The following is a 243793-nucleotide window of genomic DNA, read 5'->3' on the forward strand; positions in this document are numbered from 1 at the left end:
GCACTATTCCAGAAAAAAGGTTTGGATGAAAAAGACATGACTAGGATTGCGGAGAGGAGGAACGGTATAGAGGGATACTGACCCTGGGTGTGTGTGCGTGTGATGGGGCGGTGTTGAGCGAGCTTCACTGTGTCTCTGATCCCAGGAGTGTCTGACAGGATGGTGTGGAAGGAATCTTACCCTATGATCTTCCTAACGTGATGAGAGTGTGCAGAGGGAGATTCTAACCCCGGGCGAGTGTGGTAGAGATGTGTAGAGGGAGCTTCACTCTGTGTCTGACACCAGGACTGTGCGATGGGACGGTGTGGAGGGAGCTTCACTCTGTGTCTGACACCAGGATTGTGTGACGAGACGGTGTGGAGGGCGTTTCACAAGGTGCCTGACGCTGGGAGTGTGTGACGGGACGGGAGTGTGTTTCGTGTCATGATGTAATGCAGCGTTGATTAATAGCCTTCGGCCCAACTAGTCCATATTGATTTCGTTTCCCACGCAGCTAGTCCAAGTTCCCTGCATTCAGCCGAAGCCCCACGCTATCCACACTCGTGTTAATTCATAGGACTATAAGTGCTTCAGCCTCCTCCTCTGGAAACTCAGCCCATGCATCCAGTACTCTCTGGGTGAAAATGTTGCCCCTCTGGCCCTCTCACACTAAACCTCTGAGGCATAGATTTGTCATCCAACTTAACTGATCCTCTCCCCCTTGATTTTAAAGACCTATTACGTCGCTGCCACTGACTGTAAGGAGCTTTTACGTTCTTCCAGCAACCGTGCTGGGTTTTCTCCCGCAGTGAAAGACGTACCGGTCACAGGTGAAATGGCCATTGTAAATTGTCCTGTAAATAGGCGAGGGTTAGATGAGGTGAGCGACGCGGCAAGAAGAGCCGGAATGGCTTATACTCCCCTGTATTTTAATCAATAAATAAATAGCAAGATCGATGGACAGAAAGATGGATGTAAAATTAGACTGACCGACAGTCATACAGATAAACAGATAGTTGAAGAGGTAGAGAGATAGACAGACAGATATATAGATAAATACTTTTCATGGAATTAAAGCTCACAACCTCACAACATCCTCGAAAACCTTACTATCTTTCACCCAACTGCGTGTACCAGGTCTAGCCCAATTCCAGCAGGTGTAGCCCTGCTCCACGTTTGGAAACATACTCGTGAACGAAAGGGGTAAGGATTGAGGAACGTTTGATGTCGCTGAGCCTTTACTCACCCGAGCTTAGAAGAATATGTATGGGTGGGGGGGGGGGGGGAGGAAAGTTCTCACTAAAATTTGTCGAACTTGATAGGCTGAGACAAAGTGAACGTGAGTAGGGTGTTTCTCGTACCAGAGAGTACAGCCTCGGCTGTCTATTTAGAACAAATTGGAGGAAGAATTTCTTTAGACAGTACGTAACAGTATATTTTAAGCAGCGGTTTCTAAGCTTTTGTTTAATCAGTGCGTCACAATTTTCCAGAAGAAGGCAGGATAATGTGAGGAGAGGGATAATAAATCAACGATGATGGAATGGCGGGGACGACTCGATGTGCCGTGAAGCCGAGTCTGATCCTTTTGCTTATGGTCTTATGGTATAACTAACAGAATTATGGTAACTGGACCAGTGTTGTGGAACAACTGACCCTTCTCCCTCTTTCACGGTATCATTCCCCAGGAAATGGTCCAGTGCCAAACGGTTTTCGAAGGCCCCTCTATGTTCAACTCACCGAAATTTTCTTGCTCGCATTTCACAAATTCTGTCACGCTCATGCCCTTGTTATCCTGGGTAGTCTGGTCAAAACCGTGACATATAAAATCTCCTGCGAACACAACCCCATTATGTTGATAACTACCAGCACTTTCTCTTCAAGTATGTCCCTCCGGCTCCCGCTATCTACCGGGGGTGGGAGGATTGTGTATATGTAATGGTATGGTGCTGAGCGGACTTCACTTTATGAGTGATCCCGGGAGTGTGTGATGGGACAGTGCGGATGGAGATTCACTCTCTCTGACCCGAGGAGTGTCAGATGGGATGGTACGAAAGGAGATTCACTGTATGTCTGACCTTGCAGTGTGTGTTCTGGAGGTGTAGAAGAAGCTTCATTCTGTGTCTGGCCCCTGGAATGTATGTTGGGACGGTCTGGAGGGAGCTTCACTTTATATCCGACTCTCGGAATGCGTGATTGGACCGTGTGGAATGAGTTTCATGCTGTGTCTGACCTTGGAAGTGTGCGATGGAATGTTGTGGAGGGAGCTTCACTCCATGTTTCACAGCGGGAACGAGTGTGATGGGTCGGTGCAGACGGAGCTACGCTGTGGTGTCTGAACATTTTCCACGAGTGTGACCTTCCCCTCTTAGTTTCTCAGCTCTACGCACACAGCCTCGCTTTATGATGCCACACTCCCAAAGGTGTCATCTGTCGCCAGTATTGTTACACCCGCCTATCAAAATGCCTTCCCTTTTCTGAGTCAGTTTCTCTTATGATCTCACAACCGAGACTCCTGAGTCGACGTACACTGAGTATGTCCACCTTTTCTGTTCACCCCTGGTTACGATAATAAATGCAACTTCACTCTTCCCTTTCCCTCCTGTTACTATAGTCTGCCTATTCTGCTGTTGGACTAAGCAACATTCACAACGGACTGTGATTGAAGTCTACCATATGAAGGCAGAGACAAACTGCAAAGATGTCGCCCAGCACGGAACAACTTCTTTTTATACCCATAGATCAGGAAAATTCTTTTCAAATTTGCAGATAATAATTAACCAACGAGAGAGAACATATTCTGATTATAGAATTCCATGAAAAGCTTCCAGAGCTATGCCAGCATAACAGCTGGGTTGCTTGATTGGCTGTTACATGCGTATAAGAACTATTTAAAATACAAGCAAGTAATTAATTCTTAAACGGCGAGGGAAATAACAATTATCAGCAAAATCGAAGAATTAAACAGTCAAATCCAACACAGGTTACTGAATTTCCTCCAGCTTGCTGCTTCTTTATCTCCGGACTTGCTCAGAGGCAACCGAGATGTAATCCTCCTCTGTCTCACTGGCATCTATATCTACAATACCATCGGGTCCCTCCAGTTTCAGTGCAACACGTCCCTCTTGTACAGATCTCCCTTGTCCCAGGAGTGTCCCTAGTGATGCAAGAACCGGAAACACTGCCCCCTACGCTATCAGCTCAGCCACATGTTCGTCGGAGCGATCTTTCTATTTCGGAATTCGCCCGTGGAACGTGAAGTAAGCCCGACATCGCTTCCCTTCTTGTTTTTGATAGGACCTCATCCTTTGATCTCCCTGACTGAATTGTACTAATATGTACAATGACCTGTTCCTTCTCCATGCCCCTCCAGCAAGCTCTGCAGCCACTCAGACAACTTTGACCCTGGCACTTACAAGGCAGCGCACTATGCTAGCATGTAGTCTAGGAACACTACACCTGCCCTCAGACCCCGTCACCATTAAGGGAGCTTGGTTTTATTTCTGACCCCGGGAGTGTGTAATGGGATGGTGCAGAGGGAGCTTTACTCTGCGTCTGACCCCAGAAGCGTGTGATGAGATGGTGTGGTGGGAGCTTTAGTCTGAGTTTGACCTTGGGAAGGTTTGGTGGTGTCTCAGTCTGTGCCTGACCTCGGCAGTGTGTGATAGTACGGTGTGTCGAGCGCTTCACTCCATGTATGACTCCGGGAATATGTGATGTGATGGTGTGGTGGGAGCTTCACTTTCTGCCTGACCCCAGCATTGTGTGGTGGTAGAGTGTGGAGGGAGCTTCAGATTGTGTCTGACCCCGGGTGTGTTTGATGGCATGGGAATAGAACTGCCCTGTCTGTCTGACCTTGGATACTTTCATGGGACAGTATGCATGGAGCTTTACTCTGTGTCTGACCTCGGGAGTGTGTAACGCAGCGGTATACATGGAGCTTCGCTCTGTGGCTGACCATGACAGTCTGTGACGGTATGGTGTTGAGGGCGCTTCAGTCTGAGTTTGACTTTGGGATTGTGTGCTGGAAGGGTGTATTGGAACCTCAGTCTGTGTCTGAACTCGGGAGAGTGCAATGGGACGCTGTGGCAAGAGATTCACTCTGTGCCTGACTCCGGGCATATGTGATTGGACGAAGGAGTGGGAGCTTCAATCTGTGCCTGACCCCAGAAGATTGTAAACGGAGCTTCGGACTCTGTCTGACCCCAGGTGTGTGTAATGGGATGGCACAGGAACTGCACTCTCTGTCCTCTCTGCCTTGGACACTCTTGTGCGACGCTGGATACGGAGCTTTACTGTGTGCCTGACCTTGGCCGTGTGAAATGGGGCAGTGTAGATGGAGCTTCTGTGGCTGACACCGGCGGACTCTGATGGGATAGTGTGGACGGACCTTTATTCTGAGTGTGTGATGAGACAGTATAGAGAGAGCTTCACTCTGTGTCTGACTTGTACAATATTCATTGAGGAGATCTTATGGAATCAATGATTCTCTCATTCTCTCTGCAGGATTTCAAGAGAGTGGGAAGGCTGCATTACCAACATGTCAAATTATACAAATACCCGTAAGTGTGTGTTGCTCCTGCTAAGCCCCGGGGGAATTGCCCGAATAGTAGACGGTCATTGGCAATCACATCACGCAGACATAAATGGGAATTCCACGCCATTCCCATTTTCCACCAACTCGTCTTCTCTTATAACGCATAAGGAAGGCATTCGGACCATTCTGTTAATCAATCCTAGCATTCCCAAATCATTCAAGCTTGGGGAGCGGGGATCTTCGAAGCTCCCCATGGGGCCGGAATTACCAATGACGTAGAAGAGAAAATCTGGAGATGCTAGAAGTCCGAGAAACACACAGAAAGCTTAGCAGGCCAGGCTGCATCTGTGGGGAAAAGAATAGTCGACGTTTCGAGCCGAAACCTTTCGGCAGGACTGGGAAAAGAAAACTGAGTATTAGATTTGAAAGTGGGGGTGAAGAGAGAGAAACGGCAGGCGATAGGAACTTTCCCTCCAGATTCTACCCTGCCCTCAAATACACCTGTCCCATTTCCGACACTTACCTTCCTTTTCTCGATTTCACTGCTCTCCCTCTCTCACCGGAGACAGCGCATCAACAGATGTCTATTATATACCAAAGGAGCTACCTCGACTATAACTCGGCCCACCCTGTTGCTTAAAAAAGTGTGATCCCTTTTTCTTAATGCATCTGGCTCCGCTGTATCCCGAGGTGTCCTCCTTTTTCTAAAAAATTGGCTTTCCTTCCTGCCCATCAACGCTACCCTCAACCGCATCTCTTCCCTTTCACGCACATCTCCTCTTACCCTATCCTTCCACCACGCTACCAGAATAGGGTTCCTCCTGTCTTCCCCTACCACCCCACCAGCCTCCATGTCCAGCACATGATTCTCCGAAACGTACGCCACCTCCAACTTGAACCCAACACCGAACAGATCTTTCCCTCCCACTCTCCCAACTTTTCTGCTTTCCGCAGGGATCGCACTCTAAGCGATCCCATTGTCTGTTCGTTCCTCCCACTTATCTCCCTCCTGACACTTATCCTTACAAGCGGAAAAGATGCTACACCTGTCCCTGCGCCCCATCACTCACTACCATTCAAGGCCCCAGGCAGTCCCTCCAGGTGAGAAGACACTTCACCTGTGAGTCACTTGGGTCATATACCGTGTTCTGTGCAACCGTTGTCGCCTCTTGCATATCGGTGACAACCGACATAGATTGGAAGACTGTTCCGTCTCCCAGTGGCCAACAATTTTAATCCCATTTCCCATTGCCATCCATGACCTCCACCACTGTTGGGATAAGGCCACACTTAGAGAGGAGGATCGAAATTTTATGTTCTGGCTGGGTAGCCTCCAACCTGAACCTGATGGTATGAACATCGATTTCTCAAAATTCCAGTGATGCCTCCACACCACGTTTATCATTTCCCATCCCATTGTCCTTCTCCCATGTTATCTCCTTGCCCGCCCATCTCCTCCCCACGATGCTCCTCCGCCCTTTCTTTTCTTTCTCCCATGGCCTGCTCTCTCTTTTACCAATCGACTTCCAAGCTCTTTGCTTCATCACCCCAGTCCTTCCAAGTTTCACCTACCGCCTGGTGTTCCCCTCACCCCACCTTTCAAGACCACTCCTCAGTTTTACTTTCCATTCTTTCTGAAGGGTTTCAGCCCGAACGGTGGACTGTGCTTTATTTCAATACCTGCTGAGTTAGTCCGGGGGGGGGGGAGAGGTGGGGGGGGAGAGAGAGAGAGAGGGAGGGAGAGAGAGAGAGAGAGAGAGAGAGAGAGAGAGAGAGAGAGAGAGAGAGAGAGAGAGAGAGAGAGAGAGAGAGACCCCGATAACGTCTTCCCCCAAGGGTGGCTGGCCGCTGTTTGGTAGCGACCACGTCTGACTGTCTTATTGTGCTACATGATCCCTGCAGATTGTCCAATTAGCTGCATCAGGGAACACACCCTTAGGTTTGATAAGGAGAAATCAGTCTGACATTCCACTATTTTTCGGATTAAAGGAAACTATAGAAGTATCAGAAAGGAGCTGGCCAAAGTAAATTGAAAGGAGATGCTAGCAGGGATGACAGCAGAGCAGCAATGGCCGTGAGTTTCTGGGAAAATGAGGAAGTCTCAGGACAGTGGTATTCCAAAAACACAGAATTGGTGAAGTGGTAAAATACTTCAACCATGGCTGACAATGGATGTCAAAGCTAATGGAAAACCAAAAGAGTACAACGAATCAAAAATTAGAGGGAAGGCAGATGATTAGAAAGCTGTTAAAAAACCTACAGAGAGCAACTAAAAGAATCATTCAGAGAGAAAAGATGAAATATGAAAGGAAGCTAGGAAACAATATCAACGGGGATACTGAGAGCTTTTCCAAATATGTTAAAAATATATATATATAACTAAATGTGCGTGGATATAGACCGCTAGAAAATGAGATCGGAGAAGTAATAACAGGAGACAATTTATTTCAAAAATAATAGGAGTCTGGCATGGTGCCAGAGGACTGGAGAATTACAAATGTCACTGCACTCTTTACTGGGAAGGAGGAAGGAAGGAAAATATAGACCACTTAGCCTGACCTCAATGGCTGAGAATATGTTGGAGTTAATTCTTAAGAATGAGGTTATGAAGTACATGGCGTTACAGAACAAGATAGAACAAATTAGCATTTTTCCTCAAAGGTAAATCATCCCTGACAACCTACTGAATTCTTCGCGGAGATTACACGTAGGATAGATAAAGGGTATGCGCTGGAGGTTCTTTATTTGACCGTTTAGAAAGCCTTTGACAAGGTGCCACACATAAGGTGGCTTCTCAATTTAAAAGCCCGTGGTATTATAGGAAAGTTACAAACATGGTTAAATCACTGGCAGATGAATAGGAGTTAGCTAGTGGGAATAAAATGATCTTTTTCTAGTTGGCTGTCAGTGAGTAGTGGTGTTCGGCAGGGGTCTGTATTGGGACCGCTTCTTCTGAGGAAACTGTTAGGCTGCAGAAGGACTTAGACAGATTAGGAGAATGTGTAAAATCGTGGCAGAAGAAATACATTGTTGGAAAATGTGTACTCGGGCACTGTGGTAGTCGAAATCCTTGTGGCAGTCTATTTTCTAAAGGGGGAGAAATCCAAAAATCTGCGATGCAAAGGGCCTACGGAGTCCTTGTGCAGAATACCCTAAAGGTTAACTTGCAAGTAGAGACCGTGGTGAAGAAGGCAGGTGAAATGTTAGCATTCGTTTCAAGAGGCCTAGAATTCAAGAGCAGGGATGCGCTGCTGAGGCTTTGTCAGGCACTCGTTAGGCCTCAGCTTGAGGATTGTGAGCAGTGTTGGGCTCATCTAAGATAGATGCACAGACATTGGAGGGTGTTCAAAGGAGGTTCACAAGGCTGATTCCGAGAATAATCATTCGAGTAACACTTGATAGCTCTGGGTCTTTACTCACTGGACATTAGAACGATGTGGGGGGCTGTCATTGAAATGTTTCGAATGTTGGAAGGCCCAGACAGAATAGATGTGGAAAAGGTATTTCCCCTGCTGGGGGAGTTATGGAGAAGAGGGCACAGCCTCATAATAGAGCGGCGTAAATTTAAAGTAAAGATGCGACGAAATTTCTTTTTTGCCGAGCATAGTGTATTTGTGGAATTTATTGCTATAGGCAGCTGTGGAGGTCATTTCGTTGAGGGTATTTAAGACAGAGCTTTATAGGTTCTTGATTCTACAGGGCATCAATGTTTATGGGGAGAATGCTGGGGAGTAGGGCTGAGGCGGAAAAAATGATCAGCCATGGTTAATAGACCCAGTGGACCAAATCGCCTAATTTTGCTCCCTTGTCCTATGTTTTTATGGTCTATAAATCCCAGCCACAGTAGGCAACTCCGGATAGATGCTGGAGTACTACTGTAGGTTCAGTTTTGGTTACACCATTACAGTAGCGTCACGGGTAGATATAATGGTAAAGAGAAGTTATGCACATTGTTATCCTAAAACAGAGAACAGGGTAACGTATTGAATTTGCATGTAATCTGTTGGTGAGATTATATTCAAATCGAATTGCCAGTGAAAGTGGTGGACGCGGGTTTGATTTCAACACTTAAGAGTTGGTTGTCCATGGCTTCCGACGATGACATAACCTGTGCGATGCCATAACCTTTTTTAGTGAAAGAAGTCTTTGCACTGGTCAGTTCCACTTTTTCAGCCTCAGAAAACTTCGTGTAATAGTAGGAAATTCGTCATTGTTTCCTCGGCTGCAGTGGATAGCCATGGCGCCTTCTGTGCCTTGACTTCCATTCGCTCTCCCTGAAACGTTACACCATCACCTTCTCAGCCATTGAACCCTGCCGTTGATCTCATCCGTCCTGTCCACCAGAACTGCTTCACATGCTGGGCTAGGCATATCCGTCTCTCTGGGGTTGGAGGCTCCCGGCTACCCTCACCTGGTTCATGCTGGCTGTGGAAGCGGTGTACCGGGATGAGTCCACTATCGCATGCAAACAGTTATTTGCAGGCACAGGTGAGAGCGGTTTGATCCGGTTGCAGGTCGATGGAACTTGGCAGGATAACATTTCGACACGGACCGGACGGGCTGAAGTCCCTGTTTTTTGCGCTGTAGTTCGCCATGACTGTATGGCACGAGGATGGATGTGGAAGCTTTGAAGTAGGTGCAGAAGGCATTAGGCAATATGCTAGTATACTCGCTGTTCTGGAGATGCAAGCTGTCCGGCGAGATCGGAGAACTTGGGCTGTATTCACTGGTGTAACCCGAGCACGGTAAGACCCATTCAGAGCACAAGAACTATGTTGAGGCATGGTCAGTTTTTTTCCCCCCAAGGTGAGAACATGTTTATGGCACTGAGACTATTATCCTTTCCATGCTGTCAAAATGTCTAATGCCAGAACAAATTTATTGAACATTAGTGTGGAGAGTAATTTCAAAGCAGATATGTGTGAGGCAGGTTATATATTTTTAACCACGGAGTGCTTGGTGACAGAATGCGCTCCCGGGGTACTGGTAGAAGCAGATACGACATCGGCACTTAAGGGGCTTAACTCTCTCTACCCATGACGCCACTATAATTGGGTGGCCCGAATTGAACGTTATATTCCAGATATGGTAAAACCAGAGTTGATTAAAACGACAGCCTGACTTCCCGACTCTTGAATTCGTAACCTTGACTAATAAAGATAACGACGCTGTATGCAATCAGTGGCCACTATATGTGGTACCCATGTACATCTGCTCGTTAATGCAAATATCTGATCAGTCATTCATGTGGCCCTAACTCACTGCAGAACAGCATGCACTCATGGTCTATAGAGGATACTATAGAGAGAATGAAGAGCAGATTTGCAAGGATGTTGCCTGGATTGGAGGGCGTACCTTATGAGGATAGGGTGAGTGAACTTGGCCTTTTCTCTTCGGAGCGACAGAGGATCAGAGGTGAACTGACAGAGGTCTATAAGATGATGATGGGCATTGATCGCATGGATAGTCAGAGGTTTTTTTTCCCCCAAGGCTGAAGAGGCTAAAAAAAAAACAGAGGGCATAGTTTTAAGGTGCTTGGAAACAGGTATCGAAGGGATGTCAGGGGTAAGGTTTTCACACAGAGAGTGGTGGGTGCGTGGAATGTACTGCCGGCGGCGGTAGTGGACGCTGAGGGTCTTTTGAGACCCTCTTAGAATGGTACATGGTGCTTAAAAAATTAAAGGGCTATGCGCTAGGGAAATTCCAGGCAATTTTTAGATAGGTTACAAAGTTGGCGAAACATTGTGGGCCGAAGTGCCTGTAATGTGCTCTACATTTCAATGTTATATGATCTGTGTTCCAGGGAATCAGTTGTTTCTCAGAGCTAACATTAGAATGCGAGGGAAATGTCATCGAAGTAACTTTGAACGTGGAACGATTGTTGATGCCACACAGGACGGTTTGAGTATCTCTAGAATACTGTTCCTGAGCCGTACTGGGTGTCCGTTCAGTCATGCTTGTCTGGGTGCTTGGGTCAATAACAAACTAGTGACCAGTTGTAGAGGTTTCGCAGAGATATATTTGATCTTAACATTTTCCCCTCTCTGCACACTAGGCAACAGATATCATCAGTTCGACGTCGTCCACCCATGCCTTTATTGTACAAGTTCCTGTTGAACTGAACTGAATCTGCCAGGACTGCAGGAGGGCCTTGAGGTAGACGATCGCCTCGACTGCACTCTCCCGTCATCCCTCACCCAACCCCAAATTTCCGAGAGTAGCTGCCTCTTAGAGCTGGAGGAGGGAGATCGCATGTGTGTTTCCTGGAGCAAGGGACAGCGCTGATGCATCGGGCCTACTTGCCTTTAAAGGGTTACCGCATCACTTAACACTCCCCACTTCTCCTAGCCGATCATTCACACCCCAGTCCCTCCTCCGGCTTCACTGTTCCAACTGGCACTCTCCCTCTTTCCAGCTTCCGAAAACCCTGCAGCCACCGTCTTTAAGGCTAACCAGAATATGCGCTTCAGAGTTTTTCTACTGCCTCTACCATTCCCATGTGTAATCAATAAAATACTATGTTTAGCATGAAAGCCCTGTCTCAGTTTCTGGTCTGGAGTCTCTGGGCGTTGGGGCGGGTCGGGGTGTTTCATTTATTCGAAGAAACAGCGCGAAATAGGCCCAAAGAAGGCCAAGAGCTGGACTTCATTATCAGAGGCCATTGGAGACGCACACCATTGGGAGCATTTAATATGTATTGGGAGCGTATCTTCACTATCTTCCTTGGGTATGACAACCTTAAGGAACCAAATAGTTGGGACACTGAGTTTAAGATTCAGGAAGTCATGGCTGAAAGTCATGTGTGACTTAACCAGGTTAAAAAGCAATTAAATGCGTGGATGTAAAACCGGGAATGAAAGGGTTGATGATCGAGGAGCATTCCATGGCTCTCGGACAGTACTCGCATTTGTCAAGACGCAATTAGGGTATTTGTCGATGGAGTCTGAATTAGGAGCTGTAAATTGTGAGCCGTTTTAATTAAGAAATTACGTGCCGTCCTTGGAGAAGGTCCGGAGGGGTTTCACAAGAATGATCCCGGGAATTAAAGGGTTAATGTATGAGAAGCGTTCAGTTTATTCCATTACAAGAAATATGTGGGGGTTTCGGTTGTTCAGACTAAAGCTCATAAGAAATAGGAGTTGAATTAGGCTATTGGGCAATGCGGGCTGTTCCGCCGTTGTATCATGGCTGATTTATTATCCGGCTGAACCCCATCGTCATCTTCCCTTAGTCTTAGATGCTTTTACTAATCAAGAACCTGTCAACTTCCGTTTTAAACAACTCCACGACTGGGCACTCTCAGGTTCACCGCCCCCTGGTTGCAGAAAGTCCACTTCACGTCTTTTCCAAAGGGATGGCCTTCAATTCTGAGACTGTGCCTTCGGTCATAGACACCCGTCATAGGAAACATCAGCCCCACGTCCACTCTATCTAGACCTTCTAGTATTTGATAAGTTGTAATGAAATCCCTCCTCATTCTTCTGAACTCGAGCGAGTACTGCCCTAGAGCTATCGATCACATATCCTTTCCTCCCGGGATCATTGCCGTGAACCTCCTCTGGACTCTCTCCAATTTGAACGCGTCCTTTCTTAGATGAGGAGCCCGGAACTACTCATGACACTACAAGAGTGGCCTGATCAATCTCTTATAAAGATTCAGCATGGCATCCCTGCTGTTTTTGTTCTGTTTCTGATGAATGAATTCGAACATTGCATTTGCTTTGCACACCACCGACTCATCCTTCAAATGAGCACTTTGAGAAGTCTTCATGAGGACGCCGAGGTCGCTTGTACCTCAGAGTTTTAACCATATAACAATTACAACACAGAAACAGGCCACCTCGGCCCTTCTAGTCCGTGCCGAACGCTTACTCTCACCTAATCCCACTGACCCGCACTCAGCCCATAACCCTCCATTCCTTTCCTGTCCACATACCTATCCAATTTTGCTTTAAATGACAATACCGAAACTGTCTCTACCACTTCTACTGGAAACTCGTTCCACACAGCTACCACTCTCTGAGTAAAGCAGTTCCCCCTCATGTTACCCTTAAACCTTTGCCCCCTAAGTCTCAGCTCATGTCCTCTTGTTTGAATCTCCCCTAATCTCAATGGAAAAAGCCTAGTCACGTCAACTCTATGCCTCTCATAATTTTAAATACCTCTATCAAGTCCCCCCTCAACTTTCTACGCTCCAAAGAATAAAGACATAACTTGTTCAATCTATCCCTGTAACTTAGGTGCTGAAACCCATGCAACATTCTAGTAAATTCTCTCTGTACTCTCTCTATTTTGTTGACATCTTTCCTATGATTCGGTGACCAGAACTGTACACAATTTTTGAATTTTCTGCCCGTTTAGAAAAAAACAGCTTTATTCCTTCTGCCAATGTGCATGGCTGAGGAAGTTATCTACACTGTCCGCCGGTTCTTTGCCAATTTACTGAATCCTCGGTCCTTCTGCAGATTCCCTGCTTCCTGAACCCATCTTAAAGGACTCCCTGCCCTCTCCCTGCATTGTCCGCAAACTTAGCCACAAAACTATCAATTCCATCCTCCAATCATTGACATATGACCAGAAAAGGAGCGGTCCCAACACCGACTCTGTGGAACTAAAGTTCAAAGTTCAACGTAAGTGTATCATCAAAGTACGTTTACGTCACCATATTCGACGCTCCGATTCATTTTCCAATGGGCATTTACAGTGTACGCTGTAAGGTTGAGCAGTGGTGCGAGTCCACAAGGTTACAGATAACGAATGTGTGAAGGTAGACATTCGTATCCCTGACGAAATTTAATTCGAATTTTAGGTGTTGTTAAAGTCGTAGGAGCAGTTACAATTGTGGAGCAGAGGTTTCATAAAATGGTGAGCAAAAGATTTCTTTTAGGTCAGACTAGTGCTGACGTAGCGGCGGTGGAACTGCCGTGTAGTATTGGGGGCACGGGAGACGTGGGGGCCGTTGGCCTGTCCATACTTTATAGCAGGAGTGTAGGAGAACGGGCCGAATCGCAAGCCGAGGCTCCCACGGTTTCTGAAATGCGTTGGAGACGGCCTTTTGGAGCTGCTTGAGTTTGAGCTCACTCGGGGATCAGCTATTGTGGACTGGGTGTTGTGCAATGGACCGTAATTGACTACAGAACTTCAGCTAAATAGAGCCCTTATGGGCAAGTGTTCGTAGTGTAAGGCCCTGGTACATATATTTGCTGTTACGTTGTGTGTATTTCAGTTTGCGCTGCTCTCTATTTCATTTTGGCAGTTCTGTGAGAACTGCTTGTTTTCAGCATATGTTTCGATTATTGTTGAAGATAAGAGATGAGGAGAAATGTGTACCTTCCTATTAGGCTGGTCGAATTGAAGAGGTTTCACTGGTGAGGGATACTAAGGTTGGGCTTGGGGTATTTTGTTCGAGAGGGGATGAAGAGGAAATACGCCAGAGAGAAGAGGTCGTAGGATTCGACCCAGAGCGGGACCGTGATTCGACAAAGCCCGGTGTGAGATCGATTGACGATCGGTGACTTGGGGAAACTGTAAGCTCCAACTTGTCCACATTAGTCTGTTTCATTAAAATTGGCCCTTTTTTAATTTTCTTTACAACCCCTTTAGTCAACTTAAGAACTCTAAAGATAAATCTTAATCGCATGCGATGAACTATCTGTGATTTCATGACACCATTTTATAACAGAGTAGGGAATTACACAGCATTCAAGCAGACAGGGGGCTTGGGGTGTGATCGTCCCTCAATCTCACAAGTTCGGTGGTGCCGGAGATTGTCTTCCCCAGACTTAGCAGCCGAAGAAACCATGGTGTTTCAATAATATGATCGAATTCACCCTGAATTTTAGAAGGGGAAAATTAGGTGTATCGGTATTACAGTGGAATAAAGAGAATTTCAGACGCACGAGAGGGAAGTTGAGCAGAATTGATTTTGGGAAAGAACACTGGCAGGGATGATGGCAGAGCAGCAATGGCTGGAATTTCTGGAAGCCGTTTGGAAGGCACAGGATATATACATCTCAAAGAGGAAGAAGTATTCCAAAGGCAGGATAACACAGGCGAGGCTAACAAGAGAAGACAACTTAAAGCCAAAGAGAGGGCATATACATTATGCGAGAAATAATTAGTGAAGTCAGAGTATTGGGAAGTTCTTAAATTCCAACAGAAGTCATGTAAAAAGTCATTAAGAATGTAAAGGTGAAAGTACGTCAGTTAATAATATTAAAGAGGATACCAAACGTTTCTTCAAATACATAAAATGCATCTGACATTACAGCGCAGGAAAACGACGCTGGAGAGCTGGTAATTGAGGATAAGGAAATGCGGAGGAACGGAATAATTATTTTGCATCACTCTTCACTCTGGCAGCATGGTGGAATTTCGAAGTGTCAAGGGCCATGAAGTGTGTGAAGTTACCATTCCCAGTGAAGTTCTTGGGAATCTGAAAGGTCTGAAGGCAGAGAACTCACCTGGATCAGATGGTCCATACCCCAGGGCTCTGAAAGAGGTGTTTGATGAGATTGTGGAGGTATCTGTAATGATCTTTCAAAATTGCTAGATTCTTGTGTGTAACCAGAAGGTTGGAAAATTGCAAACGTCACTGCAGTCTTCGAGAACGGACAGAGAAAGAAGAAAAGAAATTATTGGCCAGTTAGTCTGGCTTCCATGGTTGGAAAGGTGTTGAACCCGTTATTCAAGGAAAAAATCTTAGGATAGTTGGAGGTACATGATAAAATAGGAAGGTGTCAACATGGTTTCCTCAAGGGAAATTGTTATCCGACAAATCTGTTGCAAGTCTTTGAAGAAACAACAAGTAGGTTAGACAAAGGAGAATCGGTTGTTGTATTGAATTGCATTTTCAGAAGGCTTTTGACAATGCACCTGTTATGTACCCCTACGGTTAATTTTTTCTGTGGACTGACACTTTAAAACGCCAAGAGAATGAGATTGACTTTTGGACATTGTTTGAGCTGCTCGAGAGAGAGAGAGAGAGAGAGAGAGAGAGAGAGAGAGAGAGAGAGAGAGAGAGAGAGAGAGAGAGAGAGAGAGAGAGAGAGAGAGAGAGAGAGAGAGAGAGAGAGAGAGGGGGGGGGGGGGGAGGGAGAGAGAGAGGTGGAGTTATTTGATGGGCAATCGATGTTATCGTTTCTCTGCAGTTGGTTTTAAATATACAAGGACAGTCACAGACACACAAACACATACAGATGGAGTCAACATGGATTCGGTCAATGGAAGACGCCATGAGTCGGTGGCTGGTTTAAACTTTCAGTAGCCCAAAAGGGGTGAGTTGAGATCCATCCAGAGAATTGATAAATAACTCTCACACGTTTCTGCAACTGGAAAAAGTTTGCAAAGAAGAGAGGAGAGGAGACGATGGTTTGAAACAGAAGAAACCTAGTGACAAAGAGATCACTGTTTTGGACCCTCTCTCTCTAAGTAGCCCGTGAGGGTGAGTTTGTTTCCGTTCGAATACAAAAGTGTGATCATCACTTAGTTAACACACAGGAGTGGCTTCTCTGGTGAGGGGAAAACCTTTGTGAATACCACGTGTGTGTTTACCCTTTGTCTGGGTGTGGTAGTTCACTGAAGAAAGACACCCCTGTGGCAAATCACTGTTGGAGTTATTTCCTATGTCGTGGAACTGGATAAGTGGCTATCACGTTCTGTGTGATTGGGGTAACCTTGTGGAATCTACCCGCGTGTCAACCCTTGCCTGGTTGGTGGGTCCCTTGAAGATGGTCCCCTTTTTTGTGATAAGCTACTGTTGGTGATAATCCAGACGTGGATTCTGTCTGAGTATCCTGTGGCCGGCACTTTGAGATGTCCCGTAGCTGAATTCGGTTGTGGTACCACTTGTGTTGAAAGGATATTTGTGGAGGATCACTGTGGTGGAACAACTTCGGAGATGAAACCTACTGTTATTGTTTGGTACTGCTGTCGTGGAATCTGTGGAATATAGACGTAATTGCCTTATCACAACATTTGCCTTTGGCTTACAAATATCTCGCATTAATTAACTGAACTTTTAATATATACCATCGTAAGAATGTACCACTTACCACCTAAGCTTGATGAGCTTTGGGGATGTATATCTTTACATCTATATGTGCACAACACTGTTAACTCTTCATTTACGTGGTTTAAGTTACTATATGACGTAGTTACTAATAGAGTAGTGTTTTGGTAACAGCGAAACTGGACTCCAGGTGTGTTTTATTGTTGCTGATACTTTTATAGGATTGTGTGTACGTGGCACACCACACATGAGGCTGCTAACACGCTACAACACAAGATACTATATGGAAGATTCTATCATGGATAAAGCAGTGGCTTACTGGCACAAGGCTAACAGTTGGAGCACAGGGAAATTGTTCACTCTTTTTTAAATGGAAAGAAAATAGAAAAATCTGGAGCGCAAAGGGAATTGGGAGAACTGATGCAGGATTCCCCAAAGGTAAATTTGCAGGTCGGGTCTGTGGTGAGGAAGGTAAATGCAATGTTCTTACCGAACACAAAACTGGATACAAAGCAATCAATTGCGTCATCCACCGTCATACCAGTAGTCACGGGCAGCCAGACAGAATATGCTCCTGTTATTCCCAGTCTGTGCTTCCTATCAACTAGACAATGCTCTATCCATATTAGCATCTTTCCTTATATATTCACGGGGTTCTAAACTTCTTAAGCCCCCTCATCTGTGGTGCCTTGTCGAAGGCTTTCTAAAAATGCAAGTACGCCGCATCCACCGATTCTCCTTTGTTTATCCTGCTTGTTACTTCCTCAAAGTTTTGTTGTAAAATTTTCCATTAAGGAAAGCATGCTGACTACGGTATATACAACCGACTTGAGCTTCTATTTCCCAAATTGCAGGGTGAATTTTCTCATAAGATGATCACTTGCACCTAAGGGTTCCTTTACATTAAGCTCAATACTCAATTCCGGATCGTTGTACAACACCCTATCCAAAATAGATGAACAGGCGTGGGCTCAACCACGAGCTGATCTAAAAAGCCATCTCGTAGGCATTCTACAAATTCACCCCCCTGGTATCCAGCAACAAGTGGATCCTCCCCGACTATTATACAATTGCCATACATTTTCTACCTGGCGTTGTAATTTTTAGAATGCATCTTTACTATTGTTTGCAGGTCTGTAAATAACTCCCATTGGAGTCTCTTTACCGTTGCAACTTCGTAGCTCTACCCACAACGTTTCTACATCTTCCGTTCTTAAGTCAGCTCTTTGGAATGATTTGATTTCAGTTTTTACCAACCCACCCCTTGGCCTAGACTCCCCGATGCACTATATACTTTGATACAATACTTGGGCTTGGACGGTAATGTCCCAGCTGCAACCTTCTTTCAGCTACGATTCAATTCTGCCCACATCGCCGTATGTGCCTATCTGTAACTGTGCTGCAAGTTCATCTTCCTCATTCGGTATACTTTGCTCATTCAAATATAACACTTTCCGTCCTGTATTTATCTCCCTTTTAGATTTCATCACCATTTCACATTTCCCCTCATTCTGTTGACTGAAGTTTTGCCCTATCATCAGCCTCACTTTCCAAGCAGTATGATTACACACTGCGTCTGCTTCGAAACCAATTACACTATAATCAGCTCCATCACTCCGGTTCCCATAACCCTGCCATATTAGTTGAAAGCCTCCGATCAGCTTAGACAGGCTGCCCTCAATGATATTTGTACCCATCGTGTTCATTTTGAAGCCATCCGTTTTGTACAGATCGTACCTTCCCCAGAAGCGAACCCAATCATTCAGGAATATAAATCCCTGTCCCCTACGCCACGGCCCGAGCCAAATATACATCTGAAAAAATCGTCCTATTCTTACACACACTGCCACGTGGGAGGGTGGGAATCCTTTCGAACGTTCTACCTAGTACCCGATAATCTCTCTTCAAGAACTCCACACCTTTTCTATCCAACATACGAATATAACAAATACGAGCAGGAGTAGGCGATCTGGCCCGACGTATGTTAAGATCACGGCTGATCTAGCCAAGGACTCATTTCCACCTACCTGCCTTTTCCCCATCACCCTTAATTCCCCTACTATGTAAAAGTCTGTCTAGTCGTGTCTTAAATACATTCACTGAGGTAGCCTCCACTGCTTCATTGGACAGAAAATTCTACAGATTCACCAGTCTCTGGAAAAGCAGCTCCTCACCCGCTCCGTCCTAAATCTGCACCCCCCCCCCGCCCCCGTATCTTCAGGCTACGTGCCCCGTTCCAGTCTCACCTACGTGTGGAAATAACTTTCCTGCCTCTATCTTATCTATCCCTTTCATAATTTTATTTAAAATCTCCTCCCATTCGGCTGAATTCCAGGGAGTAGAGTCCCAGGCGCCACAGTCTCTCCTCATAGTCTAATCTCCTCATCTCTTAAAACCACATGGTAAGACTCACCTACACCTACACCACCTCCAAAGACAATATATCCTTCTTCCAGAAGGTAGACCGGAACTGCACGCAGCATTCCAGCTGTGGCCTCTGCAATATGTTTGCAGCATAAACTCCCTGCTCTTACATTCAATTCCTCTGGCAATGAAGGCCAGCATTCCATTTGCTTTCCCATTCCGTTTAGTGGATTCGTGCTTTTTGCTGGAACAAGTGCGGGAAAGGGATGGTTATTGCTTTACTGTTGCGAGTATGTCGAAGGGGGAGGGAACTTTGGGCTTATCACATTTTTCTGTCATTCAGTATTTGGGATTTCCTTCTGTCTGTTTCGTGGATGTCAGCGAAGAGTAAAAATGTCAGGTTGTATACTGGATACATTCACGGACATTAAATTGAACCATTGAACCTTTAAATTACCCGGATGGCAAGGGTGCAACACACAGTACCAACAATCACACAACACAACGCACAAATAAGATATCTTTAAATTTCACACAGAAAGTATTTTCCAACACCCGAAGTCCATGAATGATGCAGAAACAGCCAGTCGAACACAATACGGTTTGTCTTCTGCGAGTGAACACTAGGGGGCAACATCGACTGCAGTCTGGACGCCGCGCTACGCGGGCTTCGGCGGAATGCCCGACTCTGCGCTGCTCTCCTGGGCGGCTGTCAACAGGCAACAATGTGGCCTGAGAGCTAAGTTTCGTAACCATCGAGGCTGCGCAGCTTCCCCGCCGCCACCCAATAAATATAAAGCAGACACAGCAATCCGCAGTAACAATGTCGAACAGGGTCTCTGGATCACAAAAAAAAAAGCTACTAAGATTTCCCTGTGTCAGACTGCACACTTTCCTCGCGCACTGACACCTCTCTGACATTGGCAACCGCTCGATCCGCTGCAAGTTCAGCTTCTTTACTTTCTCTGCCAACTCGCTGATGGGCTGGATCCCGAGTACGTTGAGTTGTTAATGTCCAATAAAATTTTGTGATCAGAAAACCACGTTTAAATAGGTCAATAATGCCTTTGGTTACAGTAGAAGCGCTGCAATTGAACGCGCTGCCATAAATGTGTGTGCTGCTTGGCGGCGCGGCTCATTGGGACATAAGAACCAGTTCTGCCTATATCACTAACTAACTAACTAACTAACTAACTAACTAAATAAATAAATAAATAAATAAAATTAATAACTGGATGAATGAATGAATGAATGAATAAATAAATAACGATTACAATACCGGCCACACTCCTGTCGCTGCCAGCGCTGACGACAAAAACACATTCGCAGAGCTTTAAGAAATTTACAAAACTGAGCATTTGAACAATTTTACATAATTCGCGCACAGAGTTTATTTTTATTGAGATAGAGCGAAGAACAGGCTCGTGACCCTTCGAGCCACACGACCACAGCACGATTTACCCCTAGGTTAATCACAAGACGGTTTACAATGTTCAATTAACCTACTAACGGGTGCGTATTTAGACCGTGGGAGAAACCAGAGAGCCCAGGAAACCCAGACATCACACAGTTACTTTTACCTTTCCTGTCCTGGGAGTGCTTTTAAAATTATATTTTATAGTGTTCTTTCTACTTATTCTGTTGAACCGGACTAACAGGCAGTTTGTTCTCCTTTCATCTGTGTACTGAAGAAAGACAATATAATAATATTTGAATCTTTATCGGAAAGAACGGCGCATTCGGGGTTTAAAATTAATTCACAATAAACTACTGAAGGCATTGCTTGGATGAAATTTCAAACATCCAATGAAGCCTGAAGAAGTGGTTTACCACTTCTGGGCAGTGTCTTTACAAACTGAGTGGCCTGAGCCGATAGCATTACTCTTCAGAGAATAGCTGACCGCCGTCGGTGGTCACCTAACGAGGACATGTGATATGCAACAGCTGCTCATAAGGCCATCCACCAGTTCCTAACATCGCTTTCACAAGACCCTGGCCGGGGGTTAAGCAGGTACTACACCTTGCCCAATGGTGGCCTGCAGACTAGCGAAGGATTTGCAAGGAAAGTTGTTTGTTCAGAGGAACATTGATTAAGTTCGGAGTTTTTCATCAGTATCATTGACAATAGAAATGGGGAACCCCATGGAGATTGGAGTGGAACTTGGAAAGGACATGGCGGTCCAACCCACTTAACCCTATACAGACTTACAGGGCTGAGGCAGTTCTCAACTATGATCATGTATCTGATCATAGGTGACAACTGCCGCCGGAGACAGAGTTAGTCCTAGATTTGGGGCGGAGCGCTGCTTTCAGAAATATGAAGATTGAGTGATTGGTGTAAGATAGTCACAACACCGCAACACAAACAGATCGTTACTGCATTATGGAATTTTACACATCTATTTCAGGTTAATATGCATAGCCATTTATATGCCATTGTAGTGGGTTACGCAGCTCAACAAATTCCAAAGCAGCTTTGAATTGTGCTGTTCCGTAGCTGCTGCCTGTTTCTACTCGGTCAATCGGTTCGTGGCTGTTAGCAAGTAATAGGGCTCTGGCAGAAGTAATATTTTCGAGAAAAACACGCAAAATACTGGAGGAACTCAGATTGTGAGACAGAATCTATGGAAATAAATAAACAATGGTGTTCTCCGGTCAAGACCCTCCCTATGGACAATACATTGGATATTATTATCCATTAAATATAATCCACAGATAATACACCATATAAATAATGCATAAGACTTTTTGCATGGTGCTGTAGTAATTTTATACACTATACTCTACTTCTTCCAACAAAAAGAAAAACAAAAAAAAAATCATGGCACACTCTATGCGAGTGACGAGATTAGAAACCTGATTCTGATATGGATCTCTATGTGGACTGACAGTGAGAAGGGGGCAGGGAGATTGAATCATGGTTGGGGAAAGGGAAAGGTAAAGGGGAGGGAGCGGCGGCAATAGAGACATTCTGTAATGATATATAAGCCTATCATGTTGCACCCGCACCACCCCCGCCCATGTGTGACCTTCTACCTCCAGTTCCAAATCCCTCCCTCGCCATTCCAATATCCTTTCTGCCAGGTTTACAAACTCGCTCTCCGGGCTCCAGTTGCAAAGGTCTTCGGCAGTGCGTTAAATAATATCGCTTAATCTTTTGCACAGGCTGTACGTATGTGCCCCAAAAGAATCTTGCATAGTATTGTTAAATAATTAAAATACTTATAGACCAGGTCCTGTATTCCCTAAACAGCGCCCCCGTCGTCGCCATAAGCATTGGCCGCACTCTGAGGGATGGTCTCGGGAACCCATAATCAAGGAGTATCCACCATTATCTCTTTAACGAGACCGAATCTCCACTTTCGCAGAGTGTGAGTGTGTTCATCAGATCAGTTATTCAGCAATATTGAGCCCCAGACCTTCCTTTCGCTCATTCAGTGTCTGCATGCTAAACCCTCCTGGTCTCTGGAGTCGACCCACGTTGAGTTTGCCCACTTTTCTGTTAATCCCCGGGCAATTAAATAAATACAGTTCCATTCCCCCACCCCCCTTTGCTCTAGACTATCCTTGCCTTGGTTGGATCCTGAAATTTCTAATCCAAAGTTATTTCAGAGTTAAGAAAGCAGCAGAAGACATTTTGTTTCACGATCGATTTATTGATAGAACAAAAGAACATTGAGAACGGGCAGACACTGGGGTTCACTAAGTGAAGGAAGAGACGAAGTGCTATCATGGCGCTCTACATGGGAGTAGCTAATTTTATACCCATAGATAAGGAGATTGTGCTCAAATTTTGCAGATATGAATTAACCAATGAGAAAGCATGTGCTTTGGCATGGAGTTCCAAGACAAGTTTCAGCAACTATACCAATATAACCACCAGGAGACATATTAAAATGAATATAAGATCTAATGAAATGCAAGCTGACAATAAATAAGTAATGCAAACTGCAGTGAAAACATTCAACAGAATAATCTGCATTAAAGAGTCAAATCGAACAGAAATTTCCGAAATTTACTTTCGATGGCTGTTACTTTATCGCCTGACGAACTCACAGTCCCAATCTAGTTTTACATCATCCCGTGTTAGCACAGGCAAACATCTCTACAATACCATCAGTTCCCCTCTGATTCAAGTACACCACTTTTCTCTTGTGTCAGTCGCCCTTGTCCCTGAAGGGCACCCGTAAACCCGGGAACCCTTATCCCTGCCCCATGCATCAGCACCTCAGCCACACATTCATCTGACAGATACTTGCATTGGGAATTACCTGTACGTGGTATCGGAAAATAATCCAGCGATCATCACATTTTGACGCTTATCCTCTTAACCAGCTACCTATATTCGTTTGATAGGACCTCATCCTCTGTTCTACCTGTCTCAAGTGTACTAACGTGCAAAAGGACCCCTGTCTGTTCACCCTGCCCCTCCAGAATGTTGTGCAACCGCTCTGACATCTGTGACCCTGGCACCGGTAAGGCAACACCCTATGCTAGCACGTCTCCGGACCATATGTGCTGTGTTTCCCCCCGACCAGTGAGGGAGCTTGACCTTGTGTTTGTGACCAGGGTCTGTGTGATGGGACGGAGCAGAGGGAGCCTGACTCTGTGTCTGACCACAGTTGTACACGAAGAGACGATGTAGATGGAGCTTCACTTTGTGTCTCACCTTGGATGGTGTGACTGGAGGACGTAGAGGGATAATTAATCCGTGCCTCACCCCGGGAATGTAAGACAATACAATCTGACTGTTATGCCTGGCCCCGGGAGAGTGGGATGGCACAATGTAGGAGTGGGATGTTCAGTGTTTTGTCTGACCCTGGGACAGGTAGATGGAATGGTGTAGGTGAGTTTCCCTCTGATCTGCTTAACGTTCCGTGAGGAGCTCCTACGGAATCAATGACTCTCCCCCTTGTTACTACAGGATCTGGAAGTCCTGGCGGCCCAAGGTTGCTACATTGGAACATCACCTGGAGGACCATAAAAGTGGGGTATCACAACCTTAAGGAACCAATAGATTGAGTATAATATCGAGGAAGTCATGGCAGGAAGTCAGGTGTGGCCCGGGTACAGTTAGAACTCCATCAAATTCACAAATGTAATCCCGGGAATGAAAGGTTTAATGTACGAGGAGCATCCCATGGCTCTAGCGGTGCACTCGCAGTTGGTAAGCCGCAATTGGGGTATTTGTAGCTGGCGACTGTATTTCGATCTGTATAAAGACGCACTGACGGATCTGAAGCTCCAAAGCCGAGTTCGTGAAGGATTTGGATCTTGGCTCACCATTCTTCTGGTCGTGGGAGACGTGGCGGGAAGTTCAAAAGCAGGTAATACAGTAACTAGACACTGATGGCTCCTTCAACACAGATCCAGATGAAATCAAGCACAGGCCCACTGCTTTTAAGAGTCTTGTTTCTCGCCAGACCCTTCAGGAGTGGCTCCGCCCCTTCTACGGGTGTGTTTTTTTTCTCTCTCTCCCTTGCCAGACCCGTCAACTGAGGACGCGTGCAGTGAGGTCTGGAAAAGTTTTCCAATGGTCAGCCCCAGAGACGACAGAGCGGCTGAACGCTCTCCTAACTCGAGAAAGCGTGTGCGCAGCCTCTCGGCAACTGCAGAGGGCCAAGTCACCTGGCCTGCAAGGTCTGACCGGCAGTTCTTGCAGGCTTTCTGAGATGTGCTGGGGAATGATTACTGCCTTCTCCTAGGGGAGAGTCTAGCCACCTGGAAAATAGCCCAGTTCATGGCAGATGCCCATGAAGGGAGACCTCCACCTGCTAGATAACTAGCGTCCGGTCTCTCTCTTGGGCGCGGACCACAAGGTTTTCACCTGGGCAATAGCCAACTGTTCTCACTCGATGTTCTGACAGATGATCCATCCCGACCAATCTTACACAGTCTCGGACCGGTCCATTCGGGGCAACACACACACAAAACACATTTTTTTTTTCATAGATGCTGCCTGACTTGCTGAGGTCCTCCAGCATTTTATGTGCGTTGCTCGCATTTCCAGCATCTGTAGATTTTCTCTTGTTTGCCATTCAGAATAATGTCCATCTCTTCTGGGACCTGACAACCTGCTCCAAGAAACTGGATGACCAGCAGCGTTTCACTCCTTTGACCAGCAAAAGGCGTTGTACCGGGTAGACCAGAGTTTGCTGGTTGTCCCACTGCGGGGATTTGGGATAGGACCACACTTTGGGCGCTGTACACTGCCGCAGATTGCCTTGCCAGGATCAATGGATCATTGACATCGCTCTTTCCACGTCAGGAGTGCCCCATGTCCGGCCAACTGAACACCGTCTGTGTGGAACCAGAGGCCACAGTTTAAGAGTAAGGGGTAGGCCATTTAGAACAGAGTTGCGGAAAAACTTTTTCACCCAGAGAGTTGTAGATCTACGGAATGCTCTGCCACAGAGGCCAATTCTCTGGATGCTTTCAAGAAAGAGTTATATAGAGCTCTTAAAGATAGCGAAGTCAAGGGATATGGGGGGAAGGCAGGAACAGTTATTGATTGTGGATGATCAGCCATAATCACATTGAATGGCAGTGCTGGCTCGAAGGGCCGAAGAGCCTACTCCTGCACCTATTGTCTATTGTGTAGAGCCATTTCTATGCCTTCTTTGGCGGAGGTTAACGGGTTTGGCTGTGCGCGAAGTGAACTGCGAGATCGTCCTGTCGGCCTATGCCCACGACGTGCTCCTTATCTCGCTGACCTGCAGACGATACGCGAGTGCCAAGAGTATTTCTCCATGGCATCCTCTACTTGGATCAACTGGGCGAAATCTTTTAATGCGTCAGTGGTAGGTGGAACCCTGCCAGAGGACATGAGACCATTTGCGTGCTCTTTCAATATCTACCGGAGTCCTTCTTAGGAGGCCTGGCAGGTGAACTGGCAGGACCTGAAGGCGAAAGTAATGGCCCGGCTGGGGCATTGGTCAGGTCTTCTCAGGGTGTTTTCCTACCGAGCAGGAAAGTAGTCATAAACCAGCTGCTACCCTACACGTTGTGCGACCAGACAGTCACCTGGGCCCAACCTGCTCCTTATCTCCAAGGTTGCAGAGAAACTGTGTCCCTGCAGCGGTCCCGAGTCTCCAAACAGGAGAGGGTGGACAATTCGTGTCTGCTTCCGTACGAGATTGGTGGCTTTCTATCTCAGGACACTACAGACATTAGCACCCTCCTAGGTGGCAAGTGTTTGGCGACGTACTTTCACCGCAGGAAACGCTTTTCTAACGAAGAGATGTGGTATCGGCGATGGGCATCAACCCGTTTTCTTTGAGGAGGCTGCCCGGCTTCTATCAGGACCCACCGAGAGCCTGGAACATGGTTCTCAGGCTAGGGACTTCCCTCCACTAGCAGAGCGCGGAGTCCCTGCTGAGGGGGAATGGTCAACTCCTGCCCTTCTTCAACGGCTGTCGGTGAGGCTCATGTATGGAGAGCAGCTTGTCGGTCCCAGGGCACGGAAATTTATCCGGGTGCCGACCACACAATACTCGGGCCGTCTCTCATTGTCTAACACAATCCCAATCAGAGAAGCATTTAGGAGTTACCTCTATGGGCTGCTGCTCCACACCTTCCACTTCCTAGCCCTGTCTACCGTCTCGACACGCCATGGGCTCTGCTTTTCCACCTTGGGACGAGGGGTTCCCCAATGCTAGTCCATGTACGAGGATGGATGATTGGTCTCCCAATATACTTTGTGGGAGACCATGCACTTTGTCTCCGAGCAGTTCGCTTCATAATTGAAAAGTGGATGTTTGATCTCCCAAGGTCCTTCGTGGAAGCCCCTGTACTTTGTCTCCGAGCAGTGCGCTTTCTCTCAAACATTGTGTTTTGCATTCTCTTTTCCTCTTCATAACCTCGATAAACTTATGATTCGAATGATCCGACTGGATGGCACGCAAACAAAATTCTTTCACTATGAAGAGTCAAAGATCACCCTTCCTTCGCCGTATACAATTTCATATATTCGGAATCTGTTGTGCTGTGTCGGTCATAAAACCATAGGAGCCTAGGAGGAGATTTGGGCCATTTCATCACGGCTGAGCCTTTTCCCTCTCAACCCCATTCACCTGCTTCTTCCCCGTAAACTTTCTGGTCCTGGCTGATCAAGAACCTATAAACCTTCTCCTTATATATACATAATAACCTGACCTCAACAGCCGCCTGTGGCGACGATTTCCGCAGATTCACCATCCTCTGGCCAAGGAAAACCTTCCTCATCTTCGTTCCAAATAAACATCTCTCTTTTTTAAGGCTGTGCCTTCTGGTCCTCGAATACCCCATCATAGAGAACATCTTCTCAACATCCACTCTGACTAACCTTTCAATATTCGATATGTTTCAATAAGAGACCGCACACACACACCCCACGCCCATTCTTGTAACTAAATTCAGCATTAAGCAATCATAAAGAATAATGATTATGTATGACAAAGAAATATAAATATTAAAATTTATTAATTTAGAGATTAGAGGGCGAATATGGAATGCATGCAGAAATAACTAAATGCCAGCATGTACTTAAAAGTTGTAAACAGCATTATGAAAAGAGATTTAAAGTGTTTACAAACAAGAGAAAATCCTCAGATGCTGGAAATCCGAGCAACACACACAATGTGCTGGACGAAGGCGGAAGATCAGTCAGCATCTATGGAAACTTGTGCAGTCGACGTTTCGGGCCGAAGTCCCTTCAGTGCATTGATGAGGGCAATAGATTGAGGAGGTGGGGCGGGCTAATTAGAATAGGTGATCAGACTAACTGCCTGAGTGAAAACTTTTAAGATGGCATGAAGTTTTTGTTTCAATAACCTTACAGTGCTTTCCAGAAAGAAGATTTTGTAAAAGGCAGTTTGCAGGATGGGAGAGTTCGCAATGAGAGTTCGCAATGTTCCCAACCTTTTATTTTATGCCACCAAAGTCCAGCTCATGGCCCTATCGAGTTTCTGAGCCATTAAGCCCGCCGGAAAATTTCTACAGGCAAGAGAAGGGGCAAAGGCGGGTCTTAAAACCAGACACTTTGGTAAAAGGGGCTCGTAAGCCCCTGGTTGGCAGTCAATCGAGCAGGGTGAGAACTCTGATCACAAACCTCGTTTGCCCTGCGGCTCTTCCCAGTCATGGGGAAGGCTTCGGGATTAAACCCCGAGGGAATATTCAGATCTGGGTTCCCTCAGGCAGTCCTACGTTGAGTTTAGTGCTGCTTGACTAAACTCCTGAGACGCTCCTGGTGCCAAACCGTATCGATCTCTGCCTTTCCTTGAGGTTCATCAAATGCATGCAGAAGGGGAGCCTGCTGCATGGGCGACATTTTACTGTCCATATCGTCCTGCCCTGGCTTGCGTATCTAGACAGCTCGGATGCAACTCTATGGTCGACCCTGACCGACAGAGACAGTATAGATAGAGCTGACAGTCAGAGTCTTTTTTCCATGGCGACGAAACGGAAATGTTACATACAGGAGGGCGTGCACTTAAGATGGGGTGTGAAGGGTTGGGTGAGCAGTTTGGGTGAAGTTTGGAGGAGGTGTGTTGGGTTAAGTTTTCGTTTAACTCAGGGAATGGTTGAAGCTGGAGTGGGATGACGGGATAAACGGTGGAGATAGATACAATAGAGTCTCCTAGACAAACATGTGAAGAGGCGGAATGACAAGATAGGGCTCGCCACGTCCTGATGAATAAGCCCTGTTACGTACTCCATAACGGGTTAAAAAGAACCAGCAGAAATGGACAAACCTGGAGTCTGAGTTTTCCGTTAGAAACTCTATTTTATTAGTAACTACGTGGATAAAGTAATATAAAACAATATAAGGTAAACAGGTGATTAGGTGATGCAGTCTTACGGTGGCATGGTAAGTAATCAGTTCAATTCTGCAATTTGGCTTGAGTAGAGTTGGAGAGAGAGAGGTAGAGAGTTGGTTTATCTTCCAATGCCGATGCCGGTCCCCCACGTCGTCCTCCTGCTCCCGAAGCTTATTTAAAAGTCACCAACTTGTGACCACAAAAGTGGAATGCTATCAACCCAGGCCAGGGTTGAACACACCGATAGCGTTCCACCGGTCACCCCTTTGTCCACACTGTGATCAAAATCCCCACCCTTGTCGTGGGCACACAAAGCTCACCAGTGCCCTCCTTGCCTCTGGAGTCGTGTGTCTTTTGTGTGTCTCTGGTGTGTGTCTGATTAAAAAGCCAACTGACCTTGCTTATATCTCGAAGAGCAGAACACGAGCTGTCCATCATTTAGCTCCGCCTTTCAGTTTCCAAGGCAACTCACAGACTTTCTGTTGCTCTCTCTCCCTGAAATAGCACACAAGCTGTTCGCTCCCTTCTTCTCTCTCTTGTTAAAGGAACAGTCCACTTTAGAATAATCCTTCAGATCTCTTCCCAGTCCAAGCTGGTGTTGTGGTCCGCTGAAGGGTCTGTTCCTACACAGTCTGACCTGTGGTGGGGATGGTGCCCGTATCTGTAATGAAAGATGTAATTGCAGCGTTGTTTGGTGGGCTGTATTAACCAAAGGAGGTGTCAGGAGCTCCTTCCCGTTGCTAACCTACAGGTGACCTTTGTACAAGGTGTACCATCTGTACAGCCCCGATCAGGGTCTCGTGAAACCACAGAGAATATGGTGGATGGTCACATGAGCAGTTGGTGCATATCAGAATTTCTGGTTATGTGACCACTGACGCCAAGCAGACGATCTCTGAAAAATAGCCCTGATAATGGCTGGGGTCACCCGTCTTGCAAAGCTACTACCCAGAAGCAGGTAATGGCAAACCACTTGTGTCGAGATACTGGCCTAAAACAGTCGCGGTCATGGAAAGACCATGGTTGTCCAGCTCATGATGTTGAATTACAGAACACCCTGAATAGATTGTACAGAGCCAGCAAGAGTTTCCGAAAAGGTCATGTTGGCATTCTTTGAGGTCATGACTGTAGCAATAGATAAGGAGAGTTCTCTGTCTTTTGGAAGTGATAAAATGCATTTGTTTAGTCTGTCAATGGGCCTTCTATTGAATTATAATGGGGGATTTTTTTTGCTTGCTGCTACTTTTAGTAAATAGTTCCTCCTCATACATCTGCAACTTTGATCGCCTTGAGGCTCTGCCTGAGAAATCTCGTTACAGGTGAACACAATGCTCGCTCGCACTGTGGTCTTGCAAAGATCGAACCGAAATCATCTGCTCATTTCACCCTGTGTATTTCAGAATTTTTATTTATGTCAGGGCGTGTGTACAAAATAGCGGCTCCTCCATCCTGAGGCTTTTCTATCTTATCCTTAAGTTGCGTCGTCAGAAAAGTCGAGTTTGTGGTGCCCAGTCAGGCCTGCTGTCGACACAATCTAATTAACCTCTAAACTCTTGGTCAACGCTCTCTAAATTCCTTTCACAATTGAGATGCGTGGTGCAGGAAAAGGAGGGCGACAGGGTTCAGGCTCAAACACTGAACCACTCCGTCTCCGTTTATAAGACCATACGGCATAGGAAGAGAATTAGGCTATTCGGCCCGTAAATACTCCACCATTCCAATATAAGTTATTTATTTCCCCTCTCAACCTCGATCTGCCTTTAACCCGTAATCGCCCTGACTAATCAGGAAACTATCAACCCCCGCTTTAAAAATATACACAAACAACTTGCCGTCCACTGCCGTCCGTGGAAATGAAAGCCACAGACTGACCACCCTCTGGATCAAGAAATTCCTCGCATCTCTGTTGGCGTACTTTTATTCCGAATAAAAGCGGCGTACTTTTATTCCGAAGCTATTCCTTCTAGGCCGCCACTTCTTCATGAATGGAAACATCCTCTCCACGTCAACTCTGCCTAGCCCTTACAATATTTGATAGGTTTCAATGAAAGCCCCTCCCCGCCTTTCTTCTGAATTCCACCAAGAACCATCGAACGCGCCTCATTCGCCAACCCTTTCAGTCCAGGAACCTTTCAGAAAGCGGGTGTGCGTGTGTTGGGGTGGGAGGTAGTGCGCAATTTACATCTGCCGATCGATGTTCATTGGGACGTGGGAGGAGGCTAGAACAGGCCACGGGGTCGCATGGACAAAATGTAAACCACACACAGACACACTGATTCAGGAATAGCTTGTTCCGCTCTGCGATCGAATATCTGAACGGTCCATGGACCCTGGAACACGACCTTGTTATTCTTTCTCTTGGCACCAGTTATTTTTGCAATTCACAGATCCTTGTCTTTGACGCCAGAATGAACTTCACGTCGTAAGTCGGTGACAATGAATCTGTGAAAGTCAGAGTTTGAACTGTAGATAGAGAGATTAATTAAAGGTGTGTTCAGGGTTTGTACAGCGCTCCAGCAGGTGGAGCCATTGGCTCACGGCGCCAGAAACGAGGCTTCGATTTCGACCTCTGCAGCTGTACATCAAGTTTGCACTTTCTGACTTCTGACTCTGCAGGTTCCTCCTGCTGCTCCTATTTCCTATTCTGATGAGTTCATTGTCCTTGGCAATCTTTTTTTCTCCAGTTCTGATGAAGGGTCTCGGCCCGAAACGCCGACTGTACATAGAAAGCCTACAAGACAATACATACTTTTCGGCCCACACTGCTGTGCCGAATCTGTCCTTATTATAGAAATTACCTTGGGTTACCCACAGCCCTTTATTTCTCTAAGCTCCATGTACCTATCCAGGAGCCTCTTAAAAGACCCTATCGTATCTGTCTCCACCACCGCTGCCAGCCGTCCATTCCATGCACTCACCACTCTCTGTGTAGAAAACGTACCCCTGATATCTCCTCCGTACCTACTTCCAAGCACCTTAAAACTGTGCCCTCTCGTGCTAGCCATTTCAGCCCTGGAGATAAAAGCCTCTGACGATCAATGCCTCTCATCATCTTATACACCTCTATCAGGTCACCTCTCATCCTCCGTCGCTCCAAGGAGAAAAGGCCGAGTTCACTCAACCTATTCTCACAAGACATGCTCTCCAATCCAGGCAGCATCCTTGTAAATCTCCTCTGCACCCTTTCTATGGTTTCCACATCCTGCCTGTACTGAGGCGACCAGAACTGAGCACAGTACTCCAAGTGGGGTCTGACCAGGGTCCTATATAGCTGCAACATTACCTCTCGGCTCCTATATTCAATTCCACGGTTAATGAATGCCAGTACTGTACACCGTACGCCTTCTTAACCACAGAGTCAAGCTGCGCAGCTACTTTGAGTGTCCCATGGACTCGGACCTCAAGATCGTTCTGATCCTCCACACTGCCAAGTGTCTTACCATTAATACTATATTCTGCCATCATATTTGACCTACCACAATCAACCACCTCACACTTATCTGGGTTGAAATCCATCTGCTACTTCTCAGCCCGGTTTTGCATCCTATCGCTGTCCCGCTGTAAACTCTGACAGCCCTCCACACTTTCTACAACACCCCCAACTCTTGTCTCATCAGCAAATTTACTAACCCATCCCTCCACTTCCTCATCCAGGTCACTTTTAAAAATCACGAGGTGTTAGGGTACCAAAACAGATTATCAAAACTATTGATCACCGACTTCCCTGCGGAATATGACCCATCGACAACCACACTTTGCCTTCTGTGGGCAGGCCAATTCTGGATCCACAAAGCAACGTCCCCTTGGATCCATGCCTCCTTACTTTATCAATAAGCCTTGCATGGGGTACCTTATCAAATACCTTGCTGAAACCAATATACACTACATCTACTGATCTACCCTCATCAATGTGTTTATTCACTTCCTCAAAAAATTCAATCAGGCTCGTAAGGCACGACCTGCCTTTGACAAAGCCGTGCTGACTATTCCTAATCATATTATGTCTCTCCAAATGTTCATAAATCCTGCCTCTCAGGATCTTTTCCATTAATTTACCAACACTGAAGTAAGATTAACTGGGCAATAATTTCCTGGGCTATCTCTACTCCCTTTCTTGAAGAAAGGAACAACATCCGCAACCCTCCAATCCTCCGGAACCTCTTCTGCCCCAATTGATGATGCAGAGATCATCACCAGAGGCTCAGCAATCTCCTCCCTCGCCTCCCACAGTAGCCTGGGGTACATCTCATCCGGTCCCGGCGACTTATCCAAAAGCACCAGCACATCCTCTTTCTTAATATCCACGTGCTCAAGCTTTCAGTGCGCTGTAAGTCATCCCTACAATCGCCAAGATCCTTTTCCGTAGTGAATAGTGAAGCAAAGTATTCATTAAGTACCTCTGCTAGTTCCTCCTGTTCCATACACACTTTTCCATTGTCACACTTGATTGGTCTTATCCTCTGCTCTTCACATACTTGTAGAATGCCTTGGGGATATCCTTAATCCTGTCTGCCAAGTCCCCCTCATGGCCCTTTCTGGCTCTCCTAATTTCATTCTTAAGCTCCTTGCTGCTCACCTTATTATCTTCAACATCTCTATCTTAGCTAGTTTTTTTTAACCTTCTGTAAGCTTTTCTTTTCTTCTTGACTATTTACCAACAGCCTTTGTGCACCACAATTCCTGGAACCTATCATCCTTTCCCTGTCTCATTGGAACGTTCCTATGCAGAACTTCACACAAATATCCCCTGAGCATTTGCCAATTTCTGCTGTACATTTCCTTGAGAACATCTGTTCCCAAGTTACGCTTCCAAGTTCCTGCCTGTAGTCTCATATTTCCAATCACTCCAATTAAACGCTTTCCAAACTTGTCTGTTCCTATCCCTCTTCAACGCTATGGTAAATGAGACAGAATTGTAATCACTATCTCCAAAATGCCTGACCAGTTTCATTTCCCAATACGAGATTAAGTACAGCCTCCCCCTCTTGTCGGCTTATCTACATATTGTGTCAAGAACCTTCCTAAACACACCTAATAAACTCCACCACATCTAAACCCCTTGCTCTGGGTACATGCCAATCAATATGTGAGAAATTCAAATCTCCCACTACGAAGACCATGTTATGTCATAAGGGGGGAATTGGGAGTGGACCCAGAAGCAAGAGACAGACACTGAACTACCAGGAACAGGACTAGGCGAGAGAAGGAAGCAAGGGAAGTGAGGAAGAAAGGACGCTGGACATGACACAGGTCCCGAACGAGACAAGGATTCCGGGCCTGGGCTAGGACTTGACGAGGATAATGGAACCAGGACATGGAACTGGGAACTAGGAGCCTGGGCTTGGACTCCGAGCCAGAGACTGGACAAGGACCCAGAACCTGGGTCTTGACTTGGGCTCGGACCCCAGAACCAGGAGAGGACAAGACGTGGCTACAGGACAAGGGCAGGCAACAGGACTGGACGTGAGACACCCAGACAGGAAAAGGGAACCCCAGCACAGGACGACGGAATCCCAGCACCGAGCTGGGCAATGTACTCTTGGGCTGGGCGAGACACATGGACAAGACGAGAACACAAAGCCGTGGCTAGGACAGGACAAGGACCTTGGACATGACTAGGACTGGACGAGACCCCAAAGCCTTGACTTGGTCGAGGAAGAGACAGGAACGCAGAACCTTGGTCCTGGGAGAGGCAGGAACATGGAACACCAAGCCGGGACCCCTCCTTGGGTACTGGACGTAGGGCCGGGAATCATAACACAGAACGCCGAACACAACGCGACAGTTCCCAACGCTAGGTAACGGCAAAACCTCCCCGCCAGGATATTGGTCTCCCCTCGGATTCAAGTGAAAACCGTCCTTTTTTGTATAGGTCACACCTGCTCCAAAAAAAGGTCCCAATGATCAAGAAATCTGAATCACTGCCCCCTGCTCCAATTCATCAGCCACGCATTTAACCTCCACCTCATTCTATTCCTATACTCACTTTCACGTGGCACTGGCAGTAATCCCGAGATTACCCCCAACAGTATTCAAACAGAAGTACTTATTGTTAAGGGGGACTGCCACAGGGGTACTCTCTAGTATCTGACTCTTGCCCTTCCCTCTCTTGACTTTTACCCACTTATCTGTCTCCTGAGGCCCTGGTGTGACTACCTGCCTAAGGCTCCTATCTATCACCTCCTCACTCTCCCTGACCAGAGTTAACGCCTCATAACGCAGAGTTATCTCTTCATCTCCAGCTCGTTAACGCGGTCACTATGGAATTGCAGCTCGACGCATCTGGCGCAGATGTAGCTGTCCGGGAGGCTGGGCCTCTCCAGGACTTCCCTCATCTGACAACGAGCGCAGAACCCCGACCTCACACACGTACTTCCTGTCTGCATTCTACGCAGGCAACCTACCTCGCTTTGACCCGTTATCGCCGAAGCTCCTCCGACGCCGGCTCTATAAAGCCGTCTCCTTCTAAACTCTTCTCGCTGTTCTACTTGGCTGACGTCCACGCACTTGCGCATACGTGCCCCGATTAAAACTCTGAAGAAATAACGGTCTCCTTTCAAACTCTTCTCGACGTTCTACCCAGCTGACGTCCGCGCGCTTGCGCAGTCGTGTCCCGAACACGTCTCCATGGATGTTGCCTCGCCTGCTGAGTTCCTCCAGCATCTTATTTGTTGTCTTTGGATTGCCAACATCTGCACATTTTATCTTGTTCATTCATTGTCCCTCAGTGACTTGTGACTCAAAACCATCAACTACCCCTATAATAGAATTATTACGACACACGCAAAATGCTGGAAGAACAGCAGTCCAGTTAAGAAAAATAGAAAAATATACAGTCGACGTTTCGGGCTGAAACCCTTCGGCTGGACTGGATTAAGAGCTGAGGAATAGATTGAAAAGGTGGGGGGGGGGGGAGGGAAGGTGAAACACCAAGTAATAGGCGAATCCCAGAGGCGGAGGGATGACGTAAAGAGCTGGGAAGTTGATTGATGAAAGAGAAAAGGCCATGGAAGAAAGAAAATAGGTCTGGGGGGTGGGATCGTGGAGGAGCACCAGAGGGAGGCGATGGACCAGCAAGGAGATCGTGTGGGAGAGGGAAAAGTGGATGGGGAAATGGTGATGCTTTTGGGGGCATTGGTGGTTGGGGGCCGTTACCGGAAGTTTGGGAAATCGATGTTCATGCCTATAGGTTGGAGGGTACCTGGACGGAATATAAGGTGTTGTTCCTTCAAACTAAATGTGACCTCATCGAGACAGTGGAGGAGGCCATGGATGGGCGCAACGGACTGAGAATGGGAAGTGGAATTAAAATATGTTTTCACTGGGATATCCCGCTTGTTCTGGCAGATGGAACGTAAACGCTCACCGAAGCACTCTCCCAATCTACGTCGGGTCCGTTAACGAGCTGTATCTCTAAATAAAGAAAATACACTGAGGAACGTAAAGTTCTCAACCATCTTCACCAGACCACCACTGACAGCTCCTTCCCACCGCTTACTGAAGGCGGCGACCAGCTAAGCTCACCCCCGAAGGGCCCTGAAGTTAGACGCCCAGGTGATTTTAGGACAAGTGTGGAATCTGGATAGCGGGCGGGAACAAAACAGCGTCGACATGAGATGCGCTACTCCACACAACCAGCCCGAAAGGCTGTTTCTGAGCTATGTAAGTCAGGTAAAGCCTTCCTATTGCAAATGAATATAAATTCCAAGCATCCTCTGCCTTCAGGAGCTCTCAGCCCCTCAGAGCGTGTCGGGGGGGCATCTGAGCCCGGGGAGGGGGGGGAAGAACACGAGACCCCTCGACCGATCACATTCGCATGACACAACATTGGGGAGGGTGTGTGTGTGTGTGTGTGTGTGTGTGTGTGTGTGTGTGTGTGTGTGTGTGTGTGTGTGTGTGTGTGTGTGTGTGTGTGTGTGTGTGTGTGTGTGTGTGTGTGTGTGTGTGTGTGTGTGTGTGTGTGTGTGTGTGTTTAGAGGTTCATGGATCTAATTGGTCGGCGTGGACTTCAGTGGCCTGAACTTTTCAGCAAATTATAAAATAAAAATAAACATTTCACCAAGGAGCTTAAAGCTCTGGACTGCCTCCACCCCAGAACCACAAAGTGAAAACAAGCAGCTCTCGCAGAACTGCCGCAATGAAACAAAGAACAACGCAAACTGAAATACATTCAGCATAACAGTAAACATAGGAGCCAGGGCATTACACCAAAATAATCATGCCCTCGTGACCTTGAAATAATTTCAAAGGAATTCCCCCAATTCATTCGTAAGGGATAATGACATAGTTCACTAGGGGGACAGTCTCCTGATTCTTTGAGGCATCCTCACCCCATTACCTACTCCTTCAGTTTCAGGCACTCGTTGGGATACTTCTGGTCTATATGACGAGGCCTCCCCTGGTCTACCACTTGTGCCCTTCTGCAACTTAGATCCCTCTGCCACTTGGCTGAGCTTCACTTCATCCCCTTTATGGTCCAGCTGAAACCCTGCCTGTTCACAGATAGTCTGCCAGATTTCACCTGCCTCAGCTTGAGAAGGGTTGGAAATCTCTTCCTCAATAAGTGGGGAGTTAGCAAAAGGCAGCATAAACCTCACCGCCATTCCCTCATTCTCCGAGTCCGTATCCCATCTCAGGAGCAGGGACCAGTCTCATCTTTCCTGCTGATGGCTTTCAGTCTTTCTTAGAGATTTCTTGAAGATTCTTAGAGATAGGATCTATGGGCACTTAGAGAATCATGGCCTGATCAGGGACAGTCAGCATGGCTTTTTGAAGGGCAGCTCGTCTCTAACAAGCCTGATAGAGTTCTTTGAGGAGGTGACCAGGCATATAGATGAGGGTAGTGCAGTGGATGTGATCTACATAGATTTTAGTAAGGCATTTAACAAGGTTCCACATGGTAGGCTTATTCAGTAAGTCAGAAGGCATGGGATCCAGGGAACTTTGGCCAGGTGGATTCAGAATTGGCTTCCCTGCAGAAGGCAGTGGGTCGTTGTGGAGGGAGTACATTCAGATTGGAGGGTTGTGACTAGTGGTGTCCCACAAGGATCTGTTCTGGGACCTCTACTTTTCGTGATTTTTATTAACGACCTGGATGTTGGGGTAGAAAGGTGCGTTGGCAAATTTGCAGACGACACAAAGGTTGGTGGTGTTGTAGATAGTGTAGAGGATTGTCGAAGATTGCAGAGAGATATTGATAGAATGCAGAAGTGGGCTGAGAAGTGGCAGATGGAGTTCAACGCGGAGAAGTGTGAGGTGGTACACTTTGAAAGGACAAACTCCAAGGCAGAGTACAAAGTAAATGGCAGGATACTGTAGTGTGGAGGAGCAGAAGGATCTGGGGGTGCATGTCCACAGATCCCTGAAAGTTGCCTCACAGGTAGATAGGGTAGTTAAGAAAGCTTATGGGGTGTTAGCTTTCATAAGTCGAGGGATAGAGCTTAAGAGTCGCGATGTAATGATGCAGCTCTATAAACCTCTGGTTAGGCCACACTTGGAGTACTGTGTCCAGTTCTGGTCGCCTCACTATAGGAAGGATGTGGAAGCATTGGAAAGGGTACAGAGAAGATTTACCAGGATGCTGCCTGGTTTAGAGAGTATGGATTATGATCAGAGATTAAGGGAGCTAGGGCTTTACTCTCTGGAGAGAAGGAGGATAAGAGGTGACATGATAGAGGTGTACAAGATATTAAGAGGAATAGATAGAGTGGATAGCCAGCGCCTCTTCTACAGGGCACCACTGCTCAGTACAAGAGGGCATGGCTTTAAGGTAAGGGGAGGGAAGTTCAAAAGGGAATATGAAAGGAAGGTTTTTTATTAGAGGAAGAGGAGACTACTAGACAGGTGTATGAAGGAATTTAAGGTGGAGGGTTATATGGGAGGCAGGCTTTGAGGGTCGGCACAACATTGTGGGCCGAACGGCCTGTAATGAGCTGTACTATTAGCTGTTCTATGTTCTATGTTCTTTCCACGTCAGACTCTGGGTCAACACGCACCGCTTGTCCCAAAGGCAGAAGGTGGTTCCGCTGGAGAAACTTGACAGGCTCATTCCCATCCTCTGGTTTCACCCGGAAAACCAATACGTTTGGCATCTGACTCTCCATAGTGCATAACCACCCAGAGGTTAGCCAACTTATGCTTCCCAGGTTCTTAAAGAATCCCAGATTCTTTAGGAACTCTCGGTCTCCAGGCATGAGTTGGGAAAACCTAACCTTTTGATCTTACCTATTCTTCTCGCCTTGATTCTGCTTGGCAGCCGCAACCACGGCTAATTCATAAGCCTTTTTCAGCTCCCTTCTCGTATCAGATACATACTTCAGATAATTCGGTGGTAGATCTTCCTCGCCAGTTCCAAAACAAAGGTCGATGGGCAACTTCACATTGGGCTCAAACATCAGATAATGTGGCGGGTAACCGGCAGCTTCACTTCGTGTACAGTTGTAGCAATGGACCAGGTGTCCAATATGTTGACTCCACTTGTGCTTTTTGCTGATGTCGAAGGTATGTCTAACAAGGTCCGAGTAAACCTCTCGGGCTGCGGATCACCCTGCGGGTGATAAGGTGTAGTCCCCCATCTCGATTCCAATCATGCTGAGCATGATCCTATTCTCGAAATCCCGTATTGATCACTATGTATCCGCATGGGGAGGCCATAATAAACGAAATATTTCTCCCATAGCACTTTGGCCATCGTGGACGCCCTCTGATCCTTGGTAGGGAAAGCTTGTGCATATCTGGTGATCCGTAATGACCAAGTCATCCGCCATGTTGCTGGCATCTGGCTTTATCAACAAGAAATCATCAGGTCAAGGGGCCCCGTACTCTACAAGTGGGACAACGGAGCGGCCCTCGCAGGCAGCGTCATCCTCCGAATACATCGAATGTACGACTCACAGTACTCTTCAAACCTCTGGCTTCATTCGGGGCAAACAAAACCGATCTCTGAGTAATCCATAGGTCTTGTCAACTCCCAAATGGCCAGAATCATCATCAACTGACTTCAACACAATCCTCCGATAGTTCTCAGCTAGGACCAATCAGGAACGCCGAGGCCGACCAATCCATAAGCGACATAACCGGTATAGGATCTGGTTCCTCAACTCCAAACTGAACCATTCTCCCAGTTATTAAGACATCTCAACGTGTTACGTCCTCTCCGCTTGGCCCAAGTCTCCTTTTACGAACGCTGACCAAATTGGTACCAATGCACGGGTCATCTCGCTGAGCAACTGCCACTTCCTCAGAACTCAATTCCGGCAACTGTTTTGTCTTCAGATTACAGTCAGGTTACAGTAGGTTTGTGGAAAGGCACCATCAGAAGCTCCCAGTTGATCTACCGCTCGATCTTACTATTGCCTTTCCTCTGCCTTCAACGGAATGGAAAACTGGCACTTGGCTTTCGCTCCCGGGGCAGGGAGCATTTCTCCCTCGCTCTTCGTCCTTGTCCAGCTCTTCATGCGCACGTCGGAACAAAGCAACAGCATCAATGCTTTTACTTCCCGGCTGATACTTCAGGCTGAAATCAGAGGCAGACAACGCCACCAACCACCGATGGCCTACGTCATCCAATTTCGCCGAGGTCAGGATATAAGTTAGGGGATTGTCCGCGCTCGCGTCAAACTTGGCACCATTGAGGTAGTCACCTAACTTATCTATCGCAGCCTATTTCAATGCCAGAAACTTCAACTTGTGCGTGGGATAGTTATTCTCAGAAGGTGACACACTCCAACTGACAAATGCAACAGGTCTCAACACTGTGCCTTGATCCAGTCGTAGGACGCCGCCTAAGCCCTCTCTGTTGCACTACGGCAAACAGGGGTCTGCAAAAGTCAAAACAGCCGCTTCTGTCGGCGACTGAAAGGCCTCTTCACATTTCGCGTCCCATCTCTCTCCAAAAGGCTCCGAAGGGCTAAGATCATCTCCTTTTGCCCATTTACCTTTCTTCACCAAGGGAGGGTAACCACATAGAGGGTGATTTAAAGGGTGACTTGACTTTCGCGTAGTCCTTCACGAACCCTCAATACTACCCACAGAACCCAAGGTATGAGGGCACAGCGCTCACAGTCTGAGGTCTTGGCCTCTATCGTAGACCGAACCGTAGCTACTCCATCCCGTGGGACTATAACTGACAGACGTCTTGCAGAGCTGGCACTTGTCCAGGGAAATGTTTTAACCCTTCAGCTTTCAGGCGGACCAGCATCTTCAGTATTCTCGCTTCATATTCCTCCAAGGTGGACCCGAACGGTATGAGGTTATGCAGATACACCAAATCCTCAAGCAACTTCATATCCCCCACCGTTTTCACCATGACACGCTGAAAAGTCGCAGGATCCCGGACGATACCCTCACATTGAAATACCCTAGTATCCTCTGCTGTTTAAGTCTAGGGAAGACAATCACCGGCCCCGCCAAACTTGCGAGATTAAAGTGCGATCCCACCCCAAGCCCCCTCTTTGTCTGGATGCTGTGTAATTCACTACCCAGGATTCGGAGCAAGAAGGCCGCGAGCGAAAGGTTGATTTTTCAGAACGAAGGGAGTTTGTAACTACTCGGGGTAAAAGAGAGGCGAGACTGCGCAGGCACGTGACGTCAGCCAGTAGTGGCGAAAGGTTTAAATAGAAGACCGCCATATCCAGCGGGCAGCGGAGTGCGAGGCAGCAGAGTGACAGGGCTTTGGCTCAATGGGCTGAGGCGGTAACGGGACGAGGCGAGATACGTTTAACTGTGTTAGTTGCGGAAAGGAGGTAGTATGTGTGTGAGGCCAGTTTTCTATGCTTGGTGTCAGATGTGGGGTGTCCTGGAGTCTCCCAGACGGCCATATCTGCACCAGGTGTGTCGAGCTGCAGCTCCTAAGGGACCGAGTTAGGGAACTGGAGATGCAGCTCTATAACCTTCACCTCGTCAGGGAGAGTGAGGAGGTGATAAAGAGGAGTTATGGGCAGGTGGTCAAACAGAGCCACGGGAGGCGGACAGGTGGGTCACAGTCAGGAGTGGGAAGGGGAAGAGTCAGGTACTGGAGAGTACCTCTGTGGTTAACCCTTGCCAATAAGTACTCCTGTTTGAGTACTGCTGGGGTGGGGGGGGGGGAAGCCTACCTAGGGGAAGCGGCAGTGGCCATACCTCTGGCACGAAGTCTGGCCGTGTAGCTCAGAAGGGTAGGAAAGGGAAGAAGAAGGCAGTAGTGATAGGAGACTTTACAGTTAGGGGGTCTTACAGGCGATTCTGTGGAAGCACGAAAGAAACTCGGATGGTAGTTTGCATCCCAGGTGCCAGGGTCGGGGATGTTTCAGATCGCGTCCACGATCTGGCAGGGGAGAACAGCCAGAGGTCCTGGTACATTTTGGTACCAATGACACAGGTGGGAAAAGGGAGGAGGTACTGAAAAAATACTGCAGGGAGTTAGGAAGGAAGTTAAGAAGCAGGACTGCAAAGGTAATAATCTCGGGATTACAGCCTGTGCCACACGACAGTGAAAATAGGAATAGGATGAGGTGGAGGATAAATGCGTGGCTGGTGGATTGGAGCAGGGGGAAGGAATTCAGATTCTGGATCATTGGGATCTCTTTTGGGGCAGGTGTGACCTGTACCAAAAGGGCAGGTTGCACTTGAATCCCAAGGGGACCAATACCCTGTCGCGGAGGTTTGCTAAGACTAATGGGGAGAGTTTAAAATAGAATTGTTCAGTGTTGGGAACCGAAGAGACTGGGGAAGAGGAGGTTGGCTCACAAATAGAGAAAGCTTGTAGACAGTGTGAGAGGGAGGATAGGCAGGTGATAGAGAATGGACGCGCTCAGACCGAAGGCTTGAGCTGTGTATCTTTTAACGCAAGGAATGTTGTGAACAAAGCGGATGAGCTTAGAGCGTGGATCAGTATTTGAAAATCTGATGTGGCGGCCATTGCAGAGACTTGGATGGCTCAAGGACAGGAATGGTTACTTCAAGTGCCGGGTTTTAGATGTTTCAGAAAGGACAGGGAGGGAAGCAAAAGAGGTGGGGGCGTGGCACTGCAGATCAGAGATAGTGTCACAGCTGCAGAAAAGGTGGACACCATGGAGGGATTGTCTACGGAGTCTCTGTGGGTGGAGATTAGGAACAGGAAGGGGTCAATAACTTTACTGGGTGTTTTTTATAGGCTGTCCGATAGTAACAGGGATATCGAGGAGCAGATAGGGAAACAGATCCTGGAAAGGTGTAATAACAACAGAGTTGTCGTGATGGGAGATTTTAATATCACAAATATGGATTGGCATCTCTCTAGAGCAAAGGGTTTAGATGGGGTGGAGTTTGTTAGGCATGTTCAGGAAGGTTTCTTGACACAATATGTAGATAAGCCTACAAGAGGAGAGTCTATACTTGATTTGGTATTGGAAAATGAACCTGGTCAGGTGTCAGATCTTTCAGTGGAAGAGCATTTTGGAGATAGTGATCATAATTCTGTCTCCGTTACAATAGCATTGGAGAGAGATAGGAACAGACAAGTTAGAAAAGCGTTTAATTGGAGTAAGTGGAATTATGAGGCTATCAGGCAGGAAGTTGGAGGCCCAAATTGGAAATAGATGTTCTCAGGGAAAAGTACGGAAGAAATGTGGCAAATATTCAGGGGATATTTCTGTGGAGTTCTGTATAGGTACGTTCCAATGAGACAGGGAAGTTATGGTAGGGTACAGGAACCATGGTGTACAAAGGTTGTAAAAAATCTAGTCAAGAAGAAAAGAAAAACATACAAAAGATTCAGAGAGCTAGATAATGTTAGAGATCCAGAAGATTATAAGCTTAATAGGAAGGGGCTTAAGAAGGAAATTAGGAGATCAGAAGGGGTGATGAGAAGGCCTTGGCGGACAGGATTAAGGAAAACCCTAAGGCATTCTGCAAGTATGTGAAGACCAAGAGGATAAGACGTGAAAGAATAGGACCTATCAAGTGTGAAAGTGGGAAGTGTGTGTGGAACCGAAGGAAATAGCAGAGGTACTTAATGGATACTTCACTTCAGTATTCACTATGGAAAAGGATCTTGGTGATAGTAAGGATGACTTGCAGCATGTAGATATTAAGAAAGGGGATGTGCTGGAGCTTTTGGAAAGCATCGAGTTGGATAGGTCTCCGGGACCGGATGAGACGTACCCCAGGCTAAAGTGGGAGGCGAGGGAGGAGATTGCTGAGCCTCTGGCTATGATCTTTGCATCATCAATGGTGACCCGAGGGGTTCCGGAGGATAGGAGTGTTGCAAATATTGTTCCTTTATTCAAGAACCTCAGTGGTTGGTAAGTTGATGGAGAAGATACTGAGATGCAGGATTTATGAACATTTGGAGAGGTATAATATGATTAGGAGTAGTCAGCATTGCTTTGTCGAGGGTAGGTCGTGCCTTACGAGCCTGATTGAATTTTTTGAGGATGTGATTAAACACATTGATGAAGGAAGAGTAGTAGATGCAGTGTATATGGGTTTCAGCAAGGAATATCATAAGGTACCTTTCATATTGAGAAATTAAAGAGGTATGGAATCCAAGGGGACATTGCGTGTGGATCCAGATCTGGCTTGCCGACAGAAGGCAAAGAGTGGTTGTAGACGTGTCCTATTCTCATGGAGGTCGGTCACCAGTGGGGTGTTCTGGGACCCTTACTCTTCGTGATTTTTATAAATGACCTGGATGAGGAAGTGGAGGGATGGGTTAGTAAGTTTGCTGATGACACAAAGGTTAGGGGTGTTGTCGATAGTGTGGAGGGCTGTCAGAGGTTACACCGGGACATTGATAGGATGCAAAACTGGGCTGAGAAGTGGCAGATGGAGTTCAACCTAGATAAGTGCGAAGTGATTCATTTTGGTAGGTCAAATACGATGGCAGAATATAGTATTAATGGTAAGATACTTGGCAGTGTGCAGGATTAGAGAGATCTTGGGGTCCGAGACCATAGGACGCTCAAAGCAGCTACGCAGGTTGACTCTGTGGTTAAGAAAGCGTACGGTGTATTGGCCTTCATCAATCGTAGAATTGAATTTAGGAGCCGAGAGGGAATGTTGCAGCTATATAGGACACTGGTCAGACCCCACTTGGAGTACTGTGCTCAGTTCTGGTCGCCTCACTACAGGAAGGATGTGGAAGCCATAGAAAGGGTGCGGAGGAGCTTTACAGGGACGTTGCCTGGATTGGGGAGCATGGCTTATGAGAATAGGTTGAGTGAACTCGGCCTTTTCTCCTTAGAACGACGAAGGATGAGAGGTGACCTGATAGAGGTGCATAAGATGATGAGAGGCATTGATCGTGTGGATAGTCAGAGGCTTTTTCCCAGGGCTAAAATGGTTGCCACAAGAGGACACAGGTTTAAGGTGCTGGGGAGTAGGTACAGAGGAGATGTCAGGGGTAAGTTTTTTATGCAGGGAGTGGTGAGTGCATGGAATTGGCTGCTGGCAAAGGTGGTGGAGGTGGATATGATAGGGTCTTTTAAGAGACATTTAGATAGGTACACGGAGCTTTGTAAAATAGAGGGCTATAGGTAAGTCTAGTAATTTCTAAGGTAGGGACATGTTCGGCACAACTTTGTGGGCCGAACGGCCTGTATTGTGCTGTAGGTTTTCTATGTTTCTGTGTTGCCCTGTTGAAAATATGTGCCACGAAATAACAGACAGTACACCGCATACGATTGAAAGATTTATCTTTATAATTCTTACCGTGCTTAAAAGGCCAGTAAAGAAAACAGCAAAAAAAACCGGAAAGTCTGATCTGCACAAGTTGTAGCTCACAATTTCCCCGAGTCACCGGTCCTCAATAATCCTTACCCGGGCTTCATCGAATCACGGTCCTCCTCCGGCGTGTTCCCTCTTCATCCCCCTCTCGAATAAAAAAAAACAAGCCCAACCTTCATGTCCCTCACCAGAGAAACCTCCCCTTCAATTCGACCATCCTAATTGGATGGCACACATCTCTCCTCATCTCTTATCTTCGACAATAACCCGAACATAAACTGAAAACAAGCGGCTCTCACAGAGCTGCCAAAATGAAATACATGCAGCGTAACAGCAATAATATGAACCAGGGCATTGCACTATGGTCACTTGCCCATAAGGGTTCTTTTACCTTAAGCTGTCTAGCCAGTTACTGTCCATTGCACAACGTCCAATTCAGAATAGCTGATCCGCTGGTGGGCTCAACAACGAGCTACTCCAAAAACCCATCTCGTACGCAGTCTGGAAACTACCCCTCTTGAAATCCACCACACTCATGATTTTCCCAATCCAACTGCATATTGAAATGCCCCAACTATTGTACTATTGTCCTTTTGGCATGCGTATTCTATCTCCCGTTGTAATTTGTAGACCATATCCTTAGTACTATTTGGGGTTGTGTAGCTCCCATCAGGGTCTTTTCACCGTTAACGTCCCTCAGCTCTATCGACAATTATTCAACCTCTTCCGAACCCGTGTCACGTCTTTCTAATGATTAAATTTCGTTTTGCGCCAACAGAGCAACGCCCCGCTCTCTGCCTCCCTGCCTGTCCTTTCGATGCAATGTGTACCCTTGGGAATTAAGCTCGCAGCTGTGATCTTCTTTCGGCCATGATTCAGTCATGCCTACATCATGCATGCCGATCTCTACCTGTTCATCTACCGTATTAAGCATACTGCGTGCATTCAAGTATAACTCCTTCAGTCCTGCTTTCACCCTCTTCGATTTTATCCACCTTTTACGTTGAAACGCATCCCGCGGACAGCAATTTTTGCTCTGTCATCAGCATCTCCTTGCTAGGAATCTCACAACACAATGCCTCTTTGTGTAAACCAACTAAATCATCCTCAGCACTATCACTCCGTTGCCCATCTCCTTGACAACTTAGCTTAAAACCACCGAGCAATTCCCTACAACCTGCCCGTAAAGATATTGGACTGGGTTCAGATGATCAGATATTCTGTTCCTTCAGATTTCTCAATCACATTTCGGAGTGAAACATAATTTGTCCCAGTGGGAATTGCACTCAGCTGTCGTAATCTGTCTGAACATAATTTTGAAAACTATTTTTAGCCGCGATTTAGTTTTAATGTCCCTGTGGACATAAAAAGTGCTATAAAGTTCTGGAGATGGTCTTCTGATATGCTATTCGGAAGGATTGCTTGCAGAATATCGGGACGCGTCGTTTCACGTGAAGAGAATGGTGCATATCTATTTCCCGGTGGAGAAAATACTTTATATGGTCTTTGCCGTCATTGGAGTTCCCGGTAAGTGCGTGAAACCCTTCAACTTCCGTAATTCTGTGGCAACCGCGGGTTGCAAACAAGAAAATTGCAGAGAAACTAATTGGTACAGCATGGTGCATAAGCCCTCTGCACATTATTGAAAGTTCGTTTATTTAAACAGTGCCATGAAAAAGTGTTGAGCCCCCACACTATGTTCACATTTTATCATGCCATGTCCTAGTTTTAAAATATTTCAAATACCTTACACTTGGAGAGACCGAGACTACGTAATGAGGACAGAGGGGACATCTTTGAAAGGATATGGGGCCCTGTATTGGTCTTTCTTACGGGGTGAGGACTGAGGTTTTTTGGTGTGGTGCACCTCTGCTGTGAATGTTTACTTTTGCCTTTATATTGTTCTCCCTTTTGCTGCTCAATATTTAATTTGATGTTGTTATGGTCGTGGTTTTTCTGGATGTGCTGTATTTTTTGTTGTTTGTTTTTTTTTGTTTGTAGGGAAAAAAAGAATAGAAAATATTTTAAAAGTATATATATTGTAGTAGGATTTTTGAGCTCAGAGATCCAACGCTTACTCTGAGTGAGCTGCAGCAGTCGTTGGCTGAAACTGGAGAATTTCGAGACTACAATAAGGGCTAGCACAAAGTGGGAATTTATGGAAGAGTGTCTAAAACAAGCATTCTCGTGCCCACAAAGTCTTTGCAAAGCGTCACTTGGAAAATGCCGCACAGATTTGGAAGGAGGTTTAGTGGTCAAATGTCCCGCTTGGAGGCGCAATAATATCAGCGCCGGACTTCGGAGCGCTTGAATCCAAGTCGGGTTGAGCGTCGAGCTAGCAACTCGGCCTCGGCCAAGAACAGCTTGCCACAGAAAGATGCTGCCCGATAACTCCACTGCCGAGTCAAGGGTTCTTCTTCTTCTTCTTCTTCTTCTTCTTCTTCTTCTTCTTCTTCTTCTTCTTCTTCTTCTTCTTCTTCTTCTTCTTCTTCTTCTTCTTCTTCTTCTTCTTCTTCTTCTTCTTCTTCGTCGTTGTCGTCGTCAAATGAGACTAAAGTAGAACTATGGCCTCAGCACTAAGCTGAACGGATGGCGTGATTCTGTGTAACAACCAGGGAACACCATCCTTAATGTAAAGTAAGGTGGAGGTAGCTATGAGAAGCTTTCAGTAGCAGGGACTGGAAATCTGGTCAGGCTTGATGGGAAACTGGATGTTGCTAAATACAGTGAGATCCTGGATAAAGACCTGTTAGCCTCTGCCAAAAAAAGCTTAAAGTCGTGAGAAAGTTGGTCTTTCAGCAGGACAACGACTCAAGGCACACTGCCAGAGTGACTTCAAATGAAGAAATCTAATCTCCTTGAGTGGACCAGACGGCCTGACCTTAACCAATCAAATAACTCCGGCAGGATTGCTGTCCGCCACCGCACCCTAGCCAGCCTGGCACAGCTAGAGCAATTTTGCAAGCAGAAATGGGCAAATCTTGCGCCATCACGTCGTGCAAAAGTAATAGAGAATTATCCAAAAAGACTACTGGCTGTAATAGGTGCTGCAAGAGGTGGTTCAACTAAGTACTGAGTAAAGAGGATGAATGCTTTTGAGGTGCTGACATTCTAGTTTTTGAATTTTTAGCTTTTCATGATTTATAATTTTTCCTGTTTTGGAGGTTCTGCTGTGAATAGAGTATGCGATTCACAAAAAAAAAAAATTCTCGGTTAAATTAATCAAAAACCTTGGATTAAATGCTAATTTATGTGTAAAAAGGAGTGGAGACAACACATTTGCAAGGCACTGTATATCGCAAGTGCATACTGTTACATACCCCGTAACTGGGTCACTTACCAGCAAAGATAGAGAGGTCCGTTGAAGTCTGATGGTACTATTTTTTACTGTATTTATTGATAAAAATAGACAAAAATAATATCAATGCAAACATACATATAACATACGTCGTCAATACTAAATCTAAAAGCGCAGGTATAATAATAATCAATAAGAAATAGCTCTATCGTTGTCTAGGGGATAATGTATTGTCCGATGGAAATATAAAAGTCACTCAAGTTCATTCAAGCTGCAGCTTTTTGGTTGGAGAGAGAGACAGGAGGTTTAGAACTTGCCCGGTTTTCCGTTTTATGATGTCGATCCTTCGAAATGGCGTCGGTGGTGATCTCTTCCTTAGCTAAGCCGCCTTCCATGGTAGGACCCCAATCCCGTGACACACGTGGGCCCTCCACCGGCTATTGCTATTAAACGCTGTCACGGAACTCCTAGCGTTTCTCCTGGTGCGTGTGTCTGAGCAACGATCAGGCTGATGAACTAGCGTGGATAACTTCGCTCACACCAACACTGAACTGATTCTGCAACATAAGGACTCACTTTCAAGGACCTCATCTCATGTTCTCGGTATTTTTTATTATTAATAGTAGTATCATTATTATTATTGCGGTAATTGCATCTTTTCTCAGCACAAGCTGGTAAATACTTACGTAGGGGCATACCCACGCACACTCATTTTTATATTGCTAGGAACGATTGGACTATTCTATTGCTGTTTAGTATTGTGGCTTTCCGGTGCTTCACATAAATACTGTTTTGGCCTGATTGTTTAATGCCATTGGGATGATAACAGGTGGCTCTATTACCGTGGGAACGAGGTATACCCCTGTACATTATCCATAGTCTTTCAATTTTCTCTTTTAATTCAATACATTTCAGTTCTTTCTTTCACTTGTTGAATTCTGTATGTTGTATGTGTTTGTAATGGCTAGAGGAAGTTTTTCTCGCTTGTTTATTCTCTATTATTATATCGGGACGGTTATTGCGGATTGTCCTGCCTAAAATAATGCATCAGTCGTGACATAATGTGCAGGACTCTGACCCTAGAACTGGAGCATGCTCATACTTGTAGTAAGGAATGGAGTCTTTCATCATTTTGTGCTTTAAAGCAAGATTCTAGTGAAGGATGTTTGCCTGTTGACTGTGCCCGTCATTGCATTGAATTGAACTGCAGAAGAATCATGTAACGTGCTGGATTTTTTTTCGGCTATCGTTCGGTATTTCCTGCAATTACCTTCTCGAATTTGCTGTTTTTTTAAAAAAATTTGTATCTTTGATAAAATATTGTGTTACCCATTTATATTCCCACAAGGAACGCCTCTGTTTCTGGGAAGACGGTCAGACGGTCGATCCTTTCTGGTCGTCAACTAGTCTGCTCAGACCGTGGAGATCTCTTTCATGGAGGGTCATGCCCTTCCATCGGTTGACTTTTATTATCGTCATTGTATTTGCATAGTTTGTCTTCCTTTGCACGTTGTTTGTTTGTTAGTCTTTGTGCGTTGTTTTTCATAAATTCCATTTCAGGGTGCATCTGGTAATATATCCGTCCTTAGGTAATAAAGCTATTTTGAACTTTCAAATCATCCAAACCTGCAAGGCGTACAGCAGGGTTTGTTTCTGATTCACGTACAGCCATTGATCTGAATTTAAATTCCTTAGTATGGATTGATAAAAGCGAGTCTGAGAACTGAAAATATGTGCTCAGTATTTCGAACGCCTGATCCATTTGTTTATTTTTTTGCAGTGAATTTAGTGGCGATTGGGATCCTGTCCCGGGGAAAGTGCGGCCTCTCTACCTGCACCACCCGCTACCTGGTTGCCATGGCAGCGGCGGACCTATTTGTCATCATCACTGAGATCGTTTTGTATCAGATCAAATATCATTATTTCCCAGTGAGCTTCCTCAACAAAACTCCTGTGTGCACTGTTATCCGGGTGCTGACGTATATCGCCGTAGACTGTTCTGTCTGGTTCACCGTCACCTTCACCTTTGATCGATTTGTCGTCATTTGTTGCCAGAAACTGAGAGCGAAATATTGCACCGGGAGGACAGCGGCTATGGTGATCGGGATCACCGGCGGTCTTCTCTCTCTGAAAAACGTTCCCATCTGGTTCACGCATGGACCTAAGAAGGTTGTAGACAATACCGTTGACTGGTTCTGCTATCCGCAACCGAGTTACTTCAATGAAGTCGGCTGGGTAGCGTATGATTGGGTCGATACCATTTTAAACCCGCTCCTCCCGTTCGCTGTCATTCTGCTGCTCAACGCGGTAACCGTTAGGTACATCTTAGTGGCCAGCCGGGTCCGTAAGGGGCTGATGGGTCAGAGCAAGGGGGAGAACCGCAGTGACCCGGAGATGGAGAGCAGGAGGAAGTCCGTGATTTTGCTCCTCACACTGTCCGGCAACTTCATACTCTTGTGGCTGACCCTCGTCATTAATTTCATCTATAACCAGATCAGCGGAACAATGACCGAGCAGAATGAGGCCGAATATACGTTTTCGCAAGTCGGAAGATTGTTAAGTAATTTCAGCTGCTGCACGAATACTTTTATCTACGCGGCGACGCAGTCCAAGTTCAGAGAGAACGTGAAGAGTGCCGTGACATATCCGATTATTTCCTTGCTTCGCTTAATTAATCCAGTTTCTTCATGAACGTGACCCTCGACGACCGCCAAAACTCTGTTCAGTGTCCCATATCCGACCTCTGCTCACCTCAGCCGGATGAGCATTAGAGTTAAGTGTGAAACCTCCCCCCGACCCAACCCCGACTCCGGCATTTATGCACAACTGCAGAGGCAGCCACTCCCAGTATAATCCTGGTGGTCAATTTCAAACTCAAGCTCACGTTCACGGTTATAGTCATTCAACCGTGCACGTGTATACCCTAAGACCATAAGATATAGGAGGAGGAGGAGTGGGCCATTCGGCCCATCGTGCCTGCTCCGCCATCCAATCATGGGCTGATCCAATGTTTTCAGTCATCCCCACTCGCCTGCCTTCTCCCCATACCCTTTGATGCCCTGGCTAATCAAGAACCTATCTATCCCTGCCTTAAATGCACCCAATGACTTGGCCTCCACAGCCGCTCGTCGCAACGAATTCCACAGATTCATCACCCTTTGACTAAAGTAATTTCTCCGCATCACACTTCTAAATGGACGTCCTTCAATCCTGACGTCGTGCCCTCTTGTCCTAGACTCCCCTACCATGGGAAATAACTTTGCCATATCCAATGTGCTCAGACCTTTTAACATACGGAATGTTTCCATGAGATCGCCCCTCATTCTCCTGAACTCCAGACAATACAGCTGCCAGACATTCCTCATACGGTAACCCTTTCATTCCAGGAACCTTGTGAATCTTCTCTGAAGCCTCTCCAGTGTCAGTATATCCTTTCTAAAATAAGGAGCCCAAAACTGCACACAATTCTCCAAGTGTAGTCTCAAGAGTGCCTTATACAGCCTCAACACCACTTCTCTGCTCTTCTAAGTAATTCTCTCCCCATCTAAATAATAGTCTGCTCGTTTATTTCTTCCACCAAAGTGCATGACCATACACTTTCCGACATTGTATTTCATTTGCCACTTCTTTGCCCATTCCCCTAAACTATCTCTCTGCAGGCTCTCTGTTTCCTCAATACTACCTGCTTCTCCACCGATCTTTATAGCATCGGCAAATTTAGCCACAAATCCATTAATCCCATAGCCCAAGTCACTTACAAGCAGCAGTCCTAACACCGACCCCTGTGGAACTCCACTGGTAACCGGCAGCCAGCCAGAATAGAAAACCTTTATTCCCACTCTCTGTTTTCTGCCAACCAGCCAATGTTCCACCCATGCGAGCAACTTCCTTATAATTCCAAGGATTCTTATCTTGCTAAGCAGTCTCATGTGCGGCACATTGTCAAAGGCCTTCTGAAATTCCAAGTACACCGCATCTACTGCATCTCCTTTGTCTACACTGCTTGTAATTTCCTCAAAGAATTGCAGTAGGTTTGTCAGGTAGATTTTTCCTTTCAGGAAACTATGCTGGCTTTGACCTATCTTGTCATGTGCCTCCAGGTACTCCATAATCTCATCCTTAACAATCGATTCCAACAGCTTCCCAACCACTGATGTCAGGTTAACAGGTCTATAGTTTCCTTTCTGCAGCCTCGCACCCTTCTTAAATAGTGGAGTAACATTTGCAATTTTCCAGTTATCCAGCAGAATGCCAGAATCTGTCGATTCTTAAAAGATCATCGTTAATGCCTCCACAATCTCTCCAGCTACTTCCTTCAGAACCTGAGGGTGCATTCCATCAGGTCCAGGAGGTTTATTCACCCTCAGACCATTAAGCTTCCTGAGCACCTTCTCAGTTGTAATTTTCACTGCACAAACTTCACTTCCCTGACACTCTTGAATGTCCGGTATACTGCAAACGTCATCCACTGTGAAGACTGATGCAAAATACCCATTCAGTTCCTCTGCCATCTCTGCATCTCTCGTTATATCTCCGGCGCCATTTTGTATTGGTCCTATATCTACCCTCGACTCTCTTTTACCCTTAATGTACTTAAATAAGTTTTTAGCATTTTCTTTGGTATTAGTCACAAGATTCCTTTCATAATTCTTTTTCCTTCCTAATGACCTTCTAAGTTTCCTTCTGCAACGTCCTTCAGAGACCAAGCTGCAAAAACACTGTACATTTATCACAAACAGCACATAAAATAATATTAACACAATAATATTAACAGATAAAAATTCTGTAGATACATTTTACAGAATGTAACTCTATCTGTAGGCCCAGGTGGGGTGTATCTGGAGAGTATGCTTCCTGGAGTGGGGGAAGTCTAGAACCAGAGATCACAGTCTCAGAATCTGTGGAATTCGTTTCCAAGGGCAACTCTGGAGGTCAGGTCATTGAGTGTATTTGAAGCGGAGGCCTATAGATTCTTGATTAGTCAGGTCGTGAAAGGTGAGAGAAGGAAGGAGAACGCGGTTGAGAGGAAATTGGATCAGCCACTATCAAATGGCGGAGCAGACGCAATAGGCAGCATGGCCTAATTATGCTCCAATGTCTTATGATCTTATGCTCTTGTGTAAAAGACCGCCGGACTTCGCACAAGCTTCGCTTGGATTGGGAGCAGAGCAAAGCTGTGATCTGGCTTGACAAAAGAGCGTGGTCAGTGTAAATTCCCTAGACCTTGCAATGCCAGTGTGAGGGTGCAGTAAGGGGACCGGTCTGAGGGGGAGAATTGGTTTTGTGTTTGAAACGAATTTCCGTTCGCCAGTTTTATTTCGAGCGGCTTCTGAAAAAACGGATGTTCTCACGTTGAAATTCAAGTTCAAGTTTAGTCTTTCAATCATTTACAGTGCATGTATACCGCCAAACGAAACAACGGTCTTCGGGACCAAGGTGCACAACACAGTACATATAACTCCCACACAACAAATAAAGCGATATTATCACATATGAATCAACAAAAGAATATATTCCAGAAGATAGAAATTTAGCACAAGGTACATTTACAACACAAGCTAAAAAGTAAACAGCATAACGCAACCAACGGTTCATATGTGATGAGACCTGGGTGGTGGCAGGAGTTCAGTAGCTTCACGTCCTGGGGAAAGAATCTTAACAGTTCTTGTCCTAATGCTGCGGTAACTCTTGCCTGATGGTAGGGTGTCAAAGAGATTACGAGACGGATGACAATGCCAAGAGCCCCGCATACATAGTACTCGTGATAAATATATCTGAAGGGTGGTAGAGAGATTCCATATCAATGTCTACAATGCACATTAATATGCGGGTCCAGATTATGTTCCAGACCCTACCCGCAGACAAGCTCTCTGCATTTCACAACAAGATTAAAGTTTTGATCAGCTATTAGTAAATTACGACCGGTGTCAGTCATTAAAATACGTGAAAGAAATCAGCGACACCAGAGATTCTGCAGAGCTGGAAATCCAGAGCAGCACATGCAAAATGCTGGAGGAACTCAGTAGGTCAGCCAGCATCTATGGGAATGAATAAACAGAAGATGTTTCGGGCTGAGAACCTTCATCGGGACTGGAACTCAAGGAGGAAGAAGCCAGAATTGGCGACAGTAGGGAGGGGATTGTGCACAAGTTGCGACGTGATAAATGAAACCAGGCGGGTGGGAGAGGTGAAGATGGTGATGAAGTAAGTAGCTGGAAGGGGATAGGTTGCAGAGTGAAGGGCGGGAGCAGAAGGAAACTGATAGGAGAGGAGAATGAGGGGGACGCGAAATGCAAGTGAGGAGAAGAAAGTAGGTAAGAGCGGAGCAAGAGAGGGGAAGAATAAAGGGGAAATTGGAGGGAGCAAATAACAGAAAGTTGGAGAGATAGAAATACAGACCACGAGTGTGGAAGCTGCCCAGACGGAATATGAAATCTCCAAGCTGATTGACAGTCTATCGGGGATTAATTTGCAAGTTGAATCGATGGTGAGGCAGGCTAATGCAATGTTCTCCGCCTGTGCCTCGTGGTCTTATGGGTTCCCAACAACATGCCTTTAATCGAAGGCACCGTGAACCCCGGTTTGGGAAACCAAGAGACAGAGGAAGCCATGGACTGACATGGTCGGAGAAATCAGCGACTTTGTTTCAAAACAGGGCTCACCAGGATCTGAGCATTAGTCTCCCACATTAGTCCACACATGTCCCTAAGCGTGAATCATACCTCTGTACCAACGAGCCACTCTTAAGAGTTTGGCTTTACTATCCGTAGATCCGCAGACGTGGAAGTTAGTTACTACATTAGAGGTTCTGTCACGACACGAAGACGGATTCACTGACACATAACAAATGCAGACAGTCGGGAAATCAGAAAGTATCCACGAACATGATGAACTTCTTCAATTTTACCCTATGGCATCAAAGTAGAAAATGTTGCCAACATTTTCATAAGAACTGTTCTGCCAGATTGCATTTGGATTTATTGCGCTTGTGCGGGCGGCTACGGTGAGTATTCCCTGTCCCTAATAAAGTAGCGATTGAGTATAAGTTGGTAGGTTTCTGCGGCTGAAGCCCATTTACTTAAAGGTTCGACGTGTTGTCTGCTCAGAGATGCTCTTCAGCACATGACTATTGGAACACGTGGTTAGGTCACGGACTGTCGCCTCACTGTCAGCTAAACCTGCCTGGCCATTCTGTGAGGCGTTTTAGCCCACAGAACTGTCACTCACTGTTTTTTTTTCGTGCCCATTACTCCACTGGCAAATAAGGCAGCTGTGACGATCATCTATCTCTTTCTGTCCTTGGCTATCTTCTCTATTGTGCCCCAGGTGTGGTTCAGCGTCCTCAGTCGCACGCAGATACGGAAGGATTCTTCGTTGCTATTTCCGTCACATTTCTGTTTGACCAGTCAGAGTTGTTAATCCTGAGCTGAACCATCACACCTGGAGGATCAGTGGTCTACTCTTACTCTGAACTCTGCACTTTGACCTGTTTGGCACGGCTGACCCTGCCAAAAACCAAAGGGCAAGGACCTACATAGCTCTCTGGCAAGCCTCCAAACTCCACGGCAAGTTTTTTGTCCACTTGGAGGCACTGACCAATGCCCTCCCCACCACTGAGCGCATCTACAAGGAGCGCTGTCCCAGGAAACCAGCATCCACCACCAAGTGCCAACAGCATACCGGCCGTGCTCTCTTCTCGCTGCTGCCACCAGGAAGAAGGTACAGGAGCCTTAGGATCTACACCAGCAGATTCAAGGACAGTTAATACCCTTCAGCAATCAGGCTCCTAAACCAGTGTGGGTAATCTCACTCCTCTCAACACTAAACTGATTTCACAACCTTTGGATTCACTTTCAAGAATTCTACAATTTATATTCTCATTGTTATCGATTTATGTACATTTCTATGCAGAAGTCTGCGGCGTATGAATATAGCTCGGCAGCACAGCACAGTGGTAAGTTTATGCACTGCACAGCTACGCTTCTGCAAACAAAATACAAATTTCGTAAGAAATCTGAGTGATGTAACCCATGATCCTTCCTGACGAAGGGTCTCGGCCCGAAACGTCGATAGAACTTCTCCCTATCGATGCTGCCTGGCCTGCTGTGTTCCACCAGCATTTTGTGTGTATTGTTCGAATTTCCAGCATCTGCAGATTTCCTCGTATTTGCCTGATTCTAATATGGATCTCTGTTGTAGACTGAGACTCGGAAGGGCTCAGGGAGAGGGAAATCATGGTTGGGAAAAGGGGAAGGGTAGAGGAGGGAGGGAGAAGCACCAGAGACATATTCTGTAATGATCCATAAACCAATTAGTTGGAATCAAATGACCTTGCCTGGTGTCTCAGAGATGGGTGTGTCTGCACCCGCGCCACCACCTGACCGTGACAGTCCTTGTCTGTCATCTGTCGCGCGCTCCTCCGGCGGCACTCCACCCTCGCCATTCCCAGTACCCTTTACGCTCCGCCAGATTTAGAAACTCACTCTCCGCTCCACCTTGACAAATACAGTTCTGTGTCAATGTCGCAGGCACCCTAGCTGACTATATTTATCTACTATGTTTTGCTTTTCTTTGTGTATTTGCAAAATTCGTTTGCCTTTTGCGCATTGGCTGTTAGTCCGTCTTTGTCTGTAGTCTTTCATTAGTTCTATTGTATGTCTTCGTATTTGCTGTAAATGCCCACAGAAAAGCGAATCATAGCGTCGTATGTGGTGGCAAGAACGTACTTCGATGACACATTCACGTAGAACTTTGAAATTTAGTTCTCCAGGGTCGCTACTTTTCGCATGATATGTCAATAATTGGAGGATGGAATTGATGCTTTGTGGCGAAGTTTGCAGAAGATACAAAGATGGGTGGAGGGCCAGGGAGTGTTCAGGGGATAGGGAGCCTACAGAAGGATTTAGACACATTCAGTAAATTGCAAAGAAATGGTGGACAGTGTCAATAAGTTCATTAGCCATGCACACTGGTAGAAGAAATAAAGCTGTTTTCTTTTCTAAACGGGGAGAAAATTTTAAAAATCTGAGGTGCAAGCGACTTGGGCGTCCTTATGAAGGATTCTCTAAACGTTATTTTGCAGGATGAATCGCTGGTGAGGAAGAAAAATGAAATGTTTGGATTCATTTCGACTGAAGCAGAACGTAAAAGCAGTGATGTCATGCTGATTCCTTATCAGGGATTGGTTAGGCCACACTTGCAGTATCGTGAGTGGTTTTGGAGTCCTTAATCTAAGAAAGGACGTGTTGAAATTGGAGAGGGTCAGAGGAGGTTCCCGGCAATGATCCCGGGAGGAAAGGGAGGAAAGGAGGAACGACCCGTAACTGTAGGGATGCACTCGCTGGAGTTCAGAAGAATGAGAAGGGATTTCATCGAAACATCGAATATTGGAAGGTCTAGATAGAGTGGACGTGGGAAGGATGTTTTCCTAAAGTACGGGTGTAAAAGGCACACCCGCAGAATTGAAGGACGTCCCTTTGGAACAGACATGAAGTGGACTGTGGGAGGGCGGGGGTGTGAATTGGGAGCTCATTGCAACATATGCCTGTGGAGGCGCTGTCACTGAGTTATTTAAAACGGAAGTTGATAGGTTCTTGATTAGTAAGGACATCAAAGGTGACAGGACGATGGGGTTCAGAGGGACAATAAATCAACCATGATAAAATGGCGGAACATTTTATTGTCCACATTTCCCGATTGCCTAATTCAGCTCCTACGTCTTATGAGCTTATAGTCTGAACCTCCAAAGCCTCCACATCCTTCCTGTAATGGTGAAACCTGAACTGCATAGAATACACCAGAAAAAAAAACTCCTCATACGTTAACCCTTTCATTCCCGGGATCACTCTAATGAAACTCCTCCGGACCCTCTCCAAGAACAGCACGTCATTTCTTAAATAAAACTGCCCTCAATGTGCAGATCCAAGTAGAGACGCCAACTACAAATACCCCAGTTGCGGCTTACTTTCCTGGAGCCATGAAATGCTCCTCTTACATTAACCCTTTTCATTCCAGGGATTACATTGGTTGCGATTATTTGATTTTTGACTTTGGTCAATCCATATTTGACCTCCTGTCATGACCTCTTCAGTCTTAAACTCAATACGCCATCTAATTGGTTCATTAAGGTCGTCATAACCAAGCTAGGTAATGGGAAAGCTCCCAGTACCTCGTACGTGCTCCCAGTGTGCGCCTCAAACAGCCTCTGATAACCATGTGTAGCTCCTGGCCTTCACGTGCACCTGTTTCGCCCTGTTTCTTCTAATAAATGAAACTCTCCCAACTGCCCCAAACCCTGGACTCCAGAACAGAAACTGAGACAAGGATTGAATGCTAAGCAGGGTACTTTATTGGCAACACAGGCGAATGGTAGAGACAGGAGAAAGGTTTACAAGCTCATGTTCCAGGAGGTAGAAGACGATGGCTGCAAGGATCCCAAAAACTGGAAGGAGACGGTTGGAACAGGGGGAGAGAGGGGGAGTGCTACCAAATGAAGGCGGGGCTTAAGTGGAGATGCGGTACCCCTGGAATGACAAGGAGGCCTGATGCATCATCACGGAGCCTTGTTCCAGGATCACCCACACCCGATCTCCCTTCTCCAGCCGTAAGAGGCAGCTACGCTCAGACAGCTGAGTGGCGCCGAGCGGGAGACTGCTGTAGAGGCGCTCGTGGACGTTGTCGTTTTTCACCAAGGCCACGGTGGTGTCGCCCGCGTCCTGCCCCGGCAGGAAGGAAAAGGCGAAGAAGTAAATGCCGTCTTCGGGGCAGGTGAAGATCCCGGTGTCGGGGTCATAGCCTCCCTCTCGGTTCAGCTGCACCTGGTCGAAGACGATAGTGGCCCCTGTATTCGGTGGGCTGCTCGTGGGCCCGCGAATGGCGGCGAAGACAACGGCGTGGAGCTGATCATGGCTCTCTTCTAGTGGGCAGAGAGGGCAGAAAGTTAGGATCAAATGCAGCTCGGTGGAACCTCTACAACTGGTCAGTGGTTTGTTATTGATTTATGGATCGAGCATACTATGATCGTACGGACACCAATACAGCACAGGGTCGGTACGCCAGAGATTGGTGTGTGTGTGTGAAAATCGCAGGAGATCTACAGTTTCTGAGATATTCCAGCCACCCGGTCTGGCACAATAGACAATAGACAGTAAGTGCAGGGGTAGGCCATTCGGTCATTCTAGCCAGCACCGCCATTCACTGTGATCATGGCTGATCATACACAATCAGTACCCAGTTCCTTCCCTCTCCCCATATCTCTTGACCCCGCTATCTATAAGAGCTCTATCTAACTCTCTCTTGAAAGCATCCAGAGACTTGGCCTCCACTGCCTTCTGGGGCAGAGCATTCCACATACCCACCACTCTCTGGGTGAAAAAGTTTTTCCGCATCTCTGTTCTAAATGGCCTACCGCTTATTCTTAAACTGTGGCCTCTGGTTCTGGACTCACCCGTCAGCGGGAACATGCTTCCTGCCTCCAGCGTGTCTAATCCCTTAATATGTTTCAATCAGATCCACTCTCATGTTTCTGCAAACAATCATTCCACGGTCAAAGTCACTTAGATCACATTTCCTCCACATTCTGGAGTTTGGTCTGAACAACAACTGAACCTCTTGGCCTTGTCCACATGCCTTTATGGATTGTGTTGGTGACACGTGATTGGCTCATTAGATAGATAGATAGATGATAGATAGATAGATAGATACTTTATTCATCCCCATGGGGGAATTCAACTTTTTTTTCCAATGTCCCATACACTTGTTGTATCAAAACTAATTACATACAATACTTAACTCAGTAAAAAATATGATATGCATCTAAATCACTATCTCAAAAAGCATTAATAATAGCTTTTAAAAAGTTCTTAAGTCCTGGCGGTTGAATTGTAAAGCCTAATGGCATTGGGGAGTATTGACCTCTTCATCCTGTCTGAGGAGCATTGCATCGATAGTAACCTGTCGATTACTATTAGAAATTATTATTAGAGATTAGAAATCTATTAACATTAGAAATTTGCATTAATTATCACGTACACTGGTGTACCTAATAAAGTGGCCACTGGCTGTATACAGCTTGCTTACCTTTATTAGTCAAGTCATTGAGTTCAAAACTCGCAAAGTTATACTGCAGCTTTAAGCAAGTCTGGTTATACCACATCTGGAATATCGCGTTCATTTCGGGTCACCCCGTCACAGCGGCGTGTGAGATAGAGAGTTGGAATGGGAGCCCTTGCACATAGGTCTTCATACATCAAAGTATTGACTACAGGATTTGGGATGTAAAGTTGAAGTTTTTTAAGACGTTGGCGAGGTTTAATTTGGTGGACTATGTGCAGATCTGGTCACCTACCGAGAGGAAATAAACTCAGTGTACAGTACCCTGCAAATGTGTGCATATAGCAAGGGTGCTGAAGGTATTTGCACGGTAATGTACATACATTGCCGCGGACGGCAGTGGAGCCCAAGTCATTGAGCATATTTAGAGCAGAAGTTGATAGTTTATTGTTTGGTCAGGACGTCAAATGTTATGGGAAGAAGGCGGGGATTGGGGCTGAGAGAAATAATAGGTCAGCTGTGACCGAATGGCGGAGAAGACTCAATGAGCTAAGTGGCCTAATTCCTCTCCGATATCTTAAGGTCTTATGGTCCTATATTTCCAAGAGCCCGTTAAATGCTTCTGTCATATCACAGCTGCCCCTGGGAGCCCATCCTAGGTACCAGGCACACTGCATATAACCTGCTTCGCACACAGCTCCTTTGCATTTTCTCTGCCTCTGGACCTTCAATGAATGTCTTCTGGTGTTAAACATTTAGACCCCGCTGAAGGAATAATAGCTATCTATGGTACAATAGCATAAACCTCTCAAGGTCTTCCCTTACCTTGGGAAAAGACTTCCTACCGTGCCTATGCCTCAACATTTTTTTTTATGTTCATAACAGGTCTGCCTGTGCCCCCGTCGCTCCAGTGAACGCAGCCCAAGTTTCTCCAATCTCTCCTGATAGATCGTACACCGTAAACCAGGGAGCATACTGTCTATTGTCTTTTGCACGTTCTCGGAAGCATCCACATCCATCCTAGTGTCAGAGTCATGGAGAACTACAGAGCAGAAACAGGCGCTTCGGCCCGTCTAGTCTGTGTCAAAATGTTATCCAGCCGAGTCCCACCACTTGCAACCGGACCTTTCCCTCCCATAGAAGCACTTACCCAAACTTCGCTTAAATGTTAAAATCGAGTCTGCGTCCATCACTTCTACTGGCAGCTGGTTCCATACTCGTACCATCCTCGGAGTGAAGAAGGGGTTCCCCTCAACTATTTCACCTTTGGCCCTTAACCCACGACCTCATTTAACCTCGGTGGAAAATGTTTGATTGGCTCTAGGCTCCACATGTTTTCAAATCTCCCCTCATTCTCCTACACTCTAGGGAATAAAGTCCTAATCTGTTCAACCTTTCCCTATAATTCGGCTCCATCCTTCCTGGAAACATCCTTGTAAACCGTCTCTGCTTTCTTCCAATCGTACTAATATATTTCCACCCGACCTACACACATTATTCCAGATTAGGCCTCGCCCACAGCTTGTACAGCTTCAATGTATTATCCCAACAGTTATAAAGGCTGATGTGCAGAACTTCCCTTTACAGTTATATCTACCCGTGATGCCACCGTAATGGGGTAATCAAACCTGAACGCAGAAATCCCGGTGCGGCCTAAATGTAGTTAACTAAAGCTGCTGATCTCCTGGGATTTTCACGCACAACAGCTCCAGAGCAGGGCTTCCCAAGGCGGGGTCCACGGCCCCCTTGATTAATGGTAAGGGTCCATGGCATAAAAAGGTACAAACCCCTGCATTATTGTTTTCAGCCAATTTGGGGAGGGGGAGTGGAAGGTTGATGTTTTGCTGCTGCTTGTGCGTGGGGGGGGAGGGTATTTAGTGAAAGAGAGCTTGGGATCTAACTTTTTCTGTCATTCATTCTTTTGGGTTTTCCCTTTGTTTCGTGGATGTCTGGGGAGAGTAAGAATTTCACGTTGTATACTGCATGCATTCTCTGATATTAAATAGTACCCTAGAAACATGGAACACCGTGCAAGGTAAAGATGTCGACAGTTTCCTCAGCAGTAGCCCGAAGAAGGTAGTGTCCAAACCACACTTACGATCCTCCAGGTGATGTTCCAGCGCAGTGACACGGGTCTCCAAGTCCTCCGGATACTGCAGAGACAGCAGGAGAGTCATCAGTTCCATTGGTTCTACTCATAGAACGTTGCTCCCGCCAGGATAGCCCATCATACACTCCCGATGTCAGAGAGAGTGAAGCTCCATCTAAACCCTCGCATCAACCCCCTCTACACCATCCCATCACTCTCACCTGAGGTCAGAAACGGAGTGAAGCTCCCTTTGCGCTATCCCTTCGAACACTAAAGGGGTCAGGCACAGAGTCACGTGCCCTCAGCACAGAGTCCCATCACAAACTCCCGGGGTTCAGACACAAAGTAAGGTTTTCTCTGCACCGTCCCATCACAAACCCTCGGGGTCAAACAGAAAGCCGAGCTCGCTCGGTAGACGGGAGACAGAGAGGAGATGCAGTGGTCCCAAAAAGACACGTAGTTGCTTTGCAAGTGCCAGGGTCAAAGATGACTGAGTGGTTGCGGAACATTCTGGAGGGGCAGGGCGAACAAATGTCATTTTGCACATTACTACAATTTAGACAGGAAGAATACGGGATGGGATCCTACCAGAAGAGTATGAGGAGTTAGGTTAGACGATAAGCGTCAGGCCTCAAGAGAAGTGATCTCTTGAAAATTCCGAATCAGAAGGATCGGTCAGATTGACGTACGGCTGAGGTGCTGATGCAAGGAACAGGGGTACGGTTTCTTACGTCATTGGGATCTCTTCTGGGACGAGGGCGACCTGTACAACAGGGACGTGGATTACTTGAGACAGATGCGCACCGATGGTATTGTAGGAAAATTTGCCAGTAATATACAGGGCAGGAGGGGGAGAAGCAGGTTTAAGCTAGATTGACAGCGGGTCTCTGAACAATAGATAATAGGCAATAGGTGCAGGAATAGACCATTCGGCCTTCAATCCAGCACCGCCGTTCACTGTGATCATGGCTGATCATCCACAATCAGTACCCCGTTCCTGCCTTCTCCCCATATCCCTTGACTCCGCTATCTTTAAGAGCTCAATCTAACTCTTTCTTGAAAGCATCCTGAGAATTGGCCTCCACTACCTTCTGAGGCAGAGCATTCCGTAGATCCACAACTCTCTGGGTGAAAAAGTTTTCCCATAACTCCGTTCTAAATGGCCTACCCCTTATTCTTAAACTGTGCCCTCTGGTTCTGCACTCCCCCAACATCGGGAACATGTTTCCTGCCTCTAGCGCGTCCAACCCCTTAATAATTTTATATCTTTCAATCAGGACAACTCGGGAGATAACGTAGTAGCCAGCGAGAGTGAACTCAGTAATCTGTGTCGGATTTGACTGCTAAATTCCTACATTATTCTGTTTAATTGTTATTTTCTTTGTAGTTTTGCAAATAATTATCTCCCTGTATTTTAATTATTTCTTTTCTGCTTGTAACAGTTTAACATGAACCCCCAGTGGTTATATTCGTATAATTTCTGAAACTACTCTTGGAACTCCATTACCGGAATGCCTGCTTTCTCATTGGTTAACTCTTATCTGCAAGGTTGAATGGGATTTCTTTATCTGTGGGCAGAAAAATAGCTTTTCCGTGCAGCGCGCCATGTTAGCTCTTTGTCCTCACACTCAGTGGACCTCGGCCACTGCCCGTTTTCAAAATTCCTGCGTTCCATGAATAAAACAATCGTGAAGCAATAAGTTTTCTACCGTTTTCATGACTTCTAAAAAAAAACTTTGGTTCAAATATATCAGGATCCAGCACCAGGGATGTCCGGAAGAGAGTAAGGGGAGGGAAAGAGACACTCAATGAAACTGCATTTATTTCATTACCCGACGATTAACAGGAAACGTCAACAAACTCATCATCGGTACTCCGGAGAGCAGGCTGCTTCGGTAGCACAGAAACTGAATAGGAGAAAGGTGGGACTGGCCGTTCAATACTCAGAGATCAGGTGTGACAGCAGTGTAGGTAAGCAAAAAAGAGATGTTGCTTTACGATAAGACGATGCAACAGCGCTGTTTAGAGATGATATCATTCGGGTGGGGGTATCATGCAGCGATGTTGTGTGGGTTCAACTCAGAATCTATCAGAGGAAGGTCACTACGGTAAAACAGCGTCAAACACTGAGTGACGCTCCCTCCGCACCGTCTCATCGCACATTCCCGGGGTCAGACACAGGGCGAAGCTCCCTCTACACCGTCCCATCGTACACTCCCGGGCTCAGACACAGAGAGATGCTCCCTCCACACCGTCCCATCACACACTCCCGGGGTCAGACACAGAGCGAAGCTCCCTCCACTCCGTCCCATCACACACTCCCGGGCTCAGACACAAAGTGAAGCTCCCTCCACACCGTCCCAACACACACTCCCGGGGTCAGACACAAAGTGAAGATCCCTCCACACCGTCCCAACACACACTCCGGGGTCAGACACAGAGAGAAGCTCCCTCCACACCGTCCCATCACACACTCCCGGGGTCAGACATGGAGTGAATCTCCCTCCACACCGTCCCAACACACACTCCCGGGCTCAGACACAGAGAGATGCTCCCTCCACACCGTCCCATCGTACACTCCCGGGCTCAGACACAAAGTGAAGCTCCCTCCACACCGTCCCAACACACACTCCCGGGGTCAGACACAAAGTGAAGATCCCTCCACACCGTCCCAACACACACTCCGGGGTCAGACACAGAGAGAAGCTCCCTCCACACCGTCCCATCACACACTCCCGGGGTCAGACATGGAGTGAATCTCCCTCCACACCGTCCCAACACACACTCCCGGGCTCAGACACAGAGAGATGCTCCCTCCACACCGTCCCATCACAAACTCCCGGGGTCAGACATGGAGTGAATCTCCCTCTACACCATTCCATCACACACTCCCGGGGTCAGACACAGAGCGAAGCTCCCTCCACTCCGTCCCATCACACACTCCCAGGGTCAGACACAGAGTGAAGCTCCCTCCACACCGTCCCATCACACGCTCTCGGGGTCAGACATAGAGTGAATCTCCCTCTACACCATTCCATAACACACTCCCGGGGTCAGACACAGAGCGAAGCTCGCTCCACTCCGTCACATCACACACTCCCGGGGTCGGACACAGAGTGAAGTTCCCTCCAAACCGTCCCATCACACACCCGAGGTCAGACAGTGTGAAGTTCCCTCCACGCCGTCCCATCACACACTCCCGGGGTCAGACACAGAGTGAAACTCCCTCCACACCGTCCCAACACAAACTCTCGGGGTCAGACACAGAGAGAAGCTCCCTCCATACCGTCCCAACACGCACTCCCGGGGTCAGCCACAGAGTGAAGATCCCTCCATAACGTAACATCACACACTCCCGGGGTCAGACATGGAGTGAATCTCCCTCTACACCATCCCAACACACACTCCCGGGGTCAGACACAGAGAGAAGCTCCCTCCATACCGTCCCATCACACACACCCGGGGTCAGACACAAAGGGAAGCTCCCTCCACACCGTCCCAACACACACTCCCGGGGTAAGACACAAAGTGAAGATCCCTCCACACCGTCCCAACACACACTCCGGGGTCAGACACAGAGAGAAGCTCCCTCCACACCGTCCCATCACACACTCCCGGGGTCAGACATGGAGTGAATCTCCCTCCACACCGTCCCAACACACACTCCTGGGCTCAGACACAGAGAGATGCTCCCTCCACACCGTTCCATCACACACTCCCGGGGTCAGACATGGAGTGAATCTCCCTCTACACCATTCCATCACACACTCCCGGGGTCAAACACAGAGCGAAGCTCCCTCCACTCCGTCCCATCACACATTCCCGGGGTCAGACACAAACTGAAGCTCCCTCCACACCGTCCCAACACATACTCCCGGGGTCAGACACAAAGTGAAGATCCCTCCACACCGTCCCAACACACACTCCCGGGCTCAGACACAGAGAGAAACTCCCTCCACACCGTCCCATCACACACTCCCGGGGTCAGACACAGAGTGACACTCCCTCCACACCGTCCCATCACACACTCCCGGGGTCAGACACAGAATGAAGCTCCCTCCACACAGTCCCAACACACACTCCCGGGCTCAGACACAGAGAGAAACTCCCTCCACACCGTCCCATCACACACTCCCGGGGTCAGACACAGAGTGACACTCCCTCCACACCGTCCCATCACACACTCCCGGGGTCAGACACAGAGTGAAGCTCCCTCCACCCTGTCCCATCACACACTCCCGGGGTCAGACACAGAGTGAAGCTCTCTCCACACCGTCCCAACACACACTCCCGGGCTCAGACACACAGTGAAGCTCGCTCCAAACCGTCCCATCACACAGTCCCGGAGTCAGACACAAAGTGCAGCTCCCTCCACACCGACCCATCACACGCTCTCGGGGTCAGACATAGAGTGAATCTCCCTCTACACCATTCCATAACACACTCCCGGGGTCAGACACAGAGCGAAGCTCCCTCCATACCGTCCCATCACACACTCCCGGGGTCAGACACAAAGTGAAGCTCCCTCCACACAGTCCCAACACACACTCCCGGGCTCAGACACAGAGAGAAACTCCCTCCACACCGTCCCATCACACACTCCCGGGGTCAGACACAGAGTGACACTCCCTCCACACCGTCCCATCACACACTCCCGGGGTCAGACACAGAATGAAGCTCCCTCCACACAGTCCCAACACACACTCCCGGGCTCAGACACAGAGAGAAACTCCCTCCACACCGTCCCATCACACACTCCCGGGGTCAGACATGGAGTAAATCTCCCTCTACACCATTCCATCACACACTCCCGGGGTCAGACACAGAGCGAAGCTCCCTCCACTCCGTCCCATCACACATTCCCGGGGTCAGACACAAACTGAAGCTCCCTCCACACCGTCCCAACACATACTCCCGGGGTCAGACACAAAGTGAAGATCCCTCCACACCGTCCCAACACACACTCCCGGGGTCAGACACAGAGTGAAGCTCCCTCCATACCGTCCCATCACACACTCCCGGGGTCAGACACAATGTGAAGCTCCCTCCACACAGTCCCAACACACACTCCCGGGCTCAGACACAGAGAGAAACTCCCTCCACACCGTCCCATCACACACTCCCGGGGTCAGACACAGAGTGACACTCCCTCCACACCGTCCCATCACACACTCCCGGGGTCAGACACAGAGTGAAGCTCTCTCCACACCGTCCCAACACACACTCCCGGGCTCAGACACACAGTGAAGCTCCCTCCAAACCGTCCCATCACACAGTCCCGGAGTCAGACACAAAGTGCAGCTCCCTCCACACAGTCCCAACACACACTCCCAACACACACTCCCGGGGTCAGACATGGAGTGAATCTCCCTCTACACCTTTCCATCACACACTCCCAGGGTCAGACACAGAGTGAAGCTCCCTCCACACCGTCCCAACACACACTCCCGGGGTCAGACACAGAGTGAAGCCCCCTCCACATCGTCCCATCACACATTCCCGGGATCAGACACAGAGTGAAACCCCCTCCACACCGTCCCATCACACACTTCCGGGGTCAGACACAGAGTGATGCTCCTTCTGCACCGTCCCAGCACACACTTCCAGAGTCAAACACAGAACGAACCCCCCTGCACACCGTCCCATCACACACTCGAGGTCAGACAGTGTGAAGCTCCCTCCACACCGTCCCATCACACACTCCCGGGGTCAGACACAGAGTGAAGCTCACTCCACATGTCCCATCACACACTCCCGGGGTCAGACACAGAGTGAAGCTCCCTCCACACCGGCCCAACACACACTCCCGGGCTCAGACACAGAGAGATGCTCCCTCCACACTGTCCCATCACACACTCCCGGGGTCAGACATGGAGTGAATCTCCCTCTACACCATCCCATCACACACTCCCGGGGTCAGACACAGAGCGAAGCTCCCTCCACTCCGTCCCATCACACACTCCCGGGGTCAGACACAAAGTGAAACTCCCTCCACACCGTCCCAACACACACTCCCGGGGTCAGACACAAAGTGAAGATCCCTCCACACCGTCCCAACACACACTCCGGGGTCAGACACAGAGTGAAGCTCCCTCCACACCGTCCCATCACACACTCCCGGGGTCAGACACAGAGTGAAGCTCACCCCACACGTCCCATCACACACTCCCGGGGTCAGACACAGAGTGAAACTCCCTCCACACCGTCCCAACACAAACTCTCGGGGTCAGACACAGAGAGAAGCTCCCTCCATACCGTCCCAACACGCACTCCCGGGGTCAGCCACAGAGTGAAGATCCCTCCATAACGTAACATCACACACTCCCGGGGTCAGACATGGAGTGAATCTCCCTCTACACCATTCCATCACACACTCCCGGGGTCAAACACAGAGTGAACCTCCCTCCATACCGTCCCATCACACACTCCCGGAGTCAGACACAGAGTGAAGCTCCCTCCACACCGTCCCATCACACACTCCCGGGGTCAAACACAGAGTGAACCTCCCTCCATACCGTCCCATCACACACTCCCGGGGTCAGACACAGAGTGAAGCTCCCTCCACACCGTCCCATCACACACTCCCGGGGTCAGACACAGAGTGAAGCTCCCTCCACACCGTCCCATCACACACTCCCGGGGTCAGACACAGAGTGTAGCTCCCTCCACACCGTCCCTTCACACACTCCCGGGGTCAGACACAGAGTGTAGCTCCCTTCACACCGTCCCATCACACACTCCCTGGGTCAGACATGGAGTGAATCTCCCTCTACACCATTCCATCACACACTCCCGGGGTCAGACACAGAGCGAAGCTCCCTCCACACCGTCCCATCACACACTCCCAGGGTCAGACACAGAGTGAAGCTCCCTCCACACAGTCCCATCACACACTCTCGGGGTCAGACATAGAGTGAATCTCCCTCTACACCATCCCATCACACACCCGAGGTCAGACAGTGTGAAGCTCCCTCCACACCGTCCCATCACACACTTCCGGGTTCAGACACAGAGTGAAGCTCACTCCACACGTCCCATCACACACTCCCGGGGTCAGACACAGAGTGAAGCTCCCCCCTAACCGTCCCTCTACACCCTTCCTGTTTCCCCTAATCTCGGGCATCTGTAATTATCTCCATACCTTGCCATGATGACTGACGTCCCTTTTATCGTGCTGTGAATTCACCACCTTGGTGGACATCGAGGTGCTGAGGATAAGCAGACAAACCTGTGGGAAAGAGAGGACAATGAGATAAAAGGCAGAAACCATCCTCCCCGATCATCTGCCGCCCTTTGGCAAGGGCACCGTCACTCACCTTGACCCAGAATTCCATCCTGACCATTTCTGGTAGATCTGCCTGACGTCCGCTCTCTCGAAACTGCTCTGCCTTCAGTCATCTGTCCTTTAAATATTTACGGTGAGGGGTGGAGAGGTAGCCTCTTCAAAACTTCACCCTCCCCTATCACGCCAACACATACATACACACAAACAATCCACACTCTGTATATGAGAATCTGATAGGTGAAGGTGTCTCGTATTTCTCCCCTCAGCCTTGGAATGCGCCTCCGATGTGGCAGTGCACCGCCTTCCATTGTTTCAATACAATATTGGCTTTAAGCGCTTCTCTGGTAGCTTTCTTGCCCTGATCTGTAGAACCAGATGGCGCTTGGAAATTGTATGCATTTGCAATGGGAAGGTTTTGTCCCTGCCTTCAAGTCCATGCTGGCTCAAAACGGCCACTTAGCCCCAAAATGCTTTGCTGTCGCATTCACTTCGGCACCACATTCTTCCCGCTAATTCCTTCAGATTCCACGGCTTCAAATAGCCTGGCACACCCCCTCCGGCCCCAGCGAGGAGTCAGGACAGCAAAACTGAAGAACTGGTCATTGGCTTCAGGAAGCAATGGAGAATACATGTCCCTGTCTGCGTCGGTGGTCCTGGGCTGAACACGGTCGACAGCTTTAAGGTCCTTGGTGTATTTGTGTTTTTGTAAATCGTGTAAAGATTCTGGCGTTTTGAGGCCCATAAGCGAACGCCGACCAATTACACCCATGTGACCAATTAACCATGTGTTTTTGGAATGTAGGAGGAAATCTACACAGTCGTGGGGAGAACGCACAAACTCTGGGAATTGAACCTGGATTGCTGGTGCTGTAATAACGTTACGCCAACTGCTACGCTACCCCTGACAGCAGTGACGTCACCTGCTCCAGTGACGTAGACACCACGACGAAGAAAGCATACCAGCACCTCTACTTCCTCGGAAGGCTAAGGAATTTAGGCTTGCCCCTGATGATGCCAACCAACTTTATCAACGCACCACGGAAGGTATCGTATCCGGGTGCCAATTAGTGTGGCAGCTATTCTGCTCGTGACCACAAACTGCAGAGAATAGTGGACGCAACCCAATCCATCAGACAAATCAGCCTCACCTCCATCAACTCTGCCTCCACTTCGGAGAGCACCTAATATAGCAAAGGACTCCCCCCCCCCCCCCAACCCCACCCTCTCTTGTCCCCTCTCCAAAGAGGAAGAAAAGGCCAAGGCTTAAAAACGTGTACCACTAAGTTCAAGGACAGCTTCAATCCACTGTTTTCAGGCTCTTCCAAGACTGCTTCTACGATAAAGATTAACTAGATCTTTCAATCTACCTTGTCAAGGCCTTCATACTTCACTTGCCGATCTGTACTGCACCTTCTCTGTGACAACCAAGGGTTAGTTTAAACATAGAAACATAGAAAACCTACAGCGCAATGCAGGTCCTTCGGCCCACAAAGCTGTGCCGAACATGTACTTACTTTAGAAATTGCCTAGGGTTACCCATAGCCTTCTACTTTTCTAAGCTCCATGTACCTACCCAGGAATCTCTTAAAAGACCCTATCATATCCGCCTCCACCACCGTCGCCGGCAGCGTCTTCCACGCACTCACCACTCTCTGCATTAAAAAACTTACCCCTGACTTCTCCTCTGTACCTACTTCTAAGCGCCTTAAAACTGTGCCCTCTCGTGTTAGCCATTCAGCCCTGGGAAAAAGCCGCTGACTATCCACACGATCAATGCCTCTCATCATGCCTCTCAAATTAGCACAGGATTTTCAATGCCTTGCATTGTATTTGTTGCCTTTGGGTGTCATTGATTAGTCTGGCCAATGGGGCTGTCTGATTGGTCCTGAATTCCTACGCACTCCACCCCTCTTCGCTCAGTCGTTGTGGACCATTGCCTGGTATATCTCTGTCCGAGTTCTTCTAGGTGTCGTGAGTGATTTCAGCTCTTCAACGTTCTGTATACTTTGAGTCCTGGAGGAACTCAGCAGTCCAGTCAGCATCTATGGAAAGGTGTAAATAGTCGACTCTTCATCAGGAAGAACGCTTTGCCTGTTTGCCCTTTTCCATAGATGCTAGGTTCCTCCGCCATTTACCGTCTGCCGCTTTGGGTTTCCAGCAACTGCAGATTTTCTCCGTGTTTGCCTGAGTTCTTGCTAGTGTTGCTGATTAATTTCTGTACTAGACCTTTCGTTCTGTTTGAATTAATCTATTACTGGAATATGGGCAGTAACTGGACCACCCGGAGGAACGTTTAGAATCACAAGGCAGAGAGACAGAGGTCGGAATCGAACTCTGAATTCTGCTGCGATGAGGCAATGGCTCCATCTGCTGGACCGCTGTTCGGGCCCGGAACACGTCTTAAATTAATCCATTTGCGTACAGTTGAACACTGATTTTCACAGTGACCGGTGGAGCGTGGGGTGTTGCAGAACAGACAGACAGAGAAGCAGTTTCAGTGACAGGTTACTATCAATGCAATGCTCCTCAGACAGGATGAAGAGGTCAATACTCCCCAATGCCATTAGGCTTTACAATTCTACCTCCAGGACTTAAGAACTTTTTAAAAGCTATTAATGCTTTTTGAGACGGTGATTTAGATGCATATCATATTTTTTTTTACTGAGTTAAGTATTGTATGTAATTAGTTTTGCTACAGCAAGTGTATGGGACATTGGAAAAAAGTTGAATTTCCCCATGGGGATGAATAAAGTATCTATCTATCTATCTATAAAAGCACATGGTTCCCTGAAAATGCAGTGACGGGTGGACAGAGTGCTGAAGAAGGTGTCAGGCACACTGATGTTCATCAGTCAGGGCATTGACTATACAAACTTGGGGTGTAAAGTTGCATGCGTGCAATCAGAATCTGATTTATTGTCACTGACTTAGGATCTAAAATTAATTGTTGTGGTAGCAAAGGCAAAGATCTAAGAATTACAGAAATAAATGGCGCAAAGTGAATGAATAACGAGTTAGTGGTCATGGGGTCGTGGGCCGTTCAGAAATCTGATGGCAGAAGCTATTCCTGAATCGACGTGTGTGTGTGTGTGTGTGTGTGTGTGTGTGTGTGTGTGTGTGTGTGTGTGTGTGTGTGTGTGTGTGTGTGGGGTTTGCACGTGACCCCTTGAACTTTCCTCCCAAGTATTTCAGTTTGCGCCGTTCTTTGTTTCATTGCGGCAGTTCTGTGAGAGCTGCTTGTTTTCAGTTTGTGGTTCTGGGGTGGAGGTAGTCCAGAACTTTAAGCTCCTTGGTGAAATATTTATTTTTATTTTATAATTTGCTGAAAGTTTCAGGCCATTGGAGTCCACGCCGACCAATTACATCCATGAGCCCCCCACCCCACACTCTGCGCGCGCGCGCGCGCACACACACACACACACACACACACACACACACACACACACACACACACACACACACACACACACACACACACACACACTCCTGTACGATCCCTGTAAACAAGGGTGAAACGTATGCGGAGAGTTTGATGTCTCTGGGCCTACACTCGCAGCAGCTTACAGAACATGGAGGTGTTAGAGATCTCAATGAAACCTATCGAATGCTGAAAGGTCTAAATAGAGTGGATAGCGGAGACGCCCAGGAAGGCGCAGCCTCAGAATACAAGGACAGCCGTTCAGAAGAGAGTTGGGGAGGACTTTGTTTAGCCAGAGGGTGATGAACCTTTGGCATTCTTTGCAACAGACGGCTATGGAGGCCAAACAACTGGCGAGATTTAAAACATAGGTTAATCGATTCTTGATTAGTCGGGGCGTCGAAGTTTACGGGGAGAAGGCAGCAGAATGGAGTTGAGAAGGATAATAAATCGATCATGATGAAATGGCGGAGCAGACTCGGTAGGCTCCTAACCTTTTGGTCTTATGAAGGTGCGGAGCTGGAGTGGCTCACTAGTTGAGCTTGTACGCTGTAGACCTCCTTTTCCTGCACCCAACACCCCAGTTGAGAGGGGGTTTAGAGGAACGTTAGAGGAATTGAGAAGGGGATTTAAGAGTGTAGAGCTTAAATTGGATTGTGCCAAGAGCCAGCCTGGCTGGGCAGAGCAAATTCAACTTTCATGATGACCCAACTTAAGGATAAGGTTGATTAGCCTCAGGCTGATAGGGCCGATATAATGTAGACACCCTGATATTAATAGAACCACTAAAATGGCCCAGAGATGAAGTGGTCTCTGTTCGCTCTTTGCCAGAAACACAGTGTGCCCTTGCAACAGGAGGTCTCAGACAGGATATCAAAGTGATCACTGTGCCAGAGATATGAGGAAGAACCATCTACCAAACCCAGAAGGAAGCAGAACATTATCATTCAATGGAGGGCCTTTTTTTAACAGATAAAAACGCAGACGTACTTTTCCCACTTCCAAATGACAGACCTCTCTTTATCTATTGTTACAGCCACCTCCTCAAAGATTGCGAAACATGACCTTTTCAGAAACTCCTGTTGGCTCTGTACAATTCGATCATTCTACTCAAGGTGTTCTGTTCTTCATCAACATGATGTGCAATGTCCTATGGCATAAGCAATCATGGTTGTTCCATGACCGTTTTTCACATTTCTTTTCTACAGAAGTGAGCTGCAATTGCCTTCTTCTGCACAGTCATAGAAACATAGAAAAACTACGGCACAATACAGGCCCTTCCATCCAAAATGCTGTGCCGCACATGCACTTACTTTAGAAATTTCCTAGGGTAACACCTAGCCATCTATTTTTCTGAGCTCCATGTACCTATCCAGGAGTCTCTCAACCTTACATACAGTTCCTATTCTAAACCTTCACCGTATGGTCCGGGTCAATTTTGACCCGGCCCAAGAATCCCCTCATAACAAGTGACTAAACCAAATTTTGAACCACAGATCTATTTAAAATGTATAAATAGACTATCTGACATTACTAAATAGGTGATTAATCCTTAATTAAAGTTTCAGAGATGTAAAATCCATTTCAATAGATACAGGTCAAATTTGACCCGGGACAGCCTCAATGTACAAACATTTGTAGCACCTATATAAAAGTATAACATTTTTAAATATTTTCATTTTTGTGCATTTTGGGTCACTTTAGGAAAAGTCATCAAATTTTGGCTAAAAATAATGGCATTTAAGGTGCTTTTACTGCTGTCAATGTCAAAACGGGTCAAATTTGACCCGAAGAGTATGTAAGGGTTAAAAGAACCTATCGTATCCGCCTCCACCACCGTCGCCGGCAGCCCATTCCACGCACTCTCCACTCTCTGCATAAAAAACTTACTCCTGACATCTCCTCTGTACCTGTTTCCAAGCACCTTAAAACTGTGCCCTCTCGTGCTAGCCCTTTCAGCCCCAGGAAAAAGCCTCTGACTGTCCACACGATCAGTGCCCCACATCATCTTATACACCTCTATCAGGTCACTTCTCATCCTCCGTCGCCCCAAGGAGAAAAGGCCAAGTTCACTCAACCTATTCACGTAAGGTATGCTCCCCAATCCAAGCAACATCTTTGTACATCTCCTCTGCACCCTTTCTATAGTTTCCACATCCTTCCTGTAGTGAGGCGACCAGAACAGAGCACAGTACTCCAAGTGGGGTCTGGCCAGGTTCTATATAGCTCTAACATTACCTCTCGGCTCTTGAACTCAATCCCACGCTTGATGAAGGCCAATGCACCGTATGACTTCTTAAGCACAGAGTCAACCTGCGCTGCTGCTTTGAGCGTCCTATGGACTCCGACCCCAAGATCTCTCTGATCTTCCACACTGCCAAGCATCTTACCATTAATACTGTATTCTGACATCATATTTGACCTATCAAAATGAACCACCTCACACTTATCTGGGTTGAACTCCAGCTGTCACTTCTCAGCCCAGTTTTACATCTTATCAATGTCCCGCTGTAATCTCTGATAGCTTCAGATATCTCAGCTTCAGACTGAGATAGTTTCACACTGGGATGTGGACAGTTTCACACTAAGATATGGGCAGTTTCACACTGGGATATGAACAGTTTCACACTGAGATATGGACACTATCCACACTATCCACAACACCAGCAACCTTTGTGTCATCTGCAAACTTACGAACTCATCCCTCTACTTCCTCATCCAGAACATTTATAAAAATCATGAAGAGAAGAGGTCCCAAAACAGATCCCTGAGGCACACCATTGGTCACCAATCTCCATGCAGAATATGACCCGTCTACAACCACACTTTTCCTTCTGTGGGCAAGATAATTCTGGATCCACAAAGCAAGGTCCCCTTGGATCCCATACCTTGACTTTCTCAATAAGCCTATCAAAATGCCTATCAAATAGCTTATCAAAATGCCTTGCTGAAATCCATATACACTGCATCTATTACTCTACCTTCATCAACTTGTTTAGTCACATCCTCAAAAAAATTCAATCAGGCTCGAAAGACATGACTAGCCTTTGTCAAAGCCATGCTGCCTGTTCCTAATCATATGATACCTCTCCAAATGTTCATAATTCCTGCCTCTCAGGATCTTCTCCATCAACTTACCAACCACTGAAAAAACACTCACCGGTCTATAATTTCCTGGGCTATCTCTACTCCCTTTCTTGAATAAGGGAACAACATATGCAACCCTCCCATACTCCGGAACCTCTCCCGTCCCTACTGATAATACAAAGATCATTGCTAGAGTCTCAGCAATCTCCGCCCTTGCCTCCCACTGTAGCCTGGGATGTATCTCGTCTGGTCCCGGAGACATATTCAACTTGATGCTTTCCAAAGGTTCCAACACATCCTCTTTCTTAATGTCTATATGCTCAAGCTTTTGAATCCACTGTAAGTCATCCCTACAATCATCAAGATCCTTTTCTGTAGTGAATACTGAAGCAATGTATTCGCTAAGTCCCTCAGTTATCTCCACCGGTTCCATACGCACTTTTCCACTGTCACACTTGATTGGTCCTACTCTCTCACATCTTTTCCTCTTGCTCTTCACATACTTGTAGAACGCCTGGAGCGTTTCTTTAATCCTGCTCGTCAAGGCCTCCTCATGGCCCCTTCTGGCTCTCCCAATCTCATTTTTAAGCTTCTTCCCGCCAGCCTATAATCTTCTAGATCTCTATCATCACCTAGATTTCTGAACCTTTCGTTAAGTTTTTCTTTTCTTCATGGCAAGACTTTCAAAACCTTTCTACACAAGGCTTCCTGTACCCTACCATCCTTTCCCTGCCTCGCTGGGTTACCTACGCCAAACCCCACGCAAAATATCCCCTGAACATTTGCCACATTTCTTCCGTACATTTCCCTGAGAAAATCTGTTGCCAATTTATGCATCCATGTTCCTACCTGATAGCTTCATATTTCCCCGTACTCCAGTTAAAAGCTTTCCTAACTTGTCAGTTCCCATCCCTCTCCAATGCTATGGGAAAGGAGATAGAATTGTGATCACGATCTCCAAAATACTCTACCACTGACAGACCTAGGCTTATTTCCCAATACTAGATCAAGTACTGCTTCTCCTCTTAGATAGATAGATAGATAGATAGATAGATAGATAGATAGATAGATAGATAGATAGATAGATAGATAGATAGATAGATAGATAGATAGATAGATAGATAGATAGATAGATAGATAGATAGATAGATAGATACTTTATTCATCCCCATGGGGAAATTCAACTTTTTTCCAATGTCCCATACACTTGTTGTAGCAAAACTAATTACATACAATACTTAACTCAGTAAAAAAAAATATGATATGCATCTAAATCACCATCTCAAAAAGCATTAATAATAGCTTTTAAAAAGTTCTTAAGTCCTGGCGGTAGAATTGTAAAGCCTAATGGCATTGGGGAGTATTGACCTCTTCATCCTGTCTGAGGAGCATTGCATCGATAGTAACCTGTCGCTGAAACTGCTTCTCTGTCTCTGGATGGTGCTATGTAGAGGATGTTCAGAGTTATCCATAATTGACCGTAGCCTACTCAGCGCCCTTCGCTCAGCTACCGATGTTAAACTCTCCAGTACTTTGCCCACGACAGAGCCCGCCTTCCTTACCAGCTTATTAAGACGTGAGGCGTCGCTCTTCTTAATGCTTCCTCCCCAACACGCCACCACAAAGAAGAGGGCGCTCTCCACAACTGACCTATAGAACATCTTCAGCATCTCACTACAGACATTGAATGACGCCAACCTTCTTAGGATCTTGTACACTTATCTATATATTGTGTCAGAACATACCTAACCAACTCCACCCCATCGAAACCTTTTCCTCTAGGGAGATGCCCATCAATATTTGGGAAATTACAATCTCCCATCACGACAACCCTGTTATTATTCCACCATTCCAAAATCTGTCTTCCTAGCTGCTCTTCGATGTCCCTGTTACTATTGGGTGGTAGTAAACACCCAGTAGAGTTATTGACCGCTTCCTGTTCCTAACTTCCACCCACAGAGACTCCGTAGACAATCCTCCATGACCTCCTCCTTTTCTGCAGCTGTGACGCTATCTCTGATCAGCAGTGCCACGCCCCCACCTCTTTTGCCTCCCTCCCTGTCCTTTCTGATTCATCTCATCTTGGCACTCGAAGTAACCATTCCTACCCGTGAGCCATGCAAGTCTCTGTAATGGCCACAACATCAGAGCTCTAAGTATTAATCCATGCTTTAAGATCATCCGCTTTCTTCGTGATGCTTCGTGTATTAAAATAATCACATCTCAAACCATCGGTCTGAGTGTATCCCTTCTCTATTACCTGCCTATGCTCCCTGTCTCACTGTCTCCAAGCTTTCACTATATGTGAACCAACCGTCCCTTCCTCCGTCTCTTCAGTTCGGTTCCCACTCCCCATCAATTCTAGTTTAAACTCTTCCCAATATCCTTAGCAAACCTCCTTGCCAGGATATTGGTCCCGCTTGGATTCAAGTGCAACCCGTGCTTTTTGTACAGGTCACGCCTGCCCCAAAAGAGGTCCCGACGATCGAAATCTGAATCCTTGCACCCTCAATCAGACATTTATCCTCCACCTCACTCTATTCCTGTACTCACTGTCGTGTGGCACAGGCAGTAATCCCAAGATTGCTACCTTTGAGGTCCTCTTCTCAGTTTCTTTCCTAACTCCCTGTAATCTGTTTTCAAGACCTCCTCCCATTTCCTACCAATTTCATTGGTACCAATATGCACCACGACCTCTGGCTCTCCACCTTCCCACTTCAGGATATCGTGGACGCGATCGGACCCTGGCACCTGGGAGGCAAACTACTGGGAGGCGTTACTTCCCTGCGTCCACAGAATCGCCTTTCTGGCCCCCTTACAAGACGGGTGACCCCAGCCGGTATCAATACTCTACAGAGAGCGTTTGCCTGGCGTCAGTAATTGTGCACCTGCTCCTCCTCCGTCCATCCACCACCTTCTCCCATGGTTTCACGTGACCTGTGTCCGTGAGGTGGGGGTGGGGGTCGTGGGACTCAGCCGGAGCAACGCCTTCCAAAAGGATGACCTGCAGACTAGCGAGGAAAGAAGCGCCGAACTCCTCCTTTGGGAAAGAGGCATCTCCACTCCGCTAACCAGTTCTGCAATTACATCTTTCCTTATAGACTCCGGCTGCATTCCCACCACAGGACGGAATGACCCCGTTTCCTCTCCCGTTATGTACTGCCTTTCTAATCTACACGTGGGCAGTTAGTTCGTAGAACAGCACAGCAACAAACTATTCAGGCCATCGTGTCCGTGCGGACCACGTGTCCAGTTTGAACCTAATGTGTCTGGTCGTGCCGATCTCTATCCCTTCACTTACGCATCCTCACCAGTCAGTCTGAGCACGTCTATTGTATCGGCCTCCACCACTGCCCCCGGCACAAACCACTCTCCTGCAAGTGTAAAACAAAACTTGCCCTACACATCTCCTTTAAACTTGCTTCCCTCAGCTTTAATTCCCGCCCTCCTGTAAAACGACTGGCTCTCAGCTCTATCTATGACTCCGCCGACGGTCAGGTTCGACCGTGGATGCTGCATCCCAGCCATCTAGATAGGCAAGCCTGTGCAGTACGATATGGAGCGGAAGCTGTTCCCCACGCTGCAGGCCCCACTCCGCACACGTAATGTAATTGTATCAGAGAAAGATACAATTTGAAACCAGCAGTGTCCCAGGACTTGCCAGGCAACGGTAACCACAACGAGTGCCTTAGAGACTCCCGCTCTGGGCTTCTACTCAGTGTTTACTCCCGAAGCTTTCTCCATGAGTGGTATAGCTGCAAGGCAGGAGAGATCAGAGTTTACCTTCTCCTACAGCTGTCGCGCCCCATCTGCCCGAAGCCACTGGTTTTAATACGACGGTCAGCCGCCTATGCCCCTTCTCTTGTCTATAGAAATGGTTCCGCCGAGCTTATCTCTGTCACTCGTCAAGGCCATGAGCTGGTTTTCCGTAGCATACAATAAAAGGTTAGGAGCCCCTGGTCTATAGTCTACCATCACTGGAGGTCAATGAAGCGAGCAGGAAAAAAATACCCCCATCCTGCAAACGGCCTTTTCCAAAAGCTCCCTTCTGGAAAGTGCTGGACGGCCTTGACACCAAACCTTCACGCCATCTTAAACGCTTCTTCCCGCAGGCAGTTAATTTCATCAACCATTCTAGTTAGCCCACCCTACCTCCTCCATCTATTGCCCCCATCAATGCACTGTCAACACTTTAAACCACTTTTCATAATGTGGTTTACATTGTAAATACATTCTGGTATTTACATATTTCTGCACATATTCTATATCCGCCCTCTAACCTCTAAATTAATTACCTTTCTATTATGTATAATTCTTTATCATATATAATTTTTATTCTTTATAATTGTTTAACGTTGTTTTGGTGCAAGAATGAGGGGGTCCCTATTAAACCTATCGAATTTGAAAGGCCTAGATGGAGTGGATGTGGAGAGGATGTTTCTGATAGTGGGGGAGTGTGGGACCAGAGGGCACCGCATCAGAATAGAGGGACGTCCATCTAGAACGGAGATGAGGAGGAATTTCTTTGGCCAAAGGCTGGTGAATCTGTGGAATACTTAGTCACGGGCGTCCGTTCAGGACAGGTCATTGCGTGTATTTAAGGAGGAGGTTGATAGGTTCTTGATTAGTCAGGGCACGAAAGGTTACCGGGAGAAAGCAGGAGAATAGGGTTGAGGGGGAATTGGGTCAGGCATGATGAAATAGCACAGGCGCGATGGGCCGAATGGCCCAATTTTGCTCCGTTGCTCCTATAGTCTTGTGTTGTACCCTGATAAACACACCACGTTAAATTCCTAGTGTGTGAAATTGCAATAGGCGGATACGGTTGATCCTTGATTCTTGATAGTGAACGGATTTTTTATGTGCCACCCAGACAGATTATTCGACACGTAAATATGTCGAGTTATGAAGGGAACGCAAAACATACTGGCGGAGCAGTGGCACATTCCGTGCCTGAGGGAGAAATCGGAAGCAGGACAGATCGGATTTCCACACTTGGGAGTGGATGGGCAGGGACTCGGTGTTGTTTCTCACCTACAAACGATCCTATTCATTTTCAGCCTCCGGCTGTCACCTGATCCGGGCAGGCTCGCAAAGTCCACCCAGAGTGGGAACAGCACAGAACAACACCAGGCCAGCAGAGCAAAAGTGTAAACGCAGCGTCACGCTCTGTCTGACCCCCGGAGTATGCGACAGGACGGTGTGGAGGGAGCTTCACTCTGTGTCTGACCTCCGGAGTATGCGACAGGACGGTGTGGAGGGAACTTCACTCTGTGTCTGACCCCCGGAGTATGCGACAGGACGGTGTGGAGGGAGCTTCACTCTGTGTCCGACCCCGGGAGTCTGTGATGGGACGGTGTGGAGGGAGCTTCACTCTGTGTCTGACCCCGGGAGTGTGTGATGGGACGGTGTGGAGGGAGCTTCACTCTGTGTCTGACCCCAGGAGTGTGTGATGGGACGGTGTGGAGGGAGCTTCACTCTGTGTCTGACCCCGGGAGCGTATTATGGGGTGGTGTGGAGGGAGATTCACTCTGTGTCTGACCCCGGGAGCGTGTTATGGGATGGTGTGGAGGGAGATTCACTCTGTGTCTGACCCCGGGAGCGTGTTATGGGATGGTGTGGAGGGAGCTTCACTCCGTGTCTGACCCTGGGAGTGTGTGATGGGATGGTACAGATGACGCGGCACTCTGTCTGACCCTCTTTTTAAACAAATACATTTATTACAAATACAGTGCTACAAATACATGTGGAAAACAGTGACTGACTCAATTACTCAACAACCTAAATTAAACTAAAATGTTCCCATCGCTATCAATGACGGCGCTAACACCCCGCGGAGCCCAACGGTCCTGGAATGTCTCTATGGTCGTCATGGACAGTGTGCATTCCCTCTCAGAGGTTACCTGGGTACGGACTTATCCCCTAAATTTGTCAGGCAGCCTGTCCGAATAGAACCCTCTGTAACCCGCTTTCAGGACCCACTGATTGCTGTTTAGCCACCACCGAGAGCAGTGTGACGAGGACAACCTCATCCCTCCTTTCCCCCTCCTTATTGGATGACCGAAAAGTCAGGAGGTAGGCAAATGGGTGACAGTCAAGAGAGGCAGGGGGAGCAGACAGAGAGAGCAGAGCTCCCCTGTGGCCGTTCCCATCAACAATAAGTATACCGTTTTGGCTACTGTTGGTGGGAATGACCTACCAGGAACAAGCTGCAGTGGTCCTGTCTCTGGCACTAAGGTTGGACCCTCGACTAGGAAGGGGAGGAGGGAAGAGAAGAGAGCGGTAGCGATAGGGGATTCTATAGTCAGGGGGGCGGATAGGAGATTTTGTGGGGAAGATCGGGAGTCTCGGATGGTATGTTGCCTCCCTGGTGCCGCGGTCTGGGACATCTCAGATCTGGTGCAGGTTATTCTCGAGAGGGAGGGCAAGAACCCAGATGTTGTGGTCCATGTAGGGACAAACGACGTGGGTAGGATGAGTGAGGGGGTCCTGCGTAGTGAGTTCAGGGAGTTAGGTGCGAAGCTGAAGGGCAGGACAATCTCAGGATTGCTACCTGTGCCACGTGCGAGTGAGGCAAGGAACAGAAGGATTATACAGATTAATACGTGGCTGAGAGGATGGTGCAGGAGGGAGGGCTTCAGGTTTTTAGATAATTGGGCTTTGTTCCAGGGAACGTGGGATCTGTTCCAATGGGACGGTTTACACCTGAACTGCAGCGGTACTAACATTCTTGCAGGTAAGTTTGCTCGTGCTGCTCGGGGGGGTTTAAACTAAATTTGTAGGGGGCAGGGATCCAGAATGTGAGGGAGGATAGCAAGATGAAGAATAAAGGACAGGTGGGGACTACACGGTTCCGGAATATTAAGTGTGTAGTCGAGAAAGGTGAGGCGGAACAAGTGATAAGGAGGACACATGTACAGAGGAATGGACTGACGGAACATGGAGTTAAATGTGCAGAAAGAATAAGTAAATTTAGGAAGGATAACAAAATTTAAGGGGCGTATAGCCCGATGGGAGTTCGGAGAGCTGGGTTAAGCACAATAGGCAGCGATTTAAACAGAGAGAGGAAAAATGGGCTAAAAATTCTGTATCTGAATGCACGAAGTGTCAGAAATAAGGCGGATGAGCTTGAAGCTCAGGTGCGAATGGGTAACTATGATGTTGTTGGGATAACGGAGACATGGCTGCAAGGAGATCAGACCTGGGAAACGAATGTACAAGGGTATACGTGCTATCGTAGGGACAGAAATGTGGGCAGAGGGGGTGGGGTTGCCCTATTGGTGAGGAATGAGATTCAGTCCTTTGCAAGGGGGGACATAGGATCAGGAGAAGTAGAGTCTGTGTGGATAGAACTGAGGAACAGTAAGGGCAAAAAGACCCTAATGGGTGTTGTCTACAGGCCTCCAAACAGTAGCATGGATATTGGGTGCAAGTTGAATAGGGAGTTAACATTGGCATGTGGCAAAGGTAATGTCGCAGTAGTTATGGGGGATTTCAACATGCAGGTGAACTGGGAGCTGGCCAAAGTTAAATGGACAGATATCCTAGCAGAAAAGACAGTGGAACAGCAATGGCAGGTATTCTTGGGAATAATGCACAAGGTGCAAAATCAGTTCATCCCCCGGAGAAGGAAGGATTCAAAGGGGGGAAAGGGGCCACAGTGGTTCACAAAGGAAGTCAGAGATTGCATAGCATTAAAAAAAAGTATGACAGAGCTAAGGTGAGTTGGAAGACAGATGATTGGGAAATTTTTAAGGAATAACAGAACTTAACTAAAAAGACAATACGGGGAGAAAAAAATGAGGTATGAACGCAAGCTAGCCCGGAATATAAAGGAGGATAACAAAAGCTTTTTTAGGTATGTGAAGAGAAAGAAGATAGTTAAGAACAATGTTGGGACCTTGAAGAATGAATTGGGTGAAATTGGTTTGGGAAACAGAGAAATGGCAGAAGAATTTAATAAGTACTTTAGATCTGTCTTCACTAGAGAAGACACAAGCAATCTCCCAGATGTATGGATGAGCCAAGGACATAGGGTAACAAAGGAAATGAAATAGATTGACATTAGGAAGGAACGGTGATGAGTAGACTGATGGGACTGAAGGCTAACAAATCCCCAGGTCCAGATGGTCTGCATCCTAGGGTACTAAAGGAGGTGGCTCTGGAAATTGTGGATGCATTGGTAATCATTTTCCAATGTTCCTTAGATTCAGGATCAGTTCCTGAGGATTGGAGAATGACTAATGTTATCCCACTTTTTAAGAAAGGAGGGAGGGGGAAAACAGAACTATCGTCCTGTCAGCCTAACATCAGTAGTGGGGAAAATGCTGGAGTCCATTATTAAAGATGAAATAGTGTCATATCTAGATAGCAGTGATAGGATTGGGCCGAGCCAGCATGGATTTACCAAGGGCAAATCATGCTTGACTAATCTATTGGAGTTTTTCGAGGATGTAACCAGGAAGTTAGACAAGGGAGATCCAGTGGATGTAGTGTACCTCGATTTTCAGAAGGCATTTGATAAGGTCCCACATAAGAGATTGGTGGGTAAAATCAGAGCTCATGGCATTGGGGGTAAGATATTGACATGGATAGAAAACTGGTTGGCAGATAGAAAGCAAAGGGTAGCGGTGAATGTGTGTTTCTCAGAATGGCAGGTGGTGACTAGTGGGGTGCCACAGGGCTCGGTATTGGGACCACAGCTGTTTACGATTTACATCAACAATTTAGATGAAGGCATTGAGAATAACATCAGCAAGTTTGCTGATGATACTAAGCTGGGTGGCAGTGTGACATGTGATGAGGATGTTAGGAGAATTCAGGGTGACTTGGATAGGTTGGGTGAGTGGGCAGATACTTGGCAGATGACGTTTAATGTGAATAAGTGTGAGGTTATCCACTTTGGGAGTAAGAACAGGAAGGCAGATTATTATCTGAATGGTGTAGAGTTAGGTAAGGGAGTAATACAAAGAGATCTAGGAGTCCTTGTTCATCAGTCACTGAAGGTGAATGAGCAAGTGCAGCAGGCAGTGAAGAAGGCTAATGGAATGTTGGCCTTTATTACAAAGGGAATTGAGTACAAGAGCAAGGAAATCCTCTTGCATTTGTACAGAGCCCTGGTGAGACCACACCTGGAGTATTGTGTACAGTTTTGGTCTCCAGGGTTAAGGAAGGACAACCTGGCTGTAGAGGAAGTGCAGCGTAGATTCACGAGGTTAATTCCTGGGATGTCCGGACTGTCTTACACAGAGAGGTTAGAGAGACTGGGCTTGTACACACTGGAATTAAGGAGATTGAGAGAGGATCTGATTGAAACATATAAGATTATTAAGAGATTGGACAAGGTAGAGGCAGGAAATATGTTCCAGATGCTGAGAGAGTCCAGTACCAGAGGGCATGGGTTAAGAATAAGGGGTAGGTCATTTAGGACAGAGTTAAGGAAAACCTTCTTCTCCCAGAGAGTTGTGGGGGTGTGGAATGCACTGCCTAAGAAGGCAGTGGAGGCCAATTCTCTGGATGCTTTCAAGAAGGAGCTAGATAGGTATCTTATGGATAGGAATCAAGGGATATGGGGACAAGGCAGGAACCGGGTATTGATAGTAGATGATCAGCCATGATCTCAGAATGGCGGTGCAGGCTCGAAGGGCCGAATGGTCTACTTCTGCACCTATTGTCTATTGCCTTTTGTCTATTGACTATATATAAATAGGGTTTCACTAAAATACAACCAGAAGATTTGCGAAAAGGGACTGCAGCTTCGCACACTCAATGTCCCGGTCTCCTCCAGCCCACAGAAGCGTCTGGGCGTTCCATGTACAAACTAAGAAACTCAGCGAACCCCAAAACCTGTGCCCCTCCACCACAGGTCGCCAAGGGGCAGGGCAAGAATTCCCTCGTAAAGAGACGGCTTTTTGGGGACTCCCTTTCCCCCGGGTGATAAGACAGACCTCCATGGCATGTCGGGATGGTCGTCAAGAGCTAGGAAGTGGAAGGTGTGGAGCAGCAGCCCATAGAAGTACCTCCTCCCTGAATCACAATTTATGATTGTGCGTGTCGAAGAGAGACGGATCAAGTCTTGTGGGCCTGGATAAGATTCCGGGGCCTAGGTCCGACCAGCAGCTCTGGCAGAGCGGAGGTGAACTCAGCCGGAATCACCCCACCGACATCCTGGTCTCCGCTCTTTGCCAGCGGAGTGTGTTTCCTGGCCTGAGAACCATTTCTCAGACTCTCAGCAGGCCCTGAGAGAAGCCGGCCCCCGGGAGAAAGTACATCGCCAACACTTGCTACCTGGGAGGGTGCTAACCTCTGCAAAGTCCTGAGGCGGAGAGCTACCATCCGCGTCCAGGGATGCGTCCTCTTCCACTGGGAAACTCGGAACCGCTGCAGAGGCCCAGTGTTTCCTGCCGCCCAAGAAGATCTTCCTCTATATCATTGCAGAGCGGGTGGGTCCAAGGTGATCTGGTTTAGTACCACCACGCTGCCTCGATAGGAAAGCACCCTGAGAAGGCAAGGAGCATCATCAACAAAGCGGATGAACTTAGAGCTTGGATCAGTACTTACGTGGTCATTACAGAGACTTTGATGGCTCTGGGGCAGGAATGTTACTTAAATGCCAGGCTTTAGGTGTTTCAAAAAGGACAGGAAGGGAGGCAAAACAGGTGGGGGTGGGGCACTGCTGATCAGAGATAGCGTCACGGCTGCAGAAATAAAGGAAGTCATGGAGAGCTTGTCTCCTGAGCTTCTGTGGGTGGAAGTTAGAAACAGGAAGGCGTCAATGACTCTAGTGGGTGTTTTTTATAGACCACCCAATAGTAACAGGGACATCGAGGAGCAGATAGGCAGACAGATTCTGGAAAGGAGTAATAATAACAGGGTTGTCATGGTGGGTGATTTTAATTTCCCAAATATTGATTGGCATGTCTTAGAGGAAAGGGTTTAGATAAGGGTGGAGGTTGTTAAGTGTGTTCAGGAATGTTTCGTGACACAATATGTCGATAGGGTGGTGAAGAAAGCTTTTGGTATACTGGCCTTTATAAATCAGAGCATTGAGTATAGGGGTTGGGATGTAATGTTAAAATTGTACAAGGCATTGTGTACAGTTCTGGTCACCGAATTATAGGAAAGATATCAACAAAATAGAGAGAGTACAAAGATTTACTAGAATGTTACCTGGGTTTCAGCACCTAAGTTACAGAGAAAGGTTGAACAAATTGGGTCTTTATTCTTTGGAGCGTAGAAGGTTGAGGGGGGACTTGATAGAGGTATTTAAAATTATGAGGGGGTTAGATAAAATTGATGTGGATAGGCTTTTTCCAATGAGAGTAGGGGAGATTCAAACATGAGTTGAGAGTTAGAGGGCAAAAGTTTAGGGGTAACACGAGGGGGCATTTCTTTACTCAGAAAGTGGTAGCTGTGTGGAACGAGTTTCCAGTAGAAGTGGTAGAGTCAGGTTCGATATTGTCATTTAAAGTAAAATTGGAAAGGTATATGGACAGGAAAAGAATGGAGGGATATGGGCTGAGTGCAGGTCTGTGGGACTAGGTGAGAGTAAGCGTTCGGCACGGATTAGAAGGGCCGAGGTGGCCTGTTTCCATGCTGTAATTGTTATATGGTTATATCGTTATAAGCCTACAAGAGGAGAGGCTGTACTTGATCTGGTATTGGGAAATTAACCTGGTTGGGTGTAAGGTCTCTCCGTGGTAGAGTGTTTTGGAGATAGTGATTACAATTCAATCTCCTTTACCGTAGCATTGGAGAGGGATGGGAACTGACAAGTTAGGAAAGCTTTTAATTGGAGTACGGGGAAATATGAGGTTATCAGGCAGGAACTTGGAAGCGTAAATTGGGAACAGGTGCTCTCAGGAAATGTACAGCAGAAATGTGGCAGATGTTCAGGGGATATTTGCGTGGCCTTCTGCATAGGTACATTCCATGAGACAGGGAAAGGATGGTAGAGTACAGGAACCATGGTGTACAAAGGTTGTTGGAAATCTAGTCAAGAAGAAAAGCTTACGAAAGGGTTCAAAATCTAGGTAATGATAGAGATCTAGAAAATTATAAGGCTGGCAGGAAGGAGTTTAAGAATGAAATTAAATGAATTGAAATTAAGAATGAAGGGGTCATGAAAAGGCCTTGGCAGACAGGATAAAAGTGAAGCTAAAGACATTGTACAAGTATTTGAAGAGCGAGAGGATAAGACCTGAGAGAATAGGACCAATCAAGCGTGACAATGGGAACGTGTGTATGGCACCGGAAGAGATAGCAGAGGTACTTAATGAATACTTTGCCTCAGTATTCACTACGGAAAAGTATCTTGGCGATTATTGGGATGATTTACAGCCGGTTGAAAAGCTTGAGCATATAGACATTAAAAAGAGAGGATGTGCTGGAACTTTTGGAAAGCATCAAGTTGGATAAGTCTCCGGGACCGGATGAGATGCATCCAGGCAGTAATCCAGATTACTGAGCCTCTGGCAATGATCTTTGCATCATCAATGAGGATGGGAGGGTTGTAAATGTCCGTTATTCAACAAAGAGAGTAGAGATAGCCCAGGAAATTATAGACCAGTGCGACTTTGTAGCACTGTATTTGTAATAAAGACATTCTGTTTAAAAAGAGGGTCAGAAAGAGTGAAGGTCCCTCCACGCCGTCCCAACATACACTCCCGGGACCAGACACAGACTGAAGCTCCCTCTATACCGTCCTGTCACATACTCCGGGGGTCAGACACAGTGTGACGCTGCGTTTACACTTTTACTCCGCTGGCCTGGTGTTGTTCTGTGCTGTTCCCACTCTGGGTGGACTTCCCGAGCCTGCCCTGATCAGGTGACATCCGGAGGCTGAGAATGAATAGGACGGTCTGCAGGTGAGAAACAACACTGAGTTAAGGGCGAGGAAAACTACACCATCCCTGCCCATCCACTCCCAAGTATGGAGAATCTGATCTGTCTTGCTTCCTCCGATTTCTCCCTCAGGCACGGAATGTGCCACTGCTCCGCCAGGTCACCGCCCGTCTTTGTTCTCGTGGAGCTGATGTGACAGCTTTCCTGCCCGTTCTGGGGAGCCAGAAGATACGTAGAAAATGCTGTTATTTGCAATGGGAGGTTTTTACCTCTGCCTTGAAGTTTTGCTAAAGAAACAGTCCTTCGGCCCTCCAGTTATGTTTTACCCCATCTATGCAGTCGCCTCCATAGCAGTGGTGGTCCTCGTACTTTGTCTCCCTGCAGTGCAATTTCTCTCTAACATTATGTTTTGCGTTCTCTTCATCGCCTCCATATATTTACGTATCAAATAATCTGTCTGTGAGGCACGCAAAAATGTCCGTTCGCTGTCAAGAATCAAGGATCAACTGTTTCCGCCTATTACAATTCCATGTACGAGAAATTTGCTGTGGTGTGTTTGTCAGGGCACGACATAAGACCATAAGAGCTATGAAGCAAGATTGGGCCGTTCGGCCCATCGCGTCTGTGCTGTTTCATCATGGCTGACCCAATTCCCACTCAACTCCATTCTCCTGTTTTCTCCCGGTCACCTTTCACGCCCTGACGAATCAAGAACCTTTCAACCTCCTCTGTAAATACACACAATGACTTATCCTGAACGGACGACTGTGGTAAAGTATTCCACAGATTCACCAGCCTTAGGCCAAAGAAATTCCTCCTCATCTCCTTTCTAGATGGACGTCCCTGTATTCTGAATCGGTGCCCTCTGGTCCCACACTCCCCCACTATCAGAAACATCCTCTCCACATCCACTCCATCTAGGCCTTTCAAATTCGATAGGTTTAATAGGGACCCCCTCATTCTTGCACCAAAACAACGTTAAACAATTATAAAGAATAAAAATTACATATGATAAAGAATTATACATAATTAAAAGCTAATTAAGTTAGAGGTTAGAGGGCGGATACAGAATATGCGCAGAAATAAGTAAATACCAGAATGTATTTACAATGTAAACCACATTATGAAAAGTGGTTTAAAGTGTTGACGGTGCATTGATGGGGGTAATAGATGGAGCAGGTAGGGTGGGCTAATTAGAATGGTTGATCAAGTTAACTGCCTGCGGGGAGAAATGTTTAAGATGGCGTGAAGGTTTTGTGTCAAAGGCCCTCCAGCGCTTCCCAGAAGGGAGCTTTTTGAAAAGGCCGTTGCAGGATTGTTTTTCCTGCCCGCTTCTTTGACCTCCAGTGATGGTAGACTCCAGACCAGGGGCTCCTAACCTTTTATTGTATGCTACGGAAAGTCAGCTCATGGCCTTGACGAGTGACACGAGCTAAGCTCCGCGGAACCATTTCTATAGACAAGAGAAGGGGCATAGGCGGCTGACCGTCGTATTAAAACCAGTGGCTTCGGGCAGATGGGGCGCGACAGCTGTAGGAGAAGGTAAACTCTGATCTCTCCTGCCTTGCAGCTATACCACTCATGGAGAAAGCTTCGGGAGTAAACACTGAGTAAAAACCCAGAGCGGGAGTCTCTAAGGCACTCGTTGTGGTTACCGTTGCCTGGCAAGTCCTGGGACACTGCTGGTTTCAAATTGTATCTTTCTCTGATACAATTACATTACATGTGCGGAGTGGGGCCTGCAGCGTGGGGAACAGCTTCCGCTCCATATCGTACTGCACAGGCTTGCCTATCTAGATAGATAGATAGATAGATAGATACTTTATTCATCCCCATGGGGAAATTCAACTTTTTTTCCAATGTCCCATACACTTGTTGTAGCAAAATTAATTACATACAATACTCAGTACATACTCAGTAATTACATACTCAATAAAAAAATATGATATGCATCTAAATCACTATCTCAAAAAGCATTAATAATAGCTTTTAAAAAGTTCTTAAGTCCTGGCGGTAGAATTGTAAAGCCTAATGGCATTGGGGAGTATTGACCTCTTCATCCTGTCTGAGGAGCATTGTATCGATAGTAACCTGTCGCTGAAACTGCTTCTCTGTCTCTGGATGGTGCTATGTAGAGGATGTTCAGAGTTATCCATAATTGACCGTAGCCTACTCAGCGCCCTTCGCTCAGCTACCAATGTTAAACTCTCCAGTACTTTGCCCACGACAGAGCCCGCCTTCCTTACCAGCTTATTAAGACGTGAGGCGTCCCTCTTCTTAATGCTTCCTCCCCAACACGCCACCACAAAGAAGAGGGCGCTCTCCACAACTGACCTATAGAACATCTTCAGCATCTCACTACAGACATTGAATGACGCCAACCTTCTTAGGAAGTACAGTCGACTCTGTGCCTTCCTGCACAAGGCATCTGTGTTGGCAGTCCAGTCTAGCTTCTCGTCTAACTGTACTCCCAGATACTTGTAGGTCTTAACCTGCTCCACACATTCTCCATTAATGATCACTGGCTCCATATGAGGCCTAGATCTCCTAAAGTCCACCACCATCTCCTTGGTCTTGGTGATATTGATGGCTGGGATGCAGCATCCACGGTCGAACCTGACCGTCGGCGGAGTCATAGATAGAGCTGAAAGCCAGTCGTTTTACAGGAGGGCGTGAATTAAAGCTGAGGGAAGCAAGTTTAAAGGAGATGTGTAGGGCAAGTTTTGTTTTACACTTGCAGGAGAGTGGTTTGTGCCGGGGGCAGTGGTGGAGACAGATACGATAGACGTGCTCAGACTGACTGGTGAGGATGCGGAAGTGAAGGGATAGAGATCGGCACGGCCAGACACAATAGGTTCAAACTGGACACGTGGTCCGCACGGACGCGATGGCCTGAATGGTTTGTTGCTGTGCTGTTCTACGGTCTAACTGCCCCCGTCTAGATTAGAAAGGCAGTACATAACGGGAGAGGAAACGGGGTCATTCCGTCCTGTGGTGGGAATGCAGCCGGAGTCTATAAGGAAAGATGTAATTGCAGAACTGGTTGGCGGGGTGGCGAGACCTCTTCGCCAAAGGAGGAGTTGGGCGCTTCTTCCCTCTGCTAGTCTGCAGGTCATCCTTTGGCAAGGTGTTGCTCCGGCTTAGTCCCACGACCACCACCAACCCCCCCCCCCCCCCGCCCCACCTCACCAACACAGGTCACGTGAAACCTGAAACCATGGGAGCAGGTGGTGGATGAACGTATGAGCAGCGGGAGCTTACCACAATTGCCGATAATGCGAAAGCTGACGCCAGGCAAACACTCTCAGTAGAGTATTGATACCTGCTGGGGGTCGCCCGTCTTGCAAGTGAGTCAGACAGGCGATTCTGTGGACGCAGGAACGTAACGCGGATGGTAGTTTGCCACGGTCCGCGTTGTTTTTGATCACGTCTACGATACGCTGAAGTGGGAAGGTGAACAGCCAGAGGTCATGGTACATATTTGTACCAACGACATCGGTAGGATAAGGGAGGAGGCCCAGAAAACAGACTACACCGAGTTAGGAAGGAAGTTGAGAAGCAGGACCTCAAAGGTAGTGATCTCGGGATTGCTGCCTGTGCCACCAGACAGTGAGTATAAGAATAAAATGAGGTGGAGGATAAATGCGTGGCTGAGGGATCGGAGCAGGGAGCAGGGATTCAGATTTCTGGATCATTGGGACCTCTTTTGGGCAGGCGTGACCTGTAGAAAAAAGACGGTTTGTACGGTTTGGATCAGTATCCTGTCAGGGAGGTTGGCTAATGCTATTGGGGAGAGTTTAAAGTTGAACTTTGTGGGTGAGAAACGACCTAAAGAGACGGAGAAAAGGGCGGTTGGCTCACGTATAGAGAAAGCTTGGAGACAGTGCGAGAGGGAGGATAGGCAGGTAATAGGAAAGGGATACAGACTACAAGAGGAAAGGCTGTACTTGATCTGGTATTGGGAAGTGAACCTGGTCGGGTGTCAAGTCTCTCAATGTGAGACCATTCTGGAGATAGTGATCACAATTCTATCTCCTTTACAGGAGGAAATAGCAGAGGTACTTAATGAATACTTTGCTTCAGTATTCACTACGGAAAAGCATCTTGGTGATTGTAGTGATGACTTGCAGCAGACTGAAAAGCTTGAGCATGTAGATATTAAGAAAGAGGATGTGCTGAAGCTTTTGGAAAGCATCAAGTTGGATAAGTCGCCGGAACCATACGAGATGTACCCCAGGCTACTGTGGGAAGCAAGGGAGGAGAAGATTGCCTCTGGCGATTATCTTGGCATCATCAATGGGGACTGGAGAGGTTGCGGAGGAATGGAGGGTTGTAGATGTTGTTCCTTTATTCAAGAAAGGGAGCAGAGATAGCCCAGGAAATTATAGTCCAGTGAGTCTTACTTCAGTGGTTGGTCAATTGATGGAGAAGATCCTGAGAGGCAGGATTTATGAACATTTGGAGAATGTTCATTATATGATTAGGAATATGTCAGCATGGCTTTGTCAAAGGCAGGCCGGTGCACATCAATCGTGGTATTGAGTTTAGGAGCCGAGAGGTAATGTTGCAGCTATGTAGGACCCTGGTCAGACACCACTTGAAGTACTGTGCTCAGTTCTGGTCACCTCACTATAGGAAGGACACGGAAACCATAGATAGGGTGCAGAGGAGATTTGCAAGGATGTTGCCTGGATTGGGGTGCATGTCTTATGAGAATAGGTTGAGTGAACTCAATCTTATTTCCTTGGAAAGACGGAGGATGTGAGGTGACCTGATAGAGGTGTATAGGATGATGAGAACCATTGATTGTGTGGATAGTCAGAGGCTTTTTCTCAGGGCTAAAATGGCTAACACGAGAGGGTACAGTTTTAAGGGGCTTGAAAGTAGGTACAGAGGAGATGTCAGGGGTAAGTCTTTTATGTAGAGAGTGGTGAGTGCGTGGAATGGGCTGCCGGCGATGGCGGTGCAGGCAGATACAATAGGGTCTTTTAAGAGATTCCTTGATAGGTACATGGAGCTTAGAAAACTAGAGGGCTATGGGTAACTCGAGGTAATTTCTCAAGTAAGTACACGCTCGGCATTGCATTGTGGGCCTGTATTGTGCTGTAAGTTTTCTATGTTTCTGAGCCCTGACCTGCGTCCCAGCCGGGCATGACTTTCGTCTCCTGGTCCTGCTAGTTTGCCAGCCAGGCCTTCCCAGAAGGACTCAGGTAGACTCCTAGACAGAGGAAGTGTGTGGTGCTCCACTCAAAAGGCCTCATCTGCTCCGGCAGGAAGTCCACCTGCCACTGACTCAACAAGAGTCCGGAACATTTCACCCAGTTGACCCAAGCAGAGGACACCGCCAAGAACATTCCTTGGCACTCGCGCATCCTCCGCAAGTCACTGAGATCAGGACCATATGCCAGACGACGACCTCTACTTCCGGTTCGGGCAGAAACAGACCCATTAACCTGGATGGCAAAAGGCACAGAATTGGCTCTGCACAGCCGGCATTGCAACTGTCTGGAGATGGGGCACTCCTGACGTACTTCTCTTCTAAAGGGAATGAGTCCTGTCAATGATCCATTGACCTTGACAGGACTCTGCGGCAGAATATAACAACCGCTCCTCCTGGTGGGCTTGGTGCTGGGCCTGGCCGAGATGGGCTAGGAGGCGGAAGATGGCCCGGCCCGGCTGCCTACCCTTTTTGCGAGGATACGTGCGGCTGGCTCTCCTTGGAGAGGGAGCACGCGGTCACGGCGGGCACATTGGGGGATTTCCGTGAGCGTGATGTCCTCGTGGTATAGACTGTTTTATAGACAGTAGTGACCATATGGTAATTTGAGTACAGCTACTGTCTTGTAAATATTGATTGTGTGTACCTTTGTGTATATGTGTTGTAAATAATCTTTTACAGTTATTATTTGAAAAGGAGTATAAAAGCCGGACCCGGGCCGCAAATGTGGTCCTAGCCCAAATCTTTGCAGAATGCCCACCAGGAAACTGTGGTCTGCCCCGTCAAACGCCTTCTGCTTGTCAATAGAGAGAAAGGCTGCTGGGACCTAGTGTCCTGGAGCAGGTGGATCAGATCCCGGACTAGATGGACATTGTCCTGAATGGACGGACCCGAGACTGTGCAAGATTCGCCAGGATGGATCGCCTGTCTCGACACTGAGTCAAGACGGTTGACCATTACCCAGGCGAAAATCTTGTCGTCGGCGCAATTGAGCGAGGCTGGATGCAAGTTCTTTAGCAAGCGGAAGTCTCCCTTGTTGGGCATTTCTCCAGTGATTGGGCTCTAGGTCACGGATGTCGTCGTTTTCCCAGCACATCCCAGAAAGCCTGAAAGAACTCCACAGCCAGGCCATGTGGTCCAGGTAACTCGCCCCTCCGGAGTTGCCGAGAGCATCCAGCTGCTCTACGCCCTCTGGGGTGACCATTCATAACCCTCACTGCACGGGTCTGACGAGAACAAAAGAGTGGACCTGTGTGCTGATTTCGTCAGGATCTGTGACAAGAGTAGCCATTAGCAGCTAGTAGCTCTACTACCTGCTTTTAGCCTCGCCCTCAGTTGTCCAACGACTAGAAGCAGGGTGAGCCACTGTCCAAGTCCTGCAGCATTTGGATCCGTGACCTTACGCAGGCACCTCGGGACTGCTGGAGCTGCAGGTCCCTCAGTGCGTCCTCCTTCGCCTGGAGTTCCTGCCACATCTGTTGGTCCCTGCGGTCAGACCACGAACGGAACTCTAAGTCAAGCGGTCTCTCTCAAGCCGCCTCCCTACCAACCCCCTAGTGCACTCCCGACATAGAAACAGTAAGTGGGCTTTGCCGTAAGGAACAGAAATCCTCCTGTCTCTCCCTCCGTGTGACTGCGGAACGAATTCCGCTCTTAAGCAGCCAGTTGTTAAAGTGCCGTGCCTGGATCCCACCCGAGAGAACAGGAGAGCAAACTCCACCCACACAAAGCACGACACCGGCCGCATGGAGGACGTTGACACACAGGAGCTGTACGCCCGAGAGATGCAGAAACATAGAAAACCTGCATCACAATACAGGCCCTTCGGCCCACAAGGCTGTGCCGAAAATGTCCTTACCTTAGAAATTACTTCGGGTTACCCATGGCCCTCTATTTTTCTGAGCTCCATGTACCTGTCCAACAGTCTCTTAAAAGACCCTATCGTATCCGTCCCCGCCACCGTCGCCGGCAACCCATTCCACGCACTCACCGCTCTCTGCGTAAAAAACTTATCCCTGACATCTCCTCTGTACCTACTCCCCAGCACCTTAAACCTGCGCCCCCTCGTGCTAGCTATTTCAGCCCTGAGAAAAAGCCTCTGACTATCCACACGATCCTCGCATCAGCTTATACACCTCTATCAGGTAACCCCTCATCCTCCGTTGCTCCAAGGAGAAAAGGCCGAGTTCACTCAACCTATTCTCATACAGCACGCTCCCCAATCCAGACAACATCCTGGTAAATCTCCTCTGCACCATTTCTATGGTTTCCACATCCTTCCTGCAGTGAGGAGACCAGAACTGAGCATAGTACTCCAAGTGGGGTCTGACCAGAGTCCTATATAGCTGTAGCATTACATCTCGGCTCCTAAACTCAGTCCCACGTTTGATAAAGGCTAATACACCGTACGCCTTCTTAACCACAGAGTCAACCTGCGCAGCTGCTTTGACCATCCGATGGACTCGGACCCCAAGATCCCTCTGATCCTCCACACTACCAAGTCTTAACATTTATACTATATTCTGCCATCATATTTGACCTACCAAAATGAACCACTTCACACTTATCTGGGTTGAACTCCATCTGCCATTTCTCAGCCCAGTTTTGTATCTTATCAATGTCCCGCTGTAACCTCTGACAGCCCTCCACACTACCCACAACACCTCCAACCTTTGTGTCATCAGCAAGCTTACGATCCCATGCCTCCACTTCCTCATCCAGGTCATTTATATAAATCTGGAAGAGTAAGGGCCCCAGAACAGATCCCTGATGAGCATCACTGGTGACTGACCTCCATGCAGAATATGACCTGTCTACAACCACTCTTTGCCTTCAGTGGGCAAGCCATTTCTGGATCCACAAAGCAACGTTCCCTTGGATTCCATGCCTCCTTACTTTTTCAATAAGCCTTGCATGGGGTACCTTATCAAATGCCTTGCTGAAATCCACATATACACTACATCAATTGCTCTTCCTTCATCAATGTGTTTATTCACATCCTCAAAAAATTCAATCAGGCTCCTAAGGCACGAACTGCCCTTGACAAAGCCAGCTTTCTATGCCTAATCATATTATATCTCTCCAAATGATCATAAATCTTGCCTCTCAGGATCTTCTCCATCAATTTACCTACCACTGAAGTAAGACTCACTAGTCAATAATTACCTGGGCTATCTCTACTCCCTTTCTTGAATAAGGGAACAGCATCCGCAACCCTCCAAGCCTCCGGAACCTGTCCTGTCCCCATTGATGATGCAAAGATCAGAGCCAGAGGCTCAGCAATCTCCTCCCTTGCCTTCCACAGTAGCCTGGGGTACATCTCATCCGGTCCCGGCGACTTATCCAACTTAATGCTTTCCAAAACCTCCAGCACATCCTCGTTCTTAATATATACATGCTCAAGCTTTTCAGTCCGCTGCAAATCATCACTGCATTCACCAAGATCCTTTTCCATAGTGAATACTGATGTAGAGTATTCATTAAGAACCTCTGCTATTTCCTCCGGTTCCATATACACTTTCCCACTTGCCCATTCTCACACTTGATAAGTCCCATTCTTTCACACCTTATCCTCTTGCTATGTGTTTTTTTTTTTGTAATATGTACATGGAACAAATACAAACCATAGCTCCCAACGCAAGTAAAAGATGTCGGGCAGTCAAAACAACAGACAGGCCCATCGGCAAAAGTAAAATGTTTTGACCAGATGCCATCGGTGTTCAGCAGGCTAGCGGTTTATTAACAATGAACTACCAACTTTCATTCTGCGTTTATTGTTACAATTTGTAACAGCGTTGTAACTTGAAACACTGACAATGTAAATGCATTGAAATTCTAAAATGTTTCGAAGTAAATTTTGTGGTACGTTTATTATTTAGAAAAATTATGGATTATATTCGTTAATTAATTACAGGGTATTTCACAACGATATTAACATAGATTTCACGATTATATTAATACAATTTCAAGGTTATGTTCACATTATGTAGCAGAAAATACCAGTTGCGTGGCAACCAAAGCTCTGTGTGTGGGAGCATTTCAGTTACTGTGTGACTGTGCAGCTGAGAGGGAACAGTGCCTACAACATAGACCTCAACTCTTGTGATAATATTAAATCAAGAGGTTCATGTTGATAGTGAAGCAGGTTACCATGACTCTCCAGGAGATCGTGATCGGTTAGGGAGATGGGTTGAGGAATGTCAAATGCATTTCAGTTTAGAGAAGTATGAGGTGATGCATTTCGACCATTCAAACCAGGTAGGACCTAGGAGTGAACGGCAGGACACAGATACGTGTGGTAGGGCAGAGGAACAGAGGAGTACCGGTGACTGTCCTCTGAGCCGCGTGGGTGCGCGGCCGTACTGGAACTGAGATGCTCTCGTGCACATATCCTCTGGTGCCACGCAGCTGAAATAAAAGAAGATGAGAAAAAAAACTTACAAAACGTCAAGGATTTTATTAGGTGCATCGTATTTCATCGTACACATTCATTATTAATTAATTACCGCGCTCCCACTGGCTCTGTGCAATTCAATTATTTCCTCAAGGTGTTCTGCAACTCATCATCACCATGTGCCCTGTGGTATGCCGAAGGCGATCATAGTCTTTCCACGACTATGATAGTTGTTGGCAAATTATTCGGCAGAAGAGGTTCGCCTTCTTCTGGACAGTGTCTTTACAAGACGGGTGACCCCAGCCATTATCAATACTCATCAGAGATTGCCTGTCTGGCGTAATTGTCTGCAGAACCAGAACTGGTGACCTGCACAATCTGCTCATACGAGTATCTATTAGCTGTTCGCGTGGCCTCACGTGACCCTGATCGTGGGGCGGGGCAGGTGCTACACCTTACCCAAGGGTGACCTGCAGGCTAGAGGGACAGAGCGCTTCACGCTTCCATTGGTAGAGACATATCTCCGCCCCACCACCCGTATCTATAGGGCATCTATAAATACTGGCGGTGGTCATCGACGACGTAGCAAATTTCCTCCGCCTCATGAGGAGCTAGACGCGCTGGTCAGTCTTCTTCCCTGTCGCAGTAACGTGGTGGGTGCCGGGCAAATTCTCCCAGATACTTACACCACGGAACCTGAAGCTCAAAACTCTCTCCACCCCAGCACAACTAACACAGGCAAAGCCATGTGCTCCGCCCGCTTGCAAAAGTCCTCCCTCACCGTACCTGCTCATTATAGAACCCCCTCGACGCCCTTACTGCAGTGTAGAAATCCCTCTCACCACCTCTGCTACAGAGGCGACAGCTTGAAAGGGGCACCACATCACTGAATGGCAGTTTCTGGGCGAAACTTCAAGGCGGTGATAGAGGCTCCCCACTGAAACCGAATAAAATTCCCAAGCGTCTTCTGGCTCCCCGGAACAGGACAGGAAAGCTGTCACATCAGCCCTCAAAGCCCGCATTGCAGGGGAACAAAGGCGAGCGGTCTCCTAGCAGGATGGAGGCACATTCCTAGACCGAAAGGAGCAATTGGAAGCATCAGGACCAATCAGATTGTCCATTCACAGGAAGGGAGGGCAGGGATAGTGAAATTTTTGTCACTCTTACTTCACTGCCGTCTCTCGCCCACAGACGCACCTATTCATTCTCAGCCTCTCGATATCACCTGACCAGGGCAGTCTGGGAAAGTCCATCCACTGTGGCAACGGCACAGAGCAGTAGTCCGGGATAGTAAACGTGTAAACGCAGCTTCACTCTGTGTCTGAACTCGGGCGTGCGTGATGGGAACATGAGAAGGGAGCTTCAGTCTGTGTCTGGCTCCGAGAGTGTGCGATGCAATGGGGTGGAGGGAGCTTCACTCTGTGTGTCAATCCGGGAGTTTGTGATTGGACGTTCCGGTCGGAGTTTCACTCTGTATCTGACTCCGGAGTGCGTGATGGTACGGTATGGAGGAAACTTCACTCTGTACCTGACACAGGACAGAGGGAAGGGAACTTAACCCTGTGTATGACGACGGAAGTGGACGGGATAGGACATTGTGGAGTGCGCTTCAGTCTGTGTCCGAAACCATGAGTGTGTGATAAGACAGAGTGGAGAGAGCTTCACTCTGTGTCTGACCCCGGGAGTGTGTGATGGGACGGTGTGGAGGGAGCTTAACTCTGTGTCTGACCCCGGGAGTGTGTGATGGGACGGTGTGGAGGGAGCTTCACTCTGTGTCTGACCCCGGGAGTGTGTGATGGGACGGTGTGGAGGGAGGTTCACTCTGTGTCTGACCCCGGGAGTGTGTGATGGGACGGTGTGGAGGGAGCTTTCCTCTGTGTCTGACCCTGGGAGTGTGTGATGGGACGGTGTGGAGAGAGCTTCACTCTGTGTCTGACCCCGGGAGTGTGTGATGGGACGGTGTGGAGGGAGCTTCACCCTGTGTCTGACCCCGGGAGTGTGTGATGGGACGGTGTGGAGGGAACTTCACTCTGTGTCTGACACCGTGAGTGTGTGATGGAACGGTGTGGAGGGAGCTTCACTCTGTGTCTGACACCGTGAGTGCTTGATAAGACAGTGTGGAGAGAGATTTACTCTGTGTCTGACCCCAGGAGTGTGTGATGGGATGGTGTGGAGGGTGTTTCACCCTGTTCCTGACCCTGGGAGCGTATGATCAGACGGAATGGAGCAGCTTCACTCTGTGTCTGACGCCGTGGGTATGTGATAGGACGGTGTCCATAGAACATAGAACATAGAATAGTACAGTACAGGCCCTTCGGCCCACAGTGTTGTGCCAACCCCCCTAAACACTTCCTCCCAAATAACCTGTCGCCTTAAATTCCTCCATATACCGGTTGAGTAGTCTGTTAAGTTTCACTAGTGTATCTGCCTCCACCACTGACTCAGGCAGTGCATTCCACGCACCAACCACTCTCTGAGTGAAAAACCTTCCTCTAATATCCCCCTTGAACTTTCCACCCCTTACCTTAAAGCCATGTCCTCTTGTACTGAGCAGTGGTGCCCTGCGGAAGAGGCGCTGGCTGTCCACTCTGTCTATTCCTCTTAATACAAGAGCAGTGATTCCCAGCGTGGGCTGGTACGTGTCAAATGGGCGTTAGGGGAAATAGAAGACGTCGGGATGCGTTCAAGACTTTTTGGGGGGCGTGGGGCGGTAAGGGGCACCCTAACCTGAGGCACGAGACCTGACCGACCCTTACTAGAGCAGAAACTTCTGAAACAATAAAAAAAGGTTGAACCTCTGGAACACGGGAAGAGCCGCCGCTCTGTAGGCGGTGAGCAGTCACTGTCACAACGCGTCTGAAACTGGCCGATCTGATCGGACCTCACCAACCAAACATACATTGTATTTTACATAGAAACATCGAAAACCTACAGCACAATACAGGCCCTTCGGCCCACAAAGTTGTTCCGAACATGTCCCTACCTAACCTATAGCCCTCTATTTTTCTAAGCTCCATGTACCTATCCAAAAGTCTTTTAAAATACTCTATCATATCCACCTCCACCACCGTTGCCGGCAGCTCATTCCACGCACTCACCACTCTCGGTGTAAAAAACTTACCCCTGACATCTCCTCTGTACCTACTCCCCAGCACGCTGACCCTGTGTCCTCTTGTGGCAACCATTTCAGCCCTGGGGGGAAAACCTCTGACTATCCACACGATCAATTTTGTTTTAAATTAGCAACCAGAGTGCCCAGCAGTTCCCCGTGACTCGCGGGACGGACAGTTCCTGTCATTTAACAGTTAGTACGTCAAATACACCCTCTCTCTCTCTCTCTCTCAACTTTCTGTACAGATCTACAGAAAACAGGTCGCGCAACGACACAGCACGGGTCGGAACCAAACGGTGAAATGGAGACAGTCAGTGAACCTGCCCAGCCCGAGAATTCCTCTTGAGGCATTCAAAGCATATGTGAGATCAGGAACTATCTTTGGAGATTATGAGGCCCTACGTGATTGGTCATTCACGCTGACTGGAATCATTTAAAGGCAGTTTGCCGAATACCAGCTCTGTTCCGACTAACATTCAGATTCCAATCCGAATCCTTGTCAACGGGATTTTGCTGTTATGGTCGCCTTCATTTTCGCCTCACCGTTCCTTTGCGCTCCGCTACCATCGTTCCATCCATGTCAGCTCTCTGCCGTATTCAACATCCGATAGGCATTCCCGATTTGTGTTTTTTTTAATTTTGATTTATTCCCGTTAATGATGGATAAATATGTATCATTATTTCTCTATGAACCTGAAGGCGGTGAAACACTGAATTCTAATCCTTCAAAGAATTGGAATTAGAATTCATTGAATTCTAATTGATGAGTTTGAACGCTTGCTTCTTCACGCTGAAGTGTGTCGGGTGCAAAATGATTGCTGCTTAAAATGTTCCTTTGATCTTTCGACACTATGGTTGAATTTTTGCTCAAAGCTGACGAGATCCTGGGAAACAAGATTAAACTTCTACGTAAAGATGTGGCATACCTAACCGATCTGTTTGACAAAATGTGCATTCCGAATATGAAACTGCAAGGCAAGAATTTTAACTTAATCAGGCAAAAATTGCAGTGTCCGCTTTTATCGGAAAATTGGAATTATATAAGCAAAACATTGGGAGAAGAACGGTTTCCCTGAATGGAAAGTATAGCATTCTCTTTCACAGACGGTGATTTCCAAGAGTACTGCTTCCACTAGTAGTCACTAAAGATGGGTTTTCCTAATCGATTCAAGGATTCAAATGATCTGCAAGTTACGGGCATTTCTTTGCAAGGTTGAAGAACAGGAAGAGAGCTTGCAAGAAGAAATTATCGAAACTCAGAATGATGAAGAAGCAATAAGGTTTTTCAAAAATATTGGCTTTTGTGGTATGTGACTACACAGTCATACGAAGCTTCTTGGTCTTTGCAGCGCACTTCCATCTTCCTAACTCCAGAAAGAGGCTTCAGTTCGGTGAACCACATACTAACAAAAAAAACAGAACCCGCTTGGACATTGTTACGCATCGAGTCTTAAAGCTTTTGCTGTCCCAACTTGAACCAAGTACTTCACCTCTTGTTAAGGATCACTTTGATATCCAAGCCATTGTACAGCGCACAGAAACTGTGCAAGTTAGTTTTAAAAAACAATTTTTAAAAAATTAAATCAGAATCATTTTCTCGTGCTGGCATATGGTAGACATGTTTTGTACACTACGGAGGCGCCGGAGAGTATATTGTGCCTAAGAGGGGCCTTGGCAAGTATGAAAGAACTTTAGAGTGGCGTTGGGCTAAAAATGGTTGTGAAACACTGGTGTGGATTCATATAGACCAAGTCAGACCAATACGGCCCTCGGGCCTAACGAGTCCATGCTGACCACAGTGTGCACCCGGCTGGTCTCAATTGCCTGCGTTCGGCTCAGATCCCTCCAACCCTTATTTCCTCAATGTATCTATCCAAGGGCTTCTTAAATGATACTATTGTACTATACCTGCCTCAACAACTTCCCCTGATATACGGACATGTTACCCTCAAGCTCCCATTTAAAACTTTGCCTTCTCACCCTGCACCGATGTCCACTGATTTTGAGCTCCCCTTCTCTCGGGAAAAACACCATCCACCTTCTATGCCTCCCATTATTTCACAATTCAGTAACCCCTCGTTCTCTGGTATTCCTATAACCGAGGTTTTCAAGTATTTTTTTATCCTTCTCCAGCCGATCCATTGCTTTTCTTTCACAGGGTAACCAAAACTGTAAAAAGTTTCAAGGTAAATGTATTATGGGTTGGTGTCTGTCCATCGTGTCCGACAATGACCCAGAACCTGAGGTTTTAAAGTGAGAAAAGCCCTTGCTCTGGGGCAGTTCCACTCTCGACCTCGGAAGTCCAGGTGCAGTGGGACGAACAAGCGTCACCAACTGGGGTCTCCATTGTTTGCAGTGGGTGACCATGGCTTCTTCTGTGCTCTGGCTGTCGAGCTGTAGAGCTCACCGGCGCCATCTGCCGGAGATGACTTCCAATGCTAGGACAGGCGACTACCCTCAGCTGGTTTAGCCCGCCTGTAGCTCCGAGTGTTACATGCATACAGCTACTTGGAGCCACAGGTGAGAGCTGGATGTCCACTGGGGACCAAAGGTGAGCAAGCCACTTTACCAGAAGCGCTACCCCTCCCTGGACACCCCATGCATCCAATTTATTATCGAAGTACAGTTATGTTACCATACACTACCTAGAGATTCATTTACTTGCGGGCATTCACTGTGTTATGACCCCAGCCCCCTCCTTTGTGAGAATCGCAAGAGAGAGAGAGAAGCCTTACGGTTTGGAATGTGGTCTGGCCTCTCAGCCAGGCAAAAGCCACGGACATGACCATTGTCTTGGGAGACACCTTTGTGGAATAAGGGACTGGACTACGTGCAAACCCTCAGGGCAACGTGGGCTGGGTGATGGGGAAAGATTGCCTCACCCCCACCCTGATTGACATCTACAACCCTGCCAGTCCAGATAAAAGGTGGGCTGCCGAGGCGGGGCCTCAGACGCACCAAGGAGACACTAGGAAGACACGATAGCGCTTCCCGTCGGAGCGGGAAGCCATTTTGAAGGAAGCCACGTGCGTTAGATTCCGGATCGGGAGTCTGTGGCTGAAACCAAAGGAAAACCCTTTTAACTAACAACCGGGATTTGCTTCGCAAAGACGACGGGCAAGTGTTCCTTTCTCTCACCAATCCCTCTCTCCAACACGTGAAATACCAGCGGTTCCCAAACGGAAAAGCCTGCAGATTTTGAGTGACTCTTATATTCCATTGGACTCAGTATTATCCCCTAGACAACGATAGAGCTTATTTCTGATTGATTATTACTATACCTGTGCTTAGATTGAGTTTTGACGACGTATATGATCTGAATGTTTTGTATTAACCATACGTTTGTGCCCCTTTATAAATAAAAAACGTTTGAAAATAGTACCATCAGACTTCAGCGGACCTCTCTATCTTTGCTGGTAAGTCACCCGGTTACTGGGAACGTAACAACTGGAACAAGGAATCAATTAAAAACTGCACCAAAACACTGACATACAATGGAACAGCCTTGGAGTCTGAGGAAATGACTTTGATCTTTCACCTTATCCATACCCTGCATCATTTATTAGCCTCCTTTGAGAACGACACTCACTGCCCTGCGTGGCGGGCCTCTCCCTATAATTCAGGCCTTCCAGTCAAAGTAGCTTCCTTGTAAATCTTCTGCACCTTCTCCAGCTTGATAATGTCTCTCCTACAACAGGGGGGCCAGAATTGTACTTAACACTCCAACTGCGCCCTCACCGACGGCTTATATAACTGTGACATAATGACCCCGCTCCTAAACCTCATACCCTGACTGATGAGGGCCAGCATGCTAGCTGCCTTCTTCAACACCTTGCCAACTTGCGCGTCCACCTTCAGCGAATTCTGTACCTGCACTGCTCTGTTCTACCACACTTGACTGCGCCCTGTCATTACCTGTAACCGTACAGATCCTGCCTGGTTTGAATGTCCGAAATGCATCACGTCACAGTTGTCTAAGTTCAAATCCATTTGTCATTCTTCAGACTGTCTCTACAACTGACCACATCTTTTTGAAAATCAAACTGCTGCAGCAAGATCCCCGATGTGATGCTTCATCAGGACTGGATAAAAAGGAGAAAAGTCGAAGTGAAAAAGGTAGGGGAGGAGAGGAAGGACTACAAGGTCGCAGGTGAGAGTTGAAACCGGGACAGGGGACGGTGGTTAAAGTGACGAGCCGGGACTTTGATTGATATAAGAGATAAAGGGTTGGAGAAGGAGGTTTATGATAGGAAAGGGTAGAAGACATTGGGAGAAAGGGAAGGGGGAGGAGCACCAGAAGGAGGGTGATGACCAGGTAAGGAGATAAGGTGAGAGAAGGAAACAGGGTTGGGGAATGGTGGAGGAGAGGTGGAGAGAACATTACCTGAAGTGCGAAAAATCAATGTTCATGCCATCGGGTTGGGGCTACCCAGATGGAATATACAGTGTTTCTCTTCCACCCTGAGTGTGGCATCCTGGCAGTAGAGGGGACCATGGGCTGACATGCCGGAATGGAAATGGGAACTGGAAATTGAAATGGGTGGCCACTGGAATGTCCTGCTTTTTGTGGTGGACAGAGCAAAAGCGCTGAGTGAAGCAGCCTCACAATGTACGTCGGGTCTCACCGCTATATAGGAGGTCACAATGGGAACAGCGGATATCGTAGATCTCTCCAACAGACCCGCAAAAGTGAAGTGTCACGTCACCGGGGAAGACTGTTGGGACCCTAAATGGTACTGAGGGAAGAGATGTAGGGGCAGGTGTGGCACTTCATTCGCTTGTAAAGTTAAGTATCAGAAGGGAGATGAATAGGGAGGGGCGCATAGGAAGCGATCCCTGCAGAAAGGGGAAAATGGGCGGAGGGGTGTGCTTAGTGGTGGAATCCCATTGGAGATGGTGGATGTTACGGAGAATTATGTGCTGGATGCGGAGGCTAGTGGGGTGGTAGATGATGACAAGATGTGGCGGCTGGAAGATGGGATGAGGGAAAATGTGCATGAAATGAAAGAGATGCCGATGAGGACAATATTCTTGGTGGAGAAAGGGAAACCCCTTTCTTTGAAGAAGGAGTACATCTCATTAATTCTGGCATGAGAAGCCTCACCCAATGAGCAGATGCGGCGGAGATGGAGGGAATAAGAGAAGTGGGTGGCATTTTTAAAATTGACGGGGTGGGAAGAGGTATAGTCCAGAGAGCTGTGAGAGTCCGTGGGTTTACAAAAGATATGGAGTGAGACTTTCTCCAGAGATGGAGGCAGAGAGCTCGAGAAAGGGGAGGGAGGTGTAGGAAATGGACCAAGTAAATGTAAGAGCAGGGTGGAATCGATGAAATCGACGAGCTCAGCACCAATGCAGACGTCGATGTAGTGTAGGATGAGTTGGAGAGCATTGGGACGTGGACTGATCAACGTTGCCGACGGATAGGTAGGCAAAGCTTGCACCCATGCGACAGCTCACGGCTACACCTAGAAGAGGGAGGAGCCGAAGGGGATATTATTGGGGTTGAGGACCAGTTCCACCTGACGGGGGCAGAGTGGTGGGGGTGGGGGGTGGGGAGAAATCTAGTTGGGTCTGCCGTCCAGAAAGAAGTGGAGAGCTTTATGGCCCTCCTGATGGGAGATGGGGGCATATGGGGACAAGACATCCATCGTGAAAATGAGACGATCTGGGCCAGGGAACTTAAGGTCATTGAAAAGATCAGATCAAGAGCGTATGGAGTGTCATGGAAGTAGGTATAAAGGGACTGAAGGGACTAAAACAGAGTTGAGGTATGCAGACACAAGTTCAGTGGGGCAGAAGCAGGCAGAAACAATAGGTCTAACTGGATAGTCAGGTTTATTTGTGTGCGTTCATTGTGTGCTGCGTCTGCGAGGCTGAGTCTGGCGGCTCCGTAGAACTCCATAGCGGGGGTATTCCCTTCTGCCGCCTGCGTGGGAGGACGAGTCTAACGAGACCATGAAGACTTGTGGAAACTGTGTGGTGGTTTCTTTCGAACATAGTCTTTTAACATCTCTGGACTATTTTTACTGTGCCCATGGTCTGTTTTTTTTTAAATCAATTATGGCATTGTTTGCACTGTTGTAACTGTGTGGTTTTGTGTGTTTTTGTTTTCGTTTTTGGTTTGTGGGTGGTAGAGTTGGTTTCCTGACTTGGTGTGTCGGGGTAGTCTTGTCTTGTCTGGTGGATTTGGAGCTCCTTTCTGGGAAACGCGCTAAGATGGTAGCGCAATATTAATACGCAGCAGCCTCTCTGGACTCTGGATTGGGGATTGCCAGATGTTATGTGGATTTTCTGGTGTAGTCTGCTTTGTCGTGCGCTTTTGTGATATCGTTCTGGAGGAACGTTGTTTCACCTTTTAACTGCATTGCATTTGTGATTTCTAAATGACAATAAACCAAAATTCAATTCAATTCAACTCAATTCAATTATGAATCTTGGGTAGGAGCTAGGAACGGGAGGTGTGGGGTAAGAGAACTATAAAGTTGGTGGCAGTAGATGGGAGATCCTCAGAGTACATAGGGTCGGTGTCAGTGTAGGAGAAAATGGCCTAGTGGCTAGTGGCTGTTTAAGGGGGCACTTTTTAATGTTTTTGTAATATGCATACTATGAATATGTCGAACGAAAAGTGAAAATTGATTTTATTTATTAATTAATGTGTACGATGAAATACGATGCACCTAATAAAATCCTTGACGTTTTGTAAGTTTTTTTTTTCTCATCTTCTTTTATTTCAGCTGCGTGGCACCAGAGGATATGTGCACGAGAGCATCTCAGTTCCAGTACGGCCGCGCACCCACGCGGCTCGGAGGACAGTCACCGGTACTCCTCTGTTCCTCTGTCCTACCACACGTATCTGTGTCCTGCCGTTCACTCCTAGGTCCTACCTGGTTTGAATGGTCGAAATGCATCACGTCATACTTCTCTAAACTGAAATGCATTTGACATTCCTCAACCCATCTCCCTAACCGATCACGATCTCCTGGAGAGTCATGGTAACCTGCTTCACTATCAAAATGAACCTCTTGATTTAATATTATCACAAGAGTTGAGGTCTATGTTGTAGGCACTGTTCCCTCTCAGCTGCACAGTCACACAGTAACTGAAATGCTCCCACACACAGAGCTTTGGTTGCCACGCAACTGGTATTTTCTGCTACATAATGTGAACATAACCTTGAAATTGTATTAATATAATCGTGAAATCTATGTTAATATCGTTGTGAAATACCCTGCAATTATGTTAACGAATATAATCCATAATTTTTCTAAATAATAAACGTACTACAAAATTTACTTCGAAACATTTTAGAATTTCAATGTATTTACATTGTCAGTGTTTCAAGTTACAACGCTGTTACAAATTGTAACAATAAACGCAGAATGAAAGTTGGTAGTTCATTGTTAATAAACCGCCAGCCTGCTGAACACCGATGGCATCTGGTCAAAACATTTTACTTTTGCCGATGGGCCTGTCTGTTGTTTTGACTGCCCGACATCTTTTACTTGTGTTGGGAGCTATGGTTTGTATTTGTTCCATGTACATATTACAAAAAAAAAACACATAGCAAGAGGATAAGATGTGAAGGAATAGGACCTAACAAGTGTGAGAGTGGGAAAGTGGGAAAGTTTATATGGAACCGGAGGAAATAGCAGAGGTTCTTAATGAATACTTTACATCAGTATTCACTATGGAAAAGGATCTTGGTGAATGCAGTGATGATTTGCAGTGGACTGAAAAGCTTGAGCATGTAGATATTAAGAAAGAGGATGTGCTGGAGCTTTTGGAAACCATTAAGTTGGATAAGTCGCCGGGACCGGATGAGATGTACCCCAGGCTACTGTGGAAGGCAAGGGAGGAGATTGCTGAGCCTCTGGCTCTGATCTTTGCATCATCAATGGGGACAGGACAGGTTCCGGAGGCTTGGAGGGTTGCGGATGCTGTTCCCTTATTCAAGAAAGGGAGTAGAGATAGCCCAGGTAATTATAGACTAGTGAGTCTTACTTCAGTGGTAGGTAAATTGATGGAGAAGATCCTGAGAGGCAGGATTTATGATCATTTGGAGAGGTGTAATATGATTAGGAATAGAAAGCTGGCTTTGTCAAGGGCAGTTCGTGCCTTAGGAGCCTGATTGAATTTTTTGAGGATGTGAATAAACTCATTGATGAAGGAAGAGCAATTGATGTAGTGTATATGGATTTCAGCAAGGCATTTGATAAGGCACCCCATGCAAGGCTTATTGAGAAAGTAAGGAGGCATGGGATCCAAGGGAACATTGCTTTGTGGATCCAGAAATGGCTTGCCCACAGAAGGCAAAGAGTGGCTGTAGACAGGTCATATTCTGCATGGAGGTCAGTCACCAGTGATGCTCATCAGGGATCTGTTCTGGGACCCTTACTCTTCCAGATTTATATAAATGACCTGGATGAGGAAGTGGAGGCATGGGTTCGTAAGCTTGCTGATGACACAAAGGTTGGAGTTGTTGTGGATAGTGTGGAGGACTGTCAGAGGTTGCAGTGGGACATTGATAAGATGCAAAACTGGGCTGAGAAATGGCAGATGGAGTTCAACCCAGATAAGTGTGAAGTGGTTCATTTTGGTAGGTCAAATATGATGGCAGAATATAGTATAAATGTTAAGACTTGGTAGTGTGGAGGATCAGAGGGAACTTGGGGTCCGAGTCCATAGGATGGTCAAAGCAGCTGCGCAGGTTGACTCTGTGGTTAAGAAGGCGTACGGTGTATTAGCCTTTATCAATCGTGGGACTGAGTTTAGGAGCCGAGATGTAATGCTACAGCTATATAGGACTCTGGTCAGACCCCACTTGGAGCACTGTGCTCATTTCTGGTCTCCTCACCGCAGGAAGGATGTGGAAACCATAGAAAGGGTGCAGAGGAGATTTACTAGGATGTTGCCTGGATTGGGGAGCATGCCTTATGAGAACAGGCATTTTCTCCTTGGAGCGACGGAGGATGAGAGGTGACCTGATGGGGGTGTATAAGATAATGAGAGGCATTGATCGTCTGGATAGTCAGAGGGTTTTTTCCAGGGCTGAAATGGCTGTCATAAGAGGGCGCAGGTTTAAGGTACTGGGAAGTAGGTACAGAGGAGATGTCAGGGGTAAGTTTTTTATGTGGAGAGCGGTGAGTGCGTGGAATGGGCTGCCGGCAACGGTGGTGGAGGCGGATACGATAGGGTCTTTTAAGAGACTTTTGGATAGGTACATGGAGCTTAGAAATATAGGGGGCTATAGGTAACCCTAGTAATTTCTAAGGTAGGGACATGTTCGGCACAACTTTCTGGGCCCAAGGGTCTGTATTGTGCTGTAGGTTTTCTATGTTTCAACATATTTGAAACCACGCAGTTTTCAGGCTGTGTAAATATTTCCAGCTCAGAGCAGAGGTTGTGTGCCAAATCCTGGACGTTTCCCACACAGATGCTTCGCCATAACCCAGGATCAACCCATGGTCACTGATGTGTGGAGACAGTGCTTTTACCCGCTGCTCTTCTTACTAAATGGCCGTCGCATTCATGATGGCCCAGAGGGCCTTTTCTTCTGCTGTACTGGACCTGAGGGCTGGCCTGCCGGTTCGGTAGATTGAGTGCAAGGAGGGACAAGGTGGGCCCAATGGCCGGCTCTTCTGGGAGATATCTTCGGTTCTGCTCCCTCAATAATTACCACCGAGGACACGGACAGTTTGGACCTTGATCTGCAGACGTGTGCCAAATGTGAGGGCAAGTTATTGTTCATAGCGTGAGGGAAGGTGGGACGGCGAGGAGGGAGCAGCAGTGAGGAGGGAAATGCCGACTGCTGGGTGGGCAGTGAGGAAGATCAGTGAAATCTTGGAACCCGTGGCCATGGGACAGTCAAAGCTGCTACGCAGCTTGACAGTGCTTTTAAGAAGGCGTATGGTGTAATGGCCTTCATCAACTGTGGGATTGAGTTCAAGAGCTATGAGGCAATGTTAAAGCTATACAGTATAAGACCTTAGTTAGACCCCACATGGAGTACTGTGTTCAGTTCTGGTCACAGAATGTGGATGCTGTAGAGAGAGTTCAGAGGACATTTACAAGGATGCTGTCTGGATTGGAGAGCGTGCCTTTTCAGAATAGGTTGAGTGAACTCGGTCTTTTCTCCTTGGAGCGACGGGGGGGGGGGGGTGGTGAGGGGTTGCCTGATAGAGGTGTATAAATCGGTAAGAGGCATTGATCATGTGGAGAGCCAGAGGCTTTTTCCCGGGGCCGAAATGGCGAACGAGAGGGTGATATTTTAAGGTGCTTGGAAGTAGGTACAAGAGGGGCGTCAGAGTTAAGTGTTTACACAGAGAGCGGTGGGTGCGTAGAATGCATTGCCAGCGACAGTGGTAGAGGAGGATACAACAGGGTCTTTTAAAAGACTCTTAAATAGGTACTGGAGCTTAGAAAAACCCAGGATCAACCCATGGTCACTGGTGTGTGGAGACAGTGCTTTTACCCGCTGCTCTAGGCTATGCGTCAGGGAAATTCTAGGCAGTTTCTAGACTGGTTACATGGTCGGCACAACATTGTGGGCTGAAGGGCCTGTAATGTGCTGTAGAGTTCTATGTTTCTATATGTCCTTGGTGGCAGTTGATTACTGAGGGGCAGAACTGAAGAGATCGCCACAGCGTACCTGGCGGTTGAATGTGGGGGGAGGAAGAAGTATTGGACCACGGGAGGGGCGGCGAAGAGACGGTTCCACCCTTGTGGACAGAAAATGGATCTCCGCACTGCTGAAAGGGAGGCGAGGCGAAGCCTGCCGGAGAGGGGGTGAGGTGGAAGCTCCAGTCCAGGTACGGAGTGGGGTGGCCAGGTGTGCGAACCGGGAGATGCGGCTGCGGGGGAAGCGAGAGATGTTAGAGCGTGGCCCGGCTGAGTGTAGAGGGAGGGGGCTGGAAGTCAGGGGGGGATCACCCCTACCGCTTCACTCTACCGCCAAGGGGGCTGAATTGTCTGCCACCAGGGGCGGGATGTCCACCACCACTTTTCTCGAGGGGAGGGTCTATCCTGGGCCTAACACATTGAAACAATTGCAAAGGCGGCGTCCCGCCTGCGACTGTACTTCATTGGGGGTTTCAGGTGATTCTAGCAAACTTCTACATTTGTACCATGGAGAGCGTTCTTACTGGCAGGATCACCACCTGCTATGGAGGGACCTCTGCACAGGATTGCAAGAACCTGCAGAGCGTTGTAAATTCAGTCAGCTCCATCACCGGCACTAGCCTCCCCAGCATCCATGACATCTTCAAAACTCGATGCTTCAAAAAGGTGGCGTCCATCATCAAGGTCCCTCGCCACGCAGGACATGCCCTCTCCTCGTTACTGCCATCAGGGAGGAGGTACAGACTCCTGAAGGCGCACACTCAACAATTCAAGAACTTCTTCCCCTCCGCTCTCAAGAGTTCTGAACAGTCCATGAACTCTACCTCCTTCACGGTTTCCCCTCTTTCTTTGCAGTCCTGTTAAAGGGTCTCGGCCCAAAACATCGTGTCATTTCCCTCCAAAAGGCGCTGCCTGACCCTCTGAGACCCTCCAGCATTTTGTGTTTCTACCCCGATATTCTTTCTTTTAACAATACTATTTGTTATGCAATATTTAAGCTTTTGCGCTGTACTGTTGTCGCAAAACAAGCTCTCACGTCATTTAAGACTGATATAAATCTGTAAGATATTCTGCAGGTGCTAGAAATCCAGAATAACACACACACACAAACAGAATGCTGGAGGAACTCAGCGGGCCGAGAACCTGATTGATACCGGAGTTTTCTGACCTCGCTGGTGCCCCTTGCGGCGGGATGACCTCAGCTCCCTGGAGTCACGGGCCTTCACCACAATGGGAACCGAAGGTCAAGTGCAGGGCAGGCTCGCAGTGGGAAGGAAGCTCGCCCCACCCCGGGTCTGCTGAGATCCGCGCAATGCAGCCACCCCGCCCACCCCAACAAACAACAAGCAACAGTCGCAGGTTCTGCAGCAAGATCAGTGTATTAGATCAGGAAACATACATTACTGTGCAAACATTGGCCCGAGATTATCAAATTCACGCCGTCAGTAATGACAGGAGCAAAGTCAGGCCCCGGAAACCGAGGCCAACATAATCTGATATTTCCCCTAGAAACCGACAATGAATCTGTGTTTGTGTCTGTCTGCTTGTTTGCGTCTATGTGTGTGTCTGAATATCTGATGGTGTGTTTGTCTGTATGTATGCGTGTGCGTGTATACGGAGTTTGCACGTTCTCTGCAGTTCCCTCCCCCAACTGCTCCGGCTTGCTGTCTCATCCCAACGACCACCTGCGGGGGTAATTGCCCCAGGTGTGTTGGCGAGCCCGGCAATTGCTTCAATGCGGCCCTCGACGAGGTCCCTGTGTGGCAAACTAATCCGGAAGATTAAGGCAACAGGGGGTCCAAGGCGAGCTGGTGAATTCGATGCAGAACTGGAGAAAGGAGTGAGGGGGAGGGGGAGGGGCTGCTTTTCTGACCGGAATTCGGGGATCGGTGCAGTAAGCACAACTGCGGGTGGGTGTCGGGACCCTTGCGCTTGGCAGACTTGAATTGACAATGTAGGAGGGACCACGAGTAAGTCGGTGATTTGCCAGACATCGTCCAAGATTACAGCAACGATTTTGATCAGGTGGGTGGATCATTGGCATTTATTCCGGGCGAGGGTGAGGTCGTCCGGGAAGTCAGATAAGGCCACAGATACAGTAATTGGCAGGGTGCGCTAAATGTTTTTTTTTAAAAACGAACAGAGAGGGTTCATGGTTCTAGGAATTAGGTCAGACAATGGGTAGGATGGCGAACGCGGTTTCGTGCTAGCGTGCTTTCATTGGCATTGGATGCAATGGGGGGGAGGGGGCAGAATTAAGACATGTGAGATCGGGACGTGTTCCTGAGTCGTTATGTCTGGCAGTGCTGGCTTCTGGAGCCAAGAGTCCGGAGCTCCTGTTCCAGGATTCCTCCTCCTCCTCCTCCTCCTCCTCCTCCTCCTCCTGCGGGGTTACGGCGAGTTATCGGAGGGCTCTGTGGAGAGACAAGGAAAGTGGTGAGGGAGCAAGCGTCTATCAGCCAGGGCAGCCTCCTCCTCGCCCTTTCACCGCGATAGCAGCCAAATGTTCTTGGAAGGGGGTGGGTGGAGTCCCAGCTAAGGGCATCGTCGCAGACAGGGAGGGTCAAATGGGAGCCACATTACACAGAAGTAGGAGGGGTCTCCAACCCCCCCCCCCCCCCTTCCCCCACAGAGGGACCAGAGAAGCACTCAGCGACAAACCGAAGCCCAATCCCCAGTTCCCCGCTGCTCGCTCCTGCAGAGCTCCCTCTGGAGAGATCCAGTGCAGACCCTGGCCCTTCGGTCCACCATGTCTGTGCTGGCCCGTCGGCCACCCTATTACACCAGGCGCAAATGATCTACCAAGAGAGAGCAGGGAGCGCGCCCGCCCTCATCACTCGGGGCAGCAAGTTCCAGTGGTACTAGAGTGTGCACAGGCCGCTCGGAGTATTGTGTGCAGTTGTGGTCATCCGGCTCTAGGAAGTGTGTGGGGGCTTTGGAGAGGGTGCAGAAGAGATTCAGCGGGATGCTGCCTGGATTACATAGAACATAGAACAAGACAGCACAGTACAGGCCCTTCTGCCCACAATGCTGTGCCGACACTTAAACCCTGCCTCCCATATAACCCCGCACCTCAAATTCCTCCATATACCCATCTAGTAGTCTCTTAAACTTCACTAGTGTATCTGCCTCCACCACTGACTCAGGCAGTGCATTCCACGCACCAACCACTCTGAGTAAAAAACCTTCCTCTAATATCCCCCTTGAACTTCCCACCCCTTACCTTAAAGCCATGTCCTCTTGTATTGAGCAATGGTGCCCTGGGGAAGCGGCGCTGGCTGTCCACAATATCTATTCCTCTTAATATCTCATATACCTCCATCATGTCTCCTATCATCCTCCTTCTCTCCAGAGAGTAAAGCCTTAGCTCCCTCAATCTCTGATCATAATCCACACTCTCTAAACCAGGCAGCATCCTGGTAAATCTCCTCTGTACCCTTTCCAATGATTCCCCAGCCTTCCTATAGTGAGGCGACCAGAACTGGACACAGTACTCCAAGTGTGGCCTAACCAGAGTTTTATAGAGCTGCATCATTAGCTTATGACTCTTAAACTCTATCCCTCAAATTATGAAAGCTAACACCCCATAAGCTTTCTTAACTACCCTATCTACCTGTGAGGCAACTTTCAGGGATTATAGGGCGTGACCTACAGTTGCAAGTTTGTAAACCCTTTGCAACTGTCTGGTTTTCTGCATTGATGACTCTGATCTTCATCTAAGTCACCTGGAACTTGCATGACTGACAGCAGAGAAAAGCTGAGAAGAAGCTACTGAAATAATGAAGGAAGCCATGCACACTGTCGGAGATGGAGGACCTGCAATGCTGCCCTAGATGCAAGGGGAGTAATGGGCAGGGGGAGTTTATCCAGGGGGTGACAAGCAGCAGTTCGAGCTCGGTGTCGGGGGAGATCATTCAGAGTGAGTGGGTTAAGGGGGTGGAAGTTCCCTAAGGGTGACAAGGAGAGGGAAACAGTACAGCGTGAGAGGCAGGAAGGAGTTCAGCAGTGTTGGGGAATTTCTGTGTCAGGGGTAGTTCAGGGTGAGTGCGGCTGGGCGAGGGGGGAGTTCAGATTTGGGGTGATGGACAGTGGGGAAAAGGTTCAGCATGGGAGGGAGGAATTTCAGCATGGGGGGGGTGGAGTTCGGGACGGGGCAGTTCAGTGTGAGCGGGTCAAGAGTGGAGGTTAGCCTGATGGCGACAAGTGGTGGGGGCAAAGTTCTTGTGGGATGGGGGGTGTAATGAGGACGGCGGTGTGAGTTCAGAGTACGGGTGACAGAGGAAAGAGTTCACAGTGAGTGGGGCAGGGGGTCAGTACAGCCTGGGGGGGGTTGGTCAGGGAGTAGGGGAATGGTTCAGCGTGGAGGGGCCAGTTCAGTGTGGGGGTGTAGGAGAAAAGAGAGCTCGGAGTGGGAGTGGTGGAGGAAAGAGTTCAGTGTGAGTGGGGCAAGGGGGTGCCAGGGATAGAGGGGCAGTGTTCAGCTGAGAATAGTATTCAGGGCGGGGCATGACGGAGGGCGCAGTATAAGTGGGATGGGTTTCAGTATGAGTGCCTGGGGCAAACAGGGAATGGGGAAAAGAGCAGCATCAGGGGAGTCATTCCAGGTGAGTGGGGTACAGCTGGTCCGTACCCTAGAGGGCCAGGGAGTGAGGCTAGAGTTCAGCGTTCAGAGGGCAGTGAAGTGTGAAGGTCACAGTAGGAGTTCAAGGTGCTGGGTGACAGGATGGGTTGGGGGGGGAGGATTTCAGGGTGGTGACAGCAATGTCAAAGTAAATTTTATTATCAGACTATATACGTCACTATATAACCATATAACAATTACAACATGGAAACAGGCCATCTCGGCCCTTCTAGTCCGTGCCGAACGCTTACTCTCACCTTGTCCCACCAACCTGCACTCAGCCCATAACCCTCCATTCCTTTCCTGTCCATACACTTATCCAATTTTTTTTAAATGACAATATCAAACCTGCCTCTGCCACTTCTACTGGAAGCTCGTTCCACACAGCTACCACTCTCTGAGTAAAGAAGTTCCCCCTCGTGTTACCCCTAAACTTTTGCCCAACTCTCAACTCATGTCCTCTTGTTTGAATCCCCTACTCTCAATGGAAAGCCTATCCACGTCAACTCTGTCCAGCCCCCTCATAATTTTAAATACCTCTATCAAGCCCCCCCTCAACCTGCTACACACTCCAAAGAATAAAGACCTAACTTGTTAAACCTTTCCCTGTAGCTTAGGTGCTGAAACCCTGAGATTCATTTTCCTTTGAGTAGACTCAGCAAATCTATAAAATAATAATTGTAAACAGGATCAGTGAAAGATCAACCAGAGTGCAGAAGATAAACTGTGGAAATACAAATAAACAGCAATAATTCACGAGAACATGAGATAAAGAGTCCTTAAAGTGCGATCATTGGTTGTGGGAACATCTCAATAGATGAGTGTAGTTATCATTTGTTCAAGAGCCTGATGGTTGAGGGGTAGTAACTGTTCTTGAAGTGCTGGTGCTAGTCCTGAATTTCCTGTACCTTCTACCTGATGGCAGCAGCGAACAAAAAAAGAGCGTGGCTTGGGTGGCGGGGATCTCCGAGGGTGGGTGTTGCTTTCCTGCAACAGGATGGTGGGTGGCAGGGGGCGGAACTGGAGTTCAGGGTTGACGAGGGAGCAGGCAGAGGTTGTTGAGGAGTTCAGCATTGGGAGAGGTATCTCCACACACCCTGACATTGGGAGAGGTATCTCCACACACCCTGACATTGGCGTGACTATTTCCTCAGCCCCTCCACCACAACGTAGCCGGGTGGCACCGGACTTCGGAGCGAGGGCTCCCGAGTTCGAATCCAGCCGGCTGGCTCCCTGGCACGCTTTCCATCCACGCCGGGTCGAGCGTCGAGCTAGCAACTCGACCTCGTAAAAGTAAGAAAGAAAAGACGTCGTCACGACGGCATCCCGATGACTCCACTCGGAGATAATGGCTTCCTTCTTCTCCACCACAACGGGAGTCCCTGTAAACCCGCGGAAAGCTGGGGAGACGCAACTCATCCCGCCTCCCCACCCCCTGGCAGAGACCCACCCACCTCCCCGCCCCCGCCCCTGCTTCTGACCTGTGGGCGCGGGAGTGTGTCGTTTCAAATTCAACATCTGGAAGGTTATGTAACCGTCGTAGGCAAAGATGGCAGCAGCTAGTAGGGAGAGAACCTGGGAGGAGCAGGAGGAGCAGGAAGGGCCGGCAAGGATGGGGGAGGAAGGAGAGATTGGGGGGAGAGGGGTGAGGTGGTTGGTGTTGGGGGAGAGGGTGGACAAAGAGTGCATCGGAGAAGTTAAACACTGAATAACACTGGTCCCATCCCCATTGTCTCAGTGATCAGTCATCCCCCCCTCATGGCTATTCCCTAGTGCTCCGCCCCCTCATAAAACAGCAGCAAAGAGCAAACTGCCCCACTGTGGTGGGGGCAGTGGAGAGGGCCCTGCCTCACTGTGGTATGGGTGGCAAAGAGCGTCCTGCCCTGCTGAGGGAGGGGTGGAGAGGAAGGATCTCCCTCTACCAAGGGAGAGGCAATGGAGAGGGAGCACAGTGCTGAGGGAGGGGCGGCAAAGAACGATCTCCCCCTCCAAGGGTGGGGTAGAGAACAGGGACCTCCACTGCCACAAGATGGGAGACAAAGAGGCATCTGCATGTCGTGGGTAAGGGAGAGCAGAGGGGGAGCTCCCAGTTGCATGAAGGATAGTGAGAGGGACCTTCCCCCACCCACCCCCGCTGCAGAAGGGTCTGTGAAGGGGAATCTCCACCATCACAGTGAAGGCCACGAGAAGGGACCCCCCCAGCCGTGGGAGGTGTGGTGGGATGTTGACCCTCACTCACAGTGTTGCCATCCTCCAAGCCCAAGCTCTGTTTGAGCTGGACATGTCTCTGCTGTACCACGCGCCTGGATCACCTCCCGCAACCCCTACACTTACCCCAGCAGCGATCGTGGCTCCGTACCCGTTGATAAGTCCAATGATCCCAATAATGATGTAGATGATCACGGCAATGCCGCACCGGATGAAGTCCTGCGTGGGGCGAGAGGGTAGGCATAGTCCACTCCATCCGACAGACAATCACAGAACCTTCAGCCTCATGTACTCCCTGCTGACCATGGGGTCCACCCAAAGTCAGTTGTGATGGGACACTCCCCACTTGCTTGGGTAGAGTTGATCCATGCACTCCACATCCACCACATTACCTCTTCCCCATCTACAAGTCAGGTGTGTGATGGGACACTCCCCACTTGCTTGGGTAGAGTTGGTCCATGCACTCCACATCCACCACATTACCTCTTCCCCATCTACAAGTCAGGAGTGTGATGGGACACTCCCCACTTGCTTGGGTGGAGTTGGTCCATGCACTCCACATCCACCACATTACCTCTTTCTACAAGTTGGAAGTGTGACAGGACACTCCCTACTTCCCTGGGGTGAATGCATCTCTAACAATTCTCAGTGAGCTCAACACCATCTGGGATAGAGAAGCCTGCTCATTTGGCCCAAAACACTCCCTCCCTCCTCCACGGTGGCAGCACTGTCTGATAAAACAGAAACACGAACCCTTACCCAGGACTATTCCAATATCTCCTCCTGAACCTGCCTCCCTCTCCCACCAAGGTCAGCGGGAGCAGAGGAGCTTCACCGCCCTCAGTTTTCCCCCTCCCTTCCAGAGTCCCAACTCGGGGATCAACCAGCCATTCTTTCACCATCAGAGCCTAGTGCCAGAACTTCTCCCTCCAACCCCACCCCGTGACTACACCGTGGAAGCTCCTTCCCCTGAAAGGAGCTTAGATCCCAAGGAACAAAAAGGAAGATTGGGGATCCTACAAGATCTAAAGAAGAAAAGGCAGAGGAGAGAGAAATGGGGACCTTACCGTGCAGGGCCAGTGGATGAAGGAGAGCGACTTGTCGTAGCCGTTCATGAAGATGATGAAGATAGCCAAGCTTAAGAAGAACTCGACGAGCGGAGCGGTCGTGTACCCGACTGAAACTGAGGCACAGAAGCAGATGAAGATGATCAAGCTGATCACCTGTGGGTGGAGAGGATCAACACAGGTAAGAATCCAGGTGAAAATTGCGGTCAATCCTCCCTGCCTCTCTCCAGACCAATGACTCCTCTCCTATTGTAATTGTACCACCTCTATGACGTCCCCTGGGCAGGTCTTTCTCTAGGTGAAACACTTACCCCTCAGGGCCCCTTTAAACCTGTGCCCTCTAGTTTTAGACTCCTCTAACCTGGGGAGAAAAAGAGTGTGACCATCCACCATATATACACTGCTTGTGGTTTTATCAACACCAAAGGGTAGCGGGGTAGAGATGCGTCTATCAAAGGAGGCGTGAGGCACTGCCATTTGTTAGCCTGCAGGTCACCTTTGGGCAAGGTGTCGCACCAGCTTATCCCTCCCACCCCGATCAGGGTCATGGTAAACCATGGGAGCAGGTGGTGGATGGTCATATGAGCAGCTGGGGCATATCGCAAGTGCTGGTTATAGCCACCCCTGACGCCAGACAGACAATCTCAGACGAGAATTGATAATGACTGTTGGGTCATTATCCATCTTGTAAAGGCACTGCCCCAATGGTAAACCACTTCTGTAGAAAAATTTGCCAAGAACAATCATGGTCACGGAAGGCCCATGATAGCCCACATCATACCACATGGTCGTAAAGAACAAACAATAAGGTCACCCCTCAGCCTCCTTCACTCCAGGGAAAACAGTCCCAGCCTGTCCAGCCTCTCCTTATAACTCAATCCCTCCAGTCCTGGGAACATCTTAGTGAAACTTTCTTGCGTCCTCTACAGCTTAATGACATCCTTTCTATAGCTGGGAGACCAGAACTACACGCAGTACTCCAAGTGCACGCTTACTGACATCTTGTAGAGCTGTAACATCTCAACTCCTGTTCTCAGTGTCCTGCATGATTATGCCCAGTGTGCCAACGTCTTCTTCACCACCCTGTCTACCTGCATCGCCACTTTCAGGGAACCATACCCTGCTGTTCACTGTGAAAGTCCCGCACTGTGTTTGACTTCCCAAACACAACCTTCATGCTTGCCTGAGTTAAACTGCATCTGCCGTTACTCGGCCCATCTCCCCAGTATATCTCAATCCCACACAGACCTGTCTGTGGACGCCTTCCAGAGGGATCGTTCAGCAAATACAGGTAGACAAGAGAGTGAAAGATCTCCAGCTGGGTGACCCTGGATTACAGTACCAATCTAGATAGCCTTACACCTGTGGGTGTATGACACATGCCCTTCAGTGTGTCTGCAGTAAGACTTGGGGGGGAAAAAACACCGCCTGTGCCTAAACATTACCTGGGTCTGGCTGCAGGACACTGAAAGGTGAATGGTTGTTTAACATTACAGAAGGACCTAGGTCAGCTAGGAAGGTGGGCCGAGGAACAGCAAATGCAGTTTAACTTGGACAAGCGTAAGATCTCGTATTTTGGGAAGATAAACCAGGGCAGGACTTACACAGTGAAAGGCAGGGCCTTGTAGAACAGAGAGACCAAGGGGTACGGTGCATGGGTCCCTGAAAGTGGTGTGACAGGTAGACAGGGCAGTGAAGAAGACGTTTGGCTCATCATCATTCAGGACATTGAGCTACAGGAGTTGAGATGCTACAGCTCTGCAAGGTGTCAGTAAGAGTGCACTTGGAGTGTTGTGTGTCGTTCTGGTCACATGGCTATAGGAAGGATGTCATTAGGCTGGAGCGAGAGCAGGGAAGATTCTCCAGGATGTTCCTGGGACTGGAAATATATTTATCTATTTATTCATCCATTTGTTGAGATGCAGCAGTGAGCCAAACACTTGCAGCACTGCCCCTGTGAGGGCAGCAGACCCTCAAGCCTAACCAATGTGCCTTTGGACTGTGGGAGGAAACCCATGCAGTCACAGGGAGAACGTACAAACCCCTCACAGACAGCAGCGGGAATTGAACCAGGGTCGCATTGTCCAAATACTACCCTACTATGCCTGAGTTACAAGGAGAGGCTGGACAATCCAGGGAGGTTTTCCCTGGAGTGAAGGAGGCTGAGGGGTGATCTTACAGAGGTTTATAAAACCACAAGGCTGTAGAGAAGGTGGACGGTCACAGTGTTTATCCCCGGGGTGGGGGAGTCTAAAACTAGAGGGCGCAGGTTAAAGATGAGAAGGGGCAGATTTAAAGGAGACCAGAGGGACAACTTTTTCCCCTCAGAGGATGGTCTGTATATGGAACGTGCTGTCAGAAGAAGCATTGGAGGCAGATCCATGAACAACATTAAAGCATCTCAATTCCTGTGCTCAGTGTCCTGAACAATGAACGATATTAAAGACTTAGCAAGATGTGAGCCAAGCACTTTTGTATAGCAGGGCGACAAGAACTGTACACAATCCTCCAGTGGGGTTTCAGCAATCCCCTCCTTTTTAAATGTAATTGTATCTGCCTCTGCCACATCTTCTGGCAGTTTGCTCCTTTGGCTCCGTGGATAAGGAAGGGAAGATAGTGACTTTACCACATTAGGAGTTGGAAGAGATTTGGTACGTCAACAAAAACTTCTCTAGACGTACTGTGGCGAGCAGTCTAACAGGCTGCATCACTGTCTGCTATATGGGCGGGGGTAGCTACTGCACAGGACCGAAAGAGGCTACAGAGGTTTGGAAATATAGTCGGCTCCATCTTGGGTTCTAGCCGACAAAGTACCCAGGACATCTTCAAGCAGTGGTGTCTCAGAAAGGCAGCATCCATTATTAAGGACCTCCAGTGCCCCTTTTCTCACTGTTACCATTAGGTAGGAGGTACAGGGGACTGAAGGCACACAACTCAGCGATTCAGGAACAGCTTCTTCCCCTCTGCCATCCGATTCCTAAATGGACATTGAACCCGTGAATGCTACCTCGCTTTTTTAATATATATTATTTGTTTTTTGCACAATTTTTAAACTATTCAATATACATATACTGTAATTGATTTACTTATTTATTACTATATTTTTCTTCTGCTTCTTTTTCTATGTTACGTATTGCAGTGAACTACTGCTGCTAAGTTAACAAATTTCAGCCTCATGCCAGTGATAATAAACCCGATTCTGATTCTGAAATCTGCCCTGTAAATCTCTCCAGCTCCTCAAAGAACTCCAGCAAACCAGGCAGAGCCTGATTTTCCTTCTCAGAATCTGCTGCGAATTTTTTTTGATTCTAAGTCTCTTTTTCAGGGAATGAGGAGGAAGTGAGGCAGGAGCTCTGCCCGTTCAGAAACCACCCATCCTCGCCCTCCCACCGGCAGCTGCCGTGCCTACGGAATTGGCTCTGTCCCACGTGCCAGCCATCGCCCTCTCCAGCCCTTGCACAACAGGGTCATTGATGTGAGGACACGCCCCCTGCAGCTACTGCCAGCAGTTAAGAACAGAGCAGGCCAGACAAACACACAGAGAGACACGTCCCAACGGCGGACCGGCACTAGAAGGTGGGGGGGAGGGACAGGACAGAGTGTGAGGAGGGAGTGGAGAGAGAGGGCGGAGGGGGAAGGGGGGTGTCGAGGCAGCAGGGGAAGGGGGAAGAGATGAGTTGAATGGGGAGAGAGGTCTGGTGTATAGGGGGAGCGAGAAGGAGGGGGTTGGGATGAGTGGAATGGGGGAGAGATGTGTGGAGTGGAGGGGGAGTGAGAGGGGAGGGATGAATTGGGGAATGGGAACAAGCAGTGACACAGAGAAGGAACGGTGAAGACAGAAAGATATCAGGAAGAAATGGAGGAGACACCCTTGAGGGACTGACCGTCAGGGTACAGGGTGAGGGAGGTATTGGGGGTGTGGGGGGCTTGTTGAGGGCAGGGGCAGCAAATAACGTGGGATGCAGGGCTGTCCCAGAACCCTGCATTTGGCCCGCATCTCTCTGAACTTTTCCTATCCATATACCTGTCCAAGTATCTTTCAAAGGTTGTTCCTGTACCTGCCTCAACCACTTCCTCTGGCAGGGTCGATCCATATTGTCACCAGCCTCTGGGTGAAAAAGTTGCCCTTCAGGCTCCTATTAAATCTCTCCCCCTCACCTTAAACCTGTGCCCTATACTTTTAGACTCCCCTGGCCTGGGGTAAAAGACTGTGACCTCCACCTTATCTACGCCCCTCATAGCTTTATAAACTTCTATAACGTCACCCCTAAGACTCCTCCACTCCATGGAGTCCCAGCCTGTCCAGCCTCTCCTTACAACTCAGTCCCTCCAGTCCCAGAAACATCCTGGTGATTCTTGCATGTCCATAAGACATAGTGACAGTATAGGCCATTCAGCCCATCAAGTCTAACTCCAAGTGTAGTCTGACCAATGTAAAGCTTCAGGGTTACATCGCTGCTTTGATCCTCTCAATGTGGATGCTCACATTGCATTTGCCTTCCTTACCACTGCCTCAACCTGCATGTTAACCTCTGGGAAATCCTGCACGAGGACTCCCAAGTCCCTTTGCACCTCTGGTTTCTAAATTTTCTACCTGATTAGAAAATAGTCTATGCCTTTATTCCTTCTACCAAAGTGCACGACACTGTATTTCATCTGCCATTTCTTGACCCATTCTCCCAACCTGTCTAAGTCCTTCTGCAGACTCCCTGCTTCCTCAGCACTGCTTGCCCTTCGACCCAGTTTGGATCGCTCGCAAACTTGACCACAGAGCCATCAATTCCGCCATCCAAATCATCGACACGTAACGCGAAAAGAAGAGGTCCCAACACAGACCCCTGCGGAACACCACTAGTCACCCGCATCAACCTAAAAGACTCCCTTTATTCCATATAACCACGTAACAATTACAGCACAGAAACAGACCAACTCGGCCCATGCCGAACGCTTACTCTCACCTGGTCCCACCAACCTGCACTCAGCCCATAACACCCCATTCCTCTCCTGTCCATGTACCTATCCAATTTTTTTTGTAAATGACAAACCCGAACCTGCCTCTACCACTTCTACTGGAAGCTCATTCCACACAGCTACCACTCTCTGAGTAAAGAAATTCCCCCTCGTGTTACCCCTAAACTTTTGCCCCCTAACTCTCAACTCATGTCCTCTTGTTTGAATCTACCCTACTCTCAATGGATAAAGCCTATCCATGTCAACTCTATCTATCCCCCTCATAATTTTAAATACCTCTATTAAGTCCCCCCTCAACCTTCTACACTCCAAAGAATAAAGATCTAACTTGTTCAACCTTTCTCTGTAACTCAGGTGCTGAAACCCAGGTAATGTTCTAGTAAATCTTCTCTGTAAAATTCCCAATCTTTGCCTCCTGCCACTCAGCCAGTCTTCTATCCATGCTATCGCAAACAAGAGAAAATCTTTAGATGCTGAATATCAGAGCAGCACACACAAAATGCTGGAAGAACTCAGCAGACCAGGCAGCGTCTAGGAAAAGAGTACAGTCGACGTTTCAGGCCTCCAGCATTTTGAGTGTGTTGCTTCTATCCATTAGAGTATCTTTCCCGTAAAACCATGGGCTCCTATTTTCTTTAGTAGCCTCATGTGTGGCATCTTTCCAAAGGCCTTTCTTGCCCCCCTTCCAGTTTAATGACATTCTTCCTATAGCAGGGCAACCAGAACTGCTCACAATACTCCGAGTGCAGCCTCACCAACGTCTTGTACAGGTGTAACGGGACGTCCCAACTCTTGTACTCAGTGCCCCGACCCATGAAGGCCAGTGTGCCAAATGCCTTCTGCACTGCCCTGTCTACCATGTAGCTACTTTAATGGAAACACGTATCTGTACCCATAAGACATAGGAGCAGGATTAATCAGGCCATTTGGCCCATCGAGTCAACCCTGCCGTGGCTGAGTTATTACCATTGATACTTCAACATTAAGAGGATTTCAGCATCCACCGCCTGCTCAAAGAGTGCATTCCATATTCTAACACTATCCGAGGGGGCAAAATACTCTCTTTTGGGCCCTGTGATGAACTCTGATGAGTGCAAATTGTCAGAGTTCATTACGGGGTCCATGGGCAGGACGAACTGTGAATGGCTGAGTCCTCGGCGGCATTGCAGAATAGAGGGACTCAGGGGTATCGTAAGCAGTTTTGGGCCCTGTATCCAAGGATGGTTTGGCATTGGAGAGCGCCCAGAGGAAGTTCACGAGAATGATTCCAGGAATGAAAGTTTACCATATGAGGAGCGTTTAAAGTATCTGGGCTTGTACTCGCTGGAGTTTAGAAGGATGAGGGCGGGGTATCTCATTGAAACCTATCGAATATTGAAAGGCCTCGATAGAGTGGACATGGAGAGGATGCTTCCTGTAGTAGGGGAGTCTAGCATCAGAGGGCACAGCCCCAGAATACAAGGAGATCCCTTCAGAACAGAGTCGAGAAGGAACGTCTTTAGCCAGAGATGAATCTGTGGATTCGCTGCTCTTGACTGACAGACTGCACAGGGTAAAAATGTTGCCGGGGCAGGAGGACCTGAGTTATATGGAAAGACTGAATACGTTAGGACTTTATTACTTGGAACATAAAATAATTGAGAGGAGATTTGATAGAGGGAAGCAAAATTATGAAGGGTATAAATAGGATAAATGCAAGCAGGTTTTTTCCACTGATGTTGGGTGGGACTACAACTGGAGGTCATAGTTTAAGTGTGAAAGGTGAAATGTTTAAGGAAAACATGAGGGGAAATTTCTTCACTCAGAGGGTCATGAGAGTGTGGAAAAAGCTGCCAGCGCAAGTGGTGCAGATGAGCTCATTTTCAATGTTTAAGAGAAGTTTGGCTAAGGACATGGTTGGAAGGGGTACGGAGGAGTATGGTCCCGGCGCAGGTCAATGGGATTAGGTAGTTTCAATGGTCCGGCATATACTAGATGGGCCGAAGGGTTGTAGTTTTCTATGACTCTATAGGCAGCAACACCTCCACCATGATTATCCACAACACCGGGTGCTCCACAAGGTTGCATTCTCTGTCCCGTCCCCCCCCCCCCCCCCCCCCGTCCCCAACAATCTGCTCCCTGTACACTCGCGGGTGCATGGCCAGATTCTACTGTAATTCTACCTACAAGTCTGCAGATGACACCACTGTCGTGGGCCGTGTCTCAAATAACAATGAGTCAGAGTACAGGATGGAGAGCTTCCTGACGTGGTGTCATGACAAAAAAAAACTTTCCCTTGAAGTCAGCAAAACGAAAGAGCTGGCCATCATCAGCTTACAGCTCAGCATGTCACGAAAACCAGCCTCGCCTCCACAGACTCTGCCTACACTTCCCTCTGCCTCACTAAAGCAGCCAGCATGATCAAAAACCCCCACCCACCCCAGACATACTCTCTTTTCCCCCACCAATCAGGCAGAAGGAACAAAAGCCTTAAAGCACGTCCCACCAGGCTCAGTAGAAGCTGTCTAGGCAGGATGGAGATATGTCTCTACCAAAGGAAGTAGAGAGAGCTCTTTCCCTGTAATACCTTACAGGTCACTCTTGGGCAAGGTGTAGTTTTAATCCTATCAGGGTCACATGAACCCACTGTAGCAGGTGGTGGATGGCCGTATGAGCAGCTGGTGGATGGTCTACTGGTGCAGGTGGTGGATGGTCTACTGGTGCAGGTGGTGGATGGCCGTATGAGCAGCTGGTGCACGTGGTGGATGGCCGTATGAGCAGCTGGTGCAGGTGGTGGATGGTCGTATGAGCAGGTGGTGCAGGTGGTGGATGGTCGTATGAGCAGGTGGTGCAGGTGGTGGATGGCCGTATGAGCAGCTGGTGCACGTGGTGGATGGCCGTATGAGCAGCTGGTGCAGGTGGTGGATGGTCGTATGAGCAGGTGGTGCAGGTGGTGGATGGTCTACTGGTGCAGGTGGTGGATGGTCTACTGGTGCACGTGGTGGATGGCCGTATGAGCAGCTGGTGCAGGTGGTGGATGGTCGTATGAGCAGGTGGTGCAGGTGGTGGATGGTCTACTGGTGCACGTGGTGGATGGTTGTATGAGCAGCTGGTGCAGGTGGTGGATGGCCGTATGAGCAGCTGGTGCAGGTGGTGGATGGTCTACTGGTGCAGGTGATGGATGGCCATATGAGCAGCTGGTGCAGGTGGTGGATGGCCGTACGAGCAGCTGGTGCAGGTGATGGATGGCCGTATGAGCAGCTGGTGCACGTGGTGGATGGCCGTATGAGCAGCTGGTGCAGGTGGTGGATGGTCGTATGAGCAGGTGGTGGATGGTCTACTGGTGCACGTGGTGGATGGTCGTATGAGCAGCTGGTGCAGGTGATGGATGGCCGTATGAGCAGCTGGTGCAGGTGATGGATGGCCGTATGAGCAGCTGGTGCAGGTGGTGGATGGTCTACTGGTGCAGGTGGTGGATGGTCTACTGGTGCAGGTGTTGGATGGCCGTACGAGCAGCTGGTGCAGGTGATGGATGGCCGTATGAGCAACTGGTGCAGGTGGTGGATGGTCTACTGGTGCAGGTGGTGGATGGTCTACTGGTGCAGGTGGTGGATGGCCGTATGAGCAGCTGGTGCAGGTGGTGGATGGCCGTATGAGCAGCTGGTGCAGGTGGTGGATGGTCTACTGGTGCAGGTGGTGGATGGCCGTATGAGCAGCTGGTGCAGGTGGTGGATGGTCTACTGGTGCAGGTGGTGGATGGTCTACTGGTGCAGGTGGTGGATGGTCGTATGAGCAGCTGGTGCAGGTGGTGGATGGTCTACTGGTGCAGGTGGTGGATGGTCTACTGGTGCAGGTGGTGGATGGTCGTATGAGCAGCTGGTGCAGGTGGTGGATGGTCTACTGGTGCAGGTGGTGGATGGTCTACTGGTGCAGGTGGTGGATGGTCGTATGAGCAGCTGGTGCAGGTGGTGGATGGTCGTATGAGCAGCTGGTGCAGGTGGTGGATGGTCTACTGGTGCAGGTGGTGGATGGTCTACTGGTGCAGGTGGTGGATGGCCGTATGAGCAGCTGGTGCAGGTGGTGGATGGCCGTATGAGCAGCTGGTGCAGGTGGTGGATGGTCTACTGGTGCAGGTGGTGGATGGCCGTATGAGCAGGTGGTGCAGCTGGTGGATGGTCTACTGGTGCAGGTGGTGGATGGTCATATGAGCAGCTGGTGCAGGTGGTGGATGGCCGTATGAGCAGCTGGTGCAGGTGGTGGATGGTCTACTGGTGCAGGTGGTGGATGGCCATATGAGCAGCTGGTGCAGGTGGTGGATGGCCGTATGAGCAGCTGGTGCAGGTGGTGGATGGTCTACTGGTGCAGGTGGTGGATGGCCGTATGAGCAGCTGGTGCAGGTGGTGGATGGTCTACTGGTGCAGGTGGTGGATGGCCGTATGAGCAGCTGGTGCAGGTGATGGATGGTCTACTGGTGCAGGTGGTGGATGGTCATATGAGCAGCTGGTGCAGGTGGTGGATGGCCGTATGAGCAGCTGGTGCAGGTGGTGGATGGTCGTATGAGCAGCTGGTGCAGGTGGTGAATGGCCGTATGAGCAGCTGGTGCAGGTGGTGGATGGTCTACTGGTGCAGGTGGTGAATGGCCATGTGAGCAGCTGGTGCAGGTGGTGGATGGCCGTATGAGCAGCTGGTGCAGGTGGTGGATGGTCGTATGAGCAGCTGGTGCAGGTGGTGGATGGCCGTATGAGCAGCTGGTGCAGGTGGTGAATGGCCGTATGAGCAGCTGGTGCAGGTGGTGGATGGTCTACTGGTGCAGGTGGTGGATGGCCGTATGAGCAGCTGGTGCAGGTGGTGGATGGTCTACTGGTGCAGGTGGTGAATGGCCATGTGAGCAGCTGGTGCAGGTGGTGGATGGCCGTATGAGCAGCTGGTGCAGGTGGTGGATGGTCGTATGAGCAGCTGGTGCAGGTGGTGAATGGCCGTATGAGCAGCTGGTGCAGGTGGTGAATGGCCGTATGAGCAGCTGGTGCAGGTGGTGGATGGTCTACTGGTGCAGGTGGTGGATGGCCGTATGAGCAGCTGGTGCAGGTGGTGGATGGTCTACTGGTGCAGGTGGTGGATGGTCATATGAGCAGCTGGTGCAGGTGGTGGATGGCCGTATGAGCAGCTGGTGCAGGTGGTGGATGGTCTACTGGTGCAGGTGGTGGATGGTCATATGAGCAGCTGGTGCAGGTGGTGGATGGCCGTATGAGCAGCTGGTGCAGGTGGTGGATGGTCGTATGAGCAGCTGGTGCAGGTGGTGAATGGCCGTATGAGCAGCTGGTGCAGGTGGTGGATGGTCTACTGGTGCAGGTGGTGGATGGCCGTATGAGCAGCTGGTGCAGGTGGTGAATGGCCGTATGAGCAGCTGGTGCAGGTGGTGGATGGTCGTATGAGCAGCTGGTGCAGGTGGTGAAAGGCCGTATGAGCAGCTGGTGCAGGTGGTGGATGGTCTACTGGTGCAGGTGGTGGATGGTCATATGAGCAGCTGGTGCAGGTGGTGGATGGCCATGTGAGCAGCTGGTGCAGGTGGTGGATGGTCATATGAGCAGCTGGTGCAGGTGGTGGATGGTCTACTGGTGCAGGTGGTGGATGGCCGTATGAGCAGCAGGTGCAGGTGGTGGATGGCCATGTGAGCAGCTGGTGCAGGTGGTGGATGGTCTACTGGTGCAGGTGGTGGATGGTCGTATGAGCAGCTGGTGCAGGTGGTGGATGGCTATATGAGCAGCTGGTGCATATCGCAAGTCCTGGTTGGGCGACCACAGATTCCGGGCTTTAGTGAAGAGTATTGATAATGGCTGGGGTCGGGGGGGATGGGGGGGGGGGGGGAAACGGAGCTTCACTCTTGTGAAAACACTGCCCGGAAGAAGACAATGGCAAACCAAAACTTTTCTGGAAAACTTTGCCCAAAACAATCGTGGTTAAAAGACCTCGACTGCCCACTTCATACGACACGGCCCATAATGATGATGAAAAGATTCCTTAGTATAAACAAGAGAAAATGATGGTGGAAATCCAAGCAACACACACAAAATGCAGGTGGAATGCAGCAGGCCGGGCAGCATCTATAGAAAGAAGCACTGTCCACGTTTCAGGCTAAGACCCTTCGATCCTTTCCATTCTCCAGCTCTTAGCTTCACCCCACCCCCTCTGCATTTCACATTTCCCCCTCCCACTTTCAAATCTCCTACTATCTCTTCTTTCAGTTAGTTCTGACGAGGGGTCTCGGCCCGAAACGCCAACAGTGCCTCTTCCTGTAGATGCTGCCTGGCCTGCAGCGTTCCACCAGCATTTTGTGTGTGTTCCTTTATAGTATGTTAAGATGGACTCTTGAATTCACAGTCTCCCTGGTCAAGACCATCCACTTTGCCGTTGACCCGCAGTGCACTCTCTCTGTGACTGTGACACTCTATTCTGCATTCTGTTATTGTTTTCCCTTGTTCTACCTCAGTGCTCCGCGTAATGATCTGATCGGTATGAGCAGTGTGCAAGACAAGATTTTCACTGGATCTTGGTACAGGCAACAATAAAAAAAATCAAGGTGGCACCATTGGTGTTCCAAGTATCATTCCCTCCTACTGAATGTCCTCACCTCTGATGGGACCCCCCCCACCCCCGGATTTCAATGGATGGAGGAGAGGGACAGTGGACCCCATCCGACCATCTGAGTCGCTCACCGCCCGCCTCTCCCAGCGAGAGCTGCCTGCGCCTCAGTGGTCCCAAGCCGCTTCTCCCTGAGGTCCTGCACGGTAGGTTAGTGTCTCCGCGGCAGGTGAGCAGATGGGCGGGAAGGGAGAGGGGAGGTGAGGCAGCGGCTGAGCTGTGTACAGTGGTTAGGAAATGACTCACTGTGCGCCTGAGTCATCAAAGCTCGATGGAAGATGGAGATGGGGGGGTAGGGAGAGGGAGAGTGAGGGAAAGGGGAGGGGAGGAAGTGGGGGGGGGGTTAGAGTGAGGGAAAGGAGAGGAGAGAGCGAGGGGAGGCAGTGGGAGGGGTGAAAAATGTTTAAGAGGGTGGGGATCATTGGTGAGGGGTAGGGCGTGTGAGGGATGAAGGCGAGACGTTATGTTACAGTTTGGAGGGGTAGGGTCGGAGGGTAAGGGGAAGGATGAAGGCTGGAATGGAGAGAAGGAGGGATGGAGGGCGGAACGGGAGAGAATGGAGGTGGGAGGGAAAGAGAATTTTTTTGCATATGGGAGCCAAGCGCTGTTCCGCGGAGCCCCTCCCCCGTGCCCGATACTCGTGCCACTCCCTCCCCGGTGCCCGGGCCGCTGCCTCTCACCATCTCCGCCAACAAGATGGTTCCTTTCCTGCTGCAGGCATAGGCTTTGAAGCGGTCGAGAATCCCGCCATCCTGATCGCCCGCTCCTTGCGACTCCTCTCCGGCCATGGTGTGTGGAACTGGGCGGGTTCTGGAGCAGGAAGAGGACAGGCGGGACGGAAAACTTACGTCGATTTCTCCTCACCGCAGCGCCTCTCCTCTCCACTCTCTTTAACTGCTTTTCACTCAACCACTCCCCTTTCCTCCTCCTGTTCATTCACACCTCCCGCCCCTTTTTTCATTCCTCTTAACCCTTTCTACACCCTCAGCCTCTCTACCTCTACCCCGTCCCCCTCCCTTTCCCTCCACCTCCCACTCACTACATCCTCACCCTCCCTCCAGCCCGTCCCACTTCCTGCTAAACCCTCCTCCACACCCTCTCTAACCCTTCTCCCTCCACTCCACCTTTCCCCCTCACTCCTCCACCCTCCCCACACCTCTACCTTCTGCCGCTCCACCCCCTCCACGCCTTCACCCAGTAGTAGGGTTAATTGAGTAATTAAGCTAAAGACAGGACCAGTTGAGATTGTGTAAAGAGATTTTAATTAATTCTCAGCATGGAATATATACAAGCAGTTTTAAATCATTAAAATACATGGACTCTCTATAAACCAATTATATAACTCTCTCTGTTTCTTTCCGGTGGTGTGACGAGGGTACCATCCCACTTGGGAATGCCGGTGGGGTATCAGAGCGGGGATCCCGGGGTCAGCCGGATCTGGGGCAGTGGGGTTTCAGGGAGATTGGGGATCCCCTCGCTCTCTTCGCGTCTCCCTTACTGCAGAGCTCCCTCGGTACTGCCGGCTCCTATACTCCACTCCCACGGTGCAAATCTCCCTGACCAGTCACGTCAGCAGCGCGGAGATCCCTCATTGCCGTCTCCCGAAGCGCGGAGCTCCCTCACCACCCGTCCTGCAGCACGGCGATCCCTCACCGCCCCTCCTGCAGCAGAATTTGCTCCTCGTCGTCCCCCTCCCTCGGCGATTCCCTCGATTTAGGGGGAAATATTCAGCTCAACCTGGTCAACCTCCAGCCCCCTCCCGTCTAACGCCCCCTCCCCACCGCTCAGCCCGGAGTCCAGTCCGCCACCTCGGCCAGCAGCCTCTCCCTCGCCGGCACCCTCCAGGGCCCCGGAAGCACTGGAGGCCTCAGCCGGTCCCCACCTCGCCGCCCGCAACGCGGGCACCGTCTCCCAACGCGACACTGGGCACGGCCCCTCGTGGTGGAGACCTCGGTAACCTCCAGCTGCTCTCCCACCAGCGAGTTGAGCAGTCGCTGCTGCTCGAAGGCGCAGAGCTCAGCAGACCCCGGCCGCCACTCGTCTTCGTCGCTATCCCGGTCAGTCCCGCTGCAGCTCTCTTCTCCGGGCGAGAGGCTGGGCTCCCGAGGGACGGTGTCCCGGGTCGGGGGCTCCTGCGTCTGGGCGTCCTGGCTCAGGAGCTGCCGAGGGCGAGTTCCAACTGGCTCACCCAGCTCCTGCGATCTCGACAGACAGTCAGGCCGCTCGGACCTGGAACCAGAAAAGGCCAGGAGCCCGGGCTGGTCGGTGAGAGGCCGATCCTCGGCCCCGTCCACTGGGGAGCTCAGAGGACCCGGGACGGCTGGGCTATCAGCGTCACTCGGGGGTGTTTCCGGGTCAGCCGCGCCATCCCACTGGCGGCGGTCGGGCCGGGGGGAGGGTAGCGATGCAGGAGGGGGCTGGGTCTCCCGCAGAGAGTGCTGCAGTTTCGTCCCCGCTTGCAGGATGAGCGACAGCAGCTCCTGCGGATTGGAGGACACGGCCTCGCATCCTCCCTCCATCCCGTCCAACATTTCAGGAGCTGCGGAGGAGAGAGGATCAGAGTGTCACAGAACATCACGGGAGCAGAGTGATAGTCCGACGAAGAGGGAGCATCACTCTGTGTCTGACCCCGGGAGTGTGTGATGGGACAGTGCGGAGGGAGTTTCACTCTGTGTCTGACCCCGGGAGTGTGTGATGGGACGGTGTGGAGGGAGCTTCACTCTGTGTCTGACCCCGGGAGTGTGTGATGGGACAGTGCGGAGGGAGCTTCACTCTGTGTCTGACCCCGGGAGTGTGTGATGGGACGGTGTGGAGGGAGCTTCACTCTGTGTCTGACCCCGGGAGTGTGTGATGGGACGGTGTGGAGGGAGATTCACTGTGTCTGACCCCGGGAGTGTGTGATGGGACGGTGCGGAGGGAGCTTCACTCTGTGTCTGACCCCGGGAGTGTGTGATGGGACGGGGTGGAGGGAGCCTCACTCTGTGTCTGACCCCGAGAGTGTGTGATGGGACGGTGTCGAGGGAATCACTCTGTGCCTGACCCCGGGAGTGTGTGATGGGACGGGGGTGGAGGGAGCCTCACTCTGTGTCTGACCCCGGGAGTGTGTGATGGGACGGGGTGGAGGGAGCCTCACTCTGTGTCTGACCCCGGGAGTGTGTGATGGGACGGGGTGGAGGGAGCCTCACTCTGTGTCTGACCCCGAGAGTGTGTGATGGGACGGTGTCGAGGGAATCACTCTGTGCCTGACCCCGGGAGTGTGTGATGGGACGGGGTGGAGGGAGCCTCACTCTGTGTCTGACCCCGGGAGTGTGTGATGGGACGGTGTCGAGGGAGTCGCTCTGTGCCTGACCCCGGTGTTGAGGGAGTCGCTCTGCGCCTGGTAGTATGTATTTAGAAATAACACACACTGGAAGTGAGTCTGGACATGTTTGAATGTTGGTGGAAACGCCCTCACACAGCCCACAGGGCAAAACTCCTCCCAGCAGTTCAATCTATCTTCTGGAAACATTCCCTTGGGACACCACTCCATGCAGGGAAAAGAATGTGGTTAGTTGTGGATCTGACATGGGACAGTGGAATCAGTTTGGGGACTGACACACGGCTGTGAGGAGAGATTGGGATTAGTTTGGGGACTGACACAGGGCTGTGGGGAGAGAGTGGGACAGTGGGATTAGTTTGGGGACTGACACAGGGCTGTGGGGAGAGAGTGGGACAGTGGGATTAGTTTAGGGACTGACACACGGCTGTGAGGAGACAGTGGGATTAGTTTGGGGACTGACACAGGGCTGTGGGGAGAGAGTGGGACAGTGGGATTAGTTTGGGGACTGACACAGGACTGTGGGGAGAGAGTGGGACAGTGGGATTAGTTTGGGGACTGACACACGGCTGTGAGGAGACAGTGGGATTAGTTTGGGGACTGACACAGGGCTGTGGGGAGAGAGTGGGACAGTGGGATTAGTTTAGGGACTGACACACGGCTGTGAGGAGACAGTGGGATTAGTTTGGGGACTGACACAGATCTGTGGGGAGAGAGTGGGACAGTGGGATTAGTTTGGGGACTGACACAGGACTGTGGGGAGAGAGTGGGACAGTGGGATTAGTTTGGGGACTGACACAGGACTGTGGGGAGAGAGTGGGACAGTGGGATTAGTTTGGGGACTGACACAGCTGTGGGGAGAGAGTGGGACAGTGGGATTAGTTTGAGGACTGACACAGGGCTGTGGGGAGAGAGTGGGACAGTGGGATTAGTTTGGGGACTGACACCGCTGTGTGGAGAGAGTAGGGCAGTGGGATTAGTTTGGGGACTGACAGGGCTGTGGAGAGTGGGACAGTGGGATTAGTTTGGGGATTGACACAGGGCTGTGGGGAGACAGTGGGACAGTGGGATTAGTTTGGGGACTGACACAGCTGTGGGGAGAGAGTGGGACAGTGGGATTAGTTTGAGGACTGACACAGGGCTGTGGGGAGAGAGTCAGACAGTGGGATTAGTTTGGGGACTGACACAGGACTGTGGGGAGAGAGTGGGACAGTGGGATTAGTTTGGGGACTGACACGGCTGCGGGGAGGGAGTGGGATAGTGGGATTAGTTTGGGGACTGACAGGGCTGTGGAGAGAGTGGGACAGTGGGATTAGTCTGGGGACTGACACAGCTGTGGGGAGAGAGTGGGACAGTGGGATTAGTCTGGGGACTGACACAGGACTGTGGGGAGACAGTGGGATTAGTCTGGGGACTGACACAGGGCTGTGGGGAGAGAGTGGGACAGTGGGATTCATTTGGGGACTGACACAGGGCTGTGGGGAGAGAGTGGGACAGTGGGATTAGTTTGGGGACTGACACAGGGCTGTGGGGAGAGAGTGGGACAGTAGGATTAGTTTGGGGACTGACACAGGGCTGTGGGGAGAGAGTGGGACAGTGGGATTAGTTTGGGGACTGACACAGGACTGTGGGGAGAGAGTGGGACAGTGGGATTAGTTTGGGGACAGACACAGGGCTGTGGGGAGGACGGTGCAGGTTGGGATGATGTCACCCCCCAGTCGCACACCGCCAGTGTTTTTCAGTGTGTAAAACTCAGCTGTCGGGCTCTGAGATTGTGCCAGCAGGGCCGTTGCTATGGAGACCCAGTAAATTAACACACAAATACTGCACTCCCTGATGGAAATTAACCCTTCCACTGCCAAACCTGGATGGCATAACACTCCACGCCCCCTTGTCTGGTCTGTCTGAATATTGCCCACCCTGCCCCTCTATTTCTCCTATAGTGGCTCCCTTTACTTAAATTGCTTGCCACAGGCAGGGAGGTGCTACTCAATGGATCTTCCCATTTCTGGTTCACAAACGAAGCACCCCAACTCTAATCTGCATCAGAATCCCACCACCCCACCCTTCCTTACACCTACAGACTGTCCTTCACCCACGGCTTGTTAGACAGCCCCTCCCAAACCTGTCTCACGTGCAACCCCCCCGCCCCACCACCACCTTCTCCTGCCAACAGCAGCGGGCACAGAGAAACACCATCACCCCCAAATTCACAACTTGGAAATCCAGTCTCCAAGTTCCTCCACCCTCACTGGGTCCACATCCCGGAACTCCCGCGAAGGCTGGGGAGCCTACTCGCGGTTCCCAGAGTGACTTACTAGCCACTGAGGCACACAGCATAAAAACAGGCTCTTTTTTACGTCATAGACCTCTACCAGTAACCGAGGGGCCTGCTCTATAAGTTCAGCCCTCCATCTGCTACCCTCCAATGAATAACTTCATAGCCTGTCCAAACTCAGTCCCCTGAGTCCTGGAAGCATCTTGTTCTGTGCTCTTTCGAGTTTGACATCTTTCCAACAGCAGCGTTGGGAACCCCTGCTCCGTAAGATCATCCCTCCGTCTGCTACCCTCCAAGGAGTAGAGTTAGCCTGTCCTAACTCTCCCCACAACTTCGTCTCCTGAGTCCTGGAAACATCTTGGCCTGCACTCTTTCCAGTTCCACATCGTCCCCATGGCAAGGTGACCAAGACTGAACTGATGTGGCTTCTTGCACACGAGCACGATGGCATCGCAAACTTTATACTGCAGGCCCAGGCATTACAAAAAAAAGTTGGGAATCTCTGCTCTAAATCTTTCCCACCCGTGTACCTGCCTCAACCACTTCCTCTGGCAGCTCATTCCACATCACGACCACACTCTGTGTGAAGAAGTTGCCCCTCGGGTCCCCTTAAGAAGGTTCAAGAGTCTCAGGACGCGCCACTGGGTTCAAGAATAGTTACTACCCTCAAGGGGTACCTTAGGGTACCGCAAGGCTCAGTGCTGGGATCCCAGTTGTTTACAATGTATATTAATGATTTAGACGAGGGAATTAAATGCAGCATCTCCAAGTTTGCCGATGACATGAAGCTGGGCGGCGGTGTTAGCTGTGAGGAGGATGCTAAGATGATGCAGGGTGACTTGGATAGGTTAGGTGAGTGGGCAAATTCACGGCAGATGCAATTTAATGTGGATAAATGTGAGGTAATCCACTTTGGTTGCAAGAACAGGAAAACAGATTATTATCTGAACGGTGGCCGATTAGGAAAAGGGGAGGTGCAAAGAGACCTGGGTGTCATTGTACACCAGTCATTGAAGGTGGGCATGCAGGTACAGCAGGCAGTGAAAAAGGCAAATGGTATGTTGGCATTCATAGCAAAAGGATTTGAGTACAGGAGCAGGGAGGTTCTACTGCAGTTGTACAAGGCCTTGGTGAGACCGCACCTAGAGTATTGTGTGCAGTTTTGGTCCCCTAATCTGAGGAAAGACATTCTTGCCATAGAGGGAGTACAGAGTAGATTCACCAGATTGATTCCTGGGATGGCAGGACTTTCATATGAAGAAAGACTGGATCGACTAGGCTTATACTCACTGGAATTTAGAAGATTGAGGGGGGATCTTATTGAAACGTATAAAATTCTAAAGGGATTGGACAGGCTAGATGCAGAAAGATTGTTTCCGATGTTGGGGAAGTCCAGAACGAGGGGTCACAGTTTAAGGATAAAGGGGAAGCCTTTTAGGACCGAGATGAGGAAAAACTTCTTCACACAGAGAGTTGGTGAATCTGTGGAATTCTCTGCCACAGGAAACAGTTGAGGCCAGTTCATTGGCTATATTTAAGAGGAAGTTTGATATGGCCCTTGTGGCTAAAGGGATGAGGGGGTATGGAGAGAAAGCAGGTACAGGGTTCTGAGTTGGATGATCAGCCATGATCATACTGAATGGCGGTGCAGGCTCGAAAGGCCGAATGGCCTATTCCTGCACCTATTTTCTATGTTTCTCAACCATCAGACTCTTGAACAAAAGCGGGCTAACTACACTCACTTGCCTAACCATCAAGACGTTCCCCCAAAGATCTCACTTTCAAGGAGGCTTTATCTCAAAGTTTGTTTCAGTTTCAAAGAATGAATAAATTATACAACCTTGAGATTTATCTGCTTACAGGCAGCCACAAAACAAGAAACCCAAAAGATCCCAGTTTTAGCAAAAGACCAACACCCAATACGCAGAGAGAGAAAAAAAAGCAAATTATGCAAACAATAAAGTAAGCATCAGCGTTCAGAACGAAATTGAGTCGTTATCTCATGTTCTTGTTATTTATTGCTATTTATTTATATTTGCATTTGCACAGTTTGTTGTCTTCTGCACTCTAGCTGATCTTTCACTGATCCTGTTTACAGTTACTATTCTACAGATTTGCTGGGTACGCCCGCAGGAAAGTGAATCTCAGGGTTGTATATGGTGACGTATGTGTACTTTGATAATACATTTACATATTTACTTTAAACTCCTGCTCTCGGGTTCGTGATTCCCCAACTCTGGGATACATTGACTGCATCTATCCTATCCAGGCCCCTCGTGACTTTCTATGGCTCCATGAAGTCACTCTTCACTCTGTAATCTTCATAATTATAAATCCTAGACTGTGCAATCTCTCCCTATGACTCAGTCGCTCAAGTCCTGGCAATGTCCTTGTAAATCCTCTGGTTTGCATTGAATATTTAATATCCGAGTAATATTTTGTGTGTGTAACAATTATATAGACATATAACAGACATACACAACCGTACATATATCTATATACTGTATATATTGGTTGATTAAGCTTTCTTGTTCATTTAATTAATTCATTACAGGCTATATGTGTAAATAAATGTTGAGGCTTTAGGATGAGGGTTCACTTGGAGTATTGTGAGCAATTTAGGGAGAGGGTTCAGAGGACGTTCACGAAAATGATTCCGGGATTGAATGGCTTGTCATATGAAGAGCTTCGATGGCTCTGGGCCTGTATCCACTAGAATTCAGAAGAATGAGGGGTGACCTGTCAAATAGTGAAAGGCCTCGATAGAGTGGACGTGGAGAGGACGTTTCCTGTGGTGGGGGAGCCTAAGACCAGAGGACACAGCCTCAGAAGTGAGGGGCATCATTTTAGAACAGGAATGAGGAGGAATTTCTTTAGCCAGAGGGTGGTGAATCTGTGGATCTCACTGCCACAAGCGGCCGTGGAGGTCAAGTCACTGGGTATATTTAAGGCAGAGGTTGATAGATTCTTGATTAGTCAGGGCATGAAGGGATATGGAAGGTGGAGAATGGGCCGGAGAGGTAAAGTGATGAAATAGCAGCCTCCAAGAGGACTATAACCTTGTCATGGTTTGGAGGCTTGTGTGCTTCAACGACCCAGAGAGCTATGTTGGCTGGAGTCAGGCCTTTATGGTAGGGTCACCCATGCCAAGCAGGTCAATGGGTACAGGCCAGACCAAGAGTGGTCCACTGGTCCTCCAAGTGTGGGGGTTCAACTCAGAGTAGAGTTAAGCCCCGACAAAACTGTTATGGAAACAGCAATGAAGAATCCTTCCACATCTGAGTGCGACGGTATTCCTGAGTCCCCGCCCGGGACTCATGTGACTGACAGCAGTGAGAACTGAGAGTAAGCTACTGACATGATGGAGGACCTGCACTGCTGCCCACAGATTCACAGTGAATCTGAGGAGTTTGTCGCCACAGGTGGGTGTGGAGGCCAAATCATAGGGTGTATTTAAAGCAGAAGTTGATAGTTTCTGATTAGAAGGGAGGAGAATGGGGTTGAGAGAGATAATAAATCAGCCGTGATGGAATGGCGGAGCAGGCCAAATGGCCTGATTATGCTCCTGTGTTCTGTGGCCTAACATAATGTCCCAACTCCTGTACTCAGTGCCCATCCAACAAAAGCCAGTGTGACAAACGCCTTCTTCATCGCCCTGTCTATCCTGTGACACCACGTCTAGGGAACCAGGTCCAAAGTTCAAGGTACATTTTTTTTAAATCAAAGTAGGCATGTCACCCTACACTACCTTGAGATTCATTTTCTTGCAGGTATTCACAGTAGAACAAAAAAATTACAATAGAATTAATGAAAAATTACACACAGACTGACAAACAAGCAATGTGCAAAAGACTGGAAACTCTGCAAACAAAAAAATAATACTGAGAACACAAGTTGTGGAGTCCTTGAAATTGAATCCATAGCTTATATCTGCACCCCAGAACCCTCTGTTCTACAACTCTCCTCTGTGCCCTGCCATTCACCGAACATCCTGTCCCAGTCTGACTTCCCAGAATGCAACACCAAGCGCTGTCCCAGTCTGACTTCCCAGAATGCAACGCCTCCCAATTTTCCGAACTGAAAGCTATTTGTTAACCCACTTACCCGGGTGATCAAAAGATTCCCATATACTCCTTGACTGTCTACACCATTTTACTGCAAATTTACTAGCCATGTCTTACATGAACAAATTGGATGTGAATGTATAAGTAATGAACAACGGTTCCAGCACTGATCCCTGCGGCACACCATTACTTCCAGTGTGAGAGGCAACCCTTGACCATCACCCTTTGCTTCCTACCATTGAGCCAATTCCAAATCCAATCATCTGGCTCCCCCTGGATCCCATGCAATCTCGCCTTCTAGACGAGCCTGCCATGAGGGGCCTTGTCACAGGCAGGCTCGTCAGAATCTCAGACGCTGATGAGGTGATGTGCAGGAGTGAGACAGATTGACTGGTTCAATGGTGTTGCACCAACAACCTTGGACTCAAAGTCAACAATTTCAAGGAACTGATTGTGGCCTTCAGGAAGGGGAAGCCAAGGAAACACACTCCAGTCCTCATCCAGGGATCAGTAGTGGAAAGGGTGAGCGGTTTCAAGCTCCTGGCTGCCAACATCTGTGAAGATCTATCCTGGGCCGAGCATATCGTGCAATTACAAATGTAATCCCTGGTTAAGATTTTTACTGCTGTGCTGCAGGTACAGTACTTCACGTTAGCAATTCTGTGAGAGCAGTCCATTCTGCTTTTAGCATGTTTGGGCTAAAAATAAGGGGCAACTTAGGAACACTGTGTCAGCCAGTCAGGATGGTGGAATTGTGAGAACGCTGGGCAGAGAGGATTTTGTGTCGCACACTGGTGTGGGTTCCGGGTCTTTCTGGGGGGAGCTGGGAGAAGAATGGAGGGAAGATGGCTGAGGAGGCTGTCCCCGTGCCACGCGGTGCTTTGTGCAGATGAATGGCTTCAAGAAGGAAGGACCTCCCTCCCGTGAGGGAGCCCATTTCTCCGAGATGGATTTCAAGCAACATTTCACGCAGACTGAGGGTCCAGCGCGCAAGTTAAAGGCCACCTCAAGGTGAGCTCCAATTTATGTGCACATTTGGACGGGGTTAACTGTATTGGGCCCGTTTTAATTTTGCTTTTCTTTTCTTTTTCCTACTAACTGTTTGATAAAGCTAAAATTTGTAAATATGCTTTCTGCATCATTGTATGCAGTGCACGATCTGTTATTTCTTGCCGATGGGCAATTGCAAGTGGGCAGCATTTACACAGCGTTCGCTCAGGTTGGGGTGGGGGGAGCCGCAATATCCCAGCTCTCCCGGTCTAGTGAGACCCAAGTCATATCGACCCTAGAAATACAGAGTTCGAGAAGGGAGGTTTTCTCACCACTGGGTCCATTGGTTTGTTTGTGAGGGGCTAGCCAGCCTTGTTTATCCAGGTAAAAAGGGATATCATTGTGGGGGCTCGACCGGGATCTGATTCACTGTATCACTGTGTATTTGCTGTATGAATTGATGAGGTGGGTTGCGTGTTTAATCTAGTGTCCGGGAAAGTGATTAAGATAAGTGATTATGGACATTGCAGAGATTAAGCTTTAGTTCGATGCAAAGAGATTAATCACAACTAATGCTTGTGTTCTGAGTGGGGTGGATATCCAGACGAATTGTTGCTTAGGGTTTTAAGTACTGTTAAGGTATTAGGGGAAGTTACCCTCGTTGAATGGTGTTTTGATCAATTGGCTGTAAGTCAGTTCAGGACAGCACGGACATGACGGGAGAGTATCTGCCTGGTACGATTGGAGAGACGAGGCCATGCTTTTAGAGAAGAGGGGAGGGTAGCCGAGGGTGAATAATTGGGAGGCGAGTATCCCGTAGCTGAGGGTGGAGACTTTAAAGACAAGTTGCTCTCGTTTCTGCACTGTGAAGGGAAGTAGTCTGTTGTGAAAGAGCTAATGAGTCTTTCAGCGGTTGGTTTAAATTCTGAGCTCATTTTGACTATCACATCACGGGTTGATAAATGCAGAAGTATATCTGCAGAGAACCAAAGTTATTTTAGGCTGGTAGTGTCTCTGGTGACATACCCATATCCAATGGGAAAGAAGAATATGAGGCTTGGGCCGAGCAGACGTCTCAGTTACTGGAGTGGCAGTGCTCAGATATATGAAAAAACTGAGACCAATAGAGAGCTTAAGGGGGCCCGACGGCTGATATAGTGAGGTTCCTCAAGGCAGAGAATCCATTAGCTACATCAGCTAATTACCTGCAAGCTCTGGAAGATGCTTTTGGCTCTGCTGGAAGTGCAGCCGGTCTTAGAGAGAAGTTTAGTCACACATTCCAGGAGGAAGGAGAAAAGATGGCTGCCTACATTTTCGGGTTAAAGAAGCTGCTGCACTTTTTGTGGGACAAAGGGGGCATTCAACCGTCTTGAGAGAAATTGCTCGAGGATGGAGCAAGTTGTGAAGGGCGCGCTGTCACATGATGTGATTCACATGACCCGCAGGATGCGCCCTCCTCCACCTTTTACTCAGAGAAGTTAGAGAGGTGGAAAACGCGATTGAGGAGCGGGAGGCTTCCGTCAGTGGGGCATAGCCCCTGCTGCTAAAGCAACCCCTGATGCCACACAAGTGGGGGTTTTGCAGGACGCCGTGCAAGATCCGGGGTTTTTCAGCAGATATTGACCCACTGGCGGGTCGTACCGAGGTAAAGGGCTGCTGCTGAGCGGGGTCCCTCGGCCAGGGAAATGACCGATATTTTCTCTTACAACCGTGGAGAAAATGACCATTTCAAGCGGGAGTGTGAAGGACAGAAAAATCTCCGGAAAGTAAATCTCCGGTTAATCGAACAGATAAGAGGAAAAACTATGGAGGGACCCAGTAAAGAAACGGGCAGGCATTTTGGAAAGGATACATTCCTACCAGTGCATCAAGGGCAGCATTTACACAGTATTCGCTCAGATTGGGGTGGGGGGAGGGAGTCGAAACAACTCTGCTCTTCCAGCCCACTAGACATACGGAGTTTGAGGAGGGTAGTTTTCTCAACACTGAGTCAATTTTCCTGTTAGCGAGGGGCTAACCAGCCACATTTCAACAGACGCCCGGTAAAAAGTGGTTTCACAAAGAAACCACAACAACGGCTTTTCTTGATTAGGAGTTTGAGGAGATTTGATATGTCAGCAAACACTCCAGCAAACCTACACAGATGTACCGTGGTGAGCATTCTAACTGGTTGCATCGCAGTCCGGCATGGAGGGGCCACTGCACAGGATCAGGAAAGACTGCAGAGGGCAGAAAACCCGGCCAACTCCATCATGGGCACCGGCCTCCCCAGCACTGAGGCCATCTTCACTGTTGCCTTAAAAAGCTTCCATAATAAAGAACTGCTCATCACCCATGCCATACCCTCTTATCACTACCATCAAGGAAGAGACACAGGAACCCAAAGACAAACACTGAAATTCTAAAAACAGCTTCTTCCCCCTGCTATCAGATTTCTGAGTGGACACTGAACCAACCCACAGCTCACCATTTTTGTCTGCTTTCTGCACACTTGCTCAATCTTCATGCAGTGCATACCCCTTGTTGCGATTCCCACCATTTTTACATGCGGCACTAGACCGCTGCCGCAGAACACCACACACGCTGCACAGGATCGGAAGCCGCAGTCAGCTCCATCAGGGCCACTACCCGTCCGGCATCCAGGACATCTTCAAGGAGCGATGCCTCACGCAGGCAGCCTCCATCGTTAAGGACCCCACCATCACCTGGAACATGCCCTCTTCTCATTGCTACCATCAGGGAGGAGGTACAGAAGCCCGAAGGCACACACTCAACATTTTAGGAACAGTTTTTTTTTCCCTCTCCGCCATTGGATGTCTGAATGGACAATAAACCCATGCACACCACCTCAGTATTTTTACTCTCTTCATGCACTACTTAAGATATTTTAATATATACATCAAATTTCACAACATATGCCAGTGATATTAGACCCAATTCGGATTCTGATTATGGACAGTGTCCACTGCCCTATCTATCCTTTTGGTTAACCTCTTCGAGGGACTCCAAGACAAGATTTCCCAGACACACAAAGCCACGCTGACTAACCGTAGTCCGATGTTGCCTATCCAAAGGCTGGTAGACCCTGCTCCACAGAATCCCTGCAGTAACTTGCCCGACACACCACACTGAACACCCTGGCTTGCTGATCCTGCCCTTCCTAAACAACAGAATGGCGTTAGCCATGTCTTTCGGAACTTCAGTTGGTGAACGATGGAGGTAATATCTCTGCAATTTTGACTCTGGCCTTCCTGCAAAGTCCAAGGATGCGCGGGGTCAGGCCCTGGTGATTTATCCACCGCAGTGTGTGTCCAGGGAGAATTGGAAGATTCTCTGGAGTCTGTCTGCAGTCTCTGCCACCACCTCCCTCTTCAAATGATGATGCACTCCCTCTGGATCAGGAGAATTGTTTACTTCAATGATCATAGCATTTCTGGAGTCACCATTGAGATATGGGCGGCAACCTCTTCCTCAGTAAAAAAAAAACGTGTTCTTTCTGTGTTTTTTTAATCAGCTTCAGTCGTTCCTACGAACATGACTGCAGTAAGGTTGGTGGCGAGGAAGACAAATGCAATGTTAGCATTCATTTCGAGAGGACTGGAGTGTAAAAGCAAGGATTTAAAGCTGAGGCTTTGTAAGGTACTGGCCAGACCATGTTTGGAGTACTGTAAGCAGTTTTGACACCCTCCTCTAAGAAAGGATATGCTGGCATTGGAGAGGGTCCAGAGGAGATTTACGGAATGATCCTGGGAATTAAAGATTTAAATGTACGAGGAGCTTTTGATGGCTCTGAGCCTGTAATCGCTGGAGCTTAGAAGAACGGGGGGGGGGAAGGAATCTCATTGAAACCTTTCAAATATCAGAAGGTTTAGATAGCGTGTACATGGCGAGGATGCTTCCTATAGTGGCCACTGCCTCAGAATAGAAGGATGGCACTTGAGAACAGAGACGAGGATGAATTTCTTTAGCCAGAGGGCAGTGAATCTGTGGAATTCATTGTAATGGACGGCTCTGGTGGCCGAGTCACTGGGTATATTTAATAGATTGACAGTTTCCTGATTAGCAATGGAGTCAAAGGTTATGGAGCTTAGGCAGGAGAATGGAATTGTGAGGGATATTAAATCAGCCATACTAGAATGGTGGAACAGCTCGATGGGCTGAATAGCCTAATCTGCTCTTATGCCTCCATTTGGCAAAAGCACAATTTCTTGGTGGCCAGCCACTTGAATGCCTATCCCTATCCCGACATGTCGGTCCTCAGCCTCTCGAGGTGAGGCCACTCGCAGGGTGGAGGAACTACACCTTATATTCCGTCTAGCTAACCTCCAACCCAATGGCATGAACATCGGCTTCTCATTTCCTTGCCTCTTTTTCCGTTCCCCAGTCTGGCTTCTCGCCTCTTCTCATCACCTGCCTAACGCCTCCCCTTGCTGAGTGTGTGCCTTCAGGCTCCTGATGGTACAGGGCACGTCCTGGGTGATGGGGGTCCTTGATGATCGACGCCGCCTTTTTGAGACACCGCTCCTTGAAGGTGTCCTGGCTGGTGCCCATGGTGGAGCTGACTGAGTTTACAGATATATCTGTGAGTTTCCAAAGATAGCTGTGGAATCCCTTGGGATTGTCTTTAACCCTGCCTGCCTGATCCATCGCACGGCTTCTCTTTGCCCTCCCACTCCTCTCCTCAGAACATACAGGAAAAGGCCCTTCGGCCCACAATGTCAAGCCAAACTAATTAAACTAGCATTCAAATGCCTAAGTACCGTAATCTAACCCCTTCTGCCTACACAATGTCCATACTGTGACGGAGAGCGCACGGTAAACACACTCCTGGCAAACGGGCATTTATTTACACACGTTCAGATAGCGTCTCAGTTGCCATTACAGTTAGTGTGCGCACCTCAATGTCTTCCCCCGGTACATTCTCATAATGGGTCCCAAACCAAGCTGATGTGCTCCAACTGGAGTTTACAGCAGAATATTCCATTTCTTTAGGAGTGGGGATGTGTAAATCTTTATCTATCTGTACTATATTTAAGGCAGATACTTCTGATTATTTTGTAAAATGATTGTAACTACACTGTGGGGTCCATTAAGTCCTACGTTAACTTTGTTGGTAATTAACGATGCCAATTTAAAGGAGCTCTTTGCTCTCTGACAGAACTGCAATGAGTTCACACTGGACAAATAGTATGGAGCTATATACGTTTTCTGGTAAATATCTTTCAGTAAACATTGGCAGTTTTCTTGTCGCTATTTTGGACACACTTAATAAACGCACTTGCACTATAGTGCGAAGCAACTCCAGCCATTTTTTTCTTCACTCATAATCCACATATCTAATACACACCCTTCCATTTTCTGCAGATAAGAGCCCCTTCAATGCCTTTATCATCTCTGCCCCCACAACCACCCTGGCACCGAACACTCGGTTCAAAAGAAAAACTTGCCCCTACACATTTCTTTCAACATACCCCCCACTCACCTTAAATGCATGCCCTCAACCATCAGGCTCCTGATAACTTCACTTTCCCTGCCATTGAAATGTCCCCACAGCCATTCGACACTCTTCATCTCATGTTCTCGAAATTTATTGCTTATTTATCTATATTTGCGTGTGCACCGGGTGTTGTCTTCTGCACTCTGGTTGATCTTCCTTGATCCTGTTATAGTTACTATTCTACAGATTTACTGAGCCTGCCCGCAGGAAAATGAATCTCAGGGTAATATATGGTGACATATTTGTACTTTGATAATAAAATTTACTTCGAACTTTTTCTATATAGGAGACGTTTCGACCCTGGAAAATGGCAATCGGCTCTTTTGATGCCTCTCAATCTTCTCAATCATTCTCAGGTCTCCCCCCAACCTCCGTTGTTCCAGAGAAAACCACCGAAGTTTGTCTAACCTCTCACACCCTCTAACCCAAGTGAACCTTTTCTGCACCCTCTCCCAAGCCTCCTATGGAGTAACTTGGAGTAAAATGGAGTAACTAGAATTCACTGAAATACTTCAAATGCAGTCCAGCCAGAGTTTTATAAAGTTGCAATGCACATTCCTGACTCCTGAACTCAACGCCTTGACTAGTAAAAGCAAGCATGCTAAATGCCTTTATAACCGCCCTGTCGATGTACAGCCACTGTCAGGGAGCGGTGGACTTGGACCCCAAGATCCCTCTGTGCATCAACTTTATTAAGAGTAGTACATCAACGTGTACTGCTCCCTTTCAAGACTTCCCTGGATGCATCATTTCTCTGATCACATCTACGACTCATCGATATCCCACTGTACAATTTGGCAGACTCCTGCACTGTGCTCAACGCCACCGCCTTTGTGTTAACCCTTCAGCACAAGCTCCATCCCAAACCGATGCATGCTTCCACATACTCCCCGCCCCACGACACGCGGCAGGGGAGGGGGGCAGGGGGACGGTACCCACCGAATATTGTCAGATCGCCCCAGGAGGAAGTAGCAGGGCTCTCCGTGCCTGGAGTTGGTGACACAGACGGACATGTTGGAGGGGCTCCTCGCTAAGAGACGGACAGACACAGAGAGAGGGAGAGACAGAGACAGAGAGAAAGAAAGAAAGTGACAGAAACACAGAGACAAGAGTGAGAGAGAGAGACAGAGAGAGAGGGAGAGAGAAAGAAACACAGAGACAGAGAGAGAGAAAGAGACAGACAGGCAAAGAGAGGGTGGAGAGAAAGCGAGAGACAGAGAGAGACACAGACAGAGAGAGAGGGGGGAGAGAGAGAGAGACAGACACACACACACAGAGGGAGGGGGACAGACAGGCAGACAGAGAGAGGGGGAGGAAGACAGAAGAGGAGGCAGGGGGAAAGAGAAGCAGAGAGAGGCAGAGAGAGAGGACACAGAGAGAGAAACAGACAGAGGGAGATGGAGAGGAAGAGACAGATAGGGGGAGAGGGGGGTTGGTGACAGAGAACGGAGGAGAGACGACAGGGTGAGAAGGTGAGGAGGGGGTGGTTTTGGAGGGGGGTTGGAGGAGGAGAGGGGATTGGAGAGAGGGAGGCGGGTGGAGAGAGGGTGAGAGAAAGAAAGAGAGAAGGGAGAGAGATGAAGAGAGAGGGGGAGAGAGTGGGCGACAGGAGAAAAGGAGAGATGGAAGGGGTAAAGAGAGTGAAGGAAGATAGTTAATGTCAGTGAAGTATTCAGAAAATAGACAAGCTGGAAACAGTTCTGACAGTCCCCTTTTCAGCACAAGGAACAGAATTTCTTTAAACAGCCTCTGAGGTGTGAGAAAGTCTCTCCACACTGTTTGAGCGCCACCATGAGTACAGCCACTGCCTCGGGCTTGAGGGATCTGGTTCAATCTCGAACTCCACCTCTCTCCGCGCCAAGTCTGCCCCTTCTCACTGTAACCGCGTGGGCTTCTCCGGCTGCTTCAGGTCCCACCCGCGTCCCAACGAGCGTGCAGAAAATAGCTGAACAGCTGCGCCGCAGTGTGTGGGTGAGGAGGGGGAAAGAGGATGGGACTTTGTGGAATGAACACCCCCAGAGCCTGCTTCGCATGCCGAGGCCCAGATTCGGAACAGAGGGTCTCTCCGTCCCGACGAGGAGCTGCAGCTCTCCCTGGGAAGGAGGCACGCGATCCCGACGCCGGGACTCACCGTATTCCGGGACCAGTCCGTTCCCGCAGCGCATGAGCAGCTGGAGGGAGGTGGGCGCCTGTTTGATCAGGTCGATGGCCTGGGAGTGCGTCAGCCCCAGCGTCTTCTCCCCGTTAATCTCCACCAGCTGGTCACCCACCTGCGGAGAACAACAGAGGGGTAGAGACATGGGACACACACCCGTCGCCCCGGCACCTCCCGGCCCCCTCGCCGCCACACCGGCCCGGCGTACCCCGACATCGGCCCCGCCCCCTCGTCCCCACACCAACCCGGCCCGCCCCTGTCATACCCTGATTTTACCACTGTTCATGGCCGAACCACCTGCGATCATCCCCAGCACGTACAGATCCATGTCGTACTCAACGCCCCCTCGAACACTGAACCCAAAACCGGTCGGTCCTCGCTCCAGCTCGACGGTGTAGTACTCCAGGTCCTGGTGGGGGCAAGAGAAGTAGGGATGGGGAGACGGGGAGAGGAGTTGGGGGGGAGAAGGGGTGGCGTTGGGGAGAGGGGGTGGGGATAGGGGGCGGGAGAGGGGGAGAGGAGAGGTGTCAGGGAAAACGGTGGGAGAGTGAGGAGGGAGCAGAGAGGTGGAAGGTGCGTGGTAAAGTGGAAGCAGGAGGGAAGAGGTGGGGGTAGATAGTCAGGGGTGGGTTTGGCAAGGTAGCAGGGGAAGAAGGGTTGAAGGAGGAGGATATGGATGGGAGGTGCAGGGAGGGGGAGGAAGGTGGGGTCACTACCAGAGGTAAGTGTGGAACTACTGAACATTATTCCCCCACCCAAAGACCCCAAACTCTCCCTTCCCCCCTCTTTCAGACACCTCCCTCTCCCTCCTCACCCTTGACCATTCCCAAACTCCCCCCGCCACAGCCACACTCCCCCCTCGCTCTCTCACCATTCGACCCCCCCCCCCCCCCCCAAACCAACTAACTCCCACCCTGATAAGTGAAGAACTCCCATTACCTGACTTTGTCCGATTCCGCTCGGATGTTTCCCGGAGCTGCGGGAGGAAAGAGAAGTTCTGGGAGTTAATGATCTGGGAACAAGGGACTCCCCCCCACCCCTCCCCTCCCCGAGGACCCCACACCCACCCCGGCCACAGGACATCCAAGAAACTGATGCTTCAACCCAGGGGACTGGGACCCAGGTTTGGCTGGGGTGGTGGGGGTTTAAGAAGGGAGTGGCGAGGGACCCCACAGCTGGAGAGGATTCGGTAAACAGGGGTCTCCTCACTACGAGAAGGGGAGGAGGTGGAGTTCTGCAGTAGGGGAGGGGCGGGAGACAGAGGTAGGAGGGGTGGTGAGGGGTAGTGGAGGAGTGGGGGAATGGTAAGGAGGACGGGAAAGGGGGGTAAGGAGGAATCTCCCTGATGTCGGGGGCAGCGAGGGACCTTCACAACAGTAGGGGTGGGAGGGAAGGGCAGTGAGGGATCTCTCTACTGCTTGAAGGGATCGCGAGGGAGCTCCACCGTGAGGGCCCACTGAAATCTGTCTCTCTCCCCACCAACGCCCACAGAATTGCCAACAGGCGCAGCTCACCTTCCCCGTGCGGTCGAGCGGCTCCGAATTCGACCCTCCCCTTTTCGGGGATCCCATTTGGCAGAGGGGTCTGCAAGAGATGGAAGAAAGTCACAGATTAGACATGCTGTGTCTGACCCTGGGAGTGTGTGATGGGACGGTGCGGAGGGAGTTTCACTCTGTGTCTGACCCCGGGAGTGTGTGATGGGACGGTGTGGAGGGAGCTTCACTCTGTGTCTGACCATGGGCCTGTGTGATGGGACAGTGTGGAGGGAGTTTCACTCTGTGTCTGACCCCGGGAGTGTGTGATGGGACAGTGTGGAGGGAGTTTCACTCTGTGTCTGACCCCGGGAGTGTGTGATGGGACGGTGTGGAGGGAGTTTCACTCTGTGTCTGACCCCAGGAGTGAGTGATGGGACGGTGTGGAGGGGGCTTCACTCTGTGTCTGACCCCGGGAGTGTGTGATGGGACGGTGTGGAGGGAGTTTCACTCTGTGTCTGACCCCGGGAGTGTGTGATGGGACGGTGCGGAGGGAGCATCACTCTGTATCTGACCCAAGGAGTGAGTGATGGGACGGTGTGGACGGCGCTTCACTCTATGTCTGACCCCGGGAGTGTGTGATGGGACAGTATGGAGGGAGCTTCACTCTATGTCTGACCCCGGGAGTGTGTGATGGGACAATGTGGAGGGAACTTCATTCTGTGACTGACCCCGGGAGTGTGTGATGGGACGGTGTGGAGGGAGATTCACTCTGTGTCTGACCCCGGGAGTGTGTGATGGGACGGTGTGGAGGGAGTTTCACTCTGTGTCTGACCCCGGGAGTGTGTGAGGGAACGGTGTGGAGGGAGTTTCACTCTGTGTCTGACCCCGGGAGTGTGTGATGGGACGGTGTGCAGGGAGCTTCACGCTGTGTCTGACCCCGGGAGTGTGTGATGGGACAGTGTGGAGGGAGTTTCACTCTGTGTCTGACCCCGGGAGTGTGTGATGGGACGGTGTGGAGGGAGTTTCACTCTGTGTCTGACCCCGGGAGTGTGTGATGGGACGGTGTGGAGGGAGTTTCACTCTGTGTCTGACCACGGGTGTGTGTGATGGGACGGTGTGGAGGGAGTTTCACTCTGTGTCTGACCCCAGGAGTGAGTGATGGGACGGTGTGGAGGGAGCTTCACTCTATGTCTGACCCCGGGAGTGTATGATGGGACAGTGTGGAGGGAGCTTCATTCTGTGACTGACCCCGGGAGTGTGTGATGGGACGGTGTGGAGGGAGATTCACTCTGTGTCTGACCCCGGGAGTGTGTGATGGGACGGTGTGGAGGGAGTTTCACTCTGTGTCTGACCCCGGGAGTGTGTGAGGGAACGGTGTGGAGGGTGTTTCACTCTGTGTCTGACCCCGGGAGTGTGTGATGGGACGGTGTGGAGGGAGTTTCACTCTGTGTCTGACCCCGGGAGTGTGTGAGGGAACGGTGTGGAGGGTGTTTCACTCTGTGTCTGACCCCGGGAGTGTGTGATGGGACGGTGTGGAGGGAGCTTCACGCTGTGTCTGACCCTGGGAGTGTGTGATGGGACGGTGTGGAGGGAGTTTCACTCTGTGTCTGACCCCGGGAGTGTGTGATGGGACGGTGTGGAGGGAGCTTCACTCTGTGTCTGACCCCGGGAGTGTGTGATGGGACGGTGTGGAGGGAGCTTCACTCTGTGTCTGACCCCGGGAGTGTGTGATCGGACGGTGAGAAGGGAGCTTCACTCTGTGTCTGACCCCGGGAGTGTGTGATGGGACGGTGTGGAGGGAGCTTCACTCTGTGTCTGACCCCGGGAGTTTGTGACGGGACGGTGTGGAGGGAGCTTCACTCTGTGTCTGACCCCGGGAGTGTCTGATGGGACAGTGTGGAGGGAGCTTCATTCTGTGACTGACCCCGGGAGTGTGTGATGGGACAATGTGGAGGGAGTTTCACTCAGTATCCCAATTTCCCTCAGGATCAATAAATTATGTCTGTCTGTCTATCTGACCCTGGTAACAATTGTAATGGATTCCTGTAGTAACTTTCAGGTGGAATAGGTAACCTCACTTGCCCCCTCCTCACACCCCCTCTCATTCCATGACCACACAGATCTTACATTTCTGAGGACCACCCTTTCTGAGTACACTTCCCACCTGTGGGAACATGTTTCCGAGCGCTGGGAACGCTGTCTTCCTCCAGCTCCACAGTGTCCCTGGCCCTGGAACTTGCCTGCACCAACCTCCCGGTAGGAATGCAGGATGTCCCGATAAACATACTAATTACTCAGAGCACAACGCAGCTCAGTGACCCACGAATCTGCAAAGTAGCCTCACAATAGCCTCCAGGGCCAATCTCTGCCACACTCTCTCCCTGCAGTCGTGTGTCAGTCCCCAAACTAATCCCACTGTCCCACTCTCCCCACAGCCCTATGTCAGTCCCCAAAATAATCCCACTGTCCCACTCTCTCCCCACAGTCCTGTGTCAGTCCCCGGACTAATCCCACTGTCCCACTCTCTCCCCACAGTCCTGTGTCAGTCCCCGGACTAATCCCACTGCCCCACTCTCTCCCCACAGCCCTGTGTGAGTCCCCAAACTAATCTCACTGCCCCACTCTCTCCCCACAGCCCTGTGTCAGTCCCCAAACTAATCACACTGTACAACTCTCTCCCCACAGTCCTGTGTCAAGCCCCAAACTAATCCCACTGTCCCACTCTCTCCCCACAGCCCTGTGTGAATCCCCTAACTAATCCCACTGTCCCACTCTCTCCCCACAGCCCTGTGTGAGTCCCCGGACTGATCCCACTGTCCCACTCTCTCCCCACAGCCCTGTGCCAGTCCCCAAATTAATCCAACTGTCCCACTCTCTCCCCACAGACCTGTGTCAGTCCCCAAACTAATCCCACTGTCCCACTCTCTCCCCACAGCCCTGTGCCAGTCCCCAAATTAATCCCACTGTCCCACTCTCTCCCCACAGCCCTGTGTGAGTCCGAAAACTAATCCCACTGTCCCACTCTCTCCCCACAGCCCTGTGTGAGTCCCCGGACTAATCCCACTGTCCTACTCTCTCCCCACAGTCCTGTGTCAGTCCCCAGACTAATCCCACTGTCCCACTCTCTCCCCATAGTCCTGTGTCAGACCCAAACTAATCCCACTGTCCCACTCTCTCCCCACAGCCCTGTCAGTCCCCAAACTAATCCCACTGTCCCACTCTCTCCCCACAGCCCTGTGTCAGTCCCCAGACTAATCCCACTGTCCCACTCTCTCCCCACAGCCCTGTCAGTCCCCAAACTAATCCCACTGTCCCACTCTCTCCCCACAGTCCTGTGTCAGTCCCCAAACTAATCCCACTGTCCCACTCTCTCCCCACAGTCCTGTGTCAGTCCCCAAACTAATCCCACTGTCCCACACTCTCCCCACCGCCCTGTCAGTCCCCAAACTAATCCCACTGTCCCACACTCTCCCCAGAGCCCTGTGTCAGTCCCCAAACTAATCCCACTGTCCCACTCTCTCCCCAGAGCCCTGTGTCAGTCCCCAAACTAATCCCACTGTCCCACTCTCTCCCCACAGCCCTGTGTCAGTCCGCAAACTAATCCCACTGTCCCACTCTCTCCCCACAGCCCTGTGTGAGTCCCCGGACTAATCCCACTGTCCCACTCTCTCCCACAGCCCTCTGTCAGTCCCCAGACTAATCCCACTGTCCCACTCTCTCCCCACTGCCCTGTGTCAGTCCCCAAACTAATCCCACTGTCCCACTCTCTCCCCACAGCCCTGTGTCAGTCCCCCAGACTAATCCCACTGTCCCACTCTCTCCCCACTGCCGTCAGTCCCCAAACTAATCCCACTGTCCCACTCTCTCCCCACAGTCCTGTGTCAGTACCTGACTAATCCCACTGTCCGACTCTCTCCCCACAGTCCTGTTTCAGTCCCCAAACTAATCCCACTGTCCGACTCTCTCCCCACAGTCCTGTGTCAGTCCCCAAACTAATCCCACTGTCCCACTCTCTCCCCACAGCCCTGTGTCACTCCCCAAACTAATCCCACTGTCCCACTCTCTCCCCACAGCCCTGTGTCAGTCCCAAAACTAATCCCACTGTCCCACTCTCTCCCCACAGCCCTGTTAGTCCCCAAACTAATCCCACTGTCCCACTCTCTCCCCACAGCCCTGTGTCTGTCCCCAAACTAATCCCACTGTCCCACTCTCTCCCCACAGTCCTGTGTCAGTCCCCGGACTAATCCCACTGCCCCACTCTCTCCGCACAGCCCTGTGTCAGTCCCCAAACTAATCCCACTGTCTCCCCACAGCCGTGTCAGTCCCCAAACTAATCCCACTGTCCCACTCTCTCCCCACAGCCGTGTCAGTCCCCAAACTAATCCCACTGTCCCACTCTCTCCCCACAGCCCCGTGTCAGTCCCCAAACTAATCCCACTGTCCCACTCTCTCCCCACAGCCCTGTGTCAGTCCCCAAACTATTCCCACTGTCCCACTCTCTCCCCACAGCCCTGTGTCTGTCCCCAAACTAATCCCACTGTACCACTCTCTCCCCACAGTCCTGTGTCAGTCCCCGGACTAATCCCACTGCCCCACTCTCTCCGCACAGCCCTGTCAGTCCCCAAACTAATCCCACTGTCCCACTCTCTCCCCACAGCCCTGTGTCAGTCCCCAAACTAATCTCACTGCCCCACTCTCTCCCCACAGCCCTGTGTCAGTCCCCAAACTAATCCCACTGCCCCACTCATTCCACACAGCCCTGTGTCAGTCCCCAAACTAATCTCACTGTCCCACTCTCTCCCCACAGCCCTGTGTGTCCCCAAACTAATCCCACTGTCCCACTCTCTCCCCACAGCCCTGTGTGAGTCCCCAAACTAATCCCACTGTCCCACTCTCTCCCCACAGCCCTGTGTGAGTCCCCGGACTAATCCCACTGTCCCACTCTCTCCCCACAGCCCTGTGCCAGTCCCCAAATTAATCCCACTGTCCCACTCTCTCCCCACAGCCCTGTGCCAGTCCCCAAATTAATCCCACTGTCCCACTCTCTCCCCACAGCCCTGTGCCAGTCCCCAAATTAATCCCACTGTCCCACTCTCTCCCCACAGTCCTGTGTCAGACCCAAACTAATCCCACTGTCCTACTCTCTCCCCACAGCCCTGTGCCAGTCCCCCAAATTAATCCCACTGTCCCACTCTCTCCCCACAGCCCTGTGTGAGTCCCCGGACTAATCCCACTGTCCCACTCTCTCCCCACAGCCCTGTGTCAGTCCCCAGACTAATCCCACTGTCCCACTCTCTCCCCACAGCCGTGTCAGTCCCCAGACTAATCCCACTGTCCCACTCTCTCCCCACTGCCCTGTGTCAGTCCCCAAACTAATCCCACTGCCCCACTCTCTCCCCACAGCCCTGTGTGAGTCCCCGGACTAATCCCACTGTCCCACTCTCTCCCCACAGCCCTGTGTCAGTCCCCAGACTAATCCCACTGTCCCACTCTCTCCCCACAGCCGTGTGTGAGTCCCCGGACTAATCCCACTGTCCCACTCTCTCCCCACAGCCCTGTGTGAGTCCCCGGACTAATCCCACTGTCCCACTCTCTCCCCACAGCCCTGTGTCAGTCCCCAGACTAATCCCACTGTCCCACTCTCTCCCCACAGCCGTGTCAGTCCCCAGACTAATCCCACTGTCCCACTCTCTCCCCACTGCCCTGTGTCAGTCCCCAAACTAATCCCACTGTCCCACTCTCTCCCCACATCCCTGTGTCAGACCCCAGACTAATCCCACTGTCCCACTCTCTCCCCACAGTCCTGTGTCAGTCCCCGGACTAATCCCACTGTCTCACACTCTCCCCACAGCCCTGTGTCAGTCCCCGACTAATCCCACTGTCCGACTCTCTCCCCACAGTCCTGTGTCAGTCCCCAAACTAATCCCACTCTCTCCCCACAGCCCTGTGTGAGTCCCCGGACTAATCCCACTGTCCCACTCTCTCCCCACAGTCCTGTGTCAGTCCCTGACTAATCCCACTGTCCGACTCTCTCCCCACAGTCCTGTGTCAGTCCCCAAACTAATCCCACTGTCCCACTCTCTCCCCACAGCCCTGTGTCACTCCCCAAACTAATCCCACTGTCCCACTCTCTCCCCACAGTCCTGTGTCAGTCCCAAAACTAATCCCACTGTCCCACTCTCTCCCCACAGTCCTGTGTCAGTCCCAAAACTAATCCCACTGTCCCACTCTCTCCCCACAGTCCTGTGTCAGTCCCAAAACTAATCCCACTGTCCCACTCTCTCCCCACAGCCCTGTTAGTCCCCAAACTAATCCCACTGTCCCACTCTCTCCCCACAGCCCTGTGTCTGTCCCCAAACTAATCCCACTGTCCCACTCTCTCCCCACAGTCCTGTGTCAGTCCCCGGACTAATCCCACTGCCCCACTCTCTCCGCACAGCCCTGTGTCAGTCCCAAACTAATCCCACTGTCCCACTCTCTCTCCTCACCTGTTAACAAATCATCCCAGATTACTGCTTCCATGGAGGAGGTGAAGAGCCGGGAACCCTCCTCGTCCCGCCGGGAGGGAGTGTCTCTGGGTGGTTGCCCCATGGTGTCGGCACTGGGGACCTCACGTCCCACTGGCCTGCCTCCGCCCGCTCCCTCAGCGCCTCCGTCTCCGGCCACTGGCTCTGAGAAGGCGAGCAAAGGCTGTGCAGAACCGTCAGCCGAGCATCGAACCGAATCCGGAGAGTGTCCTGGACCATCCAGAGCGTCTGTCACTGCGGGAGGAGTGGAGGAACTTCAGTGGAGCCTGGCCCGGAGCCCGTCACACCACAAAACCACACCCTCCCACCCAGCCAGGGAGGGTAGGGTGGGGGGGGAGTGAAAGAAATCAAGAGGAGGGGAGAGAGAAAGCAGGAACGAGAGGTGGCATAATGGGGGAGAGTGGGTAAAGAGAGGACAGAGTGTGGGAGACGGAAATGCGAGAGAGGGGGTGAGGGTTGGGGGAGTTGCAAGTTACGATCAGGGAGGGAGGCAAATGATGAGGACATTTGAAACAGGATATCTTGGGACACAAGTCAGCCCAAGGTTAATGTTGAGAAGAGTTGTGTGGGGTGGGGGGGCAGGTTCATGAAAGGTGGTGCCACTTTGGGGATGGATTCAGCCCAAAGGAGCCAGTTTGGCAGCGAGGTCCCTGGATGGGGTGCAGTCGCGGATGGGTGGGAACTCACCTGCCCTCCGCACCAGCAGGATGGTGTCCCCGGCCCGGGTGTGCGTGCTCAGCACCTGCTCCAGCTGCGCCTCGCTCAGGCCGCGCACCCGCTGCCCGTTCACCCCGCACCACGACGTCGCCCTCCCGCACGTCCGGGCAGCACCGCCAGTCGCTGACGGCCGCGACCCGGGCCTCGCCGTCCTCGCCCCACGACACCGTGAAGCCGGGTCCGCTGGGGCTCTGCATCACGGCGAGGGGCAGCAGGGCGTACTGGGGGCCGAGGCCGGGCCCCGAGGCGCGGGCGGCCCGGGCCTTGGCCTCCGACAGCAGCCGCGGCTCGACGTCGTAGAGCGGGGGGAAGCCCCGCCTCAGGTGGAGCCCCACCGGCCGGCCCTCAGCCACGCCCTGGAACAGCCTCACCACCTGGCCGTGCGTGGCGCCCAGCACCGAGGCCCCGCCGATGGCCACGATCACGTCGTCTGCCAGCCAATAGGAGAACAGAGTTAGGGCCCCGCCCACACAAGGCTCCTCCCTATTTTCAGTTGCCCTGCCCTCACCGCACTAGCCCCACCTCCTCCGATTTTGCCCTGCCCACCTTCAGTTTACCACTCCCTCAATGCATTAACCCCACCCCCAGTCTGTTTCCGTCCCGCCCATCTAGCCTGGCCACGCCTCTTACCTGATGGGTTCACCTCGTGCCCCTCGTGGTATTCCGCCAGCTCGGTAAGATCCCCTCTCAGTCTCCTGCCCTCGCCCACTCAACCTCTCCTCGTAATTCACTCGTTCAAGGCCCGGCAACAACACCATCAACCTAACAGCCTCTTCGACAGCACGGTGGAGCGGCGATTTGCAGTGCGCTTCCCACTGCCGACAACCCAGGTTCAATTCCCGTTGCCGTCTGCACGGCGTTTGTGCGTTTTCCCTGTGACCGTGCAGGTTTCCTCCGGTTGCTCCGGTTTCCTCCCACATGCCAAAGACGTACGGGTTCCTAGGTTCATTGGTCACGTGGGGCTAATTGGGTGGCTGGGGATTGTTGGACCAGAACCGTGCTAGATCTCTAAATCTACGGGGGGAGTGGGGGGGAAACCAACAGAGGCAGTTGAGTGTCAGATCTAAAGGAGGTGACAGATCCTTTAAGAAGGGTCTCGGCCCGAAGCATTGACTGTTTATTCATTTCCTGACTTGCCGAGTTCCTCCAGCATTGTGCGTGTGCATGTGTGAGTGAGAGAGAGAGACTTTGGATTTCCAGTATCTGCTCTGCAGTGTCGGTGATGCTGGGTGGACCATATGACCATCTTCTGGGTCATAAAGTTGCTCCTCAGGTTCCTAATAAATCTCTCCCCTCTCCTCTTAAACCTGTGCCCTCTAGTTCTCGATTCCCACGCCCTGGGGGGGGTTGGGGGAAAGGGTACATTCACCCTATCTGTGCCCCTCAAGTTCTTACACACCTCCGTAAGGTCACTATTTTTGGTTTTAAAACGGTTGTTGTGACATGTCTAGTTTGGCAGTGCTCACACGAGGCGTGCTGTTGGAGAGGCTACATACTGGCAGGGAGAGGCTTACACATTCATCTCCTTTCGTAAGACTGCTAACCCACGGTGGAAGCTGAAAGTGAGACCCAATCATTCTCTATAAGCAAAATGCCCTGAGTAATAAGGCCAGCGGGTCCAAACACTACCTTCACTACCCCATTCTATCCTCCACGTGGGCGGCGACTCCTACGGGTGAAGAATTTTGGGTCACTGTTTTCAAAAAAAAAACTGCTGTTGTCCCGGGCAACAAGAAGCACTATCCAGAATACTGTAGTAACACACAAAAATGCTGGAAAAACTCAAGGCAGCACCCACGGAAGGGAATAAACTGTCGACGTTTCGGTGAACGGGGGACTTTCGGCAGATGCCGAGAATCGAAAGCAACACACACACACACAAAATACAAGAGGAACTCAGAAGGTCAGGCAGCACCTATGGAAATGATAAAGAAAAGTCAACATTTCATCGGGACTGGAAATGAAGGGGAAAGACACCAGAATAAAAAGGTGGGGGGGGGGGGGGGGAGGAGATAGCTAGAAGGTGATAGGTGAAGCCAGGTGGATGGGAAAGGTTTACGGCTGGACAGGAAGAAAGCTAAAGGAGAGGACAGTAGACCATAAGAGAAAGGGATGGAGGAGGGGACCCAGGGGGAGCAGATAAGCAGGTGAGAAGGTCAGAGTGTTGTATAGAAGAGGGGAGGGGGAGGAATTTTTTTTTAACCAGAAGGAGAAACCAATATTCATGGGAATCAGTCTGGAGGAACAAGATGCCAGTGAAGACACATTCCCCCCCGGAAGGATGTGGCCAAAGAATCGGGGGGGGGGGAGGGCAGCAGAGACCGCAGAGGGGGAGCAGTGAGAGAAGATTGAAACTTCTGCAGAATCGGCATCTCCCCAAGTGACATCGCAAAGGAGCAGCCTATCATAAAGATGGGAAATTCTGAATTTCCCCGTGTTTACGGAATGCTCTACTTCCCTGAAACGTGGCGGTGATTTGCGTGCTTTCGATGTTCCGTCAGGATGGGAGTGTCGGGGGGGAAGGAGGAACAGCTTGTGGGAACGTACGAGGGAGGTGCTTACAGGCAAATGCATCTGGAAGGATGTTGGCCAAACTCGGGCATGTGGGACCTGCTTAGGTGGGAAACTTCACTGAGGTACGTAGAGCAGATACACTGGTGGCCACGTTATTGGGTAACTCCTGATATGCAGAGGGACTTAACCCTGAAGGTTAACTCGCAGGTTGAGTCGGTGGCGAGGAAGGCAAATGCCATGTTAGCATCCATTTCAAGAGGTCTCGGATACAAGGGCAGGGATGTGATGCTGAGGCTTTATAAGGCACTGGTGAGGCCTCGCCTTGAGTATTGTGAACAGTTTTGGGCTCCTCCTCTAAGAAAAGATGTGCTGATGTTGGAGTGGGTCCAGAGGAGGGTCACAGGGCTGATTCCAGGAGTGAAACGGTTATCATACAAGAAAGGTTTGACAGCTCTGGGTCTGTACTCGCTGGAATTTAGAAGGATGAGGGGGGAATCTCATTCAAACATTGAAAGGCTAGACAGAGCAGATGTGGAAAGGATGCTTCCCATGGTGGGGGAGTCCAGGACAAGAGGGCACAGCCTCAGGATAGAGGGGTGTCCATTTAAAACAGAGATGCGGAGAAATTTCTTTAGCTCAAGGGTGGTGAATTTGTGGAATTTGTTACCACAGGCAGCTGTGGAGGCCAGGTCGCTGGATGTGTTTAAGGCAGAAATTGATAGTCTCTTGATTGGGCACAGCATTAAAGGTTACTGGGAGAAGGCCGGGGAGTGGGGCTGAGGCGGGGAAAAAAGGGTCAATCGTGATTGAATGGCAGAGCAGGCTTGATGGGTCAAATGTCCTAATTCTGCTGTGTCTTTTCCATCGAGCTTCTGCCCGATTGGCTGATCAGATGTTTGCATTTACGAGAGGTGCAGCTAATAACGTGGCCACTGAGCACAGGTACGGGAGCAGGCCATTCGGCCCACAATGATGAGCCTAACTCATTAATCTTGTAACTATAGGAAAGAGGTGTGCTGTTCTTTGTCTTAAATCACGAACAGCTAATCCTTCCTGCCTACACAATGCCCATCATTCTCCATTCTCCGCACATTCTCGTGCCTAAGAGCCTCTTAAGTGCCTCTTTTGTATCTGGCTCCACCACCACCCCTAGCAGCACATTCCAAGCACTCGCCTCTCTGTGTAAAAGAAAATCCTGTCCCACGCATCTCTTTTAGACTTCCTCCTCTCTCCTTAAATGCGATCCCTCCGGTATTAAGACGCTTCGACAAAAGGGAAAAAAAGCTCTCTGTATCTCTCGTAGCCTTACAAACCTCTCTCAGGACTCGGCCGCTCCAGAGAAAACAACCCAAGTTTGCCCAGCCTCGCCTTATAGCCCATGCCTTCTAATCCAGGTAGCATCCTGCTGAACCTCTGCACCTTCTCCAGAGCCTAAAGATCCTTCCTCTACGGGGTGTCTGGAACTAATCCAGATGTGGCCTCACCAGTATTTTTTTCTTAAATGGTGTAAAACTTGAACTCTATTAAAGGCAATGCTTTCTCTACCATCCCATCGACATGTGGAGCCACTGACTATGGCAGATCTGGAGGACCACGGGAGACCCCAAGGACCATAGAGAGACTTTTATGAAGCGCCTGTATCACTGCTGTGTGACTTCTGGCCTGGGAAGAAGAGCTAGCAGGGACCCACAGGGCTGAATTGTCCCTAGCTAGCCATTAAAGCCAAAATCCTGCAGACATTCAAGAACCCGAGACAAAACAGGGAAGCGCCGTAGTGTAGGGAAACGCCCAGCAAGTCAGCTAGCGTCTCGGGAGATGGAAATACCTACAGACAGACGGCTCCTCAGGTGCCCCCCCCCCACCCATGGACCTGCTACATTGAGATGGTCCCATCACCCCTCCACAACCCCACCAGCGAGTAGTACAGCCCAGGGAGGAATTACAGATGGACCTGTGGTCTGTGCCTTGGACAGCTTCCCCCTGGAAACAAAGGCTGGGAAGGCTGGACCCACCCACTGAGCTCTTCAATCCCAGGTCTGGCGTTAGGAATCTGCCTACTCACCGCCACCCCAACACCCCACCAACCAGGCCCCGACTCACAGATGCGGAGGTCAGCGTTCCGGTCGGCTGGGCCCCCAGGGGCCACGCTGACAATCTGCAGTAGCTCGGAGCGGCGGTTGCCGCCGGCGATGGTGAAGCCGAAGGTGTGGTTGGTCTTGGTGACGGTGGTGAAGACAGAGTGCCCGGGCATGTGGGAGACGTCGGTGGGAGACGGGGCGTCTGCAGGGAACAGAGAAGGGTGCAAGGGTGAGCAGGGGTAGGCAAGGGAGGTTGGGGAAGTGAAGAGTGGGGGAAAGGAGGTGGGGTGGAGGAGTAGGAGAAAGAGGGGGATGGAGGGCAGTAAGGGGGGTATGGGGAGACGAGAGGAGGTGGGGAGGAGAGAGGGGTAGAGGGGTGGAAAGGGGGAGGAGGGGGATGGTGTGGAGGGCAGTGGGTGTAGGGGGAGGTAGAGTAATAAGGAAGAGATGGTGGTGATTTTGAGAGAGGGTTGGAAATGACAGTGTTCAGACGAAGAGCTGGTGAACGTCCCAAATCCCTGGGACCGGAACCGACCCCAAGCCAAGTGCCAGCCTGAGGGATAGTGTCCACCTACACCCAGCCCTCCCCCCACAGTCCCCTCGCCCTCACTCCTTCTGTTATCTGAGAGGGTGAACACGAGGAAGGAACAGGGAATGGCCCAAAAGTTTCAGCCAGTCAGGCAGCAGCCAGGGAGGGAGAGCAACAGTCAACGCAGGACCCTCCAGCGGAAGGGACGAAGGAGGAAGTGTGGGAGAGGGGAAGAAGTGTAGGAGAGGCAGTGGGAGATCCCAGAGGTGAACACACTCACCCTTCACACTGGAACCCATCCTCTCTGGGTTATGGGACCTGGAATACAAACGAGGGAAAGATTACGAGGTGCAGCGAGGGGAATGAGGAGCCTCGGGGTCACGGAGAGCGGCGGGGAGCGCTCCTGTGTCATGGGCAGGGACCTGGGGCGTGTCATTCCTCGAGTGCAGAGTGTCACAGTGGCGGATGTGGAGCGTGGTAGAGTGGTGGCGAGGGGGCGTGAGGCGCATCGGAGGCACGGTGAGGGGCGCGGGCCGCGTCGGTGTCACCGCGGGGAGCACAGGGCGTCATGCCGAGCGGGGCGTCAGTGCCGCGGCGCGCATGCGCGGCCATTGTACATACTCCACACCGTAAGCTGTTCCGGCCGCGGTGCCTTGGCTCTCCTCGAACGTCCCACCTGTACCGGTGAGCTGCTCTCTCCCGGTCTCCAGCGTGGGACCCTCGTTCACGTTGGCCGTGCGAGGTGTGTGTCCGGGTTCTCTCCCCTGCTCACCACTGCCGGCCCCTGGGTGTGGGGATCAGAGCACCCGACATTAGTCCAGCTGCAGGCCAATCCCGTATCAATGGACAATAGACAATAGGTGCAGGAGTAGGTCATTTGGCCCTTCAAACCAGCACCGCCATTCACTGTGATCATCCACAATCAGTACCCCATTCCTGCCCTCTCCCCATATCCCTTGACTCCACTATCTTTAAGAACTCTATCTAACTCTTTATTGAAAGCATCCAGAGAATTGGCCTCCACTCCTTTCTGAGGCAGAGCATTCCATAGAGTGAAATTTTTCACTCTCTGAGTGAAAAACTTTTTCCTCAACTCCGTTCTAAATGGTCTACCCCTTATTCTTAAACTGTGGCCTCTGGTTCTGGACTCCTCCAACATCAGGAACATGTTTCCTGCCTCTAGCGTGTCCAATCCCTTAATAATCTTATATGTATCAACCCCCAAAAGCCCCTCATACACCCTTTCCTGGATCAATTGTCCCATTGACGGACTCACTTACGTACCACCGAGTCTCAAAAATTCCAAACCCCAAACATATACACAAGTCTGATCCTAGGAACGGCAGAACTCGATCATCTTGCTCTCCGTCTCTCTTTCCACCACTCTCTCACACTCCCTGCCTTTCCTTTTCTTTCTCTCTCACACTCTCCATCTCTCTCCCGCACTCTGTCTTCCTCCCACACACTCCCTGCATCTCTCTCTCTCTCACTCCCCGCCTCTCTTAGAATCCCCATCCCTTTCTCTCACACTTCTCTTTCTCATCTTCCCTCCCCCACACCAACTCTTTCTTCCTCTCTCCATTTCTCCCCTTCTCTCTTGTCCCATTTCTCTATCCATCTCTCACTCCTCGACTCTCTCTTCCTTTCTGAGAGTCTCTGACTCTGTCTCTTGCTTCCTCCCTCACTCCCCGACGCTCCCTGCCTCACTCCCCGACTCTCCCTCCCTCACTTGACTCTCCCTCGATCTGCCTGCCTGTCTCTCTCCCCATTTCTTCTCTGCTTCTCCTGTCTCCATCCCCACATCTCTCACTCTCTATCTCTGTAATTGTTTTTCTCCTTGTTCATTATGTTCACCATATTGAGTACTGGAATACGGACCAGAACAGTGCCGGAATAGGCCATTCAGCCCACTCTATCTGTGCTAAACATGACATTAAATTAAACTAAATCTCTATTGCTTGCCTGTAGTCCATATACCCCACAATTCCATGCATTTCTACAACAGACACTTAAACATCAATTCTATCGATCTCCACCACCTCCCCTGGCAGCAAATTCCTGGCATCCACCTCCCTCTCTGTGACACATCTCTTTTAAATTTTCCACCCTCACACCTTAAATGCATGTCCTTTAGTATTAGGCATTTCAAGCCCATGAGTTTCTTAACCCCTGAATGTCTCCCTTTCTCCCCTCCCAACAAAACTACCCCTTCCTCTCCTATTTGAAATTCTCCCCCCAGCCCAAACCGCTCCTGCCCAAAACTTTTCCTTCTCCCCTCTCACACCAAACTCTTCCCCACCATTCACCCAAAACTCTACCCACACCCCTCACCCGAAACTCTGCCAGCTCCCCTCTCACTGAAACTCTACCCCTTCTCAACTGAGATTCCCCTTCCCCCTCCCATCCAACTCTTCCTGCTCCCCTCCCCCTCCAAAACTCTCCCCACCCCTCACACAAAACTATTCCCCTTCCCCTCCCACCCAAAACTCTCCACCTTTCCCTGCCTTCAGAAATTCTCCCTGCTCCCCCGCCTGTCCAAACCTCTCCCACTTCCACCTGAAACTCACCCACAACTATTGCCCTTGCCCCCATCCGAAACTCTCCCTGCTCTCTTCCCCTCTGAAAATATCCCTGCTCCCTTCTCGTCCACAACTGTATGCCTTCCCCTGCCCTACGAAACTCTCCCCCCCCATCTCTCACCTGAAACTATGTCTCTTCCCTCCATCTGAAATTTTCCCTGCTCCCTCCCGTCCAAATCTATTGCCTTCCCGCTCCCCTCAAAAACTTTCCCCATTTCCCACCACTCCCTTACCTCCCCAAATGCAACCTCTCCACCACAAACAAAACTCTTTATTACCCACCGAAGCTATCTTCCACCCAGACCAAACTCGGCACCCCACCTCCCCAACAACATTGCCCACATCCAGGCACTTTTCCCTCACTGACTGCCCTCATTCTCGCCTGTGAGGTCCCACTGGGGATATTAAGGAAGTGGGTGAACTCCCCCTCCCAGCATGGAGCCCCTCACCCCTGGTCTCCGTGGCCCCTCCTGCTCGGCCGGCCTCCTTTTCCAGGTTCACCAGGGACCTGGTGCGCTGGGCATATCTCAGCTCGGTCAAGTCCACGCTCAGAGATTGATCAACGGGCACCAAGGGGGGCACTGGGGTCCCATAGTAGTTCCCTATGACAGGAGGATAAAGCATTAGAGAGAAAATTCCATCAGACCACATCGCCATCTACACTACCCCATCACACAATCCTGGGGTCAAACACAGAGTGAAGCTCCCTCCACACCGTCCCATCACACACTCCCGGGGTCAGACACAGAATGAAGCTCCCTCCACACCGTCCCATCACACACACTCGTGGTCAGACACAGAGTGAAGTTCCCTTCACACCGTCCCATCACACACTCCTGGGGTCAGACACGAGTGAAGCTCCCTCCACACCGTCCCATCACACGCTCCCGGTGTCAGACACAGAGTGAAACTGCCTCCACACCGTACCATCACACAGGCCCATGGTCAGACACAGAGTGAAGCTCCCTCCACACCACCCCATCACACACTCCCGGGGTCAGACACAGAGTGAAGCTCCCTCCACACCGTCCCATCACACACTCCCGGGGTCAGACACAGAATGAAGCTCCCTCCACACTGTCCCATCACACAGGCCCATGGTCAGACACAGAGTGAAGCTCCCTCCACACCATCCCATCACACAGGCCCATGGTCAGACACAGAGTGAAGCTCCCTCCACACTGTCCCATCACACACATTCGGGGTCAGACACAGAGTGAAGCTCCCTCCACACCGTCCCATCACACACTCCCGGGGTCAGACACAGAGTGAAGCTCACTCCACACCGTCCCATCACACACTCCCGGGGTCAAACACAGAATGAAGCTCCCTCCACACCATCCCATCACACACTCCTGGGGTCAGACACAGAGTGAAGCTCCCTCCACACCATCCCATCACACACTCCCGGGGTCAGACACAGAGTGAAGCTCCCTCCACACCGTCCCATCACACACTCCCGGGGTCAGACACAGAGTGAAACTCCCTCCACACCGTCCCATCACACACTCCGGGGGTCAGACACAGAGTGAAGCTCCCTCCACACCGTCCCATCACACACTCCCGGGGTCAGACACAGAGTGAAACTCCCTCCGCACCGTCCCATCACACACTCCCGGGGTCAGACACAGAGTGAAGCTCCCTCCACACCATCCCAACACACACTCCCGGGGTCAGACACAGAGTGAAGCTCCCTCCACACCACCCCATCACACACTCCCGGGGTCAGACACAGAGTGAAGCTCCCTCCACACCGTCCCATCACACACTCCCGGGGTCAGACACAGAGTGAAGCTCCCTCCACACCGTCCCATCACACACATTCGGGGTCAGACACAGAGTGAAGCTCCCTCCACACCGTCCCATCACACACTCCCGGGGTCAGACACAGAGTGAAACTCCCTCCACACCGTCCCATCACACACTCCTAGGGTCAGACACAGAGTGAAGCTCCCTCCACACCGTCCCATCACACACTCCCGGGGTCAGACACAGAGTGAAACCCCCTCCATACCGTCCCATCACACACTCCCGGGGTCAGACACAGAGTGAAGCTCCCCCCACACCGTCCCATCACACAATCCTGGGTCAGACACAGAGTGAAGCTCCCTCCACACTGTCCCATCACACACTCCCGGGGTCAGACACAGAGTGAAACTCCCTCCACAACGTCCCATCACACACTCCGGGGGTCAGACACAGAGTGAAGCTCCCTCCACACCATCCCATCACACACTCCCGGGGTCAGACACAGAGTGAAGTTCCCTCCACACCGTCCCATCACACACTCCCGGGGTCAGACACAGAGTGAAGCTCCCTCCACACCGTCCCATCACACACTCCCGGGGTCAGACACAGAGTGAAACTCCCTCCACACCGTCCCATCACACACTCCCGGGGTCAGACACAGAGTGAAACTCCCTCCACACTGTCCCATCACACACTCCCGGGGTCAGACACAGAGTGAAACCCCCTCCACACCGTCCCATCACACACTCCCGGGGTCAGACACAGAGTGAAGCTCCCTCCACACTGTCCCATCACACACTTCCGGGGTCAGACACGGAGTGAAGCTCCCTCCACACTGTCTCATCACACACTCCCGGGGTCAGACACAGAGTGAAACTCCCTCCACACTGTCCCATCACACACTCCCGGGGTCAGACACGGAGTGAAGCTCCCTCCACACTGTCCCATTACACACTCCCGGGGTCAGACACAGCGTGAAGCTCCCTCCACACCGTCCCATCACACACTCCGGGGGTCAGACACAGAGTGAAGCTCCCTCCACACCGTCCCATCACACTCTCCCGTGGTCAGACACACAGTGTGTCTCCCATTAAACTTTCTCATTACCCATTCTCAGCACAGGCAGTTGAGTGACTTGAAGGTCGGAGAAACAGGTTAGAGTTATAAAGCATTTTATAGAGAGGAAGTTGCGTGGGGGATTTGTGCAGGAAGTTCCGGAGCTCAGAGCCCAGGAGGGTAGGTGATGAGTGTAGCTTAGGACAAGTCACAGGGAAGGGGAGGAAGGGGTTCACACAGATAGGAGGTGCGTTGAGGGGAGGGAAGGGGCAACAGAGACAGGGAGGGGTGTAGTAGAGGGAAGGGGCAACAGAGACGGGGAGGAGTGTAGGAGAGGGAAGGGGTCATGGAGACGGGGAGGAGTGTAGGAGAGGGAAGGGGTCACGGAGACGGGGAGGAGTGTAGGGGAGGGAAGGGGTCACGGAGACGGAGAGGAGTGTAGGGGAGGGAAGGGATCACGGAGATGGAAGGAGTGTAGGGGAGGGAAGGAGGTCACGGAGACAGGGAGGAGTGTAGGGGAGGGAAAAGGTCATGGAGATGGGGAGGAGTGTAGGAGTGGGAAGGAGGTCACAGAGCCTGAGAGGAGTGTAGGAGAGGGAAGGGGTCACGGAGACGGGGAGGAGAGTGAGGGATGAAAGGGGTCACGGAGATGAGGAGGAGTGTAGGGGAGGGAGGAGTCACAGAGATTTGGAGGGGGTGTAGGGGAGGGAGGAGGTTACAGAGATGGGGTGGAGTGTAGGTGTGGGAGGGTGTAATGGAGACGGAGGGAAGTAGAGGATGGAGGAGGTAATGGAGACAGGGAGGGGTGTAGGAGAGGGAGGGGCTATTGGAGACAAGGAGGGGGTTACAGAGACAGGGAGTGTGTTATAAGAGACGAGGATGAGGGAATTGGGTTGTGGGGGGGTTTCACACACAGACAAACATACCATTGAACCTGCTGCTCTCCAACAGACCACCGGCTCGGTCGAGGGCCTGGAACTCGGAGGGGGTGATGAAGTGATAGTCCTCGCCCGGCACCTCCCCCTCCCGAGGGACCCGCGTCGTGCCTGTGGGAATGGGAGCCGAGATTCCAGTCGGGATACGAGGAGCTAGCTCGGTGCTGTGGCGGTGGTGTTGAAGAGGAAGGTGCAGTAAGGACGGGGGCAAGGTGGGGGGGAAATGGTTTCGAGCAGGTGAGGAGCGAGCGGTGAGGAGGTCATGCTGTGGGAGAGAGAGAGGAGGGCGCTTCATGCCGAGGGAAGCGAGGCGAGGAGGGATTGAGGGCGAGGCGAGGTCAGTGTGGGGTGATTGTTGATCACCTGTTGATGGAGCAGTAAGGAGGGATATCTGTGCAGTTGAGAGGGGCGATGAGGAGGGAGCAATGCGGGAGGGGCGGTGAGGGGGGAGCGCGGGACTCACGAGGCCCGGCGCCGAGCGAGGGATGGTGCGGAGGGAACACTGTGGCGGGGCGGCGAGCAGGGAGGGCGGAAGCGCTGGGGAGGGATGAGCGGCGAGGAGGGAGCACCGTTGGGACGCCGGACTCACACGGCACGGCACGGAGGGAGAGGTTCCGCCGGATGGTCTCCTGGAGCTCGCTGTCCGCCGTGCCCGGCGCGAAGGCCTGCTTCAGAAAGTGTCTCAGGTCCGCGTTCAGCTGCGAGCCTTGGGGGCGGGGGTGGAGGGGCGACAGGGGAGAGACGTCAGCCTCACGCGCTCACCTCTCCTTCCACAATCCACCCCTGCCACAGCGTCCCAAGGGTCTGGAGACTCCTGACGGAGTCCAGCCCACCCATTTCCACCCCTACCCCCAGATTTCCACCGACACCACTCTCCCCAGATTCTCCCCCTCTCTCACACACACTGGGGCAGGAAAATCGATCCCGCACTTTCACTGGGACAAGGAGGGAACCAGAGCGACCGGGGGTAAACCCACAGGGTCAGAATTAGGCCATTCAGCCCATCAAGTCTGCTCCTCCATTCCATCATGGCTGATTTATTATTCCTCCCAACCCCATTCTCCTGCCTTCTCCTCGTGACGTTTGACATCCTGACTAATTAAACTTCACTCAACGTCCGCATTAAATACACCCAACCACAGCCCCCTGTGGCAATGGATTCCACAGCCTCACCACCCTCTGAGTGAAGAAATTCCTCCTCTGTTCTAAAGGAGTACGTCCTTCTGTTCTGAGGCTGTGCCCTCTGGTCCTGGACTCCCCCACTGCAGGAAACATCTTCTCCCAGTGCACTCTATCGAGGCTTTTTAATATTTGATAGGTTTCAATTAAAATCCCTGCCATTCTAATAAACTAAAGCGAATACAGGCCCAGAGTCATGAAGTGCGGTATATGAGTTAACCCTTTCATTCCTGGGAGAATTCTCATGAACCTCCTCTGAACCGTCTCCAATGCCAGCACATCCTTTCTCGGTTAAGAAGCCCAAGACTGCTCTCAGTACTCCGTGCGGTCTGAGCAAAGCCTTATGAAGCCTCAACATCACATCCCTGCTCTTATATTCCATACGGGGAGTGTTTGATGGCTCTGGGCCTGTACTCGCCGGAGTTTAGAACAGTGAGGGGGGAGGGATCTCATTGAATCCTGAAAGGCCGAGATGGAGAGGATGCTTCCTCCAGTGGGGGAGCCCAGGACCAGAGGACACAGCCTCAGAAAACAAGGACTTCCCTTTAGAACAGAGATGAGGAGGAATTTCTTTAGCCAGAGGGTGGTGAATCTGTGCGATTCATTGCCACAGACAGCAATGAAGGCCAAGTCATTGGGTATTGGGTATATTTAAAGCAGAGGTTGATAGGTTCTTGGTCAGTCAGGGTGTCAAAAGTTACGGGGAGAAAGGGATTGAGAGGGATAATAATTCAGCTGATGGGCTGAGTGGCCACATTCTGCTCCTATGTCTTATGGATGTGGGCACAAACACACACACAAACAGAGAGAGGGTGGGGGTCAAACCCAGCCCTGAGATAGCGACTCTATCCTCTGCGCCACCTTCCCCCTCCCTCCCAGACAACCAGACTCCCCCTGTCCCAGACAGAGACCGAGACCACCCCCGCCCCTGCAGACAGGCTCCCGTCTCCGCTTCTCCCAGACGGCGTCTCTGCTCCCTGTCCGAGATGTAGATTCCCCACACCTCCCGGTCACGGACGGCGACTCCCCCACCCCACCCCCCCGCACAGTCTCCCACCCCCCCCCCCCCCCCCCCGCCACCCCCAACTTCCGCGCGACGGCCCACCTGGTGGGACGGTCTTGATGTGCACCGGGCCCTCCAGCCGTTCCAGGACGTCGAGGGTGTCGCGGAGGGTGAGGCCGGCCACCGGGGCGCCGTTCACCTCCAGCAGCAGCTCGCCACCACGGGATCTCCCTGTGCCTGGCCCGGGGGCAGCACCCAGGGTCAGCAGGCGCCCGTTCTCAGCCCCGCCCTGCAGGCACAGCTCCAGCCGCCCTTCCGCGTCCCGAGGCACCTCCACCTCCCGCACTCGCTGCGTCCAATGGGGCGGACCCAGTAGCCTCCTTAACATCACTGGAGTGGAGGGGCAGGGTGGTGCGGGAGAAAGGGACAGAAAGGGAGGGTGTCACGCCACCGAGCAGTCCGCCAGCGCCGTGCCCATCACTATCTCCCGGCTGAGCAAACCCGCCCAGTATCGGCAGAGACCAAAGGTCACAGCCCTGGCTGTTCAATAACTTGCTGTTGCCCCGTCAACAGAGCAGGGAAAGGACTCAGCTCACCACACCCACCCAGTGTCAGACACAGGGTGAAATTCATCCACACCGCCCCGTCACACTCACCCAGCGTCAGACACAGGGTGAAATTCATCCACACCGTCCCATCACACCCACCCAGCGTCAGACACAGGGTGAAGCTCCCTCCACACCGTCTCATCACACACTCCCGGGGTCAGACACAGAGTGAAGCTCCCTCCACACCGTCTCATCACACACTCCCGGGGTCAGACACAGAGTGAAACCCCCTCCTCAACGTCCCATCACACACTCCCGGGGTTAGACACAGAGTGAATCTCCCTCCACCCCGTCCCATCACACACTCCCGGGGTCAGACACAGAGTGAAACTCCCTCCACACCGTCCCATCACACACTCCCGGGGTCAGACACAGGGTGAAGCTCCCTCCACACCGTCCCATCACACACTCCCGGGGTCAGACACAGGGTGAAACTCCATCCACTCCGTCCCATCACACACTCCAGGGGTCAGACACAGAGTGAATCTCCCTCCACACCGTCCCATCACACCCACCCAGCGTCAGACACAGGGTGAAGCTCCCTCCACACCGTCTCATCACACACTCCCGGGGTCAGACACAGAGTGAAGCTCCCTCCACACCGTCTCATCACACACTCCCGGGGTCAGACACAGAGTGAAACCCCCTCCTCAACGTCCCATCACACACTCCCGGGGTTAGACACAGAGTGAAGCTCCCTCCACACCATCCCGTCACACCCACCCAGCGTCAAACACAGGATGAAATTCATCCACACCATCCCATCACACACTCCCGGGGTCAGACACAGAGTAAATCTCCCTCCACACTGTCCCATCACACACTCCCAGGGTCAGACACAGAGTGAATCTCCCTCAACACCGTCCCATCACACACTCCCGGGGTCAGACACAGAGTGAAGCTCCCTCCACACCGTCTCATCACACACTCCCGGGGTCAGACACAGAGTGAAACCCCCTCCTCAACGTCCCATCACACACTCCCGGGGTTAGACACAGAGTGAAGCTCCCTCCACACCATCCTGTCACACCCACCCAGCGTCAAACACAGGATGAAATTCATCCACACCATCCCATCACACACTCCCGGGGTCAGAAACAGTGAAGTTCCCTTCACACTGCCCCATCAGACACAGAGTGAAGCTCCCTCTGACTGCTACCAAGCAGGTTCTCGACACAGGGTGGTGCTCACATTTTGGGACAGGCTCCCGTGATCCCCCCCACCCACTCGGATGTCAAACACCTTCCTGATATTCTTGGATTTGACTGGTGTCTGCCAGTGTCTCTGCCCCAAGGACTCGCTGCATCCACCTCCCTTCCTATCTTTCTCTCACGCCCTTCTCCCCCTCACCTGTTTCCCCCCTCCATTCCGAAACTCTCCCTCCTTTCCCAGTCCTCTACCCTTCCCCATGTATCTCGCACATAAGCATCGCTGTACCACTGACTGCACAACCATGGCTGGGAGAGTGTGGTGACATAATAGGGCTGTGTCGGAAAAGAGGCCTGAGTAGAGAGGGCAAAGACTGGCTGGGAAGAGAGTGGGAGGGAAGAGGTTAATGCCTTTATTATTATTTTTTTCTCTGCCTTTGGTGCTGCTGGCGTGCAGGGCAGCAATGAAGCTCCTCCATCTCTGTCTATCCACAGCATTGCTTGCAGATATAGGATTCTTCACGGCTGTTGGCATAGCGATTGTTTCCTGACCAGTCGGGGTTGGTCACCCTGAGCTGAACCCCCGAACCTGGTGGACCACTCCTCCACCCTTTGACCTGTTTGGCACGGGTGGCTCTACCAAGAGCCAAAAGCACAAGGCCTAGACTCCAGCCAACATGGCTCTCCAGGTCACTGGGGCATGCAAGCCTCCAACCCCACTGACAAGGTGGTGGTCCTCTTGGAGGAGTGTCTTCATGGAATAAGAGTTAATTAGAGGTCTATTTCCCCACACGGAACGTTTTGAACTCACTGCCTTATGCTCACGGAGATATCCGGTAAGAAATAAGGCCTTTTGGCCCACTGAGCTGCTGCTAGCCCAGTTACTCCAACCCCATTTTATTGTAGACCATAAGACATAGGAGCAGAATTAGGCCATTCCACCATTCCAGTATGGCTGATTTATTATCCGTCTAAACCCCACTCTCCTGCCTTCTCCCCAGAACCTTTAATGCCCACACCAATCAAGAACCCATCAACCTCCACTTGAAGTATACTCAGTGACTTGGCCTCCACAACGTTCCACGGCAGCAAATTCCACAGATTCACCACCGTCCGGCTAAAGAAATTCCTCCTCATCTTTGCTCTGAAGGGAGGCCCTTCTATTTTGAGGCTGTGCTCTCTGGTCCATGACTCCCCACTATTGGAAAAATCCTCTCCACGTCCAGGTTTTTCAATATTCGTTAGGTTTCAATGAGACTCCCCTATCAATTCTTCTAAACTCCAGTGAGTACAGGCCCAGAGCCATCAAATGCTCCCCACGCGTTAACCCTTTCATTCCCAGGATCATTGTCTTGAACCTCCGTTGAACCCTCTCCAACATCAGCACATCCTTTCTTAGATAAGGGCCCCAGATCTGCTCACACTACCCCAGTGTGGTCTGAGCAATGCCTCAATGTTCCATCCTTTATTCAAATCCAACTGCGTGCCCTCCTCACCCACACTACAGGGCAATTAACCTACTGACCCCAGACATCGTAGGAAGGTGTATAAAATCATGAGTGATTTTATAGATGGGGTGAATGCACACAGTGTTTATAATCGGCTGCTCCGTACATAGAGCGAGCTGCCGGAGGAAGTGGTTGAGGCAGGTACATGAACAACATTGGACAGGTGCATGGGGATACGGGACAAATGCAGGCGTGGGACCAGCTCAGATGTTAATCTTGGCTGGCATGGACCAGATGGGCCGAAGGGCCTGTTTCGCCACTGATTCCATGCCACACTGGGAATACAGAGGAGACATGGCAATGGTGAACGAGTGGCTGTTAAGTTTCTGAGTCAAGTTCCCGCACGGTGGTTCTGCCCCGCGGCCAACTGCCCTCATCAAGAGAAAGGCAGGGTTTGGGTCACGGACATTAATAATTGACCTGGGAGCTCGGGCAGAGAAGTGGCTGATGGAGTTTAATCCTGGCAAGTGGGAGGGCAAATGTAAAGGGACAGTACAAATTCAAGGACGGGGCATTAAACAGTGTTGATATACAGAGGGACCTTGGGGTTCTAGTCCACAACATAAGAACATGAGAAATAGGAGCTAGAATCGGCCATCTGGCCCATCGAGCCTGCCCTACCATTCAATAAGATCATGGCTAATCTGGCCATGGACTCACCTCCACCTACCTGCCTTTACTCCATGACCCTTAATTCCCCTACTATGCAAAAATCTATTCAAAAATCTTGTCTTAACTATATTTACTGAAGTAGCCTCCACTGCTTCAATGGACAGAGAATTGCACAGATTCACCACTCTCTGGGAAAAGAAGTTCCTCCACATCTCCGTCCTAAATCTACTCTCCCGAATCTTGAGGCTATGTCCCCTGGTTCTAGTCTCGCCTACCAGTGAAAACAACTTTCTGGTCTCTATCCTATCTATCCTTTTCATAATTTTATGTTTCTATAAGATCGCCTCTCATCCTGCTGAATTCCAGCGAGGACAGTCGCAGGCGATTCAACCTCTTCTCATAGTCTAAGCCGCTGATCAACCTGGTGAACCTCCTTTGCACCACTCCCAAAGCTAGTTTGTCCTCCTGAAAGTGACAGGGCGATAATGAAGACGTAATTTGTCTTTATTAATCCAGGCACTGAGCTCGAGAATCAGGAAGGCTTCGGAAAGATGTCACTAACTTGCAAGGACTGCGGTGGAGACTTACGAGGATGTTGCCAGCACTCGAGGGACGGAGGTTGGTCGGGCCATAACTTTATTCCTTGGAACGCAGGAGGCTGATGGGGTGGCCCAACAGAGGTGTATAAAGACCATGGGGGCACAGATGGGGTGAATGCGCAAGGCCAATTTCCCCATGGTGGGGGAATGAAGAACCAGAGGCAATAGGGTGAGAGTGGAGAGAGGCTTAATAGGGACCCAAGGGACAACTTTTTCACGGAGGGCGGGCTATGTGGAAGGAGCTGCCAGAGGAAGCGGTTGAGGCAGCGACATGAACAATATATATATTTTTTAAACTCTGCTAAAAAAATGCTTAGAGGGAAACGCAGGTGGAAATCTAGGTCGGCATGAAGGAGTTGGGCCGAAGTGCCTGTTTCGGAGCAGTTCTGTCTCTATGACACCACGTCCCTGGTGCAGTTTCCCATTTCCACACCACCATCCATACCCCCCCCCCCCAATCCCTCTCCCGTTATCCCCCCACCCTCCCTCCTCTCCCTGTGGCCTCTCCCGATTCATTCGCCAACCAACCCCCACGGCAGAACCTCCCACCTCCTACCTACCCCACCTCCGGAGCGTCCGAGGGGAGGATGGTGCTTGCTCAGAGAGGGAACGGTGGACGATGCAAACCCAGAGAGATGCAGGCGAAAATTTGCAAACAGGATTGATTCTCACATATTATTGACTCGCAGATATTTGCAGTTACTGACTTGGGACGTGAAAGGGAGCGGCTGCAGTGCGGAGGGACGCGGCCCACAAATTACCTGCAGCGGAGGATGCTTCAAACCCGTCTCCTCCGATACTTTCCTGCCTTCATCCCCAACCATTGCCCAGCGGCGGATTGACAGGTGGTGCCCAGGGAGAGCGCGGAGGGAGGGCGTGGCTTCTAGGTCTGTCAATCAAACAGACCCACGCCCTCCCCGTGGACCCACCCTCACTGCTATTGGGTGGACTTGGAGACGTCCCGCGGTTAGGCGCCCCATTGGATAACACGCCTGCCAGTAGTCAGCGGGCCAAGCTACAGAGCAGCGATCTGATACTCCATTGGATATCATGCCTGCCAGTCTTCAGTGGGCGGGGTAAACGTCCGGAGATCCGGCGCCCCATTAACCAACGTGCCTGCCAGTCTTCAGCGGGTGCTGTCACCTGATAGGTCGGTGCTCGGGAGGCAGGGCGGTAGAAGGAAAGGGGAAGTATCCATGGAGCTTGAGGACCGAGGGAAGGTTCGGGGACTGTGGCACGGCGAATGAGGGCCTCCAGGGCCGCACGTGTAGTCGGCGGGACCGGGGATCCGGGCCCGAGGGAAGGCATCTGCCAGTACACACAACATGGCGATGCCCCCATCTCTCTACGCATGCGCGGCCAGTGATTTTTTTTAGAATGTGATTTAATATGTTCGAAATAATCTCATGCTGATGCTGTCATCCCAGGGTGATGAAAGGTCTGGGCTCCCTGCCATAACTTCTTCCTCAGCCGTTTACCTCTTGCACCGAACACCACCCAGTTTATCACACTGTCCACCCTCCCATCCCATCGTTCTATGGCGGCTTCTGCCCCTTTTCTTTCCAATCCTGATAAAGGGTCTGAGCCCGAAATGTCCACTGTTTATTTCCCTCCGTGAATGCTGCCCGACCTGCTGAGTCGCTCCGGCATTCTGCGCGTGTTATTCTGGATTAACAGTATCTGCAGTTTGTATGGAATGATAGATCCAGCTCTGTCTGGCATTCTTTGTATGGACAACACTGTAAACGGGAGAGAGGGGGAGGGAGAGAGACAGAGAGAATAGGAAAGTGATTGAGAAACGGAAATAAGATAATTGAATTGACTTTATTACTTACATCCTTCATATACGTGAGGAGTAAAAATCTTGATGTTACGTCTCAGTCTAAGTGTTCAATATAGTACTTTTTTAAAAATATTATATACAACAGGATTGTCAATATAACATAGAAACACAATTGCATCACGTAGTGGGTAAATGCTGTCGTCCTGATGTTCAGGAGAGTCAGTCTATCGTATCTGATGTGACTATCAGCACTTGAACAAGAAATGCGAAGGAAACCGCAGAAATTAAAAGTATACTGTAAAGTTGGAATGGAGTTCGCAACACGGCCGCCGTACGCGGCAGATTACTTAGACCATCAGACTTAGCAGCAGAATTAGGCCATTTGGCCCATCGAGTCTGCTCCGCCATTCAGTCATGGTTGATACTTCTTTCCCCTCCTTCGTCCCACTCCCCGTCCTCTGCCCGTAACCTTCGATGCCGAGGTCAATCAAGAAAATATCAATCTCTGCTTTAAAGACACCCAACGACCTGGCCTCCACAGTGGCATGTGGCAATAAATTCCACAAATTCACCACCCTCCGGCTAGAGAAATTTCTCCGCATCTGTTTTAAATGGACATCCCGCTATCCTGAGGCTGTGCCCTCTTGTCCTAAACTCTCCCACCATGGGAAACATCCTTTCCACATCTGGTCTGTCTAGGCCTTTCAACATTTGAAAGATTTCAATGAGATCTCCCCCATCCTAAATTCCAGCACGTACAGGCTCAGAGCTAACAAACGTTCCTCATATGATAAACCTTTCAGTCCCGGAATCGTCCTTGTGAACCTCCTCTGAACCCTCTCCATTGCCAGCACATCTTTTCTTTGATGGTGAGTCTCGTCAGCAAGAACGACGAGTCAGCTCACAGAGAGGAGGTGCAGCGGCTAACGGACTGGCGTAGAGACGACAACCTGTCTCTGAATGTGAATAAAACAAAAGAGATGGTTGTTGACTTCAGGAGGGCACGGAGCAACCACTCCCCGATGAACATTGACGGCTCCTCCGTAGAGATCACTAAGAGCACCAAATTTCTTGGTGTTCACCTGGCGGAGAATCTCACCTGGTCCCTCAACACCAGCTCCATAGCAAAGAAAGCCCAGCAGCGTCTCTGCTTTCTGCGAAGGCTGAGAAAAGTCTATCTCCCAACCCTCATCCTCATCACATTCTACAGGGGTTGTATTGAGAGCATCCTGAGCAGCTGCATCACAAGTATCCCACAAGGATCTGTTCTGGGACCTCTACTTTTCGTGATTTTTATTAACGACCTGGATGTGGGGGTAAAAGGGTGGGTTGGCAAGTTTGCAGACGACACAAAGGTTGGTGGTGTTGTAGATAGTGTAGAGGATTGTCGAAGATTGCAGAGAGACATTGATAGGATGCAGAATTTGGCTGAGAAGTGGCAGATGGAGTTCAACCTGGAGAAGTGTGAGGTGGTACACTTTGGATGGACAAACTCCAAGGCAGAGTACAAAGTAAATGGCAGGATACTTGGGAGTGTGGAGGAACAGAGGGATCTGGGGGTACATGTCCACAGATCCCTGAAAGTTGCCTCACAGGTAGATAGGGTAGTTAAGAAAGTTTATGGGGTGTTAACTTTCATAAGTCAAGGGACAGAGTTTAAGCAACACAATGTAATGATGTGGCTCTATAAAACTCTGGTTAGGCCACACTTGGAGTACCGCATCCAGTTCTGGTCACCTCACTATAAGAAGGATGTGGAAGCATTGGAAAGGGTACAGAGGAGATTTACCAGGATGCTGCCGGTTTTGAGAGTGTGGATTATTATCAGAGATTAAGGGAGCTAGGGCTTTACTCTCTGGAGAGAAGGAGGATGACAGGAGACATGATAGAGGTGTACAAGATGTTAAGAGGAATAGACAGAGTGGACAGCCAGTGCCTCTTCGCCAGGGCACCACTGCTCAGTACAAGAGGACATGGCTTTAAGGTAAGGGGAGGGAAGTTCAAGGGGGATATTAGAGGAAGGGTTTTCACTCAGAGAGTGGTTGGTGCGTGGAATGCACTGCCTGAGTCAGTGGTGGAGGCAGATACACTAGTGAAATTTAACAGACTACTCGACTGGTATATGGAGGAATTTAAGGTGGGGGGTTATATGGGAGGCAGGGTTTGAGGGTCGGCACAACATTGTGGGCCAAAGGGCCTGTACTGTGCTGTACTGTTCTATGTTCTATCACTGCCTGGTTCGGAAATTGCACCATCTCAGAATGCAAGGCTCTGCAGCGGATAGTGAGGTCAGCTGAGAAGATCACCGGGGTCTTTCTTCCCACCATCACGGACATCTACACCACACGCTGCATCCGCAAAGGAAACAGCGTTATGAAGGACCCCACGCACCCCTCACACAAATTCTTCTCCCTCCTGCCATCCGGCAAAAGGTACTGAAGCATTCGGGCTCTCATTGGCCAGACTGTGTAACAGTTTCTTCCCCCAAGCCATCAGACTCCTCAATACCCAGAGTCCAGTCTGGATGAACTCAGCAGGTCCGGCAGCATCCGTTGAAAGGAGCAGTCAACGTTTCGGGTCGAGACCCTTCGTCAGGACTAAGAAGGTGGGGGGAGGGTGGAAAACCAATCAGAGGAAAGATCAAGGGGTGGGGGAGGAGAAACAGGGAGGGGATAGGCAGGAGAGGTGAAGAAGGAATCTAAGGGGAAAGCACTGTGGGTAGTAGAAGAAGGCAGAGTCGTGAGAGGTTATAGGCAGCTAGAAGAGGAGACAGAGTGAAGGTGGGAGGGGGGAAGGGAGAGGGAGGAAATTACCGGAAGTTGGAGAATTCGATGTTCATACCAAGGGGCTGGAGACTACCCAGACAGTAGATGAGATGTTGTTCCTCCAACCGAAGTTTGGCCTCATCATGGCAGTAGAGGAGGCCATGTATGGGCATATCCGAATTGGAATGTGAAGCAGAGTTGAAGTAGGTGGCAACCGGGAGATCCTGTCTGTTGTGGCGGACAGAGCGTAGGTGCTCGATGAAGCGGTCCCCCAGCGTCTTGATTTGACCACGGCATCTGCAGTGCACTTTGTGTTTACTATTAATTATTGTACTGTTTTGTGCTCGTTATGTAGTCCCATGTAGGTCTGAAGTCTAGTGTAGTTTTGTGTTTTTTCATGTAGTCTAATGTAGTTCTGTGTTGTTGTCAGGTAGTCTAGTCTAGTTTTGTGTTGTTCATGTAGCACCATGGTCCTGGAGGAACGTTGTTCCGTTTTTACTGTTTTACTGAACCAGCAGTTATGGTTGAAATGACAATAAAAGCGACTTGACTTGAAACTTGTTCACAATACTCAAGGTGAGGCCTCACCTGTGCCTTATAAAGCCTCAGCATCACATCCCTGCTCTTCTAGCACTATTGAAATGAATGTTCACATTGCATTTGCCTTCCTCACCACCAACTTTACCTGCAAGTTAACCTTCAGGGTGTTCTGCACAAGGATTCCCAAGTCCTTTTGCATCTCAAATTTTTGGATTTTCTCCCCGTTTAGAAAATAGTCTGCACATTTATTTCTTCTGCTAAACTGGCTATGTTTTTACCAACATTGTCTGTCATTTGCCATTTTCCTGCCCATTCTCCTAATTTGTCTAAGTTCTTCTAGAGCCGACCTGTTTCCTCAACACTATCTGTCTATCTTTGTATGATCTGCAAACTTGGCAAGAGAGCCACCTATTGCATCATCTAAATAATTGAAAACCAGCATATAAAGATGCGGTCTCAACACCAATCCCTGTGGAAGACCATTAGTCACTGGCAGCCAACCTGAAAAGGATCCTTTTATTCCCACTCACTGCCTCCTACCAGTCAGCCAATGCTGTCACCGTGCCAGTAACTTTCCTGTGATACCACGGGCTCTTAACTTGTTAAGCAGCCTCATGTGTGGCACCTTGTCAAAGGCCTTCTGAAAATCCAAATATACAACATTGCTGTCATTTAAAATTGGATAGGTGTATGGACAGGAAAGGAATGGAGGGTTATGAGCTGAGTGCAGGTAGGTGGGACTAGGTGAGAGTAAGCGTTCGGCATGGACCAGAAGGGCCAAGATGGCCTGTTTCCATGCTGTAATTGTTATATGGTTATATATAACATCCACTGCATCCCCTTTATCTATCCTACTTGTAATCTCCTCAAAGAATTCCAAAAGGTTTTCTTAGGGAGATTACAAGTAGGATAATTAAAGGGGATGCAGTGGATGTTGTAAACACAAGGTACACTGCAGATGCTGTGGTCAAAGCAACACGCACAACACACTGGAGGAACTCAGCAGGTCGGGCAACATCTGTAGAAACGAGCAGTCAACGTTTCGGGCTGAGACCCTTCGTCAGGACTGAAGAGGGAGGGGGCAGGGGCCCTATAAAGAAGGTGGGGGGAGGGTGGAAGGTGCCAGGTGAAAAACCAATCAGAGGAAAGATCAAGGGGTGGGGGAGGGGAAGCAGGGAGGGGATAGGCAGGAGAGGTGAAGAAGGAATGTAAGGGGAAAGCACTATGTGTAGTAGTAGAAGGCAGAATCATGAGAGAGGTGATAGGCAACTGGAAGAGGAGGCAGAGTGAAGGTGGGAATGGGGGAAGGGAGGGGGGGGAATTACCGGAAGTTGGAGAATTCAATGTCCATGAAGGGTCTCGGCCCGAAACATTGACTGCTCGTTTCCACGGATGCTGCCCGACCTGCTGAGTTGCTGCAGCGTGTTGAATGGATGTTGTATATTTGGATTAACTTTCTATTAATAGTTCAATAGTATTAAGTGTTATTTGGTAACTGGAAAGACTTAATATAGAGTACTGTGCAAAAGTCTTAGCTATATATAGAAACAACAACACACACAAAATGCTGGTGGAACACAGCAGGCCAGGCAGCATCTATAGGGAGAAGCGCTGTCGATGTTTCGGGCCGAGACCCTTCGTCAGGACTAACCGAAAGGAAAGATAGTAAGAGTAGTGCCCCCCCACTACTTTCAAACCTCTTACTATCTTTCCTTTCGGTTAGTCCTGACGAAGGGTTTCGGCCCGAAACGTCGACAGTGCTTCTCCCTATAGATGCTGCCTGGCCTGCTGTGTTCCACCAGCATTTTGTGTGTGTTGTTGTTTGAATTTCCAGCATCTGCAGATTTCCTCGTGTTTGAGCTATATATAGAGCTAAGTACTTGTATATATGTGTGTGTGTGTGTGTGTGTGTACAGTACTGTATTATTATGGACAAAATTATTTTAATTTATATTTGGAACTCTGTTAGGAATAAAAATTATTTCAAAAATATCTTTCGAAGTATACAAAATCATAATAAAATACTTTCAAAGGGAGTGAAAGAATTGTCAAGAGTTTTAAGGTCGATTCCAAACCCCAGACTCCACAGGTTGCTGGGAATTGTAGTTCAGTTTTCGGAGGCTGCCGGGATTGTAGTGTAAAAACAACTGTGACTACGTTTCCCGATGTGCATCGCGGCATCCGCGCCTGCGCCTTGCTTGTGTTCAGAGAGGCCCCGGGACAGAGGAGATGGAGCAGCCGCCGGAACCGCAGCGGGAACAGCTCGAGGCTGAGCGGGGACTCGTCTCCTTCGGCTTCACCCGGACCGTCAGCAGACCCCGGGTGAAGGAGGCGGTGGAGTCGGAGGCCGAGAGGGAGGCGGTGAGCGGCGTGGAGGGCGGGGAGGTGCTGAGGTGAGCAGCGACCGGTGTCCGGGGTGGTGGGGGAGACCTGTGCTGGTGGATTGAGTCCGAGGAGGGACTGGGGTGGTTGATTGAGGGGGAGACCTTGGCTGGTGAGGGTGATGAACTGGGGAGGAGCCAGGAGGGGGCGAGACCCTGAGCCCTGGGAGGGGGAGCAACCCACAGACCTAGGTGGATTGAGGATTGACGGGAGGGTGGGGGTGGAGACCCAGAGTTTGAGGGGGACATCGGGGGAATGAGACTCAAGAGTCCCCGGAGGGTCGGGGTAGAGACCTGGGATGGTGAATTGAGGGGTTGACAGAATCAGAGGAGATCAGGGTCGGGGGTGGGGGGGCGACCTAGAGTCTGAGGAGGACATAGGATGATTGAGACCTGGCTTTCGGAAGGGGAGACCCAAAGTCTCGGGGGGGGGGGGTGGGGGGGTGTTCCAGTAGGATTGGCTTCCACCTGGAGACCTGGAGTGCCCCTGAGGCGAGGGTTTGAAGGGGGAAGCTGGCAGGGGAGGGCCTGGAGTCAATGGGAAAAGGGAAATCCAGAGGCTCGGAGGAGATCAGGAGGGGTGGTCTGGGATGTCAAGATGGAGGTGGGTGGGGGATCACGGGGTCTTGCTGAGGGTGTGGTCCCCCCCCCACCCAGTCCCTGTTCTGCTGGACACCCTAAGTCAATATGTCAAGCTCCACCAACTGACACCCACTGCTGGAGCTTGGACTCCTGGGAGAGGGTCACTGGGGTGGTGTCCCGTGGGTGGGGAGTGCTCACGCTGGGGCCTGGTGTCAGGAGATGGAGTGCCCAACGTGTGCGTTCTATGGTGATGGGGGTTGTGGGGAAACTCCAAACCGGATCTCAGATTTAGTGTAGGGGCCCGATGGGACAAATGCCTCGGTAGCCATCGGCCACTCCTCATGCCTACTATTGGGTGACAGTGGCCTGGGAGTCCCGGACCATGGGTCTGTCCCCCTCACCCAAGGAAGGACAGCATCATGGGGGGGGGGGGTGGAGGAGGCAATTTTAGAGATTCAAGTCAAGTCACTTTTTATTGTCATTTCAACCATAACTGCTGGTACAGTACACAGTAAAAATGAGACAACATTTTTCAGGACCATGGTGTTACATGAAACAGTACAAAAACTAGACTGAACTACATTTTTAAAAAAAACACAGAAAAAACTACGCTAGACTACAGACCTACCCAGGACTGCATAAAGTGCACAAAACAGTGCAGGCATTACAATAAATAATAAACAAGCAAAGAGGGACAATAGGGCAGTAAGTTGGTGTCAGTCCAGGCTCTGGGTATTGAGGAGTCTGATAGCTTGGGGGAAGAAATTGTTACATAGTCTGGTTGTGAGAGCCGGAATGCTATGTTGCCTTTTCCCGGACGGCAGGAGGGAGAAGTGTTTGTATGAGGGGTGCGTGGGGTCCTTCATAATGCTGTCCGCTTTGCGGATGCAGCGTGTGGTGTAGATGTCCGTAATGGCAGTAAGAGAGACCCCGATGATCTTCTCAGCTGTCCTCACTATCCACTGCAGGGTCTTGCGATCCGAGATGGTGCAATTTCCGAATCAGGCAGTGATGCAGCTGCTCAGGATGCTCTCAATACAACCCCTGTAGAATCTGATGGGGATGGGGGGAGTGGGAGATGGACTTTCCTCATACAGTGTGGTAACAGCCCCCTACCTCCCAATTATACCCATGTGACCAATTAACCCAGTACATCCTTGGACTGGAGGAAACCCACCCGATCATGGGTGGAGGGAGGAGGGAACACACAACCCTCTTACACAGAGATGCTACAAAACTTCCAGCTGAAGATCTTTTGGCCCCCGGCCTTGGTGGGAGTGGGCAGAACAGTCTGGGGTAGGAGTGGGTTGAGTTGCCTCGGTCAGGTGGGCGCCTTGGGGTCTCATTGTTGGAAGATGGAGTCGTTCCAGGGTTTGGTATGGGTCTTGTTCTGCTTGGTGATAGGCCTGTGTGGATGGGGCTGCTGCCTCAGGACTCTGAAGAGACAGATTCGATCCCCACCTCTGCCGCTCTAGAGGGAACCAGAAAGTTAAACCCAAGCTGGGACCACAGAAAAGAAGTCGCAACTAAACTGCACCCTCACAGCCCCTGTGCACCAAGGTGCACATTCATAATTCAGACCCAAAGATGGACAGAAGCAAGAGGAAGTTCACAAGTCGTGTTATACCAGGTCAATGAAGGTGTGGACCAGGTCAAAGTAGCAGTGTTGAGTGATGCTGAATCTCTTTCCAATATTTTTATTAGTTTCTGCATAGAAGAATACGGAGTACAAGAAAGTGTATATAAAAGGTCAAAAAAGATTTTTAAAAACTACCAATTACATTATATCAGTTCTTAACAACAATCTCATTACTTAACTTATGTAAGTTAATCAATAGTTACGTTGAAATATACTAATTTATTACAAAAAAAAAGTGTCTAACCCCTACCAAGACCGGAGCTGTTCATTAAGGAGAAAAGAAGGTAAAATACCTTCTCATATAATAAAAATTAATAATAGCCAATATCTGAGTTTGAACAACAAATTGAAGGTTTTCAAAATAATTCAGAAAAGGTCCCCACGATGTTTGAAAGTCTTGACGAGATTCAGAAATTGAACAATGAATCTTCTGTAAATCTAAGCATGACATAATGTCGCGAAACCATTGAGCACGACTCAGAGGAAAAACATCTGAACCTCTGGTGACCCCTCTTAGTTTTCTATACAGTTGGCATCCGTCTATCTCAGGACAATGGACCATCATCATCACAAGCCTGGACGAAAGGTTATGGGGATCCTGAAATGTACAGTCGTCAAGATCTCCCTCTCGGCCTCACCAGTGTATCCAAAGGAAAGCTTATGAAGCGATACGTTTGGCACCAGCTCGGCTGCAGAAGCTGCCGGGAGGACGTTCAATGACGTCCAGCCGCCTTTTTAGGGGCTCCAGTCCGGATCTGCTGTCTGGGTTTACTCCCGTAGCCTTTGTCTCTCCCGAGGCTGTGGGGCTATTTACCCGTAGCTGGGTCACGAGCACCAGGCCGTGTCCGCGCACAGGTGGGCCTGCGCGCTGTACGTGTGCGGGGGCCAGTCGTCGTCCCCCCCGTCCTCTGCGGTTCAGCCCGAGTCCGAGAGCTGTTCAGTTTCTGTGTACCGCCAGCGAAGAGGCACTACGTGAGGCTTGCTGTATACTGGCAGGGAGAGACTTGCGCCTCTTGGCAAGACTGCGAGCCAGTGGTGAGAGCGACAAGCACTACCACACTAGATGTGTCACAACAGCTGTTTTGCCACATTTATACAATGTGCATGTGTTTATAACACAACCTCTGCACTACATATTTCTTTATTTAGTGAGACGGTTGGTGCTGAGGGGGAGAGAGGGGTTTTAATGGCAGAGGCTGTGCTAACAGACCGAAAGAGGGTTCTCCCCCAATTTTCTCCCACCCCCCCCCCACTCTGTGCCTCTCATTCTTTCTCCCCCTCTCTTTTCTCTCCCTCGCTGTCCTCCCAGTTGTCCCCGTTTCATCCCAAACCCCAACGAACGTGCAGGGTCAGTGAGTGGGTCGGCCCTTGCCCCTCTGTGGGGTAGAGGGGGTGTTAAGAGAGATAGATGGTGTATTTAGGGTTGGGGAGGGAATGTGAGGGGGGTATTTAGGATGGAGGAGTGCTGAGGAACAGTAGGTGGTGCGTGTGCGTGGAGTTTGCACACTCTCCCTGTGACCGCGCAGTTTTCCCCTGCTCACTCCGGTTCCTTCCCACATCCCAACATACAGGGGCAGTGGGTTAATCTGCCCCCCTCTCTCTACAGTTGCCTGGACATTATATTCATCAGGGGGGTGTCTGGAGGGGGTATTTTGTCCCTCGCACACATTCTCTTCCCCCAGGGCCCTCTTCATCCTAAACCACCACCCCCCATCCCACATACTCCCCCACACTCAACTCCCTCCCCTATCTCTCAATACTCCCCCTTCCTCCTTTAGCACACACTCTGCCATAAATACCCCCTTCACTAAATTCCCTCCTCCCTGAACTTAAGCAACGATGACCCCCAAATCCATAAATGAACCCCCCCAGCATGCCCTCTACAAAAAGCACCCCTCCCCTTTCTCTACATTCCAGCTGTAATTACCCTTTCTCCCTCCATCTAAACTCTATCCCTCGGCATGTCCTTCCACCCCAAGTTGCTTCCTTTTCTCTCTCCCTCCCACACCCCATGCTCCAGCTTTCTGAGGGTGTGTGAGAGAGAGAAGGTGATGTGTGTACGTGTGGACATGGGAGGGAACCGGAGCGCCCGGGGAATCCCACGGGATCATGAGGAGAATGTGCGTACTCAGTTTGCACGTTCTCCTTGCGACACCGTGTGTGTTTCCTCCATGGGTGCTCCAGTTCCCTCCCACGTCCCAACAAATGGTTTGGTTTAATCGGCTGCTTCCTGGGGCGTATGAGATAGGGGGAAGCGTGGACACGAGGGGGAGTTGATGTGCGTTTGTAGCAGAGCCTGGTTCCAGGACCACGGGGATCCAAGAGGCAGGGATGGGATTGTTGGGGCTGAGAACGTTCAGAGATCTGTGGCAGGGTTGGGGAGAGAGTGCAGAAGAAGTGCGAGAGGAGAGGGTATATGTGAATGAGGGACGGAGGATTTACTGGAAGGAGGGAGGAAGTCACGGAACGGAAGATGGGGTGTGAGAGAGAGAGAGGAAAATGGGAGAATCTCATGATGGACGGGCGTGTTGATGGAGGGAGAAAGAAAGGTTGCTTTTTATAGAGAGCGCATTGAGGGAGGGGGTCTTCTATGGACTGGGGAGTATTGTTTAAGATTGGGGGATATTTAGTGAAGAGAGGCGTGTTGAGGGGTATTAATGGCAGAGGATGTGCTAAGGGGGGAGGTATTGAGGGATAGAGAGAGTGTTGTGAGGGGTGTATAGGACCGAGGGAGTGTTGAAGGGGGATTTAGGATCAAAGGGTGCTGGGGTGGGGGTAAGGGAATGTGTGTGAGGAACAGAACATGGAGGGAGTGACGGTGTGGGATTTGGGAAAAACTGATAGCGATTAGGAGGGTGAACAGAGAATTAATGAGGTTGCATCTGCCTAATTTGTGTCCATTCCTTTCTCATTTTCCCCAATGACCCACGTCTGTCCCTCTCTTACTCCCTCCCCCACTGTTCCCTTCTCCTAACTGACCTGTGTGCCTGTCTTCCTCTCCCTTCCCCCACTGACCTGTGTCCATCCCCCTCCCATTCTGCCCTATTGAACTGTTTCTGACCCCTCTCCCTTCCACCATTGACCCCATTTGTGCTCCTCTCTTCCCCCACTGATTGACTGTCTCCCTCTCCCTTCCCCTATTGATTTGTGTCCGTTTCCCTCTCCCTTCCCCCTTTGTCTTGTGTCCACCTCCCTCTTCCTTCCCCCTTTGTCTTGTGTCCACCTCCCTCTCCCTTCCCCCTTTGTCTTGTGTCCACCTCCCTCTTCCTTCCCCCTTTGTCTTGTGTCCACCTCCCTCTTCCTTCCCCCTTTGACTTGTGGCCGTCTCCCTCTTCCTTCCCCCTTTGTCTTGTGTCCACCTCCCTCTTCCTTCCCCCTTTGACTTGTGGCCGTCTCCCTCTTCCTTTCCCCTTTGACTTGCGTCCGACTCCCTCTCCCTTCCCCCTTTGTCTTGTGTCCACCTCCCTCTTCCTTCCCCCTTTGACTTGTGTCTGTCTCCCTCTTCCTTCCTCCTTTGACTTGTGTCCATCTCTCTCTCCTTTCCCCCACTGTCTGGTGTCCATTTCCCTCTCCCTTCCCCCACTGACCTGTGTATCCATCTTCCTCTCCTTTCCCTCACTGACCTGTGTCCATCCCCCCATTGACCCATTTGTCTGTCTCCTATCACTTACCCCCGCCAGCCTAAAGCCACGGGAGAAGCCCCGGGAACTGATCGTGCCCCTCATCCGGAAGAACCGTTGGCACAAGCCAGAATCGGGGGCCGTAGCGACGGAGGAGAAGGAGGCAGGAGAGCAGGAGGACCCTGAGGTGCTGTCGAAGGCCGTGCAGGAGCTGATTGAAGGTGCGGAGAATGGACTGGTGCCTGATTTGGGTGGAGTGTCTCCTCAGGGCTGGCGCTGCGGGTGGTGGATGCGCCAAGGGTCCCAGTGAGGGTAAGGCTAACTTTTGAGAGTGGCCTACCTCCACTCTCCTACTCTGTTTGACCCTGGACAGAACGAGAGTCTGTTCCTCCTCAGGACAGATCCTGTGCCAGGCCACGGGCAGAGAGCTTGCCATATTGGCACTGAACCACTATCAGCAGGCTCCAGTGCCTTCCACCGGTACCTACATAAGACATAGGAGCAGAATTAGGCCATTCAGCCCATCTGCGGGCAGAGTGGTTGCTGTACTGAGCCATGATGTATCCGGACAGAATGCTTCTGTAGATCATCGTTAAAACTTGGTGAGAGTCTGCAGGGTCTGTGTGATCGATATTCCTAGCAAATTCACCATCGGAAGTTCAAACAAAATTTTATTGCCAGAGTACACATATGACAGACAGACATACTTTATTGATCCCGAGGGAAATTGGGTTTCATTACAGCCGCACCAACCAAGAATAGTGAAGAAATACAGCAATATAAAACCATAAATAATTAAATAATAATAAGCTAATCATGCCCAGTGGAAATAAGTCCAGGACCAGCCTATTGGCTCAGGGTGTCTGACACTCCGAGGGAGGACTTGTAAAGTTTGATGGCCACAGGTAGGAATGACTTCCTATGACGCTCAGTGTTAACATCTCGGTGGAATGAGTCTCTGGCTGAACGTACTCCTGTGCCTAACCAGTACGTTATGGAGTGGATGGGAGACATTGTCCAAGATGGCATGCAACTTGGACAGCATCCTCTTTTCAGACACCACAGTCAGAGAGTCCAGTTCCACCCCCACAACATCACTGGCCTTACGAATGAGTTTGTTGATTCTGTTGGTGTCTGCTGCCCCAGCACACAGCAACAAACTTGATAGCACTGGCCACCACAGACTCGTAGAACAACCTCAGCCTTGTATATGTGACCATATACAACCCTGAGATTGATTTTCCTGTGGGCAAACTCAGCCAATGTATAGAATAGTAACTACAACAGGACCAATGAAAGGCTGCCCAACTAGGGTGTTCAGCGGTGACTGGGTTTTACCCCTGCTGGGGCCAGCTCGGCAGGTGTGGATGTTGTATTGGTGGGTGGGGCAGGTTGGGGGGGGGGTACAACTGACCCACCGCAGCTGCTCCTCAACCTGTCTGCTGTTCCGCTCCCCTGGCCACAGAGTCCCAGAGGTACCAGGAGAAGTGGAAGGGAGGGTCCCTGGATGACGGGACCCTCAGCATCCCTCTGCTGATGCAGAACCAGGCGCCCTGCGGATACGAAGACGGGGAGAAGGTCAACGTGGAGCTGCGGCCGGAGTCGGTGGGTCTGGGGTCGGGGATGTGTTGGGGGGAGTGGAATGCTAACGTTTTTTTTAAGGTCGCATCACCCGACAACCACTGATTTAACCCTAGCTTGATCACGGGACAATTTGCAATGTTCAATTAACCTACCAACCAGTACATCTGTGGACTGTGGGAGGAAACCCACGCTGTCTCGGGGAGAATTTACAGCCTCATTACAGGCAGCGGTGGGGATTGGTACTGTAAAGCGTTGTGCCAGGGCGAGGTCTGGGCAATTCCTGTTGACGGGAAGGGGCAGGACTGTCCAGTGTGTGAGAGGGGCTCTGGGGAGGGATGTGAGGCGGATGCTTGGCGCAGTGGGGCAGGACTGTCCAGTGTGTGAAGGACGGTGGGGGGGTGAGGAAGTGGGACATTTCTCAGTGACTGACCAGCTCCCTCCCCCCCCCCCCCCCCCCCCCCCGCTCAGTCCACAGCGACAGACTACGAGTCGGTGCCTGTGGAAGCCTACGGCATGGCCATGCTGAGGGGCATGGGCTGGAAGGAGGGAGAGGGAATCGGACACACGTTCAAACAGTGAGTTGGGGTGCTTGGGGGGTTCCCTGTCTAAGGCGCGATCTGTTGGTGTGGGCGGAGATTGTTAGAGGCAGGATCTGTCGGTGTGGGCGGAGATTGTAAGAGGCTGGAATTGTTGTGACCGGAGCCTGTGATGTGCTATGTCAGTGTGGGTGGGGTCTGTAAGAGGCGGGATAAGTCTGTGTATTGGGGTCTGTCAGGTTGAGAGGGGAGGTGGCGTGGTAATTTCTACCCTTTTCCCTTTCTCTATTTTCAGTTGGGGGAGGGGGGAGGGTTAGTGATTGGCGGGTGGCTCAGAGGTCGCAGTCATTGATTGGCGGGTGGATCAGAGGGCGGGGCCAGTGACGGGTGGGTGGGTCAGAAGGCAGGATCGGTGATTGGCAGTTTGACCAGAGGTCACGGTCAGTGACTTGAGGTCGGTCCGGAGTGCAGGGTCAGTGACCGATGGGTAGGCGACGCCTGCTATGATCTCTGTTTCTCTCTCTCCGCCCCCCCGAGGGACGTGAAGCCGTTGGAGCAGCAGCTACGGCCGAAGGGGCTGGGACTGGGGGCGGACCGGTCCTTGGCTCGGGACCTGGAGCCGAGCCGCCCTGCCAGGCCCCCGAAACCGGGCGAGGAGCAGCTGGAGGAGGAGCCGGAGGGCCCAGCTCTGGGCAGGAAGGTTCAGATCCGGCAGGGACCCCACCGGGACCTATATGGACAGGTAAACCACATCCAAAACCTCCCCTTCTAGAACACCCCCCTCATCTCCCCTCCATCAGCACCCATGGGACCCTCTCATCAAGAGCTGCTGGTCTGGTAACCCTATGCAAAACGTCACCTCCTGGGATGCACCTTCTGTCTCTCACACACTCATGGGACCCTCCCCACCAAGAGCATTATGGAGAGAGAACCTCTTGCCTCCTCCTCTCCCTCTCCTACCCCAATAGAAACTGTACAGATAATTAACCCCGTTTCATTCTCTACCCCCTTCCCCCCACTGGGTGTGAACGAAGGCCTACGAGTGTCAGCACCCCTGAGGATCTGTCCTGGGTCTTGCGTTGCGATACGATTACAAAGGAAGCAAGCCAGCGGCTGTATTTCATCAGGACTGTGGTTTGTCACCTAAGACGTGTACAGATGTACCGTGGAGAGCATCCTAACTGACTGCCTCGCAGTCCGGTCCGGGGGCGAGGGAGGGCAGGGCTTCAGCACGGGGTCGAAAGCAGCTGCGGAAAGTTGTGAGCGCGGTCCAGTCCATCACGGACACGAGCCTTCTCAGCATCCCGGACATCTTCAAGGAGCGGTGCCTCAAAGAGGCGGTGTCCATTATTGAGGACCCCCACCACCCAGGCCGTGCCCTCTTCCCATTGCTACCATCAGGGAGGGGGTACAGGAGCCTGAAGGCACACACTCAACGATTCAGAAACAGCTTCTTCCCCTCTGCCATCAGGGAGGGGGTACAGGAGCCTGAAGGCACACACTCAACGATTCAGGAACAACTTCTTCCCTACCACCATCAGATTGCTGAATGGACATTGAACCCATGAACACTTCCTCGATGTTTTCCCTCGTTTGTACAACTAATTAATTATGTATATTATTATTTGGTTTTTATTACTACGTATTGCAATGTACTGCTGCCATATCATGGCGTGTGCCGGTGATACTAAACCTGATTTTGATTCTAACCACCCCGACAGATCGAAGGGCTAGACCCTGACAATGCCCGCGTGGTGGTGCGGCTGGCGCTGGGCAACGAGGCGGTGACCGTCAGCCAGCACGGGCTCAGTTATGTCAGCGCTGGAGAGTACCAGCGTTACAGCCGGGACCTGAGTGAGTTTGGGGGTGGGGACTGCGCTGGTCAGAGCAGGCGGGGGCTGCAGCCCGCGCTGGGACTGTGCGTGTGTGTACGAGCCCGGCTCGTCCCCTGGCCCGTGTAACACCGAGCTCCCCTCGATAGCAGGCATACGCACGCAGGGAGGCGGAGAGATACCGTTAGAGAGAGGATGTGGATAGAGACGCCAGTACATGGGGGGGGGGGGGGGGAGGGAGGGTAAAGAGAGACACGGGTGAGGGCAGGCACTGGGGAGAGAGCTGTGGATGGGGGAGGCCTCTTTCAGCTCAAAGTCTTCTCCTTCCCTCCCACAGGCCGGCTGAGCGCCGCCCACAGGGAAAGCCAACGGCAGCAGGAGGCCACGCGGAGCAAGGAGATCGAGAAGGAGAAACACACGGAACACCGGGACAGGAAGAGAAAGCACGAGGTCAGCTCAAAGAGGTGAGTCTGACCCCGTATCTGTGGGGGGAGTACTGAGAGACCTCAGTGAATGAGGGTAGGACACAGAATCAATGACACAGAAAGTTCAAGAAGAGATCATATAGTATGGCCAAGTGAAATAGGAATTGATATGAAAGGTGAGGGGAGTAACGAATTAAAAGTATTATATATGAATGCACGAAGTATAAGGAATAAAGTAGATGAGCTTTAGGCTCAGTTGGAAATTGGCAAGTACGATGTTGTGGGAATAACAGAGACATGACTTCAAGCGGACAGGGCCTGGGAAATGAATATTCAAGGATATACGTCTTATTGAGAGGACAGACTGACGGGCAGAGGTGGCTCTGTTGGTGAGGAATGATATTCAGTCCCATGCGAGGGGGGACATAGAATCAGAGGATGTCGAGTCAGAATGGATAGAACTGAGAAATTCTAAGGGTAGAAAGACCCTAATGGGTGTTATCTACAGGCCCCCAAACAGTAGTCTGGATGTAGGGTGTAAGTTGAATGAAGAGTTAAAATTGGCATGTCGCAAAGGTAATGATACAGTTGTCATGGGGGATTTCAACAAGCAGGTAGACTGGGAGAATCAGAATGGTACTGAACCCCAAGAAAGGGAGTTTGTGGAGTGCCTCCGAGATGGATTCTTAGAACAGCTTGTACTGGAGCCTACCAGGGAGAAGGCAATTCTAGATTTAGTGTTGTGCAATGAACCGGATTTGATCAGGGACCTCGAGGTAAAGGAGCCATTAGGAGGTAGTAACCATAATATGATATGTTTTAACCTACAATTTGAGAAGGAGAAGGGAAAATTGGATGTGTCAGTATTACAATTGAACAAAGGGAACTATGGAGCTATGAGGGAGGAGCTGGCCAAAGTTCATAGAACGATACCCTAGCAGGGAAGACAGTGGAACAACAATGGCAGGTATTTCTGGGAATAATGCAGAAGGTTGCAGGATTGGTTCATTCCAAAGAGGAAGAAAGATCCTAAGGGGAGGCTTTGGCTGACGAGGGAAGTAAAGAACAGTATAAAAATAAAAGAGAAGTATAACATAGCAAAGATGAGTGGGAAACCGGAGGACTGGGAAGCTTTTAAAGAGCAACAGAAGATAACAAAAAAGGCAATATGCGGAGAAAAAATGAGGTACGAAGGTAAACTAGCCAAGAATATAAAGGAGGACAGTAAAAGCTTCTTTAGGTATGTGAATAGCAAAAAAATAGCTAAGACCAAAATTGGGTCATTGAAGACAGAAACGGGTGAATTTATTATGGGGAACAAGGAAATGGCAGATGAGTTGAACAGGTACTTTGGATCTGTCTTCACTAGCGAAGACACAAACAATCTCCCAGATGTAATAGTGGCCAAAGGAACTAGGGTAATGGATGAACTGAAGGAAATTTATATTAGGCAAGAAACGGTGTTGGATAGACTGTTGGGTCTGAAGGCTGATAAGTCCCTGGGACCTGATGGTCTACATCCCAGGGTACTTAAGGAGGTGGCTCTAGAAATCGTGGACACATTGGTAATCATTTTCCAATGTTCTATAGATTCAGGAACAGCTCCTGCGGATTGGAGGGTGGCTAATGTTGTCCCACTTTTCAAGAAAGGAGGGAGAGAGAAAACGGAATTATAGACCTGTTAGCCTGATGTCAGTGGTGGGAAAGATGCTGGAGTCAATTATAAAAGAGGAAATTATGACACATTTGGATAGCAGTAGAAGGATCAGTCAGAGTCAGCATGGATTTATGAAGGGAAAATCATGCTTGACTAATCTTCTGGAATTTTTTGAGGATGTAACTATGAAAATGGCCAAGGGAGAGCCAGTGGATGTATTGTACCTGTACCTGTGGATGTAGGAGATTAATGGGCAAAATTAGGGCACATGGTATTGGGGGAAGAGTACTGACATGGATTGAAAATTGGCTGGCTGACAGGAAACAAAGAATAGCGATTAACGGGTCCCTTTCGGAATGGCAGGCTGTGACCAGTGGGGTACCACAAGGTTCGGTGCTGGGACCGCAGCTGTTTACAATATACATTAATGATTTAGATGAAGGGATTAAACGTAACATTAGCAAATTTGCCAATGACACAAAGCTGGATGGCAGTGTGAAATGTCAGGAGGATGTTATGAGAATGCAGGGTGACTTGGACAGGCTAGGTGAGTGGGCGAATGTATGGCAGATGCAGTTTAATGTGGATAAATGTGAGGTTATCCACTTCGGTGGCAGGAACAGGAAGGGAGATTATTATCTAAATGGAGTCAAGTTAGAGAAAGGGGAAGTACAATGAGATCTAGGTGTTCTTGTACATCAGTCAATGAAAGCAAGCATGCAGGTACAGCAGGCAGTGAAGAAAGCTAATGGCATGCTGGCCTTTATAACAAGAGGAATTGAGTATAGGAGTAAAGAGATCCTTCTGCAGCTGTACAGGGCCCTGGTGAGACCCCACCCAGAGTATTGTGTGCAGTTTTGGTCTCCAAATTTGAGGAAGGACATTCTTGCTATTGAGGGAGTGCAGCGTAGGTTCACAAGGTTAATTCCCGGAATGGCGGGACTGTCATATGTTGAAAGATTGGAGCGGCTGGGCTTGTATACACTGGAATTTAGAAGAATGAGAGGGGATCTGATTGAAACATATAAGATTATTAAGGGATTGGACACGCTGGAGGCAGGAAGCATGTTCCCGCTGATGGGTGAGTCCAGAACTAGAGGCCACAGTTTAAGAATAAGGGATAGGCCATTTAGAACAGAGATGCGGAAAAACTTTTTCACCCAGAGAGTAGTGGATATGTGGAATGCTCTGCCCCAGAAGGCAGTGGAGGCCAAGTCTCTGGATGCTTTCAAGAGAGAGTTGGATAGAGCTCTTATAGATAGCGGGGTCAAGGGATATGGGGAGAGGGCAGGAACGGGGTACTGATTGTGTATGATCAGCCATGATCACAGTGGATGGCGGTGCTGGCTGGAAGGGCCGAATGGCCTACTCCTGCACCTACTGTCTATTGACACGCACTGTGAATAGTGGGCAGTGTCGAGGAACAGAGGGACCTCGGTGAATGATGGGGAACTATTACTGGGGATCTGGTGATGTAGCAGGAGTGAGGAAGGGGAAATGTGACGGGGAGGAGGATGTACTCCGGGAGGGGTTGCGCTCTGCCCTCACGGGGAGGCGATGTGGGAGTAGTGAGGAAGGCGGTGGGTTGGCGGAAGTACCCAGGCAGCTGACGGTCACCGCTCTGCCCCCCACAGGGACAGGAAACGGGACAAGCGGCCCAGCAGCCCCTCTCCGCAGCGCTCCCCGTGTTGGCTGCGCAGTGATCTGTTGGTCAGGCTCATCGACCGGCGCTACCAGAAGGGAGCCTACTACAACTGCAAGGTAACCCCGGCCTAGGTCACGGCACCGGAGGTCGGAGGGCGAAGGGCAGTGGCGATGAGGGGGAATGGGAGGTTGCTGATGAGAGGGGGGGAGGTGAAGGAGAGGGAAGTTCAGGGACAGTGTGTGGTATGTAGGGATGGGAAGGCAGGAGGGGGAGGGCAGGGATGAGGTGGATGGAGGTCAGTGGGGTGGGGGAAGTCGGAAGTCAGTGGGACGGGGAAAGGGCAGGGGTGGTAGAGGTGAGGGGGAAGATCGGTAGCTGGTGACAAGTGGACATCAGGTGGTGACGGGAGAGGAAGAAAGGAGGTGGGAAGAAGGGAGGGGTAGGGTGGGGGCGAGGGAAGGTAGACAACAGTAGGGGAGAACATTCAGAGGTTTGGGGTGTACAGGAGAAGGGAAGGGGTGAGTGTGGGGAAGGAGGGGAGAGCAAAGGAGAAGGGGACAGTGTATGTGATCCCCTTCCACACTGATTCTGATTTTCTCTCTCTCCTACCCCCCCCCCCACCCCCCAGGTCACCATCGAGGACGTGCTGAGCACCGACTCGTGTGTATGCCGGACTGACGGTGGACGGCTTCTGGAAGGTGGGAATCCCAGGACAGTGGTGGGGGGGTGGAGGTGGTGAAGCACTGAGGGAGAGGCAAGGAAGGGCAAACTACCCGAGGTTGCATAGCTGGGGCCTGTCTAACGGTGAATAGTCCAGAGCAAGTGGCTAGGTGACAAGAAGGCATACGGTACGCTTGCCTTCAAAGTCAGCTTGCCCACAGTTTTATTTATCGATTATAAGGCGTGGGACAGGCCTTCGAGACTCACCAACAGCAACGCACCGATTTTACCTGAGGACAATTTACAACGACCAACTAGCCTACCAACCGATACGTCTTTGCACTGTGGGGGGGGGGAAGCCCACATGTTCCACAGGGAGGGTGCACAGACCCTTATAGAGGGCGCCAGGATCGAACTCTGACACATCGAGCTGTAATGGAATCGCACTAACCACTGCGCTACCGTGGTGACCCAAGACTGAAGGAGCTGGTCAGCGGCACTTATTTTGGCTAGAAGTCCCTGACCAGTGATTACTGCTGTCTAAAGCTCTGGTTAGACCGTAGCTGGTCTTTAGTGTTTAGTTCTGGTGGCCCCGTTACGGGACGAAGATTTGGGGGGCCTTGGAGAGGGTGCAAAAGAGGTTCACCAGGATGCTGCCTAGGTTACAGTGATGCACTTATAAAGTGATTTTGGACAAACTTGGGTTTTCCTCCAAAGCAGCAAGGGCTGAGAACTTGATTAAGATTATAAGAGGGTTAGATGAGAGGCCAGTATCTTTTTCCCCCCGCAGGATCAAAATGGCTAATTTTGGTGGGCGTGTATTTAAGGTGAGAGGATTTACTGATGTGCAGGGCAAACCTGGTACTGCAGTACCGTAGCTATTACAGCTCGGGCTGTCAGGAAATTCATTCCCCCGTGGACTCTGCAGGGACTTTGTACATCCCTGCCGTGGAGCGTGTGGGTTTCCTCCTACAAAGAAGTATCAGTTAGTTGGGTCATTAGAGTTGCTGGTGGCTCGACAGACCTGTTCCATGCCGTTTCCTGAAATAAACAGTTATTTTTTTACACACAGTGCTGGTACTGCCAGGGTTGGTGGTGGTGGAGGCAGATACACTAGAGATCCTCTTTCGAGAGGCACATGGAAGTGCAGAGAACGGAGATAGGATATATGTTGGGTTTTTGAATATTGACGTAGTCGGGCGCAACATTGTGGGCCGAATGGTCTCACCCTCCCTCTCCCGACAGGGATTAAACAGTCAATGCTGGAGACGGTGATTCCCAAGTCGGATTCTGCTCACATCATGGTGGTGCTCGGCGAACACAGAGGCGCGGTGAGTGAATCTGCCCCCCCACGCCCCGTGCACTTGCACACCCCTTCGTTACCTCGCTGCTGGGGGTGGGAGGGCGCTGTGTGTACACAGGGTACTCGGTGGCTGAGCTCCGGTGCTTCCCCAGACGCTCCTCCCTGGATGGACGGAGTGCTGATTGATATCCACTGGTCCTGGGGACAGGAGGGAGCTCTGACAGTAGGGCTCGGGGTGGGGGGGGCGGGGTTCCACCCGCTGACACTCCTGTGTGGTGTGCGTGTGTCTCTGTCTCTCTCTCTCTCTGTCTCACCCTGGTGCTGTGAGTGGGAAAGAGCTGTGTGTCCATCCACAGGGTTTCTGTAGCTGGGCTTGGGTGCTGCCCCTGACACTCCTGTGCGAGTGTGTCTCTCTCTGTCACCCTGGTGCTGTGAGCAGGAGAGAGCCGTGTGTCCATCCACAGGGTTTCTGTAGCTGGGCTTGGGTGCTCCCTCCTGACGCTCCTCTGCCCCTCTCTTTCGCAGGTGGGCCGGATACTGAAGCGGGACAGAGCAAAGTGCCAAGCGCTGGTGCAGCTCCAACATAACGAGGAACAACTCCTGCAGCTGGACTACGACACCATCTGTCACTACGTAGGGGCGTCAGGGGGCGACTGAAGGAGTCTGTGGATGGCTGGGATGGGAGAGCGAGAGACAGTCCCAATAAACCCCTCAGCATTTCCCTCTCTGCTTGTTCTTTCCATGTCTGCTGACGCTCAGCGCTAGAGGGAGCCAATCTGAGTGGCTGAACTGATGGCCCCTCCTTGTCTCCACCTCTCCTGTGAGGTTTTGACCCCCATCTCCCTGGATTTGGCCCCATTCCTTGCAGTGACCCGCTGCTCCAGCAGGGGGCGGGCATCCCTGCCCACAGATGCCCCCCTGTGGCTACTGCAACTCAGGGTCGAGTGTGGTGGGAGATTGAAGAGGAGTCGGCACTGCTGGGTCTCATGAGGGCTGGGTGACACTGGCTTCGGGGGGGGGGATTTGTATCTCCCTGCTGGCCCATACAGGACCCATATTCCATAAACTGGTGAATAAAAGCTTAATGTTACAGATGTGACAATGTGTCTGTGTGTCTAGGGTGAGGTGGGGGCATAAATATTTGAGAATGGGACAGTGGGATTAGTTTGGGGATGGACACAGGGCTGTGCTAATTTTCCTGAAGGTTTCTTTTAACACACGGGGAGGTGTGTGTGCCTGGTGAGGTGTTTAAGAGGCTCTTGGACAGGAATATGAACGAGCAGGGAGAATAGATTAGATGTCATCAGCTTGATTAATTCAGCGAAACATCACGGTGGAGATTCCAGTTAAACAGGGCAGCCGTTTATTTGGGAAAATCTTAAAGAACAAAGGCTAATCATCAAAATAGATGGGATTCTAAGTTCCAGTAGGGTGAGGCAGATAGAGCAAAGGCTTCTCTATTCATGGGACGGACAGAACTGATTCAGAAAAAGCAAAAGGTGGAGGTGTGTGTGTTTCATCATAAACTTTCGGTGGTTCTCCGATGTGGCGGTTTTGTCAAACTCATTCTTCTGACCTTGAATACCTAATGATCAAACGCTGCTTGCTTTACGTACCAAGGGCTCAATAGTCCTGACCGCTGTTCACATACCACCAGTGGCCAACTGTAATCAAGTGCTTGAGATACTGCAGTGTGCTGTGTCCAAACAAGAAACAGTCCATCTCACCACATTTCAAATCTTAGTTGGGGACTTCCGGCTAGACTTGTTTGAAGAAAACCCTTCCCAATTATAATCAGCATATAAGCTGCAACACCAACGGTCCCAACATACTGGACCACTAAGATAAGAAATGCCTACCATTTCATGGCCAAACCGCACTTCGGTAAATCTGATCACTTGGCTGTTCTACCTGCACACAGGCAGAGGACAAAGAGCAAAGCTCTGGAGGTTAGGACAACAATGAGGTGGCCACAGGAGCAGCTAAGTGATTGTTTCGAGTCGGTGTACTGGGCTGTGTTCAATGACTCATCTGTGGAGCTGAAGAAATGCACCATTGTTGTCATGGACTTAACTAAAACCGTTGTAAATGAGTCTTTTCCAACAAGATGCTCTGGATGAAGTATCAGATCTGCGGTCTGCTGAGGGCCACATCAGAGCCATTCATAAGTTACAAAAAGTCCAGGTATGATCTCCAGAAAAACATCTCATGGGCTACGTGGCAATTCTGGATTAAACTTGAATCAACGAAGGAAGCTTGACAGTTGTGGCAGGGCTTGAGTACTGTCACCTGTTATAAACTTAAATCAAGTGACATAGGTGACAACAGGGCTTCACTTCCAGATGAGGCTCAAAACCATGAACTCCCACAGCCCCCAATGACCCTGTGATCTCAGTCTCTGTCTGTCATGCGAGCAGCCGTGAAAAGCATCCAGCCCAGACCTGGGCCAAGTATTAGAGACCTGTGCTGATCAACCAGTTGGAGTGTTCACTGGGGCAACAGCATTCACCTTGTCAGAGGTGACAGTATTCGTCCAGCCCTGCCACAGCTGTCAAGCATCCAAATGTATTCCAGAATTGTCACTTTGCCCATGGATTGGCTTTCCAGAGACCGAACACAGACCTCTTGGATCTTAAATTAACAAGTGCAAAAGAGGAATGGAGAGGTAGTGTACATGGGTTCAATGCCCATTTGGAAATCTGATGGCAGAAGGGAAGCATTCTAATATTGAGTGTGTGACTTCCGGCTCCTGTACCACCACCTCAATGGCAGTAATGAGAAGAGAGCATGCCCTGGTTGCAGAGGGTCCTTGTGACAGATGCCACCTTCTTGAGGTACCTCCTCATGAAGATGTCCTCCATGGTGAGGAAGGCTGTGCCCATGATAGACCTGGCTGAGTCTACAGTCTCTGGTGTTGGAGCCCCAGCACATCATCATGCTCTAGACTGACGTCCTTCTCCTTGGTAAATCCCAATGCAAGGAACACCATTCAGGGCCACTGTTGAGCCTCCTGTGAGCATCTGCCCCCAAGATCCCAGTGAGTGAGTTCGTCTCGGCTGCCTTCAAGGCCTGGATCTCCCTGCAGAGGTCAGCCCCCCACCCTCTCGCTGTGCTCCACTCACCCTGTGTTTTCCCAGATCCCTACTGCCAGAAACATTTCAGGTCAGATTCGCAGAGCAACACACCATGGATTCAGGCCCTTCAGCCCCTCCAGTCCATGTCAACCGTGGTGCCCAGCCGGCTTGTTCCAACTTCCTGCATTCAGCCCATATCCCTCCAAACCCCACACTTTTGTATGTACCTATCAAAGTTATTCTTAAATGATACTGCAGTATTGTACCTACCTTAACCACTTCCTCTGGCAGCTGTTTCCAAATACTCACTGGGAGACAAAGTTGCCCATCAGGTTCTCATCCCACCCTAAACCTGCATCCCCTAGTCCTGGACTCCCCAACCCTGGGGGAAAGACTGTCACCGCCCATCTTGTCTACACTCCTCGTGGCTTTAATGAACCTGGAGTGGCAAGGTGGAGATGCGTCTCTACCAAAGGAAGCGTAAGGCACTCCTCTCCGTAGCCCGCAGGTCACCCTTGGGCAAGGTGTAGCACCTGCTCAGTCCAACGGTCAGGGACACATGAAGCCATGGGGTCAAGTGGCGGACGGTCGTACAGCAGCCGGTGCAGATCACACGTGCTGGTTATGCGACCACTGAAGCCAGGCAGACAATCTGTGAAGTTTTGATAATGGCTGGGGTCACCCGTCTTGTAAAGACATTGCTTAGAAGAAGGCAATGGCACACCACTTCTGTAGAAAAATTTGCCAAGAACAATCATGGTCATGAGACCATGATTGCCTTCGTCATGCAACATGACACATAACAAACTAATTAATAAAGGTCACCCCTCATCCTCTTGCGTTCCAAAGAACAAGACCGAGTCTCGCCCAATAACGAGGCCCTCAAGTCCTGCCAACACCTTCTCTAACTCTTACCAGTTTACCATATTGTCTCTATAAAAGGGCGAACAAACCTGCACATCAAACTCCAAGCACAGTCTCATCACCTACTGTGATGACATGCCCCAACTGATGAAAACCAGCATGTCTCTCCACTTTCAACGAACTATGTACTTGTGCTCCTAGTTCCGTTACACTCTACAGTGCCCTCCTCATGTGACATGGTGCTGCATCTGCTTGGCAGAGTTCAGTCCTCACCTCTCCTCCCATGGCATGGTGCTCCCTCTTTACTGCCCCTCCTGGAGCGCAGTGCTCTCTCTTCACCGCCCCTCTGGTGGTGTGGCACTCCCCCCACAGTGTTCACCCCCCTCCTACTGCACAGAGCTCCCTCTTCGTGCCGGGAGCAGTTCTCCCAACTTGCACTGGGCTGCAGTTGCAGGGTCGGGGAATGGAGGGGGGCAGGATTCTGAGACCCCACCCTGAAACAAGCTCACCCATCAGCGTACTGGAGAGCAGCAGGATATGAGATCCTAGCAGAGGGAGCGAGGGGGTGGTGGGAACACTACAGATCACTACCCCATCCCAATCACCTCCCCTGCCCATCTTCCCTACCCAAGCCCTTGCGGAGAACCCTACATCAGGACTTGGGGTGATGCCCAGCACAAGGAGCTGTGAGGGTAGATCAGATGGGAGGATGGAGGAGTTGGAGTGGAGGCTTGATCCTCGCCTAACCCCACCCAGCCCCTCCCCATAGCAGCCAGGAACCAGCTCTGAAAGAACCACAAACCAAGACAAGAGACAAATACTTTATTCCTGTACCCCTCCCTCTCCCCCTTTCCCTCTGGTGAGTCTCCCCAGCATGGAGGGGAGTGACCAGATCGGCCGGAATTGCCGCCCCTCGCTCGCGCTGGGGGTGAGGAGGAGAGGGTATCTCACTTCCACTCCGCTCCGCCTGGCCCCCACCACCCAGGCTACTGGTAATAGTTGTAGCTGCCGTAGGTCGAGGAGTCCTTGGGGGGCAGCTGGCTGGGGTCCTCAAGCGGTGGGCTGGCTGTGGGTGAGAGAAGAGGAGGGGTGGAGGAGAGAGGAGGTGGGAGAGAAACACTGTGAGGGTGGGACACCACCCCTACCTGCCACACACCCACCCTCCCCTTCCCCTCTCCGTCTCTGCCCGTCACCACCTCTCTCCCATTCCCTCACCATTTCACCCCCCCTTGATCCCTCCCTCCCCCTCCCCCCACACACCCACCCGCCCCTTCCCCTCTCCGTCTCTGCCCGTCACCACCTCTCTCCCATTCCCTCACCATCTCACCCCCCCTTGATCCCACCCTCCCCTTCCCTCACCACCTCCCACTTCCCTTCACCCTGCCTCTCCCCTTCTTACTCCTTCCTGCTTCTCCCCTTTTCTTACCCCTCCCACTTGCCATCACCACCTCGCTCCGTATGCCTTCCTCCTGCCCCCACTCCTCTCCATCCTTTTCCCTCCCTTCTCCCTCTCATTGCCTCACCCTCCCTCCCTTCCTCTCTCCCCCCTGCACTCAGACTCCCACTCCGCCCCACTGGGATGATACTCACGGTTTTGGAATTGCTGTGCAGTGTACCGGGTGAGGAGGATACCCACCCCCTCAATCAGAGCCAGAAGGATGCCCCCCATCATGGCCGATCCCACCATGGCCAGGGGCCCACCTGTGGGAGCAGAGCGTCCGCCTGTTAGACTAGGTGCAAAGAGTAAATCCTCCCCATCGGTAGGCTGTTTGACTCGTCATCCCCACAATTACAGCACCCTCACTGGGGCATCCGGCCCACTGCCCCCACACTGATCCCCTACCCCGGAGCCCTCTGCAACCTGGATATCCCACATCCTAGACTGCTCCCAGTGACACCCCTACCACACTCTGCAGGATGGTGTTCCTCCTCGGAGGAACGTCACCCTCATCCCATCTCAGGGTCTCTCTCTACTCCCCACACCAACCGAGGGAGAACAGACCCAGTCTCTGCAGTCTCTCCTCGTAACTGAAATGCTCCTTCCTGGGGAATCTCCTCTGTACCCTCTCCAGTGCAGTCACCTCCTTCCTATAGTGTGGAGACCAGAACTGTACAGCTGTGGGCTGACCAGTGATTTATAAAGTTGTATCGTCACCACCCACCTGTTATATCCTGTGTCCCAGCTAATGAAGGCAAGTATCCATGCTGTCCGCCTCACCACCTTATCTACCTGTGCTGTACACCGAGCTCCCTGTCCCTCAACACTCCCCGCATCAGTCCTCCCTTGTACACCGAGCTCCCTGTCCCTCAACACTCCCCGCATCAGTCCTCCCTTGTACACCGAGCTCCCTGTCCCTCAACACTCCCCGCATCAGTCCTCCCTTGTACACCGAGCTCCCTGTCCCTCAACACTCCCCGCATCAGTCCTCCCTTGTACACCGAGCTCCCTGTCCCTCAACACTCCCCGCATCAGTCCTCCCTTGTACACCGAGCTCCCTGTCCCTCAACACTCCCCGCATCAGTCCTCCCTTGTACACCGAGCTCCCTGTCCCTCAACACTCCCCGCATCAGTCCTCCCTTGTACACCGAGCTCCCTGTCCCTCAACACTCCCCGCATCAGTCCTCCCTTGTACATGCAGGTACAGCAGGCAGTGAAGAAAGCTAATGGCATGCTGGCCTTTATAACAAGAGGAATTGAGTATAGGAGTAAAGAGGTCCTTCTGCAGCTGTACAGGGCCCTGGTGAGACCCCACCTGGAATATTGTGTGCAGTTTTGGTCTCCAAATTTGAGGAAGGACATTCTTGCTATTGAGGGAGTGCAGCGTAGGTTCACAAGGTTAATTCCCGGAATGGCGGGACTGTCATATGTTGAAAGATTGGAGCAACTGGGCTTGTATACACTGGAATTTAGAAGGATGAGAGGGGATCTGATTGAAACATATAAGATTATTAAGGGATTGGACACACTGGAGGCAGGAAGCATGTTCCTGCTGATGGGTGAGTCCAGAACTAGAGGCCACAGTTTAAGAATAAGGGGTAGGCCATTTAGAACAGAGATGCAGAAAAACTTTTTCACCCAGAGAGTGGTGGATATGTGGAATGCTCTGCCCCAGAAGGCAGTGGAGGCCAAGTGTCTGGATGCATTCAAGAGAGAGTTAGATAGAGCTCTTATAGATAGTGGGGTCAAGGGATATGGGGAGAGGGCAGGAACGGGGTACTGATTGATTATGATCAGCCATGATCACAGTGAATGGCGGTGCGGGCTAGAAGGGCCGAATGGCCTACTCCTGCATCTACTGTCTATTGTCCCTCTGTCCCTCAATACTCTCCACCATTCACGGTGAGTGTGTCCCACCCTTTTACACCGAGGTCCATCTGTCCCTCAATACTCCCTGCCATTCACAGTGTGTGTCCTGTCCACGATGGTGTTTCCAAAAGGCATCGGACGGCCATGAATGATGTGTCCGAGCTGTCTAGAGACGGAAGCCTGGGCAGGACGATATGGAGAGCGAGCCCCTGTCCACGTCGCAAACTCCAAGCATCTGATCAACCCAAAGGAATGGCAGGGACCAACAGAGTTTGGGACTCAACGCAGGACTGCTGTGGAGACTCCAGCTCTGTAATTATAATTATCCCTCAGCTTCCAAAGCTTTCCCCAGGAGTGGGTACAGTGCAGGTTTGCGATCAGAGTTTTCCTTCTCCTAGATGAGCTGCCAACCACGGCTGACGAGCCCCATCTGCCCGAAGCGACCGGTTTTAAGGCACCAGAAACCTGCCTTTGACCCTTCTCCAGAAGGCCTCACCTCCTGTTTATCAGCATTAAACAGCTCAGCACATCAGGGGAAGCGGCCTCCCCTCCATGGACTCTGTGTATACGTGTTACTGGCAGCTATACTGAGATAGCAAGGACAGCGTTAACTGTAAGAAGATAACTGAGAGAAGGTGGAGTCTTGGCCTCGGAATTTACCTCGTTGTAATCTTGCATTTGATTACTTACATGCACTGCACTTTCTCTGTAGCTGTTACACTTTATTCTGCAGTAGATCACTACAACACTCTACGGCTGCCGCCAAACAACAAATTTCACAATGTGCGTCAGTCATAGCACATACCAAGCACAGAAATAGGCCCTTCAGCCCATCTAGTCTGTGCCAAACTATTACCCCGCATAGTCCCATTGACGTGCACCCAGAAAATAGCCCACTATTTCCATGTACTTGCCCAAAGAGTAAACCATGAGAACCGAAACTTGCTGAGGGCCAGGTCAGTGGCATTCAAGTCTGGAGACTAAAAAGGCTGCAAGAGGTGCAGGAACGATCTCCGGGAAATGGGAATTCCGGATCAAACTTGAATCAACGAGGGACACTCAACAGCTGTGGCAGCGCTTGAATGCTGTCACCTCCTACAAAGTTAAATCAAGCGACATGGGAGGCAGCAGAGATTCACTTCCAGATCAGCTCAATGCCCTCTTGGCTCGCTTCGACCGTCGGAACACTGTGAACACCTACGTCCCCTGGTGATCCTTTGATCTCAGTATCTGAAGCTGATGTGAGGGCTGCCTTCAGAAGGGCGAATGCCTGGCCACGTAATAAGACCTGTGCTGACTAACTGGCTGGTGCGTTCAATGAGATCTTTAACCTTTCACTTTGGCACTGTGTGGTACCCACCTGCTTCAAGCAGGCTTCAATTACACCACTGCCCAAGAAGAGTCTGGTAACCCGACTCAATGATTATCACTCACTTATAGTTAGATCTACAGTGATTTAAGTGTTTTGAGAGGCTGATGAAGAAACTTATCAGCTCCTGCCTAAGAGGAGACTTGGATCCACTCCAATTTGCCTACCGGAGCAAGAGGTCCACAGCAGATGCCATCTCACTGGCTCTTCCCTCTACCCTGGAACACCCAGCTAGCAAAGATGCAGACGTCAGGATGCTCTTTGTCAACTGCAGCTTGGCATTCAATACCATCATCCCTTCAAAACTAGTCAAGAATCTCCAAAACCTTAGGTCAGTACCTCCTGGATTTCCTCACTTGTAGACCTCAGTCAGTTCAGATTGGTAACAACATCTCCACGATCTCCATCAGCGCTCTGCACCACAGGGGCTGTGTGCTCAGCCCCTACTCTACCCACTTTACACTAACGTCTGTGTGGCTGAACATAGCTCCAACACTGTCATCAACTGTCCGCCGAATCAAAGGTGGTGATGAATCAGCATACAGGAGGGGGACTGAAAATCTGGCTGAGTGGTGCCCTAACAGCAACTTCTCACTCAATGTCGGGCAAGACCAAGGAACTCAAGAGAGGGAAACAAATGGTCCATAAGCCTGTACTCATCGGAGGATCAGAGGTGGAGAGGGTTAGTAACTTCGAATTCCTGGGTGTTACTATTCCAGAGAACCTGCCCTGAACGCAGCACAGTGCAAATGCAAAGAAAGAACAGCACCATCTCTATTTCCTTCGGAATCTGCGGAGATTCAGCATGTCATCTAAAATTCTGACGAACTTATAATAGATGTGTGGTGGACAGGCATCGCAGCCTGGTACGGGAACACCAATGCCTTTGAACGGAAAATCCCGCAAAAGCTACTGGATTTGCCCCAGCACATCACGGGTAACACCCTCCCAACCATCAGGCATATCTGCATGAAATGCTGTCGTAGGGAAGCAGCAAAGATCCTCCCCAGCCAGGCCGTGCTCTTTTCTCGCTGCTGCCATCAGGTAGAAGGCACAGGAGGCCTCAGGACTCTCACCACCAGGTTCAAGAACTGTTACTACCCATCAACCATCTGAACCAAAGGGAACTACACACAATTGCCCCTTAATTGTGCTGTCCCCCCAATCAATGATCTCACTCCATCTCATTATCACATGTTCTCATTATTTATTGCTATTTATTTATATTTATATTTGCACAGTTTATCTTCTGCACTCTGGTTGATCTAACACTGATCCTGTCATGGTTACTATTCTGTAGATTTGCTGAGTATGCCCACAGCAAAATGAGTCTCAGGGTTACACATTTTAACATCTATGTATTCTGATAATAAAATTTACTTTGAACTTTTGAACTTTGAAGTCAAGCTTTTCACTCTATCTCGGTACACGTGACAATAATTAACCAATTCTATTTCCAAAGTTTCATAACATATGTCAGTGATTATAGACCTGATTCATGAAAAAAAGAAGAGTTGGTCATTGACTTCAGAAATGATGAGGTTCAGTGCACACACCCCAGTTATACAGCCAGCATAATCAAAGACTTACCCACCCCAGACATTCGCTCTTCTCCCCCCACCCTCTCCCATCGGGCAGAAGATACAGAAGCCTGAAAGCCCGTCCCACCAGGCTCAAGGACAGCTTCTACCCTGCTGCTATCAGACTATTGACCAAACCCTCAGTACCACATGATGGCTTCCTGGCCTCACAATCTAGTTTGTTATGATTTACGACAGGTAGTCAAAACTGCCCAATGCAGGAGCCTACCCTCCATCAAGGGCATACAGTACGTACAGAAAGGTGCCAGTAACATCATGAAGAATCCTACCCACTCTGTTGATAGACTGTTTGTCCCGCTCCCATTAGAGACGATGTCCTGCTTGGTGGCGCAATAATATCAGCGCCGGACTTTGGAGCAAAGGTTCCCGAGTTCAAATCCAAGTCGGGTTGAGCGTCGAGCTAGCAACTCGGCCTCGTAAAAACAAGAACAGCTTGCTACAGAAACACCGTCACGACGGTGCCCCAATAACTCCACTGCCGAGTTAAGGGCTATTCTTCTTCTTCATTCAAGAGGAGGCTACGTGGCATCTGAGCCAGAACCACCAGACTCAAAAACACTTACTTTCCCCAAGCAGTAAGGCTGATCAACACCTTCATCCAATAACCCCCCACCACTACTCTCTGGTCACTTGGGCTGAACTGTAATGAAATATACCTTTTGATCTCGTGTTTTTATATTCTGCGTTTTTGTGTTTTTTTGTTATCGTTTGCACAGTGGGGGAGGGGGTTTGATGTTTTCTTTGGGCGGGTTAGTTCCAGGGTCGTTCTTGTTTCATGACTGTCTGTGGGGAAGATGGACTTCAGGGTTGAAAACTGAAGACATACTTTGATAAGCAAATGCACATTGAACTTTCAACTTGATCATTTCCTGTCAAGAGTCACCTTACGTACAGACACTCCTGTGCCTAGCGTCACTGTATGGACAAATTATCAATCTATGTATATAAGCTATCTTATTGTACTTGTATTTATATTTATTGTGTGTTTTATTATTATGTTCTTTATCTTATTCTGCTGAATCGGATCCGGAGTAACAATTATTTTGTTCTCCTTTACACTTGAGTACTGGAAATAACATTAAACAGTCTCGAATCCTGCCTCTTGAGTAGCCTTGCCCGCTAGGAAGAGGTCGCTGTGTTTGTTTCCCTTGGCTCCATGGTTCCTCCCCAGCCATGGAGGATTTTGGCGGGGGTGGGGGGGGTGCTTAGATAAGTACTTCTTATCTAAGTGGGTCTGCGAACTTGCTTCCGCCTAGCAGGATGTAGAGCAGGTGTACGATACACTTGCCGCAGGCAGTGGAGTACAAGAGTCGGGAAGTCACAGTGTAAAGCTCTGGGCAGTTAACATCTGGAGCACTGTATACAGTTCTGGTACCCCCGCCCCCGACCCAATCGCAGGAAGAACATGGAGGCTTTGCAGAGGAAGCAGAAGAGATTCACCAGGACACTGCGTGGGTTAGAGAGTGTGGGCCACAAGGAAAGATGATGAGAGGTAGAGATGGGGCAGATGATCCTCCCCTCCCCATGAAGTCTCTCTACACTTTACAGGGGTGTCAAACTCATTTTAGGTCACGGGCCAGATTGAGCAAAATGCAGCTTCATGCGGGCCGGATCAGTCGGACGCGTGCGAACGCAGCTTTCGTTGCCTCCGTTTTTTCAGCCTGCTCTCATGTGTCTCAGTCTCTGCTATAACTACAAAGTGTTTCACTTTACAAATTCCATTTCTTATGAAGAAGACTGCCGAATAAACACTAAAAACCCTGAAAACCTGGTACCTGAATAAACTCAGCATTAGCCATATCATACGCCATAGGCGCTTCGATTACTGGGGCCAGCTTTAATAGTAATTAGATATTATCTCGCGGGCCAAAGATAATTCCACCGCGGGCCGGATTTGGCCCGCGGGCCTTGAGTTTGACATATATGCTTTAGAACATAGAACAATATAGCGCAGTACAGGCTCTTCGGCCCACAATGTTGTGCCAACCTTAAACCCTGCCTCCCATATAACCCCGCACCTTAAATTCCTCCATATACCTGTCTAGTATTCGCTTAAACTTCACTTTGCGCTGCCTCAGTAAAGCAGCCAGCAGAATCAAAGACCCAATCCACTCCAGACATTCTCTCTTCTCCCCCCTCCCATTAGGCAGAAGATATCACATCCCTCCGGGCTCAAGGACGGCTTCTACCCAGCAGTAATGGACCTCTTGTGTAACAAAACGGACTCTTGACCTCACAATCTGCCTCGTTACGATCTTGCATCTTATCGTTTACCTGCACCGCACTCTCTCTGTAGCTGAGACACTTTATTCTGCATTCTGTTATTGTTTTACCTCGTTCTACCTCAAGGCACTTAAGACACAGGAGCAGAACCAGGCCATTCGGCCCATCGAGCCTGTCCCGCCATTCCATCATGGCCGGGTGAATCGCTGTGGCTGTGGTATGAGGGAGAGTGAGGGGACGGGGGATAGGGTGCGGTTACTCACTGCGGGAGGCCAGCACGGCCCCGGTCAGCGCGCCGCTGCTGATGGAGTTCCAGGGGTCCTCCTTGCCACGCAGCTTCACCAGGCCGCAGTCGATGGTGGAGAAGAGGCCGCCCCACACGGCAAAGCTGCCTGAAACACAACCGGAGCCCAGGATGATTCGCCGGGGGCAGAGGGCGGGTCGCAGGGCGTGGTCTCGGAGGGCTGGGGTCGTAGGTGTTTCCTGATACAAACCCAGGTCAGAGGTCATGGACGTCTCAAAGTCAGGGTCAGGTTAAGGTTACAGCTGGGTCAGGGTGTGCCGATGTAGCAGCCGGGCCAGTTCAAGGGTTACCGCTGGGTTAAGGTGTGTGGCTGTAGAGGTTAGGGCCAGGTCAAAGGTTACAACTGGGTCAGGGGACGTGGACATGGAAGTCATGGCCAGGCCAAAGGTTACAGCTAAGTCAGGGTGTGTGAGCATAGAGATCAAGGCCAAGTCAAAGGTTACAGCTGAGTCTAGGGCCAGGTCAGAGGTTCCAGCTGGGTCAGGCTGGGGAAGGGTAGCAAGTGGGAGATTCGAGCTGGTTTAAGATTTTCAGAGCACAATGTCAATGTTTCAAGTCCTGGGAGCCAAGTCAAGGCTCAGGATAGAGGTCAGAGATCTGATACAAGTCCTGGGGGGGAAATCACATTAAGGTCGGGGGTGGGGGGGAGAGGAAATCGCAGGCTCAATCAGCCGTACAACACCTACCTCCGATCTGAGGAGCCCGGATCCTGACGGCATTGATGCTCCCTCTTAGCCGATGCCGGACGCCCTGGGGCAGGAGACAGAGAGAGATCAGCACCGGTGGAGGAGGGTGGGGGGGAGAAACGACAAGGATGGGCGAAGAAGAGGGTGGAAAGGAGAAAACGTACGTGGGGAGGGAGAAGAGTGTTTGTGGAGGGAGGGGGGATCAAAGTGCAGGGAGTATTGGAATTGATTTGTTACTGTCACAGGTACAGGAATACAGTGAAGAGCTTGTCTTGCACACTATTCATACAGGTCAGATCGTTACACAGTGCCTTGAGGTAGAACAAGGTCAGACAATAACAGAATGCAGAATAGAGTGTCGCAGTTACAGAGAGAGTGCAGTGCAGGTTAATGATAAGGTGCAAGATCGTAACGAGGCAGATGCGAGGTTTAGTTTGTTTTATCGTACAAGAAGTCCACTCAATAGTTTTACAACAGCGGGGTCGAAGCTGTCCTCGCGCCTGGTGGGATGTGCTTTCAAGATTCTGTATCTTCTGCCCGACGGGAGAAGGGAGAAGAGGGATTGTCCTGGTGGGGGTCATAGACTATGCTTTACTGAGGCAGAGGGAAGTGTAGACAGAGTCCATGGAGGGGAGGCTGGTTTCCATGACGTGCTGAGCCGTTTTCACAACTCTCTGTGGTTTCTTGGGGTCTCGGGCAGAGCAGTTGCTGTACCCAGCCGTGTTGTATCTGGGTAGATAGGATGGGACGAGGCAATGGTTGGAGGGGAGAAGGGAGAATGTCCAGGGTGGGTGGGGGTCTTTGATTACACTGGCTGCAGTGAGAAGTGTGGACAGAGTCCATGGAGGGGAGGCTGGTTTCCGTGATGTGCTGACTGTTGGGAGGGCAGTGACAGCGGAAGGAGAGGAAAGGACAGAATCAGTGATTATCAGTGGCAGGTCGTGAAATTTGTTATTTTCTAGCAGCACCAAAACATTTTAAAGACCTCCGTAAGTTAGAAAAATTAACTGAGAGTAGAAGGGAGGAATAGTGAAGTAGTGTTCGTGGGTCCGTGGACCATTCTGAAATCTGATGGCGGAGGGAAGACTATTCCTGAAACATTGAGAGTGTGTCTTCAGGCTCCTGTACTTCCTGCCTGACGGTGCGATGAGAACCGGGCACATTCTGGGTGGCGAGGGTCCTTAATGCTGGGTGCCACCTTCTTGAGGCACTGCCTCGTGATCATGTCCTCGATGGTGGAGAGGGCTGTGCCCGTGATGGAATTGCCTGAGTCTGTGGCCTCTTGCCACGTGTATTGGCGATGTGGGGCGGAGGGGGGGAACTGGGATAGCGGGTGTTTGCAGGAGGAGAGTAGTAGGTTGGGAAAGGGGAGAGCGATGGGGGTGAAGGGGAAAGGGAACGGTGCAGAGGAAGAATATTGGTCGGAGGATGCAATAGACGTGGAAGGAGGGTGGGGAGGGTGTTGCCAGGAGAGAGAAGGACGAGATTGGTGGGAGGGGGAGATTGGGAGAAGGGGTGGGGTAGAGTGTTGCTGATATGAGGACAGAGGAGGGAGTGGACAAGAGAGTATTGGTGGGAGGGGTAGATTGGGAGAAGGGTTGGGGTGGGAGGGGGAAGAATGATGCTAATACGAGGAGAGAGGAGGGGAATGTTAGCAGGAGGGTGGAGTAAACAAGAGAGCATTGGTGGGAGGGGGTTACTGGGAGAAGAGGGGAGAGAGAGACCCTTGGCAGAAGGGGTGAATGGACAGGGAGGGCAGCAGGAATTTTAGGAGATTTGTGCTTGAAGCCTACAGGAATTATAGGAAAGATGTCAACAAAATAGAGAGAGTACAGAGAAGATTTACTAGAATGTTACCTGGGTTTCAGCACCTAAGTTACAGAGAATGGTTGAACAAGTCAGGTCTTTATTCTTTGGAGCGTAGAAGGTTGAGGGGGACTTGATAGAGGTACTTAAAATTATGAGGGGATAGATAGAGTTGACGTGGATACCCTTTTTCCATTGAGAGTGGGGGAGATTCAAACAAGAGGACATGAGTTGAGAGTTGGGGGCAAAAGATTAGGGGTAACACAAAGGGGAACTTCTTTACTCAGAGAGTGGTAGCTGTGTGGAACGAGCTTCCAGTAGAAGTGGTAGAGGCAGGTTTGATATCGTCATTTAAAAAAAAATTGGATAGGTATATGGACAGCAAAGGAATGGAGGGTCATGGGCTGAGTGCAGGTTGGTGGGACTAGGTGAGAGTAAGCGTTCGGCACGGACTAGAAGGACAAGATGGCCTGTTTCTGTGCTGTAATTGTTATATGGTTATATGGACGAGCCAGAGGGAGTCCCGCCAACAAGAGATGCAAGAGGTGCGGGTCAGCAAGAGAGGAATTAAAGGGGATGGCGTGTTTGGAGGTCTGACGACAGACAGCAGCTTACCACTGGCGCATTCCTGAACCCTTTAACGGACTGGAAAATCCCTCCTCCAATGGCACCCATGGTGAAAGCCCCTCCACAGTCATCCACGATTCGCCAGGGGCTGCAGGGAGCAGGGATAGAGGGTGGGGAGAAGAATGCAGGGAGAGCCAGCAGAAGATTGAAGGGGAGGGGCAAGTATTGTACAGAGGGGAACGAGAGGGACACAAGAGAGAGGTGGGAGGAGAAGGCAAGAGATGGGGGGAAGAGAGGGAGAGCGGGAGGGGAGGGAAAAAACAAGAGGGGGAAAGAGGGAAGGAAGACGACCAGGAAAAGCAAGGGGAGGGGGAGTGCAGAGAGGGAAGTGATGTGGAGAGGGAGCGGATGAAACAAGAGTGAGAGGTTAAAGGGGAAAGCGTGAGAAGGAAAAGCGAGGGACGGAGAGAGAAACGAGGGAGAGAGAGGAGAGGGAAGCAAGCGGGGAGAGAAGAGAGAAGCAGGGGGAGAGAGGAGAGAGAAGGGGAAATAAGAGGTAATAAGGGGTAATAGGGTAAGGTGCAAGGGGAAGAGGAAGGAGAAAAGAGAGATCAAGGGTGAAGGGGGAAGGAGCAGAGGAGAGGGTGGAGGGCAATGGGCGGAGGAAGCAAAGGAAACGATCAGTGAGGAATGTGACCACCAATCATCGTGGAGCAGTCCCCTTCTGAACACTCAAAGCCCTGCCCCCAAAGACACACCAGTGGACAACCCTCAGCGTCACAAACACTCAGCGAGTCAGGCAGCTGCTGCGGAAGGAAAACAGAAGTGATAATGCACTGCACAGAAACAGGCCCTTCAGCCCATCCAGTCTGTGCTGAACCATTTGAACCGCCTACTCCCATGAACCTGCACCGGGACCGTCGACCTCCATCCCCCTCCCATCCAAGCACTATCCAAACTCTACTTACATGTTGAAATCGAGCTCACGTGCACTGCTGGTCCCGGCAACTCGCTCCACACTCTCACCACCCTCTGAGTGAAGAAGCTTCCTCTCGTGGTCCCCTTAAACATTTCACCTTTCACCCTTAACCCATGACCTCCAGTCTGTGACTACTGGTGTGGAACTAGGACCCAGTATCGAGAGCTCGCGAGCTGGTGATTCTATATAAATGACGTGAACGATGACACAGACGAACGTCAAGCGCACAATTCAGGACCACGGTGGGGTGTCTCCGTAGCATAACGGTTAGCGCGACACTATTACAGCTTGGGGCATCGGAATTCAAAGATGTCTGTAAAGAGTTTGTATGCTCTCCTTGTGACTGCATGGGCTTCCTCCGGGTGCTCCAGTTCCCTCCCACAGTCCAAAGACAGACCAGTTAGTAGATTAATTGGTCACTGTAAATTGTCCCGTGATGAGGCTGGGGTTAAACAGGCGGATTGCTGGGTGGCGGGCTTGCTGGGCTGGAAGGGCGGTTCTGTGCTGTATTTAAATGGGAACCCATGACATAGGGCTGAATTAATCAAACGCCTGGGGAGTATGGGGTGTCCGGGGGGGGAGGGGGGGAAGCACCTCCGGTGTGGGGGCTTGCTGTGTCCATTCTAGGGCAGCCGACTCACCTTTGCTCCCCACCGGACACTCGGCTCTCAGCTGGAGCTCCAAGTAGCCGCCTGCACGCGACAGCGGCCACACCCCGGTACACCGCTTCGACAAGCGGGCTAAACCAGGTGAGGGTAGCCAGCAGCCTCGTACCCCGGTGAGGCAGAGACATGACCGTCCTAGCACGCAAAGTCAGCGCCAGCGGACTGGCGGGCGAGATCTACAGTGAGATCCAATGGTCAGGAAGGCTAGGATTGCTCCGTGAAGAGCGAAGGGCCTGACAAGGCACAGGAGACATCACGGTCACCCACTGCAACCAGAGAAGACCCCAATTTGTGACGTTTGTTCGTACCTCTAGACCGACCTGAGGTCGAGAGAGTGGAATTGCCCCAGAGCAATGGCTATTCCACTTTAAAAACTCTCCCGCACAGATTTCCTGTCATCGTCAGACATCAGAGACCACCACCACAATTAAAGACCTAATTAAACCCATTCTTTCACCTACAGAGGCTCCATATCTTTCCATTCTCTACATATTCAGGGGATTGAGTTGAAATAACATTGCAGCTCTGTAAAACTCCAGTTAGACCACAAGGAGTATTGCGGTCATTTCTGGTCACCTCATTATGGGAAGGATGTGGGAGCTTTGGAGAAGGTGCAGAGGGGATTTACCAGATGCTGCACGGATTGGACAGCCCGTACTCTGAGCGAGCTCAGGCTTTTCCCTCTGGAGCGAAGGAGAATGAGAGGTGACATCTGATAAGAGGAGAGAATGTTTCCTATAGTGAGGGAGTCTAGGGCCAGAGGGCACAGCCTCAGAATAGAAGGACGTCCTTTTAGATTGGTGATGGGGAGGAATTCCTTGTAACTAGTAAATTAAACATCTAACTAAACTGTTTCCTTCTGCCTCAATACATCTGTCTGTCTGGCAGTTCTCCATTGTCCAACGTTGACAGGAAACCTGAGTGGAGAGGTTTCAAAGTGGAAAAGCCACTGCTCTGGGCCATTCAGAAGTTCAGGTCCAGTGGTCCAAACAAGTGTCATAAACTGGGGTCTTCCCCGGTTACAGCAGATGACCATGACGTCTTCTGCACCTTGTCGTGTTCTTTGCGCTCCATGGCGCATCGTAGTACCGCCTTCCTGGCCGTTGGAAATCACTGTAGATCTCATCGGCCCAGTCCACAGGCACGTCCCTGGGAAGAGGCCGCCGGCCACCTGAAGCGGTGTACCGGGGTGTGGCCGCTGTCACATGCAGACAGCTACTTGGAGCCCCAGGTGAGAGCTGAGTGTCTGCTGGGGACCAAAGATGAGGGAGCTGCCCTGGAATGGACACGACAAGCCCCTTCACCAGAGATGCTACCCCTACCAGGACACCCCATGTACCTTTAATAGTCTTAAACTCCTCCACCACCACTCCTGGCAGCACGTTCCAGGCAGCCACCGCTCTCTGCATAAAAGCACTTGTCCCGCACATATCCTTTGAACCTGTGCCCACTCATATTAAATGCCCTCTGACATTAGACAGTTTGACCCTGGGACAAAGACACTGGTTGTCTACTCTATCTATGCCTCTCATAATCTTCTAGCCTCACTGTTCCAGAAAATAAAAATGGGTCTATTAATTAGATTGAGGATCACACTGATGGGTGGATTAGCAAGTTCCTGATGACTGCACGATCGGTGGAGACATGGAGAGCATAAAAACATACACAGATCAGTGACACGAGAGATTCTGCCGACGTTGGAAATCCACAGCAACACACGCAAAGTGCTGGAGGAACAGGCAGCATCTCTGAAGGGGAATAAATAGTCAACGCCTCGGGCCGAGACCCTTCATCAGGGACATTGATCAGCTGCCGATATGGGCGGAGAAATGGCAGACGGAGTTTAACGGGGCAATGTTCAAAGTAAATTTAATATCAAAGTACATATTTTGACAGTTTGAGATTCGTTTTTTTACAGGCATACTCCCTGTCCATAATAGAATCAATTGAAGACTGCACCAACAAAGAGTGACAAGTGACCAATGTACAAAAGATGACAAATTGTGCAAATACAAAAAAAAACAATACTAATAAATAAATAATACTGAGAATATGAGTTCTAGAGTCCTTGAAAGAGTGTCTATATAGGCTGTGGGAACATTTCAATAACTGGGCGAGTCAAGTTAACCCTTTGGTTCAAGAGCCTAATGGTTGAAAGGTAATAACTGTTAGGGTGTATTCTGGAGTATGGTTTATAGCAAATACCAATCTTAATAGCAGCCAGTCTTCAGACCTGAACATGGATTGTAGATTGAATTTAAACTGCAACTCAGAACAATGCTGCCTTTTGGGGAAACATTCCATTTAACCTGAGACGTCTGCACGTGCATGAATGCAATCCAGAGCCGGTGGGAATTTACATTCATTTCGGGTGTCTGGAGTGTGGGTGTGAAGACGGATGTGGCTGAAAATTATATGTAATTCAAAGGAAGCACCGTAGATCCATTGTAACTATCGAATTGTCCTACCGCTATCTTTGATCTTTAAAAGATGAAAATGTCATGTAACATTGAGGCGAGCAGGCCTGTTGTTCCAAGAGTGTCTCAATATGATGCCTGGTGCTCATTTCACTGAATAAACTTCTATATCCACTAGCTTCAGTGTCTCTCTGGTGACTTTGTTTACACTTACAAATATAACTACTCCTGAACCTGGAGCTGTGAGCCCTGAGGCTCCTGTACCTCCTTCCTGATAGCAGCAATGAGAAGAGAGCATGTCCTGGGTCAGAGTGTGAGATGCTGCATTTTGGGACGTCAAGCGGAAGGGAAAAACATACAGTCAACAGCAGGAGTCTCAACAGCACTGAGGAACAGAGGGACACTGGGGTCCAGGTCCACAGCTCCAAGTAGATCGAGTAGGAGAGGACAAATGTCACACTCATTTTCATTGGTCAGAGCAATGGGTATAACAGTAATCACGTTGCAGGTGTATACAGCTTTGGTCAGACCACACTTACAAAGTATTCTGCTCGCCCCGTTATGTGAAGGATGTGGAGGCTTTGGAGAGGGGGGCACAAGAGGTTCACCAGGATGCCGTGTGGATGAGAGAGTGTGACCTACGAGGAAGAGGTTGGGGAAACTTGGGTTGGCAGAGTATGTTGATGAGGTTGGAAATGAGGATCTTGTGTCGGTGCGAGGACATGGAGGATAATGAGATCAGTGGAGCATGCTAGTATGCCAGAGCATCGTGAGATAGAGGAGATAAGTGTCCGTTCGTTATTGTCATTCAACTGTACACATGTATACAGACAAATGAAACAACGCTCCTCCAGACCAAGGTGCACAACAGTACATGTAACTTGTTATGCGCCGTGTCGTAAGACATGGGCGATCATGATCTATCCAGGTTTGTTTCTGGCAAATTTTTCTACGTTAGTGGTTTGCCACTGCCCCCTTCTGGGCAGTGTCTTTACAAGATGGGTGACCCCGGCCATTATCAATACTCTTCAGAGATTGTCTGCCTGGCGTCAGTGGTCGCATAAACAGGACTTGTGTTCTGCACCGGCTGCTCGTACCACGATCCACCACCTGCCCCCATGGCTTCACGTGACCCTGATCGGGTGGCTAAGCAGGTGCTACGCCTTGCCCAGGGCTAGCGGAGGGAAGGAGCATCTTACACCTCCACTCAGACATAGGAGTAGGTTCACTTAAAGAGTTCAGGGCCTGATGGGATATACCTCAGTTTATGGAGAGACACAACATCACTGGCTTAGCGTGGTGTTGGCTCATTGAGAAGATTAAAGTGCACGGGATCCACCGTGACTCGGCCATTTAGATCCAGAACTGGCTTGCCCACAGAAGAAGGCAGTGACTGAGAACTCTAATTCCATCTGGAGATCCGTGAACAGCGGTGGTCTGGGTCTGGAATTTATGACGCAGCTTTGCAAAACTTCCGGCAGGCCGCATTTGGGAGGCTTTGGAGAGGGTGCTGCCTGGATTGGAGAGCGATGATACCTGGATGAGCGATCAGGAGAGGTCAGACAAACGAAGGTAGTTTACTCTGGCACGTCGGAGGCTGATGGGAGACCTGATAAAGTCCTTAAAATTATGCGGACAGATAGCTAGTATTTTTGACCCAGGATCGAAAGTTGAAGTAGAAAAGGGCATAGGTTTAAGGTGAGGGGAGTGATTTCCAAGGAGATATGTGGGCAAGTTTTTTTTTTAAAACACAGAGCGGTCAGTACTGGGAATGTGCTGCCAAGGATGGTGTTAGATGCAGATACGATGGGAAAGGATTCCCGACCTGGGGTCCACAGGCCTCTCGGTTAACAGTAGGGATCCATGGCATAAAAAAATGTTGGGAACCCCTGTGATAGAGACTTTAAACAGTTTTTATTTTATTGTGACACTGCATAGAATAGGCCCTTCCAGCCATGCCACCCTGATTTAACCCTAACCTCACCACGGGACAGTTTACAATGACCAATTAACCTAGCAACCAATGTGTCTTTGGACCATGGGAGGAAACATTGTGGGGGAGGGCTACAGCACAGGACTGAAAAAAGCTACAGAAAGTTGTAAAATTAGTCAGCTCCATCTTGGGCACTAGCCTCCGTAGTATCCTTGACATCTTTGAGGAGAGGTGCCTCAGAAAGGTGGAGTCCATTATTAAGGACCCCCCATCACCCAGCACATGCTCTCTTCTCACTGTTACCATCAGGGAGGAGGTACAGAAGCCTCAATGCACGCACTCAGCGATTCAGGAACAGCTTCTTCCCCTCTGCCATCCAATTCCTAAACAGACATTGAACCCACAAGCACCACCTCATGTTTGTACGTTATATATTTGTTTTGTACTATTTATAATCTATTTAATATACATATATATATATAGCTCTTGTAATTGCTTTACTTATTTATTCCTTTCTTTATATATTATAATGTATTGCATTGTACTGCTGGTGCGAAGTTAAAAACTTCACGACACATAAATAAGAAATAGAAAAATAGGCATCCATTAGTATCGTGAGACCATGGATTTGCGCCTTGGAAGGTTACCAGGGTGCAGGCCTAGGCAGGGTTGTATGGGAGACTGGCAGTTTCCCGTGCAGCGAGCCATCCCCTCTCCATGCCACCGATGTTGTCCAAGGGAAGGGCACTAGGACCCAAGCAGCTTGGCACCGGTGTCATCGCAGAGCAATGTGTTGTTAAGTGTCTTGCTCAAGGACACAACGCGCTCTCAGCTGAGGCTCGAACCAGTGACCTTCAGATCACTAGACCCATGCCTTATCCACTAGGCCACGCACCAACCATGACACATGCTGATGATATGAAACCTGATTCTGATTCAAGTGGCTGTTATACAGACACATGAGTGCAGTGAATGGAGGGAGATGGGTCACAATAACAGCGGGGTAGAAGCTATCCTCGAGCCTGGCGGTACATGATTTCAGTTTTCTTTCTCCTGCCCCATGGGAAAGGGTAGGAATAGGTGCAGGAATCGGCCATCTGGCCTGTCGAGCCTGCTCTGCCATTCAATAAGATCGTGGCTGATCTGACCGTGGACTCATCTCCACCTACCCTCCTTTTCACCATAACCCTTAATTCCCCTACTATGCAAAAATCTACCCGACCTTGACAAATATATTTACTGAGGTAGCCTCCATTGCTTCATTGGGCAGAGAATTCCACTCTTTGGGAAAATCTCCATCAACCATGGGTTAGATGAGAATGAGCATGGATCCTCAGGACAGCCCGTGCCCTGCTGCCCAAAGCACCCAATATTAGGAACCATCTTGTTTTGGGTTCCCTCTCAGTCTGGAGGGGAAACATTCACCATTTCACTTCCCACGGACTCTACCCGACCGATTTAACCATGTCACCTGAGAACAAATCATGCCATCAGCATTATTTAGAATTTGTCTTCGTTTTGGCACATTGGCTCTTTCTCAGTTTATGTTCTTTGCATAAATTCTATTTATTTTCCGGTAAGATGTTCGTATATGCTGACCTATTAGTACTTTGATAATAAAGTCATGGGCTGTCCGGATCACCTGACACTACCAACGTCCTCGGATAGCAGGTGACCACGTGGTTTAGCTCCCTGCGAGGGACATCACGTGACATATTCCTTGCTATCCGCTGTCTACGCAGGCGCAAAGCGTTCCACCCCCTCAACGCAAGACCGCCAACCCCCGTAACCTCGCCACCACTGCCGATGGGCCTCCCCCCCCATCCGCACTGCCCGCATCCCGGCACCGTACCATGGTTCGCGGGCGTACTCCTCCATGTCGCTCCGCGGCCGACGGGCTCTCCCCGCCGCCGCCTGGTGACGACAGAGCGACGACTCCGCTTCTTGTCACGTGCCCCTCCCTGCCGGGCGTCACGGCGCAGACTCTCCCGCCCAAAACGTCAGGTCGAACGACTGATTACGTCAGGTTATTACGTCAGACGTGTCAGGTGACGCAATTCCTCAGTGAATGCGATTTCTGCAGAAAATAAGAATGCCTTTCATCGTGCGAAACTCGTGTTTGCTCGTCAAACATTCTGTACATGTTGCTGAAGTGGTTTCGTTCTCTTGTTCTGATTGGATGACGTGCATGTCAATCAATGTAGTTTTTCCACCTCCAGGAGACGTCACATGCCCCACCTTCACGGTCTCTGATTGGTCCGAAAGACCGTCCATCACCAGCAATTTGTGACGTATACAACCTGCGACGAACGAATACGTTGATGGAACGCGACAAAACGGAGTCGCTGCTATTGAGGGTGAGTGACTGAGGGCGAGATTGAGGGAAGGAGGGGATGAGGGAAAAGTGAGGGACGTGCGCATGGTCATTTAGACTGCTTATAACCGTAACCCTGTCTTTCTGAGCCGTTATCCCGTCACTCTGCCCTCTGACCCTTGACCCAGGCTGTAACCGTAATTCGTCATTCTGACTTCTGACCTAGGTTGTGACCGTAACCAGTCGCTCTCGTACCTGGCCCAGACTTTGTTCGTAATCCCGTAGCCCTGAGACCTGCCCCAGGCTGAGACTGTAACCAGTCGCTCTGACCCTTGACCCAGGCTGCGTTCGTAACCCCGTCACTCTGACCCCTAACCCTGGATCTGACCAGGTGTAGAGTGCCCAAGGCTGGCATTTCTGGGACACGGGTCCCTTGGGGTCATAGGCAGCCTCACTCCCTGCTCCCTTATGTTGGAAGAGAGACATCATCACAGTGATAGATCCCCTTCACAGCTCTTCACGCGGTGCTCCACACTCGACATTTCCAATATCCTTTGCTCCCACGTGATTTCCAAACTCACCCCCTGCTCCATGTTGACAAATACAGTACTCTGCAACAGTCTTAGGCAGCCCAGCAAAATATATGTGCCTAAGACTTTTGCATAGTACTGTCTATGTCTCGATATACAACCCTCTGAGATTCGTTTTCTTATGGGCATACTCACTAAATCCGATAGCCATAATAGAATCAATGAAATACCATACCAACAGGGCAGACCACCGGTGTGCCAGAGATGACAAAACGTGCAATTACAAGAAGAAAGAAGAATAATGTACAAATAAGCAATAAATATTGAGAACATGAGATGAAGAGTCACTGAAAGTGAATCCATAGGTTGTGGGAACGTTTCAATGATGGGGCGAGTGAAGTTATCCCCTCTGGTTCAAGAACCTGATGCCTGAGGGGTAATAACTGTTCCTGATCTTGTTGGTGTGAGTTCCTAATGGCAGTGGAGAGATGAAGTATGAACTTTGAACTTCTCGCTGCCTCGGTAAAGCAGCCAAAATAATCAAACACCCCACCCACCCCTGACATACTCACTTCCCCCCTCTACCATCGGGCAGAAGTTTCAAAAGCCTGAAAGCACGTCCCACCATCTCAAGGACAGCTTCTACCCTGCTGTTAGAAGACAACTGAACTGAACCTAGTACAATCTTTACCTCACAGTCTACCTCGTTATGACTTTAATCTTATTGTCTACCTGCACTGCACTCTCTCTGTAACTGTTACACTCTATTCTGCATTCTGTTATTGTTTTACCTTGTCCTACCTGGAATGCTCTAAGTAATGATCTGATCAAGCTTTTCCCTGTATCTTGGTACCTGTGACAATAATTAATGCCAACGAGGAATTGCATTACACCCAGTGTGTTCGACAATAATCTGATTTGTGTCCCCGCAGTTCGGCGCCTGGCGTCCGACGGCCTGAACGGGAAGACGTGCTCACCAATCCCCGCGCCATGCCTCTCCCCCTGGCGCTCCAAGCCCGCCTGGCCAAGCGAGGCATCCTCAAGCATGTGGAACCAGGTATGTTCCCCACTTCCAACACCACCACCACCACCCCCACCCCGCTGGAGGGAGAAGACGTAGTGCGGTAGTGAAAAGTAAGGGCTTGGCCCGGTGGCTCCGCGGGTAGTGCTGCTAACTGGCAGCTCCGGAGACCCGGGTTGGATCCCTGACCAATCTGCTCCTGTTTGCCCCCGCATCCTTCACATGGTGGGTTAGCCACTGTAAATTGCCCTCTGGTGTGCGGGTGAGGAGAATACTCTTTGGGGTCTGAGGGTGCTAAAGCAGTTTATCAGAATGAGGGACGGCTCTCATTGAAACCGGTTAAATATTGAAAAGCCTAGATAGAGTGGATGTGGAGAGGATGTTACCTGTAGTGGGGAAGTCTAGGACAGAGGGCACAGCCTCAGAACAAAAGGACCTCCCTTTAGAACAGAGATGAGGAGGAATTTCTTTAGCCAGAGGGCAGTGAATCTGTGGAATTCATTGCTGCAGATGGCTGTGGAGTCCAAGTGATTGGGTATATGTAACCCTGTTCGTAATCAGTTAGCTATTACTGTGAATACAAGATAACAGCAACATAACTCAACAATGCATGGAAATAACAATGAAAAGCCTATTCCCAATAAATAAACATGTCTAGGGTAAATATGATTCAGGTAAACACAACACCAAAAAGTCTGAATGTTCCTTTAAGGGAACACAAGTCTGTTACCTGAATGAACACTGACCACACATGCAAATTTACCATTCGCCAGGGAGCAATAATTTTACTCACACCAGTATAGAGGCATAGAGAAGTACAGCACAGAAACAGGCCCTTCGGTCCATATAGTCCATGCTGAAACCATTTAAACTGCCGACTCCCATCGACCTGCACTGGAATCATAGTCCTCCATACTCCTCCCATCCATCTACCAATCCAAACTTCTCTTAAACTTTGAAATCGAGCTTGCATGCACCACTTGTGCTGGCAGCTCGTTCCACACTCTCACGACCCTCTGAGTGAAGAAGTTTCCCCTCCTGTTCCCCTTAAACTTTTCACCTTTCACCCTCAACCCATGACTTCAGTGGAAAATGCCTGCTAGCATTTACCCTATCTATGCCCCTCTATCAAATCTCCTCTCAATCTTCTACGTTCTAAAGAATAAAGTCCTAACCTATTCAATCTTTCCTTATAACTCAGGTCCTCCAGACCCGGCAACATCCTTGTAAATTTTCTCTGTACTCTTTCAACCTTATTTATATCTTTCGGTAGGTGACCAAAACTGCACACTCCCAATCAGGGCTCGCTAATATCTTGTACAATTTCAACATAACATCCCATCGCCTGTACTCAGTACTTTGATTTACGAAGGCCAATGTGTCAAAAGCTTTCTTTACAACCTTATATGCCTGTGTCGGCACTTTCAATGATTTATGTATTGTATTCCCAGATCTCCTTGTTCCACCACACTCCTCAGTGCCCTACCGTTCACTGTGTAAGACCTATGCTGGTTGGTCCTATCAAAGTGCAAAACCTCGCAGTTGTCTGCAGTAAATTCCATCTGCTATTTTTCAGCCCATTTTCCAGCTGATGCAGACGCTTCTGCATGCCATGAAGGCCTTCCCCACTATCCAGCACTGAGGAGTGTGGAGGAACAAAGGGATCTGGGAGTTCAGATACATAATTCCCTGAAAGTGGTGTCACAGGTAGACAGGGTTTTAAAGAAGGCTTTTGGCATCCTGGCATTCATTAATCAAAGTACGGAGTATAGGAGTCTGTCCTTCCCCACTATCCTTCCCCCCCCCCCCCGAACCTTGGTGTCACCCGCAGATTTGCTGATCCAGCTAACCACATTATCATCCAGATCATTGATATAGTTGACCAACAACAACAGACCCAGCACCGATCCCTGCGTCACAGGCCTCCAGTCAGAGAGGCGACTAGCTACTACCACTCTGGCTTCTCCTGATTTACTACCTCATCCTGACTGCTCAGTGACTGAGCCTTCTTGACCAGCCTCCCATGCAGGACCTTGTCAAATGCCTAACCAAAGTCCATGTAGACATCATCCACTTTCCTGGTAACTTCCTTGAAAACCTCTAAGATTTCATGACCGAGCACGCACAAAGCCATGCTGACTATCCTTAATCAGTCCGTGTCTATCCAGATACTTATATGTCTGATCCTGTAGAATACCTTCCAATAACTTTCCCTCAGCTGATGTCAGACTCACCGCCATATAAATTCCTGGTTTCTTTTTAAACAGCAGAACAACACTGACTATCCTTCCACCCTCTGGTAGCTGTTCTGTTCATAAGGATGATTTAAGTATCTCTGCTAGGGCCCCTAAGAGGTGAGGGTGTGCGCTGTTGATCAGAGATAGTGTCACGGCTGCAGAAAAGGTGGATGGCATGGAGGGATTGTCTACGGAGTGTCTGTGGGTGGAGGTTAGGAGCAGGAAGGGGTCACTAACTTTACTGGGTGTTTTTTATAGGCCGACCAATAGTTACAGGGGTATCGAGGAGCAGATAGGGAAACAGATCCTGGAAAGGTGTAATAATAACAGGGTTGTCGTGATGAGTGATTTTAATTTCCCAAATATCGAGTGGCATCTCCCTAGAGCAAGGGGTTTAGATGAGGTGGAGTTTGTTAGGTGTGTTCAGGAAGGTTTCTTGACACAGTATGTAGGTAAGCCTACAAGAGGAGAGACTCTACTTGATTTAGTATTGGGAAATGAACCTGGTGAGGTGTCAGATCTTGCAGTGGGAGAGCATTTTGGAGAAGTGATCATAATTCTATCTCCTTTACCATAGCATTGGAGAGAGATAGTAACAGACAAGATAGAAAAGCATTTAATTGGAGTAGCGGGAATTGGAAGCTTAAATTGGGAACAGATGTTCTCAGGGAAAAGTATGAAAGAAATGTGGCAAATGTTCAGGGGATATTTGTGTGGAGTTCTGTATAGGTATGTTCCAAAGAGACAGGGAAGTTATGGTAGGGTACAGGAACTGTGGTGTACAAAGGCTGTAATAAATCTAGTCAAGAAGAAAAGAAAAGCTTACAAAAGGTTCAGAGAGCTAGGTAATGTTAGAGATCTGGAAGATTATAAGGCTAACAGGAAGGAGCTTAAGAAGGAAATTAGGAGAGCCAGAAGGGGCCATGAGAAGGCCTTGTCGGACGGGATTAAGGAAAACCCCAAGGCATTCTACAAGTATGTGAAGAGCAAGAGGATAAGACGTGAAAGAATAGGACCTGTCAAGTGTGACAGTGGGAAAGTGTGTATGGAACTGGAGGAACTAGCAGAGGTACTTAATGAATACTTTGCTTCACTATTCACTACGGAAAAGGATCTTGGTGATTGTAGTGATGACTTGCAGCGGACTGAAAAGCTTGAGCATGTAGATATTAAAAAGATGATGTGCTGGAGATTTTGGAAAGCATCAAGTTGGATAGGTCACCAGGACCAGATGAGATGTACCCCAGGCTGGTGAGGGAAGAGATTGCTGAGCCTCTGGTGATGATCTTTGCATCATCAATGGGGACAGGAAAGGTTCCGGAGGATGGGAGGGTTGCAGATGTTGTTCCTTTATTCAAGAAAGGGAGTAGAGATAGCACAGGAAATTATAGACCAGTGATTCTTACCTCAGTGATTGGTAAGTTGATGGAGAAGATCCTGAGAGGCAGGATTTATGAACATTTGGAGAGGTATAATATGATTAAGAATAGTCAGCATGGCTTTGTGAAAGGCAGGTTGTGCCTTACCAGCCTGATTGAATTTTTTGAGGATATGACTAAACACATTGATAAAGGAAGAGCAGTAGATGTAGCATATATTGATTTCAGCAAGGTATTTGATAAGGTACCTCATGCAAGGCTTATTGAGAAAGTAAGGAGGCATGGAATCCAGAGGGACATTGCTTTGTGGATCCAGAACTGGCTTCCCCACAGAAGGCAAAGAGTGGTTGTAGATGGGTCATATTCTGCATGGAGGTGACCAGTGGTGTGCCTCAGGGATCTGTTCTGGGATCCTTACTCTTTGTGATTTTTATAAATGACCTGGGTGAGGAAGTGGAGGGATGGGTTAGTACATTTGCTGATGACACAAAGGTTGGAGGTGTTGTGGATAGTGTGGAGGGCTGTCAGAGGTTATAGCGGGTTATAAAGGTTATAGGTGCAAAACTGGGCTGAGAAGTGGCAGATGGAGTTCAACCCAGATAAGTGTGAAGTGGTTCATTTTGGTAGGTCAAATATGATGGCAGAATGTAGTATTAATGGTAAGACTCCTGGCCGTGTGGAGGATCAGGGGGATCTTGAGGTCCGAGTCCATAGGACGCTCAAATCAGCTGTGCAGGTTGACTCTGTGGTTAAGAAGGCATACAGTGTATTGTCCTTCATTAATCGTGGAATTGAATTTAGGAGCCGAGAGGTAATGTTGCGGCTATATAGGACCCTGGTCAGACCCCACTTGGAGTACTGTGCTCAGTTCTGATCGCCTCACTACAGGAAGGATGTGGAAGCCATAGAAAGGGTGCAGAGGAGATTTGCCTCAGGGTAGCAGACACGTCCTCCTCTGTAATCTGTACAGGGTCCATGAAGTTGATACCGCTTTGCCTCACTTCCATAGACTCTGTATCCTTCTCCTGAGTGAATTCAAAGCAAAGAATCCACTGAAGATCTCCCCCATCAGTTTGGGATTCCAGAGGTCCTCAATCATACACACACAGACACACGGACAGCCATACACACACTCAGATGCACATTGGGGGGGGGGCGCACAGAGTGGGTTGAAGGGCCAGAAGAGCCTATACCGTGCTGTATGTCAGTAAATAAATAAAGTCCTTCAACTCCAGTCGTATATACACACAGTCCATCTCTCCCCCTCCCACCCTCTCTCCCTCTCCCACCCCCTTCTCCCCCCATTTCCCCCTACACTGACACTGTCTTCCCCGTCTATCTTTCCCTCCCCCGTCTCCCCCATCTCTCTCTCACCCGTCTCTCTTCCCCCCCCACCCATCTTGCCCCGTCCCACCCCCACCTCTCTCTACCCCTCCCTCACACACTCACAGTGCTGGAGATCATGATCAAACCCAGGGCTCTGTATCTGTGATGCAGCATCTCTCCACTCTGATCTACCTCAGCTCTATCGCTGTGTACAGGGGAACAATACTGCCCCAGGAGTCGGGATAAACTCAGTGGGCCACACGAGTTATATTGCCTGTGCTATATAACTGTTGACCTTTTGCTCTGTTTCGCACCTTCCTTTGTCTGCCCCCCCCAACATCCCAACAACCGCTCCCCCACCAATCCCACAGAGCCCGACGAGGAGATTATCGCTGAAGACTACGACGATGATCACATCGATTACGAAGCTACGCGGCTGGAGAATCTACCCCCCAACTGGTACAAGGTCTTCGAGCCCAGCAGGTGAGGCTCACTCGGTGTTGATGTCTCCCCTCTACTTCACTCTCCCTCTCTCCCACCCCTCCGGTGTCTGTCTCTCCCCACCTAGCAAAGCCTCTCCATTCCCAATCCCTCTCCTTTCCCCGGCCATCCCCCTCCCCTTTCCCCAACTCTGCCTTCTGTGATACCCACTTCCGCTCTCACGTTCCCGCTCTTCTCACTGTTGTTGTGCATTCACTCCGGAATACCTTGGAGGTGACGCAGCAAGATGAGCAGCGGGTAGGGACGCTGTCTCCCAGCTCCTGAAACGCAGGCTCGATGCTGACTTCCACCACTTTTTTTCCGTGTGTGTCTGTGTGTGCGTATGCGTGTGTGGTGTCTGTTACCTGTGACCTGTGAGAGATGGCGTGACGGTGATGGGTGACGGGGAGCGATTGGTCTGAGTACCTACACTGTGGACAACAAGTGTAATGGAAACTAATGAAGAGAATTACAGGACGTAAGACAGATCTGTCGCCAGGGCGAGGTGGTTCTCACCGAAAGATTAGTGGGATTCAGGAGAGCTTTGTAAAGCAGCAGTCAGACTGCATTTGGAGTAATCACAAAATGCTGGAGAAACTCAGCAGGCCAGGCAGCGTCTAGGAAAAGAGTACAGTCGATGTTTCAAGCCGAAACCCTTTGGCAGGACTACACTTTCGAGGATTGTGAGCAGTTTTGGGCCCCTTATATAAGAGAGGATGTTCTGGCAATGGAGAGGGTCCAGAGGAGGTTCTCAAGATTATTCCTGGGAATGAAAGGGTTAACGAACAAGCGTTGATGGCTCTGGGCCTGTGCTCATTGCAGTTCAGAAGAGTGAATTCATTGAAACCTATCAGATATTGAAAGTGCTCAGTAGAGTTGACAAGAAGGGTATGTTTCCTGTAGTGAGGGAGTCTAGGACCAGAGGGCACAGCCTCAGCGTAGAAAGACATCCCTTTAGAACAGAAACGAGGAAGAATTTCTTTAGCCAGAAGCTGGTGAATCTGGAATTCATTGCCACAGGCAGCTGTGGAGGCCAAGTCATAAGGTGTATTTAAAATAGAGGTTGATAGCTTCCTAATTAGTCAGGGTGTAAAAGGTTACGAGGAGTATGGGGTTGAGAGGGATAATAAATCAGCCATGATGGAATGGCAGAGCAGACTCAATGGGCCAAATGGCCCCATTCTGCCCCTGTGTGTTCTGGTCTTTGTAACTGGGCGCTTTCCGAATGATACTGCTATTAAGCTGCTTCTGACTGCCCTGAAATATCTCCAGCGGTGGGGGAGGTGGGAGTTGGGATGAAGAGAGCTGCAGGGGAGGGGATTGGCTGCCCAGGTTGAGGGGTAACTCGGTTCAGTTCACCTGCAAAGAAGTGCAATTGAATAGGAACAGCTTTAGTGGTCGGTAGGGTGGGGGCTGCGGAGGGAAGAAGTGAGAATATCTGGGAGGGGTGTGGGAAGTGCGGAGAGTTGGCATTGGGAGGAAGCGAGAGTTGGGGGGGGGATGGGGAGGTGAGGGATGAAGTGTTGGGAGAGGAGGAAGAGACAAAGAGGAGGGAGCAGAGGGACATGCAGATGGAGGGTCGTGGAGGGGGGCGCATGGAAGGGCAGGAAGAGGGAGGAAACAGGGAAGGGAGAGGGGAGACTAGAGGGTCAGGGAGGGGGAAGAGGAAACTGGAGAGTCAGGGGTTTACTGTGGAAGGTCAGGGAAACATAGAAACATAGAAATAGGTGCAGGAGTAGGCCATTCGGCCCTTCGAGCCTGCACCGCCATTCAGTATGATCATGGCTAATCATCCAACTCAGAACCCTGTACCTGCTTTCTCTCCATACCCCCTGATCCCTTTAGCCACAAAGGCCATATCTAACTTCCTCTTAAATATAGCCAATGAACCGGCCTCAACTGTTTCCTGTGGCAGAGGATTCCACAGATTCACCACTCTCTGTGTGAAGAAGTTTTTCCTCATCTCGGTCCTAAAAGGCTTCCCCTTTATCCTTAAACTGTGACCCCTCATTCTGGACTTCCCCGACATCGGAAACAATCTTTCTGCATCTAGCCTGTCCAATCCCTTTAGAATTTTATATGTTTCAATAAGATCCCCCCTCAATCTTCTAAATTCCAGTGAGTATAAGGCCAGTCAATCCAGTCTTTCTTCAAATGAAAGTCCTGCCGTCCCAGGAATCAATCTGGTGAACCTTCTCTGTACTCCCTCTATGGCAAGAATGTCTTTCCTCAGATTAGGGGACCAAAACTGCACACAATGTTCTAGGTGCAGTCTCACCAAGGCCTTGTACAACTGCAGTAGAACCTCCCTGCTCCTGTACTCGAATCCTTTTGCTATGAATGTCAACATACCATTTGCCTTTTTCACCGCCTGCTGTACCTGCATGCCCACCTTCAATGACTGGTGTACAATGACACCCAGGTCTCGTTGCATCACCCCTTTTCCTAATCGGCCACCGTTCAGATAATAATCTGTTTTCCTATTCTTGCAACCAAAGTGGATAACTTCACATTTATCCACATTAAATTGCATCTGCCATGAATTTGCCCACTCACCTAACCTATCCAAGTCACCCTGCATCCTCTTAGCATTCTCCTCACAGCTAACACTGCCACCCAGCTTCGTGTCATCCACAAACTTGGAGATGCTGCATTTAATTCCTTCATCTAAATCATTAATATATATTGTAAACAACTGGGGTCCCAGCACTGAGCCTTGCGATACCCCACTAGTCACTGCCTGCCATTCTGAAAAGGTCCCGTTTACTCCCACTCTTTGCTTCCTGTCTGCCAACCTATTCTCTATCCACATCAAGACCATACCCGCAATACCGTGTGCTTTAAGTTTGCACACTAATCTCCTGTGTGGGACCTTGTCAAAAGCCTTTTGAAAATCTAAATATACCACATCCACTGGCTCTTCCCATTCCACTCTACTAGTTACATCTTCAAAAATTTCTATAAGATTCGTCAGACATGATTTTCCTTTCACAAATCCATACTGACTTTGTCCGATGATTTCACCTCTTTCCAAATGTGCTTTTATCACATCTTTGATAACCGACTCTAGCATTTTCCCCACCACCGATGTCAGACTAACCGGTCTATAATTCGCCGGTTTCTCTCTCCCTCCTTTTTTAAAAAGTGGGGTTACATTAGCCACCCTCCAATCCTCAGGAACTAATCCAGAATCTAAGGAGTTTTGAAAAATTATCACTAATGCATCCACTATTTCTTGGGCTACTTCCTTAAGCACTCTGGAATGGAGACCATCTGGCCCTGGGGATTCATCTGCCTTTAATCCCCTCAATTTACCTAACACCACTTCCCTACTAACATGTATTTCCCTCAGTTCCTCCATCTCACTAGACCCTCAGTCCCTTACTATTTCCGGAAGATTATTTATGTCCTCCTTAGTGAAGACAGAACCAAAGTAGTTATTCAACTGGTCTGCCATGTCTTTGTTCCCTATGATCAATTCACCTGTTTCTGACTGTAAAGGACCTACATTTGTCTTGACCAATCTTTTTCTTTTCACGTGTCTATAAAAGCTTTTACAGTCAGTTTTTATGTTCCCTGCCAGCTTTCTCTCATAATCTTTTTTCCCTTTCCTAATTAAGCCCTTTGTCCTCCTCTGCTGTACTCGGAATTTCTCCCAGTCCTCAGGTGTGCCGCTTTTTTTTTGCTAATTTATATGTTTCTTCTTTGGACTTGATACTATCTCTAATTTCCCTTGTCAGCCACGGGTGCACTACCTTCCCTGGTTTATTCTTGCGTCAAACTGGGATGAACAATTGTTGTAGTTCATCCATGCGATCTTTAAATGCTTGCCATTGCATATCCACCGTCAACCCTTTAAGTATCATTTGCCAGCCTATCTTAGTTAATTCACGTCTCATACCTTCAAAGTTACCCTTCTTTTAGTTCAGAACCTTTGTTTCTGAATTAACTATGTCACTCTCCATCTTAATGAAGAATTCCACCATTTTATGTCACTCTTACCCAAGGGGCCTTGCACGACAAGATTGCTAACTAACCCTTCCTCATTACTCAATACCCAATCTAGAATGGCCTGCTCTCTAGTTGGTTCCTTGACATATTGGTTCAGAAAACCATCCCGCTTACATTCCAAGAAATCCTCTTCCTCAGCACCCTTACCAATTTGGTTCACCCAATCTATATGTAGATTGAAGTCACCCATTATGACTACTGTTCCTTTATTGCACGCATTTCTAATTTCCTGTTTAATGCCATCCCCAACCTCACTACTACTGTTAGGTGGCCTGTACACAACTCCCACCAACGTTTTTTGGCCCTTAGTGTTATGCAGATCTACCCATATCGATTCTACATCCTCCAGGCTAATGTCCTTCCTTTCTATTGCGTTAATCTCCTCTCTAACCAGCAATGCTACCCCACCTCCTTTTCTTTCCTGTCTATCCCTCCTGAATATTGAATATCCCTGGATGTTGAGCTCCCATCCTTGGTCACTATGGAGCCATGTCTCTGTGATCCCAACTATATCATATTCATTAATAACTATCTGCACATTCAATTCATCCACCTTGTTACGAATGCTCCTCGCATTGACACACAAAGCCTTCAGGCTTGTTTTTACAACACTCTTAGCCCCTATACAATTATGTTGAAAAGTGGCTCTTTTTGCTTTTTGCCCTGGATTTGCCTGCCTGCCACTTTTACTTTTCACCTTACTACTTTTTGCTTCTACCCTCATTCTACACCCCTCTGTCTCTCTGCACTTGTTCCCATCCCTCCTGCCACATTAGTTTAAAGCCTCCTGAACAGCAGTAGCAAACGCTCCCCCTGGGACATTGGTTCCAGTCCAGCCCAGGTGCAGACCGTCCTGTTTATACCGGTCCCACCTCCCCCAGAACTGGTTCCAATGCCCCAGAAATTTGAATCCCTCCCCCTTGCACCATTTTTCAAGCCACATATTCAACTGAAATATCCTCCTATTTCTACTCTGACTAGCACGTGGCACTGGTAGTAATCCAGAGATTATTACCTTTGTGGTCCTACTTTTTAGTTTATCTCCTAACTCCCTAAGGGGAAGGGGAAACTAGGATCAGGGAGGGGGAGGAAACTGGAATGTTGGGGAGGGGGAGTTTGTGGAGGGTCAGGGAGGGCAGAGAGGGAGACTGGAGGGTGAGGAAGGAGAGGAAACTGGAAGGTCAGGGAGAGGGCAGAGACTGGAGGTTCAGTGGGGGGGCCGAGGAGACCGGAGGGTCGGGGAGAGACTGTACAGGGTCAGGGAGTTGGGACAGATCGCGCAGGGTTGGGGAATGGGGAGGAGGGGATGGGCAAAACGACAGGCAGTAACTCTGGCCCCTTGCCCCCAGCGGCCTGCCCTACTACTGGAACATCGAGACCGACCTGGTGTCCTGGTTGTCTCCCACCGACGCGGCTGCCGTCATCACCAAGTCCGCCAAGAAGCTGAAAGGTGATTGGTCCGCCACCTGACGAGTACCCTGTTGTCCCGCCTCTCGTGCCCCACTCAGCCCAGATCCCTGTCACACCAGACAACGACCCCACATTACTTAGCTCTCTGCCACATGGTTGGGGGGGGGGGGGGGGGAGGTTCTTCCCATTGGCCCCGCCCACCTCGTGTCTCCTCCTCATCAGCTCCACCCACTCCTGGGCTCCTACACCCCATCAACTCTGCCCGCCACTGGGCTCCCCTCACCCTTGGGGCTTCTCCCCTGGCGCTGCCCATTAAAGGCTGATTTATACTTGTACGTTGCATCTACGCCGTAGGTAACGTGTACCCTACGCCATACCCTACGCTATAGGGTGACATGCACCTCTCCAGAAAACTCATTCACGCGTCGCGGCGACGCAGACTGCTACAACTGTGATTGGTCCACTCGGTAGCATTGTATTTCCTCCTACACGTTTCCGGTTGCTTCTTCCCCGCCATGTCTGTAGGCTGTGTGTACACCGATGTGAAATAGATGAACCAAATTGTCAAATCTACCTGCCGACATGCAAAAATGTTTGAAATGCATTTCCTCGTCCATGTCTCTCACGAAGAAACTCAACACAGTGGCATAGAAACCCCACCGCCAACTAGCGTTTTGGCGCACACCAACGCATGCTCACTACGGCGTAGAGCAACGCAGGAGTGAAAATCAGGGTTATGGCGTAGGCTGCAGCATAGCCCGTACGCACAAGTATAAATCAGCCTTAATCCTCCTTTCCCTTCCTTCTGGTCCCATCAGACAGTTCAGTCCCCTCTAAGATTTGCCCGTCTTGCCTGTACTCACCACGGGGTTCCTTCCACCCTAACCCTGGCCTTCTCTTCCTTGGGGCTCCTCTTCCATCTCCTCCTCTTTCAGGGCTCCTCCCTACTCAGTCTTGCCCCTATGTCCGTGCCTCATTGAGGTCTCCTCGTGCCTCGGTGCTCCTCACCTACGTCGCTCCTGTCTGACGCCCCCGTCCCGTGTCGTACAGAGCAGGAGGACACACCGGAGCGGTTTGACCGGAACGAGCGAGAGGAGCCGAGGGAGAAGTGGCACTCCCGGAGGGAGGAAGGACATCGCCACAGCCGCAGCAAGAAGGGTGAGCTCCCTCGGAGGGGTTGGGGGGGGGGGGGTGGATTTTGGGGAGATGTTCCCAGAAGCAGGATGGAGCCCCAAGAGACTTACCCTTGGAAAGGGGAAGGGTGGAGTGAGGTATGTTCCAGGAAGGAGAGGGAAAGGCTTTTGGGGAGAGCAAGAGCGAAGGCTGAGGCTTTATAAGGCACTGGTGAGGCCTCACGTGGAGTATTGTGAGCAGGTTTGGGCCCCTTATCTAAAGAAAGGATGTGCTGACATTGGAGAGGGTCCAGAGGAGGTCCATCAGAATGATTTCAGGAATGAAAGGGTTAACATACGAGGAGCGTTTGATGGCTCCGGGCCCGTACGTGATGGAATTTAGAAAGAACGAGGGAGATCTCATTTCAACCTATTGAAAGTTGAAAGGCCAAGATAGAGTGGACGTGGAGAGGATGTTTCCTATGGTGGGGGAGTCGGGGACCAGAGGAAGCTCTGAAATTTGTTGCCACAGATGGATGTGGAGGCCGGGTCATTGGGTATGTTTAAAGCAGAGGTTGCTAGATTATTGATTAGTCAGGGTGTGAAAGGCCACAGGAAGAAGACCAGAGATTGGGGTTGAGAGGGAAGTGGATCAGACATGATGAAATGGCGGAGCAGACTTGATGAACTGAATGGCCTGACTCTGATCCTCTGTCTTATGGTCCCAGGGAGTGGGACAGGTTGAGGAGTGTTCCCAGTGAGGTAGGGAGTGGGGCAGGGAACGTTAGGGAGAGGCAGACCAGTGGTGGATGGGTGAAGAGGTTCAATAGGACGTTGAGGTGGGCTGCCCCGGGAGGGAGAGTGGTCCTGGAGAAAGGAAGGAGTCTCCGTGGGAGTGGTGAAGGTGTCCGGCGATGGGCAGAGCGAGAGGCGAAGGGGAGGGCAAACCCAGACACGGTCACAGAATACACAGGTTTCCCCCGCTATCTGAAAGTATAGCGTTCCTATGAAACCTTTCGTAAGTCAAAATGTCGTAAAGCGAAGAAGCAGTTACCATTAATTTATATGGGAAAAATCTTTGAGCGTTCCCAGACCCAAAAAATAACCTACCAAGTCATACCAAATAGCACATAAAACCTAAAATAACACTAACGGATGGTAAAAACAGAAATGATATGATAAATACACAGCCTAAATAAAGTAGAAATAATGTGTGTGCAGTGTAGTTTCACTTACCAGAATCGGGAAGATTTAGCAAAAGCCGATTTGTAGAAAAAAATCACGCATGCGTGCACACCTGCCCGCGCAAGGCTTCACGGTCCTGGTGGTCTTTCTCGGGGTAAACGCAAGTTTAAAGGGGGCGCTTTTTCTCATAAGAGTGAAAATCCTCTTCAGATTTCTTTCGGTCAGTGAAAACAGGTACTAATGTAGGTCTTTCATAAAAGCAAAGCGGCGTAAAACAAACTCTCGTGAAGCGGGGGACACCGGTATGTGGTGTGGGGCACTGCAGGCTCTGTGCTGTGCCTGGTGGGGTGGATAAGGATTACAGCCGGTGGGGGTGGGGGGTGGGTTGAGGGCTTGGATGCTGAAGACTCACTTCCATCACCCTCCGCAGGGAGAGATCGGAAGGAGGACAGTGTGGATCCTATGGACCCCAGCGCCTACTCCGACGCTCCTCGGTGAGTGTGAGACCGCTTCCTCCGTCCCGAAATCCCCATCCAGCTCCCTCCACCTAGCACCCAATACCACTCCCCCTCTCACGCCGTGCCCCTTTCCCCCCTCGCACCATGGCTCCTCTCCCCCTATGGTCCCTCTGCCCCTCTCATCCCCCCCACCCCACACTGCCCTCTAATCCACCTAGTCCCCGCCACAACCATTCCCCTTGTTCATTTCTGCCCTCTCTCCCGCATCGCACCCCCCCCCCCCCCACACCTCCCCATGTGCACTGACCCGCCCCTCTGTTGCAGGGGTTCCTGGTCGACGGGCCTGCCCAAGAGGAACGAAGCCAAGACGGGAGCAGACACCACAGCGGCCGGCCCCCTCTTCCAGCAGCGGCCCTACCCCAGTCCTGGGGCCGTGCTCAGGGCCAACGCTGAGGCCTCTCGGGGCAAGTGAGGGGTGTCCCCACGCTCGGGTTCATTGGGGGTGGTGGCTGACGGGGAAGGGGAGGGATATGTACTGGGCTGGGTTTATTCCTGGGAGTGGAGCCTCTGTCTCTCCTCCTTTCTCCCCCTATACCCTGTCTGTGTCTCCATGTCCCACCACTCCTCCTATATTGCTCACTCTCCTTCTCCTCCTCTGCCCATTCCCTCTCTCCATTCCATTTTCTGTTTATCTCCCTCTCTCCCACACCTCCCCCACCAATAACCACTCAGGAGTCAGAGGCTGCTGCTCAGGGAGTGGGGGGGGGGGAGTGGGCTATCTTTCAGATAGAGCTGTTTCTCTGCTGCCGGAGCTGCTGGGATAGCTTTGGCTCCATTACTCCATTACACAGTGAGCATTTGGATGCTGTTGCTCGCAGTTTTGTGGATGTGGGGAAAGACACATTAAAAATGATTTTGATACCACGCAGCTGTTATTTGTTCACTGGGGGGATTTCTGGGGGAAGGAGAAGAGAGGGATTGGGGCAGGGGAAAGGGTGAGGTACAGTCCTGTGCTAAAGACTTGGGTACATACTGCAGCAAGAAGAAGTTTGTGCAGTTGCCTGGTTTTCTGAATTAATTAGTCATAAAATGTGGTCTGATCTTCATCTAAGTCACAATAGTCGACAAACACAATCTGCCTAAAATAATAACATGCAAACAATTGTACTTCTCGTCAATACTGAATGCACCATTTGAACAATCACAGTCTAGGTTCAAAAACGAATGTGAAATTCTGGAGTAACGTCTTCTACAAAAGCTATCTGGAGTCAGGTTTCCAATCAATGAGATGAGACTGGAGGTGTGGATTGTAGAGGTGCCCTGCCCTATAAAAAGACACACAAAGTCAGGTTACTGACAGAGCCTGCTATTCTCAAGAAAGATCGGTTAATGTCCACCATGCCTTGATCAAAATGACTGTCAGAGGACCTTAGAAGAAGTATTGTAGAGATGCACAAAGCTGGAAAAAGCATTTTTAAAGACCTGAGTGTTCATCAGTCCACAGTAAGAGAAATTGTCTACAAATGGAGGAAATTCAGTACTGTTGCTACTCTCCCGAGGAGCAGGCATCCTGCAAAGATCACATCAAGAGCACAGCGTGCAGTGCTGAAGGAAGTGAAAAAGAACCCAAGGGTAACAGCAAAAGATATGCAGGAACCTCTAGAACTTGCTAAAGTCTCTGTTCGTAAGTCTTTTCTAAGAAATACACTGAATAAGAATAGTGTTCGTGGAATGACACCACAGAGGAAACCTCTGCTCTCCAAAAAAAAAAATCATCTGCACATCTCCAGTTTGCAAAAGACCACTTGGGTGTTCCATAACGCTTCTGGGACAATGTTCTGTAGGAGATGAGACAAAAGTTGAACTTCGTGGCAGGAATGCACACCAGTATGTTTGGAGGAAAAAGGGCACTGCACACCAACACCAAAACCACATCCCAACTGTGAAGCACGGTGGAAGGAGCATCGTGGTTTGGGGCTGCCTTGCTGTCTCAGGGTCCGGACAGCTTGCACATGTCGTGGGAACAGTGAATTCAAATTGTATCAAGGCTTTTTACAGGAGAATGTCAGGGTGGCAGTCTGTCACCTGAAGCTTAATAGAAGTTGGATGATGCATCTCGGCAATGATCCGAAAGACGAGAGTAAATCCACAACAGAAAAAGAAGAAATTTCATGTTTTCGAATGGCCATCAGAGTACAGACCTTAACCCAATTGCATTGCTGTGGTATGGCCTGAAGAGGGCTGTTCATGCAAGGTATCACAGAAATATTGATGAACTGAACCTCACTGTTGTGCAAGTTTGATCAGCAGCTACAGGAAACGTATGGTTATTGCTGGTAAAAGAGGTACCACCAGATATTAAATACAAAGGTTCTCATACTTTTTCCAGCCTGGACTGTGAATGATTAAACAATGTGTTCAATAAAGACATGAAAAGTACAATTGTTTGTGTGTTTTGACTGAAGGTCTTAGCATGAAATGTTGACTGTTTAGTAATTTCCATAGATGCTGCCTGACCTGCTGGGTTCTTCCAACATTTTGTGTGCATTGCTTTGGATTTCCAGCATCTGCAGATTTTCTCATGTTTATAGCAAGAACACTGATTTCTCAACCTTAAAGTAATTTCTCCCTCCTCTCTTTTTCCATTCCCCATTCTGGCTCTGTTCTTATCCCTCCTCTTCTCCTCACCTGCCCATTACCTCCCTCTGACACCTCTCCTCCTTCCCTTTCTCCCTTGGTCCACTCTCCTCTCCTATCACATTCCTCCTTCTTCAGCCCTTATCCCCTTTCCACCAACCAAATCCCACCTCTGCCTCCCACCCACCTTTCCCCTCACCTGGCTTCACTTACCACCTTTCAGCTTCCCCTCACCCATCTTCTTATTCGGGTGTCTCCTGTCTTCATTTCCAGTCTTGAAGAAGGGTCTTGGGCCCAAACATCAGCGCTTTCTTCTCTCCATAGCTGCTACCTGACCTGCTGAATTCCTCCCAACATTTTGTGTGCGCTGCTATAGATTAATAGCAACTGCAGAATCTCTTGTGCTTGTGTTGTTTGTGTCTATGACCACACCAATATGTGTGTGGGTGGCATGCCTTTGGACTGTGGGAGGAAACCGGAGCACCTGGAAGAAATCCACATGGTCATGGGGAGAACATACAAACTCCTTGCAGACACCAGTGGGAGTTAATCCTTGATCTTACAGCTTGCACTGTGCTGTGTTACGTTACTGTGTCACCCAGTGGGAGAGCACGGCCTCAGAATAAAGCAGAGTCCCTTTATTGACAAATTGGTTTATTAATGACACAAAGTACAGTGAGATTTTGATTGGCCTCATGGTCAGTGAGGGTCTGATTTGCTCTCCACTGCTCTGAAGACTCTGATTAGTCTTTTGCTTTGTGAGGCTCTGATTGGCTCGCCACTGCTCTGAAAGGCTCTGATTGGCCCTTTTTTGGTCTGTGAGGCTTTGATTGGCACTCCTTTGCTCTAAAGTGCCTGATTTGATCTCTGTAGGTCTGTGAAATTCTGACTGGCAGTCTGCTGGTCTCTGAGGCGATAGTTAACCCTCCACCTGTGAAGAGTTTGTGTGGCCCCACATTTTTCATTGAGTTCCTTATTAGGAAGGATGAGAGAGGAAAGAGGTCGGGAATTGGAGCAAGGGGAATAATATCCATTGTGGCCATTCCACCCATCATGTGTATGGCAGCTCACAGGGCAATCCTGTTTCCCAGTAGTGTCTCTGTAACAGATCAGCTCACCAAGTCCATGGTGACTTGGCCATTTGGATCCAATGTAAGGGGAATGTTTACAGTAGATGACATGATTCTTAATAGTACTAATCTACAGAGAGACCTTGGGGGTCCAAGCCCATACTTCTTTGAGAGTTGGTTAGGTAGTAAAGGAAGCTTACAGCACACTTGTCCTCATCGGTCGCCATGCTGAGCTTTAGAGTTCGAGAGGCAGCTGCGTACAGCAATGGTGATTCAAGATTATTTATTGTGCTTCTTCAGTACAGGCATGTAAAGGAGAAGGAAATGATTGTTACTCCGGATCTGATGCAAGGTCAGAAAACACACATTGAGTATAAAGAACACAATAAATATCAATATTAAAGTAATTCTATAAAACACAGTGTACATAGTGGGGGTGGGTGGTTGAGGTGCAGTACTGTGCAGAAGGCTTAGGCTTTTAACTAGGCTGCCTAAGA

At 49.8% G+C, this 243793-nt stretch overlaps 6 protein-coding genes and 1 long non-coding RNA gene across 8 annotated transcripts in view; 3 read left to right on the top strand and 4 right to left on the bottom strand.

Moving 5' to 3' along the window:
• Positions 1-4530, top strand: part of LOC140715592 (uncharacterized) — a 4771-nt gene extending 241 nt beyond the window's left edge. Inside the window, exons 2-3 of the long non-coding RNA XR_012096168.1 lie at positions 1-19; positions 4483-4530. The exon at positions 1-19 is cut by the window's left edge and continues 65 nt beyond it. This is a non-coding gene — a long non-coding RNA (uncharacterized lncRNA). The remainder of the gene's footprint in view (positions 20-4482) is intronic.
• Positions 4531-58990: 54460 nt separating this feature from the next.
• Positions 58991-70222, bottom strand: LOC140715593 (complement C1q tumor necrosis factor-related protein 3-like). Of its 2 annotated transcripts, none has more exons than XM_073027959.1 (4): positions 70122-70222; positions 69947-70033; positions 62815-62869; positions 58991-59577 (listed from the first exon to the last, which is right to left on the bottom strand). In XM_073027959.1, exons 1-4 carry the CDS (start codon positions 70146-70148, stop codon positions 59168-59170), a joined length of 579 nt encoding a protein of 192 aa, XP_072884060.1. In that variant the 5' UTR covers positions 70149-70222; the 3' UTR covers positions 58991-59167. The 2 variants fall into 2 exon arrangements, with proteins under 2 accessions (XP_072884060.1, XP_072884058.1); XM_073027957.1 differs by having other exon boundaries at positions 58991-59580.
• A 44915-nt stretch (positions 70223-115137) lies between these two features.
• On the bottom strand, positions 115138-133167 carry LOC140715963 (proteolipid protein 2-like). The gene is made up of 5 exons (XM_073028577.1): positions 132944-133167; positions 120675-120830; positions 119734-119826; positions 118881-118974; positions 115138-115192 (listed from the first exon to the last, which is right to left on the bottom strand). Exons 1-5 carry the CDS (start codon positions 133049-133051, stop codon positions 115170-115172), a joined length of 474 nt encoding a protein of 157 aa, XP_072884678.1. The 5' UTR covers positions 133052-133167; the 3' UTR covers positions 115138-115169.
• Positions 133168-133508: 341 nt separating this feature from the next.
• LOC140715640 (membrane-associated guanylate kinase, WW and PDZ domain-containing protein 2-like) lies at positions 133509-178271 on the bottom strand. Its single transcript, XM_073028004.1, is given in 16 exon segments — positions 133509-134802; positions 150540-150678; positions 150829-150972; positions 151503-151539; positions 152078-152147; positions 158527-158799; positions 159253-159355; positions 159357-159712; positions 163897-164076; positions 164684-164721; positions 165025-165187; positions 167432-167584; positions 170714-170833; positions 171312-171428; positions 173007-173294; positions 178141-178271. Coding segments are annotated over 15 exon segments (2934 nt in total). The 5' UTR covers positions 173293-173294; positions 178141-178271; the 3' UTR covers positions 133509-134047.
• A 6392-nt stretch (positions 178272-184663) lies between these two features.
• gpkow (G patch domain and KOW motifs) lies at positions 184664-201423 on the top strand. The gene is made up of 11 exons (XM_073028578.1): positions 184664-184860; positions 190750-190910; positions 192155-192294; positions 192742-192848; positions 193347-193551; positions 194531-194663; positions 194979-195105; positions 198358-198484; positions 198997-199066; positions 200274-200359; positions 200857-201423. The coding sequence occupies exons 1-11, from the start codon at positions 184697-184699 to the stop codon at positions 200986-200988; spliced, it is 1452 nt and encodes a 483-aa protein (XP_072884679.1). The 5' UTR covers positions 184664-184696; the 3' UTR covers positions 200989-201423.
• A 3653-nt stretch (positions 201424-205076) lies between these two features.
• Positions 205077-224137, bottom strand: timm17b (translocase of inner mitochondrial membrane 17 homolog B (yeast)). Its single transcript, XM_073028581.1, has 6 exons — positions 223979-224137; positions 216181-216280; positions 213760-213823; positions 213033-213161; positions 205860-205970; positions 205077-205335 (listed from the first exon to the last, which is right to left on the bottom strand). The coding sequence occupies exons 1-6, from the start codon at positions 224002-224004 to the stop codon at positions 205256-205258; spliced, it is 510 nt and encodes a 169-aa protein (XP_072884682.1). The 5' UTR covers positions 224005-224137; the 3' UTR covers positions 205077-205255.
• Positions 224138-224394: 257 nt separating this feature from the next.
• pqbp1 (polyglutamine binding protein 1) lies at positions 224395-240513 on the top strand. The gene is made up of 7 exons (XM_073028579.1): positions 224395-224483; positions 225903-226027; positions 231305-231416; positions 236774-236874; positions 237885-237992; positions 239562-239625; positions 239914-240513. Exons 2-7 carry the CDS (start codon positions 225961-225963, stop codon positions 240059-240061), a joined length of 600 nt encoding a protein of 199 aa, XP_072884680.1. The 5' UTR covers positions 224395-224483; positions 225903-225960; the 3' UTR covers positions 240062-240513.
• Positions 240514-243793: the final 3280 nt, after the last annotated feature.

The sequence above is a fragment of the Hemitrygon akajei genome, chromosome 24 (assembly GCF_048418815.1).
Source record: "Hemitrygon akajei chromosome 24, sHemAka1.3, whole genome shotgun sequence".
NCBI lineage: Eukaryota > Metazoa > Chordata > Chondrichthyes > Myliobatiformes > Dasyatidae > Hemitrygon > Hemitrygon akajei.

Excerpts from the sequence above, each read along its gene's own strand:
- timm17b (XM_073028581.1), bottom strand. The coding sequence starts at position 224,004 with ATGGAGGAGTACGCCCGCGAACCATG. Across the intron at positions 216,281-223,978 it reads GAGTACGCCCGCGAACCATG|CCCCTGGCGAATCGTGGATG; the intron begins GTACGGTGCCGG and ends TGCTCCCTGCAG. Across the intron at positions 213,824-216,180 it reads GGTTCAGGAATGCGCCAGTG|GGCGTCCGGCATCGGCTAAG; the intron begins GTAAGCTGCTGT and ends CTCCTGCCCCAG.
- gpkow (XM_073028578.1), top strand. The coding sequence starts at position 184,697 with ATGGAGCAGCCGCCGGAACCGCAGCGGGAACAGCTCGAGGCTGAGCGG. Across the intron at positions 193,552-194,530 it reads ACCGGGACCTATATGGACAG|ATCGAAGGGCTAGACCCTGA; the intron begins GTAAACCACATC and ends CCACCCCGACAG. Across the intron at positions 198,485-198,996 it reads GAGCCTACTACAACTGCAAG|GTCACCATCGAGGACGTGCT; the intron begins GTAACCCCGGCC and ends CCCACCCCCCAG.
- pqbp1 (XM_073028579.1), top strand. The coding sequence starts at position 225,961 with ATGCCTCTCCCCCTGGCGCTCCAAGCCCGCCTGGCCAAGCGAGGCATC. Across the intron at positions 226,028-231,304 it reads CCTCAAGCATGTGGAACCAG|AGCCCGACGAGGAGATTATC; the intron begins GTATGTTCCCCA and ends CCAATCCCACAG. Across the intron at positions 239,626-239,913 it reads GCCTACTCCGACGCTCCTCG|GGGTTCCTGGTCGACGGGCC; the intron begins GTGAGTGTGAGA and ends CCTCTGTTGCAG.
- LOC140715593 (XM_073027957.1), bottom strand. The coding sequence starts at position 70,148 with ATGGTCAGGATGGAATTCTGGGTCAAG. Across the intron at positions 70,034-70,121 it reads GGATGGAATTCTGGGTCAAG|GTTTGTCTGCTTATCCTCAG; the intron begins GTGAGTGACGGT and ends TCTTTCCCACAG. Across the intron at positions 59,581-62,814 it reads GGAACATCACCTGGAGGATC|AAGAGAGCCATGATCAGCTC; the intron begins GTAAGTGTGGTT and ends TCTGCCCACTAG.
- LOC140715963 (XM_073028577.1), bottom strand. The coding sequence starts at position 133,051 with ATGGCCGGAGAGGAGTCGCAAGGAGCGGGCGATCAGGATGGCGGGATT. Across the intron at positions 120,831-132,943 it reads CCATCTTGTTGGCGGAGATG|GTGATCAGCTTGATCATCTT; the intron begins GTGAGAGGCAGC and ends CTCCACCCACAG. Across the intron at positions 118,975-119,733 it reads GAGCCACGATCGCTGCTGGG|GTTCTCTCCCTACTAGCTGC; the intron begins GTAAGTGTAGGG and ends TGCTCCTCCCAG.